This window comes from Ceratotherium simum, chromosome 16 (assembly GCF_057802395.1).
Source record: "Ceratotherium simum simum isolate JZ-2026a chromosome 16, ASM5780239v1, whole genome shotgun sequence".
In the NCBI taxonomy this organism is placed as follows: Eukaryota; Metazoa; Chordata; class Mammalia; order Perissodactyla; family Rhinocerotidae; genus Ceratotherium; species Ceratotherium simum.
In genome coordinates, this window is record NC_141915.1 from 45155741 (window position 1) to 45425267 (window position 269527).

At 36.6% G+C, this 269527-nt stretch overlaps 2 protein-coding genes across 2 annotated transcripts; both read left to right on the forward strand.

The window, feature by feature from the left end:
- Window positions 1-13855: 13855 nt before the first annotated feature.
- LOC101407263 (EF-hand calcium-binding domain-containing protein 13) lies at window positions 13856-97139 on the forward strand. The gene is made up of 15 exons (XM_087441888.1): window positions 13856-13946; window positions 20345-20505; window positions 30748-30862; window positions 33005-33135; window positions 33893-33975; window positions 56043-56207; window positions 61536-61607; window positions 62985-63044; window positions 69227-69364; window positions 70684-70755; window positions 84047-84190; window positions 94253-94396; window positions 96220-96291; window positions 96910-97019; window positions 97128-97139. The coding sequence occupies exons 1-15, from the start codon at window positions 13917-13919 to the stop codon at window positions 97137-97139; spliced, it is 1509 nt and encodes a 502-aa protein (XP_087298014.1). The 5' UTR covers window positions 13856-13916.
- Window positions 97140-104168: 7029 nt separating this feature from the next.
- Window positions 104169-215938, forward strand: LOC147915047 (uncharacterized). The gene is made up of 21 exons (XM_087441351.1): window positions 104169-104280; window positions 108269-108418; window positions 109957-110007; window positions 112050-112193; window positions 114482-114553; window positions 118567-118710; window positions 124277-124348; window positions 140412-140483; window positions 141586-141729; window positions 142166-142237; window positions 145400-145543; window positions 149117-149188; window positions 157314-157457; window positions 158360-158431; window positions 160081-160224; window positions 160588-160659; window positions 172413-172466; window positions 175784-175888; window positions 189405-189509; window positions 213791-213895; window positions 215886-215938. Exons 1-21 carry the CDS (start codon window positions 104223-104225, stop codon window positions 215909-215911), a joined length of 2022 nt encoding a protein of 673 aa, XP_087297477.1. The 5' UTR covers window positions 104169-104222; the 3' UTR covers window positions 215912-215938.
- The last annotated feature ends 53589 nt before the right edge of the window (window positions 215939-269527 follow it).

The window sequence follows — 269527 nt, forward strand, 5'->3', positions numbered from 1 at the left end:
CCTGAAGAGAAGGGCAAAGCTGAGGCCTCTCATTCCAGAGAAATGGACCTTGACTCTACCCTGAGTTTATGGTTCTTGGGCCTGACTCTCAGCAGTTATGGTAGGAACTGCTGGGCTTTGCAGCCTTGTTGTGTCATCTGTGCCTCTATCTCCTTTCCCTTCCCTCAGGCTGAAGGAGAAATCAGGGGAGAGCTGAACCCTCAGAGTTGCCCATGCCTTTACCATCACCTCAATCCAGCATGGTTCTCTCATACGGGGAGTCCTTGCTACCTAATTCTTTGATCTGTTTGGAGTGAGGTTGGCAGGGTCACCCAGGGGTCATGCATGGCCTGGGGGAATGTGCCAGGGTCTCCCAGTTCATAATCATCACCCTCAGATTTGCCTTATTGGCAGCTCCACCCTAGAGGTTCTTTTAGAAGAAGTGTGTCACTTAGACCAGCACCACCTCTTTACTCCTACTTCCACACTCTTACTGCTGTAGACATTTGCTACGTACTGGGAATTTCTCTCATGACCAAAAGCTTTTCCTCCCAGGAAGAGTGCTATGGTTAGAGCCAGAGGTCTGGCCCTGCCCTCAGGCCTTCTGCCCCTTGTCCAAGGCACCTCCACACACCCAACCCTGTGCTTCTCTGTGCTATGTCCATCCATGGGGATGATTGCATTTATCTACCTCTTGGGTGTCTTGTGAAGGAATCATTCCCATGGGTCTCTGAGTCTGCTGGGCATAAGTGCCAGGGTGGAATGATGGGCCAGTTGTAGCAACATGTGTGGCCTATTCTCCTATGGGCTAAGCAACCATATGTTAACTCAGTCTTTAATCTGAGAGGCCACAAGTACAATTTTATTTTATTTTTCTCCTTGGGGCACCTGAAACCATGATGAGGCTTTGCTTAATCTAAAGGAACATGTATAGAAACACACTTGCATTATATTTGTAATTTTATGTGACAAGGAGGAAGGAGAGTATTAAAAAACCACACAGACTTGGGCTGAATACAGACACTCCCACTTGGCATCATTCATAGGAGGTCGCTGTCTAGTTGTCAGGTCTGTGAGGGCTCCCTCTTCCTGGAAGTCTGTGGGGTGGATGCGTGGATATGCTGGACTTTCTTGAGGAGAAGGGAAATGGGCTGTGCTTTTTTCCTAGCAACAGCTGTTGCTCCATGGGTGCTTACATTCTTTCAACATTAACAACCACCCTTACCCCCCAAGAAAAAGGGAAGGACCACATCTAAGTCCTGACCTCAGTGTTGCAGCTAAGGAACCTTTAACCTTAATTAAGGCAAGTCACTTTCTTCTCCCTGAGGCTCAGTTTTCTAGTTTGAAAAATGATGGGTTTAGACCAGCTAGTCTAGAAGGTCTGTTTCAATATCAACATTCTAAGATGCTGTGGCATCAAACATGCAGTCAAGATTCTGTGGAATGTTGGTATTGTTTGTTTTTTAAGTGGGGATATCTGCGAGACCTGGCTTTGGCAAGAGCAGATATTATTACATATTACCTTTCTTGATTAAGAAGCCTTGTTCTATCCTCTCTCAGAACCCCTCCAACTTTTGTTAGCAGTTATATCTGCTGATGTAGCACTTAAGCTCCACTTAATTATTATTTCTTTGTTCACTTTGCACACATTTGCATCCACATATTAGGGAAGAGGAATTCATAAGAAGTAGCTGAAAGGTGTATTCTGTATCCATGTGTTAACACTGAGAATAAGCCTTGGAATTAGGAATGGGGCAGATGACTGAGCCCTGTCTCACTCACGGATTACTCCTTACTATAGGGGATGGTAAGGGATAAATGGGGGAGGGATGATCATGAATCCAAGAGGTTTAGAACCTTACTGTAACCTTTGGCTACTGAGACAAGAGTCCATTAGGGTAGTAGTTGGACATTTTCTTTAGATAAGATAGTTGATATGAAAAAACTGTCAAAGAGTGTATCCAAAGGATGAAAAAATCAGTAGGAATTTTGTCTGAGCTTCTGGAATGAGGCTCCTCGGCCTTGAAGACCAGTACTGTTTATCTGCATGTGGGGAGAACCTGTAACTATGTTCACGAGACAGCAAATAGCAGTCAGTTTTGGCATCATGTAGGGTAAACACTTATACAGTATTTCGGCATCAGACAACACAGCCCAAAGAGGTTATTTGTACCTAGCTCTCTTGGAGATAATTTACGTTCAATCTCAGGGTCTGTGGACAATAATGGGAAACTTGGAACATTTCTGAGAAGTTGTCACATCAGGAGTCAGTTCTTTACCTCTCAGATATTCCTAGACCATCCATGATTTCAAGATACTTCTCTTTGTCAAGTATTCCTGGTTGAAATTACTTAAGTGCCTTCCTGACTTCCTAACCACCTCCTCTGTTTGAGTTGTGCAACAGTGAATTAAATGTGCTTTCCAAAAAGAATTGGCCTAAGGCTGCCCAGTGCTTCCTGTGTTGTTATTTGTGTTTCCTTTGGGTGAAAAGAATAAGTGTCATTGCCTCACAAATGATTATTTTAGAACAAGCATGTTTCCAAATGTAACAGAATGACGGCTACTCCAGGAACTGAAGTTAGTTTCAGAACCCAGAGCTTTTCTTTAGACTTGAGCAACATTTTCAAAATGAGTAGGTTATTACTGTTCTAAGAGTTAGAGGTTTTTTCTTTTTTTTTTTTAATTGGGGATTTTTTTAGGAACTTGTATAACCTCAACAGAACAAACTGTCAATTTAGCCTAAGTTTTGTTTGCAGGCAGCATCAATTGGTAAAATAAAGGCTTATGGCAAATTATTTACAGGAACATTTAAATGCTCAACTTTTGTTTAAGCCAGTGGGTCTCCAAGTATGGTCCCAGGACCCACAGCATCAGTATCACCCGGGGAACTTGTTAGGAATGAAAATTCACAGGCCTCACCCCAGCACTATTGAATCAGAGAATCTGATAGTGGGGCCCAGAGTTCTGTGTTTTTAATAAGCCCTCCTGGTGATTCTGCTTCATGCTCAAGTTTGAGAACTACTGATATAAGGAGTCACATGCCTATCCTTTTGGCCTAGAAAGACGTTTACAGCAAGTCAGCTCAGTTACTAAAAGATTAAAAACATAACTTGGCTGTTAGATTAAGAAAATCAAATATCTACCCACACAAAATGAAAATCTACTTTTGATCCATTTTCCAAGTTAAGTGATTACAGACTTCTTGGGTTCACTCACAGCCACAACTTTCCATGAAAAACTAAAAGAAGTAATAGATCAGAATCACAGGGGAAAAAAAGCTAACGGGATACTTGGCAGGCATCTAAGAAAACCTTTTACATGTACCAAGTTGAAGCAAGAAAATACTCTTACAGCATTTATTCACGGGAGGTGGGATCAAAATCCTAATTATTAACATTATCATCTTATAGGATGCCAGAATAAGACTTTAGAATTTGTAACTTTACTTTTTGCTATTTAAAATTTATTGAGCACCGACAGTGTGGGATTAAAGTACTTTACAGAACACTCATAGCATAATCTTTGCCTTTGAGTCTTACATTCCTTACATAATGTACATTTTTTGAACACAATACAGTGTGTGACATCATAAAAAGATTATGTGAACATAGACTGACTCCTTTTATGGTGAAATTTTATAAGATTCACTGTGTTTTATATACATCATGGTAACTGACGACTAAATGTCTGGATGAAAATGGAGGGCTTTACATGAAAATGAAATGAAAAGCTATGTCAAATCATATTTGTAATCCTTTAACTCTTGGCCTCTGTAGTCTGAACTCTATGGTAACAGCCATCTAATGACCACTGGGACCAATTACAAGCAGTTGTCTTGGAATTACGGTGCGCTCATTTTTCACACTGATGTAAGGAAACAAAAACATATGGTTTGCAAGTAAGCCATTTAACACTTGTTGAAAAAAAATTTCTATTTGGTTTTGTAATATATTTCTGAAAATTTATATTCCTAATTTGTTTTAGTTTGACTAAAACACACAAGGAGGCAATTTTAAATGCTTGTGATCAGGGTTAACCATATTGTTAAATAAAATTTTAAAAATCCACTTAATGTGGCTACCCACGAATGGTTTGTTTGTGAATGGAAAATTATAGGTCAGGAACATGACTGTGTTCCTTACTACTGCTAATGTCATAGTGACGTCTTTCCAACTTCTTGCACAGAGGAAACATTTTTCATCAATTGTGTATTTTCTGACAATACATCAAAGAATGCAAACAGAATGTAAGTATCTAGAAAGCAACATTTAGGAAATTTAAGAGCCTTTAGGCAAAGCCTCCATTGTAAATTATTCTATATCAGTGTCCCTGAAAATAACTTTGTAAGGAAAAATTTTCAGAATTCATTGTGTTTTACCTAATATATTAGTTGGGTGTTCCCGTGACTCATACACAATTGGCATGATTCTTTGGAAAGATCAGAGTGATGGGTGTGTAAAATATCATTTGGTGGCCAATGGAAATACTTTGTTAAGAAAAAGGAAAAATGTTGAGGGATGTATCCTGGACTTTGCTTTTCCTGATCCTTATAATCACCCATTGTGACAGAGATTGCTAATTTTGCCCCCGTATCTGTTTCCTCCTTCTCATATGGTATTAGAACTCCTAATATTTAGCTGGGCACGTGGTTACCCAGAATAAATACTATGTTTCCTAGCCTCTCTTGCAGCTAGGTGTGTCATGGCCATCTCATAGACAGTGAGATGTAAATAAAAGAGGTGCATACATCTTCCAGTAAGTGCCACTTAAGGAAAGGAGCAAGACTTTCTTCTCCCCTTCCTTCTTCCTGCAGGCTGTAATGTAGAGATAATAGCTAGAATTTAAGCAAACATCATGGATCAAGATGTGACCTAGGGGACTGTATCCGTTGTCTATTGCTGTACAACAAATTACCCCACAGTTTAGCAGCTTAAAACAACAAACATTATCTTGCAGTTTCTGTGCTCAGGTATTCAGGAATGGCTTAGCTGGGTGGTTCTGGTTTAGAGAGGCTCATGAGGTTGTAGTCAAGCTGTTGGCCAGGGCTACAGTCAACTGAAGGCTCAAAGGTGCTGGAGGATCCTCTTCCAAGATGGTTTACTCACAGGGCTGTTGGCAGGAGGCATCAGTTCCACACTGGTTATTGGCAATAGGCTTAGTTCCTTACCATTCATTTCCATAGGACTGCTTGAGTATCCACATGTCAGCTGGCTTCTCCCAAAGTAAGTAATCCAAGAGAGAGCAACGAGGAAGCTGCAATGTCTTTTATGACTTAGTTTTGTAAGTGTCACATCATCACTTCTGCCATACTCTATTCATTATAAGTAGCTCACTAAATCCAGCCCGCATTCAAGGGGAGGCAACTAGATGCCACTTCTTGAAGGGAGGAGCATTGTGGTAGACAGAATCATTGCCTGCACCTTCCCGGCCCCACCCCCCCTGCCCCAAAGATATCCATGTCCTAATCCCCAGAACCAGTGAATACGTTATCTTACATGGACTATAGGACTTTGCTGATGTAATTAAGGGTCTTGAGATAGGAAAATGATCAAGGATTATCTGGGTAGGCTTAATGTAATCACAAGCATCTTTGTAAGAGGAAGGCAAGCGAGTCAGAGTAAAAGTAGTAAATATAATGATGGAAGCAACTGAGAGTGATATGGCCATGAGTCAGGAATGCATACAGCTTCTAGAAGCTGGAAAAAGTAAGGAATGGATTTTCCCCTAGAGCCTCCAGAAGGAATGCAGCCTTTGATTTTAGCCCTGTAAGACCCATTTTGGACTCATGACCTCCAGAAATGTAAGATAATAAATTGTTGTTTAAGCCACGAAGTTAGTGGTAATTAGTTACAATAGCAATAGGAAACTAATAAAAGCATCAAAGTATTTGTGGACATATGTTAAAACCACCACAGTCCACAAATTATTTATAGTCCTCCCACATAAAAATGCACTCACCCCTCCCAAGGCTTATCCCATTATAACATCAGCTCAAAGTTTGGAGTCTTATCCTCTAAATAGGTCCAGGGGCAGAGGAGGCTTCTTGGATATAGTTCCTTATATATAACTCCTTGAGTACAGTAGCTCTCAATCTGAAGTCCTGTGAACAGGACCTTTCCTACAACAACCAATGTAAAATGGAGGGACAAATAGGATAACTGCCACAGACGCTCCTGTTCCAACAGGCAGAAAACAAGAGATGCACAGAAGTCCCTGGTCAATAGAAATTCTGAAATTCCCTCCGGTACAGGTTTATAGTTCCACATTCAAGACCTGGAAATAATTCTCCATGGCTTTTTGTTCTACCTTGTAGGCTTTTGGTTTCACTCTCCATGTCATCTTTTTTTCATGAAAGGTGGCATGTGTTTGCACCTAATTAGTCTTCTCAGCCTGTTTCCTGCTTATAGAACTTGATAGTCCAAAGGCCACCTTCCTTTTTGTACTCTGTCTCTTTCAGCCCAAGCTGGCAGTGTTTCTCACAATACAAGGCTCTTTAAAAAACTGTGACTTTCCTGTGACTCTTATTGGGTTTCAGTCCATGAGATAAAAGCCTTATCCATAAATATTTTTGAGAGAAATCTTTCTCTACCTTGGGCTTCTGCTGAAGGACAAGGCCCTTAAGCTTTTTAGTTAGCCCTATTGTTTGAACGAGAGGATATGAGAAGCATAACCTTAAAATCTTTATCGAGTCTTTTGTCTGACTGAAAGTTACTCTGAGGTACCTCCCTTAAACCATCACTGGAATAAAAGCCAGTGGAGCATAAAATAGAAGCCTGTGTCCCTGCAACTACGGTGCATAATATCAGCCCTGGTGTGACTCTCTCTGAACCTCTTGAATGTGAGAGAGAAATAAAATTCAATCCTGCTTAGGCCACTATTATTTAAGGATTTTCTGTTACTGGTAGAAGAATCTAATCTTAACTAATATACCCTTAGTGTTATTGGGGGGGGGGGTCTGTGAAACTGACTAATACAGTAACTAACTCACCAATAGATTCAGTTCTAAAAAACTACAAATGTTTAACATTTGTTAAGTATCCACCATCTGTTGATCAGTATACAGATTGAACCTATTACAATCCTTACACATTAGGGAAGTTGGTGCTTTATGAATAGGTGAAAAGTGGGCGGAGTTCATTAATAGAGGTGACTGGTAAACAGGGTGGAGGATGGGGAAGTAGGGAATGCAGGGTGAAATGTTTACAAAAATAAAAGACATGGTTTCAGCACTCAGATTAGTTTATAGACTATTTAGGGAGATAAACCACATACATTTTAAAAGTACTAAAGAATACCTACAGAGCAGGGTTTAAGATACAAATGAGCACAGTAATATCACAGAAGCAATTTGTAACATTTATCGAGTACTACATGTACATTTTTGAATTATCACAATCCTGGAAGAATGAGAAAATCCAGGCTTAGAGAGCATAAGGAATTCGCCTCACTGCATATGGTTAAAAAAAAAAACAACAGGATTTGACTTTGGATAGATGTGTCTAAGGCATGCTGTTCACCAAAATGTAAATAACGGAGACAGAGCTCAGGTGGATCAATCAATGTGAACAAATTTACCTATATGTTTGTAAAGAAAAGATACTTTAAATCGTGGGCTTTTGGGGGAAAATATTTTCAAAATGCCCTTGTTTGACAGAGCATTTACAACTTTAACAAACTTTAAAAATGATTCATTTCACCGAACTGGATTTATACAACGTTTTAGGGACATGACGGGAAGCCAAGAAAAATCACTTTGCGTCTTTTCTTTGACCAATATCATTTCGTCTGCAGGATACACGAAAAATTTTTCAAAGAAAAACAAAATATCTCTTCCAAAAGTAAGCGTTAGTCCGCTGAAGGGCAGCCTGGAACAAATTTCAGCAAAGTAGGGGGACAAATGGCTTCGAGCTGCTGTCCATTATTGAGTAGTAGAAACCAAGAAGGATGGAATGTTTTCGAAGAAAGGGAGGGCGGGAAGCATTCAAAGGATGGATAGAAGATAAAATTGAAATAGGGTCAGACTAGGGAGGGACAGCGCAGCGGAGAATGAACAGAGCTGCAGGAAGCGCAGGGAGCGTGAAGGATGGAGGTCGAAATCGAGGCAGGGGGTGCGGGAAGGAAAGCGCGCGGAGAGAATCCCCGCCCTTCTGTCCAGGCCGCCGAACCCCGGCCTGGTGAGGTCACAGGCCCTTATGAGGTGCGGCAGACGGGCGCGGCCGCAGCGCTCTCCAGTCGGCGCTGAGGCAGCGGCGAGCTCAGCCGCTCCGGGCGGCCCCGGAGCCCCCACGCCGGAACAGCAGCGGCGTCCCAGCTCTCTCACTCGCCCTGCGCGGGCTGCTAGATGGGCGGAGCGTCGGGCTCGGTCAGGTGACCTGGGGGCGGGGCCGCGCTGCGCGGGAGCCCGAGCAGGCGGCGTAGCGAGAGAGTCGCGTCGCGCCGCGCCAGGGGCCGAGGGGCCTGAGGGGAGGACTCTCCGATTGCGGAGGAGCGGGCCTCGGGGCCGTGAGGGAGGGAGGGACAGCGCGGGGAGCCCGGGGGCCATGGTTGGACTATCTGGGGACGGAGTTGGGGAGGCGATGGGGAGCAAGAGCCTCTGAGGCTGAAGGAGAAGAGTGCGACACGGTAGGGACAAAGTAGAACAGTATGGAGATGGGGGAATGTTCCAGAAATGGCAGCGAGGTGACGAGACAGTCAAGGGGCAGAGTGAGGGGTGACTGCGCCAGACCCGGCGGTCCCTCAGAAATGGCGGGTAGTTGACGTGTTGATACGTCTACTTACTTTCTTCCCAAAGAAGTCATAAGCTTCGTAAGAGCAGAGCCTTTCGGAATCCTCCAGAACACAGATTCTTGCATGAAGTGGATGTTCACTCAGTATTTGTTAAACAAAGATCATAATTGGGGGTGATAAATTTAATTTGAACTTTAATGGCAGTAGATGCAGTGAAGTTGTGTATGCAGTTGCTGTTAATGGACGTTTGCAGTCCCCAGGCAGGTTGTGAGGGAAGCTGTATGAAAGGAGAGAGTAGAAAGTACTTTGTGAAGGGATGTCGCCTTTCGGTGGTTAGAAAGAAGCAGCGAGTTATTCTGTGGAGGTGGTGATAATTCACCAAGTGAGAAAGTACAATTGTTGAGGCACGATGTAAACATTAAGCACTCAGCAAAATCGAGTATTATGATGGACTTCGGAGTCAGATTCTCTTTTTTTCTGCCTCAGCTTTGCCTCTTGATTTACTAAGAAGCAGTGGAATTTAGTGGAACTATCCCTGCATTTGGGAGTGAGAGAACCGAATTTTGCTACTATTTTGTTGTGTACATTGTGTGGACAAGTCACAATCTCTGTGCATCACTTTCCTCGTGAATAATTAAGGGATTAGACTAGAAAGATTTTTAAGGTCATTCTAGCTCTGTTAGGGATTCTGTGATTTCATCTAAGAATAAACAAAGAATCCTCCCCCACCCCAACTTTATCTATTAAATTACAAAATTTTGAAAATTCTATACTCCAGCAAGGAATGGAAAACCCTTGTAGCTTGGTCTACACAGGAAATTAATTGATCATGATACTTTAAAAAATTGTTTTGATGTTTCAGAGGGATTTGAATTACTTCACTTCTTTTTGGTAGTTTTTGATGAATCACATGTTGACAACCAAGATGTAAGGGAAAATGAGAAAGGATGTGTGTTTGGGAGTGTGATGGGCAGAATATAGGGTATGGCTAGTGGTGGCTGTTTTCTCTCTTTACCAGAACCGCTGGCACCAGAGGGGGAATAGATGCCCTTCTTGATTCTCACAGCTGCTTCCAGACCTTTCTTCCTCCCATTCTCAAAACGCTTAGTTTTGGGGACAGCCCCTTGGCCTAGTGGTTAAGTTTGGTGCGCTCTGCTTTGGCAGCCAGAGTTCACAGGTTTGGGTCCCAGGCATGGACCTATATGACTCGTCAGCCATGCTGTGGCGGAACCCACATACAAAATAGAGGAAGACTGGCACAGATGTTAGCTCAGGGCGAATCTTCCTAAGGCAGAAAAAGCAAGATTGGCAACAGATGTTAGCGCAGGGTGAGTCTTCCTCAGGAAAAAAAAAACTCAAAAAACGCTCAGGTTTGCATCTCACATCATCAGATTATGTCAGGCACTACCATTCCTTGTTGCAGTCAAATTTCAGCTCCTGGCTTTCTGCCACTCTTAACACTTCTGTCATAACTCTTGTGACTTTAGTATTCACGTAGATGATCTTTCCAATACCCTAGTTTCTCAGTTCCTGCCCTCCTCTCCTACAATAATTTCACCTTTCCCCAGTCACTTGCTCCCTTCTTCATAGTTTCAATTTCATATTACTAATAACTACAACTCATTTATCTCTATAGGTCCCATTCTCCAACCATCCCAGTCCTGTTTTTCAGGCTCACTCCAACTCTAACAATCCTTGGACCCCACCAGGATCTTCAATCTACGTTTTTGTTTTTCTTTTGATATCGTTTGCCCTCTCTAGTCCTTACTTCCCACTCACCTACTCAGTTTGTTTCACCGTCAATAATTAAAACCACTCCCTTGCATTTTCCCCTAGTTCCCTTATCACCTTCTCAGTTCATTTTACTTTCTTGCCTAAATCAAAACTTTAGATTAAATTTAGATCTCTGCCTATTGAGTGCCAGCATTTCTGCATTGTACTATCCTTATGGTTTCACTTTAAATTCATGATCATTAACCTCAAGGGGTCCTTGACGCTGCCCAGCAATCATATAAGATTCGCGTGGGCTGTTAATACTTCCACTCTTCTAGGTGACTATTTTATAACAATACCTCTCTCCTAAAACCTCCGGTACCATCTCTCACATCCTCATTCTTAGATTACCTTACTTTATGTTTCACTAAGAAAACTAAAGCAATCAGAGGTGATTTTCACAAGCTCCTACAATCACATCTACTCACCTATTCTTTGTGTAATTATGCCCACTTACTCTGCCATGTCTCCTATTACCTTGAGTATGTTCTTAGCCCTTGTGCCCTAAATCCCATCTCCTTTCTCCTACTTGAGAATATTGTTCCAGTAATTCTCCCCTCCGATATGATCAATTTTTGCTCCTCTACTAGATTATTTCTATCAACATATGGACATGGCTTTATTTTTCCCCATCTTAAACCCACATAACCCCATTTACCCCTCAGCTACTACCTCATTTCTCTTTCTTTTTATAACATAACTCCTTGAAAGAGTTACCTCTTCTGACTGTCCGCAATTTCTCTGCCCTATTCTCTCTTGAAGTCACTTCCAAGGATGTTATTTCCTTACCATACCACTGAAATGGCTCCTTGAAGGATTGTTGGTGTCCTCCATGTTGCAAAGACTAAGTCATTCAGTACTCACCTTACTTGACCTAACAGCAGCATTTGTCACAGGTGATTACTCATTCTTCTTTTGAAGTACTTTTTTTCACTTATCTTTCAGGAACCCAGACCCACCTGATTTTCCTCATAGCAACAGAGTGATTCTTTCAGAAAGTACTTTAGATCATGTCATCTCTCTGCTCAGAACTCTCCAGTGGCTTCCCATCTCCTCAGAGTACAAGCCAAAGTTGTTACTGTGATCTAGGGGCCCTCCATGATCTGCCTCCCTCCTTTGACCTCTGTGATCTCCTCTCCTCCTTTCCCTTTTGCTTTCTCTGCTTCAGCCTCATGGGCCTTCCCGCCATTCCTTGAACATTCAAACTCCTTCTTGCTTCAGAGCCTTTGTGCTTGCTTTTCCCTCTGGCTGAAATGCTCTTCTCTAAGATATTTATTGGCTCCCTACTTTAATTCCTTCAGGTCTGTACTCACAAGTCTCCCTCTCAGTAAGGTCTTTATTGGCTACCCTATCTGTTCCCTGCATCTCTCCCCTGACACTGTACTTCATAGTCCCTTCCCCTGCCTTACTTTTTTCTTTAGTACTTATCACAGATAATGTACTGTATATTTTACTTATTTATCTGTTTTATTGTCTCTCTCCGACTAGATGTAAGCTCCATGAGGGCAGGATTTTTTTTTTTTTCTGTTTTGTTCACTGGTGTATCCCCAGAGCCTGGAAGAAAGCCTAGCACATAGGAAGCATGCAATGTTGTTGAATTCATGGATGGAAGGATGAATGGATAGATGATTGGAGAAGAGGGATACAACTCTTCATTTCTCTTGATTTGTCCTTGCAAATTCACGTATAGGTCATAGGATTGAAAGAGTTGAGAAACAATTCTGTTGTCAAAGTTATGAAGAAGAGGCTTACTGTGCTATTTTTCTCTCTTAGCTGGGAGAGGGTTATGTGGTACCTGATTTATCCAGTAGATTAAGACCTGCCAACTTTTGGGTAAAAATTTGGTAATCAGATCAATAAATTATGAAACAGTTCTTCCTTCCAAGGTTATTTAAATCATGCTTACTCTACTTGAGTTCTTTGATGACTTAAGAACTCTTGGTGAGTAAGCTCAATAGGGAGGGAATTCCTTCCTTCCTCCCTCCCTCCCTCCCTCTATCCCTTCCATTTTTCTTTCCCTCCTTCTCTCCCTCACTCTTCCCTCCCTCCCTCATTTCCTCCCTCCTTTCTTTTCTTCCTTCATTTTATGTATATAGCATTGTGCTTGGTACTATGAGAAATAATTCAAAGAATGATGATACCAGTCCATTCCTTAGAAATTTAGGCTATATAGTTGATATAAGAGCTGTACAAATGATAATTAGATAAAAATACAAGGCAAATGGTTAATGCCAGTTGAATAGTGAAGATATTAAGAATAGTGAAAACAATAAGTGCTATGCCAAGTAGTTTAGAGGTAAAGATTGAACTGGTTAAAGAAGATCTAGAAGAGGTTACATAGAGTGGGTTGCCGTGGAAACCTGTATAGACTTCTAATGTCTTCTGAGATAGGTATTTGTAATGTGGTTTCATTTTATTTTTAACCTGTTTTGAATTCCAGGAATGTTGGACATATAACATTCAACAGTAATTACCATAATATATTTCAGAAATAAATGATTTTAAAGTACTGTTTCTCTATTAGACAGAATATTAATACTGCAGTTAAACTTCACAATACGGGAAAGACACTGATAATTGCAACTGATAATGTAATATAACTAGCAATGTAGTAAACAGCTCATCAAATATGACTCAGATATGAGTAAAAAACTGAAAATTTTGGGGATTTCTAAAATTGGTTGCTATGTAAAATTGGTTATCACATTTACATAATGTGGAAGTCTTTGGTTTAAAACAGTCTAAAATATCTTTTGTTTGCAATGAATATTTTGTTTTGAGAGGCAATGTGTTATGATGCTGAAGACCATGGGCTCTTGAGTTAGGCTGCCTGAGTTCAAATTCTGACTCCACTATTTGTTGGCTCTGTAAGCTTGGGGCAACTGATCTAAGTCTTTATTTTCCTCATCTGTAAAATAGGGATGATAATAATTCCTTAAAGTATAGTTGTGAGGAATAAATGAAATAATTCACGTCAAAGTGTTTACCATAATGTCTAGTACACAATAAGCATTTAATAACATTAGCGATTACTGCTATGTTAGTAGTTCTGCTTCTCTGGGTTTATTTGAATAAATATGTATAACTGGATTTTTCTGCTTTTTATGCCATTTGAATTTGGATTTCTCACTTCTCCTTATACCACAAAAGGTAAAGTTAAGGGACAGCTGATCTCCTGTGATTTACGATTTATGAACTGCTCTTTCTAGCTTTTTGTACACATATCTGGGTTGGGGAATATCTATTAGGTATTATGCTGTAAGTGAGTGTTATATTGAAGGGATAACTTCAGGTAGGTAAATATAGTTACTTAAGTCTCCTAAACAGGCATATGATTTTTTTCTTTTTCTTTTTTTTGGCAGGAAATTCTTGTGCTATTGCTCATTCACACTTGTTCATCAAGTCCTCACGGGCAGACATTACCTCTAAACAGAAAGATGGAAACTAAAGTACATTTATTATACCAGGTATTTTTTTTGGACAGTTTTTAAAGATTCTTTCCTTTTATATTTTTTAATTAGTTTACATTACCTCACATCCATAATCAGTAAGCAGATTCATAGAGTAATACAGTCATAGGATCTTGCTTAACAACTGAGATGATTTTTGAACTCTTTGGTGGACATATATTCAACTCTCATCCCAGCAACCCCTGCAATATCAAGGGTATTGTGGTGTACGCTAAGAGTATTTTTGCAGGTAGGGACTAGGATAATTTTTTAGGAGACCAGAGGATTTAAACCTGCATGAGAGGTTGTAGATAATGTAATTAATGATGTGGGAGTCTAACCAAAAGGTAATATAAAAGATATGAAGTTTCTCTAGCTTTCTTATCTGTGATTCAGGGGATGTTCTTATCCATTGGTCAGTATTGTGTCAAATAAAAAACAAGTGTGGACTTAATAGGAGAGACTTTATTCAAAAGGATTGTTCCAAGGGAGGAAAGGGATGATTGAAATAGGAGGAGGGGTGACAATTGCAACAGGGAGAGCGCTACGACCATAAGATCTGCAAGCATCTTAAGGGCTGGGCAAAAAGGCGTTTTCTTTCACAGAGAGGGGTGAACAAAGCTGGGAATAACTGGATATGGAGAAGTGGGATGAAAGAGTGGCATGATCGGATAACTAGATCAGAGAAAATTTTACCTTGAGGCCAGCCTGTTCTCTGGAGGGGTTGTATGCTGGCTCAGGCTGAGGGTGGGTTAAAGCTCAGAGTCCTGGAGAAAGGAGAGAAGCTTAACCAAAGTTTAGTAAATAAGCATTTTGTTCTGACTAATCAGTGGGACTAAAACAGTTCAGCTAATCATTTATGAGACAAAGAAAGGGAATTTTGAAGACGTTTGGTCTTGTCATAGGTAAACAAGGGGGGCATCCATGAATCTTACCTAAATCGTATGGGGAAGGGCGAATCTTTGCAGTAAGCTATTTTCCAGAACACAAAAGGGTGAGGGGATTCCTTTAATCTTCACTGTTTTCCAGGAGCACAGGGCTCAGGTAAAATTCAACATTGTCAACTGAGAGTCTTAATCTTTTAAAGTTATTCTTTTAATGGATTTGGTGCCACCAGGTAAAACATATATCTATACTATAAATCCAAAAAACAATTTCAGGCTTCTTCCTAAGTACTGAGATATGTAGTTTATGTATATTTTTAAATGTGTTCCATCTTTTTATACCTAATACTTTGTTAATTGTGCCCTTATGAACTGATTTTGAAGAAGAATTCTTAAAAATTAAAAAAATTAACAATATTAAAATATCATAGCAGTTTATTTTCCTTGGGCTATATAGTTTGTACTTCACAGATGGTTCACCTTTAACTAGAGTTTCAGGGATGCTTTTCTTGCTTTTCTCTTCTGTGTCATCAAAGTTTCTACTTACTGTTTGACTGTTTCCATTCATCTGGCCTTTGATAACAGGTTTTTGTGCTCCTCTGTCTTTTTAGATCCCTTTCCATTTTTTTTTTCTTTGTGAGGAAGATTAGCCCTGAGCTAACATCTGATGCCAATCCTCCTCTTTTTGCTGAGGAAGATTGGCCCTGGGCTAACATCCATGCCTATCTTTGTCTACTTTATATGGGACGCCCCCACAGCATGGCTTGACACGTGGTGCGTCAGTGCATGCCTGGGATCTGAACCTGCGAACCACAGGCTGCCGAAGTGGAGCACGTGCACCTAATCGCGATGCCACTGGGCTGGCTCTGCCCCCGCCCACCCCCGTTTTTTTTCCTGGTTTCTATTTTGGTTCATTACTCTTAACCTCTCTAGGAATCCCTTCATCATTTGTAATAAACATCTCATCAAGGCAGCAAATCAGATTGCCTTTTTGAAACAAGTTGTTAAAGGTGTGCCTCTGTTGTAAGACAAATGTATGCAGATTCTAAAAGTCGCTGACAACATCATACTCAGTGGGGAAAACTGAAAGCCACCCCTCTGAGAACAAGAACAAGAGAAGGGTGCCTACTCTTGCCACTCTTATTCAACACAGTACTGGAGGTTTTGGCCAGAGCAATTAGGCAAGAAAAAGTAATAAAAGGAATCCAAATAGGCAATGAAGAAGTGAAACTGTCACTGTTTGCAGACGACGTGATCTTATATATAAAAAACCCTAAAGAATCCATTGGAAAACTGTTAGAAATACTCAACAACTACAGCAAAGTTGCAGGTTACAAAATCGACTTACAAAAATCAGTTGCATTTCTATACTCTAATAACGAACTAACAGAAAGAGAACTCAAGAATACAATCCCATTTGCAATTGCAACAAAAAATGAAATATCTAGGAATAAATTTAACCAAGGAGATGAAAGACCTATACAATGAAAACTATACAAAGAAATCTATACAAAGAACTATATCTAGGAATAAATTTAACCAAGGAGATGAAAGACCTATACAATGAAAACTATACAAAAATCTATACAAAGAAAACTATACAAAGAACCTATACAAAGAAATCAATGATGACGTAAAGAAATTGAAAGATATCGCATGCACATGGATTGGAAGAATAAACATAGTTAAAATGTCCATACTACCTAAAGCAATCTACAGATTCAGTGCAACCCCAATCAGAATCCCAATGACATTCTTCACCAAAATAGAACAAAGACTCCTAAAATTCATATAGGGCAACAAAAGACCCTGAATAGCTAAAGCAACCCTGAGAAGAAAGATAAAAGCTGGAGGCATCACAATCCCTGACTTCAAAATATACTACCCAGCTATAATAATCAAAACAGCATGGTACTGGTACAAAAACAGACACACAGATCAATGGAACAGAATTGAAAGCAGACAGCTAATCTTTGACAAAGGAGCTAAGAACATACAATGGAGAAAGGAAAGTCTCTTCAATAAATGGTGCTGGGAAAACGGGACAGCCACATGCAAAAAAATGAAAGTAGACCATCTTCTTTTGCCATACACAAAAATTAACTCAAAATGGATCAAAGACTTGAAGGTAAGACCTGAAACTATAAAACTATAGAAGAAAATATAGGCAGTACACTTTTTGACATTGGTCTTAGAGGGATCTTTTCGAATTCCATGTCTACTCAGACAAGGGAAACAAAGGAAAAAATAAACAGGTGGGACTTCATCAGACTAAAGAGCTTCTGTAAGGCAAAGGAAACCAGGATCAAAATGAAATGATAACCCATTAGGTGGGAGAAAATATTTGCAAATCATATATCCGACAAGGGGTTAATCTCCATAATATGTAAAAGAACTCATGCAACGAACAACAAAAAAAACAACCCAATCAAAAAATGGGCAGAGGATATGAACAGACATTTTTCCAAGGAAGATATACAGGTGGCCAATAGGCACATGAAAAGATGTTCACCATCACTAATCATCAGGGAAATGCAAATCAAAACTACAAGAAGATATCACCTTATACCTGTTAGAATGGCTATAATCACCAAGACAAAAAACAACAAATGTTGGAGAGGTTGTGGAGAAAGGAGAACCCTCATTCACTGCTGGTGGGAATGCAAATTGGTGCAGCCTGTATGGAAAACAGTATGGAGATTCCTCAAAAAATTAAAAATAGAAATACCTTATGATCCAGCTATCCCACTACCAGGTATCTATCCAAAGAACTTGAAATCAACAATCTAAAGAGGCTTATGCACCCCTATGTTCATTGCAGCATTATTCATTACAGCCAAGAAGTGGAAGCAACCCAAGTGTCCCTGGACTGATGATTCGATAAAGAAGATGTGGTATATATATATACAATGAAATACTACTCAGTCATTAAAAAAAAGGCAAAATTGGACAAAAAAAAATGTACAACCGAAAATTTCACAATGTTATACACTATTAAAACATCAATGAAAAAAAAAAGACAAAATCGTCCCATTTGCAACAACATGGATGGATCTGGAGGGTATTATGTTAAGCAAAATAAGCCAGACAAAGAAAGACAAACACCATATGATTTCACTCATATGTAGAAGATAAACTGACACACAGACAGAGAGAACAGTTTGGTAGTTAGCAGGGGGAAGGGGGTGCGCACAAAGGGTGAAGGGGCGCATTTATATGGTGACTGACAAATAATAATGTACAACTGTAATTACACAATGTTATAAACTATTATGACATCAATAAAAAAAGTTCAAATAAAAAAAAGTCACTGAAGTAGTTCCCTTAATTTCCATCGCATATGGAAATAGAGGTTCTTTCTAAGCTCCCTTGGTAATCTGCTTTATGAATTGCCTGTGTATTCTGTTCAGGGGTTATAAACTAATGCACCTTTGATCAACTAGAAGCAGTCCAGTTGTTTTAAGCAAACAGCCACGTTTTAAGAGAGAATATTTCCAACTTCGTTCCTCTTTTTCTAAACATGTTCTTTGCTCCTAGGCTCTGGTTCCTTTTTTTAGGAGAGGAGGTCTATTTAGAAGCAATATAGCTTTTTCTTTTTCTTTTTTCTTAGTAGTCTTTATTTTTTAGAGCAGTTGTATATTCACAGCAAAATTGAGTGGAAAGTACAGAGAGTACCCATATAACCCGTGCCTCTATATATGCACAGCGTTCTCCACTATCAACATCCTGCACCACAGTGGTACGTTTGATGTTACAATTGATGAACCTACATGGGCGCCTGATTATCACCCAAAGTCAGTAGTTTATGTTAGGATTGACTTTTGGTGTTGTACATTCTATGGGTTGGGACAAATGTGTAATGACATGTAGTCACTATTATAATATCATATAGAAAAGTTACACTGCCCTAAAAATCCTCTGTGCTCTGCCTATTCATCTGCTTCCGCCCCCCAGCACTGGAAACCACTGATCTTTTTATTGTCTCCATAGTTTTGCCTTTTCCAGATTGTCATATAGTTGCAATCATACAGTATGTAGCCTTTATAGATTGGCTTCTTTCACTTAGTAATATACATTTAAGTTTCCTCCGTGTCTTTTCATGGCTTGTTAGTTCATTTCTTTTTAACACTGAATAGTATTCCATTGTCTGGATGTACCACTATTTATTTATCTATTCATCTACTGATAGTTTTTTCCAAGTTTTGTCAATTATAAATAAAGTTTCTATAAACATCCGTGTGAGGGTTTTTGTGTAGACATACATTTTCAATTCCGTTGGGTAAATACCAAGAAGTGCAATTGCTGGATTGTATGTTAGAGTATGTTTAGTTCTGTAAGAGACTGCCAAACTGTTTTCCAAGGTGGCTGTACCATTTTGCATTCCCACCAGCAATGAATGAGAGTTCCTCTTGCTCCACATCCTTGCCAGGATTTGGTGTTGTCAGTGTTTTGTATTTTGGCCATTCTAATAAATGTGTAGTGGTATCTTGATGTTGTTTTAATTTACAATTCCCTAATGACATGATGTTGAGCATCTTTTCAGGTGCTTGTTTGCCATCTGTACATCTTCTTTGATAAGGTGTCTGTTAAGATTTTTTAATGGGTTTTAATTGGGTTGTTCTTTTTCTTATTGCTGAGTTTTAAGAGTTTTTTGTATATTTTTTGAATATACAAAATAAAAATTCTTTGAATATAGTCCTTTATCAGATATATTTGTTGCAAATATTTTCTCTCAGCCTGTGGCTTGTCCTCTCATCCTCTTGACTGTGTCTTTTGCAGAGCAGAAAATTTTAATTTTAATGAAGTTAACTTTAATGATGCCTTAATTAGGTTCAATAACTGTTAGATACATTCATGAGTGCTGTGCATTTTATAATTGCATAATGCAGTAAGGAAAGTTGGAGGCATTTGGAATACATACCTAATCTGGACTAATGCACTAATGAATGAACACTTTTCAACAAAATTCCCTTTGGTGGCACCATGGCACAAACAGCAAAGCACCATTTTAGGAAGAATTTTTGTTGTTAGTGCCGTTGAGTTGATTCCGACTCCTGGCGACCCCATGTACAGCAGAGTGGAACCCTGCCTGGTCCTTTTTGTGTCATCCTCTCATTTTCCAGTGCTATATCAGACAGTGCTTGCTGCTATTCATAGGGTTTTCATAGCCAATTTTTTTGGAAGTGTGTGGCCAGGTCCTTCCTCCTAGTGTCTTAGTCTGGAAGTTCCACTGAAATGTGTCCACCATGGGTGACCCTGCTGGTATTTGAAATACCCGTGGCATAGCTTTCAGCATCACAGCAACAGGCAGCTGCCACAGTGTAACAACCAACAGATGGGTAATGTGGTTCCTTGGCCAGGAAATGAACCCAGGCCGTGGGGGTGAGCGTGCCAGGTCTTAACCACTAGACCACTAGCGCTGGCTTTTAGAGAGAATATTGATCTAAAATGAATGATTTGACCCAAAATGGCGTATTTAATTTATATATGCAAAGAGAACATGGCTGACTGTGGCTCTTGATTGCTCCCCAGGCAGAAGAAAATATTGATTTATCAGAACATGGCTGTAATTCTTTTGCGACCTACTTGCCATCAAGACGTATTGACAGCAAGAAATACATCAAGTTTTCTAAAATGACAGAGAAAAGAATTTCACCTGAAATTAGGGTTTTGAGCCCAGAACACAAACAAACGTAAGTTAAATTCTGAACATACTTAATTGAATTATTCTTTTGCAAGTTTAAGAGAACCCAAAATGTAGCTCATGTGTTCTCGTAATGTACTAAATATAGAGGATCATGCATATTTGTGGCCATTCTTTCTAGAGCTTAGTTTTAATTCCTAGATAGCCATTCTTACACTTTTTCTCACTTCTCTTACAGCCATGTGGAAGCCTATAAGTTATCATAGGCTTCCAGTTAGAGGAGAGCAATTATCCATATGTCTGTGTTTGTCCTTTTTTTTTGACAAATAAAATTGTAATATATTTAAGTGTATAACGTGATGATTTATATATCCACTGTGAAATTATTTCTACCTTTGTGTTAATTAACACATGCATCACCTCACATATTTACCTTATTTTATTTATTTATTTATTTTCTTGGTGAGAACACTGAAGTTTGACTCTCTTAGCAAATTTCAATTATATTATACAATATTATCAACTATAGTCACCATATTATACGTTATATCCTCAGACCTTATTCATCTCTAACTGAAAATTTATACCCTTTTACCAGCCTCTCCCTATACCTATTTCTCCCACCCTCCATTCTCTTGCAACCGTCATTCTATTCTCTGTTTCTATGAGTTTGGCTTTTTTAGAATTCACATATAAGTGGTATTCTACAGTATTTGTCTTTTTTTGTGTTATTTCACTTCATGTAATGCCCTCAAGATCCACCCATATTGTTGCAAATGGCAGGATTTCCTTCTTTCTCGTGGCTGGATAGTATTTCATTGTATATATATACCACATCTTCTTTAACCCTTTATCTGTTGACAGACACTTAGATTGTTTCCATATGTTGGCTATTGTGAATAATGCTGCAATGAACCTGAGAGTGCAGATATGTCTTCAAGATTCTGTTTTCATTTCCTTTGCATATATACCCAGAAGTGGGATTGTGGGATCATATAGTGGTTCTATTTTTAATTTTTTGAGGAACCTCCATACTGTTTTCCATGGTAGCTGCACTAATTTACATTCCCACCAGCAGCACACAAGTGTTCCCTTTTCTTCACATTCTTGCCAACACTTGTTATATCTTGTTTTCTTGATAATAGGTATTCTAACAGGTGTGAGGTGATATCTCATTGTTGTTTTGATTAGAATTTCCTTAGACGAGTGATGTTGAACACCTTTTCATGTACCTGTTGGCCATCTGTATGTCTTCTTTGGAAAAATGCCTATTCAGGCCCTTTACCCATTTTTTTTTTTATTGATGTTTTAATGGTTTCTAACATTGTGAAATTTTGGGTTTTACATTTTTGTCTGTCCATCACCATATATATGACTCCCTTCACCCCTTATGCCCACCCCCCACCCCCACTGCCCCTGGTAACCACAGTCCAGTTTTCTCTGTCCATGTGTTGGTTTATATTCCACATATGAGTGAGATCATACAGTGTTTGTCTTTCTCTTTCTGGTTTATTTCACTTAACATAATACGCTCCAGGCCCATCCATGTTGTTGCAAATGGAACGAATTTGTCTTTTTTTATGGCTGAGTAGTATTCCATTGTATATATATACCACATTTTCTTAATCCAATCGTCAGTCGAGGGACACTTAGGTTGCTTCCACTTCTTGGCTATGGTGAATAATGCTGCACTGAACATAGGGGTGCATAAGTCTCTTTGGATTGTTGATTTCAGGTTCGTTGGATAGATTCTCAGTAGTGGGATGGCTGGATCATAGGGCGTCTCTATTTTTAATTCTTTGAGGAATCTCCATACCGTTTTCCATAGAGGCTGCACCAATTTGCATTCCCACCAGCGGTGTATGAGGGTTCCTGTTTCTCCACATCCTCTCCAACATTTGTTGTTTTGTGTCTTGCCTTTGCCCATTTTTTAATTGGGTTATTTATTCATTTGCTATTTTTTTTTTTTTTTAAATTTTATTTATTCAGTTTTTTCCCCCCAAAGCCCCAGTAGATAGTTGTATGTCATAGGTTCACATCCTTCTAGTTGCTGTACGTGGGACTCGGCCTCACGTTGGATGGAGAAGTGGTGCCTCGGGGCGCTCCCGGGATCCGAACCCGGGCCGCCAGCATCAGAGCGCGCACACTTAACTGCTAAGCCACGGAGCCGGCCCTCATTTGCTATTGAGTTGTATGAATTCCTTGTATATTTTGAATATAACTCATCAGACATATGGTTTGCAAATATTTTCTTCCATTCTGTACATTGTCTTTTCATTTTGCTGATGGTTTCCTTTGCTGTGCAGAACCTTTTCAGTTTGATGTAGTCCCACTTGTTTATTTTTGCTTTTGTTTCCTTTGCTTTTGGTGTCAAATCCAAAAAAATCTTTGCCAAGACTGGTGTCAAAGAGTTTACTGCGTATGTTTTCTTCTAGGAGTTTTATTGTTTCTTTCTCAAGATTGCTTTGGCTCTTGTGGTTCCATACAAATTTTAGGATTGATTTTTCTATTTCTGTGAAAAATGGCCTTGGAATTTGGATAGGGATTGCATCAAATCTGTAGATCACTTGGTCAGTATGGACATTTTAACAATATTAATCCTTTCAATCCATGAACATAGAATATCTTGACATTTATTTGTGTTTTCTTCAATTTCTTTCATTGATATTTTATAGTTTTAAGCATACAGAACTTTCACTTCCTTGGTTAAATTTATTCCCAAGTATTTTATTCCTTTTGGTGCTATTTTAAATGGGATTGTTTTCTTAATTTCTCTCTCTGATAGTTCATTGTTAGTGTATAGAAATGCAACTGATTTTTGTATATTGATTTTTTTATCCTGCAAATTTATTGAATTAGGTTTATTAGTTCTAACAGTTTTTTTGGTGGACTCTTGAGGGTTTTCTGTATATAAGATCTTGCCATCTGGAAACAGACAATTTAATTTCTTCCTTTTTCATTTAGATGCCTTTTATTTCTTTTTCTTGTCTAGTTGCCCTGGCTAGGACTTCCAGTACTATATTGAATAAAAGTGGGGAGAGTGGGCACCCTTGTCTTGTTCCTGATCTTAGAGGAAAAGCTTTCAGATTTTTACCATTTAGTATGATGTTAGCTCTGTGCTTGTCATGTATGGCCTTTATTATGTTGAGATATATTCCTTCTATACCCACTTTGTTGAGAGTTCTTATCATGAAAGGATGTTGAATTTTGTCAAATGCTTTTTTGGCATCTATTGAGATGATCGTATGATTTTTATCCTTCATTTTGTTAATGTGGTTATATTAGGAAAAACCTCAGTTCTTCTCCTGTGTTTCTCCTTTACTCTCACACTACTACCACACTCACAACACTTCTGACACCAGATATGTGGGTTTTCCCCACACCAAGCAATTCTGTGACACCAGTTGGGTGTCCTACAATTTAACTCAATTCTGACATTGTCTACCTGGAGACAGCATCAGATCCCATGGGTTAAGGGCTCAGATCCACAAGACTGCCCCCACTTCATATGCCAATCATAAGTAGTAGGTCCCCAGGTTACCCACAACTTCTGTCTGACTTGGCTACAAATCAGAGGTTCCCATGACCCCCCCCTTGAATTTGATTAATTGCTAGAGTGACACACAGAATTCAAGGAAACACTTACTTAACATTTACCAATTTATTAAAAGACATGATGGAGGACATAGGTGAACAGCCAGATGAAGAGATACATAGGGAGAGATACATAGGGAGGGTCCCGAGCACAGGAGCTTCTGTCTCCGTGGAGTTGGGATGTGTCACCCTCCCAGTATGTGGATGTGTTCACCAACCTAGAAGCTCTCCAGAGAGAGGAGAGGGGCTGGAAATGGAGTTAATAATTGATAATGCTTACAATGAGGAAGCATCAATAAAAATCCCAATAATATGGGGTTTGGATATCTTCCAGTTTGGTGAATACATCCACATTCCAAGAGGGTAATGCACTCTAACTTCAAACTTTGATTGTGCTTCAATCAGAAGCACAGATGACAACTTGTTATTGGCATCTGAAGTGGAGTGGGGGCAATTTTGAACACTTATCCTGTGGGATTTGATGGTATCTCCAGGTAGATGGGGTCGGAGTTGAGTTAAATTGTAGGACACCCCACTGGTGTTGCAGAGAACTGCTTGGTGGGAGAAAAACCCCCACATGTCTGGTGTCAGAAGTGTTTTGAGGGTGGTAGTAGTGTGAGAGTAAAGGAGAAACACAGGAAGAGGACTGGACTTTTTCCTCCACAGTGGTGTATCACATTTGTTGATTTGCTTATGTTGAACCATCCTTGTATCCCAGAAATAAATCCCACTTGATCATGGTTTATGATCCTTTTAATGTACAGTTGAATGTGGTTTGCTTATATTTTGTTGAGAATTTTTACATCTATGTTCACCAGAGGTATTGGCCTGTAATTTTCTTTTCTTGTAGTGTCCTCGTCTGGCTTTGGTATCAGTAATGTTGACCTCATAAAACAAGTTTGAAAGTGTTCCCTTCTCTTCAATTTTTGGGGAGAGTTTGGGAAGGATTGGTATTAATTCTTTAAATCTTGAGTGGAATTCACCAGGGAAGCTATCTGGTCTTGGACTTTTCTTTGTTGAAAGGTTTTTGATTACTGATTCAATCTCTTTACTAATAATTGGTCTGTTCTGGTTTTCTGTTTCTTCATGATTCAGTCTTTGTAGGTCATATGTTTCTAGGAATTTATTCATTTCTTCTAGGTTATCTAATTTGTTGGTGTATAATTGTTCATAGAAGTTTCTTATGATCTTTACTATTTCTGTGTTATCAGTTGTAATATCTCCTCTTTCATTTCTGATTTTATTAATCTGAGTCTTCTCTCTCTTTTTCTCCGTCTAGCTAAACATTTGTCAGTTTTGTTTATCTTTTCATAAAACGAGCTCTTAGTTTCATTGATCTTTTCTATTGTCTTTTTAGTCTCTGTTTCATTTATTTCTTCTCTGATCTTTGTTATTTCCTTCCTTCTACTAACTTTGGGCTTAGTTTTTCTTTTCTAGTTCCTTGAGGTGTAAATTTAGGTTGTTTATTCAAGATCTTTCTTTTTTCCTTATGTAGGCATTTGTCACTATAAACTTCCCTCTTAGAACTGCTTTTGCTGCATCCAGTAAGTTTTCATATGTTATGTTTTCATTTTCATTTGTTTCAAGATATTTTTTTAAGTTCCCCTTTGATTTCCTCTTTGACGCATTGGTTGTTCAGGCGCATGTTGTTTAATTTCCACATTATTCTGATTTTTCCAGTTTTCTTCTTGTAATTGATTTCTAGTTTTATATCATTGTGGTCAAAAAAGATGCTTGGTATCATTTCAGTCTTCTTAAGTCTTTAGACTTGTTTTGTGGCCTGAGAAATGATCTATCCTGGAGAATGTTGCATGTGTGCTTGAGCAGAATGTGTATTCTGCTACTGTTGGATAGAATGTTCTGTATATGTCTGTCAGATCCATCTGTTCTAACATGTAGTTTAAGTCCAATGCTTCCTTTTGATATTCTGTCTGGATGATGTATCTATTGTTGAAAGTGGCATATTGAAATGTTCCCTATTATTATTGTATTACTGTCTCTTTCTCCCTTCCGATCGGTTAATATTTGCTTTATATGTTTAGGTGCTCCTATGTTGGGTGTATAAATATTTACAATTGCTATATCCTCTTGATTAATTCACCCTCTTATCATTATATAATGACCTTCTTTGTCTCTTGTTTCAGTTTTGGGCTTAGAAAACATGCATTAAAATTTATTTTGTCCTGGGCTGGCCCCGTGGCTTAGCGGTTAAGTGCGTGCGCTCCGATGCAGGCTGCCCGGGTTCGGATCCCGGGCGCGCACAGACGCACTGCTTCTCCGGCCATGCTGAGGCCGCGTCCCACATACAGCAACTAGAAGAATGTGCAACTATGACTTACAACTATCGCTTGGGGCTTTAGGGGAAAAATAAATAAATTAAAAAAAATTAAAAAAAAAATTTATTTTGTCTAGTATAGGCATACCTCAGAGATATTGTGGATTCAGTTCCAGACCACTGCAATAAAGCAGATATCGCAATAAAGCAGATATCGCAATAAAGCAAGTCACACGAATTTTTTGGTTTCCCATTGCATGTAAAAGTTATGTTTAATTATACGTTAGTCTATTAAATGTGCAATAGCATTATGTCTAAAAAGACAATATACATACCTTAATTAAAAAACACTAAACATCATCTGAGCTTTTAGTGAGTCATAATCTTTTTTGATGGTGGAGGGTCTTGTAAAAAAATGCAGTATCTGTGAAGCACAATAAAGTGAAGTGCAATAAAACAAGGTATGGCTGTATAATTGTAGCTACCCCTGCCCTCTTTTGGTTTTCTTTTGTGTAGGATATCTTTTTCCATCCCTCCACTTTCAGTCTGTGTGTGTCCTTAAAGCTGAAGTGAGCCTCTTGGAGGCAGCATATACTTGGGTCTTGTTTTTTTATCCATTCAGCCACTGTATGTCTTTTGATAGTAGAGTTTAGTCCATTTACATTTAAAGTAATTATTGATAGGTATGGACATACTATTGCCATTTTGTTAATTGTTTTTTGGCTGTTTTGTAGTTTCTTTGTTCCTTTCTTGCTCTCTTCCTTTGTGATTTGATAATTTTCTCTAGTGATATATAGTCGTGTGCCACATAACGATGTTTCGGTTAATGATGGACTGCATATATGACAGTGGTCCCATAAGATGAGTACTATATAGCTTACATATGTAGTAGGCTATACCATCTAGGTTTGTGTAAGTACACTCTATGGTGTTTGTACAATGATGAAATCGCCTGATGATGCATTTCTCAGAATATATCTCTGCTGTTAAGCAATGCATGACTCTACTTTGATTTCTTTCTCTTTCTCTTTTGTGTATTTACTATAGATTTTTGTTTTGTGGTTACCATGAGGCTTTTATAAAACATCTTATAGTTATAACAGTCTATTTTAGGCTGATAACTTCAAATGTATACAAAAGCTCTACGTTTTTACACTTCTCCCCCCATTTTGTTTTTGATATCATAGTTCACATCTTTTTATATTGTGTATCCATCAACAAATTATTGTGGTTATAGTTATTTTTAATACTTTTGTCTTTTAACATTTATATTAGAGTTATATCTGATTTCTCTACCACCACTACAATATTACAGTATTCTGAATTTAACTATATATTTACCTTGACCAGTGAGATTTACACTTTAATATGTTTTTGTGTTACTAATTAGCATCCTTTCATTTTAGCTTGAAGAACTCCCTTTAACGTTTCTTATAAGGTCGGTATAGTGATGATGATCTCCTTCAGTTTTTGTTTGTCCAGAAAACTCTTTATCTCTCCTTCAATTCTGAAGGACAACTTTGTGGGATAGAGTATTCTTGGTTGGCAGTTTTTTTTCTTTCAGCACTTTGAATATGTCTTTCAATCCCTTCTGGCCTGCAAGGTTTCTGCTGACAGATCTGCTGATAGTCTTATAGGGGTTCCCACTATTCCTCTGTGTTAGATGACAAAAGGCAAGACAATTATTTCTAGAACGCTACAATAAAACTTGTTACTTAGGAAGGAATAGGAGGTGGTAGGAGTGTTCCTTTACTTTATTTAATTAGCATTGTTTAAAATAGGTTAACACCTGGGGAGATACAATGCCCCAAAGTGAGAATATAGAACAAATGTTTTTAGCTATTCATCATTCATACCAAATCATTCCTATTTCATAAAATATTTGAAGCATCCCATAATTAAAAAACATACTTATACGTAAAAAATGATAGAAGATAAAAAAAATCACAATTATTGCAGAAATATAAAGATCAGTGTCAGTGAGGATATATGGGGAGAGGATGGAGGATATAAAGTAGCAGTGGACTCTAGGTTGTGACTCATTTGTGTGTCGTGAAATCAACTTAGGAGGTCGCTACTAGTATTTTTTTAAAAAAAGAAATGAGAATAGAATTGAAAACATTAGAGTGCTTTTCACTTAATAAGGATAAGTATTGTTTTGTGAAATTGTTTCAGGTCTCTCTCTCTGTATATGTGTACTATGTCTCAATAGAAAATATAATTTATACCCTGGTTCATAATCAAAATAGTTCAAGTCATTGTCTTTACAAGTGGAGGACTGCAGAGAGGACTAATCATAGGACAGCTTCAAGGGGCTAAGAGCAAGGTAATGAGGCTTTCAGGTTAGGAATTTCAGGGATTGGATTTAAAGGGATAGAATGTCAAAAGTGCAAGGTACCTGCTAAGGAAGGAGAGTGGGGTGCATAATAAAAATTTCCATTATTTCACAATTTTGCTTAGGGCTAAATTTGTCTAAAGCTGTTATAGATTCAATCTAGTCATTGTCCTGTGTATCACCTAAGCAGCCCTTACATAGCAGGTTACTCTAAAAGGAAGGAACCGTTTCTGCTAAAGAGCTCTTAGTTTGCCTACAAGGAAAAATAAGGTATTACTTCTAAAATATTGAGTTACAGCCCAGGTGATGTGAGTTCTGGGTAGAAACAAGCCTATGGGGGTTTGCCATAGTGATTCTAGAATTTGTCTTCATGTTAAAATCACCTGGGTATGTTTGAAAAATTCTAAATATCAGTCCACTCCCTAAAATAATTAAATCACAATTTGGGGGGATGGGACACAGTTTTCAGTATTTTTTCAAAGCTCCCAGGTGATTCCAATGTGCAGACAAGTTTCATTCCTAGTCTACAGAGTCCCAGGAGCACAAAAATAATTTTAGGGTTGTCCTTGAAATTTAGGTTTACCCTGGATTACTTGAAGCAAAGTATGCAATTTTCAAGAGATCTTCTCTTTCAAATTTAATTCAAGCTTATTGTATTCATCTCATTGTTGTATTGTTTATGGGATGTTTGTATTACAAAAGTTCTTGACAGTCCAATAGAAGAGGGAAAAGATACAGAAAGAAGAGAAAAGTAAGTAATAAGAGATCAGGATAATTATTAAAAAGCAGTTCAGCATCTAGTGCCGACTTTAGTCTTGAAGTACCATTTCTTATTAAAAGGAACCATTTCTTTGGAGAAATGGCTGATTGCAGGTCTAGGAAAGGAAGTGTACAGATGAGCCTGAAGCATCTTGTCTTCCAGAAATAAGGAAACAAACCAAGACTGCTACCAGGGATGTACCGAAACGACTCAAGAGCCTACTTGAAGAGACTCACACCTCTTCCCACCACACATGAGAAAATTAGAGCATCAATAAGAATGATAGTTGCAGGGAATTAAAATGAATTTAATGTATTTAAATCCATGTGTTCAAAATGGAATAAAAACTATTTTGTCACTGTTGAAGGTTACAAGCAAGCCAAGTCATTGTTATGAAAAGTGATAGATAAAGGAAAAGAATAAAGCAATTATCTTGCCTTTCTATATGAACTGTACTACTGGGTAACCAAATAGTACATGAGAGAAAGTTTCTCTTTATAGAAATATTCTAGCCAATGAGTGAAAAAGGGATGATAGATTTAGAATATAACCATTTTGCAGTCCCTGATGCTTTGCTGGATCTAGTTATTATGTATAAGTAGCTGCTGATATCACAAATAGAGAGGCACTTGGACATTATTTGCCTCCTGCTGGGAAAACAGCACCACCTTGGTTTTGTCAAAAAAAAAGTTTTTTTGAATGTTAATCTGACCAAGTCTTTAGAATCCTACAACCATGGTAAAGTTAGCAAAATCCAGACTGTAGAAAATCTGTAGGACAAATGACCTGGCAATAATGATAGTGATAATGATAATGATAATAATAATAAAAGATATGGAAGGAGAACCTAGAGATGAAAAGAGATCTAAAAGACATACCAACCAAGTGTAATATGGGGATATTATTGAATCCTGATGCAAAGTGTTAAAAAATTTTGACATTTATGAGACAATTGGAAATTTGAACACTGATTGTATGTTGGATGATATTAAGAAATTATTGTTAATTTTTTAGGTGTCATAATGGTGTTTTAAATATGTTTTTTTAAAAGAAAAAAACAACTTGTAGAAATGTATATTAATATCTTTAACATGAAATAATATGATACTGGAATTTGCTTCAAAATAGTAAGGGATGGGAGCAAGGATAGGGATATAGACAAAATAGGATTGTCCATTATTGATGCTGGGTGATGGGTACATGGGGAGATCATCACATTATTCTGTCTACTTTTGCATATGTTTGAAAATTTCTGTAAATAAAAGATGAAAAGAAGAGCAAGAAAAAGAACAATTCAGGAATTATTCTAATTTTCTGTGCAATTTAGGTATGAAACATCAGTATTCCTATATGGAGAAGAAAAATCCTCTGAGTTTTCAGGAGAAAAACAAGTCAAGAGAAAGAAAAGTTTACAAGCACAATTGCATACTAAAAGGACTGAGGTAAATAAAGATATAGAAATATTTCTTTTACTTTCAAGTGTTATTCTTAGCCCTCAAACATTCCATTACATTTTAGTCCAAGTGTTGAAATGTCACAATCTTAAATATTTCTTCTTCCTCCTCTTCCTCCTGCTCTTCCTCCTCTCTCTCCTCCTCTTCCTCCTTCTCCTTTTTTTAAATTAAAAAAAGTATTCAAATAAATTGATCAAGGAACCCTTTCAGAAGAATGTGAATTTTTCCCCCTTCTTTCTCCATTAGACCAGTATTTTTATTACAATGCTCTCTGTTAACATTGCAGCTGTTTTAGCAATGATTCTAGGCATTCTTTGGCTTGTGGCAGCATAACTTCAATCTTGGCCTCTGTCTTGCTCTTCATATGGCCTTCTCCCCTGTGTCTATATCTCAAGTCTCCCTCTTCTTTTTCTCTTATAAGCGCATCATTGTATATCTCATCTTGAGATCCTTAACTTGGTTTATCATATACAAATATACAAAGAGAGAAGACTCTCAAGTCATACATAAAGCCATAATATATATATTACATACAAAGACCTTTTCTCCAAATAAGGTCACATTCACAGGTTGGAGGGATTAGGATATGGACATATCTTTTTGTGGGGCCACCATTCAACCTACTATATTCACTACAGATATACTTAGTTATATATTTCTTTTTATTTCTCTGTCTTGATATTTGTTTTGCTTCCTGAATCTGAGAATACATGCCTTTCTTCAATTCTGGAAAATTCGAATCCATTAGCTTTTAGAATATTTCCTCTCTCTCAATCTCCTTATTCTGTCTTTTTGGATCTTCTGTTTGATGTATATTAGACCTTATTCTGTTCTTTCTGATCTTTAACCTTGCTTCATATTTTGCATCTATTTCTCTCTATTTTGTTCTGGATAATTTCTTCCATCTACTTTCTAGTTTACTTTTTCTTTCTCCAGCTGAATCTAATCTGCAGTTTAACCTGTCCACTGAGATTTTAATTTCAGTGCTTATATTTTTTACCTCTAGAAGTTTTATTTTAAGTTTCTTCTTAAAATTTGCCTTATGTCTTGTTCTTTGCTCATGTTCCATGGTTGTTTTAAGATTGATATCTGATAAATCTAATATATAGAGTTTCTGGGGGATCTAAATCTCTGTTTGTTGTTTTGTCTGATTCTCACTCATATTAACTTATGTCCTTGGGTACTTATACTTATTGTTCATTCTTTCCTATATAGTTGATCTAAATCTGTAGGAGTCTCGTGATAAGTCTGGATTTAGAGTGTCCTTCTCCAAGAGAATTTGAATTTGCCTCTGATTTTAAACTCATGTGTGGGTAGAGCTATGGCTATAGCTAATCAAGAGGAATACTCTTTCTTTTCTCTCTCTCCTTTTTTTGTTCCAATCTGGAGCTGAGACAAAGACAGATTTTACTCTGCATACTCCTTCTGTTGAGGGATAAGTTTTTTTCTAGTCCACCGTTGCTGAGAACATTGCCTTTTGAAGATTTTGGCTCTGTGTGGGATCTCAGTACCAATTCTTGTCAATCTTGTATGGCTTGAGAGTCTTCTCTCCATATCCTGTGTTATCTTTAAAAGTCAAGGCTCTGGGTTCCATGTAAAATTTAAGACACCTATAATTAGTCATTTTCTTAAGTGATGCTTTTCTATCTACCTGGCTGCTTGCTACTTTTAAATCATGTTTGTACATGCAATGTTAATTTTTTGTCAATGCTTATGATAATTTTCTCAATTATAAGGATAATTTAAAGCAAAATTACCTGTATTATTTGAATAACTGTGTTCGTTCTCCACATTATTTTGCTCATATGGTCAAAGCCTGTATATGTAGCCTAGAGTCTGGTGGTTTTGTTTTCACTATACCATAGATTTGCCCTGCTTTGTAAAATCCATTACTATAAATTGACACAATATTAATTAGGAGATGATTAGTTAATACAGATAAACTATATTACAGATACAGATAAAATTACAGATAAACTGTAATTTAATTACAAAAAGCAATTTTACATCAGAAGCATAGCTAAGTGAGGAGCCTAGGTATAATTAATTATCTTTTAAGAGGTTTATTGTCCAAGAATGCTGGTTTACCAGTGTGATCTCAGGAACCAATTTTCTTGCATTTGGCTCTAGATTGCCTCTTCCTCTGTGAAACTGTCAAAGGAGAAGATGACTAGGAAAGAAAACTCTTTATGCAAGTTGCCGAATCAGTACCGCATTCACAAGACTTTATTGCCTCTTTGTACATCTTCCTCAATTATTCGGTATTTAAATCATTCTATTCTATCCCTTAATGTTGTATTCAGATTTGAGGTTTTTCTTTCCAGAATCATCTATCCCTTCCACATAAAGTATGCCAAATAGTTTGTGCATAGAAGAAACTACGTTCTTAGTAAGGGTGGTGTACCGCTAAGAGTTGAATTGAAAGACTTAGAATTGACTCCTGATTGACCTCACATGCTAGCTTAGGCTCTTGTACAATTCAGTTTATATTTATGGGCCTCAGTTTCCACATCTGTATAAAAATCTTGTACTAGATGGACTCTAGTTGGAAGATTTCTTCTAACATTAACATTCTGTGATTTCAGTTATTTACGTGTGATGAGATTAGATGAATCATCTTTTCAAGATGTTTTTAACAGGTTATGGGATCCGGGATTCTTTGGCTGTTTAAAGATATTGTTTGCTTTATTATAATAACTTTCTATAAAATTTGCTGTGACTTGAATTAAGAGTAGGAAAAATTGGACCACAGCCAAAGGATAGTGTGTCATGGGCAGTACTTCCTGATGAGGGTAAATTCTGCTCCATAGAGAAATATCTAAAAGAAACAAGGTAGGAATTCTGGGGTGAAGAATATGTAATTCACTATCACTTGGACAGTTCTTTCAGAAAGGTTCGTATGGAGTAAGAGGCTGAAGAATCTCAGGCTATTGATAGGTTTGCTAATATTTTGGTGGCAAAATGGCATCATTTTGTGTATTTTTTTGCTGCTTTCTAATGTGGCTGTTTCTTTGACAGGGAAAAGGAAATGCTTTCTAACCTCTACGAGACTTTATATGATGAAGTGCCTCAAGGACACTTACACTCACAAGAATTAAGTGGTAATAATAGGTTCTAGAATTTCTCGAATAAATTTCCTGATTGTGTGGTTTTTAGGAATTGTTTCAGTAGTTAGTGTTTCTTTCTTTACTCCTGATGGCTTATGACATCAGCTAATACATGATATGGCAAATGCTGTAATCTGTGAGCAAGGAAGTAGATATTTCATTCATAAATATCTTTGGTTATGTTGGTAAGATAGGCAAAATATAACATACATACTTATTCTAGTTCAAAATTTTTTTGGAAAAAAGTCTGGATATTACATACGATGAATTAATTAGTAAGCACTGGAGTCATTGATTTTACTGGACTTTAGTCCTTGGTACCTTAATATTAAGGCGCAGAGTATCCCTCATTTTTTTTGGCACTGAGCTCTCCATATCTTGGGCCTCTCTTTTATATTTATGGAGTCATTTGGCATATTTTTCCTCTCTACCTTGACTCTGGGCTTCATATTAGACATTTTTTCCCAGTTTTATTGAGATATAATTGACATGCAACACTGTATAAGTTTAAGGTATACGGCATATTGTCTTGACTTATATTGTGAAATGACTACCACAATAATTTTAGTTAACATCCATCATCTCATATAGATAAAGAAAAGAAAAAAACTTTTTTTCCTTGTGATGAGAACTGTTAGGGTCTACCCTCTTAGCAACTTTCAAATATACCGTACAGCAATGTTAACTATAGTCATCATGTTGGCCATTACATCCTTAGTACTTATTTATCTTATAACTGGAAGTTTGTACATTTTGACCACCTTCATCAAATTCACCCACTCCTCACCTCATCTTTCTGGTAGGCACAAATATGGTCACTTTTTCTATGAGTGAGTTTGTTTTTTTAGATTCTACATGTAAGTGAGATCATACTGTATTTATCTATCTCTGTCTGACTTATTTCACTTAGCATTATGCCCTCAGGGTCCATCTGTGTTATCACAAATGGCAGAATTTCCTTCTTTTATATGGCTGAATAATATTCCATTATATATATATTTATTTATGTGTTCATCCATAGATGGACACTTAGGTTGTTTCCATGTCTTGGCTATTGTAAATGATGCTGCTATGAACATGGAGTGCAGATATCTTTTTGACATAGTGTTTAAGTTTCCTTCAGATGTATACCCAGGAGTGGAATTGCTGGATCATATAGTAGTTCTATTTTTAATTTTTTGAGGAACCTTCATACTGTTTTCCACAGTGGCTGCACTAATTCACATTCCCACCGACAGTGCACAAGTGTTCCTTTTCTCTACATCCTCGCCATCATTTGTTATTTCCTGTGTTTTTGATAATAGCCATTCTAACAGGTGTGAGGTGATACCTCATTGTGGTTTTGATTTGCAACTCCCTGATGATGAGTGATGGTGAGCCCCTTTTCATGTACCTGTTGGCTATTCATTTATCTTCTTTGGAAAAATGTCTATTTGGGTCCTTTGCGCATTGTTTAATGGGATTATTTTTTTTTTTGCTATTGATTTTGTTGTATGAGTTCTTTATATGTTTTGGATATTAACCTATTATCAGGTATGTGTTTTGCAAATATTTTTTCCCTTTCTGTGGGTTGTCTTTTCATTTCATTGATTGTTTCTTTTGCTGTGTAGAAGCTTTTCAGTTTGACGTAGTCCTACTTGTTTATTTTTTATTTCGTTGCTTGTGATTTAGGTGTCATATCCAAAAATTCATTGCCAAGACCCATGTCAAGGAGCTTTTTTCCTATGTTTTCTTCTAGGAGTTTTATGGTTTCTAGTCTTACATCTAAGTCTTGAATCCACTTCAAGTTAATTTTTGTGAGTGATGTAAGATAAGGGTCTAGTTTCATACTTTTACATGTGAATATCCAATTTTTCCAGCACCATTTGTTGAAGAGATTGTCTTTTTTCCATGAGTATTCTAGGCTCCTTTATCAAATATTAGTTGGCAGTATATACATGGGTTTATTTCCGGGATGTCTATTCTGTTCCTTTGGTCTATGTATCTGTTTTTATGCCAGTACCATACTGTTTTGATTAATATAGCTTTATAATATAGTTTGAAATTGGAAAGTCTGCTATCTCCTACTTTGTTCTTTCTCAGGATTGCTTTGACTATTCAGGATCTTTTGTGTTTCCATACAAGTTTTAGGATTGTTTTTTCTACTTCTGTAAAAAATGCCATTGGAATCTTGATAGGGATTGCATTGAATCTATGGATCTACCCAAAGATGGCTTTGGGTAGTATGGACATTTTAACAATATTAATTCTTCTAATCCATGAACACGGGATACCTTTCTATTTGTTTGTGTCGTCTTCGATTATTTTCATCAATGTTTTGTAGTTTTCAGTGTAGAGATCTTTTACCTCCTTGGTTAAATTTATTCATAAGTGTTTTATTATTTTGATGCTATTGTAAATGAGATCGTTTTCTTTATATTTTTTCAGATAATTTGTCATATTTTATAGAAATGCTATTTATTTTTGTATGTTAATTTTGTATCCTGATACTTTGCTGAATTCATTGGTTAGATCTAACAGTTTTTGGTGGAGTCCATAGGATTTTCTATATATAAAATCATGTCACCTGCAAATAGAGACAATTTTAATTCTTCTTTTCCAATTCTGATGCCTTTCTGAAGGACAGCTTTGCTGAGTATAGAATTCTTGCTTGGCAGTTTTTTCTTTCAAAATTTTGAATATATCATCCCATTCTCTCCTGATCTGAAAAGTTTCTGTTGAGAAATCTGCCTGTGGCCTTATGGGGATTCCCTTGTATGCAGTTTGTCTCCTTTCTCTTGCTGCTTTCAAAATTTTTTCTTTGTCTTTGACTTTTGAAAATTTAAATATAAAGTGTCTTGGTGTAGCCCTATTAGAGTTCAATTTATTTGGGGTCCTTTGGGCCTCATGGATCTTAATGTCCATTTCTATCCCCAGGTTTGAGAAGTTTTCAGCCATTATTTCTTTAAATATACTTTCTATCCCTTTCTCTTTCTCGTCTCCTGAAATTCCCATAAAGCAGATGTTTCCTTTTATTGTGTCCTATAAGTCCCTTTCTTCACTCTTTTTAATTCTGTTTTCTTTTTGATCCTCTGACTGGATAATTTCAAATATCCTTTCTTCTAGGTCATTGATTCTTTCTTCTGCATAGTTGAGTCTGCTTTTGAAGGTCTCTATTGAATTCTTTAGTTCAGTCATATTTTTCAGTTCTAGGATTTCTGTATTTTTTTTATGGTTTCTATTTCTTTGTTGAACTTCTTGTCTTATCCATGCATTGTTTTCCTAATTTCTTTTAGTTGTCTGTCTGTGTGTTCTTGTAGTTCACTAAACTTCTTTAAGAGAATTATTCTGAATTTTTTGTCTGATAGTTCATAAATCTCCAATTTTTTTTTTTTTTGGTGAGGAAGATTGGCCCTGAGCTAATGTCTGTTGCCAATCTTCCTCTTTTTGCTTGAGGAAGATTTTCCCTGAGCTAACATCTGTGCCAATTTTCCTCCATTTTTATATGGGAAGCTGCTAACAGCATGGCTTGATGAGCTGTGTGTGGTTCCATGCCCAGGATCTGAACCTGCAAACCCCGGGCTGCTGAAGCAGACTGTGCAAACTTAACCACTACACCACCAGGCCGGCCCCTAGATCTCCATTTCTTTAGGGTCAGTTGTTGGAACTTTATTAGTTTCTTTTGGTGGTATCATGTTTACCTGATTTTTCATGATCTTTGATTCCTTACATTGGTGTCTGTGCATTTGAGTAAGTGGTCTCCTCTTCCAGACTTTACAGGTTTGCTTTGGCAGAGACAATTCTTTGTCAGTCAGCTCAGTTTTCATTTCTGGATGTGTCAACTGGTAACGTTCTTGGGAAAGTAGGGCTTTCTATCAGGGTCTATTTTGGGGCAAGGTCACTGCCCATGCTCTGAGATTGGGGGAGGGTGTCACTGGCTGAGAACAGTTGGATAGGACTGCTGGCTTAGTTCCCTGTTTAAGTGAGGCTGTAGGATGGGTTCTGCAGTTGCCTGGGTTCTCTGGTCAGGCTTCCTAGATAGTTGGGACTGGGTATATTCAGCAATAGGCAAGGCCATGTATTAGTTTCCCTGCCTTGGTGGGGTAGCAGAATGGGCCCCAAGGGCTGCACTGCTTCTTATTGGGGATCCAAATCAGGCTGGACTGTGGACTGAGTTTCCTGGCCAGATGGGGCCACTGATTTTGCTCTGCAGGTGGGAAAGCCCTGGCATGTGCTCTCTGTTCCAGTTCCACTGTAAGGAGGGCTGTAGGATGGTCTGTGCAGCTTCCTGTGTGCTCTGGTTAGGTTCCTTGGTCCAGTGGGCTGAAGGCTGTATTCAGCAGTTGTGGGACTATGAATTAGTTTCCTTGCCTGGGCAGGGTCCCATACAGGTCCCAAGATTGATAAGGCTTTCATTTGGGGATCAAATTAGGCAGAATTATGCACTAATTTCCCTGGCCTGATGGTCCACTGTCCCCTAGCTTTGCACTGGGTAGGGCTATGAATTAGTGGAGCAGGAGAACTGGCTCCAAGGCCAGAAAAGTTCTTTGTGGTCTTGACTCAAACCAATCTGCACTTCAAGTTTCCTGGCCAAGCAGGGCCACTGACTTTGCTCTGTGGATGATCAGCTTTGCCTGCTGGATTCTGCTCGAGCATTGCTGGGCTACACAGCTTCCCAGGTGTTCCATCCAGGCTTTCTGGTCAGGTAGAGCTGGGAGCTACACTCAGCAGTGGGTGGGGCCATGAATTAGCTCCCCTGCCTGAAAGAAGCATGAGAGCTGGTTCCAAGCAGCCTCCTAGGTGTTCCGGTCAGGTTTTCTGGATGGGCTGGGCCACATATCAGGCATCATTAGTGTCCAAGAGGATGACTTTTGTAATACTCGAGCCTCACACTTTTCAAAACCAATTATTTTACCTCTGTTTCTCTCACCAGTGCAGATGGCCACAACTTGAACATTGTTATCAGGTTGAAATCTCAGACTTTAATATCCTGTTCTCTGTTCACGATCTCTTATACTTCCAGATGTTTTTATTTGCAATTTTATTTCTTTGGCCTCCCCGTTTGGTACCACTATGAGTTTGTGATTTCCAACCTCAGCTGCCCTTAGCACCAGTTGGCATTCCTTTTCCGTTTTGATCAGATCCCTCTCTGGTTTCCTTTTGTGGCTATTCCAAACCTTCATTACTCTCCTCAAATCCTCAGTCCTATCACCTAGTCCTTCAATTCTTAAGAGATGACTTTGCTTTTTCATAAAGAGTTAATAAAGGCTGTTTGGCAGAATCTTCCTTAACTCCTTGCTGTTCCTACCCATCAACTTTCCTATAAACAACATTCACATCCTTCCCTGTTGTCTCATTGGAAAAGATTCCCTTTCATGAGACTAATCCCTTCAGTTCTCATTTTCTTTGATTCAATTTTCTTCTGCTTCCTCAGGGACTACGCTTTGTCAATTTTATACTCTAGGTTTTCAGAGAAGCTTTTTGAAAGAGTTGTTTTCATTAATTACTCTATTTATTTACTTCTCAATTCACTGAAATCTGGTTTCTACCTCTAATACTCTACTAAAACTCCTATTATTAAAGTCATTATTATCCATTTTTTGGTTTTTCTGTGGTATTTAGTACTGTCGTCTATTGCCTCTTTTTCTGAAAACAAAATGTAGTATCCACTGAACTAAACCCAATTCAGTTCAACAGACATTTTTTGAGAATCTATTCTGAATTAGAACCAGAACTAGAAGATTGAAAAATCTTTCCCCCTAGGAGCTAAAGGTTTAGTGAGGGATATTGACACTTGCAAGCAATCACAATACCGAGAGCTTTGACTGAGATACATACCAAGTGATGTGGGAGCACAGAAGAAGGATTTAACATTCCCAGGGAAAGTTGTGGAAACCTTTGCCTATCTGAGCCTTGCATGACTTTTATGACAGTTTCTGAGAGTTCTTTAGGAAACTCGTAGACTTAGAGGTCATTGGCTCCAGACATACTTAGATAAATCACCAGATTGATTTGAAGGCAAAGAATTGGAACACAAAAATTTGCTTCTCTTTCTTCTTTTAGTAATTTTTTTTCTTGAGAGAAGGTTGGGGGAATAAGGATAATTATTCTTTTTAATTAATTAACTGTTTTGTTATATGTATTCAGCACTTCAGAAAGCCTGTAGAATTTTTAGTAAAATTCGGAGTGGTAAAATTTATGTGAATGATCTACAAATGATCCATCGCACCTTGAAGATTTCTATAAGTGATTCAGAAATGCGAAAGGCACTAAAGACTATTGATATTGATGGTAAGTTTTATGTTTTCATTGTTAGTTTAAGGGTCTACAAACATGGATATAAGTTATATGTTGATAAGATTAATTACAAATGATAGGAAAGCTAAGCTTTATAATATGTTGTAAAAGCATCTTTTTTTCTTATTAACAATAATGATATTAAAAGATTGGGTCTCAGGTACACATAATTGGATTGACTAATTATTGGATTGGATTATGACATACTCATAAACATTTGGTATTTTTAGGCTTTTAATTTTTTGCTAATTGCATGAATGTGAAATGGTATAGGATAGGGAAAATTTCTTAAACAAGGCAAAAACGTTTGAGTATAAAAGAAGAGATTAATATATTTGATATGTTTAGCTATATTAAAAGAACTTTTATTTATCAAAAGACATCCTAAAGTAAAAAGACAAGTTACAAACTTGAAGATATTTGCAATTCATACAACTGACAAAGTATTAGTTTGCAGATTGTGTAAAGAACTCATACAGATCAGTAACAAACAATGAAATAGAAAAATAGGCAATACATGTGGACAAGTATTTCACGTGAAAGATAACACATATAACCAATAATAATTTAAGAATATGTTAAATATCACCACTGTTCAAGGAAATTCAAATCAAAATTATAATAATTACGTTTTTAAACACCTAGAAAAATAATTATTCTTTTGCCGTCAGTGTTTGAGACTTTATCAAAGAAGTAGGTAATAGAGAACTCGTTACATTTAGAGACCATTCCAAGCTTGTTGAGGAGGAGAGACAAGTTTAGAATAAAAATGAGATAGATAAGTTTGAAGGAGTGATCAGAAAATAAATAAAATAAATTTAGTATACCTAAATGCAAAGTAGTACTCTAAGGTTGAAAGTATCAGGCTGCTCAAATATCAGAAGTGGATTTGTTATTATAAAAAATTTATAGATGAAAATTCCTAGAAGTCAAAATGGACCACCAATGAAATGTTACTAAGCAATCTAGTAGTAATTGACAAATTGCAATAGTGTGCATGTATCCATCTGTCCATCTTTCCAAGTCACTCCAACATTTTTTGAACATCTACTATATGACAGCTTTCTGAGGGTATAAAAATAAATTAATAAAATAAACCTAACTTGCAGAAAGCTTAAAAAGCAATTCTATTTTTTCTGACATACTTAGTTAATTATATGTTAATTTTCTTGACATATGATTTTTTTTGAGATTTATATTAAAATAACTCTCCAAAGTGGGAATAATTTTCTTCCCTTAAAGCACAGAAGAATATAAAGACACAGTAAAAATCATGTGTAATCCCGTTGCCCAGAGCCAAAGTTTGGTATTTTTATATATATTTTTCTAGGATTTGTCCAAGCTTGTACTTATAAGTGTGTGTATGTGTGTGTATTTGTGTGTGTGTGTGTGTAAAACTGTGGTGTATAAACATGCATGAACACAGGATTTTAAAAAAACATACATGGACTCACATGCGTATAGTTTTGTTACCTTTTTCTATTAACATTATATGGTAGTCAGCTTTCTGTGTAAATAAATGTAGATCCACATTGCCTTTTTAAATGGCTGTGAGTTATTCTATGGAACAGATTGAAAAACAAATTAAAAAAAATTGTTTGAAAAAAATAACCTATGTAACCAATAACCTATGTAAGTATAGGTTACTTCTAATATTTTTGCTGTTAGAAACAATTTTCTCTCTCTCTCTCTCTTTCTGTCTCTCATCAGACAAAGATAGATAACTAAAATTGAAATTGCTAGGTCAAAGAGTGTGAACTTTTTAAGGCTTTTAGATAATATTGTTATTAGAAATTCAAAGCAATAAAATTTTAGAACTTTGGATATTCAGGACTTTAGATATTGTCTCTTCCAGTCACCTGGATTTACTGTTGGGGAAACTGAGGGATGGAAAGGTGAAGGGTCTACTCCAAATACATACAACCAATTTTAGATGACATATGTTAATTTAAACCTTTGTTATTAATTTTTACATTGAAAATAATGTAACCCTACACTGGAGTCTTGGTAATAAATGTAAATACAAGAAAAAGTTTAATAACTGAACATAGAACATATCCTAGAGAGGTTTTTTGTTTTGTTTTTTGTTTTAATTTAGTATTTTTAGCTTAGAGAAGTTTATAAATTACAAAATGAAAATTATCTCTTCACCCCAATCTTTCTCTTCACTCCCTAGTGGTAAACATTGTTAATAATTTGTTGGGTATCCTTCTTATCCTTTTGTTATATATATATATAAAAATATATATATATATAAATTTTAATTGGTCTCATATTGATTAATGGTGAAGTTGCCTCTAAAATTTTTGCTATTACAAATAATGCTACAAAGAACATCCTTGTACATCAATTTTTGCACATTTGTGTAAATTTTTCAATAGGATAGATTTCTAGAAATGAAAAATCTGGGTCAAAGGATATGCACATATCCATAGGAAAAAGGTTTATGTCAAATTATGTTATTTTTTCCAGCTTTATTGAAATATAATTGACAAATAAAAATTGTATATATTTAAGGTGTGCAGTGTGATTACTTGATATATGTTTACATTGTGAAATGATTACCACAATCAAACTAAATAACACATCCATAACCTCACATAGTTACCTGTTTTTTTTTGGTGAGAATACTTAAGATCTATTCTCTTGGCAAATTTCAAGTATACGATACAGTATTATTAACTATAATCATCATGCTGTGCATTAGATCCAAGAACTTATTCATCTTATACCTGAAGTTTGTATCCGTTGACCAACATCTTCCTACTTCCTCCACCCCCGACTAGGCCCTGGCAACCACCACTCTACTCTCTGCTTCTATCAGTTCAACATTTTTAGGTTCTACTTGTAAGTGAGATCATACGGTTATTTGTCTTTCTGTGTCTGGCTTATTTCACTTAGCATGACGTCCTCCAAATTCATCCATATTGTTGCAAGTGGCAGAATTTCCTTTTTTGTGGCTGAATAATATTCCTCTGTGTGTGTGTGTGTGTGTGTGTGTGTGTGTGTGTGTGTATCACACTTTTTTTATCCATTAATCCATCAGTGGTAACTTAGACTATTTCCACATCTTGGCTATTGTGAATGATGCTGTAATGAAGATGGGAGTGCAGATATCTCTTTGAGATTGTGCTTTTATTTCCTTTGGATATATATCCAGAAGTGGGGTTGCTGGATGATATGCTAGTTCTATTTTTAGGTTTTTGAGAAACCTCCATAATGGCTTGAGATTCATCCATGCTTTCATGCGTATCAATAGTTCATTCCTTTTTATTGCTGAATAGTATTCTATTATATGGATAGACCATAATTTGTTTATCTATTCACTAATTGATGGACATTTGGGTTGTTTCCACTTTTTGGCTATTACAAATAAAGCTGGTGTAAACATTCATTTGTATGTCTTTGTGTGGTCTTATACTTTCATTTATCTTGGGTAAATACCTAGTGATAGAATGATTGGTATACATAGATATATATTTAACTTTTTTAGAAACTGCTAAACTGTGTTTGCAAAGTGACTGAACCATTTTACATTGCCACAGGCAAACGTATTATGAGAGTTTCAGTTGCTCCTCATCCTTGGCAATCCTGGAATTGGTCAGCCTTCAAAAACTGTAGTCATTCTAATAGATGTACGGTATTATCTCATTGTGGTTTTAATTTGCATTTCCTGAATGATCAAATGATGTGGAACATATTTTCATGTGCTTATATGCTATCTGTACATATCCTGCCCATTAAAAAATAGTATTCTACTTTGCATGCATAGATATTTATGAGTGTTATAGCCTCTCATTGGATTGTTCCCTTGATCATTATGTAGTGGCCTTCTTTGTCTCTTGTTACAGGTTTTGTTTTAAAGTCTATTTTGTCTGATATGAGTATTGCTACCCCAGCTTTCTTTTCATTGCCATTTGCATGGAGTATCTTTTTCCATCCCTTCACTTTCAGTTTGTGAGTGTCTTATATGTCTGAAGCATGTCTCTTGTATGCAGCATATATATGGATCTTGTTTTTCATATCCAATCAGCCACCCTATACCTTTTAATTGGAGCATTTAGTCCATTGATGTTTAAAGTAGCTATTGATAAGTATGTACTTACTGCCATTTTTTTTACTTTTTTTCTCAGTGTTTTAGTAGTTCTTCTCTGTTCCTTTCTTCTTCTCTTGCTCTCTTCCCGTGTAGTTTGATGGATTTCTTTAGTATTATGTTTGGGTTCCTTTCTCTTAGTTTTTTGTGTATTTATTATAGGTTTCTGGTTTGTGATTACCATGAGGTTCATTTATAGTAACCTACATATATAGCAATCTATATTAAGTTGATGGTCTCTTTAGTTTGACCTCTATCTGAAAGCTCTACTCTTTAACTCCCCTCCTCCCACATTTTATGTTTTTGATGTCATATCTAACCTCTTTTTTGTGCATTTGTATCCATTACCTTCTTATCATGGAAACAGATAATTTTTCCTATTTGTGGTCTTCTCTTTGCCCCTTAAATAAGTCCCTTTAGCATTTCTTGTAGGACTGGTTTCTTGGTGATAAACTCCTTTAATTTTTGCTTGTCCTGGAAACTCTTTATGTCTCCTTCCATTCTGAATGATAACCTTGCTGGGTAGAGTATTCTTGGCTGTAGGTTTTTCCCTTTTAGCACTTTAAATATATCATGCCACTCTCTTCTAGCCTGTAAAGTTTCTGCTGAGAAGTCAGCTGATAGCCTTATGGGGTTTCCTTTGTATGTAACTTGTTGTCTTTCTCTTGCGGTTTTTAGGATTCTCTCCTTATCTTTAATTCTGGACATTTTAATTATGATGTGTCTTGGTGTGGGCCTCTTTGGGTTTATCTTGTTTGGTGCTCTCTGTGCTTCCTGTACATGGATGTCTGTTTCCTTCCTTAGGTTCAGAAAGTTTTCAGCTATTATTTCTTCAAATAGATTCCCTGCCCCCTTTTCTCTCTCTTCTCCTTCTGGGACACCTATAACATGGATGTTAGTGCATTTGATGTTGTCCCAGAGGTCCCTTAGACTGTCTTCACTCTTTTTAATTCTTTTTTCTTTTATCTGTTCAGCTTGGGTGATTTCCTCTAGTCTTTCATCCAGTTCACTGATCTGTTCTTCTGTATTCTCTGCTCTGCTTTTAAGTCCCTCTAGTGAATTTTTCATTTCCAGTATTGTATTCTGGAAAACAGTATGGAGATTCCTCAAAAAATTAAGGATAGAGGGCCGGCTCCGTGGCTTAGCGGTTGAGTGCGCGCGCTCTGATGCTGGCGGCCTGGGTTCGGATCCCGGGAGCGCCCCGAGGCACCACTTCTCCGTCCAACGTGAGGCCGAGTCCCACGTACAGCAACTAAAAGGATGTGAACCTATGACATACAACTGTCTGCTGGGGCTTTGGGGGGAAAAAAAAAACTGAATAAATAAAATCTTTAAAAAAAAAAAAAAAATTAAGGATAGAGCTACCATCTGATCCAGCTATTCCACTGCTGGGTATTTATCCAAAGAACATGAAAACATGAATGTGTAAAGATACATGCACACCTGTGTTCATTGCAGCACAATAGCCAAGACTTGGAAGCAACCTAAGTGCCCATCAAGGGACAAATGGATAAAGAAGATGTGGTATATATACACAATGGAATACTACTCAGCCATAAGAAACAATGAAATTTGGCCATTTGTGACAACATGGGTGGACACTGAGGGTATTATGCTAAGCAAATAAAGTCAGAGGGAGAAGGTCAAATATCTTGTGATCTCACTTATAAGTGGAAGATAAAAACAACAACAAACAAACACATAGAAACAGATGTTGGATTGGTGGTTACCAGAGTGGAAGTGGGGAGGGAGGAGGGCAAAAGGGATGATTAGGCACATATGTGTGGTGATGGATTGTAATTAGTATTTGGGTGGTGAATATGATGTAATCTATGCAGAAATAGAAGTATAATGATGTACACCTTAAATTTATACAATGTTATAAACCAATGTAACTGCAATAAAAAAATTGTGTTCTTATTATTACATTTTGAAAGTTCTTGATATATTCTGAATATAAATCCTTTATTGGATATGTGATTAGCAAATATTTTCTTCTAGCATATAGCTTGTTTTTTAATTCTTTTAAGAGTGTCTTTTGAAAAGTATTCATTCATACTTTTGATGAAGTCTAGTCTACAATTTTTTTCTTTTACGGATTGTACTTTTGATGTTTTATCTAAAAGACTTTTCCCTAACCCTGGGTCACATAGAAGTCAGAAAACAAGTCAAAGTAGTTGATTGAAATGTGTACAGATGTTTCATTGTTTTTGAAGGAAAACAGAAGCCACTCTCAAGTTGTCACACTGAAAAAGAGGTTTTGAGGCAGCCAACTTGACAAACTTTCTCAATATTGGAGAAAGTGCTTTTGTGGTTTGGAAATGAGAACAACCAAGCTTTGTCAATTTCTCTGCGGGTAGAAGCCTGCAGGCCACTGGAAGAACTGAAGTTTTCTTTTATAGGTTACTTTGGTCAGATGACATTAAATTGCAATATGGATTTATAATCGTTTTCTTCTGGACATAGATAACATTGATGTAAACGCTTTTACACAGAGGGTGACTTCATAGTTATTTAACTTGGAGAATCTTGAAAAATTCAGATGTTCTTTGACATAGATCTATGCTTGTCTAGAAATGGAGATCTAAGAACCCTGATTCTCTGCGTTGGCACAATTGTTAAGTCTGATTTTTCAGCTCTAGTTGCTATCAGAGAGGACCTGTGCAATACCTTGCAAAAATCCACTCCGTAATTTCAACTTCTCATTCAAGCCAGACAAAAATTTCTTACTGAAATTTTCATTTGTACAATTTAGATTTTTTTTCTTTTAAGAAATAGCCATTACTTTTTTCATGAAAAATGAGATGATTTTTTGGGTAAAAATTGGCTTAATGTTGTGCAGTATTTTGTGCATTTGTTTTAATACATTGTGTGTGTCTGTGTGTGATGAGAAAGAGAGAGAGAGGAGAGAGAGAGATGTAACGATGTGAGGCAAAGCTTTCATTAGAGTCTCGACTGGATCCGTAATCTCCCCCAAAACCACCGGTATAGAGGACTTTTCTAGGACATGATGAAATCAGCCCTATCCTTTGAAGGTAAAACCATATGTATGTAAAATTGGCAAGTTGAATGTATTTTTTGCACCTAATTGCAAATATAAAAATTAGAGCCTTGAGCAAAGGGCACTGCAGTATCTCCAGTTCTAGTCTAGTTCATTATTATTGCTGCAACACCATTTACTACATAAGTACAATATGTAAATATTTTTCTGATAAGTTTTCTTTTTATGTTCTATGTTGAATGTTAATGTTGACTGCTCTTGTGTATAGACGATGGTATTCTAATATCAGTTAATTTTATTCACATTTTTAGTTTGCATTTTTATCTTATGTTCTCAGTGAGTTTACTGATAAGTTTGCTGATGGAGTTTTTTTCCTTCTGTTTCTGAACCATTCTTATAGTTAATGGAATGCTGGATTTTTCAGATTTCCTTAAGGCTGTGAATGATATTTGTTATTTGGTCTCTCAGGATCCAGGTAAAAAGATGATTCTTCAAAATTATAGAAGAGAATGATTTTGATAATAACTGCTTTTAGGGTGGGTGGTTGTATGAATTTATGTTTTTTCAGAATCTCTTAACTACTTTTTTCCCCAGTAGTCTAAGGTTGAGAAAAATTAGGCATGAGTTATTTCATAAAAGGCATTAAAAAATCTAGATCACTGCCATGGCTAATTTAGTATCTCCAGTCTCCACTTTTTCCTGCACACAACTGCTAGACTAATTTTCTTAAAACACAATTTTTGTCATGTCATTCTTGTTTAAAAATTTAGATGCTCTTCCTATTAGCAAATGAATCTAGTCCAAACTCTTATGCTTGACGTCCTTACCTCTTCATAATTTTCCATGCTTTTCCCAGGCAAGAACCCCATGCTCCCATAAATCTCCATACATGCCAATTTCACTCTTACTTCCATGCCTCTGTTCACGTGTTTTTTTTCCTTTGTTGAAGTCTTACAGCTGTTTTCTTCTCTACCTTTTACAGTACTTTCTTCACTGTGTCTGGAATCTACTTGTATTTCTCCCTAAAAATTTCGGATACTGATGGGTTTTACTACATAGAAATTGTAAAGAAAGTGGTTGGAAGGGACTATTCATGTAAATGGTAGAAATAGTGTTTCCAAAAGTCTGAGATCTCTAGTGTTCATGACCTAATTTTAGTAGTTCTTTGGTTTTTCCATTAGGCAAGATCAAGTTCCTATAATCAGTCCTTGGGATTATGTATTTTTATAGTCAACCAGACTCTCTCTACTTAGAATCAAGGATATGTGAATGTGATAGTCTTCACATTGCTGAAGCAAGCAAGAGGCAAGAGGCAAGAAAAACTCTGTAATGTTTATTTATTAATATAATAAATGCTATTAAATGCCTACCATATGCAGCCACGAAGAATATAGATATGATGCTTGGCTTGCTTTTCCTTTTTTAATTCCTTACTTCCTACTTGGCATTTTGATTAATTTCTATGACATTGGGTTTTTCCTAGTTCTCCTTTGTCTATTTGGTTTTCAACTTACAGCTTTTTCCTGACTATAGATTTATATGCGGGTTTGGACTCCTAAGTACTGCCTACGTGTTGAACCATAGTTTAGGATAGCTTATTTGCTCCCATATATTCTTTGGTATTTCAAGTCCTAGTTTCCTATTTTGACCTTATTTTCTGTTTATAGCTGTATGTCCTGAGACCAATCAAGAAGTCCCAGGTTTCTTTTTTTCCTTTTAAATCAACACACATAATTCTTGAATATGTTATTTATTTATTTTTTCTGAGGATGATTCACCCTGAGCTAACATCTGTTGCCAGTCTTCCTCTTTTTTGTGTGTGTGTGAGCAGCCGTCTCAGCATGGCCACTGACAGATGAGTGGTGTGGTTTCACGCCCAGAAACCGAACCTTTAGGCTGCCAAAGCAGAGCACGCTGAACTTTAACCACTAGGGCATTGGGCTGTCCCTTGAATATGTTATTTTTATAAAATATCCAAGCAATATAAGTGTATAAAGATGTGAAAGACCCTCTTTAATCCCTCCTAGATTGTTATAGTTTAATGTTGACCTTAGAATCCTTTTTATATGCAATTATGAATATCTATATATGTTTCGTAAGACAAAATGAGTTTAGGCGGAGAAGAACAAGAGGACCTAGACCTCATTGAGGCTAGCAGAAAGACCAAGCGTACAGTCGGGAATCAAGAGACCTTCAGAAAATAAAAGGGAGAAATAGAAATGTCTTTACTTTAAGAGAAAGGGATCATGCTATATACGTTAATGTCTAGCATGGTTTTGTTTTTTTTTACTGAGTAATATGTCTTGGAAAGTTTTCCATATCAGTAGATATAGATCAGCCTTTTACTTTTAATAGTTACAAAGTATCTTAAAAATGTAGATATACTATAATTTATTTAACTATTCTCTTATTATTGAATATTTACTTGGTCCTAACTGCCTTACTATTGTAAACAACTCCACAATGAATATAACTTTTCTTATATTTTTATATTTTATATATATATATATTTATTTTTATATTATATTTTATATTTATATGTGTGCATGTATCTTTATGATGCCTTTGTATGGTCAAATGAGTTATCAATTATTAGGCAGAGGAGAACCAGAAGGACTTTGTGTGTGCATTGGGGCATGCCTTGAACACTCAGATAGATAGTTTTTTTTTATTTTATTGATGTTTTAATAGTTTATAACATTGTGAAATTTTGGATTATACATTTTTGTTTGTCCATCACCATATATATGTCTCCCTTCATCCCTTGTGCTCACCCCCTACCCCCATTGCCCCTGGTAACCACAGTAGTTTTCTCTGTCCATGTACTGGTTTATATTCCACATGTAAGTGAGATTATACCATGTTTGTCTTTCTTTTTCTGGCTTATTTCACTTAACATAATACCCTCCAGGTCCATCCATGTTGTTGCAAATGGGACGATTATGTCTTTTTCGTGGCTGAGTAGTATTCCATTGTATATATATACCACATCTTCTTGATCCAATCATCAGTTGAGGGACACTTGGGTTGCTTCCATTTCTTGGCTATAGTGAATAATGCTGCAATGAACATAGGGGTGCATAAGCCTCTTTGGATTGTTGTTTTCAGGTTCGTTGCATGCATTCCCAGTAGTGGGATAGCTGTATCATAGGGTATTTCTATTTTTAATTCTTTGAGGAATCTCCATACCATTTTCCATAGAGGCTGCACCAGTTTTTAATCCCACCAGCTGTGTATGAGGGTTCCTGTTTCTCCCCATCCTCTCCAACATTTGTTGTTCTTTGTCTTGGTGATTATAGCCATTCTAATGGGCATGAGGTGATATCTTAGTATTGTTTTGATTTGCATTTCCCTGATGATTAGTGATGTTGAACATCTTTTCATGTGCCTATTGGCCATCTGTATATCTTCTTTGGAGAAGTGTCTGTTCATTTCCTCTGCCCATTTTTTGATCAGGTTGTTTGTTTTTTTGTCGTTCAGTTGTGTGAGTTCTTTATATATTATGGAGATTAACCCCTTGTCAGATATATGTTTTGCAAATATTTTCTCCCAGCTGGTGGGTTGTCTGTTCATCTTGATTCTGGTTTCATTTGTCTTGTAGAAGCTCTTTAATCTGCTCAAGTCCCACTTGCTTATTTTTTCTTTAGTTTCCCTAGTCTGGGTAGTCATGTCATCTGAAAAGATTCCTTTATGACCAGTGTCAAATAGTGTGTTGCCTATATTTTCTTCTTTTTTTTAAAATTTTTATTTATTTTATTTTCTGCCCCCAAAGCCCCAGTAGATAGTTGTATGTCATAGCTGCACATCCTTCTAGTTGCTGCATGTGGGACGTGGCCTCAGCACGGCCGGAGAAGCAGTGTGTCGATGCGTGCCCGGGATCCGAACCCGGGCCACCAGCAGCGGAGCGCGCGCACTTAACCGCTAAGCCATGGGGCCGGCCCGCCTATGTTTTCTTCTATGAGTTTTATAGTTTCAGATCTCACCTTCCGGTCTTTGATCCCTTTTGAGTTAATTTTTGTGAATGGCGATAGCAGATGGTCCACTTTCATTCTTTTGCATGTGGCTGTCCAGTTTTCCCAACACCATTTATTGAAGAGACTTTCCTTTCTCCATCGTTTGTTCTTAGCTCCTTTGTTGAAAATTAGCTGTCCGTATATGTGTGGTTTTATATCTGGGCTTTCAATTCTGTTCCATTGATCTGTGTGTCTGTTTTTGTACCAGTACCATGCTGTTTTGATTACTATTGCTTTATAGTGTGTTTTGAAGTCAGGGATTGTGATGCCTCCAGCTTTGTTCTTTTTTCTTAGGATTGCTTTAGCTATTCGGGGTCTTTTGTTGCCCCATATGAATTTTAGTATTCTTTTTTCTATTTCCGTGAAGAATGTCATTGGGATTCTTTTTTATAATTTTATTTATTTATTTATTTTTTCCCCCAAAGCCACAGTAGATAGTTGTATGTCATAGTTGCACATCCTTCTAGTTGCTGTATGTGGGACGCGGCCTCAGCATGGCCAGAGAAGCGGTACATCGGTGCACACCCAGGATCTGAACCTGGGCCGCCAGCAGTGGAGTGCGCGCACTTAACCGCTAAGCCACGGGACCGGCCCCTGTCATTGGGATTCTGATTGGGATTGCATTGAATCTGAAGATTGCTTTAGGTAATATAGACATTTTAACTATGTTTATTGTTCCAATCCATGTGCATGGGATGTCTTTCCATTTCTTTATGTCATCGTTGATTTCTTTCAATAATGTCTTATATTTTCATTGTATAGGTCTTTCATCTCCTTGGTAAGATTTATTCCTAGATATTTTATTCTTTTTGATGCAATTGTAAATGGTATTACCTTTCTGAGCTCTCTTTCTGTTAGTTTGTTATTAGCATACAGAAATGCAACTGATTTTTGTAGGTTGATTTTGTACCCTGGGTCTTTGCTGTAGTTGTTGATTATTTCTAATAGTTTTCCAATGGATTCTTTAGAGTTTTCTATATATAAAATCATGTCATCTGCAAATAGTGAGAATTTCACTTCTTCATTGCCTATTTGGATTCCTTTTATTCCTTTTTCTTGCCTAATTGCTCTGGCCAAAACCTCCAGTACTATGTTGAATAGGAATGGTGAGAGTGGGCAGCCATGTCTCGTTCCTGTTCTCAGAGGAATGGCTTTCGGTCTTTCCCCATTGAATATGATGTTGGCTGTGGGTTTGTCATAAATAGCCTTTATTATGTTGAGGTACTTTCCTTTTATACCCATTTTGTTGAGAGTTTTTATCATAAATGGATGTTGTATCTTGTCAAATGCTTTCTCTGCATCTATTGAGATGACCATGTGGTTTTTATTCTTTGTTTTGTTGATGTGGTGTATCACGTTGATTGATTTGCGGATGTTGAACCATCCCTGTATCCCTGGTATAAATCCCACTTGATCATGGTGTATGATCTTTTTAATGTATTGCTGTATTCAGTTTTCCAATATTTTGTTGAGGATTTTTGCATCTATGTTCATCAGCGATATTGGCCTGTAATTTTCCTTCTTTGTATTGTCTTTGTCTGGCTTTGGTATCAGGGTGATGTTGGCCTCGTATAATGATTTAGGAAGTGTTCCATCTTCCTCTATTTTTTGGAATAGTTTGAGAAGGATGGGTATTAAATCTTCTTTGAATGTTTGGTAGAATTCACCAGAGAAGCCATCTGGTCCTGGACTTTTATTTTTTGGGAGGTTTTTGATTACTATTTCAATCTCTTTACCTGTGATTGGTCTATTCAGATTCTCCATTTCTGCTTGGTTCAGTTTTGGGAGGTTGTATGAGTCTAAGTATTTATCCATTTCTTCTAGATTGTCCAATTTGTTGGCATATAATTTCTCATGGTATTCTCTTATAATCCTTTGTATTTCTGTGGTATCCATTGTAATTTCTTCTCTTTCATTTCCAATTTTATTTACTTGAGCCTTTTCTCTTTTTTTCTTAGTAAGTCTGGATAAGGGTTTGTCAATGTTGTTTATCTTCTCAAAGAACCAACTCTTTGTTTCATTAATCCTTTCTACTGTTTTTTTGGTCTCAATTTCATTTATTTCTGCTCTGATTTTTATTATTTCTCTCCTTCTGCTGACTTTGGGCTTTGTTTGTTCTTCTTTTTCTAGTTCTGTTAGGTGTAATTTAAGGTTGCTTATTTGTTAAGGTGGGCTTGTATTGCTATGAGTTTCCCTCTCAGGACCGCTTTTGCTGCATCCCATATGATTTGGTATGTCATATTTTCATTTTCATTTGTTTCCAGATAGTTTTTAATTTCTCCTTTAATTTCATCAATGATCCATTGGTTGTTCAGTAGCATGTTGTTTAATCTCCACATTTTTGTCACTTTCCCAGTTTTTTTTTTGTGGTTGATTTCCAGTTTCATAGCATTATGGTCTGAAAAGATGCTTGTTATGATTTCAATCTTCTTAAATTTATTGAGGCTTGCTTTGTTTCCCAACATATGGTCTATCCTTGATAATGTTCCATGTGTGCTTGAGAAGAATGTGTAGTCAGCTGTTTTTGGATGGAGTGCTCTGTATATGTCTACTAGGTCCATCTCGTCCAGTTTTTCATTTAAGTCCACTATTAAGATAGATAGTTTTTAACTCAGCCTTAGCCTTCACTTCCTGCTTATGTATATCCTCAAAATAAGTCAGAGGTGAGAGTTTAGGACCTTCTCAGGTTTTTCCTGAGCATGTGTACAGCCCTACCCCTGTGTGTGGTCATCTAGATTCCCAGGAATATGTTGAAGCTTTTCAAAGCCCCTATGGACATCTCATTTCCCAGATTTTCCTTTTTTTTTTTTTTTTAAAGATTTTATTTATTTATTTTTTTCCCCCAAAGCCCCAGTAGATAGTTGTATGTCATAGCTGCACATCCTTCTAGTTGCTGTATGTGGGATGTGGCCTCAGCATGGCCGGAGAAGCGGTGCGTTGGCGTGCGCCCGGGATCCGAACCCGGGCTGCCAGCAGCGGAGTGCGCGCACTTAACCGCTGAGCCACGGGGCCGGCCCCCAGATTTTCCTTTTAAGCTTATTTGTTAGCCTATTGTTTGCTTCAGCTTTTATCTACCACGTCAGGCAGTTGTAATGTTAAACAATTGCCTCTGATTGGTTTTGATGAATGCTCCCAGGGAAAAGTTTTGATGAATGCTCCCAGGGAAAAGGCTATTTGCACTGGGAAAGCTTTGAGTCAGGTCAAATAAAGGTAGCTTTGCAAGTGGGATCTTCCCACTTCCCACTGGGAACCACCAGACAGGTCTAATAATGACAGTTCTCAGGGAATGGGGCTTTGAAGAAGTTCCAACCTCATTCTTCTCCATTGATTGTCAGGCTGCTAGTATTCATCATGATTGTCGGCTCTTGTTTTCAAGGTTCCTGGGGGGCTGGGATGGGGAGATGGGAATATGGCAAGTTAAAATGCCACAAAGCTCACTGTTCTTAGTGTGATTCAGCCATTTCTTTTGAAAAAACACTTCTTGGATTGATGTAAGCCCTTGGTTGATTTCCAGATTTGAAAAAAGTTGATTCTGACAATTTTGCCAGTGTTATCATTGCTTTTTATGGAGGAGAAGATTCTCAGAGGTCCTTCCTCTCCTACTTTTTCTCACCTGATCAGTAACTACTAATCAAATGAATAAGTAGTTCCCAGTTCTTCCTCTCTGACTGTGCTTATGTAAGGACCTATGGATCATTATGCTTATATCCTAATTCCAAGAAAATCTAGTTTGACTATAAAGTGATTTTCTTTCTGGAATTGATTATGGGAATTGTGTTTCCTTATCAAGGTAAATTAAGGGATGCAGTGGTCTGAGGAGCACTCAAATTTAGCATTTGGACACAGGTGTCAATCTGTTTAAATTTTAAGGAAGCATTTATTTTTGGAAAAATTCTCTTCATTAATATGAACATTTTCTTCTAACCATGTTCTTTCCAGTTCATTTTTGATACGAAGGACTGTTGGCATAAGAATATGGTTTCTATGGAGAAATAGAAGACCTTTTAATAGTAGTTAAACCACTGCCAAACTCTGTAGTATGATAAAAAATCTGAAATTTTTTATCTACATCATTCTCTCTTTTATACTGTCTTTTCTAGATTACATTTTTAAGCAATTAATGACTACCCCAAATTTTGGATTAAGCTTCTTTGGTATTTTAGATTATACCATTGGTAAAAAATTGTTTTAGTTAAAAGTTTTAACTAAGAGGTCAGTATAGTATAATGATTAAGAGCAAACATTCTGAATAAGACTACTAGATTAGAATTCTGGCTTTTCCAGTTACTATCTGTGTAATCACAAGAGACTTTCTAAGCCTTAGTTTTCTTATCTGTAATATAGGGATAATGATAATTTTTATTTTATGGGCCTATTTTGATAATTGAATGAGATGAGCCATAGCTTTTAGCACAGTGCCTGACACATAAACAGCATTCAATAAATAAAAGCTATTGTTGATAATATTATAGTAGTAGTAATAACAGCAAAAATTACATTTTACATTAGGAATGTGGCCAGATTTGGGCAAATGCCCACTTGCAGGTAAATGTTTAGAAAACCCTATGCCTTTGTAAACTTTTTTCTCCCTGGTACGTTATTAACATAAAATCAGCTCCAAGAAAAGCTGTTGATTCTCATGGTACATTAATTTCTTTGTTTATTGTTTTTTTTGCAGCATTCCAGGATGCTTTGAAGATTTTCTGTAGGATAAAAGGTGGTCGGGTTGCAATTGATGAAGTGGCTACTGTTTTGGATAGCATGGATATCCTTGTAACTCCTGAAACTTTTCAGGAAGTGATAAAACATGCTAGTATTGACAGTGAGTTATTTGAATTGATAAGTATATATATCTTTCTTGGATATTAATTTTCTGATTCATCTTTCTCCTTCTTTTCCTTCTTGATTCTTGCCTTTTTCTGTCAACACTGCTTATGGTGTCTATGGTAAGAGATAGTCTAGAACAATTAAATGAGAAATTTCTAACATTGTTATATTTTGGTATGTTTGGTAAAAGTCTAAGAGAAAAATGGAATTTTTTTTCTCTTAAACCTTATCTCTCTTTTCCAATAGTCATTTCTTGTCTTTGTGGAGAGAGAGTTTCTGTAGTGTCAAGAGCACTGGCTCAAGTTAGGAGATCTAAATTTCTTGAATTTTCAACTTTATTATGTAGCTTTGATTACAGAATCTTCCTATGCTATTCAGTTACTCTCTGTAAAATGTAGATTTCCTTAAATATTATAAATAAATTCAGCAGGTGTTTTGTATTACTTGTTTACATGTGACCAGGGGATGTCCTATAATAATGGATTGATTAGTGATTGATTAATTGATTTATCCATTCATTTAATGAGTCAGTCAATCATTTAATATTTACTGTGCCTGGAACTAAGCTAGGTGATAAACAGATGACTAAAACATACTTCTTGTTCTGAAGGAGCTCAAATTCTAGTGTAGGAAGAGTCAAGTAAACTAAATATTGTGTAGCTAGTACTATTATATATAGGCTGCTAATGCATACTGGAAGCACCAGGGAAAGATGGAGGAGATGATGTCTGAGCTAAATCTTGAAGGATCAGTAGGGGTTAGTTGGTTGAAGGTGATGGTGAAGGGCAAGAAAGATGTTTTAGACTGAAGGAATAGTTGATATAAATACGCAGGAAAATAATCAGACATGGCATCCTTTCCAGTGGGCTTCAACTGGTTGTTGTCATTTGTTAATGATGGCTTTGTAGTGGGCCTTTGGTTGCTGAAATGTGGTCTGGAGATAGAACCAGGCTGCACGGAGTTCTACCAGGTAGTCATTTATGGTGGGCTCTGGGGTGGTAAACATGAGTGGAAAGATGTACTAGGGCATAAAGATGTCTATAAAATAGAGATTTTAAAGACTGATCTCAAGCCATATTATTAAAGAGCCTTTAGGGCATGCTGTACCAGGAACAACAAAAATCATATATGAAACTGCTGTAGCACCTTGCTTTTTGGCTTATGGAATTCTGGTCTGGGCTTCCAGGTCGTCTACTTTATTTGGGGAGATAGATTGGACAAATGATACTAATTTCATAGGATTGTTGTAGGAATTAAATACAAGCATTTATTACTGGGTTTAGCACCTAGAACAGGCTCAAGAAAAGTGAAGCAGAAATCTGAGAATCACCCTTGACAACTCTGTCTTCTCTGTTCTCCTCATGCAATCGTTATGAAGTACTATTATTTTAAACTCCTAGGTATCTCTTAAATCTTTCTGTTTTCCAGCATTACTACCTTAGTCCAAGTTACCATAATCTTTCCTTAGGGCTATTTGGAGCTCATCCTAACAGGTCTACCCATATCCAGTCTTATCCCTCCTCCTCCTTTACGCTGTAGCCAGAATGATCTTTTCAAAACACACATCTGATCATGTTACCCTTCTTGCATAAAATATAATAATACCTCTTGGGATAAAGAACCCTTTAATGTTGTGTACAAGACCTTGCAATGTCTGGCCTTTACCCAGATCTTCAGCTTTATATCAGACCACATTCTCCCTCGCTCTCTGAGAGTTTCGTCTATATTCTATGCCCCCTCCTGCCATAGCCGTTGCACATGTTCTTTTTTTTTCCTGGAACATTCCTTTTCTCCCAGTTAATTCCTACTTATACTTTAGATCTAAACTCAGCTCTGTTCTTTAGGGATATTTCCCTGACCTCTCTGACTATGTTGGATTCTCATATTCTACACTCTCACAGCACTAATCACAGTTGCAATTTGTATTTTTAATTGTTTGATTAACATCTGTATCTTAAATAAGACTAAGCACCAGGAGAGCAGATATCTTGTCTACTTTTGCTCAATATTGTATCCTCAGTACCTATCGCAGTGGCTATGGCACATGTTAACTGCTCAACAAATATATGTTGAATGAATTAGTAATTCTCACCCCTTACTCCACCTCCTCCAATCAGGGAGAACAAGATTTCTTCATTTTGTCATATTAATAAGCTGGGTGCATTTTGAGGCAAAGTTCCTCATAAAGAATGTTCTTGTCTTTTGAATAGAAAAAATCATTTTTAATAGGTATGTTTGATTATGGGAATTAAAGCCTACTGGGAAACAGCTAGTTTGAGCAAAAAGGTAAGGTAAAGTACTCTATGTAAGAAAACAACAGGAATTTGGAATACAACAGTGGCTCATTGGCAGCTGGAGGAAGAAGACTGAGGGAATCTATGAATGGATGGGGGCCTAGCAATTGGTAGAGAGTGGCCATAGAACTTTAGGACAATAAAATGTAGTTGCTTGCTGTGCTGTTAAGAACTCCGTTACTCCTATTAATGGTGAATTATCAGTAAAAGCTGGGTATATACGATAGCCTTTTGTTAGTATTGTTGGTGGGTGGTTTTAAAGGAGAAAGATCTATAGGTTCTGTGTTAGGTAAGGAGAGAGGATAGCACCCATAGTGATATGTGATAATGTGAGTGAGATTAAGAGTCCATGGGAATAGAAGACAAATCAAAAATCAACTGCAAGAGTATAAGCCACTCAGGAATCCTCAAACTTTGGAGAGAGTATTGATTTATGTTCCTATAGCATATGGTCTGGGGTCTGAGCTATTTTACTTAAGTATTAAAGGAAAGGACAACTCCAGAATGCCCAAAGATTTGGGTCACCCAGGTAGGAGACATGGATTTTTGTGTAGTAGAATTTTGAAGTAAAGAGTAATATGACTCAGTTATGCCACTAGTACAAGGAATAGCACTACAGGTCCTATTCTAGCATCTTGTTTTTTTATTTGGTTTGGTTTTTCAGAGTAATGATGATAGGTGGAGAATATGTTCATCTTTAGAAGTGTTCATAATGAAGAGGAAAGAATTATGCTATTGGAATTTGCAGGAAAGTCCAACAAGCATTTGCTTCATTAGGATATGACGAGAGGAATATGGAAAATCACTTGATGGCAGTTCTGGGAGTGTCAGATATTTTGGTTTCTGAAATAGGGTATTGGTGCAGTAATTTTTTCTCTCATGGAGATTAGTGATCTGGATGAAAAGTAGTGACTGGCACAATTTTTGCTAGAGGAGGTTTTTTATATTGTGGGGCTATCTGAAAATTATAGAAATGTAGTGTTAATGGTCACTCAACACCTTCAAAGTAATGTTGCCTTGAATATGACCTTGGTGATTAGGATAATTTTTTTTCTCACACTAGATGGTTGTATTTTCCAGGTTGAATTTCCTCCAGAATTACATATATAAGAGTGGGAGGCTGTTTTGAGCTTCCCTTATGAAATAAATGGTTCCTATAACCATATTGATTGCATGAGTCTCAACCAGGAATCATTAGTTAAGGTTTTGATAAGCCAGATAGGGGGCAAAATAGTTGTTTTAGATTCTGGAATGCTTCTGTGACTACCTGGGACTATTTAAATAGGTAATATTTGAGAATTTTATGATAGGTATGTATTATTGTCTAGAAGCAAGGAATAAATTTTGAACAAGAGGTAGTGAATCTGTATAAATGGTTGGCTACTGCATTCTCATCAGTTGATATTGGACCTCTGTCCAGAGAAGGGAGTTGTCTAAATGGAGAGCAGATAAAAACAATATGACCTTCTCCTCTGGATTAATGTATGTATGGTCCAGTCGATTACTTTTCGGTGATTAAATTCAAGGACTTGAGGGCTGAGGACTTGACTTATTTTAGGACTTAAGCTGTGATCTAAGAACTTGGGACATGGAATCAGTCTACAGTAAGTGCCAAGAATTCACTGGGGAGCCTATGGGAGGTGTTAGAACCATAATCAAGAACAGAATGAGGATAAATACCAAGGAAATAAGAAACCAGAATGTAGGAAGTAGTTCCTAATCAGAAGACAACTTAGCATCAATTTGGTCTAGCACTTCTTTGATTGGGTCAAGTACATATTTGCTTTGCAGTAATTTAAAGGACTGTACCTGACATAGCTTACCAATTTTCAAAGAATCAGAGTGAATTAAACTTACCCTACACCAAAACTATATTGTATATAATTCTTCTTTGATTCAGAAGGTATTTTAAAAACTTGCATTCTTTTTCTAAGGGTCTTCACTTATGCATGTAATTGAACACTTGATTTATTATGAATAGACTGAAGAACAAACCCAGTATTTTTTTTTTTTTGGTGAGGAAGATTGGCCCTGAGCTAACATATGTTGCCAGTATTCCTCTTTTTTGCTTGAGCAAGATGATCCTTGAGCTAACATCTGTGCCAGTCTTCCTTCACTCTGTATATGGGATGCCGCCATGGCACGGCTTGATGAGCAGTGTGTAGGTCTGCACCCAGGATCTGAACCTGTGAACCCTGGCCGCCAAAGCAGAGCATGCAAACTTAACCACTACGCCACTAGGCCAGCCCCAAACGCAGTATTTTTGTAGATAGATAAATCAACTCGCAATCTTTTAAACCTTGAATGGCAAGCAAAGTCAAACATTTGGAGGCAAGAACTATTGGGAAAAGCATTTTCTACCTCTGTGCACAATTGGAATAGCATTATTTAAGGTCACTGCATCTGGACCCATCCTGTGTCATGCTTTGTCCAAGAAGAAAATGGTCTTAGGCAGGGGCAGGGGCAGGAATGGTAGGAAGTTATAATTATGAGAGTGCTGGGCACATAGAAGGTGAGTAAATGGTTTTCTGCTCTTCACAGTGTAGACATTGCATTATTCTTTATAGCCTTCAGTATATCCTGTTCACTCAAAAATCATTTTTAAGTGATAGGAAGTAGATACTTTGCTAGGCATTGGGGAAACAAATGAGAGACACATCCTCTGCCCTTAAGGACCTCACAGTCTAGTGAGGAAGACAAAAGAGTAAATACTTGAAATACTACCTGTAGTAAACTCTCAAAAAAATGTTTGTTAAATGAATAAAATATTATCCTGATTACCTAGCTTGGAGGCTTAAAATTCAACTGATTTCTTTTGATGGGAAACTCTTTTATTGAGGATAAAAAAATTAATGGTTTTAGTCTTGTGTTTCAGTGTGTACTGAGTTATTAATTCACAATTCCAGATATTATTCAAAATTCATAATAGCTGGCCCTCTTTTCCTACTTCTACAAATTTCTGTGTTGTTTTCCTATTAGAATAGGATGGCAGCTATATTTCTGTTCAAAAGGAAATTGAACAGTATTTGAGTTTATTCTTTCTATTACAGGTAACCACATGGTAGATATTGGGGATATTATATTTACTTTGGATGAACTACAGCAACAGTATGAGGATGTTTGTAAGTGAGCTCTTGTTGTGATACCAAGTTTTGTTTATAAATAAATTAGTCTTTTAATGAGATCCTAATTTATAGGTTTTATCATATGGGTTTTGAAAGCCTTCTCTGAACTCTAACTCTTAAATCAGGGAGATAAAAATTTAATGTAATACCCTAAATATACCTAATTAAATTAATTATATAATGAGTATCTCATAATTTTTCTTTTTATCTTTCCTGTAATATTTTACTACATAAAGTCAACTTTAAAACAAAATAGTAACACTAAAAAAAGATAACATTTAATTTGCGGTTTGCGGATTATTCTGACATCCTGACATTGACGATTTAAAACATTTTAGTATGTTTTTCGCTATCATTCATTATTTAGGTTAGCTTTTCTTCATTAAGTACATTGTTTTTGATCTCTTCCTATTGCACATCATGTCACCCCTTACTCTTTCTCTCGTTTGTCCAAATATCATTTGGTCAGGATTATCTGTGTACATAGTTTTAAGAATTATGTAGTTCTATAAAGCTTGCTACCAAAAAACCAATCTCTTGCCTGATCCTCCCCTCAGCTTCTGCAGAGGCAAACATTTTAAATGTTTTAGCTGATTACTTGATACTTATCTTCATGACTGTAAATAACATGTTTATATTGTTACTTGTTGATTTTTAAAATTTTGGGTAGATGTAGTAAACTTTCTACTATGAAAAGTAAGGATTTAGCTCTGTTTCATCTTCCCTGTCCCCACCACATCCACTTACTCTTCCCATACCTATCCATCCGCCTGTATAGTTATATGATAATTTGATTAATTTTAATTCAGTATTTACATTGATATGTTTATGTAAACACTGTTCGTAGCTGAGCCGTATAGTAAGTATCTTGTGGTCACTTTCTTTGTGCAAATTTTTTCATCTTTGAATTGATAATTATCTTATTTATTTGCTTGTTTTTTTAAAAAAGTATATTTATTACTGATCCAAGCCCAAACTCCACCAGCTGTCTAAATATCCTCTCCATAAGTTTGGATGCACCAGGTATTTTATCAGTTTTGTCTTCCTGAAGAAATCTTCCTTAGAGTATTCTAATATTCTTCAATATGGATTTGTTGCCCTCCACATCTTGTGTGCAGTTCTCATCCTGGGATCTCCCTTCATTAACATTCTGGAGACTGTTCACTTCTCTCACCCTGTATCAGATTCTGTCCTCATGTTTTATTGGTAGTTTGACTGCATATAGAATTCTAAATTGCAAATAATTTTCCCTCAGAATTTTGGATTTTCTAATTTTCAATGTTGTCGAAGTCCAGAACTATTCTGATTCCTGCCCCTTTGTATGTAACTGGTTTTTGTCTTTGCAAGCTTATTAGATATTTTCTTTGTATCTAGTGTTCTTAAATTTCATGATGATGTACCTTGAAATAGGTTTCTTTGCAACAATTGTGATAGGTACAGTGTGCTTTGATTCTGGAGAATTAAAACAATTTGTTGATGATTTCCTTTCCTGTATTTTTCTCTTCTCTCTGAAACACTTATTATTTGGATATTTGACATCCTGGACTGATTCTCTCTCTCTCTCTCTTGTTTTTTTTTTTTCTTTTAATCTTTTTCTCTTGCCTTTTTGTTCTGCTCTCTGGGAGATTTACTTAACTTTATCTTCCAACTCTTCTATTTAGTTTTTCATTTGTACTTTTATGATTTCTAAGAGCTTTTTTTCCCTCTGAGTATTATTTTATTATAACATCCTCTTCTTGTTTCATGGACATTCCTATTGTTCCATGGACATAATATCTTCTGTTGCACTAAGGATATTGATATTTTTAAAATTTTCTTTTTCATTCATACTCTGTTATCTCCAAGTTATTTTTCTCTGTTTGCTTTTCATTTTAGAGGCATTCCTCAAATGTCTGGTGATCTTTTATTGTCTGCTCATACTTGAGAATGGTAAACTAAAAAGCTGTTTGGAAGCTCTGAGACTAAGGGTGGAACTAGTTGACTATAGGCTGAATTCTGTAGGGTAGTGGTTCTTAACCAGAGGTGATTTGGGGAATTTTTCTCTTCCTCTCCCCACTCCTCCAGGAACATTTGACAACATGGAGACATTTTTGGTTATCACAACTTGTGTTACTGGCATCAAGTAATTAGAGGCCAGGGATGCTTCTAAATATCCTACAATGCACTGAACAACCCCTCTCAATAAAGAATTATCTTTAATTCTTAAGATATTATTCTTTAATTCTATTAATCCCCAAATGCCACTACTGCTGAGGTCAAGAAACCCTACTATTGGGTGATCTGGCTGGGCTGTTTTCCTAGAAGACCCTTCATAACACTATCTTTAGGATTTTTTTTGCTTTCGAGATGGTCAGAGTGTTCAGAGAAGAAGCTTCTAATATCCTTCCTGGAGGGTATAGGTTTTCTTGCCAGAGTTCCAGATGTTTAATGAGACAAAAGAACTGGAATTCCCATTATTTAGTAGTAATAGTAATATAACCCTTCCTCCTCATTCTCCATATAATACTCCTACCATCTATTGTGTTTAGTATTCCCTGATTCAGAGACCTTGTGTTTAACCCTCTCTGATGAGTTGTCAGTCTTCTGCTGGAGTGGGAGAAGGTCAATATCTGACTGTGTGAAGGGAATGTAGGTATCTAATTACTACTTAAATGGACTTTTAACGAATCCTTTATTTTTAGCTTTACTCTTAACCTCACTTTCGCAGGTAACTAAATGCCACTAATTTTGAGCATTTGGAGGTTTTGTGTTATGAATTGGGTTGCTTCTTGACTTTCTCCATTCTGGCTTAGGATTCAGAATTTTCAGGTCTACTAAGTTCATCAGCTTGCCAGCTTCCAAAATTTTGATACAGTTGTTTCTTTTTGTTATTATAGATTTATGGTGTTTAAAAAATTCTTTTAGTTTTAATGGGGTTTTTGAAGGCTCTTCAGTTTTCCAGCATTACCTGAAAGTTTTAAAGTTTATTTTGAATTCTAATTTTGTCTCTGGTATAGAAGATTTTCACTTATTTTTCTTTTCCTGTATAGATATTATTGATAATCACATACACACTCCCATGCATAATTCTAATCATTTATGTCATTCATTTCTTCTGTATCTTTCCTGACTTTCTACTAGTTCTATTACTGAGAAAGGAGCATTATCTCCAAATGTAGTTGTGGATTTGTCTAATTCTCCTTTCAGTTTTGTCAGATTTTCGTTCACGTATTTTGAAGCTCTGTTGTTACTTGCATTCACATTTAGGATAGTTATGTCTTTTTGGTGAATTGACTCTTTTATCAATAGTAATATGTATGTAATCATTGGTAATTTTCCTTGCTCTGAAGTTTACTCTTTCTGTTATTAATATAACCACTCCACTTTTCTTTTGATTAGTATTTACATAGTACATGTTTTCCATCCTTTTACTTTTAATCTTCCTATATCATCATATTTGAAGTATTTTGTAAATCACACAAAGTTGAGTCATGTTTTTGTGTTCATTCTTATAATTTCTGTCTTTCAATTGGAGTGTTTAGACCATTTATATTTAATGTAATTACCTATATGTTCAGATATAGGTATACCATTTTATTGTTTTCTCTTTTTCCCTCTGTTTTTCAACCATTTTGTGCCTTCTTTTGTTTTTCATGAACATTTTTTATTATTCTTTTAAAATTTGTGTCTATATATTTTGACTATATTTCTGCATTTTTCAGTGGTTAGTCTAAGGATTACAATATACATACCTAACCTTTTACAGTATACTAAAATAAATATTTTACCACTTCAATTGGAATATCTTGTCCAATTTTTTAGTGGTTTAAGGCTGGAGGGTAAAGTTGGTCCCTATTATGGTGTCTTCGCCCAAAGAAGAAATGTCAAAGGTTTCATTTTTTCACCCATTCGCTAGCCTACTTCTTTTCTTTTTTAAGGTATTAGTTTTTTTTGTGTGTGTGTGAGGAAGATTAGCCCTGAGCTAACATCTGTTGCCAATTCTCCTCTTTTTCCTGAGGAAGATTGGCTCTGGGCTAATATCTGTGCTTTTTCTTCCTCTACTTTATATGTGGGACACCTGCCACAGTATGGCTTGATGAGTGGTGCAGGATCCGAACCTGTGAACCCCGGGCCACCAAAGTGGAGTGCGCAAACTTAGCCACTACGCTACCGGACTGGCCCCCCTATTTCTTTTTTGATAGATAGCACTTAAAGATCCATGTTACCATTTTTAAAAGATGTCTAGACTTTTTATACCTAAAATGAATACAATGTTATATGTCATTTAAAAAATAAATTAATTTAAAAAATTTCCAGATGTTTAAAATCCAAATATTTTCATTCAGTTGTTCATTCTGATACAGAGTAAACTAAGAAACTTTGCATTTTCTTTAAGTGAAATGTCTTCATAGTCAAGATTGTACTGCTACTGTATTGAAGTCTCTTGTTTTCTTTGATTTTATAGGAGCTTGGCAATCTCATAGAGTTGTTTTGAGGATCAAGTATTATAACACTTGAGATACTTTAAAATGTGTTATTCAAATGTAAGGTACTATTCTGAGCCATCAGATTAATTTTGTAAATGAAGCCCCGGTTGGGACACTGTATTAATATTTTTCTGAAGATATTATTTTATATATGAAGTTATTTTTTCCCCACAAGTACTGAGAATCTTTAGGAGAGAAATTATTTGTATTTTAACTGTATAAATAAAAATTTCATAGTTCTCTCCTCCTCATAGTTCTGACCCTCATAACTAAGGGATTTGTATCTGTATTAGCTTATTAGTCTATTATCTTTCTAAATTGCAAAAGAGTAGGGAATGAGAACCTTGTGCTTCAGTAGGATATCACTTTAGATTCAGTGTAACTTTGAAGAGCTTTGGATGGAAGTATTTAAATATATTAAACCAGCAGATTATAATAAGCCTAGTTAATAGTTCAATCTTTTTGGTCATCAGCTCTGTTTTTTCAACTTAACCTTGTTTTGTGTATTTAGGCGACTGATAATTTCTTGAATAGCTTTCATGAGGACTTGGTTATTATTTTTTAAAAAATATTACAGATTGTATAGGTAGATGAAATAATTGAGTACGTTTCTCTTGCTTAGCAATTATGGAAGGATCAGGCTTGGATGAAACTACTTTGAACAGAAAGTTATCAAATGTATCAAGATGTTATCTACAATATAGGAACAAAAGCATTTTCTCTTCTAGACAGTCTGAACCATCATTATCCCAAAAGTTAAATACGAAAAGCCCAAAATATCATAAAATTATGGAAGAGAATGATGACTTTGAATTTAAAAGGTCAAAAAATACTTTGCAAATAAGAAAATTCCTGGATGGAGTTGAAAGCAGTGATGTAGGATTCCAGGAACCATATTCAAAGGATGGTGTAAACTTTAAGAGAAGTTCACAGAAGATTGCAATTCATGACTCAAAGTCTAAACCACAAAACTTGAAGAATATTACAAGCCTCAAAAAGTCTCTGGATAAAAGTGATATTTTTAGTATCCCAAAGCTTCAGAAGCCAGCTGTGAGAAGGCGTTCCAGGCTCCTAAAACAGGTTTCATCTAAGGAAAAAAGTGTAGTTAATGCTCTCGGTCAGTATCTATATATATAGGTCAAAATCTAGGTCCTTGAGTTCTTGAGTCATCATGGGAATGAGCTGAATTCATCAGTTATTAGATAGTTGTAGGCATTTCAATTGTCAAATGGTAACCACCACTTCTGCTACGTAGGCTAATGGATACAATATTGTGGTTTTGATGGTTGTTCCTTTCCACATGCTCCCTTTTTGGGGAGCCTAACTTTGGCTGAGAAGCTTATTCAGTGATTAATTGGAGTTACTCAGGTTCCCTAGAAAGTAGAGGGCTTGTTTTCCTTTGGAAATGCGTATTTTGTAATTTATTTAAACAAGTACATAAGAAGTCTATACGAAATTTTTGCTCAGTGTTCCGTAATTTAAATATATTATATCCATAGTACTTCAGGTGTTCTCTCTTATGGATGTGGGAGTATCAAGAGAAAATAATTAATATTATACATCTCAGGCTTTATGGTCTTCCTCAAAGATGAGCAGTGGTTTCTCAACCAATATGTTTTCCCCCTTCTGTGCTACTTATATCACAGAAGTACTGTGTATGGAACCTAATTAAACACTCCCCTTCCTGTAGTCCTTGCCTGAAGTTACTCAAGTTATATTTATTTTCTTTAAAGAAACTTACTGACCTTTTTATTGCATTTAGTATTAATTGTAATTAAGATGAATGCTTAGTGAAAAATTAGTGATTCTTATACACTAATGCATACTTTAAATAAGTCAGTTGAAAAGGAATATGATCTATTAAGGAGGCACAGGTGTTCATTCTGATTGCCTTACTGATTCGCTGCTGTTACTCTGTGCCTCATTTCTATTTCTGAGTTCTTTGTATTTCAATAAGGATTAAAGCCCTGGTTAAAGAAATAATGGAGTAGTGGGCATTTAGCTAGTGGGTAGAAGAGGCCTGTAGAAGAAAGTGGTTATCTACTTTCCTGGAGTCACTAAAATTAAATGATGTCACCTACCACTGCCATACTTAATGTTCTGTATATGGAGAAGTATGAAATAGTTTATCCGGTATAACTTCTCCAAATAAATTGATGGTGGTTGAGCATCTATGAAATGTGACTGCCACTTGATTTACATTTTAAAAACATTTTAACTTTTCATTTTTAAATAATTTTAAATTCATAAGAATTACAGGCAAGTGAAAACATTCCTATATACTCTTCATCTAATTTTCCCAAGTGTTAAGATCCTATATAACCACTGTGCTTGATCTAAACCAGGAAATTAACACTGATGCAACATTATTTACTAATCTGAAGACTTTATTCAAATTTTGACAGTTGTTCCATGAATGTCCTTTTTCTGGTCCACAATCTCATCCAGGATGACATATTACATTTATTTGTCATGTGTCTTTAGTCTCCCGCAATCTGGGATGATTTCTCAATCTTTCATGACTTTGACACTTTTGAAGAGCGTTGACTAGTTCTTTTGTATAATGTCCCTTATTTTGGGTTTTCCTTATATTTCTGCGTGAATAAATTCAGGTTATGCATTTTTAATCAGAATACCACAGAAGTGATATTTTATCCATCTCAGTGCATCATATTAGGAGGCTCATGATGGCCATGTTTATCTGCTTTTAGGATTTTATGATTTTGAAGGTTGTGAACTGAAAGCATGGTAGAGTAAAGTGATGGGAAGGGGAAGAATTCTCAATTTTTGCTTAGAATCCTGGATTTAAACAAAACATATTGGTGTTTTGATCTCTTGGACTTATTCCTTATATTTTAATCAGAACCAGGCAGCATTGGCTGGGCCACTGGAACAGGCTGTTCCTCCAAATAAGTAGTTTATAAATGTTTATAGAATTTCAAGACGGTTTTGTGTTTGAGCTATAAGAGAAAGATTAAGTGTAATGTAAGATACAACACAAATATGGAGAGAAAAGCAGTCCTTCTATAAGGTAATATTAAGCAGATAAAACTTGCTTTCTGCTTACTAGACAGAGATTTTAGGTGCCAATTATTGCTTAAGATACATAAATTCTGTTGCTGAATAGTCCCCCACATTTTGTACGTTTAGAAAGTGTTTGTGAAGCTGTCAGTAAACTCCAAGAAAATTACATTGCTGCAGAAGAACTTCAGTTCATTTTGCCTTCAATAGGAATTACTTTATCAGATAAAGAATTCAAGAAGATTGTGACAGACACTACTAGAAATGGTGAGATGATAATACCAAACTTTTGGAGAAAATTAGATACTTTTATGGGATAGTATTAAATGTTGGAGTAAGCTCTCCACTAGGAATGGAACAGAATGGGCCATTCCAAAGAAGATTCAGAAAGAACAAATATAAGTAGTAATAAAAAAAACTCCTAGAAAGTCTGATCTAATGGAGCGGCTTAGAGGGACTAGGCCTTTCATATCTCAGAATTGTTTCATTAAGGCTCTTCATCAGTATCCCTAGCTATGCCTTCTAGTGTGGGATAGGTACTAGGGAAGGCTGATCCAGTTGTAGGGAGGTTCAGTCGGTAAGACCATAACATACAAGGGGTACAAAAATCTCTAAGCGAATAACCTGGGGATCCAAAGACAAATAATTGGAGATTCCAAAATGTAGAGAGAATACCATAGCTAGGAATGTAGGGCTACTGATACTTAAATAATCAAGGCAGGCAGTTAGCATTTAGATGTTAAATGGCATATCCCAGTCACTAGCCTAAGTTCAAGGCAGAGTTTAAGTTTTCAGGAAGGGTTTTTATATTAGAGAAGTTGTTTTATCATTAAGTAACAATTGCAGAGGAAGTTCAGTTGAGGAGAGGGCAGGGGCAACATTTTGGGGAAAAACTGACTTCGGAATAACATTAGAAGTGAATTCTTAGAACTTGAGCAAAATTTCTTAGCTAAGGCAAATAGGAAAGAAGATCTGATTAAAAAAATTCTGAGGAGTGGCTGCTACCTAAAATTATTGAGCCCTTTCCACTGCTTATTAGAATTGGTATGATCACTGTGGAGGGTTTGTATCTAAAAATAGGTAGTTTGGACCAGCTGGTTACTAGGGGTAGGGATGGGGATACTTGGATCTGTCAGGGCTAGGTAGTATTGTCACGGTGTCTTCATGGATAGCGTATTGACTGGGTTTTCATTATAATGTGAAACAGACTCCTTAACTTTCTCATGGTCCTTCTATATGGGCACTTTTCCTTTTTCCTATATCTATCAAGAACTGAGTACTTAACTCAGTCCTTTGCACTTTGTAATAGATATTGAAAAAGCATGGACTATGACTATATCTTACTTATTTTTGTATCCTTGGTGCCTCGCATAGTTCTTGGCACTAGTATGCCCTCAGTAATTGTTGAAATGAAATGAACTGACCTAATTTAGAAAGACTTATCTAGGGAGACAGCATATGAAGGAGAAATAGGATGATGATAAAGTGAAGGATAAGTAATTTTTATCATAGTTGTATGAAAATGTGAATTTACCTTCTGTGCAAAAATACAATGGAATTTTTAATCTAAATTCTTTGTTTTACAGAAAATGGAATGGTGAAGTTAGATGACTTTGTGAGTGCTCTCTCCAAAGAACAAAGTCTTGCTGAATATGGTGGTAGGTAGGAAATTTATTTTAAAATGATTTGGAAGAAAGAGCAGTTAGGTTCAACTGAACTGAGTTTGCTCTTTGGATAGAACTTAATAGTCCTGAAACCCTTAGGCAAGCCATTTGCCAGTTTTTTAAAAACTTGCTATATCAGGGTAATAACAGCTAATTTGCTCATCACAGAGTTATGTGGATTTTACAAAGTGAAAATTGCTACATAAATGTACAGTAATAGTAATGATAATGAGGAGGTCAAATAGGTAATTAGCCCCATTATTAGCAATTGATGGGTGATTTGATTTTTAATTTTTTGTAGGAGCTTATTTGAATGAAATACTAGTTTGGTTTACTTTTGTTTTAGAACATTTTAAAAAATAGTTCTATTGAGGTATAATTTACATACATAAAATTCTCCCATGCATTGATTTTTGTTAAATTTGTAGTTATTCAACCATCACCACAATCTAGTTTTTTTTGCTTGCAGTGATTTATTTGTTTTTTTATACAAATAATTAAATGTTTTTCAGCAAAATTAAAATGAGAAATTAAAGATATTAAGGCCTGCTGTTATTTCCTTCTGTTTATTCATATGCTAAAAAAGAAAGATAAGCTTTTTGTCTCTTCCCAAAAGATTTCTCAGATAAGGAAAAATTAATCCAAAGGAAGAGACTTCCTTTTATACCTAGATGAAGAGTCTCAGTTAAAAGCTACATTATCATTTGTCATATCTGATGAATGTAAGTGCTTAAGTGTCTGGATTTCTCAAAGACACTACTAGCAAATCAATTTCTTGAATGCTTCACCATGCAATCATTCATTCACCAATTCATTCAGTTGTCGTTTCATTGCAGTTTTGTAAGGTAGTGAGTATTTTGGTCACAGCTGACTCTTTCTCTTTTTTTCTTTTTCTATTATACTATTTTTTAAATTTATTTTTAATTGTGGTAACTAACACATAATATAAAATTTGTCATTTTAACCATTTCTAAATGTACAGTTCAGTAATGTTAGTGTTAAGTATATTCACATTGTTGTGCAACTAATCTTCAGAACTTTTTCATCTTACAAAACTGAAATTTTATACCCTTTAAACAACAACTACCCATTCTTGCCCCTCCAGCTTCTGGCAACCATCATTCTACCTTCTGTTTCTGTGAATTTGTCCACTCCAGATACCTGATTGTAATCATACAGTATTTGTCTTTTGTGACTGGCTTATTTCACTTATGATAATGCTGTCAAGCTTCATCCATGAATTGATTAAAAAAAAAAAAAGTTTCATCCATGTTGTACCATGTGTCAGAATTTCTTTCCTTTTTCATGCCAAATAATATTCCATTGTATGTATATACCACATTTTGTTTATCCATTCATCCATCAAAGGACACTTGTGTTGCTTCCTCCTCTTGGCTATTGTGAATAGTGCTGCTATGAACATGGGCATACAAATATCTCTTTGAGCTCCTGCAGTCAATTCTTTTGGATATACACCCAGGAGTAGACACAATCCAGTTTTGCAACATTTCCATCACTCCTAAAAATTCTGTTATGCCAATTTGCAGTTAATCTCCACCCCCATTGCCAGACAACCACTGATCTGCTTTCTGTCTCTATACATTTGCCTTTTTTGGACATTTAATATAAATTAAATCATATAACATATAGTCTTTTATGCCTGACTTCTTTCACTTTGCATAATATTTTTGAGGTTAATTCACATTATAGTATGTATTAGTAGTTCATTCCTTTTTATTGCTAAGTAAACCCATATTATATTTTATGGATATACTCCATTTTGTTGATGGTTCACCAGTTTGTGGACTTTTGATTATTTTAAATTTGGGACTGTTATGAATAATGTAGAAATTAACATTTGCATGCACATCTTTCTGTGGGCCTATGCCTTTATTTCTCTTGGGTAGATTCGTAGGAAAAAAATTGCTAGTCTGTAAGGTAAATTTATGTTTAGCTTTTTTTTTTTCCTGAGGAAGATTCGCCCTGAGCTAACATCTGTGCCAATCTTCCTCTATTTTGTGTGTGGGTCACTGCCACAGCATGGCCACTGACGAGTGGTGTAGCTCTATGCCCAGGAACCAAACCCTGGCCGCCAGAGCGGAGCATGCCAAATTTAACCACAAGGCCATGGGGCTGGCCTCTGTGTTTAGCTTTTTAAGAAATTGCCAAACTGTTTTCCAAAGTGTCTATACCATTTTCATTCTCACCATCAATATATGAGGATTCTAGTTTCTTCACATCTTTATCAACACTTGGTATTATCTTTTTGGTTATAGCCATTATAATAAGTGTAGTGGTATCTCATTGTGGTTTTAATTTTGCATTTCCCTAATGACTAATAATATTGAGTATATTTGCACATACTTACTAGCCATTCATATATGTTTGGTGAACTATGTATTCAAACCTTCTGCCCATTTTTAGAATTCAATTTTGATTTATCTATAGTGTTTTAGAGTGTATCTCTTTGTATAGCTTTTGTAGTGGTTGCCCCAGGTGTGACAATATATGTACATAACTTATCACAGTCTACTGGTGTCATCATTTACCAGTTCAAGTGAAGTATAGAAACCTTATCTTCTTTTATGTCCCTTTACCCTCCCCCATTTGTGATATAATTGTCTTAAATAGTTCCTCTACATATATTTAAAACCGCATCAGACAGTATTATAATTTTTGCTTCAACCATCAAACATAATTAAAAAACTCAAGAGGAGAAGGAAGACCTACTATATTTACCCATATTTTGGCATACCATTTTCTTTCTTCCTTCCTGATATTCTAGAGTTCTTTGTTTTATCTTTTCCTTTCTGTTTAAAGAACTTCCTTTAGCCATTCATAGGTCTACTGGCAACAAATTCTCTTAGTTTTCTTTCCTCTGAGAACATCTTGATTTCCGCTTCATTTCTGAAGAATATTTTTTCTGAGAATGGGATTTTGAGTTGACAATTCTTTTCTTTCAGCATTTGAAAAATATTGTGCCATTTCCTTTTAGCATCCATGATTTCGTTTTTTTTTTTAATTTTATTTATTTATTTTTTCCCCCAAAGCCCCAGTAGATAGTTGTATGTCATAGCTGCACATCCTTCTAGTTGCTGTATGTGGGACGTGGCCTCAGCATGGCCGGAGAAGCGGTGCATCGGTGCGCGCCCAGGATCCGAACCCAGGCCGCCAGCAGCGGAGTGCACACACACAACCGCTAAACCACGGGGCCGGCCTGCATCCATGATTTCTGACGGAAATCCTGTCATTCAAATTTTTCTTTTTCCCTATTGGTAAGGTGTTGTTTTTCTTTGGCTGCTTTCAAGAATTTTCTTTATCTTTAGTTTTCAGAAGTTTGATTATGATGTGTCTTGACATGGATTTCTTTGGTTTTATCCTGTTTGAGGTTCATTTATTTTCTTGGATCTATAGATTAATGTCTCTTGCTAAAAATTTGGGGAATGTTCAGCCATTATTTCTTTGGGTACCTTTTTAGCCATGCTATCTTTCTCTTCCTCTGAGACTCTGATGACACAAATGTTAGATCTTTTTTTATATTTCTACAGGTCCATGAGACTCTGTTCGTTTTTTTCAGTTTACTTTTTCTGTGTTGTTTATTGAGTGATTTCTACTGCTGTCTTTTAGCTCATCAATTCTTTCCTCTCTCCCCTCCATTCAACTGCTGAGTCTGTTCACTGAGCTTTTTATTTCAGTTATTATGTTTTTTTTAGTTCTAAAATTTCTTCTTTATATCTTTTAATTCTTTGCTGAAACTTTCTGTTTTTTTGCTGAGGTGCTCAATTTTTTCATTTGTTTCAAGTATGTGCCTGCTCATTGAACCATTTTTATCGTGGCTACTTTAAAATCTTTGTCAGATAATTCTAACATCTGTGTCATCTTGATATTGGCGTCTGTTGATTGTCTCTTTTCCTTCAGTTTGAGATCTCCTTGGTTCTTGATATAATGAGTGATTTTTTATTGAAACCTGGACTTTTTTTATGTTATGAGATTTCCTTTTTAAACCTTTCGTTTTTAGTTGGCTTTCTCTGACACTGCTTTACTAGGGAAAGGGAGGGTAAACCTCCTTACTGCCAGGTGGAAATAGAAGTCCAGGTTCCCCACTCACCATTCACTGCAACTTGAGGTGGGTGACATCTCATTACTGCTGGATAGAGATGGGAGTTCTGGCTCCTCACATAGTCTCTACTGACACAACTGTGGGGGTGGCCTTGTTGTTTTTGGGCAATATTGAAAATTCTGTCTCTCTACTAGTCCTACTCTGATACTACCCCAGGGGGAAGGTGCAAGAATGTATATATCTGTCTCTGTCTGAAGCCTGAATTCAGATATATACACCTTTAGGTTGGAGAATGCTACCACCATTAGAGATTGGTTGCTTTGAAATGTGCTATCGTTTTCCTAAACTAGGACGCTGATTGTCACAACTTTCATGAGGAAAGTCTAAACCACTTTCTGCCTAGCTGGCATTGCTGATGCTGAAAGAGAGAATAGATATGACTGGAGCTAACTAAGTCTTCTGCTCCTGCTACTAGTACTTGTGGTAGGGGAGATTCCTGTCCAGGCTATGTTGATTCTTTGAGGAAGAAGGAATATACTACTCTCAAGTGTTATGTTTAGCCAAGAGAGCTTTGCAGTGAAACTGGCCTGTGTTCCTAAGTGTATGTAGCATTTTAGATGCACCTGTATCAACGAAGCATTGTCTGAGTTGAAGCAAGAGAGCTTCATAACAAAGTGAACCAGAACCTCAAAAGTATAGCTCTTTATATTCCCTCCACTGCCACTTTCCCGAGGGCACAATCCCGAGTCTTGGAGGGCTGGATGAGAATGGGGTCCTTATTGGCATCCCAGAAATTTAGAACCATCTTTCCCCTTGTTGACTCAACACCATGGCCAGGCCTCTCATTCCATCTTTCTGTACCCTGGCCCTCTCTGACAGATTATCATAACTTTGAATTTTAAGAATAAAAGGTTGGAGACTAGTTCTCTTCTTTTACCTGGGATCTTTATACAAAATGGTCCACCATCTCCCCAGATTTCTGCATTCCATGTGGTATTGGATGCATGCAAGCCACTGAAAGAGAAGTGTCTCTGTTACTCTGTCTCCAGGTTGGCTGAAAATGACTTTCCACCCCATCTCAAACCTGCTGTCTCTACCTCTAAAATTTAAAAGAGCTGTTAACTTTTGTTATTTTATTTTGGTAAGAACACTTAACATGAAATCTACTCTCTTAACAAATTTTTAAGTGTACAATACATTATTGTTGACTATAAGTACTGTGTAATACTGCAGATCTCTAGAGCTTATTCATCTTGCTTGACTGAAACTTTGTCCATTGATTGGTAACTCTCCATTTCCTCCTCTCCCCAGCCCCTGGCAACACCACCATTTCACTCTTTGATTCACTGAATTTAACTATTTTACATATCTCATGTAAATGGAAACTTGTACTATTTGTCTTTCTGTGACTGGCTTATTTCATTTAGCATAATGTCCTCAAGATTCATCCATGTTGTCACATTTTGTGGAATTTCCTTTTTTGAAGGCTGAATAGTATTCCATTTTATGTATATACCACATTTTATTTATCCATTCAACTGTTGATGAACAGTTGTTGTTTCATGAGTTGTTTCCACATCTTGGCTATTGTGAATAATGCTTAAATGAACATAGAAGTGCTAATATCTCTTTGGGATCCTGATTTTAATTCTTCTGGATAAACACCCAGAAGTGGGATTGGTAGATCATATGGTAGATAGTTCTATTTTTAATTTTTTGAGGAAGCTCCATACTGTTTTCTATAGTGGCTGCACCATTTTGCATTTCCACCAGTGGTGTGCAAGGATTCCAGTTTCTCCACATCCTCACCAATGCTTGTTGTCTTTTGTTTTTTTGATAATAGCCCTACTGAGGCAATATCTCATTGTGGTTTTGATTTGCATTTCCCTGATAATTAGTGATGAACATTTTTTATATACCTGTTGACCATTTGTATGTCTTCTTTGGAGAAATATTTATTCAAATCCTTAGCTTATTTTTAAAACAGGGTTGTTCGTCTTTCTGATTATTGAGTTGTATGAGTTCTTTTATCTTTTGGAGATTAACCCCTTATCAGATACATGGTTTGCAAATATTCTCTCCTATTCCACAGATTGCCTTTTCACTCTGTTTATTGTTTCCTTTGCTGTGCACAAGCTTTTTATTTTGATGTAGTCCCACCTCTGTATTTTGGTTTTTGTTGCCCGTGCTTTTGGTGTCATAGCCATAAAATCATTGCTAGGACTAATGTCAGAAGCTTTTCCCGTATTTGTTTTCTAATAGTTCTACAGTTTCAGGTCTTATGTTTGTCTTTAATTCATTTTGAGTTAATTTTTGTGTATGGTGTAACATAAAGGGTCCAATTTCATTCTTTACATGTTAAATATCCAGTTCTCTCAACATCATTTGTTGGAGACACTGTCCTTTCTCCACTGTGTATTCTTGGCATCCTTGTTGAAGATCAATAGATGTATATGCATGGACTTATTTCTGGGCTTTCTATTCTGTCCCATTTGTGTATATGTCTGTCTTCATGCCAGTACCGTACGGTTTGATTACCATACCTTTGTAATATATTTTGAAATCAGGAAGTGTAATGTCTCCAGCTTTGTTCTTCTTTCTCAAGATTGATTGGGCTTTTGTTGTTTTTTGTGGTCCCATATGGATTTTAGAATTTTTTTTCTTATTTCCTATTTGTGAAAAATGCTATTGGGATTTTTATAGGAATTTCATTGAATCTGTAGATTGCTTTGGGTAGTATGGACATTTTAACAATATTAAGTCTGACAATCCATGAACATAAGATGCCTTAGCATTTGTTTGTGTCCTGATTAATTTCTTTCATTAATGTTTTGTAGTTTTCAGTATACAAGTATTTCACCTCCTTCGTTAAGTTTATTCCTAGATGTTTTATTCTTTATGGTGCTATTATAAATGGGATTGTTTTCCTAATTTCCTTTTCAGATAGTTCATTGTTAGTGTATAGAAACACAACTGATTTTTGTAGGTTGATTTTGTATCCTGCAATTTTACTGAGTTTATTAGTTCTAACAGCTTTAAAAAAATTTTTTTAATGGAGTCTTTAGGGTTTAATAAGATCACGTCATCTGCAAGCAGGGATAATTTTACTTCTTCCTTGCCAGTGTTAATGTTTTTTATTTCTTTTTCATGCCTAAATGATTCGGCTAGGACTTTCAGTACTATGTTGAATAGAAGTGGCAAGAGTGAACATCTGCCTTGTTCCTGATCTTAGAGGAAAAGCTTTCAGTTTTTTTACCATTGAGTATGATGCTAGCTGTGGGCTTTTCGTATATGACTTTTATTATGTTGAGGTATTTTCCTTCTATTCTAGTTTGGTGAGAGTTTTTATTATGAAAGGGTGTTGAATTTTGGCATATGCTTTTTCTACATATATTGAGACAATCATGTGATTTTAATCTTTTATTATGTTAATGTGGTGTATTACATTAATTAATTTTTTTTAAATTTTATTTATTTATTTTTTCCCCCAAAGCCCCAGTAGATAGTTGTATGTCATAGCTGCACATCCTTCTAGTTGCTGCATGTGGGACGCGGCCTCAGCATGGCTGGAGAAGTGGTGCGTCGATGCGTGCCCGGGATCGAACCCGGGCCGCCAGCAGCGGAGTGCACACACTTAATCGCTAAGCCACGGGGCTGGCCCTAATTAATTTTTATAAGTTGAACCATCCTTATACCTCAGGGATGAATCCCACTTGATCATGATGTATGATCCTTTTAATGTGATGTCGGATTCACTTTGCTAGTATTTTGCTGAGAGTTTTTGCATCTCTATTCATCAGGAATATTGGCTTGTGTTTTTCTTTTCTTGTGATATCTTTGTCTGGCTTTGGTATTGGGGTAATGCTGGCCTCATAAAATGAGTTTAGAACTATTCCCTCCTCTTGCAATTTTTCGGAAGAGTTTGAGAAGATTGGTGTTAATTCTCCTTTAAATATTTGGTAGCATTCACCAATGAAGCCATCTGGTCCTGAGCTTTTCTATGTTGGAAGGTTTTTGATTACTGATTCAATCTCTATACTAGTTATAGGTCTATTTAGACTTTCTGTTTCTTCATGATTTAGTCTTGAGGTTGTATATTTCTAGGAATGTATCCATTTCTTGTCAGTTGTCCATTTTCTTGGCATATAATTGTTCATTATGGTCTCTTACAATCCTTTTTATTTCTGTATTATCAGTTGTAATGTCTTCTCTTTCGGTTCTCATTTTATCTGTCTTTTCTCTTTTTTTCTTAGTTTAGTTAAGGGTTTGTCAATTTTGTTTATCTTTTAAAAAACTAGCTCTTAGTTCCATTGATTTTTTTTCTATCTTTCTATTTCATTTATTTCTGCTCTAATATTTGCTGTTTCTTTCCTTTTGCTAACTTTGAGCTTAGTTTATTCTTCTTTTCCTAGTTCCTTAATATAGAAACTTAGCTGAGATCTTTCTTTTGAGGTCTTTCTTTTTTTTTAATTTAGGCATTTTTCACTATAACTTCCCCCAGGTACTGCTTTTGCTGCATTCCATAACTTTTGATATGTTGCGTTTTCATTTTTATTTGTCTTGAGGTATTTTCTCATTTCTCTTTTGATTTTCTTTGACCCAATGGTTGTTCAAGATTGTGTGGTTTAATCCACATATTTGTGAATTTTCCAGTTTTCCTTCTGCTGTTGATTTCTAGTTTCATTCTATTGTGGTCAGAAAATATACTTGGTATGATTTCAATCTTCTTAAATTTGTTAAGACTTGTTTTGTGATGTAATGTGATCTATCCTGGAGAATGTTCTGTGTGCACTTGAAAATTGTGTGTATTCTGTTGCTGTATATGTCTCTTAGGTCCATTTCGTCTATAGTGTTATTCAAGTCCTCTGTTATTTTTTTCCCAGCTTTATTGAGATATAATTGACATACAACATTGTGTAAGTTTAAGGGTAAAACGTGATGATTTGATACATGCGTATATTGCAAAATGATTACCACAATAGGGTTAGTTAACCCCTCCAACACCTCACATAATTACCTTTTTTTTGGTGTATGTGTGTGTGTAGTGAGAAGATTTAAGGTTTAGTTGCTTAGCAACTTTCAAGTATGTAATACACTATTGTTAACAGTATTCACCGTGCTGTACATTAGATCCATATTCTGTTTCTTTATTGATCTTCTGTCTGGATGTTCTGTCCATTATTGGAAGTGGGATATTGAAGTCTCCTACTATTATTGTGTTGCTTTCTATTTCTTCTTTCAGTTCTGTCAATGTTTGCTTTATATACTTCAGTGCTCTGATATTGGGTGCATATATATTTATAACTTTTATATCTTCCTCTGGATTGACCCTTTTATCATTATACAATGTCCTTCTTGGTCTCTTGTGATAGTTTTTGACTTAAAAATCTATTTTTTATGATGTAAGTATAGCCACCCTTGCTCTTTTATGGTTATTACCATTTGCATGGAATATCTTTTCCTATCCCTTCACTTTCAACTTATGTGTGTCCTTAAATTTAAAGTGAGTTTCTTGGGCCGGCCCCGTGGCTTAGTGGTTAAGTGCGCGCGCTCCGCTACTGGCAGCCCGGGTTCGGATCCCAGGCGCACACCGATGCACTGCTTCTCCGGCCATGCTGAGGCCACGTCCCACATACAGCAACTAGAAGGATGTGCAGCTATGACATACAACTATCTACTGGGGCTTTGGGGAAAAAAAGGAGCAGGATTGGCAATAGATGTTAGCTCAGAGCCGGTCTTCTTCAGCAAAGAGGAGGATTAGCATGAATGTTAGCTCAGGGCTGATCTTCCTGACAAAAAAAAAAAATTAAAAAAAAAATAAAGTGAGTTTCTTGTAGACAGCATATAGTTGGGTCTTGTTTTTTTAATTTATTTTTTAAATCCGTTTAGCCACTCCATGACTTTTGATTGAAGTTTAGTACATTTACATTTAAAGTAATTATTAATAGGGAAGCATTTACTATTGCCATTTTGATAGTTGTTTTCTGTTAGTCTTGTGGTTCTTCTGTCTTTTCTTCTCTTGCTGTCTTCCTTTGTATTTTGACTTTTTGTATTGATCATCTTTGATTCCCTTTTCTTTTGTGTGACTTCTATAGGTGTTTTCTTTCTGTGCTTACCTCCAGGCTTACATAAAATATCTTGTAACAGTCTGTTTTAAGCTAGTAATAACTTAAGTTCAATCACATACAAAAACTACATTTAACTCTCCCCCAACACTTTGCTATTGTTGTCACAATTTAAATCTATTTATATAGTGTATCTTTTAGCATATTTTTTGTTATGGTTACTTTTAATTCTTTTGTCTTTTAAACCTCATACTAGAGTGAGTGGTTTACACACCACCATTACAGAATTAGATTAATCTGAATTTGACTATATACTTACCTTTACCAATGAGTTTTATAGTTTCATATGTTTTCATGTTACTAATTAGCATCCTTTAACTTCAGTGTGAAGAGTTCCCTTTAGCATTTCTTGTAAGACAGGTCTAGTGGTGATGAACTCCTTCAGCTTTTGTTTGTCTAGAAAAATCTTTCTCTCTCCATTTCTGAAGGACCGCTTTCCTGGATATAATATTCTTGGTTGGCAATTTTTCCTTTCAGCATTTTGAATATATCTTCTACTCCCTTCTGGCCTGCAAAGATTTCTACTGAAAAATCCACTTATAGTCTTATGGGTTCCCTTGTATGTGACAAGTTGCTTTTCTCATGTTGCTTTCAAAATTCTCTCTTTGTCTCTGACTTTTGACAATTTAATTATAATATGTCTCCATGTGGATTTCTTTCACTTCATCTTATTTGGTGTCCTTTGGGATTCTTGGATCTGGATATCCATTTCCTCCCCCAGATTTGGGAAGTTTTCAGCCATATGTCTTTAAATAGATTTTCTGTCCCTTTCTCTCTGTTTTCTGCTTTTGGGATTCCCATAATATGTGTATTGGTCCACTTGATGCTGTCCCATAAGTCCCTTAAACATTTTTCACTCTTTTTCGTTCTTTTTTCTTTTTGCTCTTCTGACTGAATTCTTTTCAGTTACCTGTCTTTGAGTTCACTGATTCTTTCTTCTGATTGAGCTGGTCTGCTGTTGAGCACCTCTAGTGAACTTTTCAGTTATTGTGTTCTTCAGCTCCAGGATTTCTGTTTAGTACTTTTTTTTTTTTTTTGTGAGGAAGATCAGCTCTGAGCTAACATCCATGCCAGTCCTCCTCTTTTTGCTGAGGAAGACTGGCCCTGGGCTAACATCCGTGCCCATCTTTCTCCACTTTATATGGGATGCCACCACAGCATGGCTTGACAAGCAGTGCATTGGTGCCTGCCCGGGATCCAAACCGGCAAACCCCAGGCCACCGCAGCGGAGCATGTGCACTTAACTGCTTGCGCCACCACACTGGCCCTCTGTTTAGTACTTTTTAATATTGTCTAGCTCTGTGTGAAGTTCTTACTTTTTTCATGCATTATTCTCTTGATCTCAATGAGCATCTTTATGAGAGTTATTTATTTATCCATCTATCTATCTTTTATTTTTTTATGAGAGTTATGAGACTTTCTGTGTTGGTGTCTGTGCATTAGAGAAGGCAGGCATTTTCCCAGTCTTCCAGACTGGCCTTATCCAGGAGAAGACCTGCATCAATCAGCCCAGTCAGATATTCTCGGAGTTTCTACCAACCCTTTCCTTCCCCAGGCTCCATGACTGGCAAGACAGATGCTGGTTCTTTGGGAAGCCCTTAAGAAGTTGGGGTGCTGGATGCATGGATCAACTCTTTCCCTCTCCAGGAGGAAGCTGAGAGCTGGAATTTTTCATCTGCTCACTTTGTGCTGAGCAGAGGGGAGGATAACTGGCATCTACTGGCCCAAGCCACTGCCTCTATTCTTCCCCAGACAACTAGACTGTGCTAGACCCATCAGAGCTCCAAGATTGGCAAGACAGTAGCCAGTCTTCTGGGGAAGTCCTTTGGAAAAGTTGGACTACTGGATATGTAAACCAACCCTTTCCCTCCCTGGGTAAAGCTGGGAGCTAGGTGATTTCTTCCAGATCATATGGTGCAGCACTGGGGGAAGGGTCTCCAGCAAGAGAGTGTCCCAGATCTCTCTGTTGGCCTCAGCGAGTCTGGTTTTGCATTCTCCTGGTGTGCAAGAGCCTTTCAATTAGTTTTTGATTTCTCACAAAGGGAATTTATTCATGAATTTTTGCTGAATCAGTGTGTTTGTGGAGACAAGAAGGGTTCAGGGCTTCCTACTCAAGTATCTTGCTAACATCACTCCTCAGCTGTTAACTTTTAAGTGAGAATTCCTTTCACCTAAAAATTTCTTTCTCAAGATAGGAACATGTATCTTGGAAGTTCTACATATTTACATGTAAGAATCATCTTTTTAAGAATCATCTTTTTAAGACATCATTTTGATCATCATTTCTTTGTTTAACAATCCATAATGACTTCCAGTGACTGCTTGAAGCAGATTAATTACTGCAAATGATTTTAGTTCCCTCCACTGCCCAGCTTCCTCATTTTACCTATCTTAATCTTCTAGTAGAGAAAACCTATTTGAGTTTAATTTGTTCCAGAGTTTATACACATACACACACACATCACACACATACACGTCTATCAGGCCTCTTAATTTGTATATTGTAAGTATTTTCTTTCAAGAAAGCTTTCATTGCAGTAAAAATTTATCAGTTTAAATTTAATGGAGGGAATACTGCATTTGTAAAGCATCAATTCCAAAGTATTATAAAAAGACATGTAGGATAGTTATTTCCAAGTAATAATACTTATGTTTACAGAAGATAAACTAAGATGAATTTACCAAGGGCTGAGCTATGTATTGCTGCACAATCATATCCCAATTTATCATTTGGAATTGAGGGTTTTTTAATTCTGTGTCTGCTACTGAGAAACAGACTACTAGGGAATTTTAAATTGTTAGAGAATTAATTGGGGGAAATTGCATATTTTTGTTCCTATGTGTTTTTACTTGTGGTATTGTCAGTGCACTTCCTTAGATACAGAGACTATAGCAAAGTAAAATACTATATTTTTGACTCTGATTTTGTAACTTATTGATTTTTAGTATTATTAAATATTCTGGTACTGCTTTTCATATATAACATTTCTGAAGTTTTTAATATTTTTGTTAATATATTGTTAGAACTAAAATTCATCTTACTATTGCTGTTTTCCTTTTAACATATTTAATACTTATTAGCATATTCCTTTATTTTCAGTGTTGACGGATATCATTAAAGCTGTTGATGAAGTTAAAGATAAAAGTATTGATTCTGAAGATCTGAATACTTGTCTTCAAAATTTTGGAGTTTACCTTTCTAAATCAGAATTTGAGAAGATTGTAGAGTTGACTGAAGCTGGTGGTAAGTGATATATTTTTAGAAAAACTGAGTTGACACATCTAAAAAGAGGGTCAGTTTGCATTTTTTTCTCAGAATTATGACTTTATTATTTTTATTAGAAAAAAAGTCCATTAGAATTAAGCCAATACAGAAAACTACAAAAATATCCAAAAGTACAACAAGATACTCAAAATCCCATTATCCAGAATAACCAATATTTATAGTCTTTTCAGATATTTTTTCCTAGGCAAAAGTGCAAACAAAAAGAGAATAGGTTTGTGATTTTGCCCTCTGACAAAGTAGAAGTCAGTTCAAAAGGCATTAAATGAAAGCAAAGGACTCTTTATTATGTCAAAGCCCACAGTTCATAATAAAGGTACCAGTTTTGAATATCTGTGCCCCTATAACTTAGCAGAAACTTTCCTAATGGGCAAGGGTAGGAGTGAGGTAGACAAGTAGGTGAGGTCATAGATGAAATAAGAACGGCCTTGAGTTGATAATATTTACAGCTAGGAGAGTACATGAGTGCATTACCATATGCTTTCGATTTTGTATATATTTTAAGTTTTCCATAATAAAAAGTAAACAGGAAATAGGAATCTATCTAATATAATTTGTGTAAGACTTGTGTGGAGAAAACGATAAGACTTTGTTAAAAGACATTAATGAAGATCTAAATAAATCGGAATATACCCCATGTTCCTGGATTCGGAGACCCAAGACTGTTCCTTCTCCTATTTGTTTATCCAAAGCAGTTCTAATAAAACCTTGACATTTTTTCAATGAGTTAATTCCAATATTTGTGTGCATGAGCAAAGGCCAAGAATAGCTAAAACCCTCTTGAAGAAGAAAAATGTGTGTAGGGGTGTGTGTGTGTGTGTGTGTGTATGTGTGTGTGGTGTTGGGGGGAACTTGCTCTCCTGGATATTAAGACTCATTATAAAGCTAGAGTAGTTAAAACAGTGTGAGAACGGCACAGGAATAGAGAAATTGACTGATAGGACAAGATAAGGGACTTCCAAACATATCCACACACATATATGGAAACATATGTAATGAGATGGCTGATCACAGGGGGAAAAGAGGCATCATTTAATAAATGATGATAGAATGATTAACTATTGAAGTGGAAAAAATGGAATTGGGTCCCTCTCTATATACCATATTCAGTAATAATTGCCAGATGTGAACAGTAAAAGTTTTAGAAAAAAAGAAGAAAAATTTTCTGACTTAGAGTCAGGAGGAATTTTGTTTTTTTTTTAATTGTGGTAACATCGGTTTATATCATCGTATAAATTTCAGGTGTATATCATTATACTTCTATTTCTGCATAGATTACATCATGTTCACCACCCAAATACTAATTACAATCCATCATCACACACATGTGTCTAATCATCATTTTCGCTGTCCTCCCTCCCCCCTTCCCCTCTGGTAAACCAATCCAATCTCTGCCTCTAAGTGTTTGTTGTTTTTATCTTCTACTTATAAGTGAGATCATAGGGTATTTGACTTTCTCCCTCTGACTTGTTTCGCTTAATATAATACCCTCAACGTCCATCCATGTTGTCACAAATGGCTGGATTTCATCGTTTCTTATGGCTGAGTAGTATTCCATTGTGTATATATACTATATCTTCTTTATCCATTTGTCCCTTGATGGGCACTTAGGTTACTTCCAAGTCTTGGCTATTGTGAATAATGCTGCTATGAACACAAGGGTGCATGTATCTCTACACATTCATGTTTTCATGTTCTTTGGATAAATACCCAACGGTGGAATAGCTGGATCATATGGTAGTTCTATCCTTAATTTTTTGAGAAAGCTCCATACTGTTTTCCATAGTGGCTGCACCAGTTTGCACTCCCACCAGCACTGTGTGAGAGTTCCCTTCTCTCCACATCCTCTCCAACACTTGTTGTTCCCTGTGTTGTTAATTATAGCCCTTCTGACGGGCGTGAGGTGATATCTCATTGTAGTTTTGATTTGCATTTCCCTGATAGTTAATGATGTTGAACATCTTTTCATGTGCCTGTTGGCCATCTGTATATGTTCTTTGGAGGAATGTCTGTTCAGGTCTTTTGCCCATTTTTTAATTGAGTTGTTATTTTTTCTGTTGAGATGCATGAGTTCTTTATGTATTTTGGAGATTAACCCCTTATCAGATATATGGTTTGCAAATATCTTCTCCCAGTTGTTAGATTGTCTTTTTGTTTTGTTGATGGTTTCCTTTGCTGTGCAGAAGCTTTTTAGTTTGAAGTAGTCCCAATTGTTTATTTTTTCTATTGTTTCTCTTGCCCGGTCAGACATGGTACTTGAAAATATGTTGCTAAGACTGATGTTGAAGAGCGTATTGCCTATGTTTTCTTCTAGAAGTTTCATAGTTTAAGGTCTTACATTCAAATCTTTAATGCATTTTGAGTTCATTTTTGTGGATGGTGTAAGATAATGGTTGACTTGCATTTTTTTGCGTGTGGCTGTCCAGTTTTCCCAACACCATTTGTTGAAGAGACTTTCCATTCTCCATTGTATGTTCTTGGCTTCCTTGTCAAAAATTAGCTGTCCGTAGGTGTGTGGGTTTATTTCTGGGCTCTCGATTGTATTCCATTGATCTGTGTGTCTGTTTTTGTGCCAGTACCATGCTGTTTTCGTTACTATAGCTTTGCAGTATATTTTGAAGTCAGGGAGTATGATGCCACCAGCTTAGTTCTTTTTTCTCAGGATTCCTTTGGCTATTCAAGGTCTTTTGCTGTTCCATATAAATTTTAGGATGCTTTGTTCTATTTCTGCGAAAAATGTTGGAACTTTGATAGCCATTGCGTTGAATCTATAGATTGCTTTAGGAAGTATAGACATCTTAATTATGTTAATTCTTCCAATCCAAGAGCATGGAATATCTTTCCATTTCTTTGTGTCTTCTTCAATTTCTTTCAGCAATGTTTTATAGTTTTCAGTGTACAGATCTTTCACCTCTTTGGTTAAGTTTATTCCTAGATATTTTATTCTCTTTGTTGCAACTGTAAATGAGATTGTATTATTATTATTATTATTATTTTGGTGAGGAAGGTTGGCCCTGAGCTCACATCTGTTGCCAATCCTCCTTTTTTTTTGCTGAGGAAGATTGGCCCTGGACTAACATTCATGCCCATCTTCCTCTGCTTTATATGGGATGCTGCCATAGCATGGCTTTGATAAGCAGTGTGTAGGTCCATGCCTGGGATATGAACCTGCAAACCCCAGGCCGCTGAAGTGGAGCATGCCAACTTAACCGCTATGCCACTGGGCTTGCTCCTGGGGTTGTATTCTTAATTTATCTTTCTGCTGCTTCATTGTTAGTGTAGGAGGGATTTTTTAAAGATACCAAATCACTAAGTAGAAAAGATTGATAAATTTGACCACACTAAAATTAAGAACTTCTCTTTATTAAAAGATAATACAAAGAAAATGAAAGCACAGGCCACAAACTGAGTGAAGATTATTTGCAACACTTATAACAGCAAAGGATTATTTTGGAGAATATATAGGAAACCCCTATAAATTAAAAACTCAATAGAAAAATGGCTAAATTACAAGAACAGCCATTTCCAGATGAAGAAACACAAATTACTAATAATCACATGAAAAAATCCTCAACATCATTGGTAATCAGGGAAATGCAAAATTTAGGTCACAATGAAATATTTTTTTATAGTCACTAAATGGGGGAAAATTAAGAAATCTATTAATCTAAGTGTTGGTAAATATGGCAAAAATGGTAAAACAACTTTGAAAAACATTATGTAGTATTTTGTAAGGTTTTCATACCCTATGGCTTAGAAAATCCACTCTTAGCTATAAATCCCAAAAAATCTCTTGCAGTAATGTACAAGGAGATATGTTCAAGAATGTTCATGGCAGCACTGATCTCAATAGCCAACAAAAACAAAAACCCAACATGATCAGTGACAGAATGATGTATAAATAAATTGTGGTATATACCATTGGTGTATAAGGGAATACTAATGGTATATACATTAGTGGAACTGGTGAGCTATAGCAATATACTATATGGATGATTCTTAGCAGTACAATAGTGAATAAGAAAAGCAAGTCTCAGATTGCTCTAGCATGCTAACAATTTTTATAGAGCTTGAAGACAAAATTAAGGAATAATTTGTTTATCCTGTTTAAAATTATATGTAAGAAAACAAGAGATTGGTAAATTAAAAAAATTCAGTAATGTTCTCTCTGTGGGGGAAGCAGGAGAATGGAATGGGAAAAGCTCAGAAGCAGATGCAGTGGTATTAATAATGTTCTTCCTTTGAGTGGTGGGTTCACAGGAGTTTGATTTATTATCATGCTTCATAACTAATATATGTTACAAATATTCTTTTTATGTATCAAATATACATTATCAAAAATAAGGGAATTTATTGCTTTAGAAAGTTATATGTTCCTGTTAGGGAATGTAAATCTTTATTAACTCTAACATTCCCCCAGAATTTTTCAGGGTCTCATTTTTTTTTAAGTCTTCAAATATTTAGCTAAGAATACAAAGGGATTTGGTGCTCCTTGGAGTAAACTGCTGGGAGATATTTAATCTTAGGAATAGAGAATAGGCCGTGCTTCATCTTTTACAGCACATTAGAATTTTTTTTCCCTCAGCGAGGTAAGCAAAGGACTAGGGTTATTAAATGCTCGTCATATCTGTATAAAACCTTTATATGTGGCCTTGAGAATTCTTAGAAATTTTTTATCCATTCTAACATAAGGATATTATGAGAAATTTTATATAATCAAGGAGAGACATTTTCTAGGTATAAAATGACTATTAAAACGTTTAATGGTTTCAATAGTATACTGAAGTAAAGATACCAATGTGAATGGTAGCCCAGTGTGGAAGAAACCAGGAGTCAAGAGAACTCACTTCTAATCCCTGATCTTGCATTTCCTTTTATGACGTTGGAAAAAAATCACTTTATCATGTATAAGTATTGTTTTTTTTAATATATAAAATAACACTAATTCTTCACCTACATATCTTACTGAGTTGTTTCAAGGCCAAGACAAGATAATGTAAGTTAAAAGTTAAAAATGTTGTACACTTGTGACTAGAAGGATTTTGATTAATTTTCTTAGCGTTTTTCGGTGGTTACTTTTTACTTGTAAATTGAATTGCTTTTCCCCCTTATACTCATACATTTTTAGTGGTTAGTATTAGCTAATGGATATAATTATGCTATCTCCCTGAATATATAACTTATTTTACATAATTCAATATTTGTCATAATAATTTAATACTTGAAGATACTAAAGAAAAAATGTGTTCTTTTCCCTTTAGAAAAGAAAAAAGTGAATTTTAAAGAATTCATTGATACTATGATGAATAACACGGAACGCTTTTCTGAAAAATTGTGTATGTAAGAACATCATATCTTGTGTTTTTTGTGGGCTAAAATGTTTGATAGATTTTAGGAGAGTATAATATACTAAAAGATCTAGTCATCCTACAGGTCATCAGGCAAATAAATGCCTGGCTTAATGCTGATATGTTTGGCCTTCATCGTCTCCATTACTGATCCCTAAATCTAGAACAACTGCCACATGCAAATGAATTGAAAGCTATCCTAATCTTACTTTTCATCCTCACACTTACTATAGAGAGCTAGAACGAGGTATATGAAATTCATTTTAGGGAAGATTTAAAATGTCTTCCGAATTTGGGAAAGTGATGCCATCCAGTGACTATAGTTGAGTACAATAATGCAGAATTTCTGGTTTTAGCTGTTTGTATTTTATCCATCTTCCAATTTATTCAATAACATTCATTGAGCCATCCTTATGTACCAGGCTTTATGTTAAGCTGTGAGTATGCTAAGATGATAAAGACAGTCTTTGCCACTAAGAAGTTCACCATAAAGAAATGTAAGGTCATATCTGTGCATTTTAAATAGAGTGAAGTTAGTACTTTAAAAATTGAGGCTAAAAGTAGCATTGTGTTATTTTGTGCTTACATATTAGGTAATAGTGCATTTTAAGTAACAGCTATTTTTTTGTGTGTGTGAGGAAGATCAGCCCTGAGCTAACATCCATGCTAATCTTCCTCTTTTTTTTGCTGAGGAAGACCAGCTCTGAGCTAACATCTATTGCCAATCCTCCTCCTTTTTTCCCCCAAAACCCCAGTAGATAGTTGTATGTCATAGTTGCACATCCTTCTAGTTGCTGTACCTGGGACGTGGCCTCAGCATGGCCAGAGAAGCAGTGCGTTGGTGCGCGCCTGGGATCTGAACCCAGGCCGCCAGTAGCGGAGCGCGCGCACTTAACCGCTAAGCCACCGGGCCGGCCCAGTAACAGCTATTTTTAATTTATAATGTAAATCAATTTAATTTGTCTCCTATACAAGAGAACACAATAGATTAATTGGATGAAGAGATTATTTGCACTGTCAGTCACTTCATTTTTCCTAGGAATTTCAATTTCATGAAGATAAAAAATTTTATTAGCACGGAGTTGTATAGTATATTATCTTATTCATATCTGTAGTTGTATTTCCTTTCTCATTCTTAATGTTGATATTTACTTCTTGTCCTTTTTCTTCATCTGGCTGCTCATTTCTTCGTCACACTCATTATTGGTTCTATATACCTCATTGGGACCTTCTATCCATTTAACCCTCTACTTTCTCCTTATCCACCAGTCTCCCCCTATTTTCACTTTTCCTCCTTATCCATTTTAAATTCTCTTATATATATCTCTCTAATACTCTAAACTCCCTCGCTCCTCTGTACTTTTGTTGCACCTGTCTGACAAAACTCCTAACCCCAAATGAATCCAATATCTGCCTTCCCCTTGTGGCTGACAGCATTTCTGGAGAAAATTACACGGCTGAGCAGATTGAACAGGGTACCACTATAAAATTTTGATCGTTAATGTCTGCTGGCCATCAGTACTACCTAGGAATTATGTGATTTTTTTTCCCAGTTTGCTTTTTCTCCCACTCTCTGAAACAACTATTAAAAATCTCCGTTCTCTTAAACTTCCATTCTTACCCCAACCTCTACCCTTCTCAAGTTTAGCAGATAACTTTACCTTTGTAGACAAAATAGAAGCCTGTCTCTATTTTGAGGACATTAAGATATTTCCCAATATTTTCTTCTAAAAGTTTTAAAGTTTTTCTTTTTGTATTTAAATCTTTAATTCACCTGGAATTGATTTTTATGTTTGGGGTGCAATTGGGATCCAATTAAATTTTTTTCCCATAAAGATAATTAACTATCATAGTTTTATGTTTATTTTTCATTTGGGATTTATATATTACGTAAATTGTTCGATTTGGAACCTGACACTTGCACATGATGACCTTGGGATTTAGATTATCATTGGAGACATTTTTCCCCATCCAGACCTCAGGCAGAGAACGAGTTTTCTTCCTAAATTCCTAAAAAGGTGACTAAAGTGTTTTTAGTCATAATTTTCAGATGGGAAGACTTTCCAGGGTGCTGGCTTTAACTAAGCATCTCAATTACAACTCTAGACTTGTATGTACCACATAATAATAATAATAATTATTATTATTACATTTATTGAGTGCTATGTACCAGTACATTTCTAAATGCTTTTTATTTATTAATTCATTTAATTCTCATATCAACTCTATTATTATGTTTATTTTATAGATGAGAAAACCAGGGTACAGAGGTTAAAAAAAAATCACATAGCTAGTATGTGGTAGAGTTAAGATTAGAACTCAGGTAAAGTTTATTCTCTTAACTTCTATGTTATACCATCTGACTGCTGTGACATCAGCTCAGGCACATACATAGTTAATATTTTTTCCTCATTTCTGGCATCTGGTGATTTGCCTTTCTTTTGAGCTTAGCATCCAGTTGTTTAGGCCCAAAAGTTAGGAGTCATTCTTGATCCCTTTTTTCCCCTTATGGCCCTAGCTCCGCTGTTCCTACTCCCCCTCATTCAATCCATTACCAAATATTATTTTTATTGATATTTTTAATTTAGTGTGGAATAGTTTTGTGTTGGAGGTGGAAGGGGAATCTGGCTATCCTCAGTCTACTATATTGCCAGTTCTCTCTTTAAAAACACTCATTCAAGTTTTTGAACTCGCCACTCCACACTAGCTTTTCACAAAAAGTTAAATTTCATCTTGCTAAATTCAGTGGCTAATCTTCTGTCTTCTTCTTGCTTACCTCTAGCAGCTTTTAATCTGTGTTTCTTCTTGAAAATTTCTCTTCTCGTGTTTTCTGTAACACTGTAATCTCCTAATTTCATTCCCATTTTATTGGCTCTTCCTTTTTTAAAAAATTGAGACATAATTGACATATAATATTATGTAAGTTTAAGGTGTACATGTTGATTTAATACACTTATATATTGCAATATGATTACCACCATAGTGTTAACTAACACCTCTATCCCATCACATAATTATCATTTCTTTTTTGTGGTGAGAGCATTTATGATTTAATCTCTTAGCAACTTTTAAGTGTCTGATACAGGATTGTTAACTATAATCACAATGCTGTGCATTAGATCCCCAGAACTTATTCATTTTCTAATTGCAAGTTAGTATCCTTTGACCAACCCCGCCCCCATTCCCCAACCCACTAGCCTCTAGTAACCACCATTCTACTCTCTGTTTCTAGAGTTCTGCATTTTTAGATTCCACATATAGGTGAGATCATACAGTGTTTGTCTTTCTCTGTTTGACTTATCTCACTTAGCATAGTGCCCTCAAGGTCCATCCATGTTGTCACAAATGGCAGGATTTCTTTCTCGTGGCTGAATAATATTCCATTGTATAGATGGTCCTTCCTTTTTGGTCTTGTTTGCTGGCTGCTTCTTTTCTGGCTGACTTTTAAATATTAGTATGATCCCAGACTCCATTCTGAGTCCCATTCTCTAATGCTCTTCATGAGTGATCTTACTGCTTTAAATAATATCTATATCTTTTGACTCCTTATTTATGTCAAACTTAACTTGTATAAGAAAGAATTCTTGTTCTCCAACAAACTTATTATTTCCCCAGTCTTTCTGATCTCAGTTATTGACAGCACTATCTACTCAGTTGCTCAGGTCTCAAACCTAGTAGTTCTTCATGGCCCCAACCCCCTCAGCCTCTCATTGAGTTCATCACTAAATACTCAGTTTCATTCTCAAAATACATCCTATATTTGTCTACTTCGTACTATCTCCATCACTATCACCCTTGTTGAAGCCATTGTCATCATCTTCTCTGAACTACTATAGTAGCTACCTAAACTGCCTGATTCTCCAGAGTCTGTTCTCTATATCACAGCAGAGTGATCTTTTATACATTTGTAGTAAGATAATTTCACTCCCCTGTGAAAACCCTTTCAAAGGTTTGCTATTGGAATTTTAATAGAAACGAAACTTCTTTCCATGGTCTGCAGTGGTAGACTGAAGAGGAAGTAGGATCCAGGGAAGAATTTGGGGGGCAGATACAGAGCAAAAACTATTTACATGGTTTTACCAGTTGAACATGTTTGTGAATTCAGACTTCTGTAAATTTATAGGTCAATGAAAATTATTCTTTATAATGATTATTCAGGGGTGGGAGAACTGTAAGTTCTTGAAATATTTCAGAACCTTCAAAGGTATACTAGATTTGACGTTAAATATTTATTTTATTTTATTTTATTTTATTTTATTTTATTTTATTTTATTTTATTTTATTTTATTTTGTGAGGAAGATCAGCCCTGAACTAACATCCATGCCAATCCTCCTCTTTTTGCTGAGGAAGACTGGCCCTGGGCTAACATCTGTGCCCATCTTCCTCCACTTTATATGGGACACCGCCACAGCATGGCCTGACAAGCGGTGCATCAGTGCGCACCCGGGATCCGAACCTGGGCTGCCAGCAGCGGAGCACGCACCGCTACGCCACGGGGCTGGCCCCATGGTGTTAAATATTTTATTGTTTTAATATTTGAAAATTGGCAATTCAATTATGCTGTATTTGTTGTTCTCATAAAAACCTCAATTCCTGACTATTCCAGATAATAATTTACTGTATTAACTTCTTGGACAAGCACGTTGTAAAAGTTTTGTTTTAACTGCATTTTAGTATTACTTCGTACTATTGAAAACCTCCACAATCTCAGCAAAGAGAAGATGAGTGCTTCCGACCTGTGGGACACACTGTCTGGTTTGAATAGTAATTTAAAAAAAGACGAATTCCTAGCTGCACTAGAATTAGCAACAGTTGCCAGTGAGTATTCCAAATAATAAGATTAAAAGATATGCAAAAATATGGTTTTTATCTTCTATCAATCTTTATTTGTCCTTGTATCTTGTATTTGGTTGACATGCCTGTATATACATTTAGGTAATATACAGAAAGCTCAGATTGTTTGGTTGTCCTATAGAAAAATTACTAATATCTAATTTATTATTACTTTAAATTGACCAAACATGCATAGACTACCTTCAAGTTGTGTAACATGTTATTGGAAAATGGCATATCCCAGTGAACACAGAGCTGATTATTAATAAATGTTGAGAGGTCTATTCCAGTTTTATATTAACATTACTTGAGATATGCATACTGTTTTGTTGAAATAGGCTTTTATTTAATTTGCTAGGAAAACACACCTGCTAGTGGCTGCCACCTCTACTTAGCAAGTAAAAAAAGATTTTTTTTTTTTTTTTAGATGCTACGTATAAGTGATACCGTACAGTATTTATCTTTCTCTGTCTGGCTTAATCACTTAGCATAAAGCCCTCCAGGTTTATCCATGTTGTCACAAATGACAAGATTTCCTTCCTTTTATGGCTGAATAATACTCTTTTGTGTGTGTTTGTGTGTGTGTGTGTGTGTGTGTGTGTGTGTGTATACTACAATTTTATTTATCCATTTATCCATCAAAGGAGATTTAGGTTGTTTCTATTTCTTGGCTATTGTGAATAATGCTGCATTGATATCTGTCTGAGATACTGATTTCATTTCCTTTGGATATATACCCAAGAGTGGGATTGCTGGATCATATGGTAGTTCTATTTTTAATTTTTTGAGGAACCACCAAACTGTTTTACATAATGGCTGTACCAATTTACATTCACACCAACAATGTATAAGGGTTCTCTTTTCTCCACATCCTCACCAGCATTTGTTATCTCTTCTGTTATCTTTTTTTTTTTTTTTTTTGCTGAGGAAGATGCCCCTGAGCTAACATCTGTTGCCAGTCTTCCTCTATTTCGTATGTGGTCTGCTGCCACAGCCTGGCCACTGATGGGTGGGTGTAGTTCTGCACCTAGGAACCAAACCCGGGCCGCTGAGGCAGAGTGCGCCAAACTTAACCACAAGGCGACTGGGGCTGGCCCTTGTCTTTTTGATAATAGCTATCCTAACAGGTGTGAGATGATACCTCATTGTGATTTTGATTTGCATTTCCCTGGCGATTAGTGAAGTTGAGCACCTTTTCATATACCGATTGGCCATTGTATCTATATAGTTTAAACCCTAGGCAGGTTCTTATCTGCTTGTGATACGCCTTGCTGGCCCTGCTGCCTTGTAGTCTATGATCATAAACTACAGTAATTCTAAATCCTTGGACTGAGTTTCCCTGTTCCTGACTGGGAAAACAAAGCTGCCTCTGACTCCTGCGCTTGTCACTTTGACTTTGTAATGTAGTACTTGTGTGTTCTTGTGAAAGAAATGAATGTAAACCTGTGTCAGAAATGATAGTTATAGAATCATCTCATGTTTGAAAAAGTTTTTAAAGTTATCTGGTACAGTATTTTTATCTTTAAACATTTGCAAGGCTAAACTAAAACTGAGCTTTGTCTTCTAGTTTTATCTCTAGGAATATGAATTGCATAGTTTCTCTTGATTGATGGAAATTAAAAAAGCCTGACTTCTGTAATCTTCAGATTTATTCATTCCATAAAATTAATCTTTTGGTTACTCAACAATATGAAAAGAAAATATGGTTCTTATGAGTACATCAAATGATTTACGTTTTTATAGATTGCTTAATTGGATCCTGACTTCTGCTTAGTGAGGCTGATATATTAAAAAGGTTTTTCTTGCAGAAGGTGACAAAATACAAATTGAAGAATTTGCAAAAGTGGTAAAGGATATGCATGATGCCTCCAGGTTAGAAGGTAAGTATTGGTTTATTCGTGACTGTTAAATTTACTTTTATTTATTGGGTATCGTTTTGTTTTGTTTTGTTTCTTAGGATTTCTGGTTCTGCTAATTTCTGGTTAACATGTTGGCATTGATCTGTTTATAGGCAAGCAAAACTTGGTTTTGATTAAAAGTTGGCAACTTCCATAATGAAAGAAAAAAGGCTTTTTCTAGAAGGAGGTCTGTTTAAAGCTATTTTTAATCCCTTTTTTGTTTCTGAGGTGAAACCCTGCCTGGTCTTTTTTGTGCCATCCTCTTACCTTCCAGCCCTATGGCAGTGTCCTGCTGCTATTCACAAGGTTTTCATGGTCAGTTTTTTCGCAAGTGGGTGGCCAGGTCCTTCTCCCTAGTGTGTCATTTTGGTTGTGCCAATTTTATATTAGCACCAGAGAAACATGATAGGCCAAAAACTCTTTGCATATTGTGCTGTTGGACATAGAATTCCCTGAGGGCTGGAGTCTTTGCTGAAATTTCTTATTCCTCAGTTCAGAGTATGATAATAATCCATGAGCTGCCACTGACAAAAGTCTTTAGTGATGGCTACTGTTGTTGTTTTTTAAATCACTCACTAAATAGCTTTTTTCTATTTCCAGAGTTACGGGAGATTGTCTTAGCTCTTGATTTGCTTGAAGGTGACATGATAGCTGGGAAGAACTTGGAAGGCTTTCTAAGAAATATAGAGATTAAGTCACCTAAGGAAGAAGTAGAGAAAATTCTTCAATCAGATTTTGTTTCTGGTTTAAATATTTAAATATTAGTATTTAAATATTACTATCAGTTTTTTTGTTTTGTGTCATTTTGTTTTTGGTAGGAGTACCTGTAAAGAAAGTGTGCAAGGTCTTTGTTCAGGTAAATGGGATTCCTTTGTTGAGCAAATATCTATAGGTATTTGCTTATGTAACTGTAAACATTATCTTTGAAAAGGAGCCTTTCTTTTAATTTTCTCTTTTGTAGTTATGAGAATACTTTTAACCAGCAGGTCAAAATTTTGTGGGGAGTGAACTTTTTGGAATCCTGTCTCCTCAAGTATCTATTTTTTTTTTTTTCTAACCAAATATGGGTAGGACTTTATTGAAAAAAACAAAAAAGTAAACCACAATAAATGAAAAGGTATACTGTAATTCATTATTAGGAGACAAAGTATTGGTATATTAATGAGTCCCAAATACATCTTTAATTTTTAAAATTCAAATTAGACTACTAATGTTTCTCCTACCTTTTATAATTTTTACCCTAAAAAAATGCGATCTGGATAGATGAAAGGATTAAACATAAAAAGCAAAATTTATGGAATAAAATATAGGGACAATTTTAATCACATCAAGTAAGGGAAGAATTTTAACGAGATACAAAAACTACAAACCCTATAGAAAAAGGTTAGTGAAATTGACTACATCAACAGGTATAACATTTCATCAAGAAAAAATATGAACCAGGTGAAATGAAATGAAGATCAGACACTGTGAGAACACAACGTCCGTTGATTCGCAGTACCATCTCTACAGACCTATGACATTTGCACTTGACTTCATGCCTTAACAATGAATTGTTCTTGCTTTTATGTAAAACAGAACTCTGTACTTGTGCACTAAATTTTGTCCCCTCTTTTCTACTCAAGAACTTTGCTCTAGTAATTCTTACCTGTTTTACCTATACATTCAAATGGTTGTTCTCTACTAGAAAATTCTCATTAGCTTACAGGTAGTCTGCACTTCTTCCATTCTTTTTTTTTTTTTTCTCTATGTGTTTGTTTATTGTTGTTATTATCTACTACTTAATGAAGGAAATCATACGGTATTTGACCTTCTCCCTCTGACTTATTTCACTTTGCATAATACCCTCAATGTCCATCCATGTTGTCACAAATGGCTGGATTTCATCATTTCTTATGGCTGAGTAGTATTCCATTGTGTAAATATACCACATCTTCTTTATTCATTCGTCCCTTGATGGGCACTTAGGTTGCTTCCAAGTCTTGGATATTGTGAATAATGCTGCAATGAACACAGGGGTGCATGTGTCTTTATGCATTGGTGTTTTCAAGTTCTTTGGATAAATACCCAGCAGTGGAATAGCTGGATCATATGGTAGTTCTATCCTTGATTTTTTGAGGAATCTCCATACTGTTTTCCGTAGTGGCTGCACCAGTTTGCACTCCCACCAGCAGTGTATGAGAGTTCCCTTCTCTCCACATCCTCTCCAACACATGTTATTTCCTGTCTTGTTAAGTATAGCCATTCTGACAGGCATGAGGTGATATCTCATTGTAGTTTTGATTTGCATTTCCCTGATAGTTAATGATTTTGAACATCTTTTCATGTGTCTTTTGGCCATCTGTATATCCTCTTTGGAGAAATGTCTGTTCAGGTCTTTTGCCCATTTTTTAATTGGGTTGGTAGTTTTTTTGTTGTTGAGATGCATGAGTTCTTTATATATTTTGGAGATTAAGCCCTTATCAGATGTATGGTTTACAAATATCTTCTCCCAATTGTTAGGTTGTCTTTTCATTTTGTTGATGGTTTCCTTTGCTGTGCAGAAGCTTTTTAGTTTGATATAGTCCCATTTGTTTATTTTTTCTATTGTTTCTCTTGCCTGGTCAGACATGATGCTTGGAAATATGTTGCTAAGACCCATGTCGAAGAGCATACTGCCTATGTTTTCTTCTAGAAGTTTCATAGTTTCAGGACTTATATTCAAGTCTTTAATCCATTTGGAGTTAATTTTTGTGTATGGTGTAAGGTAAGGGTCTACTTTCATTTTTTTGCATGTGGCTGTCCAGCTTTCCCAACACCATTTATTGAAGAGACTTTCTTTTCTCCATTGTGTGTTCTTGGCTCCTTTGTCAAAGATTAGCTGTCCATAGATGTGTGGGTTTATTTCTGGGCTTTCGATTCTATTCCATTGATCTGTGTGTCTGTTTTTGTGCCAGTACCATGCTGTTTTGGTTACTATAGCTTTGTAGTGTATTTTGAAATCAGGGAGTGTGATACCTCCAGCTTTGTTCTTTTTTCTCAGGATTCCTTCAGCTATTCGGGGTCTTTTGTTGTTCCATATAAATTTTAGGATTCTTTGTGCTATTTCTGGGTAAAATGTTGTTGGAACTTTGATAGGGATTGCATTGAATCTATAGATGGCTTTAGGAAGTATGGACATCTTAACTATGTTAATTGTTCCAATCCAAGAGCACAGAATATCTTTCCATTTCTTTGTGTCTTCTTCAATTTCTTTCAGCAATGTTTTATAGTTTTCGGTGTACAGCTCTTTTACCTCTTTGGTTAAGTTTATTCCTAGGTATTTTATTCTTTTTGTTGCAATTGTAAATGGGATTGTATTCTTAATTTCTCTTTCTGCTACTTCGTTGTTAGTGTATAGAAATGCAACCGATTTTTGTATGTTGATTTTGTATCCTGCAACTTTACCGTATTCATTTATTACTTCTAAAAGTTTTCTTGTGGATTCTTTAGGGTTTCTATATATAAAATCATGTCATCTGCAAATAGTGACAGTTTCACTTCTTCCTTTCCAATTTGGATCCCTTTTATTTCTTTCTCTTGCCTGATTGCTCTGGCTAGGACTTCCAATACTATGTTAAATAGGAGTGGTGATAGTGTGCATCCTTGTCTGGTTCCTGTTCTTAGAGGGATAGCTTTCAGTTTTTCACCATTGAGGATGATATTAGCTATGGGTTTCTCATATATGGCCTTTATTATGTTGAGGTATTTTCCTTCTATCCCCATTTTATTCAGAGTTTTTATCATAAATGGATGCTGTATCTTGTCAAATGCTTTCTGTGCATCTATTGAGACGATCATGTGATTTTTATTCTTCATTTTATTAATGTGGTGTATTACATTGATTGATTTGCGAATGTTAAACCATCCCTGCATCCCTGGAATAAATCCCACTTGATCATGGTGTATAATCTTTTTAACGTAATGTTGTATGCGATTTGCTAGTATTTTGTTGAGGATTTTTGCATCGATGTTCATCAGTGATATTGGCCTGTAATTTTCTTTTTTTGTGTTGTCCTTGTCTGGTTTTGGTATCAGGGTAATGTTGGCTTCGTAGAATGAGTTAGGGAGCTTCCCGCCCTCCTCAATTTTTTGGAAGAGTTTGAGAAGGATAGGTATTAAGTCTTCTTTGAATGTTTGGTAGAATTCACCAGGGAAGCCGTCTGGTCCTGGACTTTTATTTTTGGGGAGGTTTTGATTACTGGTTCGATCTCCTTACTGGTGATTGGTCTATTCAAATTCTCTACTTCTTCTTGATCCAGTTTCGGAAGGTTGTATGATTCTAAGAATTTATCCATTTCTTCCAGATTGTCGAATTGGTTGGCATATAGCTTTTCATAGTATTCTCTTATAATCTTTTGTATTTCTGAGGTGTCTGTTGTAATTTCTCCTCTTTCATTTCTGATTTTACTTATTTGTGCCTTCTCTCTTTTTTCTTGGTGAGTCTAGCTAAAGGTTTGTCAATTTGTTGATCTTTTCAAAGAATCAGCTCTTGGTTTTATTAAATTTTTCTATTGTTTTCTGGTCTCTATTTCATTTATTTCTGCTCTGATTTTTATTATTTCCCTTCTTCGGCTGATTTTGGGCTTTGTTTGTTCTTCTTTTTCCAGTTCCTTTAGGTGCATTGTTAGATTGTTTATTTGAGATTTTTCTTGTTTGTTGAGATAGGCCTGTATTGCTATAAACTTCCCTCTTAGATCCGCTTTTGCTGTATGCCATAAATTCTGGCATGTCGTATTTTCATTTTCATTTGTCTCCAGGTATTTTTTGATTTCTTCTTTGATTTCTTTGTTGACCCAGTCGTTGTTCAGTAGCATTTTGTTTAATCTCCATGTATTTGTGGCTTTTCTGATTTTCTTCCTATAGTTGATTTCCAGTTTCAACCGTTGTGGTCAGAAAAGATGCTTGGTATTATTTCAATCTTCTTAAATTTATGGAGACTCGTTTTGTGGCCTAATATGTGATCACTCCTAGAGAATGTTCCATGTGCATTTGAAAAGAACGTGTATTCTTCGGTTTTTGTATGGAATGCTCTGTATATATCTACTAGGTCCATCTGTTCTAGTGTGTCATTTAAGGCCAATGTTTCCTTATTGATCATCTGTTTGGATGATCTATCCGTTGGTGTAAGTGGAGTGTTAAAGTCCCCTACTATTATTGTGTTACTGTCTATTTCTATTTCTCTTTTTATGTCTGTTAATAATTGCTTTATATATTTAGGTGCCCCTACATTGGGTGCATAGATATTTACAAGTGTTATATCCTCTTGTTGGATTGTTCCCTTGATCATTATGTAATGCCCTTCTTTGTCTCTTTTTACAGTTTTTGTTTTAACGTCTATTTTGTCTGATATGAGTACTGCTACCCCAGCTTTCTTTTCATTGCCATTTGCGTGGAGTATCTTTTTCCATCCCTTCACTTTCAGTTTGTGAGTGTCTTTAGGTCTGAAGTGTGTCTCTTGTATGCAGCATATATATGGGTCTTGGTGTTTTATCCAATAAGCCACCCTATGCCTTTTAATTGGGGCATTTAGTCCATTGATGTTTAAAGTAGCTATTGATAAGTATGTACTTACTGCCATTTTTTAACTTTTTTTCTCAGTGTTTTAGTAGTCCTTCTCTGTTCCTTTCTCCTTCTACACAGAATTGATGGTCTCTTTAGTTTGACCTCTGTCTGAAAGCTCTACTCTTTAACTCCCCTCCTCCCACATTTTATGTTTTTGATATCATATCTAACCTCTTTTTTGTGCATTTGTATCCATTGCCCTCTTATCATGGAAATAGATAATTTTTCCTATTTGTGGTCTTTTCTTTTCCCCTTAAATCAGTCCCTTTAACATTTCTTGTAGCACTGGTTTCTTGGTGACAAACTCCTTTAATTTTGCTTGTCTGGGAAATTTTTGATCTTTCCTTCCATTTTGAAGATTTTATTTATTTATTTTTCCCCCCAAAGCCCCAGTAGATAGTTGTATGTCACAGCTGCACATCCTTCTAGTTGCTGTATGTGGGACGCGGCCTCAGCATGGCCGGAGAAGCAGCGTGTCGGTGCAAGCCTGGGATCCGAACCCGGGTCGCCAGCAGTGGAGCGCGCTCACTTAACCACCAAGCCATGGGGCCGGCCCTTTCCTTCCATTTTGAATGATAATCTTGGTGGGTAGAGTATTCTTGGCTGTAAGTTTTTTCCTCTTAGCACTTTAAATATATGGTGCCACTCTCTTCTAGCCTGTAAGGTTTCTGCAGAGAAGTCAGCTGATAGCCTTATGCGGTTTCCTTTGTATGTAACTTGTCTTTCTCTGGCAGCTTTTAGGATTCTCTCTTTATCTTTAATCCTAGACATTTTGATTATGATGTATCTTGTTGTGGGCCTCTTTGGGTTTATCTTGTTTGGGGCTCTCTGTGCTTCCTGTACCTGGATGTCTGCTTCCTTCCTTAGGTTAGGGAAGTTTTCATCTATTATTTCTTGAAATAGATTCTCTGCCCCTTTGTCTCACTCTTCTCCTTCCGGGACACCTATAACACGGATGTTAGTGCGCTTGATGTTGTCCCAGAGGTCCCTTAGACTGTCCTCACACTTTTTAATTCTTTTCTCTTTTACCTGTTCAGCTTGGGTAATTTCTTCTAGTCTTTTGTCCAGTGCGCAGATCCATTCTTCTGTATCCTCTACTCTGCTTTTGAGTCCCTCTAGCGAATTTTTCATTTCCAGTATCGTATTCTTCATTTCTGATTGGTTCTTTTTTATATCTTCCATTTCTTTGTTGACATTCTCACTGAGTTCATCTATTCTTCTCCCCAGATCAGTGAGCATCCTTAACACTCTTTGTTTGAACTCTCCGTCAGGTAGGTTGCTCGTTTCTGTTTCACCTAGTTCCTTTTCTGGAGTGTTGTCCTGTTCCCTTACTTGGAATGTATTCCTTTGCCTCCTCATTTTGCCTCTTTCCCTGTGCTTGTGTCTACGTATTAGGTAGGTCAGCTACGTCTCCTGCTCTTGGATAGGTGACCTTATACAAGTGATGCCTTAGGTGGACTGCTGTGTGCTTCCCTCAGTTCTCAATGTTCCAGGGGTGACCCCTATGTGGGCTACGTGTATCCTTCTATTGTGGCCTGTTTGCTCTCCCTGTAGGTGCCCAGGGAGGCGAAGTTATGCTCCTGGCCAGCAGTTGTAATGCTCAGCTGCTTGTAGTTGTTGTGGGCCCTTCAGTCTCTTTATCAGGTGTGGGGAGCCCCAGCACAGTTGGCTGCAAGTTCTAATACCACATTTGTGTTGCAGTATTTCTTTTAAGTAAGTAGGGCCCCAGTGTGGCAGGTTGTTAGGCTCAGGGCCTTACAATTGCTATAAGCCTCCAGGCTTTAGGTCTCTTGTGAGCTCTCTGAGGATTGCAGCTGGGTGGGGCTGGCGTCAGGCACAAGAGCCCCCAATTGTTTCAAGCTTTGGAAGGTGGGGCAAACCCCCTATGTGGGTCTTTGAGAAGCACAAGTCTTCTGCAGCTGACAAGCCCTGCTGCCCACAGGTGCACACACACATTCAACACAGTCCTGCCCCACGTGAGTGCCCCGACCTCCCGAAGTGGACCCAGTCTCTCTATGGCGGGAGCCCCACACACACCACCACTGCCCCACACTCTCCACTCGCTCCTTGTGCACGCCCTGCCCCACTCAAGTGGGCTCAGTTGCCAGGCTGCAGAGAATCCAGTCACCAATCTATGCAGGCCCACAAGTTGCCTGAGGTCTTGTTGTTGGGTGGGGCCAGTCTCTAGGGTGGGCTGCCTGCCCTGGCTGAGCTGGATTAAATCACTTCTCTAGTGGGTGGGGCAGACCTGGGCTAGCAGGCCCCAGGGAGAACTCTAATGGCGTCTGTGTCAGCACGCCCACACCAGGCCACAACAATGGCCGCCGCCAATGTCCCAGTCCCTGGAGAGGTCTCATGTCTCACTGAGATGCACTCAGGGCCTATCAGGTGAGTCTCTTTTCACCAAAGCACTATGCACCTTTCTTTCTGGTGATTTTAGGATGCTTTCTGAAACGGGTGAGTTTGCGCGTATGCCCTTCAAGAGCCGGTTTTAATTTCTTTGTGAACCAGGTTTTCTGGGGGCACTCCCCAATGTTTTAGTAGCAGGCAGAGTCAGATATTATGCCACTCGTCTTGATTGTGCTGGGTCCACAAAATGCCTACAACGGGGGCACTCCCCGGCTCAGGGCCCCGTGCCTCCAGGGAGTCTGTGTACCTTTGGGCTGCTCATGGGCAGCCGTGAAGCTGGCATCTTGTGAAGGTGGCGTTTTTCTCTCTAGAAAGGAGTTTCTGTCTCTTCCACCTCAATTAGGATTGTCCTTTGTTGCAGGAGTTCCTCTTATCCAGTTTTCAGCTCTGTCTCAGGGGTAATTTTTCCACGAGTAGTTGTAAATTGGCTGTGTCTGCGGGAGGAGGTGAGTTCAGAGTCTGCCTACACCACCATCTTGACTTCTCTTTCCTCATGTATCTTGATTTAGTGACTGAAGAATAGTTTGGGAATTCAGGTCCTGTGAGTAGAAATCCTAGCTTTGCCACTTTGGACAGAGTGAAGTTTTGGACCTTATAAATTTCTTGGTATTTTAGTTCCCTTACAGGTAGAATTGGAACTAGTCTATCTACAATCTTGGAGGGTTATTGTAAGGCATAATGAATGACAATGAATCCCAAGTATCTTGTAAATAAAGTGTTCAAGAAATATATAAAAGTTGTATGCTGAATTTAATTTTAATTTTTAATATTACCTTGTCCAGGAATTTTGTCTGTCACCTCTCTCTTTTCCTTCCAAAAGACAACATTGTGAATGTTAAAGACTGTATAAAGGCTTTGAGGGACACCTAGAAATATTCCAATTTTATTGGTAAGAGTTTCGTCGTGCTGTTAAAAGACAGCAACACATGACTCATTGAAAGGTTATCTAATCAAACACTATATTTGGTGCTTATATCTTCTTGTAGTTATCTGTGCCAAATGTTTGTTTCATCTGTATTTGAACACTTCCAGTTATGGCAACCTTTACTCCTTTTTTTTTTTTTTTCATTTAAGACTTGTGCATTTGTGATGGAAAATATAGGGAAAATCACAGGGTTGTGATCTTTTCCAATAGTTAAAATAAGAAACCTTCATTAACGCACCCTACCTCCCCCACCCCTCCTTCGGCAGCCAGTGGGGTCACCACAGCTGCCAACGGGGGCACCTCGAACTGCCTGCAGACACCATCCTCCACCAGCAGGGGGCGCAAGATGACTGTCAACGGAGCTCCTGTGCCCCCCTTAACTTGAAGAAAGGGACCCTCTTCCTTCTTTTCCAGCCACGCCTCTCCACTCCTCCACTTTTTCTGGGCCCCTTTTTCCACCTCTTCTACTTTCCCCAGCTCCTCCCACCTTAGGGGTGGGGGGCGGGTTTTATAAATAAATCTAAAAAAAAAAAAGAAAAGAAACCTTCATTATATGCTAGTGGCAATTTTTTAAATGTTATAAAAAAATTTGATGACGAGAAATGTAAGAAATGTACAAGGCTCTTGTAATGTCACCTTCTGCAAATATCCCTGTTAACATTTGGTAAAAATCCTTTTAGGCTTTTTTTCTTTACATCTATTTGTGTATTCTGAAATTATTATTTAAAAATTAGATTACTATGCCTATAATATTCCACAAATTGCTTTGAAAAAATTAACGTTGTGTCTTAGATATTGTTCCATGTCCCACTATATCATATAAGCTACTTGATTCTTTTTAAAGACTGGATAATATTCCATCGTAGGGATGTACTATAATTTTATCCACAACCCTTTTGATGAATATTTAGATTATTTCCAATTTTTCACTATTACAAACATTTTGATGATCATCACTGTATATATATATTTGTGCACCTGTGCACCAAGTTTTCCTGTAGGATAAATTCCTCAGAACTCAAACTGCTAGGCCAAAATACATGCAGATATAGAATATTAATAGCCACTGCCTAATTACCCTCCTAAAGGGTTGTAAAAATTCACATTTTATCAATAGTGGGTACTATTTATTGAAAATTCTGATGGTAATAAATTTTATTCTTGTTTTAATATGTGCTTCTTTAATTACTAGTGAGATAAAACATATTTTTCATATGATTGTGAATGTCTTTTGATTATATTTTAATTAAGTTGTATTTTTCATATGAATTTGTAAATAGCTCTTTATGTAGTAAGGGAGTTAATGTTTTGTCTTAGAAGAAACTGCTTGTAGTTTTTTTCTCGTTTGTTATTCATCTTTGACTTTGTTTCTTGTGGATTGCTTTTTGCCATCTTCTGTCTTATTTTGTCAGTTTTGGTAATTTTTATTCTTCTAGGAAATTTTTAATTTTATTCAGGTGTTTTCTTAGAATTTTTGTACAGCCCCATGCACTGATAATTCTTTTGATTTTTTTTTGTATGTGTGGTTATTTTCTCAGTCTTGAATGTGTATATATATAACATGTTTTATTTATCTCTCTTTTAAAGCGCTGGCTCTTAGATTTATCTTTAGTGTTTCTGTTTATAGTTAAAAAAATTAATTTCTGCTTTTATCTTTATTAAGTCCTTTCTATTGTTCCTTTAGGCCTATTTTATAGTTTTCGTAACTTATTGTTTAAATTTTTGATTTTCTTTTCTTTTATTTCTTGCTGGGAAATAAACATGTTTAAGACTGTCAATTTTCATTTTAGTAAAACTTTGGTTTATCTAACAGTCTTTGGTTCGTTATTGTTATTTTCTAAATATTTCCAATTGTGTTTTGATTTTCTCCTTGATGTAAGAGTTGTTTAAGAGAAAACTTTAAATTTGAAAGCAGTTTGAATTTCATTATTGCCCTCTCTTTGTTGTTTATTTCTACTTTTATTTTATTGTGGTCAGAGAATGAGGTCTGTAGTAGAGGATTTGATAGTTCTTTAGTTCATTAGATATGGAGTTTCTTCAATTTTTATATGTTTATTTAAAGATCGAATTAGTGGGTTGTGGGGACAGGCTAATGGTAATCTGTATTCATTCCACTGTTTGTCTTGAAAATCCTTATGACTTTTTGAAGAAGCCCCTCCATAATTTTGAATAGCTGTAAAATTAGACAATTATTCCACATATTTGCTAGAAATCCTGCCTTATAATTCTGCCCTGAACCATATTTAACATTTGGACTCTTTCTCCTGTCAGCAGCCCTCCAGAAATGTGAGGAGAACTCTTAAGTTTTCTTTCCTTCCCATTAAATCATTTTTTCTCTGGGCTCAAATTTCCCTTCAACTCTTCTTCACATGATCTGTTTTTGAAACTTCTTACCAATAACTAATGACTATATCATAGAACAAAATAATCTATAAATTATACTTTTACATAAATTAGCTAATTTTAAAGTAATTTATTATCCATTTCTTTTAATGAATCCTAAGAGGTTTTTTTTTAGAAATGTACTTTAGAAATGTGAAGTTTTCTTTTTAAAATTAAGGGAGAGCAGTCATGGATTTCGTAGTCCAAATGTTTGATGTTATTGTGCTAAACAAAGTAGACCGTAATGCGTCTCTAAAGTGGGTGAAGTTAACTGACAGGAGCAAGGGATGTAGGGGAGGAAAGTGGAAAGGGAAAGATTGGGGTTTGAGAGGTTATGAAGAATGAAGGGTATTTTTTACTGAAATGATGAGTTCATTGACAGAATAACTAGAGAAAACTTTGGTATACTTTTGTTGATAGAGGAATAGCCCACCAAAAATCAGACATTTAACATAATTTTTAAGAATAAAGATAAGGGGCTATAGAAAATTATAGGAGTTGAGAATGGACAGCTCTACTTATTTAAACAGCCCATATGGCTAGTGACTGCCTTTTGGACAGTGCAAATCAAGAAGAGTTTGTCAGTTTTATTTTTATGTTCCAAAGATTTATATCCATGGACTGAATAACATGTTGTATGTGTATTCTCTGTGTTTCTAGCATTGAAAGAGACCATCAATACATTGGACCACATGACAGAAAGTAATCAGTGTGATAAGGACAAATATTCAGATGTGCTTGAAGACACCAATAGAATTTATTTCACTGATGATAGTCTTCAAGAAATACTGAATGATTCCTTTGTTGAGGGTGAGTTGATTGAGCAGATAGCCAACAGCTTATAATAAAAGTTTCTTCTAAAATTTTATCCAAGGGTTTAAAACTATTTTACCAAACAGTAATTAAGCTTTAATACTTAGGTCCAAAATAACACCATAAACTTATTGGAACACTGTTTACTATAGACCAGATTTAGGGGTATGCCTTTATTGTATATCCACAGGGATTTAGTTATTACAATATTAAATGCCTGGATGATCTCCTGGACTGGATTGTAAAGTTGGTCTCAAAGTATTTATATATGTTGTTGCATGGCTTTGAAATAATGTTTCTTCTTAGAGGAATTTCATTTCAAAGTTAACCCCTTTCTTTTATGGATTTTAGAGAGGTCTTTATAGTTTCCTAGCTTTCTTTTTTTAGGTGAAAGGCCCTTTGAGATGTACAAGTTATTATTGAATAATTAAGTTAAGATATCTGTCTCTAAAACACTCTATATAAATACTGAGCTGCTGTTTGCTCTGTTTACAAAGAATTTACCTGATCCATCTATATGCTTATCTGGGATATATTCAGATGGATTTTACCCATATTTAGACAGCCATTTCCTGCCTTTAAATTTAGCTTCAGCTAAAAAGTAAAGTCAGATTTGCCTTCTAGGGAACAAATGGCAATGTCTGAAGACAGTTTCGGTTGTCAAAACTGATGGGGGAGGACTGCTGGCATCTAGTGAGTAGAGGCAAGGGATGCTGCTAGACATCCTACAATGTAAAGGACAGTACTCCTGCCCCTGTATAATTGTCTGGCCCAAAATATTAATTGTGCTGAGGTTGAGAAATCCTGTTTTAAAGTTATCTTATAAAATTGCCCAAATCTACTATTTTGAAAGTACTTTTTAATAGGTTAGTTGTTTTGTTCATCCTGCTTAGAGCAAATAAAAAAATTTAAGGTAAATATAATTTACCTTTATTCTAACCTCCCTTTGTTTCAAGGTAATACCTGGACTAGTTGTGAGTTATTCTTAACTGTTCTTTAACTGCAATATGGTCCATCTATGCAAATGGACAAATTGTGTTTCTATCACTTGTCCCTCAAATAGAATTCTGTAGCAATTTGCATTTCTGTAGGAAGTGTGTGGGATGAATGGGTGTAACTACTACTTGTCCTTAAAAAAGGCTCCAGGATTAGATAGATGATAGATAGTAGAGAGGCAACCAGGAATAGTGAAGGACAATTCAGACTAATAATTAAACGTTTTATTGAATATATGGACCTGGGGATTAACCTGCCCTCTTAGGGAGAAAGGAAGCATCTGTGACATTAGAAACTGCCACATTTAAGAAGCTGGTGGAGGATGACAAATCCATGAAGGAGTCTAACAAGTAAGAGGATCACAAGAAGAGAATAATATTCTGGAAGCCAGGGGAAGATTTTTGAGAAGAAGGGAATGGTCATCAATGATAAATGTTACTGAGAGATAAAGTATTTAGTCTATCCATTGGTTTCCTTTCAAATTGGGTAAGATCAGGATGCCATTCCTTGTTGTATAATCTCTCTCTCTAAATTTGCAGATTTAAGGAAAGAGACTTTGTCTTCTAATCTGAAATTACCAAAGGCAGACGGTAAGAACTTTATATATAAAACATTCCCTATAAAAGAGTTATTTTTTAGGATAATTGCCAAGTGCCAATGGATTGCTAGTCCATTCTGCCCACTCCAGCCAGAGTGATATTTTTTTCCAAAATAGTAATCTGATCATTTTTCCTCCCCCTATTTATAACTCTTTAAACATTTCCCATTGTTGTAAGGAAAAAGATCAAAATCCTGCATGCCCCACCTCTCTAGCATAATTTTGCACCATTATCCTTGCTTTCTGTACTTCAACTACGTTGGCTTTCTTTCAGTTCCTTTTCCTCCCACTGCAAGGCATTTGCATATTATATTTTGGAATATATATATATATATGGAATATTCTTCCCTGGACCTCTTTGCCTAGTTAACATTTACTCATCTTTCAGATGAGTGTCAGGTTCCTCAGGGAAACCTCTCATTGTCTGCTAGTCTAGGTCAGTTTCGTTTGTTATATGTTCTTATTAAACCAGGCCTCTTTCATAGCACTTATTTCATATTATAAATATCCACTCATGCTTTCAATTATTTGATTAATGTCTCTTTTTCCCACTTGCCTGAAAGTGTCATTAGGCCAAGGACCATGTCTCCACTTTGCTCACCATTGTTTCTCCAGATCCTAGCACAATCCTGGCTCTCAGTGGCTCTTAGTAATAGTTGATATTACTAGTTAATACTTATATGATATTTACTCTGCTAGGCATTGTTCCAAATCTTTTATCTTATTAGCTCATATAATTGTAAATATTTATGGAATGAATGAATGAATAAATCTGTCTTCTTATCTCTTTAGCCTCCTCTCATCAATTTTCCATATGTATTTCTTCTGTAGCCATACTACTTATTATAATTTAAATTGGCTTTATTTGCTTTTGGTTCCATGTCTTTGCATGTGCTGTTTTCTTAATATATATATCCTGTCAGAAAAACTCACATTTTTTTCCCCAAACTCAGCTCAAATGTCATCTCCGACCCCATAAGACTTCCTAGGGTTCATCACTCATTAAATCTAGGTTAGGCGAACTTTCTCAGTGCTTCCATAATATCTTGTGCATATTTTTTTCACAGTACCAACTATATAATGTATTATAATTTTGTTTACAGACATGACAGATTCAGTCCTTGTCTTCAAGGAATTTATAGGAAACTCTTTGATGAGAGTGCTGAAGTTTTCATTGTTAGTCTTAGTAGCTGTAAAATAAATGTTAGTAGAATGAATATATGTTTAAGATGGTATTATGGTATTCTTTCTAAATGACCTCCCTGAAGGTTTAGATCTGCTGGTGTAATGCAACAATTTTCAGACTATGGAAATATATATAATAACTTCATTTTGGGGTTGAGGGAGAAATGGAGTGGGAAATGGTATTGATGAAAAATTAAAACACCCAGTAGTGATTATGTTTTACATTTTAAATTGGTCTGGTTATCAGCAAGACTACCTCATTTGGTTGTATGGGTTGTGCGTTGCACAGATTTGCCTGGTTGAGAGGGTACAAGTGGACATTGAAATGCAGTCCATGTTCCACTGTGCTCTCCAAGCTTTGAACCCCAGTGCTAGATTGTAGCTGCCCAGAGGAAGGTATCCTTTTTGTAATTGATACATAGAGAGGGGGTGCCTTTTTCCAATTTACACAATAATACAATATGGACTAGCAGTGGCTCTGAGGATCAAGAACTTCAATCTCAAATTTTAGCCTTTATTTGTTTACCTTATCTGTTGGTAGAAATCTTTAGACCTACATGTAGATGACATAACTATTAAGAAAGGCTTAACAGCTCATTAAGTATTTAATGGATGAATGGATTCAGATAACCCACCATACTCGCTTTACCATGAAATTTTTTGGTTTCAAATGCTGCTTGAAATAAATGGGCTATCAGTTATAAATAGAAAATATTTTGCTTTTCTTCTGCAGAGATTTTGGTTAAAATAAATATTTAATTTGAAAGTTTAACCTATAGTGGATTTTGGATAAACTTTTTGCATTTTTTAAAACAATAATATCTTGTATATATTTATTTATCTTTGTAGAGATTAAAGAAGCTGCTCATGTCTTGTCACATGTTGATAATGGCAAAATTGATATACCTAACTTGGAGCATGCCCTGAAAAGTTTGAATGTTAATTTAACTCAGGAGGACTTCAGTGAAGCCCTTAAATATTGTGACCTCAGTGGTGAGCATTTTTTGGCTGGAGATTCTTTTAATTTTTCCCTATTTATAGGAAACAGTCTTAGAGTATATATATATGAGGGTAAGATGCTAAAGGGAATCATACTGGAGTCTTAGGTTGATGCAAATTAGAGTCAAAATATTCTATGAATTTAAATATTTATTGACCATATCTAACTGTTCATACTCATCTGGATACTGTATATGCTTATTTAGATAATTACCATTCATTACTTATAAGCACAGGTGGGAAAATACCATGTATTATGTAATAAAAGAAAGACATGACACCAGCAGCTTCATTTTGATTTATAATCTTTCTTCAGAGGAGATCCAGATACACCTTCATCCGTCCTTTTATAGTACTTGTCCCAATTTGTTTTTTAACCAAAGGAAATACTCAAAGGATCACTACATTTTAAAAGAACAATTATTTAGTTTTGGTCATTGTTTCCAAGTGGGTGCATATTTTCCTTTGTTTTCCATTTTGACTTCATGTAATATGTACTAGATCTCCTTTCCTATGCACATTCACTCTTTTTTTTTTTTTTTATAATTTATTTATTTATTTATTTTTTTCCCCCAAAGCCCCAGTAGATAGTTGTATGTCATAGCTGCACATCCTTCTTAGTTGCTGTATGTGGGATGCGGCCTCAGCATGGCCCGAGAAGCGGTGCGACGGTGCGTGCCTGGGATCCAAACCTGGCCGCCAGCAGCGGAGCACACGCATTTAACCGCTAAGCCATGGGGCGGCCCACATTCACTCTTAAGAAGTCGAATCAGGGCCGGCCCCGTGGCTTAGCGGTTGGGTGCGTGTACTCCGATGCTGGCGGCCCGCGTTCGGATCCCCGGCGCGCACCGACGTACCGCTTCTCTGGCCATGCTGGGGCCGTGTCCCACATACAGCAGCTGGAAGAGTGTGCAACTATGACATACAACTATCTACTGGGGCTTTGGGGGAAAAAAAATAAATAAAAATTATAAAAAAAAAAAAAAAGAAGTCAAATCATGTGGGAATACTTCTAGAAGCTGCTGAGTTTCATTGGTTTTAGGTGACCTTTTATTTTGGGCTTATCTTAACCAGTTTGTTTTTCCTATGGGACTCCTGTGAGTCCTAGGTCTCAGAGTGCCTCCCCAGCGCAGTTTGATTATTGCTTTTGCCAGGTCCCCCAGATTATTATTGACCTTGATCAATTTTTATGTTTTGACCTGGGGTTTCTTCCATCATGAGAGTGGTATAAATTTAAACTCCAAACCCACATGAGATGCAGGCTGGGCTTTCAGTTTTTCACAGGAGATTTTTTTCCCCCACTGCTTCTCAGAATTAGGAAGATTTAGGTCTCTTTATTGTTTACCTGGGCCAGTGAATGTAATATTTTAATCTTTCACTGGATTGAAATCCTTTAAGCATCTCAGTTTTATTTGGTATCTAAATTCAAACTCTCCATTTAGCGTGGACCCAAGTCCTCTTTTATGACTTTGCATGAGCATTTAAATCAAGCACCTAGCCATTTCTGAGTCTCATATGTATCCCCAAGATAGCTGTAGGCTTAGTATTCACTGGTTTCCATCTGGATCTCAGTGCCCACTTAACTTTTTATTATTTCTTTTTCATATGACTTGATCATGCATTCATAAGATGTTGTAATTCATATAGAACCTCTAGGGATTTGTAGTGGGATGGTTTCTGTGCTACCCAGTCTGCCATTTTGTTATAACTTGAAGTCTCCTTAATGTAGTTGTAGCTCTAGATTTTCTGCTGTGGTTACATTACTGCATCTTACTTCAAGTGTGTGTGTGTGTGTGTATCCTGATAGTTAACATTGTCACCTCTGGCCTAGACTGCCTCAGTTCAAATACAGCCTCTAGCACTTCCTGGCTTTGTGACCAGGACAAGTTATTTACTTTCTCTCTGCTTTCATCTTTTAAAAATAGGTATATTAAGAGTATCTATGTGATAGAATTATTGTGAAGATTACATGAGTTAATAAATGTAAAGCACCATAAGATGATGCCTAGTATATAGAAGAAACTTGAAAGTTATATAAGTTCTTACTTTTGAGTAAGGACTCAAAAAATATTAGCTATTAATATAATTAACTGTTCAATGAGTGGTTCCTAAAAGTATGAAAAGTTCTATTGAAATAGAACTTTATTTCTATTTCAATTGTTTGAGTCAGAAAATGACCTAGAATGGAATTTTAGGTATCTGTTGTAAATCAGAGCCTTTATTTCATGTGCTGATTCAGTATCAGATTTTTAATGTCACCATGCTTGGTTTTGACCTTCCAGATAATAAGGAGGTGGATTTAAAAGATTTCTTAAAGGGAATTAAAGAAAGTCCACATTTCAAAGAGTCTGTAGGTAAGTCAATACTTCTAGTTCAAAGAACAGTGACTGTAAAATAAAGATAATGAAATGACATTAAAAAATCACTATATAGATTTCAAGTTTTTAATTTGTAGTCTATAGTTTCTAAAAGGATTTCAAGCAGCTTATGAAATATAAATAATCCAAGAATATAAAAAATAAGTAAAGAAAATGGGCAAAGTTATAATGAGGGGAAAAGAAATAAGACAGTGTTGAAGAAGATTCATAGTAAATGCCTTTGTTGAGTCCTTCCTCAAGAGGAGTTAAGTTTTCCTTCATTCAAGGGGTTCTGGATATGAATTAAATCGGGTCTGGAAGTTGGATGAGGGACCACTACTCTTTGTTGTGCTATCTCAAGTCAGGCCTCTGGAGTTTTCAGGTGTACCCGACTGGACTGCCTATCTATTTCATTTATAGAAATCTTAACTTCAACTAATCAGACCCCCTAAATCCCTGTAGTATTAATCCCTGTATCCTTCTTATCACCATACCGTCTCTGTTGCCTAACTACATCATTTTGCCCCTCATATTTAAAAACTATTTCTTGGCCTCTGCCCCGAGGTTCCTCTTATCTTCCTTGAAATTAGGGAGACAATTTCAACACCAGTATCTTTTCCTAACCCCCAAATCTTCAGAGAACACCTACCAAAGAACTCTTCATAGATGCAGACACCCTTATCAATGATGTATTTCTAAATGCATTGGTGAAACAAATATCTTTTTTTTTTACATTTTAATATCTCTAAAATTGGAATAGCTTTATAATCTGTGGTGTTTTGAATCAGATGTACATTTTTTTATTGAGATATAATTTACATACCATAAAATTCATCCTTTTAAAGTGTAGAATTCAGTGGTTTTTAGTATATTCACAAAGTTATGCAACCATCACCACTCTAATTCCAGGTCATTTTCATTACCCCCAAAAGAAACTCTGTACACTTTAGCACTTATACCCCATTCCTACCTCTCCCCATCCACTGGCAACCACTAATCTACTTTCTGTCTGTATGGGTTGCGTATTTTGAACATTTCATACAAGTGGAATCATGTATTATGTGGCCTTTTGTGTCTGACTTCTTTCATTTAACATACTGTTTTCAAGGTTCATCTATATTATAGCATGAATCAGTACTTATTCCTTTTTTGGTGGAATAATATTCTAATATTTGGATATACCACATTTTGTTTAGCAGTTTATCAGTTTATAGATATTTGGGTTGTTTGCTGTTTTTGACTATTATGAATAGTGCTGCTGTGAATATTTGTGTACATTTTTTTTTTTTTTTTGGTGAGGAAGATTGGCCCAGAACTAACATCTGTGCCCATCTTCCTCTACTCTGTATGTGGGACGCTGCCACAGCATGGCTTTAATGAGCCGTGTGTATATACGTGCCTGGGATTTGAACCCGTGAACTCCTGGCCACCAAAGCGGAGCACGCAACCTTAACCACTATGTCACAGGGCCAGCTCCTGTGTACATTTTTTTTTTGAATACAAGTTTTTGTGTGGACACATATTTTCATTTGTCTTGGGTATATACCTAGAAATGGAATCCTGGGTTGTGTGGTAACTTTAAGTTTTTGAGGAACTGCCAGTGTTTTCCAAAGCAGCCGCACCATTTTATGTTTCCACTAGCAATGTATGATTTCTCTACATCCTAACCAACACTTGTTATTGTCTGTCTTTTTTACTATAGTCATGCCAATGGGTATAAAGGAATTCACTGTGGTTTTGATTTGCATTTCCCTGTTGGCTAATAATGTTGAGCATCTTTTCGTGTGCTTGTTGGCCATTTGTATATCTTCTTTGGAGACATGTATGCTTTGCTTATTTTAAAATTGGGTGATTTGTCAACTTGTAAGAGTTCTTCATATATTCTGGATACTACACCTTTATCAGATATATGATTTGCATGTATTTTTTCCTATTTTATGGGTTAACTTTTTTCTTTCTTTCTTTTTTTTTTTGTGAGGAGATCAGCCCTGTGCTAACATCTGCCAATCCTCCTCTTTTTTTTTTGCTGGGGAAGACTGGCCCTGGGCTAACATCTGTGCTTGTCTTCCTCCACTTTATATGGGATGCTGCCACAGTATGGCTTGCCAAGCAGTGCATCAGTGCGCGCCCAGGATCCGAACCGGCGAACCCCAGGCTGCCGCAGTGGAGCGCACGCACTTAACCGCTTGCACCACCGGGCCGGCTCCAACTTTTTTCTTTCTTGATGGTGTCCTTTGAAGCACGAAAGTTTTTAAATTGGGTGAAGTCCAATTTGTATTTTCTTTCGTCACTTCTTCTCTTGGTATCATATCTAAAGATAATCCAAGATCATGAAGATTTACACTAATTTTTATGCTGAGTTTTAAGTTTTAGCTCTTTTTTTCAATCGTTGATCCATTTTGAGTTAATTTATTTATGTGGTGTGAGATGGGAATCCACTTTAATTCTTTTGCGTGCAGAATATCCAAGGTTATTCTTTCCCCATTGAATGATTTGGCACCCTTGTCAAAAATCAATTGATCGTAAATGTATGGCTTTATTTCTGGACTCTCAATTCCATTCCATTGATCTTTATTTTATGCTTATGCCAGTACCACATGGTCTTGATTACTGTAGCTTTGTAGTAAAGTAATAACCTAAACAGCAATTTTTTTTCAATTATTTTATTGAAGTCATAGTGGTTTATATCGTGGTGTAATTTCAGGTATACATTATTATTTATCAGTTTCTGTATAGACTGCATCATACTCACCACCAATAGTCTAATTTTTATCCATCACCAAAATATATGCCCCTTTACCTCTTTCGCCCACCCTCCAACCCCCTTCCCCTCTGGTAACCACTAATCTGTTCTCTTTATTCATGTTTGTTTATCTTCCACATATGAGTGAAATCACGCAGTGTTTGTCTTTCTCTTTCTGCCCTATTTTGCTTAACGTAATACCCTCAAAGTCCATCTATATTGTTGCACATGGGACGATTTTGTCTTCTTTATGGCTGAGTAGTATTCCATTGTATATATATACCACATCTTCTTTATCCATTCTTCAATTGATGGACACTTCGTTGCTTCCACATCTTGGCTATTGTGAATAATGCTGCAATGAACATAGGGGTGCATAAATCTCTTTGAATTGTTGGTTTCAAGTTCTTTGGATAAATACCCAGTAGTAGGATAGTTGGATCATATGGTATTTCCAATAAACAGCAATTTTTAACCAGAGCAGGGCACTAGAATTACCTATAACGCTTGATTCACCTAATTCTACTTCTGTCTATGATGTAGTAGCTTGTATCAGACCAACCCTCCTGCTGAGAGTAACTATAAAATCTGGACTAAATTAAGCAGCATCAACAACTACAACTGTTTAAAGGTATTGGAAAGCAACCAAGGTTGTCAGAATTTGTGGGGCTATAGGATAAATACAAAGAGCATGGCTTGTAGCTGCTGCTGCCACTGCTGCTGCTGCTTCTTGTCTATTTTATCTCTGTGATGTAACATTAAGTTAAATAATGCAATATAGTTTTGATGTAAAGCTTATTTGTAATGCTTCACAATTATTTCAGGGGCCACACGTGAAGTGTTATGTGGCCAAAGGGGTAAAGGTTGATCACTTACGTGTGTCTACTTGAAAGGCACAGTAGCTAACAGCATGGGCTTTGGAACCGTAGTACCTGGACTTGAATCCTGGCCCTGCCACTTACTACCAATATAGTCTTCAGTAAATCACTTAATCTCACTAACCTCAGTTTCTTCATCTGAAAAACGGGGATATTGATGTCTACTTTGGGTTTATTACGAGGCTTAAATAGGTAAAGTAAAAGTACTTAGAACAGTATCTAGCACTTAGTAGGTGTCCAGTAACTGTTAGCTGTTATAATACACAATAGTTTTAAAAACTATGCTAATATTTCATGTAAAATTTTTTTATACAACCCAAGCCTATTAAGTGATAGCAAATAATATATTCTCTTTCTCCTGTCGAAACATTTGATTTTGCTTTTTGCAGCTACACAGCTACTCTTAGCTACTACCCAAATTCTCCGGAATGATCTAATTGATGTTTCTGACCTGAAGGCATTATTGGTAAACGATGATCTTCATGCAGCTAATGATTTACTTAATGAAGTGTCAAGATATGTACCTGAACATGGTTAGTAGTTTGAATGCATCTGTGTTATAAAAGCCATCCTCTCCCAGTGGGGGTGGGAGATGTATGGCTGAGGCATACAGTGAGGGAGGGCACCCTGTAGGAGCTGCAGTGGGATGACTGGTGAACATTAGTGCTCCCCTTCTGGTGTGCCAACCCTGAGCTCCATGGAACCAAACAGAGGGGAAAGTCAGGGCCTACCTTATCCCTATGGAAAGCCAATGGTGGTGGTACCTGAAAGGTGAGGTTATTTGTGAACTGACTGGCATGGGCAGTATTCAATCAGAGTGCCATCCAGTGTAGACCTGAGTCCTGGGGGCTCTTTTGCCAGGTGTTAACCCTTTGTGAGCTAATTTATGCTGATATCCAGGGATACCTCAGGGGGTGTTGCACATGGTGTTGGCTCAGGGAAGCAGATATTTATAAATGTACAAAATAATTTCATTATTTTAGTGGCTGGTATAGTTGAATATTTTCTTTGCTACGTTTTTAAATGAGTTGGGGAGTGTTCTTTATTTTTCTGTTTTCTAGAAGAGACTTTTTCTTCCTCAAATGTTAAGTAGAACTTGAAGCCACATGGGCTTGACGTTTTATTTATGAGAAGGTTTTGGATTATTGATTTAATTTCTTAAAATGTATGATATTACAAAGAAAATATTCTATTTTCTTGTTAATTTTGGCAAGCTGGGTTTCTTTAGGTATTTGTCCATTTCATCTGACTTTTCAATTTTTTGGATAAAGTTGTCCTTGATATCTGCTTCTTATCTTTTTTGTGTGTGTGTGAGGAAGATCGGCCCTGAGCTAACATCTGCCAATCCTCTTTTTGCTGAGGAAGACTGGCCCTGGGCTAACATGCATGCCCATCTTCCTCTACTTTATATGGGACGCTGCCACAGCATGGCTTGACAAGCGGTGCGTTGGTGCGCGCCCGGGATCCGAACCAGTGAACCCTGGGCCGCCGCAGCGGAGCGCGCGCACTTAACCGCTTGTGCCACTGGGCTGGCCTCTGCTTCTTATCTTTTTGATGTCTGCTTCAACTGTAATGATATCCTCATTTTCATTCTCAATATTAGTAGCTAGGAGCTCCTTTTTTTTTAACTCAGTCTCCACAGAGTTTTTCTTTTTCTTTTTTTTCAGTTGAGACTAATGGACGTATTGTGTAAGTTTAAAGTGTACAATGTGTTGATTTGATACATTTGTATATCATGATATGATTATCACTGTAGCATTAGCTAATACCGTATCACTTCACATAATTATAATTATAATTTCTTTTTTGTGAGGGAACATTTAAGATCTAGTCTCTTGGCAACTTTCAAGTATATAATACATTATTGTTGACTATAATTACTATGCTGTGCATTAGATCTCCATAACTTCTTCATCTTCTAACTGCAAGTTTGTACCCTTTAACAACATCTCCCCAATTCCCCCACCCCCAGCCCCTGGTAACCACCATTATATTCTCTGTTTCTATGAGTTTGGCTTTCTTAGATTCCAAATATTACTCATACCATACAGTATTTGTTTTTGTCTGGCTTATCTCACTAAGCATAATGCCCTCAAGGTCCATCTATGTTGTTGCAAATGACAGATTTCCTTCTTTCTCATGGCTGAATAATATTCTGTTGTATATGTATATATACTACATCTGTTTATCCATTAACCCGTTGATGGACACTTAGGTTGCATCCATATCTTGGCTATTGTGAATAATGCTGTGGTAAACATGGGAGTGCAGAAATCTCTTCGAGATCCTGTTTTCATTTCCTTTGGATATATACTCAGCAGTGGGATTAATGGATCATGTGGTAGTTCTATTTTTAATTTTTTGAGAAATCTCTGTACTGTTGTCCATCGTGGCTGCACCTACATTTCCACCAATAATGCACAAGGGTTCCCTTTCTCACATCCTTGTCAACACTTGTTATCTCTTGTCTTCTTCATGATAGCCCTTTTAACAAGTGTGAGGTGATATCTCATTGTGGTTTTGATTTGTGTTTCCCTGATGATTACTGATGTTGAGCACCTTTTCGTGTACCTGTTGGCCATTTGGATGTCTTCTTTGGAAAAACGTGTATTCAGTTACTCTGCCCATATTTTAATTGGATTGTTTGCTTTTTGGTATTGACTTGTGTGAGTTCTTTATATATTTTGGATATTAACCCCTTATACAATATACGATTTGCGAATATTTTTTCCCATTCCATAAGTTTCTTTTTCATTTTGTTCATTGTTTCTTTTGCTGTGCAAAAGCCTTTAAGTTAGACATAGTCCCACTTGTTGATTTTTGCTTTTGTTGCTTGTGCTTTTGGTGTCATATTCATAAAAATCATTGCCCATATCATTGTTAAGGAGCTTCTTCCCAACATTTTCGTCTAGGAATTTTACAGTATCAGATCTTATCTTTAAGTCTTTAAGCCATTTTGAGTTAAGTTTTGTGAGTGGTGTAAGATAGGAATCCAATTTCATTTTTCTGCATGTGGTTATCCAGTTTTCTCAACACCATTTATTGAAGAAACTATCCTTTTCCCTTTGAGTGTTCTTGGCTCCCTGGTCAAATATTAGTTGACCATATATGCATGGTTTTATTTCTGGGCTTCCTATTTTGTTCCATTGGTCTATGTGTTTTTATGTTTTACTCCAATTACATGCATATTATATTTTCTCACTATATCTCCTATGTTTTTCACTCCCTCTTCTGTATTTCCCATCCTTTTGCTTCTTCATGTTCATTTTGTGTTTTCTTCTGACTTATTTACCAGTGCACCAATTCTCTGGCTGTGATTATTCTGCTGATAAATCCATTCACTGAATAATTGATAACGTTTGATATACTTTTCAGATCTAGAATGTCTATTTGATTTTTTTTTGGTCTCTTTGATTTTTAAAATGGTTTCTAGTTCCCTGCTGAAATTCTCCATCTACTTTTTTTTTTGGGGGGGTGAGGAAGATGTGCCCTGAGCTAACATCTGTTGCCAGTCTTCCTCTGTTTTGTATGTGGGCCACAGCCACAACATGGCCACTAACAAGTGGTGTAGGTCCGTGCCTGGGAACCGAACCCCAGCCGCCGAAGCAAGAATGAAACTTTGATAAATGTAGAGTGGCGTGTCAGATGGGTGGGGAAAGGAAGGCTCTGTTTGCCAACTAGAGCTGGAAAAATACTTATTTATATGGAAAAAGATGAAATTGTATCACTACCTCACATAGTAGGCAAAATTCAACCCTAAGTCGATTAAGGACTTAAGGGTCCAAAACAAAACTTTAAAGCATTTAATGGAAAATATAGGTGGATATCTGGGGGTAGGAAAGCTTTCTTAAACAATACACAAAAGCATTAACTATAATTGAGTATCGACAAAGTTAACTATATTAAAAGTAAGTAATTTGTTATTCAAAGGAGGCCTTTAAGAAAATGAAAAGGTAAGTTACAACTCTGAGAAAATATTCACAGTTTACACAACTCACAAAGGATTAGTATTAAGAATAAAGAACTCCAGCCAACCAATGAAAATACAAACAATCCAAAAGAAAAATGAGCAAGAGAGTCAAACAGGTATTTCATAGAAGTGGAGACACATATGGCTAATTATCATAAATTAGAGGTGTTTGACATTGTCCATGATGATTTTAGGAATGTGTGTGTGTACAATAAAATTACATTAAAAAGAAAGCAAAGGAATGGTGAACACTGGACTCATGATGAAGGGTTGGAGAAGGCAGAGGGCTGGGTTTGTAAGGGGAACCTTCTGGTTAGATGCTGATTATTGTCAAGTGGTAGCTTTTGTTTTGGGCATAAGTTTGCTGGTATTTATTATATTATAAAAATTTTTGAGTTAACCAAATAAATAAAAGTGGGCTATGTGTGGACCAATAATGTTTCAGAACCCAAAGATAATATTTATTCTAATTCTGTGCATGTAATTTCTAATAAAAAGTTAAATCTGTTTCATCGTTCTACTTTTTTTTTCAGGGACTTCATTTACATACATATCGGATATCCTTTGTCTTTTATATCTGTCACTTTTGCTCTGAACTTTTGCACTTTTTTTTTTTTTTGGCATAGGTTTTCTCTTCCTCCTTTTTATTTTGATTCTTTTCATTTCTGTCCTATATGTCACTTACTACAGTTTTAGTCATATCCGTTCTACCTTGCGTACCTTTACTTGACTCTTTATTTTGTAGTTAACTTTGTGTTTCTACATAATCTATTTTCTTAGTTCAGTCAGCTCTCATTTCAAATCTTCTTGTCCATTTTTATTCTGAGTTCTTAGAAGAGTTAAAGGTGTTGGGTGGCTTATACAGTTTAAGAGTGCCCTCTTCAGTTTCTGCAGTGAAGTACATTTACTTTAATAAATGATACCTTTCGGGGTGGGGGAGATGAAGCTGCTTCTAACATTTTGATACCATGTAGTAGGAACTTCATCTTTAACTGCTTTCTTCTTTTCCTTTACCACCAAACGCCATGCAATGCTGTTCCCCATCGAGATGCCAGCTTTGGTCCTGTGGATTCCCAAGCCCCTTTCTTTTAGTTCCCCGGAGATTAGGGCTCTGATCCATCAGGTCTCTGACCTGTTCTTTGTATTTCCCCGCTTAAGGTGGAACTCTCTTCTTATGAGTGAACTCCAGTTGTTATTATCTGTGTTCTGCCTTTAAAGGACCCTTCTTCATTTGTTGTCCTGTGAAATTATCACCTGATTTTCCACTTCCATGTGGGCTCTGGAGCTCACTGTGTTGACCCTATTTTTATTTCTTGACTTACATGTAAATTAAAGTTTGTAATATTCTGCCTCTTAGTTATGCCGTAGGCATGGGCTATGGGTTATCTTATTTGTTATTTTGTATGGGTTTTTGGAGACCATGTGGAAAGAGACCATGTGGAGAGCTGGCTACCATTATTCTAAAGCAGTGTTTCTTAACCTTTTTATCCATTATCACTCCCCTAAAGAGCCTTTTAAGACATTTTTGTTCCTTACAACTCCCCCTCTCACACACCTCATGAACATTTAATACCACAGCTATATTACATATCTGTTTATGTACTGTGGCCACAAATCATTGTAATATCTAAGATTTTTCTCCTCCAAGAACCAATTTTTCTCCTTCAGAGCGATAATCACCCTCAGTGAAAATGCATTCCTAAAGGTATGTAGAGGAACACCTTTTCCCTCTACCTCCAACACGTTATCTTTTTTCTATAGTTTTTGGGCAATTAGAAGCTACTGAAGGGTTTCATTTAGGGGAGTGATCAGATTTTTTTTTTAAGAGAAAGATCTCCCTTGCTGCATTGTGGCAAATAAATGGAGAGAGGTGAGACTGATGTCATAGGTTTTTAAAGATGCTGTTGTAATAGCATAGGCATTAATTAATGTAGTGATAAATTCAAAAAATATTTGGAAATAATTGAACAGAAATTGATAATCATATGTATGCGGAAGGTAAGGAAGAAGGAATAGTACAGGCTGACTCACAAGCTTTTAATCTTGTTATAACTTGACTGTTAGCTTCAGTTATGTTAATTAATTCAGAAACAGTAATTCTTTCATCTAAATTTTGCTTTGCATTACAGAAAATGGCAAGATTACCATTCAAGAATTTATGATTAAGCTCTCCAATACATTGGCAAATCCTGAAGCTACAGGTGAGTTTTATTTAATATGTATCTACTGCCCACATTTCAAAGACAAACAGTGGTTTTCATGTTAAAACAATATAGGATTAGATAATTAAAGCACAGGTAAGTAAGAAACAATATAAAGATAATATAACGCAATACTAGATTATATATCTTTTGTTTGAATTATAAGGCAAAAACTGCTAAGCTTAACCCAAACTGAAAATTGTAGGTAGTTTTGCTTTGATAGTGCTAGAAAATTACTAGATTATGTGTTATTCTCTGAGATTATTCAGTGTGTATATCTGACTTCTGAATTTATTAGAAAATGAATGAATAGAAAATAATTTTTAAAACTTTGGACAAACCTAGTAGAGTGGATTTTATGACTATCTCTTCTTTTTTTATGTATCTTCATCTACTCTCTTGACTACATTTTTTTCTGCAAATTTATGTTTATGGAGGTATAATTTACATATAGTAAAATTCACCCTTTTTAGGTATACAGTTCTTTGAATTCTTGAAAATAATATCATGTAATCATTACTAAACAGCACATAGGATATATCACCCCAAAAGTTCCTTTGTGTCCTTTTGTAGTCCATCTGTTCCCCTAACCCTCAGCCCCTGGTAACCACTGATCCTTTCTTTGTCTCTATAGTTTTGCTTTTTCTGGAATGTCATGTAAATGAAATCATAAAATATGAAGATAGCTTGAATCTGGCTTCTTTTACCAAGCATAATATATATATATATATTTTTTTTTTTAAAAGGTGGAAAGTTTTTTTTAAAATTTTTTTGTTTTAATTTAACTTATTTATTTATTTGTTTTTGTGAGGAAGATTAGCCCTGAGCTAACATCCGATGCCAGTCCTCCTCTTTTTGCTGAGGAAGATTGGCCCTGGGCTAACATCCGTGCCTATCTGCCTCTACTTTATATGGGATGCCGCCACAGCATGGCTTGACAAATGGTGCGTCGGTGCGCGCCCAGGGTCCGAATCTGCGAACCCTGGGCTACGGAAGCGGAGCATGGACACTTAACCACTACACCACCGGGCCACCCCAAGCATGATATATTTTACATTCATCAATTTTTTCATGTTGTTTGTTTCTTTTTATGGATGAGTAGTATTCCATTATTTGAATATACCATAATTTATCAATTTACCAGTTGATGGACTATTGAGTTGTTTCTGGTTTTTGGTGATTGTGAATGAAGCTGCTATAAACATTTATGTACAGGTTTTTGTGTGAACATGTTTTCATTTCTGTTAGTTAAATTCCTAGGAGTGGGATTGCTGGGATCTATGGTAAGTGTATATTCAAATTGATAGAGGGCCGGCCCTGTGGCTTGGTGGTTAAGTGCGCGTGCTGCAATGCTGGTGGCCCGGGTTCGGATCCCGGGTGCGCATCGAGGCACCACTTCTCCGTCCATCCTGGGGCCGAGTCCCACATACAGCAACTAGAGGGATGTGCAGCTATGACATACAACTATCTACTGGGGCTTTGGGGGGAAAAATAAAATAAATAAAATCTTTAAAAAAAAAACAAATTGATAGAAACTGCCAAATATCAAGTTATAGTAGATAACATTCATTTATGATAAAACTTCTCAACAAAGTGGGTATGGAGGGAATGTACCTCACCATAAAAGGCCATATATGACAAGCCCATAGCTAACATATTTAATAGTGAAAAACTGAAGGCTTTTCCTCTAAGATCAGGATCAAGACAAGGATGCCCACTCTTGCCACTTTTATTCAACATAGTATTGGAAGTTCTAGCCAGAGCAATTGGGCAAAAGAAGAAATCAAGGTATCTAAATTGGAAAGGAAGAAGTAAAACTGTCCCTATTTCCAGACAACATGATATTACATATAGAAAACTCTAAAGACCCCACCAAAAAACTGTCAGAACTAATAAATGAATTCAGTAAAGTTGCAGGATATAGAAAAATCAGACCTAAAGACTAGAGGCTTATAGCAATTGTAAGCCCCTGACCCTAACAACCTGCCACACTGGGGGCCTAGTCACTTAATAGAAATACAGCAACAGGAATGTGCTATTAGACCTTGCAGCCAACTGTCCTGGGACACCCCACACCCAATAAAGAGACTGAAGGGCACACAACAACTACATGCAGCTGAGCATTACAACAGCTGGCTGGGGGCATAGCTCAGCCTCCCTGGGCAGCTACGGGAAGAACAACCCCGCCACAACAGAAGGACACATGTAGCCCACACAGGGGTCACTCCTGGAACATTTGCAACTGGAGAGGAGAGAGAAGCACACTGCCAGGCCACCTAAGGCATCACTTATATAAGGTCACCTCTCCGAGAGTAGGAGACATAACCGACCTACCTAATACATAGACACAAGCACAGGGAAAGAGGCAAAATGAGGAGGCAAAGGAATACGTTCCAAGTAAGGGAACAGGACAAAACCCAGAAAAGGAACTAAGCAAAACAGAAATGAGCAATTTACCCAACAGAGAGATTTCAAACAAAGAGTGTTAAGGATGCTCACTGATCTTGGTAGAAGAATGGATGAACTCAGTGAGAATGTCAACAAAGAAATGGAAGATATAAAAAAGAACCAATCAGAAATGAAGAATACAATACTGGAAATGAAAAATTCACGAGAGGGACACAAAAGCAGAGTAGATACAGAAGAACGGATCTGCAAGCTGGACGAAAGACTAGAAGAAATCACCCAAGCTGAACAGATAAAAGAAAAAAGAATTAAAAAGAGTGAAGACAAACAAACAAACAAAAAAAAGAGTGAAGACAGTCTAAGGGACCTCTGGGACAACATCAAGCACACTAATATTGGTGTTATAGGTGTCCCAGAAGGAGAAGAGCGAGACAAAGGGGCAGAAAATGAATTTGAAGAAATAATTGCTGAAAACTTCCCTAACCTAAGGAAGGAAACAGACATCCAGGTACAGGAAGCACAGAGAGCACCAAACAAGATAAACCCAAAGAGGCCCAAACCAAGACACATCATAATTAAAATGTCCAGAATTAAAGATAAAGAGAGAATCCTAAAAGCCACAAAAGAAAGACAAGTTACATACAAAGGAAACCCCATAAGGCTATCAGCTGACTTCTCAGCAGAAACCTTACAGGCTAGAAGAGAGTGGCATGATATATTTAAAGTGCTAAAAGGAAAAAACCTACAGCCAAGAATACTCTACCCAGCAAGGTTATCATTCAAAATGGAAGGAGAGAGAAAAAGTTTCCCAGACAAGCAAAAATTAAAGGAGTTTGTCACCAAGAAACCAGTACTACAAGAAATGCTAAGGGGACTTATTTAAGGGGGAAAGAGAAGACCACAAATAGGAAAAATTATCTATTTCCATGATAAGAGGGTAATGGATACAAATGCACAAAAAAGAGGTTAGATATGATATCAAAAACGTAAACTGTGGGAGGAGGGGAGTTAAAGAGTAAAGCTTTCAGACAGAGGTCAAATTAAAGAGACTATCAACTTAATATAGACTGTTATATATGTAGGTTACTATATATGAACCCCATGGTAATCACAAACCAGAAACCTATAATAAATACACAAAAAACTGAGAGAAAGGAACCCAAACATAATACTAAAGAAAGCCATCAAACCACAAGGGAAGAGAGCAAGAGAAGAAGAAAGGAACAGAGGAGAACACTAAAACACCAAGGAAAAAAAGTTAAAACATGGTAGTAAGTACATACTTATCAATAGCTACATTAAATGTTAATGGACTAATTGCTCCAATTAAAAGGCATAGGGTGGCTGACTGGATAAAAAAAGCAAGACCCATATATTTGCTGCATATAAGAGACACATTTCAGACCTAAAGACACTCACAAACTGAAAGTAAAGGGATGGAAAAAGATACTGCATGCTAATGGCAATGAAAAGAAAGCTGGGGTAGCAGTACTCATATCAGACAAAATAGACTTTAAAACAAAAACTGTAACAAGAGACAAAGAAGGGCACTCCATAATGATCAAGGGAATGATCCAACGAGAGAACATAACACTTGTAAATATCTATGCACCCAATGCAGGAGCACCTAAATATATAAAGCAATTATTAACAGACATAAAAAGAGAAGTAGACAGTAACACAATAATAGTAGGGGACGTTAACACTCCACTTACACCAACGGATAGATCATCCAAACAGAACATCAATAAGAAAACATTGGCCTTAAATGACACACTAGAACACGTGGACCTTGTAGATATATACAGAGCATTCCATCCAAAAACTGAAGCATACACATTCTTTTCAAATGCACATGGAACATTCTCCAGGATTGATCACATATTAGGCTACAGAACAAGTCTCCATAAATTTGAGAAGATTGAAATAATACCAAGCATCTTTTCTGACCACAACAGTATGAAACTAGAAATCAACTATAGGAAGAAAATCAGAAAAGCCACAAATATGTGGAGATTAAACAAAATGCTACTGAGCAATGATTGGGTCAAAGAAGAAATCAAAGAAGAAATCAAAAAATACTTGGAGACAAATGAAAATATGACATGCCAGAACTTATGGGATACAGCAAAAGCTGTTCTAAGAGGGAAGTTTATAAAAATACAGGCCTATCTCAACAAACAAGAAAAATCTCAAATAAACAATCTAACAATGCACCTAAAGGAACTGGAAAAAGACGAACAAACAAAGCCTCAAATCAGTAGAAGAAGGGAAATGATAAAAATCAGAGCAGAAATAAATGAAATAGAGACTAAAAAAACAATAGAAAAAATTAATAAAACCAAGAGCTGGTTCTGTGAAAAGATAACAAAATTGACAAATCTTTAGTTAGACTCACCAAGAAGAAAAGAGAGAGGGCTCAAATAAGTAAAATCAGAATTGAAAGAGGAGAAATTGCAAAGGACACCTCAGAAATACAAAAGATTATAAGAGAATACTATGAAAAGCTATATGCCAACCAATTTGACAATCTGGAAGAAATGGATAAATTTTTAGAATCATACAACCTTCCAAAATTGGATCAAGAAGAAATAGAGAATTTGAATAGACCAATCACCAGTAAGGAGATCAAAACTGTAATCAAAAACCTCCCCCAAAATAAAAGTCCAGGACCAGACAGCTTCCCTGGTGAATTCTACCAAAAATTCAAAGAAGACTTAATACCTATCCTTCTCAAACTCTTCCAAAAAATTGAGGAGGGGGATAGCTCCCTAACTCATTCTACAAAGCTGACATTACCTTGATACCAAACCAGATAAGGACAACACAAAAAAAGGGAATTACAGGCCAGTATCACTGATGAACATCGATGCAAAAATCCTCAACAAAATACTAGCAAATCGCATACAACAATATATTAAAATTGAACTGGTGGGATTTATTCCAGGGATGCAGGGATGGTTCAACATTCTCAAATCAGTCAACATGATACACCACATTAATAAAATGAAGAATAAAAATCACATGATCATCTCAATAGATGCACAGAAAGCATTTGGCAAGATACAGCATCCATTTATGATAAAAACTCTGAATAAAATGGGGATAGAAGGAAAGTACCTCAACATAATAAAGGCCATGTATGACAAACCCACAGCTAATATCGTCCTCAATGGTGAAAAACTGAAAGCTATCCCTCTAAGAACAGGAACCAGACAAGGGTGCACACTCTCACCCCTCCTATTTAACATAGTATTGGAAGTCCTAGCCAGTTCAATCAGGGAAGAAAAAGAAATAAAAGGGATCCAAATTGGAAGGGAAGAAGTGATACTGTCACTATTTGCAGATGACATGATTTTATATATAGAAACCCTAAAGAATCCACCAAAAAACTTTTAGAAGTAATAAACAAATATGGTAAAGTTGCAGGATACAAAATCAACATACAAAAATCAGTTGTATTTCTATACACTAACAACAAAGTAGCAGAAAGAGAAATTAAGAATACAATCCCATTTATAATTGCAACAAAAAGAATAAAATACCTAGGTATAAACTTAACCAAAGAGGTGAAAGATCTGTACAGTGAAAACTATAAAACATTGCTGAAAGAAACTGAAGAAGACACAAAGAAATGGAAAGATATTCCGTGCTCTTAGATTGGAAGAATTAACATAGTTAAGATGTCCATACTTCCTAAAGCAATCTATGGATTCGACACAATCCCTGTCAAAGTTCCAACAACATTTTTCACAGAAATAGAACAAAGAATCCTAAAATTTATATGGGACAGCAAAAGACCCTAAATAGCTAAAGGAATCCTGAGAAAAAAGGACAAAGCTAGAAGTATCACACTCCCTGATTTCAAAATATACTACAAAGCTATAGTAACCAAAACAGCATGGTACTGGCACAAAAACAGACACACAGATCAATGGAATAGAATCCAAAGCCCAGAAATAAACCCACACATCTGTGGACAGCTAATCTTCAATAAAGGAGGCAAGAACATACAATGGAGAAAGGAAAGTCTCTTCAACAAATGGTGTTGGGAAAACTGGACAGCCACATGCAAAACAATGAAAATAGACCATTACCTTACACCACACACAAAAATTAACTCAAAATGGATTAAAGACTTGAATGTCAGACCTGAAACAATGAAGCTTCTAGAAGAAAACATAGGCAGTATGCTCTTCAACATCAGTCTTAGCAACATATTTTCAAGCACCATGTCTGACTGGGCAAGAGAAACAATGGAAAAAATAAACAAATAGGACTACATCAAACTAAAAAGCTTCTGCACGGCAAAGGAAACCATCAACAAAACGAAAAGACAACCTAACAATTTGGAGAAGATATTTGCAAACCATACATGTGATAAGGGGTTAATCTCCAAAATATATAAAGAACTCATGCATCTCAACAAGAAAAAAACTAACAACCCAATTAAAAAGTGGGCAAAAGACCTGAACAGACATTTCTCTGAAGAAGATATACAGATGGGCAACAGGCACATGAAAAGATGTTCAACATCATTAACTATCAGGGAAATGCAAATCAAAACTACAATGACATATCAGCTCACGCCCGTCAGAATGGCTTTAATTAACAAGACAGGAAACAACAAGTGTTGGAGAGAATGTGGAGAGAAGGGAACTCTCATACACTGCTGGTGGGAGTGCAAACTGGTGCAGCCACTATGGAAAACAGTATGGAGATTCCTCAAAAAATTAAGGATAGAACTACTATACGATCCAGTTATTCCACTGCTGGGTATTTATCCAAAGAATGGGAAAACACCAATGCATAAAGATACATGAACCCCTCTGTTCATTGCAGCGTTATTCACAATAACCAAGACATGGAAGCAACCTAAGTGCCCATCAAGGGAAGAATGGATAAAGAAGATGTGGTACATATACACAATGGAATTCTACTCAGCCATAAGAAACGATGAAATCCAGCCATTTGTGACAACATGGATGGACATTGAGGGTATTATGCAAAGTGAAATAAGTCAGAGGGAGAAAGTCAAATACCGTATGATCTCACTCATCAAGTAGGAGACAACAACAAACAAACAAACACATAGAGACAGAGATTGGATTGGTGGTTACCAGAGTCGAAGGGGGGAGGGAGAAGGTTGAAAGGGATAAATAGGCATATGTATGTGGTGATGGATTGTAATTAGTATTTGAGTGGTGAACATGAGAACATGATGTAATCCATGCAGAAATAGAAGTATAATGATGTACACCTGAAATTTATACAATGTTATAAAATGTTACCAAAATAAACCAAAAACAAAAGCAAAATCAGTTGCATTTCTATTCACTTATAACAAACTATCAGAAAGATAAATTAAGAAAACAATTACAAAATTCGTAAAAAAAAATACCTGGGAATAACTTTAACCAAAGAGGTGAAAGACCTGTACACTGAAAACTGTAGGACATTGGAGAAAGAAATTCAAATAGACACAAATAAATAAAAAGATATTCCATGCTCAAGGGTTGGAAGAATTAATATTGTTATAATGTCCATACTACCCAAAGCAATCTACAGATTCAATGCAATCCCTATGAAAATCCCAGTGGCATTTTTCACAGAAATAGAACAAATAATCCTAAAATTTTATGGAACTAATAAAATTAGTTCCATAAAAGTTCCATTAGTTTCAAAAGTTCCAAAATTAGTTCCATAAAAGTTCCATTAGTTCCACAAAAGATCCCAATTGCCAAAGAAATCTTGAGAAAGAACAACAAAGCTACAGGCATCACACTTCCTAATTTAAATTATATTATAAAGCTATAGTAGTCAAAACTCTATGGTATTGGCATAAAAATAGACATGTGGATCAATGAAACAGAACAGAGTCCAGAAATAAACCTTTGCATATATGGTCAATTAATTTAAGAAGAAGAAGCCAAGAATATGCAATGGGCAAAGTACAGTCTCTTCAATATATAGTGTTGGGAAAACTGGAAAGCCCTCTGCAAAAGAATGAAACTGGACTACTATCTTACACCATATGCAAAATCTAACTCAAAATGGATAAAAGACTTGAATGTAAAACCTGAAACCATAAAAATCCTAGAAGAAAAGAGGCGGTAAGCTCTTTGACATTGGTCTTGGAAAGATTAAAAGAAAAAACCCAAAACTTTTATCTATCAATACAATACCATGAGTAAAGTCAAAGGACAAATAACAAAATGGGAGAAACTATTTGCAGTGTATATCATGGAAGAAATATTATTAAAAATGGGCAAAAAATATGAATATGCAAATCATAAAAAGGATATAAAATGGCCTATAAATATATCGAAATGTTCAATTTCACTCTTAATAAGAAGTATGCAAATTAAAACAGAGATACACTTTCTTACCCATTGGCAAAAATTGGGAAAAATTCAAAAGCTTAATAACATATTCTGTTTGTCAGGTTGTGGGGAAAAAGGCACTTATGTATTGCTGGTGGGCATGTAAAATGCTACCATTCTTATGAAGGGAATTTGGCAATATCTAACACAACTACATATGTGTTTACCTTTTGACTCAGCAATCCCACTTCTAGAAATTTACTCTGAAGATACCCTCCAAAAACATGAAAATACAGGTGCATAAGGTATTCATTACAACATTATTTGAAATTGCAAAATAATGGAAAATACATAATGCATAAACATTGGAGATTAGTTGAATAAACTATATGATTTATATATAATAGAGTATTGTGCAACTATAAAAAAAGAATGAGTAAGATTTCTGTGAACTGATATGGAGAGATTTCCAAGATATCTTGTTACTTTAAAAAAGCAAAGTACAAAACAAAAAGCATATACATAGAGTATACTACCTTTTGGAGAAAGAAGGGGAATGTGAAAATATACATGTATCTTCTTACTTTTAAATACAGGAAGAATAAACTGGAAAACAATGAAATTGGTTACCTACAAAGTAGGTGGAGGGACTAGGTAGAAGCAATTTGGGAAGGAGTGACACTCCTCAGAATACTTTTTTGTTTGGTTTTAGTTTTGGGATCATGTTAATGCTCTACATATTTGAGAATCCTAAAAACTCTAAAGCTGAATGCAAATAGAAACAAGCCATATTTCAAACAAATAACATAGTTACAAGGGGTATAATTTTGAAAACAGTGCTTTAACTATATACCCTCAGTCTAGGAGGAAAACAGAACTATAGGCAAATATTTGACTCTTCTTAATAGAATTGTTTTATACAGTGGTATAAGTATAGCATATATGATTAAGTGAGTAAATGTATTGACATATTGGGGAGCTAGCTTCTTACTATGGGAGAAGGAAAATATAAATATGGATTGAGGCAAGACAAGAACTACCTTGTGGGGTTAGATTGAAATTGGAGTTATCAGTATGAACTTATGATTTATAAAATATATATGTATTCTTAGCTCTGTTTGCTCAATGGTCCTAGAAGCAATGAAGCTCCAAGGCCAATGAACACACTTATCAACTTGATCTTGGTTTCTGAATACAATTCCCCAATTGTATTAGGGCTCTGGATAAATAGCTGATTCGCAGCCTGGAGCACTAAAGGTATAAGATGAGCCTGGAACTTCTTATGCTAGAAAATAAGGAAGTGCTAGAAAAACGTTGATGGTATGTCAAAAGAACATAGGAGTCAGCTTGAAGGGTCTTCCACTAGCCAAATCTGAGACAATTTGAGTGTTAAAATAAATGAAAGCAGTAACAGATTATATTCCAGTGAAAAAAATAGGAATCCATGTGTCCACATTGATTATAAATAGCTAAAGGAATGAATGAATGAATGAAAAGGGAACAAGAGAGGGCTCTTTTTTATAGTAGCATGGCTACTGATAAAGATAGAGGGAGTAATGGAACTCGAAAATCACCATTTTATGGTAATCATTTTATGATATATAAATGTATCAAATCAACACGTTGTACACCTTAAACTTACACAATGTTATATGTCATTACATCTCAATAAAGCTGGGGAAAAATCACCATTTTAAACCATGATAGTAAAGATTGTTTCAAGCAAGAATTATCGATGGATGCTAACATCTAGGGGGAAATTTCAGTGGGGAGCAGGATATTTGCATAGTCTCTCTACAGACTGCTTTTTAGTTAAAAGAAGGAAATGGTAACCAGACAAAACCTTGATCAGTTGATGAAAATTTATGACATCAATAAGAAGCAGGTGGACATAATGTGTCTTCGAATATGATTCCCTGACAAGGACGCAAAATCACTTATGTGGCCTTACAGCCTGGGAGGCATACTTTGAATCTAATCATAAAGAAACATCAAACAGACTTAGAATGAGGAACATTCTATAAAATAAGGCTTCTGTGTTCTTAAAAATGTAATACACATATATATTTCCTAGTTCTGTTCACTGAGAGATCCTAGAAGCAATGATACATCAACAGTAATGTGTACCTAGCATCCAGACTTTAGTTTGTAAACACCAGGGCACCTGGGAGAAATGGTTGAGAAGTGGTTGGGAAAGGGAAAATAGAAGATCAGTTTGGAACATCTTGTGGTGCCAGTGAGTAAGAAAGTACTCAAAAAAAGATGACAGCTTGTCCAAAGAATATAAGAGTCAATCTGAAAAAGCTCCTTATGGCCAAATTTGGAAAAATTTCAGCAACAAAATAAATACTTCTAGAATTGGGTTGTAAGTCATAGAATAAAATAAATGCTCATGAGTCCATATAATATAAATAAAAATGAACTAAATAAATAAATGGAGAGAAGGGACAGCTCTTTCTTATAGTAGAATTCCAATGAATACATGTAGAAGGAAGAAGAGAAATAGAAAATCACCAATAGGCAAATACCAAAGTAATAGTTGTTGCAGACAGGAATCACTGATAGATGCTAAAATTAATGGGTGACAGTTTGGGGAGAAATAGGATTTATTTATTTATTTATTTATTTATTTTTTGTGAGGAAGATCAGCCCTGAGCTAACATCTACCAATCCTCCTCTTTTTGCTGAGGAAGACTGGCCCTGGGCTAACATCTGTGCCCATCTTCCTCCACTTTATATGGGACACCGCCACAGCATGACTTGACAAACAGTGCATTGGTTGGCGCCCGGGATCCGAACCGGTGAACCTCAGGCTGCCGCAGCGGAGCATGCGCACTTAACCGCTTGTGCCACCAGGCCAGCCCTGAGAAATAGGATTTAAAATGTAGTTTCAAGGTATCTCCTTCAAGATATTTATTAACTACAAAGGGAAAGATGATAAATTTACAGTGGAGAAACCTGGCAGAAACCACCTTAATCGAGAGATCAAGGTGAACATCACCAGAAATAAGATATATCCACATCATGAATCCCTTGACATGAAGCATTGAGGACACATATGTATGTAAGAAATCTTTACCTAATCTTTAATTTAATTTTTAAATTAAGTTAAATTAAATTTTTTAGGTAAAGAAATCTTTACCTAAAGGTTAAAAAGCTTTCACCTTCATTTTAGAAATTTCATAGTTTTAGGTTTTAAATTTAGGGCTATTATCCATTATATTTTTTGTTTATGGTATGAAATATGGATTGCATTTTTATTTTGTATGTGGATATACAGTTGTTACAGCATCATTTATTTGAAAGACTATCCTTTCTCCACATAATTGCCTTTGTATCTTTACAAAAATCAGTTAACAATATATGTGTGGATCTATTTTTTTAATTTAACAGTTTTCTTGTGATATAACTTACACAATTCACCCATTAAAAGTATACAGTTCAGGGCTGGCCCAGTGGCGTAGTGGTTAAGTTCATGTGCTCGACTTTGGCAGCCCGGGGCTCGCAGGTTCAGACCCTGGGGGTGGACCTACACTACTCATCAAGCCATGCTGTGGCAGCATCCCACATACAACATAGGGGAAGATTGGCACGAATGTTAGCTCAGGGCCACTCTTCCTCAAGTGAAAAGAGAAAGATTGGCAACAGATGTTAACTCAGGCCAATCTTCCTCACCAAAAAAAAAAAAAAAGTATACAGTTCAATGGCTTTTTATATATTCACATAGTTGTGCATCCATCACCAAAATCAATTTTAGAACATTTTCATTACCCCACAAAGAAACCTTGCACCCTTTAGACTTAGGGGAATGTCACTCCCACATTTGTCTCCCCTCTCCCATTTCTGGGCAAGTGCTAATCTACTTTCTGTCTCTGTTGATTTGTTCATTCTGGACATTTCATGTAAACGGAATCATATGATGTGTGATCCTGTGTGACCAACTATTTCAGTTAGCATGTTTTCAAGGTTTGTCCATGTTGTAGGAGGTATTAGTACTTCATTTCTTTTTATTGCCAAATAATATTTCATTGTATGTATATACCACATTTTATCTTGATAAATGTTACAAAGAAGAAATATACTTTCTATAAGTGTAGTTGTCTCTCTAGAAATTTATTTCATCTAATTTGTCAAATTTATTGGCATAAAGAAGTTCATAATCTCCCCTTATTATCCTTTTGATATCTGTAGTGTGATGTCCTTTTTTTTTTCCTGATGTTTGTGTAATTTTTTTTCTTTTTTATTCTTAATGAATAGGAGTTAATCAACTTTATTAATCATTTCATTAGAAGGTTGATTTTGTTTTTTTTTTTTTTTTTTTTTTTTTATTTTTATTTTTATTTTATTTTATTTTTTTTTTAAAGATTTTATTTATTCAGCTTTTTCCCCCCAAAGCCCCAGTAGATAGTTGTATGTCATAGGTTCACATCCTTCTAGTTGCTGTACGCGGGACTCGGCCTCGCGTTGGACGGAGAAGTGGTGCCTCCGGGCGCTCCCGGGATCCGAACCCGGGCCGCCAGCATCAGAGCGCGCGCACTTAACCGCTAAGCCACAGAGCCGGCCCAGAAGGTTGATTTTGTTAATTTTTCTCTTTCATTGGTTCATATTCTTATTTTCAGTGTTACTTGGTCTTTATTTTGGGGGGCTTAATTTACTCTTCTTTTGCTAGCTGATTAAGATGGAAGCTTAGATCACTGATTTTATACCTTTCCAACATTTAAAGCTGCAAATTTTTATCTGAGTACTTCTTTCACTGTACCTCACAAATTTTTATATATCGTGCTTTGATAACTACTTAGTTAAAATATATTCTAATTCATCTTATGATATCTTCTTTGAACTATGGGTAATTTAGAAGTGTACTTTTTAATTTCCAAATATTTGGACATTTTCTAGATATCTTATTATTATTGATTTCTAATTTAATATACCTTGGTCAGAGAATATATTTTGCACAATTTAAATTCATTAAGATTTGTTTTCAAGTCCAGCATGTGGTCTATCTAGGTGAATATTCCATGCGCTCTTGAAAGAATGTACGTTCTATTGTTGTTGGGTCGTGTTCTACAAATATCAATTCGATAAGATTGTTTGCTAGTTTGGTTGAATCTTCTAATTCTTACTGATGTTTATTCTACTTGTTCTATTAGTTACTAAGTGCAAAGTGTTCAAATCTCCAACTCTGATTATAGGCTCATTTATTCCTCCCTTTAATTCTGTCGATTGTGACTTTACGTATTTTGAAGGCTCTTGTTAGATGTATGCACATTTGGTATTGTTGCAAAATCTATGTATATGACCTTATGGAAAGTACTTTGTCTATTGCTCTGTTTTGTCTCATTTTTCTTGCTCTTCTGTTTCTTTCCCCCAATTTCCTTACTTACATTTAAACTTTTTTGTCTGTATTTCTTGTTACCTATTTTAAATTATTTTAGGAACAGGGCAGTACATAAATAAATACAAATACTGTCTTTTTTCTTAAGTATAATTTTGTATGTTGGAAGATTTTTCCCACTTATCTTTTTTTTTTTTTAAAGATTTTTATTTATTTATTTTTTTCCCCTAAAGCCCCAGTAGATAGTTGTATGTCATAGTTGCACATCCTTCTAGTTGCTGCATGTGGGACGGGCCTCAGCATGGCCGGAGAATCGGTAGGTTGATGCGCGCCCGGGATCCGAACCCAGGCCGCTAGCAGCGGAGCGCGCGCACTTAACCACTAAGCCACGGGGCCGGCCCCCCACTTATCTTTAAAATATAAAGGAAAAACATGAAAATTCCTCTCTAACTGAAGGTGGTTATCTCTTCCCAGGAGATAAAGATCAATTTTACGACATAAACATTCACAAAAATGAACTTACAGCCATTTCTGATCTTCAACAAAATTTAAATGCCATAGGAATCTATCCAACAGATGATAAAATAAAGACGACTTTGGAAGTGATGAGGACTGTGGGGTAACTTGGGAGCACATATTAAGAGAGTTAAATTCAAATTTAGAAAAAAACAGCACTCTCTACGACAACGAACATGACTGAATCTCAGCTATTTTCACTCTGTGGGCTATCAGCTCGTGATCTCTGAAGCAGGCCCCTGTAGGGGTGGAAAAAAATTTTTTTCCTTCTACCCTTCTAGGTTCTTAGCTGGAGCTCTTTAACAAAAGACAGATTAACAAGAGAAAAGCATACAAATATATTTAATGTAAATTTTACATGACACGAGAACATTCATGAAGAAATGAAGACCCAAAGAAGCAGTTAAACTTGAACGTTTTAATGCCAGGTTTGATGAAGAGTGGAAACTTGTGGAAAGATGTGATAGGACAAAATGATATGAGCTAAGGGTAGTGAACTGGGGGAAACTTAGGAAGGCCTGTTTATTCGAATTCCTCTCGGTGCCCCTCTGACCCTCCGTCTTCAGAGATAAGGATGCTCCTTTCCTCTGGGTATAGCAAACGCACCTCTCCCCTGAAGGTCTTATGACCTGCTTCAGGTGAGAAGGGGGAGATCAGAGTCCTTCCTGCACCTGCCAGTTCTCAAATCTCTTCAGCTTAAAAAATTCAATGTGCTAAGGTACCATATTTTGGGAGCAGTGTGACCTGAACCCTGTCATCCCAAAGAATAAGAAATATGTATGTGTGACATTATGGATAAATCAGAAGAAATTGAGATTTGACTATTAGATTTCCTAAGGGTTTTTATTTAACTTGGAAAGGAGATTCTGAGCTTTATAAATTTGCTTTTATGCACAGTTTTTGTTTGTTTCAGTGTTAAGTAGGCAGTGGTGATAGTAAAAAAAAAAGTTGAATTTCTCTGCTTTTTTACCAAACAGAACTTTTTTCTAAAGGAATTTTTAAAAAACTTTTTCTATTCCTTTGCTGTCTTTGTTGTGTAAAGCATCTCTGCAGGGAGTGGCCCTATGCATCCTTTCATACTCTTTACGGGTATTGATAGTTTTTAATGAAAATTACTGTGTATATATTTTTGTGCTGTATAGCCTGTGTATAGTTTTTTAAACTGTGGGCCACATAATGGGTTGTGAAATAAATTTAGTAAGTCCTGAGTAGCATTTAAAAATGAAATGGAATAATGTGAAATTCACTAGAAGATATCAGAGTGCATCACATAGTAAGGGTTAAGTATTGTTTCATAAAACTTTTATTTCTATTTGTGTGTGTTTGTGTGTGTGCTCGTGATCTAAATGTATTTCCTACTGTGAATTGTGGTCACAGAAGTTTGAAAGCTGAATGGGATAATGTTAAAACAATACCAGATCCTTGCCTTAATGAGTTTAAAATCTGCTTTATTTAAACTCTTCTTTATTTCTTAACTTTACAGAAAGAAAAATGATCTTAAAAGATGTAATTGATGCTTTCACAAATTCACCTAAATCATCACTATCATTCAACAGTAGGTATAGTAGAAGAATGAAACTTAAAAATAAGTTTCTAAGATCATTCTATGGTATTCTACTTTTTCTAAAATATAGTTTGTTTTGCCCTGTATTTTTAATACTTTCATTAAGTTTTCTTTGCTTTATTTGAGATGTTGTAATCTGCTTTCTTATTCTTTACCATATTCAATCTATGCTTTGACTATAATGAATTATTTAGTATTACACATCTAGAGTATGCTTTCTTAAAGCAAATAATTTGTCTCAGTATATTCTTCATTATAAAGGTACAAATTCCCCCCCCCATTACGCTAATACAGTCTTCTCCCACCTCTATTAATTTCCACGTTTATTTTCCTCATCTGTAGTGAAACATGTAAAAAAGTACAAAAGAGGATCTAGTGCATCTAAAACTAGTAGGTAGACTGATAAGAAAGAAAGACTCTCTAATGCTAGGATAAGGTATGACTAAGTGTTTTTCAGTCCATAGCAGATTTATGTATCTTTTTCAAAGTTTTCCTTTCCCCAACTACCTGGCTTCTATTTCTGCTACTTGACCTCATTCTAAGAGGTAGTGCCTAACTGTTCTTGAAATGCTTTGCAGTCTATGAAAGACTGGAGCATGTAGAAGAAACACCCTTGAGGGGAAATGGTTAATGAATAAAAGTAGACTTTTACAAAAATTTCATAGAAATTCAACTTTTACCTGGTTAGGGGTATGTTAAATTTTGTTTATTGTTTAATTGACTTCTAATTTTAATTTTTTATTTTTTTTCCCCCTAAAGCCCCAGTAGATAGTTGTATGTCATAGCTGCACAGCCTTCTAGCTGCTGTATGTGGGACGCGGCCTCAGCATGGCTGGAGAAGCAGTGCGTCGGTACGCGCCTGGGATCTGAACCCAGGCCGCCAGCAGCGGAGCGCGCGCACTTAACCGCTAAGCTACGGGTCCGGCCCTAATTGACTTCTAAAAACAAAGTCCACTGATATATTTTAAGAGTCCTTTAACTCAGATTTCCTTCTGTAATATACCTAGTTCTCTGTAGGCTATAGGGTGTTAAGCCTTAAAAAGGGCTTTGCCTCAACTTCGTCGTCTGTTCTCTATTCTTCATGTATTTACAGATTTATTTAAAGAGATTACAACTCTTGATAAGATCAGAAATGATAAGATGCCTGTAAATAAACTGAACTCCCAACTCTTAAGTGCTGGAATTCCATTAAGCAACAAGATATTCCAGGAGATTCTGAATGAAGCATCTATTGATGGTGAGTCTTTTTTGAAAGAGCAATCTATGTTGAGCTTAATGAAGTCCTAGTTTTACTGTGTGCTTGGGATGTCTGTTGTGTATGTGTATATTTTAGATAAACTAGTTCTTAGAAATATATTGAGAACTAATTAAAATTAATATTTTTTTCTTCTGGAAATATTTTTAAGAGACACCCCCTGTTTATCTGGCATGAAATCTATAAAATATATACATCAAATTTAATTATTTAAGCCAAATAAATTAATATAATTCAAATTTTTTTCTTGTTTTGAGGGAACAGATTCCAGGTAAAACACTTTTAATTAACTAGTTTTTATCCAGCTAATTTTAAGAAATTACAAAATTTTCCCATCCCCCACTCCCTGTCATGGTTATTAAATTATTATTAGCATTAACACTTTGCCATTTCGTAATCCTTGTACTTTACTTTTTAGAAACTAGTGAAGTAAGTCTCAAACAAATTTTGGAGACTTTGAACACAAGTAAGCCAGCTCCTGAATTTGAAGGTGAGTCAATCAATATTTCATTTTAGATATTTGTTATGGTTTGCATCATCTTTTGTCCTTATTATTATTTTTTAAATAGTGTTATGAAGTATAAATGATATACAAAAATTGTCTATTTTTATAATAAAAGTGCACAATTTGATCAGTTTTGACATACACACACACCTATGAGACTATCATCACAATGAGGATAATGAACACATCCCTCACCCCCAAAGCTTCCTCATGTCCGTATGTAATCTCTCCTGCCTTTCCCCATCCTCCTCCTCCTCATCCCCAGGCAACCACTGATATTCTTTCTGTCAGTATAGATGTAACTGAGCAAGGGCTTGTTCTGCTTGCCACAACCTTGAAGCCAATCAGTTGCAAGATGAGTCAGTGCTTGAGAAAGGGGTTTATTCAATTAGTCAGCAAAATTGGAAGATGGTAGACTCATGTCCCAAAGACCATCTTACACAAGCACAAAGTTTAAGCAGTTATATAGGACTAGTAGGCTATGAAGGAGGGGCTTAGGAATGTTGACCATCTGGCATCAGTGATTGAAGACACCACACCAGGTCTTTCAGTTGTCATTGATGATGGATGCCAGCATATTCTTCTCTGAGGAACAAAATATGAGTTGTCATATTCCTAAGAAACTCAAAAGAACAAAGTTATCATCTATCACTACAGGGAGGTACATACATCACCCAGGATTATAAAATCTACAGAATGTGCATATTTCCCAGAGGGTAACTATTTATCACCTAGGCTACATGCAAGGTAAAGATATACAGCTGGGTGGGTTGGTTAGAGGTTATTCTAAGTTACGATATGGCTTCCCTCATGTCAATCTTGTCTTAGGCCAGTATCATAGATTCGTTTGCTTTACCCAGAATTTTGTATAAATAGATGTGCTCTTTTTTGCTGGATTCTTTTACTCAGCATAATTATTTTGAGATTCATTCATGTTGTGGCATGTATCATTAGTTCATTCTTGTTTATTACTGAATAGTACTCCATTTTATAGATTTACCACAGTTTATTTACTTACCTGGTGATACACATTAGGTTGTTTCCTATTTGGGGCTATTACAAATAAAGCTGCTATGAACATTTGTGTAAATGTCATTGTATGGACATATGCTTTCATTTATCTTTGGTAATTACCAAAGATTGGCTGGATCATATGGTAGATGTGTTTAATTTTTAGGAAACTGCCAAACTGTGTTCCAAAGTGGTTATACTATTTTACATTTCCTCCAGCAGTGTATGAGAGTTCCAGTTCCTACAAATTCTTGCTAGTACTGGACATAGTCAGTCTTTTTAATTTTAATCATTCTAATAAGTGTATAGTGGTATCTCATGTGGTTTTAATTTCTATTTCCTTAGTGACTAATGATTTTGAGCATCTTCTCTTGTGCTTATATGCCATGTATATATCTTCTTTGGCAGAGTGTTCAGATCTTTTGCCCATTTTTTAAGTTGGGTTGTTTGTTTTTTTATTTCTGTATATATTCTAGATACAAGTTCCTTATCAAATATATACTTAGCAAATATTTTCTCTACATCTTTTGCTTGTCTCTTCATTTTCTTAACAGTGTCTTTAGAAGAGCATTAATTTTAATTTTGATAAGGTCCAATTAATAAATTTTTTTCTTTTATGGATTGGGCTTTTGGTGTCATTTGTATGAAATCTTTGCCTCACCTAAGGTTACAAAAGTTTTATTGTATGTTTTCTTCTAAAAGTTTTATGGCTTTTGGTTTTACATTTTAGGTGTAGTATCCCTTTTGATTTAATCTTTGTATATGGAGTAAAGTATGGATCAAAGTTCTTTTTTTTTGTGTATGGATATCTATTTGTTCCAGCACCATTGTTGAAAAGGCTCTACTTTCTCCACTAAATTGTCTTTGTACTTTTGTAGAAAATCATATATATATATATATATTTTTTCTTTCCTGGATTGTTCAGTCTATTCCATTGATCTTTTCTCTATCTTTACACTAATACCACATTATCTGATTACTGTAGCTTTATATTAAACATTGAAATCAATCAGGTAGTATTAGTCTTCCAACTTTATTATACTTTAAAAAGTTGGTTTGACTATTCTAGGTTTTTTACATTGCCATGTGAATTTTAGGATCATTTTGTAAATTTCAACAAAAAAACATGCTGGGAGTTATTGGAGAAATTAGAGGGCTCATGAACTAAGATTTATTGGAAAATGTCTTATCTAATAAGTTAATTCTACAACTCTTTTGTGTTTCTGTACTTTGCCTCCTTTTTAAAAGATATTCTTATATTCTCTTAGGTAAACTGGAGATTATGATCCAAACAGTGACCTTGAGTATATGATGATTTCTATGACTCATTGATAAAGCGGTTAGAGGCATGGCTCTAATCTTAAGGAACTTATTTAGAGGAGAAATCTCCTAGAGGTTTAGATAAGACCTGGGAGAAATGCAGAGTGCTTCAACTTGAAAGAACCTCTAGATTTTTATTTTCTTCATAGAAAAACCTTTACATCTATCCCCTGTAACCTTGAAGCTCTACAGTTTACATTTCATCTACAGATTTTGTGGATTTTGACCTTTGTAAATAGGTATATTTTAGGTTAAACAATCAAGGCCATTTCTATTTTTAGGCACAATATATTCCTGAAAACCTTAATACTCCCACACTTTTGGGGGAACTTTTAATAAGAGAGTAAAAAGTTATGAGATATAAGCAAAAAATGAATGGAGCAGCAAAATATGTAAGTAGAAAAAAATTCAGGACTAATATTGTTATACTGTGAAATTTGGGCAGTTTCATATAGACAGAGATAAGCCCTGAAATCAATCTCACTGATATAAAATTAAACATTTCCCTAAGGAGATGCAATAATGGCTGTATTTTAATTTTTAAAAATTGATTTTTTTATTCAGTTAAATTAAAAAACTCAGTCAACTTAATTTTTTTTATATTGAAACAAAACTGGTCATCTCAGGGAAATGCTTGGAATAAAGGAATTTTTGGCTAATTTTATTAATTTTGGAATCGTAGAGGTAATGTTAATTGAGATTTATATTTGAACAATATTGTAGAATTTTAGGTACATTATTGTTCAGAAGTGTAGAAAATAAAAAATTATTCCCAAAGGGTATTAAGTGACTTACAGAATCCCTATTTGCTTTCAGATATACACACTGCCCTCAATAATGTCAACGTGATGAGCTGCAACAGAATTCAAGTTAATGACTTGAAAGATGCTCTTTATGACCTCAATGTTTCTGTAAAGCCTGAAGAACACCAGATGTTAGAGAAAATGGTTGATGTTGATGGTATATATAATAACTATGAGTTGGTTTTCTGAATAAAGTGGTGATAATTTTTTATTCCCCTCCTTACCCTCTGTTCATCACTCCCCAACAATTTTCTCTTTATTATCCTAATGGAAAAAACACTCTAACAGAGCAAGTCTACTGAGATCTTAAATTTATCTTGATAGAAAAATCTTTGAAAATGATTAGTAAGATTTTTTTCTTGTTTTTGGCTTTTATAGCCCCATGAAGTATCCTATGTTGATTCTTTCTGGGTATATTTGTTTGTTTGTATGTTTTTAGCATCCACTGTGTAAATCAGGGAAGGTGATGGAATTTTCTGAGAAGATTGTGCTGAAGTGAAACTGTTTTAGCCAGGAAGAGACTAAGGGAGGACTTTCTCCCCTCTGCATGAGATGTTTATGGCACAAGGTTGAATGTGAATCCTAACAGCTTTCAGAGAAAACAATATATAAATTTCAAATTTTGCTAATTGTTATGTTTTTTTTATTAATTTAAAATCAATTCCTAAAAGTATTTTCTTTTTTACGTTATTAAATGGGTTTTGGCATTGCTTCACCATTCATATTGACTGGGGCCACTGCATAGCACAACTTCTGGGGCACATTGTCATCTGTGTAAACAGTAACCCTTGGTGTTGTGCAGTGCATGACCTGCATGGCTCTATGTGGCAGACCTGATCTTGAGTGCCTGTTATATGTAAGGTGTTATGTAATAAATAATGTAATCAAATAAATATAAAATATTCATTTTCAGGAAACTTTTGGTCTAGCTGGTGAGACAAGATATAAACAACAAAAGGGTATATGACAATATAGGATATAAAAGTTCAGTGAATGTGCACTGTTACATGGCAGTGTTTGAGTAATTGCCAGGGAAACAGTGATGTGATATTGTGATTTATGAGTCGTGCTGTCGACTGTGCCAAGAGGGCATCTTGGTATCGTGATTTGTAATAAGAAATATGTATTTGGTCTTCATTCTCTGTCCTGGCACAGAGCCCCTAAAACTTTTGTAAATTCCTAAGTGATAGGAGCACTAGGAGCATCTTTTGTTCTACTGAGGCAACCTTGGGTGGGCTCCTGGATGTCTCTTGGATGGGGGCTGGTCACCAGAAAGACCAAGCCATGATTAGAAGCTTGGAATTTTCAGCCCCACCCCCAATTCTCCCAAGAGGGGAGAGGAGCTGGAAATGGAGTGAATAATTGACCATGCCTATGTGAGAAGTCTTGCTTAGGACTCTTCCAGACCTCACCCTATGTATCTCTTCATCTGGCTGTTCATCTGTATCCTTTATCCTATCCTTTAATAAACTGGTAAACATAAGTAAGTGTTTCCCTGAGTTCTGTGAGCTGTTCTAGCAAATAACTGAATCCAAGGGGTAGAGGTCATGGGAACCCCCAATTTGTAGCTAAGTTGGACAGAAGTTATGGGTAACCTGGGCATCTACTACTCGCGATTGGCATCTGAAATGGGCGTGGGGGCAGTCTCGTGGAACTGAGCCCTTAACCTATGGATCTGATGCTATCTCCAGGTACATAGTGTCAGAATAGAGTTAAATTGTAGAACACTCAGCTGGTGTGGCAGAGAATTGCTTGCTGTGGGGAAAAAACCCCACACATCTAGTGTCAGAAATGTGAGCGTGAAAGTACTGTAAGAGTAAAGGAGAAACACAGGGGGAAAGACTAAATTTTTCCTACACAAGTGATGATACTGAGCTGTTTAAGAGTTCAGGGGAGAGCTATTTCATTCATTCAATGAAAGTTTAGTTAGCACCTATTGCTTGTTAGGCACTAAACATATAAAGACGAAAGAGCTTACAATCTATTGAGATAACAATGGGAACACTGATTGTTAAATACTATGATAGAGGTAAACATAGGGTGTTATGGGAACATATACAATAGATACCTAACCCACACAGGGTTGGATAGGGTAGTCAGAAGAGGCTTCCTGGAAGAGATGACATTGCAGTTGAGTTTTGAAATATGAGTAGGAACTAGCTAAGAATTGGGAGTGCAGGGAAGGGGACTGGAAGGGATTAGGAAGGAATGCTCAGTATGTGCAAAGTGTAGAAGAACAAAGTTCATGGAGAAATCAAGGAACTCTTTAAGTAGTCCAGTAGGACTTACACCAGTGGATCTCAGACTGATTTACATCAGAATTACCGAGGGAATTTGTTAAAACCCCAGATGCTTTGATCTCATTCTAGATCTCTTGCTTCAGAACATCTGCATCAGGGCCAAGGTACATGCGTGTGTGTGTATGTATTTTTTTCAACAAGCTTTGCAGTTCATGTTTATGTGAATCAAAGTTTGACCATTGACTTGGTGGTGCATAGTAGGAAAGAGAAAGAGGGAAATGAAGTGGCCGTATGGTCAAGAAGAGATCAAGAAGGGTTTTGTTTTTGTTTTTATCTGAGCAGAAGAGTTTGAACTTTATCCTGAAGGCTCTAGGGAGTCATTGAAGAATTCAAAGTTGACAAGTGACATGATTGATTTTGCACTTTATGATGGGCATTCTGATAGCAGTGATGAGAAAGGACTGAAGGAGGGCAAGACTGGAAGCAAGGAGACATTTTAGAAGGCATGCAATAATCCAGGTTAAAATTATGAGTGTTGAACTAAGACGTTGGCTCTAGGGATGGAAAGAAGGGAGGAGATATGAGATCTAGGAGGCAGAACTTCATCGTTGTTTGATTAAGTTAGGGAAGGGAGAGGGAGAGGAATTGAGGATGATTAACAGATTTCTGGCTTGGGAGACTGATTTCATGGTGATGCCTTTTAATAAGATACTGAATACAGGAGGAGAATTGGGTTTTAGTGCAAAGATGAGGAGTTCAGCTTAGGCTATCTGTGTTCGAGGTGCTCTTGGACATAGAGCTGGAGATGTGCAGTAGACAATAGTCTAGGCTGGAAATAGATGCTTGGGAGTCAACATACAGTTGGTAGTTACAGGAAAATTCAGGAAACGTATATAGAGCGTAATGAGAAGAGGGCCAAGGACAGAACACTGGGGCATGCTAACGTTTAAGTAATGGTGGAGAAAAAATAGTTTATAAAGGACATTAAGAAGAAGCAACCTGAATGGTAGCAGGGAAACCAAGAAAAGGCTGTATGGACAAAAGAAAGAGAAAAAAGAATTTGAAGGAGGAAAAAAGTGTTCATTTCATTTGGTAATAAATATTTAACTGGTGAACTTGATAAAAGCAGTTTCAGGGGAGGTGAAAGCCAGATAGCAAGCAGTTTGAGATGTGAATGAGGATATGATGAATAAAAACATTTCTTTCTAGAAATTAGGTTGTGAAGGAAAGGAAAAAAAAAAAACAGTAGTTAGAGGGGAATATAGGCTCAAGGGAAGGCCTTTTAGGAAACTAGACTTATGAGTGGTTTTGACATGAATAGGATTTGGATAGATAGAGAAGTGGATAGCATTATGGACAAAAGTTTATAGAGGTAGAAAATCTTAAGATGCTTTAAGGGGGCAGTAAGTGAACCAATTTAGCTCACTGTGAAAGTCCTTTATGTTTCTTCAATTTGTTAATTTATCTTTGTACTATTTTTGTCTTTACAGAAAAGGGAGATGTTTCCCTAAAGACTGCCCTTTTAGCATTGAAGAGCAATAAGCGTTTTCAAGATTTTAGAGGTGAGAATAATTAGGAAGTTTTATACACATTTACAATATAGGAAATATTTACCATAAATGAAAAGTGATGGTACACTTACATAAAAATATAACTAATATGCTACTAGATTAAATGACTGGTACACATTTAGTATTTCAGGAGTTCCAACGAAGGTGAGTTTCTTATGTTCACTTAAATCTAGTTTTTAACATTACTTATAAGTTCATAATTGAAGCAAATAGTATGCCTTCTAACAAGGATGCCAAAAATACGAGACCTTGAAAAATGCTTTACTTAAAAAATTTAAGTTTTTTGGTTAGATAATACATTCACACGTATCATAAATAAAAACGTATATAAAAATATACAGTGAAAATCTCCCTCCAAACTGGTCTTCTATTCTTCCAGTTCCCACCTCTTACCCCCAATAACTAACTACTGTATTTAGTTTCTTATGTATATAATACTTAGAGATTTTTATGAACATTCAAGAAAATATGAATATATATATATTATCCTTCCACAAATTTTTTACATAAGTGGAAGCATAATGTATACATCATCCTGTATCCTTGATTTTTTTTTCATTTAACAATATATTTTGGATATTTGTGCATATCAGAACATAAAGAGCTTTCTCATTCCTTTTTACAGTTGCATAGAGAATATGTGAATTCTCATTCTGCTGGAAATATATATATTTAACTTATTGGGATCAGTGATCCATCTAACTTGAATCTTTGTCTTTTTGATTTTGGCACCAAGAAATATTTTGTGGCATCGTGTGATGGCTGTCCTCTATGAAATATCTCCCTAACTTTTGAGTATAACTTTGAAAAGTTCTAACTCGCTTTAAAAATGAGTTAATAATCTAATGTTTTATGAATTTAACAAAATTTTTCTCCAACTCTTATTTTCAGTATAAAAGGTATCTTAGGGGAGAAACTGTGCGTAGTTTTTTTTTTTTTTTTTAAAGATTTTATTTATTCAGTTTTTTCCCCCAAAGCCCCAGTAGATAGTTGTATGTCATAGGTTCACATCCTTCTAGTTGCTGTACGTGGGACTCGGCCTCACGTTGGACGGAGAAGTGGTGCCTCGGGGCGCTCCCGGGATCCGAACCCGGGCCGCCAGCATCAGAGCGCGTGCACTTAACCGCTAAGCCACGGAGCCGGCCCTGTGCGTAGTTTTACTTCACAGTTTCTAAAGATTTATTTTATTTTGTTTGGTTTTGAATAATATCATAATGGTTGGCAAATAATAATACATTTGTGTAGTAGTTGATGTTTCACCAGGTACTTTTACATAGTTTATTTCACATCATTTATTCTTTATGATTACCCTAAGTAGGTGTCTTATAATAAAGAATGAGAAAAATGAAGCCTAAAGAATGAGAAAAATGAAGCCCAAAGAGATTGTACCTTACCTAGGATCCCACAGCAAGCAAGTGTTGGATTCCAAGTGCAAGAGATTTATTTTTACTGTATTATAATTTAATGGTTTAGTTTAAAAATTAATTTTATACTGTAAGTTACAGGTTAATATTATCACAATCACACATAATGCAGATATATTGAACACAACATATGCATGACAGAGTTAGGCCATGAGAATCTTAAAGTCTAGAAGAAAATATAGGCCATTTATATAAAATAAAAAAATATGACTAATATACTACAAGATCCAATGAGTGATATGTATTTATTATTTTTGGAGTTCAGGTGAAGGTGAGATTCCTATGAAAAAATGGAGAAGACTTTGAAAGAATGGTAACATTTAGGTAGGTAGAGGGAAGGCAAGAAAACATTGAGACCTATAGATTAGAAGGGAAGAAAAGATCAGAGAGGAAGGCAGGATTTGAAAGATGAAGAATGAGAGATAGTTGGTGGGTCTAGATTGGAGGGGATATTAAATGTTAGGCTCAAAATAGTTAGGTCTCAATATGTTTGGGCAAGAGAGTGTCAGGTGCTAAGCTCTAAAGATTGATTTAACAGTGGATTGGATTAAGGAGATACTAGAAACAGGAAGACCATTTATTCAGTTCATTCATCAGCAAGTGAGTGGCACTGTTCTGGCAAGCAAGATAGGTAAATACATGGTTTCTGACCCCAGAGATCTTATTGAAGAAAGACAGATGAACAAACAACTACAAGTTGTGCTAAATGCTAAGGAGAAAATGTGCAAGGATGAGGTAGAGAATTAAGGTGCAGTGACTTAGTTTAGATGGGATGGCCAGGGAAGCATGCTCTGAGATGTGACATTTGGGCTGAAACCTAAAGGATGAGAAAAAATCAGCTACTGGAAGAGTTGGAAGAAGAATCTTCCAGACAGAAGAAAGAGGCTGTGAACAGTCATAGGGTAGGAAACAATGTATTATATTTAAGAGAGTGAAAGACCACTGTGGCTGGAGTCTAGTAAGAAAAGGAGAAAACTGACAAAGGATGATGTTGTAGTGACAGGCGTGAACCACATTATTCAAGGTCTTTAATAAAAGTAAAGGTAAAGAATTTGAGTCTAATTCAAAGTATAATGGAAGCCAATGAACTGTTTTTAAACAGTGGAGTGACATGATCAATTTTAAGATCACTCTATTTGCTGTGTGGAAATTGGATTGAGAGAGGGAAAGAGTGGTATTTAATAATATTTAGAAAATTTTGGAAATAATCTAGGCCTGAGGAGATGAGGATCTGGACGAGGGTGGTAAGTGTCGGACTAGCAAGAAAAAAATGAATGAGAGAGATGCTGAAAGGGGAAAAAACTGGTCATGATGACTGAGGTTAGAGAGAAACAGAAATTAAAGACAGAAAGGTAACTACGGTTTCCAACTAAGGTGAATGAAGGAATGAATCCAGTTTAAAACATTTATTTCAAGTTTGTAGCAATGATGGTACCTCAGAGAATACACAGAAAAATAGAAATTTGGGAGAGTTGGAGATATAATTTGGCCACGTAATTACCTCGTGGAGGTAATAGCTGGAAAAACGTCAGGGTAAATAAATCTCAGGGACAATATAGAGAAGAAAAAGCAATGACCAAGGCCTTGTAGCCTAGATTCGTAATCTATTTAGTCAGTTTCATTGCTTTGATTGTTTTTTCAATCTTTGAGTTAACTCTGATCTCCTTAAGGTAAAGTGAGAAGGATTGTGCATAGTATATAAGTAACTTGCCTATGGATGCAGAGCATGTGCAGCCAGAATTTTTTTTGTTTGCCATTAGCTAGGAGTATTGTCTTCCATCCTTTCACTCTGAGCCTGTGTTTGCCTTTGGAGCTGAGATGTGTTTTCTGGAGGCAGCATATCGTTGGGTCTTATTTTTTAATCCATCCCGCCACTCTGTGTCTTTTGATTGGAGAATTCATTCCATTTACAGTTAGGATGATTATTGATAAATGAGGGCTTAATGTTGCTATTTTATTGCTTGTTTACTGGTTCTTTTGCATTTGCTTTGTTTCTCGTCCCATGTGTTTCGGAGTATCCGTTCAGTTTGGTAGTTCTGTATGATGATTCTCTTAGTTTTCTATTTAGTTATTGTGTGTGATTCTGTTCTGATTGTTTGTTTAGTGGTTACTGTGAGGTTTGTATAAAAAATCTCATGGAAGAGACCATTTCCTGATGGCCTCTTATTACCTTAGACTAAGTCCATTTGATCCCGTACCTCTTCCCCTACTAAGTTATTGTTGTCACAACTTATTTGATCTTGTATTGTGAGTTTGTATTTAAAGTGATGGGGTTATATTTATTTTTGGTGTTTTCCTTATCTTAATCTTTGATTTTATAATTGTTTGCTGACCCAGTCTGATAGAGAGCTGTAATTTTTCTGGTTTTGTCTACCTATTTTTCTCATTGTTCAAAGCTTTGTATCCCCTTTCTCTTTTTTTTTTTCAGGCATGAGGGCCTTCTTGAGCATTTCTTGTAGTGGGGGTCTTGTGGCAATGAACTCCCTTAGTTTTTGTTTATCTAGGAAAGTTATTATTTCTCCATCATATCTCAAGGAAATTTTCACTGGGTAGAGTATTCTTGGCTGAAAGTTTTTGTCTTTCAGAATTTTGAATATATCATTCCACTCTCTCCTAGCCTGTAAAGTTTCTCTTGAGAAATCAGCTGAGAGCCTGATAGGAATTCCTTTGTATGTTATTTATTTTTTTTTTTTGTCTAGCTGCCCTTAATATTTTTTCTTTGTCACTGACTTGTCAGTTTTACTACTATATTCCTTGGAGAAAGTCTTTTCATGTTGATATATTTAGGAGATCTATTGGCTTCATTCACTGATATTTCCAGTTCTTTCTCCAAGTTTGGGAAGTTCTCAGTTATTATTTCTTTAAACAAGCTCTCTGCTCCTTTTTCCCATACCTATAATCCTTATGTTGGATTTCCTAATTGAGTCGGATATTTCTCGGAGAGTTTCTTCTTTCTTTTTAGTCTTAGTTCTCTCCTCCTCCATCTGCAGAATTTCTACATTTCTATCCTCAATATTGCTAATTCTTTCCTCCATATTGTCAGCTCTGTTCTTGAGGAATTCCAGATTTTTCTTTATCTCCTTCATTGTGTTTTTCATCTCCAATATTTCTGATTGGTTTTTCTTTACAGTTTCAATCTCTATCGTGAAGAAATTCCTGATTTCGTTGAATTGTCTATCTGTATTTTCTTGTAATTTGTTGAGCTTTTTTACGATAGCTATTTTGAATTCTCTGTCATTTAGGTTAGATTTCTGTGCTTTCAGGATTGATTTCTGGGCACTTGTCATTTTCCTTCTGTTCTGAAGATTTAATATATTTTTGCCTAGTGCCTGATGGTGTTGGCTTAGTTTTCCTCATACTGAAAATATCTGGTTGTGGTTTCCACCTGCCACCACTGGATGGGGGTCAAGAGCTGTGTATTCTGAGCCCACCACGATCTGCAGGCGCTCTGGCCGGGCAGCTGAGCTGAAGTACCGTTGGGCTGAAGTGTGGCTGAGCTGAAGCAGCTGCAGCCAAAGCAGCTGGCGCTGGAGCACAGCTGGGCCAGAGCAGCTGGAGCTGAAGCAGCTGGTGCTGGAGCATGGCCGGGCCAGAGCAGTGGGTGCCAGAGCAGCCGGGGCTGGAGCAGCAGAAACTGGCATGCCTCTGGGCCAGAATAGCAGGGGCTGGAACAGCAGGGGCCGGAGCAGCAGGAGCCAGTGTGCAGCCAGGCTGGAGCAGTGGGGGCCGGGGCCAGATTGGCAGGGGCTGGCATATGGTCTGGCCAGAGCCGCTGGGGCTAGAGCTCGGCTGAGCTAGAGTACCACTGAGCTGAGGCTGCAGCGCCGCTGAGCTGAAGTGCCTGGTGGGGGGGAGGGGCGCTCACTCTCACCTCCCAGATCCCAGGGGCTTCTCGCTCCCCCCTCGCTATCTACTCTTGTAGGTGCTAGCTCAGTGAAGGCATCCCTGCAACAGTTCTGTTCCCTCCATGAGGGAATTCCCCACACGCTGTGAGGGGACCTGGAGAATAACAGTTTTCCTGCGGAGGGCCACCCCTCCCCTTCTCTGTCCAAGAGCCATGTGGTTTTGGTCTCAGGGTCACTGTCATTGGGGAAGGAAGGGAGTTCTTTCTACCTCCTTCCACTTCCTCTGGGGGTTCCAGCACCTTCAGCCTTAGATGTACAGCTGCTTGGGTCTCTCAGACATGTTTTGTGTTGTGTGAATGTCTTCTGTTGGTATATGAATGTCCTTTTTGTTGTATCTTAGCGGGGGAGAGTTCAATGGGGCAAGCTTACTCCACCATGATGCTGACATCATTCTAGAAATTTATTTTAAGAAAAAAAATTAGTGAGAAGATGTATGCCTAAGAAAATTCATCATCAGGATTCTATTTATGATAGCAATTGAGTTTTAGTTTAGAACGATAGGAAGGATATAGCCATGTGGTGGAATACTATGCAGTCATTAAAAATAATGCTCATAGAATAATATGTTGACAAGGGAAAATGTTCAGTATACTTTGCTAAGTGAAACAAAGCTTGCTGTTAAAGAGAATTAAGACTAAACACCATTAAAATGTAAAAATGTTGGAAAGACACATACCGAAAATGTTGTCAGAGATTAACTTTGGGTGAGGGAGTTTTGAGTGATTTCCTTCCTTTTTTTCTTTTATGTGTTTTCTGTGATTTTAGCATTAAACACATAGCGTGTACTAATTCTGTAATTGGAGGGAGGAAGGTTGATTAAGAAGTAACGGTGGGTGGCCAGCTACCCAAATTGTGCAGAGGACAGTGAAGGCTAATTTTATTGGATTTGGCAAAGAAGGAGGTTGAGAGGTTATTTGTTATTATTTGTAATACCAAAAACATTGTACTCTGAATCAGAATGCTTCAGTTGTAGCCTAATGTTTTCCTGGTTATGATCTTGGGCAAGTCACTTAATCTAACTGTAAAATATAGATATATATGTCTAACTATAGATAATGGTACCTGTCCTATGTATTTCACAGGACTTTTTTGTGCACATCAAATGAAATAACACACATAAAAGTACTTAATAAGTTATAAAAGTGTAGTCAAATATAAAGTAGTATCATTCAAGGAGAGTTGTTGGGGCTTAAAAAATAGAGATTTGGTGATGAAATAGGGGCAAGAAACATAGACCACTCATTTGAGAAGCTCAATAGTAAAGAATGGGGAGAAATAGAATAGTAGGTAGATTTGACAATAGCATAAAAGAATGGAAACAATAAGGGAACAGAGGAGGAAAAAGGCTGAACAGTCAATAATTGAGTAACGTATTTAGTGAGTACATTTGGTATGCACAGTAGAGATTGCAGAAGTTTTATAATACAGCACAACGTTCTTGTTCTTAAGGTGCTTATAGTGAGACTGGAGAAAAAAGACTTACATTTAGAAAATAGTATTTATACTAGATCATATGGCACTGGCTATAAGAGCTACAGTTATTAAGGTATAATGAGAATATACCTTATATATAATGATATTATATAATTATTATATATAATGGTATATCAGAATGAACTATGATAGTCTGGGGAAGCTTGAAGGAGCAGTTGGACTTTGAACTGGTTGTTGGATTGGGAATAATATGGGGAGATGATTTAGATGTACTTTATAGAGGAGAAGACGAGCATCCTTACAGGACATATGTGAGAATAAATCTGATGTCTGTGGGGAATAGTTAAGTGGAAAGGGTTCATGTTGCAGAATAGATTTGGGGATGCTCAAATGCTGAATGATAAAATACCCACTTTATAACATTGCAAATTACAGTATGGCTGAGTTTGTTATTCCCCAAATACATAATGGAATTACTAACTACTCTATAGCTACCATATTTCTAGATGTCTATTTCTAGGCAGAAAACTTTTACCTGAATACAAAGGCAGTGTCAGTACACTTTGTACCTAGGAAGTTCAATCATCACAGTAAAATGTTATAAATCCAGGTCCCAAAGTACTAAATCTAGATTGACTATATTATTATATAACAAGTATGGGTTTTCCCTAGATAGAATAGATAACTACTTCTGTAAAGTGATATAAAGTATAGTTACTCTCTTTTAAAAGAAGTTTTCTAGGATCTTTCACAGCATCAGAAATTCCTACCATTAAGACATTCTTTTGTACCAAGGTATTAGCTATATTAGGCCACTATTAAAGAGTTTGTTATTAAATAGAGAGGAGACTGACATATGGGGGTAAAACTCTCCCTTACATTAACAGTTTCTAATTATTAAAAAAACAATCCTATTAGCAGATTAATTAGCTGTTATCATGTACACCAAGGTTCTCAGCCCTAAGTAAAAGAGAGTCCGTATAAGACAAGTTAAATTTTAATGAAAGAATGGGAAGAGAAAAATCGAGGCGGCAGTAACAGGAGGCAGCAGCGAGAACACTGGACACGCAAGGAAAGGATGTGGGAAGCATGGGAAGCAGAGATGGATGGATAGTGGGAGAAAGATACCAAAGTTTAATTCCTACTATGAGTTTGCCTTATAATTGATCTTTTGTTTTATATGTATGTATGAAATGAGAGTTAAATACATATGTGCATCAAGATAGTATTTAAGGTGAGTGCTGTATCATCTTTAAAGAAAAAATGTTAGGTATCTATACTAATTTTTTGAATTATGGTTTAAGTTAATTATTTAGAATTTGTATCTAAACTGGAAATATTTTCTCTTGATAGAGGTTAATGAACTTGCAAAGGCCTTACACAAAGTCACCAATGAAAAAATTGATGTTGATGATGTAAAATCTGTGTTGAAAGGCCTGGGGATTTGTTTTCCAGAGGAAGACTTACGGGAGGTGCTTGCATCCATTTCTGTTGATAGTAAGTATTTCCTTTTCTGAGTCATTTATTATGTATAAAACTTGTTTACCTTCACTCATAAATCCACAGAGCTGAGTGATTAGGAATCAAATGTAATGAGTTTAACAACATTAGATTTTATTTATTAGGCTTGGGTAAGAATTCGTTCTGGATTAAACTTATATTGAGTTATCCTAGGGAAGTATAATCTTCTCTTCTTCCTATTTCTTTGCCTCCTGAGGTTTGAATCATGGGTTCTTATTGGTCAGGAGCTGTGAAGCTGTCTCAAGACCATGAAACAAAAGCCTAAGCCTTAGTATGGTGATAACACACTACCAGTTTGATTTCCTCACAATCCTCAAAGCACTACATTGGTGTTTTTGGAATCCTGTCAGTGGAGTGTTTAGCTTACATGCACAGCCTTGTGGTGTACTTTTTCTTCTTAAGTTCCAAGTATGACTAATAGAAAGCAAAAGATTGCACATTTCTTTTATTACTATATCTTTGCTCATAAGTGTATATAGTCTTCTTGAGATATTATGATTGAGTTTGGTTTATGGTACTTATCTTCTAGTGGATAAATTGTCTTCCGTGAAAACATAGGTAGTTATAGTAGGACTTGTAATGCTGAAAAAGTAAGAGAATATCCTATCAGAGAGAAAACATACCAAAACAGTAGTCCGAATTGGTTAAAGTGTGTATAAAATCCATAAAATGCTCGTTGGTCTTCAACATAAAAGACCACAAGAGTCATCATAATCACATTCTTTTACGTAGTTGGTCTGAGATGTATTTAGCAGAATCAGAGTTAGAAAATCATAGGACTATGGTTTTGAAGGTTTAGTAGGCATGCATATCTTCTGACCTCATTCTTTTGTATCTTTAGACCAAAGACCATTCATTCCTTTATGTTTCATTTTCAGATGAAGGGAAAGTGGACTTAAGAGATTGCCTGACAAGGCTGAAGCAAACGCCATATTTTACAAAAGGTTCAAGTGAGTGAGAAGTTTTTAACAATAAAAATTTTGAGGGGGATTGTTTAGTTTTGATTATATGCATTTGTACAGTTTTCTAATGCTGTAAAGCACATCATATGTATAATAGATCTACTTTGGATGAAGAATCAATAGGAGATCCCGAACTTTTCTTGACTTATATTTTCTGGAATTATAGTATATTTTTCCATCAGTCAAAAAGGGTAAATATACAAATTCTATCTTGATTGGGTCATCCTAGTATCCAAGTTTGTGATCCAAGATGGCTGCCATCAATTGGCAATGTCTTGGTCATTTTACTGAAATCCTGTGGGAATAAGATCAATGTTCCCTCCTCTTTTTCTATCTTATTATCCCTTTATTAAAATGGGATTTTATCATTTTTATCATGAGAAGATTAACTATTGAAACATATAGGAACATGTTGAAACATGTTGGCTTCCTCCACGGTATTTTTCCCATTACTCCACTCCCTTAGCCATGAGATGTTGGATGTAATCTGGTTTTAATGTATTCAATTAACTGGCATCTCCATCTGCTAGAGATGTCTGTGCAACTTCTGGGTTTCCTTGAAGTTTACACTAAATGAGCCTAGGTTAGTAAATTCACAACTATTTTGGATTCCCTCAGTCTCCTTAGAGCAGCCCATATTCTTGAGATTAATTGAAATGGCTTAATTTCCTCCAGATTCTTTCCAAAACTGAAGCTGAACTAAATTCAAAAGGCCTAATTTAAGTAGGTACAAAATGAAATTGTTCTCCAGAGCCTAGGTGTTTAGGATGTGGCCAAAATGGTATGTTTTTTTGATTGACAAAATGTTTTGTCCTGAATACTTGGTTTTCTAAATGGGGCCTATAAAACTCTCCTAGGTGTGTGGTTTATAAGCAAATTTCTTACAGGGTTAATGTTTATGATATGATAGTGTTTATCATAATACAACATTTAAAAATTTTTACTTAATTGAATGAATAATTTATACATGATACTTTCACAAATAAATATTGCCTTTTTTTGGTATTGATATAGCAGTGCCAATCTTTCCATTATTTGGGGGACATTTTTGTGTGTATATGTTGGTACAAGAATCCACTGAATGAAAAAAATTGAGAATAGTCACATCAATCTGTGACCAGTTACCCAATTTTTGGCAAGAAGATTACTTTTATGCTTAGTTAACATAGGTTTAATGGAATTCCTAGCTTCAGATATGATAAAGATAAGTATAAGCAGATGTTCTGAGATTTCTTTTGTGTAATCATTCTTAAATCTCAAATTTAAATATCTGCAATGACTTGGTTAGCATAATGGTTAATATTCTGCTTATGAAATCAGATACCCTGGACTTAAAAATTGATTTCACATTTAGTAACTGCATATGCCTGGAGAGAATAGCTTCTCTAAGGCTAGGTTTCCTTATTTATTAAATAAGGGAAATATTTAGCAACCTCACAGAATTTTGGGGGGATTAAATGAGATGGTATATGTACAGCACTTAGCATAGTGCCTAGCAAGCTCAGACTGAATACTCAATAAGTGGTAGTAGTAGTAGTTGTTATTGTTTATTATTATTATTATTATTATTCAGGGCCTGCTATTGATATTTGAGTGTTTTTTAAAACTTAGTATGTTGTATATTTTTTTGAATATAGGAATAGAAGGCCCTTTGAAAGCTCTGGTCTCCATTAGGAAAAATGTGGCCAATCCTGATGACCTAGGCCCCATGATGAAAAATTTAGGAGTTCCATTACCCCAAGATGTGATTGAAAGAACACTGAAGACTGTGGCTCTCACAGGTGAGTATTTAATGTTTCTAAGTATTCTTTATCTTAGCTGACATGCATCTGTTTGAACTTTTCAAGATTCCTTAAAGGGTTTATCTGATTCACGGATATCCAAGGCTTTTTTCTACCTACTCTTCTGTTGAGCTCTAGTTATTTTCAATAACATCACACAAAGGAGGATCTATAGGGGATGAGTGTGTGGGTGGCTGAATGATACTCATGAATCTGTCTTTCTGATTAATATATATCTTTAACTATATTTCAAAGCCAAATCTATGAATTGTTTTTCAGTATGGAAGTTATATTATAATTACCTACCTCTTATCTCTGATCATTTACCTTTCCCATGTTCCCTAACATGCATTTTTCTTTCAGAGGATGGAACAGTAAATTTAGAAGAGTTTATGGGAAATTTGGTCAATTCAGAATTTTCATCTCTACTTGAAAGTGAGTAAGAATTTTCAGTTGAGTAGAGATAGATAATAATATGTGTGTTGTAAATCTCTTGGGAAAACCCCACATAGGCTTTTCAGATGGTCTTAAACTGATTTAACACTGGCGTAATTTTCTAATGTCTTTATTCCATACATGTCAAATGTGCAGCACAACTAAAAAAGACCGTGATCTTTAGGGAGTACTACTTACCTCTTCTGCTTAGTCTTGACTGCTGTTGTCTTTCACTAAGGACCTTATGAGAAAGGACCTTATGAAGATAACAATAATATTTGTTAAAAATGACTGAACCAGGAGAGGGAGTCAAGATGGCGGCGTAGGCAGACTCTGAACTCACCTCCTCCCGTGGACACAGCCAATTTACAACTACTCGTGGAAAAATTACCCCTGAGACAGAGCTGAAAACTGGATAAGAGGAACTCCTGCAACAACGGACAATCCTAACTGGGGTGGAAGAGGCAGAGACTCCCTTCCGGAGAGGAAAAACGCCGCCTTCACAAGCCGCCAGCTTCATGGCCGCCGGGAGCAGCTCACAGGTACGCAACCTCCCTGGAGGCGCGGGGCCCTGAGCCGGGAGCGCCCCCGCTGTGGGCATTGTGTGGACCCAGCACAATCGAGACCAGCGGCATAATATCTGACTTTGCTGCTACTAAAGCATTGGGGAGCACCCCCAGAAAACCCGGTTCACAAAGAAACTAAAACTGGCTCTTAAAGGGCCCGCGCACAAACTCACCCGTTCCAGAAAGCATCCTAAAATCACCAGAAAGAAAGGTGCACACTGCTTTGGTGACAAGAGACTCACCTAATAGGCCCTGAGTGCATCTCGGTGAGGGGTGAGACCTCTCCAGGGACTGGGACATTGGCGGCGGCCATTGTTGTGGCCTGGTGTGAGCGTGCTGACACAGACGCCATTGGAGTTTTCCCTGAGACCTGCTAGCCCAGGGTCTGCTCCACCCGCTAGAGCACCGATTTAATCCAGCTCAGCCAGGGCAGGCAGCCCACCCTAGAGACTGGCCCCACCTAACAACAAACCCTCAGGCAACGTGTGGGCCTGCATAGATTGGTGACTGGATTTTCTGCAGCCTGGCAACTGAGCTGACTTGAGCGGGGCAGGGTGTGCACAAGGAGCGGGTGGAGAGTGTGGGGTGGTGGCGGAGTGTGTGGGGCTCCCGCCGTGGAGAGACTGGGTCCGCTTGGGGAGGTCGGGGCGCGCACACGGGGCAGGACTGTGTTGACTGTGTGTGTGGACCTGTGGGCGGCAGGGCTTGTCAGCTGCAGAAGACTTGTGCTTCTCAAAGACCCACATAGGAGGTTTGCCCCACCTTCCAAAGCCTGAAACAATTGGGTGCTCCTATGCCTGAGGCCAGCCCCACCCAGCTGCAATCCTCAGAGAGCTGACAAGAGACCTAATAGGCTAGAGGTTTACAGCAATTCTAAGGCCCTGAGCCTAACAACCTGCCACGCTGGGGGCCTACTCACTTAAAAGAAATACTGCAACACAGATGTGGTATTAGAACTTGCAGCCAACTGTGCTGGGGCTCCTCACACCTGATAAAGAGACTGAAGGGCCACAACAACTACAAGCAGCTGAGCATTACAACAGCTGGCCAGGAGCATAACTCAGCCTCCCTCGGCGCCTATAGGGAGAGCTAACAGGCCACAATAGAAGCACACACGTAGCCCACATAGGGGCCACCCCTGGAACATTGAGAACTGAGGGAAGCACACTGGAAGCCTCCTAAGCCATCACTTACATACGGTCACCTATCCAAGAGCAGGAGACGAGCTGACCTACCTCATACATAGACACAAGCACAGGGAAAGAGGCAAAATGAGGAGGCAAAAGAATACATTCCAAGTAAGGGAACAGGACAAAACCCCAGAAAAGGAACTAAGTGAAACAGAAATGAGCAACCTACCCGACAGAGAGTTCAAACTAAGAGTGTTAAGGATGCTAACTGATCTGGGGAGAAGAATAGATGAACTCAGTGAGAATGTCAACAAAGAAATGGAAGATATAAAAAAGAACCAATCAGAAATGAAGAATACAATACTGGAAATGAAAAATTCATTAGAGGGACTCAAAAGCAGAGTAGAGGATACAGAAGAACGGATCTGTGAGCTGGAAGAAAGACTAGAAGAAAGTACCCAAGGTGAACAGGTAAAAGAGAAAAGAATTAAAAAGAGTGAGGACAGTCTAAGGGACCTCTGGGACAACATCAAGCGCACTAACATCCGTGTTATAGGTGTCCCGGAAGGAGAAGAGCGAGACAAGGGGGCAGAGAATCTATTTCAAGAAATAATAGATGAAAACTTCCCTAACCTAAGGAAGGAAACAGACATCCAGGTACAGGAGGCACAGAGAGCCCCAAACAAGATAAACCCAAAGAGGCCCACACCAAGACACATCATAATCAAAATGTCCAGAATTAAAGATAAAGAGAGAATCCTAAAAGCCACAAGAAAATGTCAAGTTACATACAAAGGAAACCCCATAAGGCTATCAGCTGACTTCTCAGCAGAAACCTTACAGGCTAGAAGAGAATGGCACGATATATTTAAAGTGCTAAAAGGAAAAAACTTACAGCCAAGAATACTCTACCCAGCAAGGTTATCGTTCAAAATGGAAGGAGAGATCAAAAATTTCCCAGACAAGCAAAAATTAGAGGAGTTTGTCACCAAGAAACCAGTGTTACAAGAAATGTTAAAGGGACTGATTTAAGGGGAAAAGAGAAGACCACAAATAGGAAAAATTATCTATTTCCACGATTAGAACGTAATGGATACAAATGCACAAAAAAGAAGTTGGATATGATATCAAAAACAAAAGGAGGGAGGAGGGTAGTTAAAGAGTACAGCTTTCAGACAGAGGTCAAACTAAAGTGACCATCAATTCTGTATAGAAGAAGTAAGGAACAGAGAAGGACTACTAAAACACTGAGGGAAAAAAAAAAAAAAAGTTAAAAAATGGCAGTAAGTACATACTTATCAATAGCTACTTTAAACGTCAATGGACTAAATGCTCCAATTAAAAGGCATAGGGTGGCTGACTGGATAAAAAACAAGACCCATATATATGCTGCATACAAGAGACACACTTCAGACCTAAAGACACTCACAAACTGAAAGTGAAGGGATGGAAAAAGATACTCCACGCAAATGGCAATGAAAAGAAAGCAGGGGTAGCAGTACTCATATCAGACAAAATAGACTTTAAAACAAAAACTGTAAAACGAGACAAAGAAGGGCATTACATAATGATCAAGGGAACAATCCAACAAGAGGATATAACACTTGTAAATATCTACGCACCCAATGTAGGTGCACCTAAATATATAAAGCAATTATTAACAGACATAAAAACAGAAATAGACAGTAACACAATAATAGTAGGGGACTTTAACACTCCACTTACACCAACGGATAGATCATCCAAACAGAAGATCAATGAGGAAACATTGGCCTTAAACGACACACTAGAACAGATGGACCTAGTAGATATATACAGAGCATTCCATCCAAAAACCGAAGAATACACGTTCTTTTCAAATGCACATGGAACATTCTCCAGGATTGATCACATATTAGGCCACAAAACAAGTCTCCATAAATTTAAGAAGATTGAAATAATACCAACCATCTTTTCTGACCACAGTGGTATGAAACTAGAAATCAACTATAGGAAGAAAATCAGAAAAGCCACAAATACATGGAGATTAAACAAAATGCTACTGAACAACGATTGGGTTAACGAAGAAATCAAAGAAGAAATCAAAAAATACCTGGAGACAAATGAAAATGAAAATACGACATGCCAGAATTTATGGGATACAGCAAAAGCGGTTCTAAGAGGGAAGTTTATAGCAATACAGGCCTATCTCAACAAACAAGAAAAATCTCAAATAAACAATCTAACAATGCACCTAAAGGAACTGGAAAAGAAGAACAAACAAAGCCCAAAATCAGTAGAAGAAGGGAAATAATAAAAATCAGAGCAGAAATAAATGAAATAGAGACCAAAAAAACAATAGAAAAATTAATAAAACCAAGAGCTGGTTCTTTGAAAAGATAAACAAAATTGACAAACCTTTAGCTAGACTCACCAAGAAAAAAAGAGAGAAGGCACAAATAAGTAAAATCAGAAATGAAAGAGGAGAGGTTACAACAGACACCTCAGAAATACAAAAGATTATAAGAGAATACTATGAAAAACTATATGCCAACCAATTCGACAATCTGGAAGAAATGGATAAATTCTTAGAATCATACAACCTTCCAAAACTGGATCAAGAAGAAGTAGAGAATTTGAATAGACCAATCACCAGTAAGGAGATCGAAACAGTAATCAAAAACCTCCCCAAAAATAAAAGTCCAGGACCAGATGGCTTCCCTGGTGAATTCTACCAAACATTCAAAGAAGACTTAATACCTATCCTTCTCAAACTCTTCCAAACAATTGGGGAGGGGGGGAAGCTCCCTACCTCATTCTACGAAGCTGACATTACCCTGATACCAAAACCAGACAAGGACAACACAAAAAGAAAATTACAGGCCAATATCACTGATGAACATCGATGCAAAAATCCTCAACAAAATACTAGCAAATCGCATACAACAATACGTTAAAAGATTATACACCATGATCAAGTGGGATTTATTCCAGGTATGCAGGGATGGTTTAACATTCGCAAATCAATCAACGTAATACACCACATTAATAAAATGAAGAATAAAAATCACATGATCATCTCAATAGATGCAGAGAAAGCATTTGACAAGATACAGCATCCATTTATGATAAAAACTCTGAATAAAATGGGTATAGAAGGAAAGTACCTCAACATAATAAAGGCCATATATGAGAAACCCACAGCTAATATCATCCTCAATGGTGAAAAACTGAAAGCTATCCCTCTAAGAACAGGAACCAGACAAGGATGCCCACTGTCACCACTCCTATTTAACATAGTATTGGAAGTCCTAGCCAGAGCAATCAGGCAAGAGAAAGAAATAAAAGGGATCCAAATTGGAAAGGAAGAAGTGAAACTGTCACTATTTGCAGATGACATGATTTTATATATAGAAAACCCTAAAGAATCCACCAGAAAACTTTTAGAAGTAATAAACGACTATGGTAAAGTTGCAGGATACAAAATCAACATACAAAAATCAGTTGCATTTCTGTACACTAACAACGAAGTAGCAGAAAGAGAAATTAAGAATACCATCCCATTTACAATTGCAACAAAAAGAATAAAATACCTAGGAATAAACTTAACCAAAGAGGTGAAAGATCTGTACACCGAAAACTATAAAACATTGCTGAAAGAAATTGAAGAGGACACAAAGAAATGGAAAGATATTCCGTGCTCTTGGATTGGAAGAATTAACATAGTTAAGATGTCCATACTTCCTAAAGCCGTCTATAGATTCAATGCAATCCCTATCAAAGTTCCAACAACATTTTTCACAGAAATAGAACAAAGAATCCTAAAATTTATATGGAACAACAAAAGACCCCGAATAGCTAAAGGAATCCTGAGAAAAAAGAACAAAGCTGGAGGTATCACACTCCCTGATTTCAAAATATACTACAAAGCTATAGTAACCAAAACAGCATGGTACTGGCACAAAAACAGACACACAGATCAATGGAATAGAATCGAAAGCCCAGAAATAAACCCACACATCTATGGACAGCTAATCTTCGACAAAGGAACCAAGAACATACAATGGGGAAAAGAAAGTCTCTTCAACAAATGGTGTTGGGAAAACTGGATAGCCACATGCAAAAAAATGAAAGTAGACCCTTACCTTACACCATACACAAAAATTAACTCCAAATGGATTAAAGACTTGAATGTAAGACCTGAAACTGTGAAACTTCTAGAAGAAAACATAGGCAGTACGCTCTTCCACATCAGTCTTAGCAACATCTTTTCAAACACCACATCTGACCAGGCAAGAGAAACAATAGAAAAATAAACAAATGGGACTACATCAAACTAAAAAGCTTCTGCACAGCAAAGGAAACCATCAACAAAACGAAAAGACAACCTAACAATTGGGAGAAGATATTTGCAAACCATACATCTGATAAGGGCTTAATCTCCAAAATATATAAAGAACTCATGCATCTCAACAACAAAAACTACCAACCCAATTAAAAAATGGGCAAAAGACCTGAACAGACATTTCTCCAAAGAAGATATACAGATGGCCAACAGACACATGAAAAGATGTTCAAAATCACTAACTATCAGGGAAATGCAAATCAAAACTACAATGAGATATCACCTCACGCCTGTCAGAATGGCTATAATTAACAAGACAGGAAACAACATGTGTTGGAGAGGTTGTGGAGAGAAGGGAACTCTCATACACTGCTGGTGGGAGTGCAAACTGGTGCAGCCACTATGGAAAACAGTATGGAGATTCCTCAAAAATCAACGATAGAACTACCATATGATCCAGCTATTCCACTGTTGGGTATTTATCCAAAGAACTTGAAAACACCAATTTGCAAAGGTACATGCACCCCTGTGTTCATTGCAGCCTTATTCACGATAGCCAAGACTTGGAAGCAACCTAAGTGCCCATCAAGGGACGAATGGATAAAGAAGCTGTGGTATATATACACAATGGAATACTACTCAGCCATAAGAAACGACGAAATCCAGCCATTTGTGACAACATGGATGGACATTGAGGGTATAATGCAAAGTGAAATAAGTCAGAGGGAGAAGGTCAAATACCGTATGATTTCCTTCATTAAGTAGTAGATAATAACAACAATAAACAAACACATAGGGACAGAGATTGGATTGGTGGTTACCAGAGGGGAAGGGGGGAGGGAGGAGGGTGAAAGGGATAATTCGGTACATGTGTGTGGTGATGGGTTGTAATTAGTATTTTGGTGGTGAACATGATGTAGTCCATGCAGAAATAGAAGTACAATGATGTACACCTGAAATTTTTACAATGTTATAAACCAATGTTACTGCAATAAACAAAAAAAACAAAAAAAAAAAAGAGTGAAAAATGACTGAACCAGCACTTGGAATTAGGCTATTTGCAAATTACTCTAATTTAACTAAAGTGTAATTGTATGATACATATTAACATATGATAAATAGTGGGTTCCTGATATGATTTATAATTCTTCATTAAGAGAATTATTGTTCAGGTTTGGATTTCTCTTCTTTTGTTATTTGAACTTTGTTTTCTTTGGTTATTTCTTTGTATGGGCTTCACCTTTTTTTCAGTCTCTCCTTATACACTAACTGAAAGTTTAATTTTAGTACAATGTTTGTTAATTATACTGTTAAGGACCCTTTTCTTCTTTGGATTTGCATAGTATTTATGTAATCTCAGGCCTCTGGGTTCTCTGATGAGCTGCCCTTTCTTACCTCTGTGGTGCTGAAAAGGAAGGAATATTTTCTATTTTGCACATTTAGGTGGGAAGAATAATTCTGACTTCAAGCCAAAACTATATTCACTTCCAAGTCACTTTATATTGTACATTTTTAAATGCCCTCTATGGTTGCAGAAGCTCCAGGTTTACTTCTTTGACCATTTCCACCTACTTTTGGATACACAGACATGTATAGCTTTGACAAACCAAAAATATTTATGAAGAGATGTTTTGTAGAAATGCCTTATTTGGGGCAACTTCCTAATAATATACCTCAGCTGTTTTTGAGAACTGGCATTAAAAAAACCATATCAAAATTGTGCTGTATCTCCTGAAGAGATTGTCCATTATGTTATTTAGTGATGAATATGAAAAATGTCTCTTGAAATTTAATATCAGAAAAAACTTTCTCTCTCCCAAAGACCAGTGTGCTTTTTTGTCTAGATGATAACCTGAGTTCCCCTTGGTGTCTGAGCTACCAGAAAGTTCAGACGTAACTTTAATATTTGATCACTGTAACTATATTGGCTTTGTTTGTTTGTTATTTACTACCTTCTTCTCATGTGTTTTTGAATTTTTATTTCTATTTATATTTTAAATATATTATTTTTTCATTGAATAATTCCTCAAATTAGGTATAGATTATAAGGCAGCATATGAAAAACTACTACCTGTAGTTTTTGGGATATTAAATGGTATATCATAAAAAAAAGAGTTCTGTGGCTAAATTTGGAAACCACTGAAGTAGAAAACAAACAAATTTCTGTACTGCTAGACTGAGACTTTAAGTCTCACTTTACTCACTTTAACTCCACTTTAAGTGGAGTGTTAAAGTCCCTACTATTATTGTATTGCTGTCTATTTCTCCTTTTATGTCTGTTAATAATTGCTTCATATATTTAGGTGTTCCTATGTTGGGAGCATAGATATTTACAAATGTTGGATTGTTCCCTTGATCATTATGTAGTGGCCTTCTTTGTCTCTTGTTACAGGTTTTGTTTTAAAGTCTATTTTGTCTGATATGAGTATTGCTACCCCAGCTTTCTTTTCATTGCCATTTGCATGGAGTATCTTTTTCCATCCCTTCACTTTCAGTTTGTGAGTGTCTTTAGGCCTGAAGTGTGTCTCTCGTATGCAGCATATATATGGGTCTTGTTTTTTTTAATCCAATCAGCCACCCTATGCCTTTTAATTGGAGAATTTAGTCCATTGATTTTTAAAGTAACTATTGATAAGTATGTACTTACTGCCATTTTTTTTACTTTTTTTCTTGGTGTTTTAGTAGTTCTTCTCTGTTCCTTTCTTCTTCTCTTGCTCTCTTCCTTTATGGTTTGATGGCTTTCTTTAATATTATGTTTGGGTTTTTTTCTCTCAGTTTTTTGTGTGTTTATTATAGGTTTCTGGTTTGTGATCACCATGAGGTTCATATATAAAAACTTACATATACAGCAATCTATATTAAGTTGATAGTCTCTTTAGTTTGACCTCTTTCTAATAACTGTACTCTTTTACTCCCCTCGTCTCACATTTTATGTTTTTGATATTATATCTAACCTTTTTTGTGTGTGTGTTTGTATCCATTACCCTCTTATCATGGAAATAGATAATATTTTCCTATTTGTGGTCTTCTCTTTGCCCCTTAAATAAGTCCCTTTAGCATTTCTTGTAGGACTGGTTTCTTGGTGATAAACTCCTTTAATTTTTGCTTGTCTGGGAAGCTTTTTTTCTCTGCTTCCATTTGGAATGATAACCTTGACAGGTAGGGTATTCTTGGGTGTAGGTTTTTCCCTTTTAGCACTTTAAATATATCATGCCACTCTCTTCTAGCCTGTAAGGTTTCTGCAGAGAAGTCAGCTTATAGCGTTATGGGGGTTTTTTTGTATGTAACTTGTTGCCTTTCTCTTACAGCTTTTAGGATTCTCTCTTTATCTTTAATTCTGGACATTTTAATTATGATGTGTCTTGGATTTATGTTTTTTGGTGCTCTCTGTGCTTCCTGTACCTGGATATCTATTTCCTTCCTTAGGTCCGGGAAGTTTTCAGCTATTGTTTCTTCAAATAGATTCCCTGCCCCTTTGTCTCTCCCGTTTCCTTCTGGGACATCTATAACAAGGATGTTAGTGTACTTGATGTTGTCCCAGAGATCCCTTAGACTGTCCTCATTCTTTTTAATTCTTTTTTCTTTTTATTTGTTCAGCTTGGGTGATTTCCTCTAGTCCCTCGTCCAGCTCGCTGATCTGTTATTCTGTATCCTCTACTCTGTTTTTTAGTCCCTCTAGTGAATTTTTCATTTCCAGTATTGTATTCTTCATTTCTGATTGGTTCTTTTTTATATCTTCCATTTCTTTGTTGACATTCTCACTGAGTTCATTCATTCTTCTCCCAAGATCAGTGGGCATCCTTATGACTCTTTGTTTGAACTCTCTGTCAGGTAGATAGCTCGTTTCTGTTTCATTTAGTTCCTTTTCTGGGGTTTTGTCCTGTTCCCTTACTTGGAACATATTCCTTTGCCTCCTAGTTTTGCCTCTTTCTCTGTACTTGTATGTTTGTATTAGGTAGGTCAACTATGTCTCCTGATCTTGGAGAGGTGACCTTATGTAAGTGATGCCTTATGAGGCCCAGCAGTGTGCTTCCCTCTCGTCACCAGTTCCAAATGTTCCAGGAGTGACCCCCATGTGGGCTACATGTGCCTTTCTGTTGTGGCAGGGTTACTCTTGCCATAGGTGCCCAGGGAGGCTGAGCTGTCTCCCTGGCCAGCTGGTTGTAACACTCAGCTGTGTGTGGTTGTTGTGGACCATTCAGTCTCTTTATCAGGTATGGGAAGCCCCAGCACAGTTGGCTGCAAGGTCTAATAGCACCTTCCTGTTGCAGTTTTTCTATTAGGTGAGTAGACCCCCAGTGTGGCTGGTTGTTAGGCTCAGGGGCTTACAGTTGCTATAGGCCACCAGCTATAAGGCTCTTGTCAGCTCTCTGAGGATTGCAGCTATGTGGGGCTGACCCCAGACATGGGAGCACCCAATTGTTTCAGGCTTTGGAAGGTGGGGCTGATCCCATATGTGGCTGTTTGAGAAGCACAAGTCTTCTGCGACTGACAAGCCCCACCACCCACAGGGCCACACACACAGTCAACATAGTCCTGCCCTGTGCATGCACCCCAACCCCCTGAAGCGGACCCAGTCACCCCATGGCAGAGGCCCCACGCACTCCACCAATGCCCCACACACTCCACCCACTCCTCACGCATGCCCTGCCCCACACAGGTGGACCCACTCACCAGGCTGCAAAGAGTCCAGGCACGTAGCCTATGTAGGCACACAAGTTGTCTGAGGGCTTGTTGTTGGGGGGGGGGCCAGTCCCTAGGGTGGGCTGCCCACCCTGGCTGAACTGGATTAAATCGGTGCTCTGGTGGGTGGGGCAGACCTGGGGCTAGCAGGCCACAGGGAGAACTCCAGCGGTATCTGCCAGCATCTGTGTCAGCACACCCACACCAGGTCACAACAATTGCTGCTGCCAATGTCCCAGTCCCTGGAGAGGTCTCACCTCTCACTGAGATGCCTATGCCTATAGGTTCTCACCCAGAACCTATCAAGTGAGTCTCTTTTCACCAAAGGGCTGTGCACCTTTCTTTCTGGTAATTTTAGGTTGCTTTTTAAAATGAGTGAATTTGTGCATGGGCCCTTTAAGAGCCGGCTTTAATTTCTTTATGCCCGAGCTTTCCTGGGGGTGTTCCACATTGTTGTTAGTAGCCAGCAAAGCCAGATATTATGACATTCATCTTGGTTGTGCTGGGTCCAAAAATTGCTTATAGCAGCAACGCTCCCTGGGTCAGGTCCCCTGCTCCTCCAGGGAAGGCTGCATTCCTTTGGATTGCTCCTGGGCGGCCGTGGAGCGTTGCAGCTTGTGAAGGTGGTGTTTTTTCTCTCCAGAAGGAATTTCTGCCTCTTCCACCTCAGTCAGGATTGTCATTTGTTGCAGGGGTTCCGCTCATCCAGTTTTCAGTTCTCTCTCAGCGGTAATTTTTCCAAGATTAGTCGTAGGTCTGCTGTGTCCGTGGGAGGAGGAGTTCAGAGTCCACTTACGCCACCATCTTGACTTCTCTCTGCCTGTAAATAGAGTTTAACATCTTAGTACTTTAACCAAAAGAGCATGTGTATTATTTTAAGAGTACTCATTTTTTCATGTTTTCATGGTGTGGGGAGGGGTGATAGAAACACAACTGTAGTAAAAATCATGGGAGATTGTTGATTTCTTATGCTGTGTTTCACAATTAAGAATTTTATAATGTGTTTTTGAATCTCATTGTGATCTCTGTGGTTTGTACCTCCTGTTACAGCTGATGGGAGAGATGAACTTAATAAACTAATGAATGAAGCTGAAGCTGTAACAGGTAAGAAGTTGATGTAAAACTGAGATGCTAAATGCTTTTAAACATATATTTTTGCAACAGTATTTTGAATTATGTAACCATTGCCTTGTAACTCCTGCCACTTTATTTATTAACTAATAAAAATATTTTTTCTAATGAACTACTTTGACTTTGAATTTCAATGTTTTTGAAATAAAACTATACTGCTGTTTCTTCACAGAAGTCTTCCCTTCTGCAGAGGTTTTACCAATAGTATGCTTCTCTTCATCACGCTTTGGAAATATGAAACCTAAGTTTCACAATAAAAATAGTAATGCATAAAAAATAATAATGACTACTATTTAGTGGGCACTTTATGTGTACCAGGCACTGTGTTAAGTGCTTTACATACATTAACTAGTTTATTAATATATCTATGATGTAGATACTATTATAATCTTCATTTTATAGGTAGGGAACAAGAGGCTTAGAGGGTAAATATCAAGATAAAATGTATGTATTTTTTCTTCAGATTTCACCTTTATATTTATAGACAACCAGCATTAGAATTCAAGAGAAAAAAATTCTACCTGTTAGAATCATCAGTGTTACTGATATATAATATAATTTCAGTGAACACTTATAAAACTACATGCTATGTTGATCTGGCCTAGAATTGTAAGAGGGTTACCAGAGCATGACTCTATTTTAGACTGTGTAATTAATTGGAGATGTCTCATATCTTTGTTCTCATCTGTAGTTGAATTAGAGTGTACTATATAAGCATGAGCAGTATTTTTCTTACATTGAAACTGTTAAATAATTCTTAAATGTCTTTCTGGGATCTTTTCCTAACTTTTCAAAAGAAAGAAAATTGACTCCAGTGACTTTCGAAATATTCAGGGAAACATGGCAATTAAACTCACAGATAAGGAAAATGTTCAGCTACTGAAAACTTTGCCAGTGGATGAAAAACATATCCCTTCAAGGGAGTTTTGTTTTTTGGCTTGTGTATGATAATTTTTAGATATATACCTAACTGATAAAATATTTTGAGAAAAATGTTAGCTAGACATAACTATCTTGAAAGAGAAAACTATTTTATGTTTTAGTTTTTAGTATATTGATGCTAGCAAACCATTCACTCATAGGTTTTGCCATCAGGATTAAACAATATCTCATGGTATTCTCAAATCACTGATAGTCCTAAAGTCTAAATATAGAAAGACAGAAATAAGTCTGAGAAGAACAGAAGGAGAAAGTGGGAAAGTAGTCAGAAAGTGAAAAAACATTAAAGAAATAGGTGTGTGTATGTAGAAGGATCAAATTTAACACAGTACAAACTGAGGTGTGCAATAAATGTGGTGTTCTTTATTTTTTCTAACTGACCTCATTTCCCTCTCAATCCCCATCCTATCCTGGCTGTGAGTGGGTTGGAGGATGTTGGAAGGTAAAGTGGGCAAGACTTAAATTGGCCAATGAAAGGTAACCTAGTTTCTTCTGGTTTAAAATAAAAAGTCTCTTTTTGGTTGACCCAGTTTATTTGGGGAAATTCTCAGTTTTTCAAGCCTTTCCCTCACTTCCGCTCAGAAAGGCATCCCAGTGTAAGGGAAAGCTTGGATGTCCTCCTCGTGGTAGAGGAGGGCAGCCAGATCTTGTGTTGTCCTCTGGGTTCTTGATCGCCTCCTTAACAATGTCTCATATTTCATGAGTCCTGAGCATCTTGGTGACCTCTCCTGCTGAAGTCCACTGCTTGAGAAACTTGTGGTCTATTTTCTTAGCAAAGTCAAAGTTCTATGATCCTTTCTTTACTAACTTGGCTAAGCCTTAGCACTCACTAGTGATGAGGTCCTCTGAGTCTCAGTCAAATAGTCTATCAGTCCCCAGACTGTGCTGTCTACTTCATAGCCTCTGCTAGGGATCATATTTCTCTTTGACTTGGTGTCCCATGGCAGACCCACTGGCCTCCATCTCTGAGACACCTTCCATATTACTCACTAGGAATACATCTTCCATAACTGAATATCTTCCATATCATGCAAAAGCCTAAGGGAGCAGAGGGTTAGCCTATTTGCAGCCCTCTCTCTGCCTAAACACATTATGTTACAATATCTATTCTGGTGACAATGGCATGCTGTCTGGGCACTCTTTGAGGTGATACATCACAGAGTTCCAAATAGGAAACATGATGCAAGTTCTCCTTGATTTTTTATACCCCTACTCACATCCCACCAACATATCTAGAGTTTTTCTTCTATCTTACCTCCTCTCAAGGTTTGACTTGGAGGGGGGAATTAGGAGTGGAGTTAGGGGGTAGGCAGCAGACAGCAAGAACACTTAAAACTTCTTTCTCTATAAAGAGAAATAGATAGATAGATAAAAAGATATATCTTTATCTCTATTTCTCCTCCCAGTTAGACTTTCTTAAACCATGAAGTAGACATTTCCCTTCCTCTTCTTATCAAACAGGATGTGGGAAGGAAGAGGAAAAGGAGCTTCCCTATGTCATCCTTTGGCTTTTCAACCCTCTAGTTTACAATAAAACTAAATGTCAGATCTTCAAGTTTGCTTTGTAAAGGTAGCTTTAGAAAATTAGAAATACTTTCTTTTTTTCCCCCCTGAGGAATATAATTCTATGGCTGAATAGGGAAAGGTTTCATGGAAGAAAGGGAATATGAAAAAGAAAAATACATAATACAATTTAAAATGTTATACCTGTACAATATATTTCAGCATGACAGAATGTCACTAACAATTGCTTCAAGGGTGAAAAGATTTTCACCTAGCTTCCATATCTTTATGGAGATAGATATTCCTAATCTATAAGGTAAATCAGAAAAGTCCTTATTTATGAAACTGTTTTATGAATTCCATTTCTCTTTTTCTGTGAGTTGAATTTTGCCTTATCTTTAGCTAATGGGAAGGTATATCAGAGTGAAAGCTGGTTTGAAACCTTTCAAAGGTAAGATGGATGATGAATTAGCAAATAATTCGCAATTTATCTCCTGTTATCTTATTTCCTAATCATTTGATAAGGAATCCTGCTACTCTCCAACATATGGATCCAATATAATTTAAATTATTTTATCTTGGCATAATGTTTTATATTTTTGGTTTATTTATATTGGTCATATTGATATTAATTTTAATGAACTTTCCTAGAGAAGAGACATAATTTATTCTTGCAGGTTAATTGTGAAATGCAGGACAAGACAATTTTAGTCTATTAATGGACCTCTTTAAACACTTAAATATCCTTGGCCTCTTTTTATGGTGAAATTGATAACCATTATACATAGGAATTAATATTTATTATATTTTGACTCATTTCAATTTCCTCATGTCTCTTTCTTTTGTAGGGTTGCAAGTTGATGTTCACAACCTTGACACTATTCTTGGAAACATGGCAATCAAATTTACAGCTGAGGATCTTAATGATCTAACCATAAATCTACCAGTTGCTAGTAAGTGACTTAGATATCATTGTGCCCTCATGAGAATTTTGAATTTGAAGCTGATATATATATATATTTTTAAGGAAGATTGGCCCTGAGCTATCATCTGTTGCCAATCTTCCTCTTTTTCTTTTTTCTCCCCAAAGTCCCAGTACATAGTTGTATATCCTAGTTGTAGGTCCTTCTAGTTCTTCTCTGTGGGACACCTCCTCAGCATGGCTTGATGAGAAGTGAGTAGGTCTGCACCCAGGATCCGAACCGCCAAACCCAGGGCCGCCAAAGCAGAACGCATGAACTTAACTGCTTTGCCACCAGGCCGGCCCAAGGCTGATATTTTTGATAGTACTTATTTGGTAAATAAGAATGATTTTTTTCTCTTAATATATTAATCTGAAGTTGGTAGTCTTTGTACCATTTATTCATTCTTTCAACAAATATTTACTGACCACTATATATCAGGTGTTATGCTAAGTGCTAGAGATATGATGGTGAGTAAAAATAGACATGGTCCTTGACCTAAGGAGCTTAATGTTTAGTATATCAAAATTCTTAGTGTCCTAGTAGAAGCTGAGAATGTTGCCAGGGCCTCAATCGGGTCAGTAGTTTCCACAGGAACAAGATCTACCAGGGTTTCAGCCAACATGTATGACAATTTTCCTGCTTATGTTTAGTCGTGGATTACTATATCATTGGACCAGATTTCATGATTCAAAGTCAGAATTGTAGGTCTTAAAGAAAATGTTAATTAGAATTGAAGTGTGATGAATCACAAAGTAATCCCCACTTTAAATAAACTAAAATAGAATATATTAAGCTGAGCCCAGTGAGATCAAGCAGTATCACCTAGGAACATTTTACTGAATACTCCCTTTTAACATGTAAATATGCTTTTTCATATGACTCGTATGCCATTTAATTATATCTTTGCTATGGGTTGCATACCCTTTTAATAGGGTAAGTTCTTTTCCAAAAGAAATCTTTATTAACTTATTCCTTCATTTTCTAGTACTATTGTGTACCAAGGAAAAACATGTAATTTTTTATTTGCTTATATATTCTTTATGCTTTTAAATTTCACTGGGATATCAGGAAAAAATAATTAGGTGAAGCTATCAGTAATTGCCATGTAAGGTAATTTTTAACTTTAGAAACTCACCTGGGGGTGTCAGAGAAAATGGCAGAGTAAGAACCACCAAAAAATTCTCTCCTCCATAAAAGCAATGAGAAAACTGGCAAAAATTGTCAGAATTAATATTTTCAGAACTGGAAATTAACCAAAGGTTTGCTGCAATTGGGGAGCATTTATTAAAAAAAAAAACAAAAGACTGAATCTCAGGAAGAATAGTGAGCTTTGTGATGTTTTAACTTGCCCTATTCCCATCCCCTGCACTCCAGCTCCATGATAATTTTGAAAAATAACAGCCTGTATTTGCAGTGAAAACCAGTAGCCTAGTCGCCACTGGAGGGAGCAAAGAGGGACTGGAGCTCTTTCGAGGCCTTATTTCCTGAGAATTGTCATTATTTCACCTGTTTGGTGGTGATTCTTTGGAAAACTCCACTTACAAGGCTTTCTGTATTTCACCTGATTTGGAGCTGTCCCAGTGCGAAAAGCCTTTTCCCTGGGATCATTTGTCAAAAACAATGAGAGGCAATTGTTTAACATTGCAACTGCCTGAGGTGGTGGATAACAATTAGAGCAAACAGTACACAAACCAAAAAGCTAAAAAGGGTATAAGATGTGTATACAGACCTTGAAAAGCTCTGACACATTCCCCATAATCTGGAAGGCCGTATGCAGGTCCAGGCCTATGTGCATGTTCAAGAAGGTCCTGAGAAAGCCTTGTACGCTTACCTCTGGCTGACTTTGAGGCGTTTTGCAACCAGGAAGTGAAAGCTAAGGCAGAGTTGTCAGTCACCTGTGTGAGTGCTGAAGGCATCATCACAGAGCTCCTCAACAAGGAGTTGGGAGACTTATTGGTTCCAGGCATTTAAGGAAATCTCTGTTCAATCATTAACTGACCTCTAGGGTAGCTGAGCAGAAACTTTAGTGGTCACATACAACAAAGAATACAGACTTCAAAGAATTAGTTTTGAAAAGTCACTAAACAATTAACTGATAAGAACTACAATAAAGAGCAACAACCAACCCTGAGGATGTAGGGTAATCTAATTTCCAGAATTGCCACGTTATATAATTTAAAATGTCTAGTTTGTAACAAAAAATTATGAGACCTGCAAACAAATGAGAAAGTATGGGCCATACACAGTTAAAAAAGCAGCGATAGAAACTGTCCCTGAGGAAGCTCAGACGTTGGACTTACTAGACAAAGAACTTAAATCAGCTATTTTCAGTATGTTTAAAGAACTAAAGAAAACCATGTCTAAAATAAAAGGAAAGTTTGAGAACAATGTCTCACTAAACAGAGAATATCAATTGGTATTGAGGAGCTGAATAGCCAACTAGTGATTCTGGTTTTTTTAAAATTATTATTGATGTCTTAATAGTTTATAACATTGTGAAATTTTGGTTGTACATTTTTGTTTGTCGATCACCATATACATGTCTCCCTTCACCCCTTGTGCCCACCCCCTACCCCCATTGCCCCTGGTAACCACAATACAGTTTTCTCTGTCCATGTGTTGGTTTATATTCCACATATGAGTGAGATCATACCGTGTTTGTCTTTCTCTTTCTGGCTTATTTCACTTAACATAATACCCTCCAGGTCCATCCATGTTGTTGCAAATGGGACGATTTTGTCTTTTTTTATGGCTGAGTAGTATTCCATTGTATATATATATACCACATCTTCTTGATCCAGCCATCAGTTGAGGGACACTTGGGTTGCTTCCATTTTTTGGCTATAGTGAATAATGCTGCAATGAACATAGGGGTGCATAAGCCTCTTTGGATTGTTCATTTCAGGTTCATTGGATAGATTCCCAGTAGCGGGATAGCTGGATCATAGGGTATTTCTATTTTTAATTTTTTTGAGGAATCATGATTCTGTTTTGAAATGTAAATATTTGTAGTTAATCTGCATGTATTTTTCTGTTACCCTAGAGGACTTAAGTGGTTTTCATCAAGAGCTTTTCAGGTTGCCCCTAACCATTGTGCAATCTTTTCTGGTTCCCCAAAGTGTATTTTTTTCTGAATTGAGAAATGTACCATAATACAAATGGAAATGTTACCTTTGATTTTCTTACAGAGAAGTTTAAACAGGATTTTTAAAAGACGTAATAACATGCCTGGTAAGTTGTTAGTGAATTGAGCATTAATGTTTCTTATCTATAAATTCCTATCTCCTGAAATATTTTATTCATGAAAATAAGGTGAGCCAAAACTGACTCCATCCATTTTGCCAAAATTTTTCTTGTGCTGAGATTACCAATCATGGTTAAACACAAAGTGTTTTTTTTTTTTTTATAATTTTATTTATTTATTTATTTTCCCCCAAAGCCCCAGTAGATAGTTGTATGTCATAGCTGCCCATCCTTCTAGTTGCTGTATGTGGGACGCGGCCTCAGCATGGCCAGAGAAGCGGTGCGTCAGTGCACGCCCGGGATCTGAACCTGGGCCGCCAGCAGCGGAGCGTGTGCACCTAACCGCTAAGCCACGGGGCCGGCCCACAAAGTGTTTTTATAGTACAAAGAAATGATCTTTAGTATAAAAAAAGTATCAAAAATATTAAATGTCCCACCACGTTTACTTTGAAGTCCATTTTTGGTTGCTTAGTCAGCATGGAGTAGGCACAATAATTATTTAATATTTATTTTTGTAAAATTTCCTTTATAGCCTTTTGTAGGATTACTACAGGTAATGTGAGCTGAGGAAGACAATCTGTCTTGAACAATACTGCATACCTTTTATTATATTACAAACCTAAGTGTTTTATATACTGGAGTTAAGCAACAAACTGCCATCAGATTATAGTACTATATGCCATAAAAATGATCCTTTATTGGTCCTATGTTTTGCGCAATTTTAAAGAGATGGCTTTCTATTAAGTATAACTATGTATATATATTTAATAATCTTATTTTCCACAACTATAATGTGCATTATTTTTTTCAAAGTTTTATCATTGCTATTTATTTTTACTTTTGTTTCTGAGCATTCAATACATGTTCCATTTGTATTATGCCTAATTACAAGCCTGTCATACCCAATATTAATTTTTCATCCTACATTAACTTCTAGAAAAAGCAAATAAATGAAGATTGCTTTTATTTTCTTGATAAAGTAATTGAAAGTGTATTTTTGGTATGAAGCTAGTTTTCTGTCACAATTTTACCTGCCCAAATTTTAAAATATTTTCTAATAAAATAAAAATATATAAAAAATAAAACTTTAGTGCATCAAAAGACATTATCGAGAAAGTGAAAAGACAACATACAAAAGGGAGAAAATTTTTGCAAATCATATATCAGAACTCCTACAACGCAAAAACTAAAAGTTAACCTAATTTAAAAATGGGAAATTTTTACATTTTTTTTTTTACATTTTTACATTGAATAGGCATTTTTACAAAGAAGATATAAAAATGACCAATGGAAATATGCTCAGCATCATTAGTCATTTGGAAATGCAAATCAAAACAATAAGATACCACTTCACATGTAATAGGATGGTTATAATAAAAAAAAAAATGAGAAAACAAGTGTTGGCCAGCTTGTGAAAAAATTGGACCCTCATACATTGCTGGTGGAAGTGTAAAATGTTGCAGCAGCTGTGGAAAACAGTTTGGCAGTTCCCGAAAAAGCCAAACATTGAATTACCACATGATCCAGCAATTTGACTCCTAGGCATATGCCCCAAAGAATCGAAAACAAGGACTCGTACAGTTATGCGTCATTTAATGATGGGGATACGTTGTGAGAAATACGTCGTTATGCGATTTCATCCTTGTGCAAACACCATAGAGTGTACTTACACAAACCTAGATGGTATAGCCTACTACACATCTAGACTATGTGGTACTAATCTTATGGAACTACCATCATATATGCAGTCTGTCGTTGACTGAAACATTGGTATGCAATGCATGACTGTACTTGTACACCATTATTCATTGCAGCATTATTCACAATAGCTGAAAAGAAGAAATAACCCAATTGTCTATCAACAGATTAGTGAACAAACAAAATGTGGTATATCCATACAATGGAATATTGTTCAGCCATAAAAAAAGAATGAAGTACTGATATATGCCACACCATGGGTATAGTTTTGTGTTAAACTCAGAGTACTCACAGTAAGACAGTCTGAGCCTTGCGGTATTAAACATCTAATGATAATTATTTTTCAGTTTACACATACAGCTCCTTTCTCCCAAACGTTGTTTCACTTGCCACCACTGAGGATTGGTAAGAATGAATTCTGTGATGGACTGCCACTTCATTTAACCAAAGCTCCCATTTCCTCTTGTTGGCTCACAGTGTCAGACTTTTTTCCCACAGAAGACTTACTGCAAGGCTCCAAACTAACTTTTGTCAAGCCCACCCAGATATACAGATATATGTGTATAAACACTAGTGTTGGATGTGGATTGGTTCAAGAACTTTTCCCTATTATGCCTAGTGAGTAATATATTTTTTAATTCTTAATATCAAGTGTGGTGCCTACATAGACATTTCTCACTGAAGGTTAATTCAATGAATTAGCATATATATCATGTTTCTCATCTAATGCTTATGCTGTTATATTTACTTTGTTGCATCCAACTGGAATACTCTCTTCCACCTCCCAAACTCTACCGCATAGGCGTGGACATATGAACTGCCTAACTGATACATCCTTTAAGGTGCCTTTTACAAAGCCTTCTTTGAAGCCCTATCTACACCTCTATATTCTATTCCTCCTGCTAGCTAGCATTAGTTACATCTCTCTGTTACTTTATATCTTTATAATGTTGTCTCAGTTATTGAACTTAGCACACTTTGTTATAATTATGAGGCTTTATATCTGTCTCCCTTTATATATGAATTAATAAATGAGAGAATTAATGAATGTGGGAAGATGAATCAAGAGATGAACTGAAATTAGTAGAAAAGAATAAGAGAAAATGATAATTATGTGAAGTAATAAAGAACTAATAACCATTGCTGCAATAGTAGAGTAATAATTAGTCATCAGCCATTCCAAAATGGACACAATGGTTAAAAAGAACAGGAAAAAAGCATATTTGTAAAAGACATCAGATGAGAATTATGGTCTTTACTTTTTTGCCATTGGTACTGTTATGAGAGGTTTGGGGATTTGATTGGAGACGTAAAAGAAACTTCCCATTCCAAACAAATGGACTGAAGGTATATTTTATTATATAGAGGATAGTAAAGGCGATAGTCTGCAAACAGATCTGAATAGGTCAAATAATAAGAGGGAAAAAACACCAGCTCGACTGGAAAGGGAAAACATCCATATCGGCTGAGATAGCAGCAGATTCGAATAGGTCATATAATAAGAGGGAAAAACATCAGATCGATTGGAAAGGGAAACATCAGATTGACTGAAGGGAAATGACACAAATCAACTGGAAAGAGAAACACCAGGTTGACCGAAAAGAGAACATATTAGATTAATCATTTTACAATAAATCAATTATTCACAACATTCACGCCCCATTGCCAGGAGAGTCCTGTCAATTGACACGGCTGGGCAAGGATCACACGTCCTGGGCAAGGCGTCCCTTCCACAGGTGGAACTCTCACCAGGCCTTGGTTTCCAGCAGTTTATATAAGCAGTTACAGAGTTTATAGAGCAAGCATTTTGTGTTTCCGTGCACAAATGGTTATCAGTGGCATAGGTGCACTGAGCCCCCTGGCTGTCATCCCAGCCCAGTAGTTGTGTATGTGCATTGTTTACCCTGGTTATCATCCCAGCCCCGCACAGATGGCCAGCCTGTCCCAGGCTGTGGTGCCCAAAGGGCCTTGAAATTTTTACATATTGTAATTATCTCCATGGGAGAAGGGCCAGTTCCCACCACGCAGAAAGCAGCTTTTATATTTCTTTTTGTGCTGGTGGCTGTAGGTCAATGGAGCGGCCAAACATGGCTGTACTCAGGTCAAGACATTTTCGGCCATGGCTGCCTCCATTAACCATAAGACACCATATGCACAGACAATGAACTTTGTACACAAGTACACAAGGCATATCCAAGAACCCAAAATTTAATCACTACAATAATTATAAAACTATTTTGCAATAAAGGACCCAAACCCCAAGGTAACTAATCAAATAACCCCTTAAAATATGAAATATTATTAATTTGATCTTGTAAATTATGTACACCATTAAAGATAACATTATATAAGGTAACACATAGGCCTAAAAAATTAGCTTATAGAAGTCCAGACCAGCCCCCATCACAGAGGGTAGCAGAAAGCAGGGTAATAGAGAAATTATAATTAGTTTTGTGTAATTGGTCAGATATAGGCTTATACTGAGAAGTTGCTTGATGTTTCTGAGACCAAACTTTTCGGCCATTCATAGTCCAGGTTACAGGTCCCACTGGTGTAGAGCAGTTGGTCTAACAGTGCAGGGTCAAAGGTTGTTTTACGGAGATATTAGTTGGGGTGTAGGTCTGCAGCAGAGATGGAGTTGCAGCATAGCATAGCGAGCACAGCAGGAATATCTATTTATGTAAATAAACAGAATTTTTAGGAACATGATATAATTGTTTACTTTTTAGATACATGACTATGAGTGTTGCAGTGGGCCCTTGGGCCACTACTTCTGCGGCACAGGGAGCCGCATTGGGTGGGTGTGTCACCGCACCTTTGCTCCAGGTTTTCATCCATCTGTAGACCCAAATCCTTGTATTTCTCTTTTAGTCAATTCAGTTGGAGGTTGCCCTTGTGACACATTGGAGTCAGGAGGGGAAGTATCAATAATTGTCCCATTTATTTTTTAGACTTTATAGTTAGCACTGTCACTACCATTATATAATATAAATTTTTTTTTTTTTTTTTTTGGTAATCTGAATCAGTGACTCCTCCTAGTACATCAATACCTATTGTTGCCAGTCCAGAGTGTTCTTTTAACAAACCAAAGGCCGGCCCCGTGGCTTAGCGGTTAAGTGCGCGCGCTCCGCTGCTGGCGGCCCGGGTTCGGATCCCGGGTGTGCACCGATGCACCGCTTCTCTGGCCATGCTGAGGCCGCGTCCCACATACAGCAACTAGAAGAATATGCAACTATGACATACAACTATCTGCTGGGGCTTTGGGGGAAAATAAATAAAAAATTATAACAAACCAAAAGTGTTTTTGGGAAATTGTATCCTTATCCCAGTAGGGCCTATAGATTGCTTTTTAGGGGGCAATTGAATAGAATAAACAGTAGATAAATTCAATCCAGCCGCTTCGGCCGTGGCACGAAAAGGCGGTTTAGCAGATTGAGTCAAGGGCCAACAGGTTAAGGTCATAAGCTCATGGGTGGCGGCTGCCACTTCTGTAATCTTTGCTGGTAATAACCTTGACAGAAGAGCAGTACTTAGATGGTTGTGCCACCCCTTTCATGAGCCATGACTGAGTTTTCTCAATTGTTGTTTAGGCAATCCATGCATTTGTTTTATGAGGCCTGCAGCTTGGAGGTAATAAGGTATATGATAAATCCATTTCATATGATTTTTTTTTTGTATAAGTTTGAATCAACTTACCTGTAAAGTGGGAACCGTTGTCATTCTGAATCTGCCTTGGTGTTTCATAGAATTTTATGGCACTCTGTTGGGTGGCTGCTTTAGCTGGCATAGCTAATAAATAACCAGAATATGTATCAACAGCAGTGCAGGCATAAACATATCCACAAGAATTTGCGAGGTATGGGCGGGAAATAACCGCTTTTGAATATGACCTTGGTGGGGTGTGGAACTCCCCATTTATTTAATTGTTGGCATAGTTGGCATTGTTATATTGCAGTGGCAATATCACCATGGGTGACAAGGATTCCCCTTTGTTGCGCCCACCTGTATGAAGTTGGTTTTCCCAAGTGTCCACTCTTTTCATGGACCCATCGTGCTAAGCTGGGGTTGTGCGTTGCACGACTTTGCACAGCTGATCAACATAAGAGTTATATTTTTGTTTTGTAGAAATTAAAGAACTGTGAGCATCAACATGTAATACAGTAACAATTGTGTTTTGGCATCATAATCATATGTCTTTTTATAATTTTTTTTAAGTTAAAAAAACTTTAATTTTGGCAGAAGTTTATCAAAAATATCAAAAGATTTTAAAACATTTGGTCAAGTAGGAAACAACGCCTAGTTATTCATTTAATCAAGTTGACAGCAGAAACAGTGAAAGCAAACAGAGTTAAAACAGTCAAAAACAAAAACAAAAACCTTAAAGGGAGAGACTTCAGTTCTTCTGAACATAGGAAATTATTTTAACAAAACATAGATGTTTTGTCTTTTATATAGACTTACTCAAAAGAACACCTTTTAATCTCTATATAAAGAGCAGACCAAAAGTTTAAGAAAATTACCTTTATAAGAGAGAAAGCCAAATCCTAATTTGTTATCAGCTTACTTTAGCCAACTTGACCATGTACAAAACTTTTTAGGGCTTTGTTTTTATAAACCTTTGTCACTTATTTTTTGTATTTAGAATTTGTCCCATGTCTTTTTTTTTTATTTTAGGACAAATTTATCTTTTTTAATAAAACAAACAAAAATATTTTTATTTTTTATATATTTTTTACAGATAATATACGTTTTGGTTTTTTTGTATATAGACTTTTTAGAAATATGTATTTTTTCATAGAAAATTTTTTAACATGCACAGAACATGTTTATCAATAAATGCAAGCATCTTTCAGTTTTTCTGAGATAAGAAACCAAAGGCAGACAAATCTATGCTTAGTAACCAATGTTTAATGTTTTACCTTATGTGGAAATGACCCAGAGACTCAATAAATTTTTATTAACTTAATTTAGCAAAAGCTTCAAGTTACCAAAAAGATTTTGGAAGTTGTTTTTGAAATACCTTTGTCTTTTAGAAGTCTCTGTGTATTAATTAAAGATTGCATTTTATCATGAGAGGTTTTGAATCCTCTCTTTTAAGGGTGACCCTTAAGGTGAACTCATCTGAAATAGAAGTTTTCCAGAATAGCCAGCACAATTTTAAATTACTTTAAAAGTTTACTTATTTTTACTTGCTTAATTTTAGATCAGGAATTCCAGGGGAGTTGAAGTGGGGAAGCTCAGCAAGAGAGGAGAGAGGAGCAGCAGACTCAGCTTAGGCTGCTGGCATGTTTAATTATTTAATTATTTTCTCTTAAAGAGGCAGTACAGTATTCCTGATTTTATTTAGAAACCTCAAAAGATTAAAATAGGCTTCCCACTAGTTGTTTAACTTTTTAGCTGGCTCTTTCCAATTGCATATGCAACTACATCAGTTTTGGTAAACTGAAATTGCCCCATTTTGGCCACTTTCTCTCTGGAGTCCATGGGATATTGTGGCCATGTGGTGTTACAAGAAAAAACTATCTTCTTCTTGGATATGGGCTCCTAGCTGAAGTCAGCCCATTTAGCCAAGAGGTGGCCCAGTGGGCTTTTCTTGGGGACAGATGGAATTCCCCTCCTTCAAAATTACAAGCATACAGAACAGACAGTTAAATAGGATCCCAAACAGAACAGATAGGTGCATCTAATAGATTCTGGGTAAAAGTCCTATAATTATTCCCACTCCAGTAGGGATAGCCCTGCTTCTTAAAGAGACAGGACTCCAGATGGAGGGGAAGGGAGTTTTCGGTGTAAGCAAAAACAAACAAACAAATAGACAAACAAATAATTCTAGAGCCTATTTCCCTGTCATAAGAAAAATGTGCCCAGGGTCAGCAGTACCGGGTCAGATGGAAAGCACTGGGAGCAGTCCCTAGGGCAAATCACCTAGGCAGCTGCTGGACTGTTTCCCAGGACATCCCACCCGGCCCAGGGCCACCGAGCCACGGACAAAGAGCCTCCTGGCTGGCTCGCCAAATTATTATTGGATACATATTCAGGCTCTCTATTTGTCACTTAAGAGGGGCCAAATAAAACTAGAATGCCAGGCTCATGGCAAGGAAAGAGTTCCTATTTTGGGTGACATCAGCCGGGACTGTAAATCTGAAACTTCCTTTTCCAAGAGTACTTTCTCCCTTGTATTTTATCCTTATCTTCTATAGCCCAACGATAAGCAGTCAATAAACACCAACCTCGCCGTGCCAGAAAAGAAACATCATCTCTCTCTTTCTTTTTCCCCACCGTCTGCAAAGCTTTGGTCACATCCAATGATTCATATCTCGCAGACGATCATCCCAAGATTCACATAATCCTGACCTATGAGCCCACTCCCCAGCCAGAGTGGAAAAGGGAGGGTCCTCCCATCCTGGAATTTCTTCCACCTTGGCTTCAGTTACCTTTTGTTTGAACAAGAAAGCCATCTCCTTAATCGAATCCTGCTCACAGCGCCAATTATGTTATGAGAGGTTTGGGGATTTGATCAGAGACGTAAAAGAAACTTCCCACTCCAAACAAATGGACTGAAGGTATATTTTATTATATAGAGGATAGTAAAGGCGATAGTCCACAAACAGATCTGAATAGGTCAAATAATAAGAGGGAAAAAACACCAGCTCGACTGGAAAAGGAAATCATCCACATCGGCTGAGATAGCAGCAGATTTGAATAGGTCATATAGTAAGAGGGAAAAACATCAGATTGATTGGGAAGGGAAACACCAGATCGACTGAAGGGAAATGACACAAATCAACTGGAAAGAGAAACACCAGGTTGACCGAAAAGAGAACACATCAGATCAATTACTTCACAATAAATCAATTACGCACACCATCCACACCCCACTGCCGGGAGAGTCCTGTCAATCGACACGGCTGGGCCAGGATCACACGTCCTGGGCAAGGCGTCCCTTCCACAGGTGGAACTCTCACCAGGCCTCCGTTTCCAGCAGTTTATATAAGCAGTTACAGAGTTTACAGAGCAAGCATTTTGTGTTTCCATGCACAAATGGTTATCAGTGACATAGGTGCACTGAGCCCCCTGGCTGTCGTCCCAGCCCAGTAGTTGTGTACGTGCATTGTTTACCTTGGTTATCATCCCAGCCCGGCACAGATGGCCAGTCTGTCCCAGGCTGCGGCACCCAAAGGGCCTTGAAATTTTTACACATTGCAACTATCTCCATGGGAGAAGGGCCAGTTCCCACCACGCAGAAAGCAGCTTTTATATTTCTTTTTGTGCTGGTGGCTGTAGGTCAATGGAGCGGGCAAACATGGCTGTACTCATGTCAAGACAGGTACCTGCATGAGTTTTGTGTCCCTGCCAGAAGTGCGAGTTTCCAGAGAAAATAACGATTGTCCTATAGAGTTGATGAAGTGATGTGGCAGCACAAAATGTTTTTCCTAGACTCTTAGAGTCCATTTTGCTAATGTAGATTGACTCCCAGAGAGCCTGAAATTATAAATTGGAAATGTACTCCAATAAAATAGTGGAAATAATAGACTCTGCCTGGAGTTTCTTCACAGTATAGGTATGTTATGTTTTTATTCTAAAGCTGTATCTTTTTTTGGATCTCAACTAAGTCTTTTCTTATAGCTAATAGGACAGTTGATGTCATTATCTTAATGAATGGAGTAAAAGCTGTTACAGGTAACATCTTAGAGTAACGCCTAAGAATAAGACGCTACTAGAAATCTAGGAACTGAAGTCTTTCCACCAACTTATAATTTAATGCTCTTTCCACGTCATGATTGTATGGGCTTTTAAAAAAAAATCTACTATCTCAACACTTCTTTAAAAAATGTTGGGGCTGGCCCAGTGGCGTAGCAGTTAAGTTCGTGTGCTCCGCTTCGGTGGCCCGGCCCGGGGTTTGCAGGTTTGGATCCATTTATCAAGCTATGCTGTGGCGGCATCCCATATAAAGTAGAGGAAGATGGGCACGGATGTTAGCCCAGGGCCAATCTTCCTCAGCAAAGAAGAGGATGATTGGCAACAGATGTTAGCTCAGGGCTAATCTTCCTCAAAAAGAAAAAAAAAGTTTACGTATAAATGCCTAGAGTTAGATGTTGTATTATCAAAATTTTCGCAATAAAATTTCGATGCTCTTTGTTGTTTCCAAAGTAATTCTCTGGAGTCTTTGCCCAATAATTAGCGTATCTTCTCTTATGGTGGGAAAACTAAATTCTAGTTCAACACAATAAATGGTGAAGGAAAGTCTTGATAAAGTTAGAGGTGATCTCAAAATAAAGCAAGTACCTGCTGATAAAACTATTTAGATCAGCAATCTATATTATCCTAATTTACTACAAGGTTTATACTCATAATTGCATGTTCTGTTGCCTTGACCATCATTCGGAGATTATACTAGTATTAATGAGAAAGTCTATCTGGAGGCCCAATGGCCTATTTGTTAGGTCAGGTCTCTGTTCATCCAGCAGATGGACGTAATGCTGCAAAGACTGTTTTTTGAATTATATGGAATCGTGACATCATTCACGTAATGCCAGAAGTCTCCATTTCTTTTGCTTTGAAGGAGGAGAGGTTATTGTCAATGATGTGAAAAACGTTCCAGGAAACATGGGACTAGAACTCAAAGATCAGAAACACTGGGTGTTGGTGAGCAATCTGCCAATTAATGGTAAGAATTTCTATAACAATTCTATTTCCTATCTAAGTGAAAAAGAAAGATTGTCCAAAAAACCTTTTAGAAGGCATTACTGTTTTATCTCAAGAAGAAATACCAACTGTGTCACTTCATTTTTAGTTTGGGAATCAGTTGACTCTAGTCAGAAATCCTGCGACCATAGATGAGAAGTGCTATTATTCTTGAATCTACTGTGAGTCCCTAAGTTTAAAAAGAAAAAAAGGAAGGCATTGAAAAGTATTAGAATGGAAATAAATGATAAATTACAAAGAATAAATGCAAGGGGGGGGGTGGTTCTGCTTGCTAGAGTCCCAGCAATAACTGCCTTAGGTGCCAGTGAATGAAAGCGTGGCCTTATTAAGAATTTTCTCCATTTCATATTTTTAAACAAATTGTTGAGAGTAAATTTGTACTTTGTAGGGAAATGTAAAGTCTGACTTTGTGAAATGATGACTTCTATACTGCCTTAATGAATCTTCACATCTCCTGGGTGAGATTTGATTTGTATCTTTTTTAAAGCTGATGGAAAGATCTATCACAATAGGCTGAGGGATGGTATGAATGCCTTTAAAGATGAGCAAAAGACATAAGATATTTAATTTTGATAACTGCCACCCTTCAAATATTTTGATGGCATATTTATATTTTAATCCATCTGTACTTTATGCAGATATCTATGTTATATCTGAGGAGGGGAGTTTCATAATTTATTGTAAGTTTACAATCTATAGCAAAGAAAAAAAGTCTAGTCTGAAGAGTGATTAATAAACAAAAAATTAGTAATTGCTAAGGAAATTTACTCAGAAAAAGAAAAATTTATCTAGATGTCACCAACAAAATGATTGTGCTCATTGGATAGAAGTATGAAATTTGTTATCCCCACTGCTGTATTTCACTGAGCAGTTCATCAATTTCCTTTAAAACTTTCTGCTATGTGGACTGGTCAAGGGAAGAGATTTTATTCTAACTCTATTATTGAACATCTTTTAAACATTTGTACAGAATTTATTTAGCCATGGTGTTTGTGCTAAAACTTACAACCATATCATACAAGAATTAATTGTTTTGATCACACGTAAGAGTCACTAAATTTTGGTCTTATTCCTTTCCATTTCCTGAAGGGGAGGGGATGATTGATATCAATAAATTATACACTGTACTGTAAAACATGAGGTTGAATCTCGCAAAAAAATTATCTTAAAAATCTGAGACAGAACCTGAAAATTAATAACTGAGCATTTAATATACCATCTAGCCACTCAGGAGGTCTTGGGCTTATGAAGTGATGAAAAGAATCTCTAAAGCTACTGACTTGGCACTAAGAAGACATTTTAAAAACTCACAGAAGAACCCATCTCTAAATAGAAATAAATGCTATCTTAAAAACTTATATTAAGTTTGTTATATGATCAACTTCTTTCACTGTGAATCACGAGCAGTGCCAAGGTTTCCAAAGACCATAAAAGGACAGAGAAGAGTCAGGCAAAAGAAAACAAATTGGAGACAAGGAGAGTGGAAATAAGATGAAAACATTTTAAATTAAGAAATCAAATCTAGGTACATGCAGCAAACATCGAAGTGAAGGCTTAACAATTACTCAGCAGAAATGATCTGGGAGTTCAGGCAAATGAGAATGGCTCCTTGTTATTGTTTGGAAGGATGAACTTTGTGGTCTACAGCTCTAGGTGCTAAACTACCTTAGGCATATTTTACTCTCTCAGGTTGTCCCCAAGATAAGGTAAAAGGAAACAGGTTCTAGTTTTGTCTATCCTATTGAATTTTTCTGAACAATTAGAAAAAATCCAGTTAGTCTGATAGTCCTATTAAAAATGTTAAATGATAATCCAAAGACACGAATTATATTTTCTCTCTTTTTTATGTCAGTAATACAATCAAATTAAACTAATAGCTATTAGCATTAAACTCCCTGAGTGTCAGGGGTACTAAGCACCCTACAATTCATGGGACTTTTCAACACAATTGAAGAATTGTTCCACAAGAAAATGCCAATAGCATGTTCAGTAATTGAGAAACTCGGGGGCCTAATCTGGCTTCTATTTCCATACTCTTTCACAGTTGTGGTACCATCATTATTATCCTAGTAATATGAGCTAGAATCCTGAGAGTTAACCTTCACTCAACTCTCTCTGACTTAACTCATTGTATTACAAATGAGTATCATTCTTCCCTTCTATAAAATGTGAGCTTCTTTTGCAGAGACTATGCCTGATTCTTCATTGTGCATCTTTATCCCTCTCACAGCAAAGTACCTTTCACATATTAGGCAGGTAATAAATATTTAATGAATGAAGAATAAATGAAAGGAGTTTCTATCCAAAATGAGAGAGAGACAAAAAGAATGCCAGTGCTGAGTAGTGATAGTACACTATTGACAGATGCCTCAAGTATTTGCTGACTTTGGTACTTAAACCCTTTATAATAATCTCATACCAATGATTAGTACCAAGATGTTGTCATAGTTATCCCACACAGAGTGAATTGTCTTTTAGCATTGCAAGAAGTACTTTTGTCTTATTTGCATTTAGGAACTCATATTCTCAGGGAAGCTTGTAATCCATTGCAGTCTATTCAATTCTCAATGACGTAGTAGGAAGACAGTTTCATTTACGGTCATGCATCACTTAACAACAGTGATACGTTCTGAGAAATGTGTCGTTAGGAGATTTCGTCGTTGTGCGAACATCACAGAGTGAACTCACACAAACCTAATTGGTATAGCCTACTACACACCTAGGCTACGTGGTACTAATCTTATGGGACCACTGTCGTATGTGTGGTCCATTGTTGACTGAAACGTTGTTATGCAGTGCATGACTGTACAAGAGCGAGTCTGCAATTTCTTTTCTTACTTGCTTCCAATTTCTTCTCTGTCATCTCTTCATTCTATTCCCATGTCCTTCTAGTTTGAGTTACTGGATGTCCCTTTTTGGGTTATAATTTACTTTATTGGGAGTAATTATGATTTCATTATGGTTAGAGTTATCAGAAGACTTTGTGAATACCCAGATCCACCTCAAAAAGAAACCCTGTACCCTTTTTTTTTTAATTATTTCTTTTTTTCCCCCAAAGCCCCAGTAGATAGTTGTATGTCATAGCTGCACATCCTTCTAGTTGCTGTATGTGGGACATGGCCTCAGCATGGCTGGAGAAGTGGTGTGTTGGTGCGCGCCTGGGATCCAAACCCGGGCTGCCAGCAACGGAGCATGCGCACCTAACCGCCAAGCCACGGGGCCGGCCCGAAACCCCATACCCTTTAAGCTATCACCCTTTTATACTCCCCCCCACCACTCCACAAGACCTAGGCAACTACTAATCTATATGCTGTCTCTATAGATATGCTGATTCTGGACATTTCATATAAATGTGATATTATGTGGTCTTTGTGACTAACTTCTTTCACTTAGTATAATGTTTCAGGTTCATGCATATTGTAGCATGTATCAATGTTTCATTCTTTTTTTTTTTTGGTCTTTTTTTTCAATTTTTTTCTTGTGGTAAAATACACATAACATAAATTTACTATCTTAACCATTTTTAAGTGTACAGTTCAGTGTTTTTAAGTACATTCATATTGTTGCACAACCATTACCACCATCCATCTCCAAAATTCTTTTCATTTTGCAAAACTGAAACTTTATATCCATTAAACAAAAGCTCCCCATTCCTCTCTACCCTCAGCCCCTGGCAACCACTATTCTACTTTCTGTCTCTGTGATTTTGACTATTCTGAGTACCTTATATAAGTGGAATCATACAGTATTTGTCTTCTTGTGACTGCTTTATATCGCTTTGCGTAATGTCCTCAAGGTTCATCCATGTTGTAGCATAGGTCAGAATTTCCTTCCTTTTTAAGACTAAATAATATTCTGCTGTCTGTATATACCACATTTTGCTTATCCATTCATCTGTCAGTGGACACTTGGGTTGCTTCCACATTTTAGTGATTGTGAATAATGCTGCTATGAACATGGGTATACAACTTCATTCCTTTTTGTTGTCAAATAATATTCCATTGTGTGTGTGTATACATTTTGTTTATCCATTCATCAGCTGATGGGCATTTGGGTTCTTTCCACCTTTTGGCTATTATAAACATTTCCAAACATACACGAAAGTAGAAAAAAATAATATAATGAACTCACATATACCTATCACCTAGATTCAACAATTTGAAGATTTTGTCACTCTTTCTTCTTTTTATTTTTATTTTTCTTACTGAAATTGTTCAAAGCAAATCCCATTTCATTTTGTCCCTCCATACTTCAGTATGCATCTCTTAAAAATATGGGCCATTTTTTACATAACTACAATGCCATTATATAGTTTAATTTAAAAATTTCCCACTTAGATCTAAAATACTTTTTGCAGTTAATTTGATCAAATAAAAAACCAAACAAGGTTTACACACTGCATCTGTTATGACACTTAAATCTCATGTAATCTACAGCTGTTCCTCCACCCTCCCCCTCTTTTCTTCAGGCACTGATTTATTGAAGAAACTGCCTGTTGCCAGTTGTCTTGTAGAATTTCCTGTATACTAAATTCTTCTGTTTTCTCATTTATCTTGTTTCTCTATCCCCTGTATTCTCTATAAACTAGAAGTCGACTCTGATGGCTTAATTATTTTCAGTTTCAACATTTTTTGACAAGAATATTTCATAAGTGATACTGTGTACTTCACATTGCATTCTATCAGGAAATACAGATCTATTTTATCTTTTTGAAAATGGCTATACCGTTGTCCCAAATTATTTATTTAAAAGCCTATTACCACTCCCTACAATTTGAGATGCCATCTTAACTACATCCTTGATTTCTATATGCACTTGTCTATTTTTGGAATTTACATTCTGATCTATTGGTCTGCTTATTCATGCACTGACACTAAATTGCTTTGACTATAATAACTTTATAATGTTTTAACTCCTCACTCTCCATACCCATACACACATACAGATGGCTTCCTCCCCCTGCCCAGATCTGGCTGTTCTTTATGGAAATGTCTTTTTGGTGTGACTTTTAGTAGTAGGGTATTTGTCTATTTTTTTTCTCTTTCTTTTGCTGTGTAACATATTCCCTAGGGAGAAGATGATTGATGTCTTAGGGTTTGGAAACCACTTAGGTGGTCAGAGGACGTATCACGTGTACCTACTTATTATCATGCCAAGTTGAAATCCCAAGATGATGAAGAAATATGAAGGCATATAGTGCACCTTTATTTCTTGTTTTCTTTGGTACAGAAATATTGACTATCCTTTCAAATTTAGATTGAACATCAAAATCTTCCACATTCAATATAGATCTGCACTATTCTGAGTCAAGATTAGACAATGTGGTGATGTACCCACTTGGCTATAGCTCAGGCCTCCATGGGTACAGACAATGCCTCACATGCCTCAGTAGGTGTGCGCCAGTATGAGTGCTCCGTGGACATCATGAGCTGCCCATTAAGAAGCTCAGGAAAGGGCTGGCCCCGTGGCTTAGCGGTTAAGTGCGCACGCTCCGCTGCTGGTGGCCCGGGTTCGGATCCCGGGCGTGCACCGATGCACTGCTTCTCAGGCCATGCTGAGGCTGCATCCCACATACAGTAACTAGAAGGATGTGCAGCTATGACATACAACTATCTACTGGGGCTTTGGGGGATAAAAAAAGGAGGAGGATTGGCAGTAGATGTTAGCTCAGGGCCGGTCTTCCTCACAAAAAAAAAAAAAAGAAGAAGCTCAGGAAAGAGAGGCAGCACCTCTGCAGGCACTAGGTCAAGTGATGCCCCAAGGGATTTGCCTGTGGCCCTAGATTCACTAGTGGGTGGAGGATGAATTCTGTATAGTTCAGGGTGCCCTTCGTGTTCCCATACAGCTGCTTGTTTCCTTCTTTCTTCCTCTTCTCCATCTTCTTTTCATTTCTAAACATTTTTTTCTTTTTCAGCTATACTGGGTCATTTTTTATTATTTCCTGCAGGTATTTTCTAATTTGTTTTCCATTTCTTTAAACATAGTAAACATAATAGTTTTATAACTTGTGCCTGATAATTCCTAAATTTGAAGTTTTTGTGAGTATATTGCTGCTGCCTGTTATTTCTGCTTATTCTCTCTCAGGTCACTTATTTCATTCTATGTTTGATTCTTTTAACTGTGAGTGATTTTCCTTGGAAAATTATTGAAAGAAACCTTTGAGGCCAAGGATGGAAGCACATTCCTAAGGAATACTTGCCTTTGCTTCTGCTAGCATTTGGATAGGATCAATGCAAGATGAGTGAGATTTTGTGATCCATTCCAGTAAAGTAAACTTGAGCTGCAAATCTGTGCAAGGGCCTGGTTATTAATACTCAACTTCTCAGGGATGGTTTCTCCCATGCTTTCTTTGCTCCAGGGCAACTCCTCACTACCATTTATAGTCCCCTTGGGATGAGGGTGGGATGAGGAAGGTTTACTTCTTATTTACTCTTATCCTGAAGATTTAGCTCTTTAGGTTCTCAGCCTTATGGGGGAGAGGATCTCCTTTTGGATAGATCCAGGTCTTTGACTTTGTTCACCTAGACTCCATGAGGCCATCAACATTAAAGTTCAAATTCAGATCCAGGAAATATTATTTGAACAAAAATAATAAGAGTGTTCTGCTTACCTCCGTAGGTTCCTGCTTTTCATTAGATTTTGGATTAGTAATTTCTCACTCTCTTATTAACTCTTCAATTCTTTCAAGGATGTGCTTTTTATATTTTGTTCAAGGTTTTAGTTGTTTTCAGCAGGAAGATTGGTTTGAATATCATGATCATCCAAATACATGGAAACAAAACTTGATTACAGAATTTTTCAGGAGTAAAGGTATCTAATCTGGGAGTTCAGAAAACAAAAATAAACTCTACTCATTGTCAACCATATTTTGATTTATTTTACCGTTGGCTGTAAATGATTGAGAAATTGCTCAACCACCTAGAATATTTCAATTCTAACACCCTTATTGACCCCCTCGATATGTATGAACAGACTTTATTAAATCTTGGTCTTCCTCATAAGACTGATAATCATAATGCACAGTAAGTGATATCAATAGTCGCATTTTATAGTCAGTAAGTTTTTCTCACATTCTTTTTCACAAGGAGAGTTTATTGGAGAAATGCAGTGTCCCTGGTTTCTCCCATGTACACATGTTATTAAACTTGGTATAAAAAGAAAACAACAACAAAAAAACAAGGATAGGTTATTGATGTCAATAAAGTGCATACTCTTTTGCAAAACATGGGCATGAACCTTACAGAAAAGGAAATTAATGATCTGGCACACAATCTACCAGCGGATGGTGAGTATTTAAAATCTATTTGAATTGCTCAGGACATCTGGAGAATATGGGCTCCTATAAAAGAATCTCTGAAAACTCTTATTTGGTATTAAGACATAAAACATTAAAGATGACTCAGAGTGAAAGTAAACATGTTTTTCCCTTGACATTTTCAGCAACTTTATTTTAGTTGAGAGTATGGCCAGATTACTATAGCAGTTACTTTTACCCAGTACATTATGCCCAGCTATAAAAAAAAAATTTACACGACATCCTAAAAGGCAAACACACAGTTGGAAGAGACAGCAGGCATTAGAACCAGGCTCAGATATGGCAAGAATGTTGGAACTATAAAATGTGGAATTTGAAACAACTATGATTAATATGCTAAGAGCTCTAATGGATAAAGTAGATAGCATGCAAGAACAGATGGGCAATATAAGTAGAGAGGGAAATTCTAAGAAAGGACCAAAAAGAAATGCTAGAGCTCAAAAACACTGTAACAGAAATGAAGAATGCCTTTGATGGGCTTGTTAGTAGACTGGACGTGGCTGGACACAACTTGATTTAAAAAAGGCCAAAGACTTCAACAGATACCTCACCAAAGAAGATATACAGATTGTGCATAAGCATATGAAAAGATGCTCTACATCACATATTATTAGGGAAATACAAATTAAAGCAACAATGAGATACCACTACACACCTATCAGAATGGCCAAAATCTAGAACACTGGCACCACCACATATTGATGAGGATGTGGAGCAACAGAACTCATTTGTTGCTGGTGGGAATGCAAAATGGTACAGTCACTTTGGAAGACAGTTCAGCAGTTTCTTACAAAACTAAACATACTCTTACCATACTATCCAGCAGTTGTACTCTTCGGCATTTACTCAAAGGAGTTGAAAACTTGTGCCCACAGAAAAATCTGCACACAGATGTTTATAGTAGCTTTATTCATAATTGCCAAAACTTGGAAGTAACCAAGATGTCCTTCAGTAGGTGAATGGATAAATAAACTGTTTTACATTCAGACAATGGAATATTATTCAGTGCTAAAAAGAAATGAGCTGTATGCAGTGAAAAGAAACAGAGGAACCTTAAATGCATATTACTAAGTGAAAGAAGCCAATCTGAAAAGGCTGCATACTATATGATTCCAACTATACAACATTCTGAAAAAGGCAAAACTATGGAGACAGTAAAAAGATCAGTGGTTGCCAGGAGTTAGGTGGAAGGGAGGATGAATAGGCAGAGCACAGAGGATTTTTAGGGCAATGAATTTATTCTGTATGATACTATAATGGTGGCTACATGTTATTATACGTTTGTCCGTAGAATGTACACATTTAGAGTAAACTGTAATCTAAACTATGGACTTGGGTTGATAATGATGTGTCAATATAGGTTCATCAGTCATAACAAATGTACCATTCTGGTGGGGGATATTGATAATGGGACAGGCTATGCATGTGTAGGCACTGGGGGTTTATGGGAAATCTCTGTAACTTCCACCCAATTTTACTGTGAACCTAAATCTATTCTAAAGAATAAAGTCTATTAAAAATGAACATATATTCTAATAAGGAAAATTTTAGGACTAGATCACTCCACTGGCAAATTCTACCAAATATTTAAGGAAAATAAAGAATAACAATTTTATAAAATTTCTCTGGAAAAATATAGAGAAAGAAGCATTTCCCTCTCGTTTTGTAAGGCCAACACTACCCTATACCATTCCAGACAAAGAAATTACAAGAGAAGAACAGACCAGTAAAACTTCTAAACACATATGCAAAAATCCTATTAAAATATTAGAAAATTGAGGGGCCGGCCTGGTGGCGCAAGCCGTTAAGTGCGCGTGCTCCACTGCGGCAGCCCGGGGTTCACCGGTTCGGATCCCGGGCGTGCACCAACGCACTGCTTGTCAAGCCATGCTGTGGCGGCGTCCCATATAAAGTGGAGGAAGATGGGCATGGATGTTAGCCCAGGGCCAGTCTTCCTCAGCAAAAACAGGAGGATTGGCAGATGTTAGCTCAGGGCCAATCTTCCTCACACACACAAAAATATATATTAGAAAATTGAATCCAGCAACACATGAAAAGAATAATTTATCAGGACCAACTGGGGTTATCCCAGGAATGCAAGGTTGGTTCAACATTTGAAAACAGTCATTGTAACTCACAATATCAACAGAGTAAAGAAGAAAACCTATTTGATTATTTGAACAGATGCAGAAAAAGCATTGAGCAATTGAACATCCATTCATGATTTAAATAAAAAACACAAACTGGGAATATTAGGAAACTTGTGTTCATGGATAGGGAAACTCAGTGTTGTAAAGATATGTTTTTCCTACTTAATATGTAAATTGAATGAAAAACCAAACAAATGTTGGACATTTTTTCTTTTGGAACTTGACAATTTGATCCCAGAAATGTATATGGAAGTTCACTCAGTCTAGGAAAGCTGACAGTTTTTAATAAGAACACAATAAGGGGTTATAGTCATGATAAAGTTATAGATATTAAGGTAATATTTCATTGGCACATGGATATTTCAATTGAGTATAATGGAGAGTTCAGATAGAGACCCATGCATGTATGGGAATTTGGTAATATGAAGGATGTGACATTAAAAAGCAATGGGGAAAGGATGAAATAGTCAGTAAAGATGCTAACACAGTATTCATTTATATAGAAAAAAAATTGATCCCTATATTACACTATACACAAACAATAAATTATAGAAAGAGTAAAGGCATCGATAATTTTAAGGTCTACAAGTACCAGAGTTTTTCAATAATGTAAAACTTCTATTTAATATTTGTCATCTACAGTTAGACACTTCATGAAGAAAATATGGGACAGGGATAAGCAAACTTTTTCTGTAAGGGGCCAAATAATATTTTAGGCTTTGCTGGCCATATGGTCTTTGTTGAAGTTACTCAACTCTGCCATTGTAGTGTGAAAATAGCCATAGAAAATATGTAACTGAGTAAGTGTAGCTGTATTCCAACAAAACGTTCTTTAAAAACAGGCAGAGGTCCAAATATGGCCCATGGGCCATATTTTGCCAATGTCTGAGAAAAACATTGATATTATGGAGGGAAGTATTTCTTAAACATGACAAAAAAGGATCAAATCAGAATTCTTCCCCCTTGGCCTACAATGCCCAATGTGCTCTGACCCATAAGTTTATTTCTGACCTTATTTTCTACCACTCTTCTCCATCATTCCAGCCACATTGGCTTTCCTGTACTTCCTAGAACATCCCAATGCCATTCCTACTTCAAGGCACTTGCTCTTGTTGTTCACTCTTCAGGAACTCATTTCCCCCAGATATGCATGTTGATTCCTCTTTTATATAATTCAGGTCTCTCTTCAAATATCATTTCCTCAATGGTAAGCATACTATCTAAAATGCAGCCCTTCACTCAGACCAGAGTCACACTTCTTTTCCTTAACCTGATGAATTTTTCTTCATTGCCCTTTATTTTATATGTGTATTTATTTATTTTAAAAATTTATTTTATTGAAGTCATATTGGCTTATAACATTGTATAAATTTCATGTGTACATTATTATATTTCAGTTTCTGTATAGACTGCATTGTGTTCTCCACCAATACTCTAGTTTTTATCCATCACCATACATAGTGCCCCTTTACCCCTTTCACCCTCCCCCCACCCCTTCTACTCTGATAACCACTAATCTGTTCTCCCTATCCATGTGTTTATCTTCCACATATGAGTGAAATCATATGGTGTTTGTCTTTCTCTGTTTGGCTTATTTCACTTAGTGTAATACCCTCAAAGTCCATCCATGTTGTTGCAAATAGCATGATTTTGTCTTTTTTCTGGCTGAGTAGTATTCTATTGTATATATGTACCACATCTTCTTTATCCATTCATTCATTGATGGGCACTTGGGTTGCTTCCACATCTTGGCTATTGTGAATAATGCTGTGATGAACATAGGGATGCATAAATCTCTTTGAATTGTTGATTTCATGTTCTTTGGATAAATACCCAGTAGTGGGATAGCTGGGTCATATGGTGTTTCTATTTTTAATTTTTTGAGAAATCTCCATACTGTTTTCCATAGAGGCTGCACCGGTTTGCATTCCCGCCAGCAGTTTATGAGGGTTCCCTTTTCTCTGCATCCTCTCCAACACTTGTTATTTCTTGTCTTATTAATTATAGCCATTTTGACGGGTGTGAGGTGATATCTCATTGTTGTTTTGATTTGCATTTCCCTGATGATTAGTGATGTTGAACATATTTTCACGTGCCTGTTGACCATGTGTATACCTTCTTTGGAAAAATGTCCATTCATATCCTCTGCCCATTTTTTGATCAGGTTGTTCACTCTTTTGTTGTTGAATTCTATGTGTTCTTTATATATTTCGGAGATTAACCTTTTGTCAGGTATATGATTTGCAAATATTTTCTCCCAGTTGTTGGGAGTTTTTGAGTTTTCGTTGCTGGTTTCCTTTGCTGTGCAGAAGCTTTTTAGTTTGATGTAGTCCCATTTGTTTATTTTTCCTTCTGTTTCCCTTGCCTAAGGAGACATGATATTCAAAAAGGTACTGCTAAGACCAATGTCAAAGAGTGTACTGCCTGTGTTTTGTTATAGGAGTTTTATGGTTTCAGGTCTTACATTCAAGTCTTTAATCCATTTTGAGTTAGTTTTTGTGTAAGGTATAAGATAATAGTCTACTTTTCTTCTTTTGCATGTGGCTGCCCAGTTTTCCCACCACCATTTATTGAAGAGACTTTCCTTTATCCATTGTATATTCTTGGCTCCTTTGTCGAAAACTAGCTGTTCATAGATGTGTGGTTTTATTTCTGGGCTCTCAATTCTGTTCCATTGATCTCTGTGTCTGTTTTTGTGCCAGTACCATGCTGTTTTGATTACTACAGCTTTGTAGTATATTTTGAAGTCAGGGAGTGTGATACCTCCAGCTTTGTTCTTTTTTCTCACAATTGCTTTGGCTATTTGGGGTCTTTTGTTGTTCCATATAAATTTTAGGATTCTTTGTTCTATTTCCGTGAAGAATGTTGTTGGGATTCTGATTGGGATTGCATTGAATCTGAAGATTGCTTTAGGTAATGTGGACATTTTAACTATGTTAATTCTTCTAATCTGTGAACATGGAATATGTTTCTATTTCTTTAAGTGTTCTTTGATTTCTTTCAATAATGTCTTATAGTTTTCAGTGCATAGGTCTTTCACTTCCTTGGTTAAATTTATTCCTATGTATTTTATTCTTTTTGTGATTGTAAATGGGATTATATTCTTGACTTCTCTTTCTGCTAGTTCATTATTAGTGTATAGAAATGCAACAGATTTTTGTAAGTTGATTTTGTACTCTGCAACTTTGCTGTAGTTGTTGATTATTTCTAATAGTTTTCTGGTAGATTCTTTAGAGTTTTCTATATATAGAATCATGTCATCTGCAAACAGTGAGAGTTATACATCTTCCTTTCCAATTTAGATCCCTTTTATTTCTTTTTCTTGCCTAATTGCTCTGGCCAAAACTTCCAGTACTATGTTGAATAAGAGTGATGAAAGTAGGCCCCCTTGTCTTGTTCCTATTCTCAGAGGCATGGCTTTCAGTTTTACACTATTAAATGTGATGTTGGCTATGGGTTTGTCATATATGGCCTTTATTGTGTTGAGATACTTTCCTTCTATACCATTTTATTGAGAGTTTTTATCATAAATGGATATTGGATCTTTTCAAATGCTTTCTCTGCGTCTGAGATGATCATGTGATTTTTATTCCTCATTTTGTTAATGTGGTGTATCACACTGAATGATTTGTATCACACTGAATGAACCATCCCTGCCTCCCTAGAATAAATCCCACTAGATCGTAGTGTATGATCCTTTTAATGTATTGTTGTAGTTGATTTGCTAATATTTTGTTGAGGATTTTTGCATCGATGTTCATCAGTGATATTGGCCTGTAATTTTCTATTTTTTTGTGTTTGTGCTTGTCTGGTTTTGGTATCAGGGTAATGTTGGCCTCGTAGAATGAGTTAGGAAGTGTCTCGTCTTCTTCAATGTTTCGGAATAGTTTGAGAAGGATGAATATTAAGTCTTCTTTGAATGTTTGGTAGAATTCACCAGAGAAGTCTTCTGGTCCTGGACTTTTGTTTTTTGGGGGAGGTTTTTGATTACTGTTTCAATCTCTTTGCTTGTGATTGGTCTATTCAGATTCTCTATTTATTCTTGATTCAATTTTGGGAGGTTGTATGAATTAAGAATTTATCCATTTCTTCTAAGTTATCCAATTTGTTGGCAAATGGCTTCTCATAGTATTCTCTTATAATCCTTTGTATTTCTGTGGTGTCTGTTGTAATTTCTCCTCTTTCATTTTCAATTTTATTTATTTGAGCCTTCTCTCTGTTTTTCTTAGTGAGTCTGGCTAAGGGTCTGTCAATTTTGTTTATCTTCTCAAAAACCAACTCTTAGTTTTATTGATCCTTTCTACTCTTTTTTTAGTCTCTATTTCATTTATTTCTTCTCTGATTTTTATTATTTCCCTCCTTCTACTGACTTTGGGCTTTGTTTGTTCTTGTTTTTCTAGTTCTTTTAGGCATAGTTTAAGATTACTTATTAGAGATTTTTCTTGTTGATGTAGGCTTGTATTGCTATAAATTTCCCTCTTTGTACCACTTTTGCCACATCCCATAACAGTTGGTATGTTGTGTTTTCATTTTCATTTGTTTCCAGGTATTTTTTGATTTCTCCTTTGATTTCTTCATTGATCCAGTGGTTGTTCAGTAGCATGTTGTTTAGTTTCCACACATTTGTGACTTTCCCAGCTTTTTTCTTGTAGTTGATTTCTAGTTTCATAGCACTGTCATTGGAAAAGATGTTTGATATGATTTCAGTCTTCTTAAATTTATTGAAGCTTGCTTTGTTTCCCAACATATGATCTGTCTTTGAGAATGTTCCAAGAGCACTTGAGAAGAATGTGTATTCTGCTGTTTTTGGATGGAATGTTCTATACATACCTGTTAAGTCTGTCTGGTCCAGTGCTTCATTTAAGGCCACTCTTTCTTTGTTGACTTTCTGTCTGGATGATCTATCCATTGATGTAAGTGGGGTGTTGAGGTCCCCTACTATTATTGTGTTGCTGTCAATTTCTCTCTTAGGTGTTAATGGTTGCTTTATATACTTTGGTGCTCCTGTGTTAGGTACATATATATTTATAAGTGTTATGTCTTCTTGGTGGAAAGTCCCTTTTATCATTATATAATGTCCCTCTTTGTCTCTATTTATTTATTTATTTATTTATTTATTTATTTATTTATTTATTTATCTTGGTGAGGAAGATCGGCCCTGAGCTAACATCTATGCCCATCTTCCTCTATTTTGTGCATGGGATGCTGCCACAGCATGGCTTGATGAGCAGTGCATAAGTCCACACCTAGGATCTGAACCTGCAAACCCCGAGCCACCAAAGTGGAGCACACAAACTTAACCACTATGACACTGGACTGGCCCCTCTAGTTATCTTTTTTATCTTGATGTCTGCCTTGTCTTATATAAGTGTGGCTACACCCAGTTTCTTTTGCTTGCCATTTGCTTGGAGTATCATCTTCCATCCCTTCATTCTGAGCTTTTGTTGATGTTTAGAGCTGAGATGTGTTTCCTAGAGGCAGCATATTGTTGGGTCTTGTTTTTTAGTCCATCCGGCCACTCTGTATCTTTTGATTGATGAATTTAATCCATTTACATTTTGAGTGATTATTGATATATGAGGGCTTAATACTGCCATTTTATTTCTTTTTTTTCCAGTTCTATATTTCCATTGTTTCTTTTCCCTTGTATTTCTGACTGTCATTTCAGTTTGGTGGTTTTCTGTGATGGCTTTCGCAATTTTCTCTTTATTTATGATTTGTGATTCTGCTCTAGTTTTTGTATTGTGGTTACCATGAAGTTTGTATAAGAGATCTCATAGATGAGATAGTCCATTTTCTGATAGCCTCTTATCTCCATTAGCCTAAGTAGGATCCATCCCTTGCCTCTTCCCCTTCTATGTTTTTGTTGTCACAGATTATTCTTTTTTGTGTTGTAAGTTTGTGACTAATTGAAGTGTTTACAGTTATTTTTGATGCTTTTTTCCCCTTTATCCTTTATTTTATTATTGTTTGCTGGCCTATTCTGATAGAGAGCTACAATTTTCTGATTTTGTCTGTCTATTTATCTCCTTCTCAATGCTTTGTAAGCCTTTGCCTTTTCATTTCAGATAGGAGGGCTCCCTTCATCATTTCTTGTAAGGCAGGTCTAGTGCTGATGAACTCCTTCAGCTTTTGTTTGTATGGGAAAGCTTTTATTTCTCCATCATATCTGAAGGATAATTTAGCCGGATAGCATATTCTTGGCTGATAGTTTTTGTCTTTCAGTATTTTGAATATTTCATTCCATTCTCTACTAGCCTGTAAGTTTTCTGCTGAGAAATCCACTGAAAGCCTGATGGGGGTTCCTTTGTAGGTTATTTTCTTTTCTTTTGCTGCCCTTAATATTTTTTCTTTGTCATTGACTTTTGACAGTTTTAATACTATATGCCTTGGAGAAGGTCTTTTTTTTTTTTTTTTTTAATTTTTTGTTTATTGCAGTAACATTGGTTTACAACATTGTAAAAATTTCAGGTGTACATCATTATACTTCTATTTCTGCATAGATTACATCATGTTCACCACGAAAATACTAATTACAACCCATCACCACACACATGTACCGAATTATCCCTTGCACCCTCCTCCCTCCCCCCTTCCCCTCTGGTAACCACCAATCCAATCTCTGTCCCTATGTGTTTGTTTATTGTTGTTATTATCTACTACTTAATGAAGGAAATCATATGGTATTTGATGGAGAAGGTCTTTTTGTATCGATGTAACCAGAAGTTCTATTGGCTTCATGTACTTGTATGTTCAGTTCTTTCCCCAGGTTTGGGACGTTCTCAGCTATTATTTCTTTGAACAAGCTCTCTGTTCCTTACCCTCTCTCTCTTATCCCTCTGGGATACCTATAATCTTGATGTTACTTTTCCTAATTGAGTCAGATATTTCTTGAAGAATTTCTTCATTTTTTAAACCTTAGTTCTCTCTCCTCATCCACCTGTAGCATTTCTAGGTTTCTATCTTCAAGGTCATTAATTCTCTGCTCCATAAGGTCTACTCTATTTTTTATGCTTTCTACATTGTTTTTTTATCTCATTAATTGTGTTCTTCATATCCAGAATTTCTGTTTGGTTTTTTTTTTTTTAGAGCTCCAGTCTCTTTGAAGTATTCCTTCTGTTCATTAATTTTATTCCTGAGCTCATTGAACTGTCTTTCTGAGTTTTCTTGTAACTCGTTGAGTTTCTTTATGATAGCTATTTTGAATTCTTTGTCAGTTAGATTGTAGTCTTCTGTGACTTCAGGTTTGGTTTCTGGAGAGTTATTTTCCTTCTGTTCTGCAGTTACTGTAATTCTTCATGGTGTTCGATTAATTGATCCTCTGCTGGTGCATTTGTGGTAGTAATTACCTTTTCTTATTTGGGTACAGCTTTGGTTACTTTGGTTCTGGTCACCTGCATCTTGCGTTACTCCACTGGCTCTCCATAGGCTCAGATGTGGCTGTCCCATGCACCACCTGTGCTGCTGTTCCTGAGTTATCTGGGGATGCTGGCTATACTGCTGGCAGGGATACTGGGTTCACAAGTGTCACTGTCACTGGTGGGGCCCAGAGACCTGGGGACTTGTATATAGCTCCCACTGCTGGTGGTGCTGATATTGGGGTTGCCACCACTGGGGGCTGGATCACTGGTTCTGCTGTGGTTCCTGTTGCTTCTGGTCACAGATTCCCCCCTGTCACCATTGGGGTGGAAGCAGGGGCTGTATTTTCTGTTCCCACCCCATCTGCTCATAGTTGTGCCAGTCGGCCACTCTGTATTCATGGGGGCTGTGCTGCGGCCACTCAGCAAGGTGCCTTCTTGTGGGCCTGGCCACCACGCTCACTCGGCCTGCGGGTCGCCTCTCGGGTGGGATGCCTTCTCGCAGGCTGAGCTGCTGCCACTCCAAGGGGAGTGTTCACACAGGCAGTGCCGCTGCAGCATGGTAGCACTCGCACAGGCTGGGCTACCGCTGCTTCACAAGCGTTCACACATGGGCCGGGCTGCCCTAGCCTCCACTCAAAGTCAGGCTGGCCACTGTGTGAGAACCCGCATCCTGGATGGCTGCCACCAGGGAGGAGGAGGGGGCTTCTCCCCTAGTTCCACTGCTTCCCAGGGGTCCAGTCCACCCACCTTCAGGTATATAGCTGCATGGATCTCTCAAGCGTCCTGTTGTGTTGTGTGGGAATCTTCTGTTGGCTGATGGGTGTCCATTTATTTGTAACTTAGAGGAGAGAGACAAAGGGAACAACTCACTCCGCCATGATGCTGATGTCACTCTGTACATATATTATTTATATGTATTTTCACTGTCTTTTCCTGAATGTAAATTCCGTGGGATGGGGACTTTCTTCTGTTCTTTGTGGTATCCCCAGTGCTTGGGAATAATTGATTCTTACTAAATATTTGTTGAAAACATAAGGAAACCATGAAAGCAAAGACTCATAAATTGGACTACATAAAAAATAAAAATGGGGGTGATATCGGCATCATGGTATGGCATAAGATGTCCCTTGTTTTGGTCCCCCTCACAACAACAAAAATTCAGCATCCATCCATGGACAAAGGTGTCTTTGAGGGAGCTATAAGATTCAGGACCGTACACCGAGGGACCAGGGAGGAGTCTCACCCATCTGTGTGTAGGGTAATAGGCAGTCAGACCTCAGTCCTGGCTGTGAACCCTACAGTGGCCAATGAACTGGCTCTAGCCCCTCTTAGCTATGGTCTGGGGCCCCCTGGAGAACACTGACTTAGACAGTCACAGACAAGAGACCCTTTGTGGAAGTCCAGGTTTCCAGAAGAGAAGTTCCAGCACTTTTTTGGAAGAAAAAAAAATATGAGTTTGCATGCATTGGAAAGGGTAAGAGGAACAGTTTGACTTTATTTATGTCACACATCCCCAGAGGCGGCACAGGTTGGGGCCAAGAAATGTCTTCCTCGGCCTGTGATTTATTCTGTGGGGAGACCAAGTGTGTGAGTGAGCAGTTGGCTTCCCCAGTGGTGTGGGGTGCTGCCAAAGAAGTTCATTTCTTTCTTGCCCCATCCAGAATACTAAATTGAGAACTTCATGACTAGCAGGTGAAAAGAGTCTGGGAGAGAGGCAAATAGGACTCTCAGAAGGCATTAAAGGGACATGGGTCCTAACTGCCGTTGTGAATTCCGTGAAGTACACCCACAAGCTGCTAGGAATGCCTCACCTGCAGATCCCCGCAACTGCCCGACAGACAACCCCAATGCTCTGCATGCATCACCAGCATGCGCCCCCACTCTGTGGCCAGCTCTCTGTGGGCACTCCCAATGGTGGCACAAGCAGGCTTTGTCAGATGGCTAGAGAGCACGTTCAGAAAGTTGGTTGAATCTGTAGGCCAGGGAGAGATCACAAACTTGAGCTTTAGTGGCACCTTTGGGGAACAAGAGAGTCTGTCAGCATTCAACCTGGTGTGTTACAGGATCCAGAAAAAGCATAAAAGCTTAAGATTTCTGCCACAAGAGGGAGCAAGAAGCATGGAGCAAGTGTATCTGTAGAAGGTCTGAGAAAGCCTCAGAGTCTCTAGCAGGGCTGACAGAAGGTATTTCTCCCCTGAAGGCAGTTAGTAAAAACTGACTGCTACTTCATATGCAAATACTGTGACTCAAATCTCCAAGGAACATGAAAAATCATGAAAACATGACACTACCAGAAGATCACAATAATCTTCTGGTAACCATACCCAAACACATGAAGATCTCCAATTTACTAGATAAAGAATTCAAAATACAGTAGTCTCCCCTTATCCTCGGTTTTGCTTTCCATGGTTTATTACCTGTGGTAAACCGTGATCTGAAAATATTAAATGGAAAACTCCAGAAATAAACAATTCAAAAGTTTTAAATTGAACACCATTCTGAGTAGCATGATAAAATCTTGCACCATCCTAATCTGTCCTGGCCAAGACGTGAATCATCCTTTTGTCTGGTGTATCCATGCTATATACACTACCCACCTGTTAGTTGCTTAGTAGCCATCTCAGTTATCAGATCAGCTGTCGCGGTACTGCAGTGCTTTTGTTCAAGTAATAATAATGACCCCACAGTGCAAGAGTAGTGATGCTGGCAATTCAGATATGCCAAAGAGAAACCATAAAGTGCTACCTTTAAGTGAAAGTTATCAACTTAATAAGGAAAGGGAAAAAATTGTATGCTGAGGTTGCTAAGATCTATGGTAGCTTTTGTTACAGTATATTGTTATAATTCTTCTATTTTATTGTTAGTTATTATTGTTAAACTCTTACTGTGCCTCATTTATAAATTAAACTTTATCATAGGTATATATGTATAGGAGAAAACATGGTATTTTTAGGGTTCAGTACTATCTGCAATTTCAGACATCCACTGGGGGTCGTGGAATGTATTCCCTGCAGATAATGGAAGACTACTGTAGCTATTTTAAGGAAACTCAGTGATCTGTAAGAAAACACAGAAATGGCTGAACAGTTCAGCAAAATCAGGAAAACAATACATGAACAAAATGAGAAGTTTAACAAAGAGATAGATATCATAAAAAAGAGCCAAACAGATTCTGGAGCTGAAGAATACAGTGAATGAAATGAAAAATACAATAGAGAGCATCAATGTCAGACTTGATCAAGCAGGAGAAAGAGTCACTGAGATTGAAGACAAGAAGTTTGAAATTATCCAATCAGAAGAGAACAAAGGAAAAAGAATGAGAAAGAATGAAGAAAGCCTCCATGATTTATGGGACCATCAAAAGGACCAATTTGAGAATCACTGGAGTTCCAGAAAGAGAAGAGAGGGAGAAGGGGGCAGAAAGTTTATTTAAAGAAATAATGGCTGAGAACTTCACAAATCTGGAGAAATATTTGGATATCCATGGTAATGAAGCTCATAGGTCACCAAACAAAATCAACTTAGATCCTCTTCAAGACATAGTGTAATAAAACCATAAAAAAATCAAAAACAAAGAATTTTAAAAGCAGCAAGAGAAAATAAGCTTATAACTTATAAGGGAACACCCGTAAGGCTATCAGCGTATTACTCAGAGAAACCTTACAGATGAGTAGAGTGGGATGATATATTCAATGTGCTGAAAGAATAAAACTACCAACCAAGAATACTTTATGCAGCAAAACTGTCCTTCAGAAATGAGAGAGAGAGAGAACTTTCCCAGACAAATAAAAGCTGAGGAAATTCATCACCACTAGACCTACCTTAGAAGAAATGCTGAAAGGAATTCTTCCAGCTGAAATGGAAGAATGCTAATTAGTAACATAAAAACAAATGAAAGTATACAACACATTGGTAAAGGTAAGTATATAATCAAATTTGGAATACTCTAATACTGTAATATGGTGGAGTGTTAACCACTTAACTCTGTTATAAAGTTTAAAGAACAAGAGTATTTAAAATAAATATAGCTACAATAATTTTTTAATGAAAACACATTACAAAAAGAGCTAGATTATGACATCAAAAACATAAAAAGGCAGATTAAAAGGTTAGAGTTTTTTATGTGATCAAAATTATCAGCATAAAACAGACTATTATACCTATACGATGTTTTATGTAAGTCTCAATGTAACCATAAAGCAAAAACCTACAGTAGATTCACAAAAGATAAAGAGAAGGGACTCAAAGCATACCACTACAGAAAATCATCAGTTCATCATCATCTGTTCAGAAAATCATCAAAGGAAGACAGCAAGAGAGGAAGAAAGGAACAAGGGAACTACAAAACAGCTAGAAAACAATGAATAAGATGACATTAGTAAGTCCTTATCTATCAATAATTACCATAAATATAAGTGGATTGAATTCTTTGATCGATCATAAGACATACAGTGGCTCGATGGGTAAAAAATGGGACACAACTATATGCTGCCTACAAAAAACTCACTTCAATTTTAAGGACACACATAGGCTCAAAATGAAGGGATGGCAAAAGATATTTCATGCAAGTGGAAAACAAAGGAGAGCAGAGGTAGCTATACTTACATCAGACAAAATAGACTTTAAGCCAAAAAAGTTAACAAGAGACAAAGATGGTTTTATATAATGAGAAAGGGGTCAATTCATCCAGAAGATATAATGATTAGACATAGATACATATTCACCCAACATCAGACACCTAAATATATTCAGCAAATACTAACAGATCTGAATGGAGAAATAGACAACAATACAATAATAGTAGAGGACTCAATACCCCACTTTCAACAATGGATACATCAGCTGGATAAAATCAACAAGAAAACATTGGACATGAACAATACTTTAGAACAAATGGACCTAACAGACATATACAGAACATTCCATCCAACTGCTACAGAATACAAATTCTTCTCAAGTGCACATGGAACATCCACCAGGATAGATCATGAGATAGGTCACACAATAACAAACAACCCAATTAAAAAATGGGCAGAGGAACTGAATAGGTGTTTTTCCAAAGAAGACGTAGAAATGGCCAACATGTACATGAATAGGTGCTTGACATCACTAATCATCAAGGAAATGCAAATAAAAACCACAATGAGATAGCATCTCACACCTGTTAGAATGGCTGTCATCAAAAAAACAAGAAATAACAAATATTGGCAAGGGTGTGGAGAAAAGGGAACCCTTGGGCACTGTTGGTGGGGATGCAAATTGGTTCAGCCACTATGGAAAACAGTATAGAGGTTCCTCAAAAAATTAAAAATAGTACTACAATATGATCCAACATTCCCACTTCTGAGTGTATACCCAAAGGAAATGAAAACAGGATCTTGAGGAGTTATCTGCACTCCCATGTTCACTGAAGCTTTTTCACATTAGCCAAGCTATGAAAACAACCTGGATGCCTGTCAACGGATGAATAGTTAAAGAAGATGTGGTGTATATATGCAGTGGAATATTATTCAGCCATGAGAAATAAGGAAATCCTGCCATTTGTGACGACATGGATGGGCCTTGAGGGCATTATGCTAAGTGAAGTAAGTCAGATAAAGAAAGGCAAATACTGTAGGATATCACTTAATGTGGAATCTAAAAAAGCTGAACTCATAGAAGCAGAGAGTAAAATGGTGGTTATCAGGGGCTGGGGGTTAGGGGAAATAAGATTTTAGTCAAAGGGTACAAACTTCTAATTATAAAATTAATAAGTCCTGGGGATCTAATGTACGGAATGGTGATTATAGTTAATAATACTGTATTATACACTTGAATGTTGCCAAGAGAGGAGATCTTAAATGTTTTCACCACAAAAAAGAAATAGTAATTATGTGGTTTGATAGAGGTGTTAGCTAATGTTATGGTGGCAATCATTTTTATACGTGTATCAAATCAACATGTTGTATTCCTTAAGCTTACAGAATATGTCCATTATATCTCAATAAAGCAGGAAATAAATAAAAACGAGTAAAAAATTCTGCATGACCAAATACACACTAACAAAAATTTTAAAAAGCAAGCCAAAATCTGAGAAGATATTTGCAATGCATAAAACCAACCAAGAGTCAGTTTCTGGACTCTATGAAGTACTCCCACAAATCGGTAATAACAAGCCAAACAACTAGTATTGAAGTGGATGAATATGAGACCAAACATGTGACAAAAGAGGAGATCTCTAAGAGGCCAATCACTTATAAAAAGTACTTCACTTCATTGGTAATCATGGAAATCTAAATTAAAACAACAGTAAAAAAATACCACTTCATGGGGCCGGCCCCACGGCGCAGCGGTTGTGTGTGCGCGCTCCACTGCTGGTGGCCTGGGTTCGGATCTTGGGCGCGCACCGATGCACCACTCGTCAGGTCATGCTGTGGCGGCATCCCATATAAAGCAGAGGAAGATGGGCACGGATGTTAGCCCAGGGCCAGTCTTCCTCAGAAAAAAGAGGAAGATTGGCATGGATGTTAGCTCAGAGCTGATCTTCTCCCCCCCCCCCCACACACAAAAATACCACTTCACAGATATCAAATTCTGAAAAATTGTAACAAACAATACCAAGTGCTGGCAAGGATATGGAGCAATGGAAACTCTCATGCACCGCTAGTAGGAATAATAGTTGATGCAACATTTTCAAAAGCAGCTAGCTAAAATCTCAAGAAGTTAAAAATGTGTGTATGCCACTCCAGCTATTCCACTCCTGTATATAACCCAGATTCTCGCTCTTGTCAACAAGGAGATATATACAAGAATGTACAAAGCAATGTGTTTGTAATGGAAAAAAATTGGAAACAACCTAAATGTCATCTACAGGAGAATGAATCAATACATGATGGCATAACATTATAGTAGAATAATAAACAGTAGTTAAAATGAATGAAACAGTGCTCCATGTTTCAACATGGACAAATCTAAAAAACAAAAGAATTGAATGAAAAATGCAAGTAGCAAAAGGAAATTCACATTATGATATGATTTATCTAAACTTTAAAGTTCTGCAAAATCATTTCATGTATGCTAGTAAAATATGCACGGGAATTATAAACATTTTATATGAGTCAGTAGATCCCCTTGGGGAAGGTGGGAAAAGAATGGGGATGAGGAGGGATTCAGAAGATATTTTTGTCATATCTATTCTGTTTATTCATGAAGCTGGGTGGGATACACAGGCATCAGTAATATCATCATAAAAAATTATATCCCTGTAATGTTTCATAATTTAAAGAAAAATGAGAGGAAATTAGAAATTATTTGGAAAATTTACTCAGAGGAAAGAACCATGTGAACTTCGGTTCAAGAAACAAAAATAACACTTTCCTACTGGCAACAGTATGTGACTTTTATTTTCTTTATGATTCTCTCCTATTTGTTTCCTAAGGAAGAATGGTTAAAGTCGATGACCTGGATACTGTTCTGGAAAACCTGGGGATCAAACTCACAGAACAGGAACATGAAGATCTGACAAAAAATCTTCCACTTCATGGTGAGCATTGTAAATGATGGGTTTTAGAAAAGAATTTACATTTGTGGCTTGTGTAAGAGAATACATATTACTAGTGATATTTGGTTAAAAAAAAAAAGCAGTTTGCAAAGATGAGAAAAGGGCCAGTCCTAATTTAAGAATAGAGCATACATTAATTAGGGTAAGCTAGACATCTGTTTAGCAAAATAAGCCCCAAAATATATCATATGTCATTACACACAATAAAATTTTAATTCTCTCTGCCATAAACATTGAAGGTGAGAATATTTTTGGTTGATGGGTAGTGACTCTTCTCCGTTCGGTGATACAGGGATCCAGGTTCCTTCTAGGGCCTTTTCAGTGCTTGTATTCAACTGATGGAATGAAGAAGAGAGCCATCATTTTCACCATTTTCTCAACCCATCCTTTGTTGTAGCACTTGGCTACACCAAAATGCAAGGGAGAGTGTTAGAAATGTAGTATATGGCTGAGCATCCACTTCCATCTACAATTCTACGTTATGGGAGGAAATAGGAGTATTGGTGGATAGCTAGCTGTTGTTGTTGGGTTTTTTTGCCACAGAACTTGTCTCTTAATTTTCATAAATAAAACAATAGTTCAATTGTAATAGTGCATATGTCTTTGTTTCAGAAATCCATAGTCATCAACTTCTCTTCTGTGTTCTTAGCGCTGAAGGTAGCCAAGACCACTCTTAAAATAGGAAATGGACATGGAGCAGGAAAAAAATTGGGAGAATTGGAGTGAAAGAGGCTCCATGTTGTCAATGTCATCACAAAACAGTTATTCCTTAACACATTCTATTCCGCAGTGTCCATACTCATTTCAGTTTTACACTTTTTCCGGGGAAATATTATTTGTTCACATATTTTCAGTTATTATCTCTATGCAGAAGACTTCCAAATCTTCAGCTTAGGGTTTTCCTATGAATATAATATTAATGTATCCAAAATTCCTGTTATACACTCTTACTTTCACCATGTTTAAAACTGATTTTATAATTTACTGACATAAATTGGTCTCTTGGTAGGTTGAATCATCATTTTCTATTCACACAGGCTAGAATGCTTTGTATGTATCCTTCACTCCTTACTCTCCTTCTCTGCCTATATTTCATTAATTGCCAAATCAACTCACTCTAACTGCAGGTTATTTCCTTTTAAACCTGTCTTTTTTAGGGCTATCAGAATACTCTATGTAAAATGTAAATTTTATATTTCCCCACTTGAGTCCCTTCAGTGGCTTGCCATTCACCACCAAAAAAATCCAAGTTTTCTAGTCCAAGCATGGCGGGTAGAAGACCCTCCTGCATCTAGTCTTAACTTCCAGCCCTTCTTATTACTCCCTGTTTCTCATTTGCTCTGCAGTCACACTGAAGTATCTGAACCTCCACTGGGTATGAACAGCATTCTATAGTGGTAACAGGAATGTCACCTAACTTGCTGAATAAAAAATTTCTCTCTTCATTTCTTTGATAAAAAATGTCTGTTTATATATCTATCTCCTCATGACAGACTGAGCTACTTGAATACAGATACTGCTATTTTTAGCATCCATAGTGTTCTTTCTCAATGCCTAGTATAGTACCTGATATTTAGCAGAGTATTAGTAAAAGTTTCTTCCACAAATGAGTAAATGCTTTATTACCTAATACTTACACCATAGCATCCTATTGCATATCTTCCCCCATCTCACTCTATACCTTTCCACAAACATATTCAGATTCTTATAACCTGGTAAATCATACTCTTCTAAAAAAAATTATTCTCAATTCTGGGTTAACCTTCTTCAAAGATCCTATCTTTTTATGCATAGGCTTCCCATTTTTCATTATATACTAAACATGCCTCTATCATTTACCATATTATAATACAAATAGAAGCCTTTGTATAAATCTTCTGCTAAAACTTGAGAGCTGTTGTCAGCAAGAACCACACCTGGATTCATATTGTACTCCCATTACCTAGCATATTTTCTTTCACTTATTTGACAGGCCTTCAATACTTGATGAGTGAATGAATAAGTGGAGAGCTTGACCAAAAGAAGTAAGAAATAAATAACCATCTCTGGTTGGAAGTGGTAGAAATTCATTAACAATTTCCTGGACATGGGTGCAGGGAGGGTTGGTGTTGGGCATATGCACCCGAAGGCATTTTGTGTCAGGACATGTTGGCAGCCGTTCCCATTCTGGGTTGGCGGCACCACAGTGCATTTGGCAGGGTCAAGCTTCTTGCCTACTCTTTCTAGGTACCTAGAGTGTCCCCACATGAAGACTGAAGTACTCTTGAAAGTCACCTATTTCCAATGAGTTAAGTTGGCAGGCGCATAGGAAAGGGAGATGCCTGATTCAACTTCAACTGTGTGGCTCTAGCAGCAGGTAGAAGAGGGAACCCTGCAGTGGGCTGCATGCATGCTGAGTAGTGATACTGGGCATAGGACACCTATGAGGTTCTGTACTCACCCCAAGAGTATTCCATGCCCAAGAGAGGGTGATATTAAAACAAACAAAACCCACCATAACAGTTTGAGAGACAGACTGTGGGAGAAAGGACAGAGCTTTTTTCCTGTTTTTTGAATGAAAATGTATTTTCATTTTGCACTGGCCCCAGAAATTATGTAGCTGGCTCTTGTGGGGTTGATCAGTCCTTCCTGATATTGGAACAATGCCATGTTTCCATAACTCTCTATCTTGTAATGATTTTTCCAAAGATTAAAAGGTAGAAATATTTATCAAGCTTTATAGATATATTGGTAACAAAAGATTTAAAACACCTATACATATCACTAGCCATTCCAAGTTAGTAGTTGAAATAATTAAAGAAAAGTATTAGTAAAAATGAAAAGTGAAAGTCTCTCTTTTAACATAAATCTTGGAAAGAACTTAATGTTTGTATCAGAAAAAAAGGATTGCTAGTACCATTAGCCAGTTCTAACACTTTTTAAGCACAAGACTTAGAGAAAGTGTTTTGTGGGGCCAAGCCTCTGGCAACAAAGAATGAATTCTTGTCATCCATTGCATATAAATTTTTAGTTGATTGAGATAAAATTGTGGATTGAATCTATTTCCTAATTTAGCCCCTGTGTCTTTTTATAATATTATCCATATCCTAATTCTGATTTTTCTTTTAGCTCATGGGAAGATTCGTCTTAATAAGTTAGTGAAAGCAGTGGAAACTACTACAGGATAGTTAGAATTTACTATAAATCTAATATCTTAATTCTTTATTCTAAATTATATTTTTATATAGTCTCATCATTCCTTTCTTTGTTTATTTCGCCATTTTCTTTTGTATAGATGAAATATTTATAGGTAATTGCCTGGAATTTGTTTAGATTATCTACATTTTAGCACGAAAATTTCAATGTAATGTTTTGGTACCAATTTCTTTCCTTTCTGGAATATTTGCCAGTAATAGTCACTATTTCTGATTTTGAAAGCCAAATTTAAATTAACACAACAAATGATGCAGCGAAACTTTCATAAAGATTCTCTTATCATTAAGAGACTAATATTTGAATCATATACTTACAGTATCCTAATTTGCATCGTGTAAACTGCACCATTATTTCTATCATTTGATAATGTTGGACAGTTCTCAGTGTATTATTCTGCTCATGCTGCTATTGTAGCTGAAACTAAATGGCATCAATTATTATTTTTTATGTTTTTGAAATACTAGACTTTTCTCAATATACCAATCTGTCATCATTTCTGTTGTGTTGAAGGAGGAGAGGTTGATGTCAATGATGTGGAAGATGTTTTGGGAAAAATGAGGATAACATTCACAGATAAGGAATTTGTGAAGCTGGTAGAAAATCTGCCACTGGATGGTAAGAACTTAAAATAGCAGTATGGCCTTGTAAGGAGCATACATTTCTTGATGTTTGTTTGTGAGAATTTCTATAGCATTCCAATTTGATAGCATAGAAAAAAATACTTTTTAAAATCATTTGGCATGAAATATACCATGCCTGTGTAATCATACAGACACACACTCAAGCACATGCATGCATACACATTCTTAATGTAAAGATACATTCTAATTTGTTAATGTGAGTTACCTGCAATATTAGGGGTGTGATAGGAGGGAGAAGAAGGGATAGAAGGAATTCAAGCAATAATAATAATAAAAACAACAAAAGATTAGATTTAAAAAGCACACCCATGTATGATATGATCTAATTGATACATTTATTGAAACTCACTTAAGTTTATAATTATAAATCATTTTTAAAGAAAAAAGAAAATTAATGACCCAGTTTTATCTTAAAAGGAATTGTATCAAATATTTTATAGTTTGGGAATCAGCTACTCCTTTATTCAGACATCCTGCCGTCAAGGTTAAGAAATACCTTTTGTGAGCTGTAGTTCCATTGGGAAGGAAATCTAAAGGTTAAACTGTGAATTAAGTGAAAGAGATGAAAAAGAAAATGAGTGTTTAAAAAGAATATGAAAATGGGTGTTTACAGTTGAATAGAGGGGCAACATTGATGGTCATTTATTTTTTTTTTTTATTTCAAAGTAAATCAAATTTTCAATAGAAAATTACAAATCTTCTTTACCTTATATTCTGACTTTTGCTGTTTTGGTGACTCCACATTATTCATGTATGTGACCCGATTTATGTTTACTGTAGCTAATGAAAAAGTCTACAAGAAGAGATTACTAGATGGTTTGAAGTCTCTAAATGGTAAGTGAAGAGCATAATGAAAAGTCAGATGAATCTATGAGATACCTATACTATTTCCTAGATATTAAATTGTGAATCTTGCCAATTTAAATACTTATTGATGCCATTCCAATCTTCCCATAGAGATGTGTTTGTTAGCAAAATATCTCTACATGGGATTTTTGAAATCTCCTCCTATTTGGCAGAAAAGAAAATAACAAAATCTATGTCTGACCAGTGAAGCTAAATGGAAATTATTCAGAGAATTTAGTTAGGAGTTGAGACAGCTAATTGGTAAAATAAACAAAAAAAAGAACCAAGTTATTGGTGAGAGTATTAAATTACTTTTACCATTCTATGAATTGTTTTTTTATCCCTGGCTTTATTGAGATATAATTGACATATAACATGTGTACATTTAAGGTGTACAACTATGTTGATTTGATACATTTATATATTGCAAAATGATTACCACCATTAGCATTAGCTAATACCTCCATCATGTCACATAATTACCCTTTCTTTTTTGTGGTTAGGACATTTAAGATCTACTCTCTTAGCAACTTTTAAGTATATAATACAGTGTTAGTATTATTACTATAATCATCATGCTGTACATTAGATCCCCAGAAGGGTGTTAATCTTATAACTGGAAGTTTATATTCTTTGACTAACATCTCCTCATTTCCCGCACTCCCCGCCCCTGGTAACTACCATTCTACTTTCTGTTTCTATGAATTCAGCTTTTTTAGATTCCACATTAAGGGATATCATATAGTATTCATCTTTCTCTGTCTGATTTATTTTACTTAGCATAATGCCCTCAGGTTCATCCATGTTGTCGCAAATGGCAGAATTTTCTTTCTCAAGGCTGGATAGTATTCCACTGTATATAGCTACCACCTCGTCTTTATTCATTCATCTGTTGATGGACACTTAGGTTGTTTCCATGTCTTAGCTATTGTGAATAATGTTGCAATGAACAAGGGGTGCAGATATGTCTTCGAAATCCTGTTTTCATTTCCTTTGGATATATACCCAGAAGTGGGAATGCTGGATCGTATGGTAGTTCTATTTTTATTTTTTTTGAGGATCTCTATACTGCTTTCCATAGTGATTGTACCAATTTACGTTCCCATCAACAGTGCCCAAGGGTTCCCTTTTCTCCACATCCTCATCAACACTTGTTATCTGTTGTCTTTTTGATGATAGCTATTCTTTTGTTTTGTTTTGTTTTTTTCCCCCAAAGCCCCAGTAGATAGTTGTATGTCATAGTTGCCCAGCCTTCTAGTTGCTGTATGTGGGACACGGCCTCAGCATGACTGGAGAAGCGGTGCGTCGGTGCGCGCCTGGGATCCGAACCAGGGCCGCCAGCAGCAGAGTGCGTGCACTTAACCACTAAGCCACGGGGCCGGCCCAATGATAGCTATTCTAACAGGTGTGAAGTGATATCTCGTTATGGTTTTGATTTGCTTTTCCCTGATGATTAGTGATGTTGAGCATCTTTTCACATACCTGTTGGCCATTTGTATGTCTTCTTTGGAAAAATGTCTGTTCAGTTCCTCTGCCCATTTTTTAATTGGGTTGTTTGGGATTTTTTTTTTTTTTTTTTGCTATTGAGTTGTATGAGTTTTTAAATATATTTTGGATATTAACCCCTTATCATATATGACTTGCAAATATCTGCTTCTATTCTGTAGGTTGCCTTTTTATTTTGTTGATTGTTTCTTTTACTGTGCAGAAATTTTTGAATTTGCTGTGGTACCTCTTATTTATTTTTGCTTTTCTTACTTATACTTTTGGTGTCATATCCAGGAAATTGCTGACAAGACCAATGTCAAGGAGCTTTTTTCCTGTTTTCTTCTAGCAGTTTTATGGTTCCTGGTCTTATGTTTAAGCCTTTAATCCATTCAGAGTTCGCTTTTGTGAGTGGTGCAAGATAGGGGTCCAATTTTATTCTTCTGCATGTGGTTGTCCAGTTTTCCCAACACCATTTATTGAAGACACTCTTCTTTCCCCATTGAGTATTCTTGCTCCCTTGTCAAATGATAGTTGATCGTATTTGAATGGGTTTATTCCTGAGGTCTCAATTCTGTTCCATGGGTTTATGTGTCTATTTTTATGCCAGTATCACACTGTTTGATTACTATACTTTGTAGAATAGCTTGAAATCAGGAAATGTGATGCCTCTGGCTTTGTTCTTTCACAGGATTGCTTTGGCTATTCAGGGTCTTTGTGACTCTATACAAATTTTAGGATTGTTTTCTCTATTTCTGTGTAAAATGCTGTTGGAATTTTGATAGGGATTGCATTGAATCTATAGATGGCTTTGAGTAGTGTGGACATTTTAACAATATTAATTCTTCCAATCCATGAACACAGGATATCTTTCCATTTATTTGTGTCTTCTTCATTTTCTTTCATCAGAGTCTTGTAGTTTTCAGTGTACAGATAGTTCACCTCCTTGGTTAAATTTATTCCTAAGTATTTTATTGTTTTTGATCCTATTGTGAATGGGACTGTCTTTTTAATTTTTTTTCAGATGTTTTATTGTTAGTGTATTGAAACACAACTGTTTTCTGTATGTTAATTTTGTACCCTGCAACTTTACTGAATTCATTTATTAGTTCTAGCAGTTTTTTGGTGGAGTCTTTAGGATTTCTATTTATAAGATCATATCATCTGCAAACAAAGAAAATTTTATTTCCTCCTTTCCGTATTGGATTTTTTTTTCTTTTTATTTCCTGATTCCTCTGGCTAGGACTTGCAGTACTATGTTGAATAGGAGTGGTGAGAGTGGGCACCCTTGTCTTATTCCTGATCTTAGAGAATACGCTTTCCAACTTTCACCATTGAGTATGATATTGGCTGTGGGTTTGTCATATATGGCCTTTATTGTGTTAAGATATGTTCCTTCTAGTCCCAATTTTTTGAGTGTTTTTATCATGAAAGGATGTTGAATTTTGTCAAATGCTTTTTATGCATCTGTTAGATGATCATATGATTTTTGTCTTTAATTCTATTAATGTGATTATCACATTTATTGATTTGCATATGTTGAACCATCCTTGCATCCTAGGGTTAAATTCCATTTGATCATGGTGTATGATGCTTTTAATGTGCTGTTGATGTGGTTTGTAAGTATATTGTTGAGAATTTTTGTATCTGTATTCATCAGGGATATTGGCCTATAGTTTTCTTTTCTTGTAGTATCCTTATCTGGTTTTGGTAGCAAGGTCATGCTGACCTCATAAAATGTTCGAATTTTTGGAAGAGTCTAAGAAGGGTTGGCATTAATTCTTCTTTAAATGTTTGGTGGAATTCACCAGTGAAACTATCTGGGCTTTTCTTTTTTGAGAGTATTTTGATTACTGATTCAATCTCCCTACTCATTATTGGTCTGGATTTCCATTCCAGGAATGGATTCTTGGATCTCCATTTCTTTGGGGACAGTTACTGGAGATTTACTATATGCTTTCGATGGAGTCATGTTTCCCTGGTTCTTCATGATCCCTGTAACCTTGTGTAGAGTGTCTACACATTTGAAGAAAAATTCACCTTTTTCAGATTTTATGAATTGACTTTGGTAGGGGAAACCTTTCACCTATGGAGGGGGCACACTGGATCATGCTGTGACCCTGGATCTAGTGGTGCAGGGTGCCAAGTGCAGGGGTGCATGTCAGCACTGTGTCCAAGGAGGCAAGGTGTCTTTTAGGCTCAGGCTGCTGTGGTCCGCAGTATCAACACTGTGTGGTCCTTGGTGAGCACTGGCAGGGCTCCACAGTGGCTACAAGTATTGTCGTGGTTCTCAGCAGTGCCTCTAGGTCTGGCAGCAGCTGTGGCCAGAGCCAGTGGTGTACACACACTCAGCTGCAGCAGTCAGCTGCAGGTGCCTATATAGTGGTAGGGGCCAGTTGCAGACACACATAGGGTGATGGGGACCAGGGCAGGTAACAAGGGCAGGGACCAACTAGTGGGCTCACTGGCAGCTGCAGAGGCCCTGGTTGTTGGCTTGCTTTTCCGTGGCTGCCCACTCTCCCCTTGGACATTCACATTGCAGTGGAGGCTGATGACAGGTGTCTGGCTGAGGATATGCAGATGCACAGCCGGAGAGGCTAGCTACAGGTGGGTACAGTGGTGCCAGCCAGTGACAGAGGCAGGGCCTGATCTGAGCCCACAAGCAGCTGCGGGGACCCTGGCTGTTGGTGAGTTCACCTGTGGCTTCACACTCTCCCCCTGGCATGCACAATGCAGTGGAAGCTGATGACATGCTGCAGGCCAGTGGTGTGGAGGTGCACAGCTGGAGGGGCTAGCCACTTGAGCATGGGCACAGGAGTCAGGGGCAGCTGGGCAGGTCTAGGCTGGCATCTTACACTCGCACAGCTGCAGAGGCCTGAGCTGGCTGTAGGTGTGGTTCCCGGGTTCTGGCAGGGGCAGGGAGAGACTCAGGTGGCTGGAGTCTTACACTTGCACAGCCACACAGAACTTGGATGGCAGCCGATGTGGTTCCTGGTGTCCCATAGTGGCTGGGGGTTGCGGGTCGGGAGGCGGGTGGGGAGGGAGTGGGGAGGGAATTGGGAGGGACTCAGGCAGAACCTGTGGCACGAAAGCTGGGAGTCTGCAGTGGCTATGCTGGCCAATGGCTTTGTCAGTGACGAAATCTGCTGAGACGGTCTGCAGAGCATGTCTTTGTGAACCACGACTGATCACTCCTGCTGCATGTCTGCTAACAATAGCCTCTGCTTTTCTTCCTTTTTCTTAGCCGGCTGTATGTGTTTCAGCTTTGCCAGTCTAGGTGGGGTGAAACAGAAGCAAGATCTTTGCACAGTACCCTAAGAGGCTGGAGAAGCTGCCTCACTTAGCTCTTCCTTTCCTGGTGAGAGGAACTCTTTCTAGCTGAGAAGTTCCTTCTGGGTACTGAATGATGCCAGGTTGGGGGATGGAATGATGCAGGCGAAATGAAGTTGTCTTCCTTCTCTTCTTGTGCAATTATTCTGGGTTTTTTTGTTCCACTGTGTTGCTAAAACTTTCTAAGTGGACTCTAGTGGTCTCCCAGAGCTGTGTTTATTCATGGATTGCTGTCCCATCGTTGATCTTTATGGGGGAACAGGGAAGCTGAGTTCTCCTACATCGCCATTTTTTCTGCCAGGTCCCTCTATGAATTGTTAAATAGTGACTCAACCCTGTGAAAATTTATGCTTTGTAAACCTGGCACCACACTCTATCTAAAGAAAGAAGTTCTATTTTTAACTCTGTTATTGACCGTCTTTGTACTATGAAGCCTTGATATTCATGCTGAAAATAACCTTAAGATACAGAAATTAAGAGCTTTGGATACATCAGATTTTGCTCATATTCCTCTCATTTTCCCAAGAGGGGATTACTGATGTGAATAAACTGGACTCAGTTTTGGGAGATATGGGATTAAACCTCACAGAAGAAGAAATTAAGGATCTGAAATGCAACCTGCCTGCTGATGGTGAGCATTAAAGATATTTTTAAGCTATTCGAGTACATTTGAGGTTTTGCATGAGCATCAGTTAATCAACCCATTAAAATATTTATTTGGCCTGGGTGAGCATTCAGAAAAAAGTATAAAAGAATCCAGAAGGTAATGAATTACTAATTATGCTTTTTATATCATTTTCATCAGCTCATGATGCAATTTATTTCACTTGAACCCTAAGCAGAGAAGGGAATTTGTTCAAGTCCACTATCACATCAGAAAAAGTTGGAGGAAAGAAAACAAATTAGAGAACAGAAGAGTGAAAATACAGTGAAGTAAAGTTAGAGAAAAATATATACAGAAAACGACAGTGAGAAGGAAAGAATGCTAAGAGTGGGGAATGATTTAAATGACACCAACTATCCATTAAAATGATCATTTCCACTTCTTCTAATCCTACTTCATCCAGTCAGTTACCATTAGACAGAAGAAAAAAAAGGAACAGGAAAGAATGACAGGTTTGGTACACATTTCTTTGCCATAAGCTATGACAGAACCTGATACTTCTCATAAGGTCAAGGACAATGAAAGATTCAGGCCAGCATCCATGGCATGTTCTCTCTGTAATGCTGCAAGATTCCCTTCTGGGTCAAGCTCCATGATCCAAGGGCTATATTCCTGGGCTTCAGTTGTCTCTTACTGGGCTACCACTTTGAAGTGCGTTGAATCACAAAGTAATTCCATCACAAATGAGCAAAACAATGAATATTAACCTGGGAAAATTCCTTAGGCTAAAGTGCTCATTTAAGCCTGCTCATTTTACTCATATGCCGTGTTGTTTGATTTTTGCCATTGATTACTACTGTACCCTGGTATAAGATATGTAAGATTTCCAGAATTTATTTTTGTAAAGGTATCCATTTATTTTCAATAGTCTGTATTATTTTGGTCGTAATTATTCCTTTATTATATTTTAAAATATAATATTTTGAAATATAAAATTATGTTTTATTGTATATGCATAGATAAGTTATGAAGCATTAATAAATAAAAAGCCATGATTCCACTACACAGCCTAAGCGTAAGAATGTTACCAGTAACTTATATCTACATATATGCTCTTCCTCCATCTCATCTCTCTGCCATCCCCTTGCAAAGCAACCACTATGCTGAATGTTGTGTTTATAATTCTGTTGCTTTAAAAAAAATTTAGTTTGATCATATACATATGTATTCCTAAACAATACTTTTAATAGATTTGCTTGCTTTGCAAGGTTTGTAAATTATTATCTTATGGTATGTGACAAGTGTTCTGGATCTTGTTATTTCCTCAGTATTATGTTTCTAAGACTCATCTATGTTGTTGCATACAACCATAGTGATACTTTTCATTGCTATATAATATTCTATTGTGTAAGTATATAATAATGTATTTATACCTCTTACCATCAATGGACATTTAAATTGTTTCCAGTTTTTCACTATTATACAGTTTTTGTCTTGCCGAAAACAATCTTGTACGTGCCTCCTGGGGCACATGTCAAAGAGTTTCTGTAGAGTATATGTACATAGGAATATATATGTCTAGAATTACTGGGTCATAGGGTAGGCCAATAATTAATTTTACGAATAAAATCTCAAATTGCATTTTACATTTCCATCAGCAGTTTTCAAGAGTTTTTGTTGATCTATATCCCTACAATTGTGTGTAAGTAAATGTGTTTGCATTTTCTCAATTCTAGCCAATCTAATGAGTGTATACTTGTTACCAAGTCACAAATAAGTTAATTTGAAAAATATATATTACATTAAAACCATGTATTATACGGGGAAAATTGATGAATTGGGTCTCATCAAAATTAGGAACTTTTACTCTGTAAAAGCCCATGTGAACAGGATGAAAAGACACAGTAAAGACTGGGAGAAAAATATTTGCAAACTACATATCCAACAAAGGACTAGCATCCATGATACATGAAGAACCCTCAAAACCCCACAATATTAAATACAAAGAATCCAATTAGAAAATGGGAATGGGGATGGGGAGGAATGTGAAAACACATTTCACCAAAGAGGATATACAGATGGAAAATAAGCACGTGATAAGATACTCAACATCATTAGCCATCATGCAAATGCAAATTAATATCACAATTAGATACCACTACACACCTATCAGAATGGCTAAAATAAAAATTAGTGACAAAACCAAATGCTGGTGACGATGCTAGACAAAGTAGATCACTCATATTTGCTGGTGGGAATGTAAAATGGTACAGCCACTCTGGTTTGGCAGTTTCTTAAAAAACAAAACACACAATTACCATATGACCCAGCAATTGCATCTCTGGGCATTTATCCCAGAGAAATGTAAACTTAGCTTCACATAAAAGCCTGTACATGAACATAAGCGCAAGAAGCTGGAATCAGCCCAGATGTTCTTCAACAGGTGAATGAGTTAACAAACTGTGGCACATACGTACCATGGAATACTATTTGTCAATAAAAATAAACGAACTATTGATATGTGCAATAACTTGGATGAATCTGCAGAGCATTATGTTAAGCAAAAAAAGCCAATCTCAAAGGTTACATACTGTATGATTCTATTTGCATAATATTTTTGAAACGATAAAATTTTTAAAATAGTGGACAGATTAGGGATTGTCACTTAGGAATGGGAGGTTAGATGGAGAGTCAATGCAGCAGGGAAGTGGGTATGGTCATAAAAAGGCAATACAAGGGATCATTGTGGTATTGGAGCTGTTCTGTATCTTGACTGTGGCAGTGAATTCATGAACCTACAAAAGTGATACAATTGTATAGAACTTAATAGGCACACACACATACAAATGAGTACCATTAAAACTAGAGAAATCTGAATAGGACTGGTAGATTGTGTCAATATCAATATTCTGTTTGTGATATTATATTTATATAATATAATTATATTATAGTTTTACAAGTTTTATTGGAGAAAACTGGGAAACGTATAAGACGTCACTAATTATTTTTCTTACAACTTCATATGAATCTACAATTATCTAAATAAAATTTTTTTAAAATATTGTATTGAAAATGATATTTTTCTATAAAAATCTATTAGTGTCTGCAAAGTATGATAACCCTAAAAAATCCCTAATGTGGAGAAATTGTCTTCAAAGTGATTAATAATTTTTCACGTAATCCAAAAAGAAGTAAAAAAAAGCTGTCTGGGTTTATTAAAATAAAGAGAAATTCTGAGTGAGAACTCATTACATAAGATAATTGCTAAAATCCAAGTTGAAACATGACTCTATAGGATATACCAAATTTAAATCTTGTTGTAGTGGCTTGATCTAAACCATAAAAGTTCTTCAGTGTCTTAGGCTGAAAAGTATACCCTTGAAATGAGATGATCTTCAAATTTTATCCCTTGATAGGTTTTATTTCTTACAGAATTAAATCACAGCTGGATTATTGAAATTGTTCTTTTTCATACTTTACTTCTTTACTCTGATATATTCTCATGAAGAGGGTAAAAGCAGAGAACATTCTGTGGTATATAAATGCTGCTGGAATTTTATCCTGTTTCACGTTATTTCTAAGTCTTATGGTGTATTTCTCTTTTTTTTCTTTTGAGTGCAAAGAAATATTGCTTTATTTTCATAAATAGTACACATGAATCATAACTAATTCTTTGAATTCTTCCAAAGGGGTTAAATCAATCCAAGGATACTACTTTTTTCTTATTTCACAATATTCATGAAAGATGTGTGACTAGCAGACATCATTGTGCCTGTTTGTAAATGTGGAAACACTGAAGCATACGCTGGTCTATTTCTTTTTATTATTTCTATTTTTCTTGCAGCACATGAGAAAGTTGAGAGGAGAAAGTTGTGGGATGGATTAAAAGCTTTTACAGGTGAGTGGGAAATTACTATAGAGTAGAGTATAGAGTCAAGACACCCAGGCTTTATGCAGTAGTATATTTGTCAATAATATTTTCCTACTATTCTATTCTTCATTTGTAAATTTTGGTTTTATTTAACTTTTTCTGATGATACACTTACTTCTGATATGCTAGTTTGCCTTTATATATAGTAATTAAATGTCTGTAACTTACTAACAACTTGTAAGCTTTCTGGAGGCTGTTTTTTACTCACAATATTGCTCATTTTAATATCATTTAAAGACTCTCAGGGCCAGCCCTGTGGCTTAGTGGTTAAGTGCGTGCGCTCTGCTGCTGGCGCCCCAGGTTCGGATCCCGGGCCCGCACTGATGCACCGCTTCTCTGGCCATGCTGAGGCCACGTCCCACATGCAGCAGCTGGAAGGATGTGCAACTATGACATGCATCTATCTACTGCGGCTTTGGGGGGAAAAAAAAAAGGAGGAGGATTGGCAATGGATGTTAGCTCAGAGCCGGTCTTCCTCAGCAAAAAAAAGAGAGGAGGATTAGCATGGATGTTAGCTCAGGGCTGATCTTCTTCATACACACACAAAAAAGACTCTCAAAACAGATCCAAGTAACAGTAAGATAAGGACTTTTTATTGTCAATGTGAGGAGCAAAGCACATAATTCAGAAAAAAATTTAAATACACAGGACTCTGTTAAGATGTTAAATGAATTAATACTGATATCTTAATTAGCCAGATAGTTTATTCAAGTAAAATGTAAAGTAAAATTCTCTACCTTGACTTATCCTAACATTAGGGAATCATACTTTTCAGCATTTTTAAATAAATTTGATACGTGATCCTTTTTTGGTTCTGTATAGATGGATATATCTTATTATGCATTTGAACTTGCTCAAATCAAGAAGAAACTTGTCTTTCTTAAATTGTTATTTGAAATAATTATTCTAAAAAATTATTAAATTATTTGAAATTGTTATTTTACAAAATTCTTGAATGATAACATTTCCACTTTTTCAAAGGACGAAAGATTGATGTGCGGTCTCTACCAGATTTTCTGAGCAACATGGATATTGAGCTAACAGATAAAGAACAAATGGAGCTGCTAAAAATGCTGCCAGTTGATGGTGAGCCATATAGGTGCCTCTGTTGCCTTCTTGAGAGCTTAGTTTTATTAGACTGTGGGAGAAGTTTTTAAACATCTCTGTTTAGCATTTTTTAAAAAATACTTAAAGGAATTGGAACTAAGTTTTATGTTACAGATACCCTTTTTTCTTTCTAGCCATAAATCAGGCCATCAGAGAATAAACACATATTATATGATGCCTTCTAGCCAATGACAAAAGTGTCATAAAGAAAATGAAAGAAACTGCTGGGATGACAGATTTAAAAGGATTGGGTGGAAGAGGTCAAAGAAGAAACAAAGTAGGGGGCCGCCCTGGGGCTTAGCTGTTAAGTGCACGTACTCCGCTCCTGGCAGCCCAGGTTCGGATCCCGGGTGCGCGCCAATGCACTGCTTGTCCAGCCATGCTGAGGCGGTGTCCCACATACAGCAACTAGAAGGATGTGCAACTATGACATACAACTATCTAGTGGGGCTTTGGGGAGAGAAAGGGGGGAAAAAAAAGGAGGAGGATTGGCAATAGATGTTAGCTCAGGGCTGATCTTCCTCACACACACAAAAAAAGAAAGAAACAAAGTATTATCAGTATAGTAGAGCCTATGAACAATTGTCTCAGGTGTTTAAGATTGCATAATTTCTCACACTGAAATAGTTCTCATTTCCTTTCTGTATATTTTTAACTGGAAGATGAGAAAAGAACATAGTTACTCAGCAAATAGTAATTCTTCCTGAAATTATGGAATATATGCATCTTTATGAACATCTACATTATATATTTTTTAACATAAATTGTGCTTTGCATTGTAGCAGCTGGGAAGATCTATCAAAATAGATTGTTGGATGGTGTGAAGTCTTTTAAAGGTGGATAACAAGCAACTTGAGATTTAAGGTTTAAATTTATATCATTAGAGTTTTAATCAAGCTATTCTTCTATGAATTGATTTTTAAATTTAGCTTCTTTCATTTTAAATGTTTTACTATATAATGTCTGAGTTTTTTAAATCTTTGTAGGAGGTCCCACATTGTCTTATACTTTTCAAAGTATAATTTGAATTCTAGGTAGATCCAGCAAAATATGAAGAGAATGATAGATAGCTATTCTGACAATTATTAAGCAAGCAAAGAAAACAAAAAAAATAGTTTCTGCTTATCGTCAGAAAGATTGGACACTGTTTTCCGATAGAATTAAATCCATAAATTAATGTTCATTACAGTTCCTCTAAATAGAACATATTTTTAGTGAGATCCAGTTAAGGAAAATGTGTAGGCAAAGACACAACCTTGTGCCCAGGGTCTTTTTTCTTTTGTCTTTTGCTTTCCCTCTTTCTTCTTCCTTAGTCGAAAAAATGAGAAGAGCATAAGGAGAATGAAGAAAGACTTAGAAGCCTTGCCACTTGATACCTGTTGAGTCTCCTGCCACAGGAAGAATGCCTCCTGGCGCTCCAAGGCCTTTTGGAAGAGTGGCAGCAGGATTATTTTTTAATTTAATGTGGAAGTTGTCCACAGTGCTGCCCATTTTATAAGAATTTGCTATGTGTTTTTATCAGCCAAATCAAGTGTCACATTAAAAATGGGGCAATGATAGCCAGAATCTTGATTTCTCAATTTCTCTGTAGTTCTGTTTCCCCAACTATCTACCTTTTCCAGTCTCTAGGCCTCCCATTTTACAATTTTAATAATGAATTTTCCTCTCCATGCACTCCCAGCCCCAGCTCTTGCTCCAACTTCAGAACATTTTTAGCTAAAGTCCTCTCTGATATCATCCCTGGTAGTTTATAGAGATAATTATATATTGCTTTTTACTAATACAAATAGTTTTCTATTTTAAAATATTCACCAAAAAATCTATGTTCATAAACTATTTTCACAGCATGGATAAACCAGCTGTAGGGTAATTTCAAAGTTCTGGGCCAAACCAGTACAAATTTTCTGGCAACTGAGAATTTCCCCAAAATCCTTCTCTACTATAAATTTGATTAGTTGTGTTTAGCTTCATTTGCAAAACTCCTTCATAAACTATTTCTTGACCAAAGTTTCACCAAGGCAAAGTGTGCGGTTCTTTTATATGACGTTAAAGTTTGGTACTCATGTTTAAAGCAGTATCAATGGTACTGATAAATGGATTATATGTTCCCTTATTCCTAATTTTTTTCATTTTAATAGTAAAACAACTTTTGGTTTCATTCATTTTCTCTATTTTTCTATTTTCTATTTCTTAATAGTCACTCTAATCTTTATTATTTCCTTCCTTCTGCTTGTCTTTAGTTTGGTTTGCTCTTACTTTTCTAGATTAAGGTAAAGGCTTAATTATTGACTTTAGATCTCTCTTCTTTTCTAACATAGTTATTTAAAGCTATAAATTTTCCTCTAAGCACCACCTTTGCTGCATCTCATACATTTTATTTTCATTCAGATTAAACTACTTTCTTATTTCTCTTGTAATTTCTTCTTTGACCCATGGATTATTTTGAAATGTGTTGTTTTATTTCCAAATATTTGTGAATTTCTCAGATTTCCTTTTGTTGGTCATTTCTAATTTAACTCTATTGTGGTCAGAGAACATGCTTTCCATGACTTCAGTCCTTTAAGTCTTACTAATACTTGTTTTATGACCTATCATATGATATAATCAGAAGCTCTTTGGAGTCTCCAAAAACTTTTAAGAGTGTAAAGGGATCCTGTGACCAATATGTTTGGGAAGTTCTGGCTTAGATAGCTGATTTTTCAGACTTTCTTCTTTCTTAGTATTTGTGATTAAAACTTTACATTTTCCTCTAAACACCTCTTTAGCTTCATCCCCCAAATTTAAGCTCATGTTTTAATTATCATTCAGTGAAAAGTTTTCCAATTTCCATTGTAATTTCTACTTTAACCTGTATATCATTTAGATGTGTTGCTTAATTTCCAAACATTTCACCATATTCTCATTACGTTTTCATTATTGCATTATGATTTAGTTTTACAGTCTCAGAAAATATTCACTGTATATTTTAATCCTTTAGTATTTGTTGAGACTTGCTTTACTGCTAAAAATATGTTCCATTTTGGCAACTTTGTCATATGCACTTGAAAAGAATATATATTCTATATATGTCAATTAGGTGTCTTCTATATATGTCAGGTCAAGTTGGTTAATCACGTTGCTGAAGTCTTTTATAACATTACTTTTGGCGGGGTGGAGGGTCTGCTTATTTAATGACTTAGTGAGAAAAGTGTGTTAAAATCTCCAAACATATGACCATGGATTAGTCTAAAGTTCCTTTTACTTCTGTCAACTTTTGCTTTATATATATACATGAAAATATATTATTAAGTGCATACAAATTTAGGATTGTTATCTCTTTCCCTCACATTGACCCTTGTACTATGATAAAAGGCCCTTTTTTCTCTCATAATACTTCTTGCCTTAAAGTATACTTTGTCTAATATCAACAACACCACACAGCTTTTTAATTAGTGTTTGCATGGTGTAACTTTTTCATCCTATCTGAATCTTTCTGTTTAAAGTCTGCTTTTTGTAAACAGTATTTACTTGGGGTCTTGTTTTTCTTTGTCCACTCGGAAAATGTTTTCCTTTTAATTGTAGTGTTTTGTGCATTTACTTTTCTTTAATTATTGCTTTAATTGGAAAATATAACAGACATAGAAACCATACAAAACAAATTTTTATAAGGTGAACACTCTTCAAACCACCTCCCAGATTAAGAAATAGAACTTTGCCATACCAGAAGCCCCTCCATATGTCCTGTTCCAGTCACAATAGCCTCCTTCTCCCGAAAGTAATCACTACCCTCACTTATATGGTAATTACTTCTGTGGATTTCTTTCTAGCTTTATCAACCAAGTGTGCATCCCTAATATAATATTTTAATCTTGCTCATTTTTATTTATTTGATTTTTTTAGTCTCTCTTAGTCTATAAGTTTTCTCTCTATCTCTTTCTTTTCCTTATAATTTATCTGTCATAGAACTGGAAAATTTGACCTGTAGAGTTTCCACTGCCTGGATCTCACCATTACATATATATGGTACAGTTCAACATGCCTCCCTGTCCTCTGAATGTCCTGCAAATTGGCAAAATCAAGTGTCTTGATCAGGCTCAGGTTAAGTTCTTTTGGTAAGACTATATTCTTTCATCATGAATCACAATTTCTGATTGTCTCTCTCTGTAATGTCTGCAGCCATTGATGATCAATGTCTAGATATCCGTTGCTTCCTGTGGAGTTACAAAATGGTGATATTCTTATTCCATCATTTCTTTTTTGTTTATTACCAGTTGCTTCCCTCAACTATAGTTTGTTATCCAATGTTACCATTTAGATAGCAAAAATAGAATAAATGCTTAATTCACTCTTTATGTACCAATTTTCAAAAGAATGGCTTCCTATTATATTCCAATGGTGATCAGTTTGGTTTTTGAAAGTGTCATTATGAATTCATGGATTTAAACATATTTTATAGGTTTCAACCTATTGCAGTTATCTTTATTGAAGCTCAAATTGTGCATCGTTAGTCAACATGGCCTTGTTCAAGTTGGCTTCAGATCCTTTTGGCTTAATACTGGTAATCTTTAATAGCTTCCTTGCTGCGTTCTTGCTATCACTCATGACAAGTTGTTCCTGGCTCAGTTGATTCTAAAACTGGAATCAGCCACTTCCCCAAAGGCCTTGGTTTATTTTGGGCCTTGAGACTCGTAAACAGTATTAGACTTCGGTGGATTATTATATCAATAAAACAATTGGTTTTTTTGCAAATCAGGGAAGACCTCTTCTTTCCATTCCTGAGGGCAGATTTTTTTGGAGATAGGTTTAAGGGCAATGTCAGTTCATAACTTTGCTCCCTCATTTGAAGCACCAGAGAGCATATTTTTTTTATGTAGTTAATAGAATCATTAAAAATCAAGCAAGAGGGGCCGGCCCCATGGCTTAGCGGTTAAGTGCAAGCGCTCCACTACTGACGGCCCGAGTTCGGATCCCAGGCACGCACCGATGCACCACTTCTCCAGCCATGCTGAGGCCGCGTCCCCCATAGAGCAACTAGAAGGATGTGCAACTATGACATACAACTATCTACTGGGGCTTTGAGGGGAAAAAAAGGAGGAAGATTGGCAATCGATGTTAGTTCAGAGCCGGTCTTCCTCAGCAAAAAGAGGAGGATTATCATGGATGTTAGCTCAGGGCCGATCTTCCTCACAAAAAATAAATAAATAAATAAAATGTTAAAAAAAAAATCAAGCAAGGGACAGATAACAGGATTGTCTATGAGGAAAATTGGAAAGAATTGACAAAAAAACTCCTGAAACTAATAAGTGATTATAGCAAGGTTGCAGGATATAAGGTTAATATACAAAAGTCAGTTGCTTTCTTATATACCAGAAAAGAACAAGTGGAATTTCAAATTAAAAATATAATACCATTTATATTAGAAGCCAAAAAAATGAAAGACGTAGGTGTAAATCTATCAAAATATATACAAGATCTATATAAGGAAAACTACAAAGCTCTGATAAGTGAAATCAAAGAAGAACTAAATAAATGGAAAGATATTCCATGTTCATGTATAGCAAAACTCAATATTATTAAGATGTTAGTTCTTCCCGACTTGATCTATAGATTCAATGTAGTAATCCCAATCAAAATCCCAGCAAGTTATTTTGTGGATATTGACAAACTGATTTTAAAGTTTATATGGAGAAGCAAAGACCCAGAATAGCCAACACAATATTGAAGAAGAAAAATAAAATTGTAGGACTGACACATCCTGACTTCAAGACTTACTATAATGACTTACTTATTACAGTAATCAAGACGGTGTGGTATTGGTGAAAGAATACACAAATAGATAAATGGAACAGGATAGAGAACCCAGATATAGACCCATGTAAATAAAGTCAACTGAACTTTGACAAAGGAGCAAAGACAATACAATAAAGCAAAGATAGTCTTATCAACAAAGGATGCTGGAACAACTAGACATCCACATGCAAAAAAAATTAATCTAGACACAGACCTTACATTCTTCACAAAAATCAACTCAAAATAAATAATAGAGAGAGAAGTCAAGATGGCGGTATAGGCAGACTGAACTCACCTCCTCCCAAGGACACAGCCAATTTACAACTACTCGTGGAAAAATTACCCCTGAGACAGAACTGAAAACTGGATAACAGAAACTCCTGCAACAACGGACAATCCTAATTGAGGTGGAAGAGGCAGAAACTCCCTTCTGGAGAGGAAAAACGCCGCCTTCACAAGCCACCAGCTTCACAGCTGCCCAGGAGCAGCCCACAGGTACACAGCCCTCCCTGAAGGAGCGGGGCCCTCAGCCAGGGAGCGTCCCCGCTGTGGGCATTTTGTGGACCCAGCACAATCCAGACAAGTGGCATAATATCTGACTTTGCCTCCTACTAAAACATTGGGGAGTACCTCCAGAAAAGCTGATTCACAAAGAAATTAAAACCGGCTCTTAAAGGGCCCACACGCAAACTCACCCGTCTCAGAAAGCAACCTAAAATCACCAGAAAGAAAGGTGCGCAGTGCTTTGGTGAAAAGAGACTCACTTGATAGGCCCTGAGTGCATCTTGGTGAGAGGTGAGACCTCTCCAGGGACTGGGACATTGGCAGCGGTCATTGTTGTGGCCTGATGTGGGCGTGCTGACACACATGCCATTAGAGTTCTCCCTGGGGCCTGCTAGCCCAGGGTCTGCCCCACCCACTAGAGCACCGATTTAATCCAGCTCAGCCAGGGCAGGCAGCCCACGCTAGAGACTGGCCCCATCCAACAACAAGCCCTCAGGCAACTTGTGGACCTGCATAGATTGGTGACTGGATTCTCTGCAGCCTTGCAACTGAGCCAACTTCTGTGGGGCAGGGTGGGCACAAGGAGTGGGTGGAGAGTGTGGGGCAGTGGTGGAGTGTGTGGGGCTCCCGCTGTGGAGAGACTGGTCCACTTTGGGAGGTCGGGGCACGCACACAGGGCAGGACTGTGTTGACTGTCTGTGTGGACATGTGGGTGGCAGGGCTTGTCAGCTGCAGAAGACTTGTGCTTCTTAAAGACCCACATAGGGGGTTTGCCCCACCTTCCAAAGCTTGAAACAATTGGGTGCTCCCATGCCTGAGGCCAGCCTCACCCAGCTGCAATCCTCAGAGAGCTGACAAGAGACCTAAAGGCTGGAGGCTCATAGCAATTATAAGGCCGTGAGCCTAACAACCTGCCACGCTGGGGGCCTACTCACTTAAAAGAAATACTGCAACACAAATGTGGTATTAGAACTTGCAGCCAACTGTGCTGGGGCTCCCCACACATGATAAAGAGACTGAAGGGCCCACAACAACTAAAAGCAGCTGAGCATTACAACAGCTGGCCAGGAGCATAACTCGGCCTCCCTGGGCAACTACAGGGAGAGTAAACAGGCCACAACAGAAGGATACACGTAGCCCACATAGGGGTCACCCCTGGAACGTTGAGAACTGAGGGAAGCACATTGCCGGTCTCCTAAGGCATCACTTACATAAGTCACCTATCCAAGAGCAGGAGACGTAGCTGACCTACCTAATACATAGACACAAGCACAGGGAAAGAGGCAAAATGAGGAGGCAAAGGAATACATTCCAAGTAAGGGAACAGGACAAAACCCCAGAAAAGGAACTAAGTGAAACAGAAATGAGCAACCTACCTGACAGAGAGTTCAAACAAAGAGTGTTAAGGATGCTCACTGATCTGGGGAGAAGAATAGATGAACTCAGTGAGAATGTCAACAAAAAAATGGAAGATATGAAAAAGAACCAATCAGAAATGAAGAATACAATACTGGAAATGAAAAATTCACTAGAGGGACTCAAAAGCAAAGTAGGGGATACAGAAGAACGGATCTATGAACTGGACGAAAGACTAGAAGAAATTACCCAAGCTGAACAGGTAAAAGAGAAAAGAATTAAAAAGAGTGAGGACAGTCTAAGGGACATCTGGGACAACATCAAGCGCACTAACATCCGTGTTATAGATGTCCCGGAAGGAGAAGAGCGAGAAAAAGGGACAGAGAATCTATTTCAAGAAATAATAGATGAAAACTTCCCTAACCTAAGAAAGAAAACAGACATCCAGGTACAGGAAGCACAGAGAGCCCCAAACAAGATAAACCCAAAGAGGCCTACACCAAAACACCTCATAATCAAAATGTCCAGAATTAAAGATAAAGAGAGAATCCTAAAAGCCGCAAGAGAATGTCAAGTTACATACAAAGGAAACCCCATAAGGCTATCAGCTGACTTCTCAGCAGAAACCTTACAGGCTAGAAGAGAGTGGTACAATATATTTAAAGTGTTAAAGGAAAAACTTACAGCCAAGAATACTCTACCCAGCAAGGTTATCATTCAAAATGGAAGGAGAGATCAAAAATTTCCCAGACAAGCTAAAATTAAAGGAGTTTGTCACCAAGAAACCAGTGCTACAAGAAATGTTAAAGGGACTGATTTAAGGGGAAAAGAAAAGACCACAAATAGGAAAAATTGTCTATTTCCATGATAAGAGGGTAATGGATACAAATGCACAAAAAAGAGGTTAGATATGATATCAAAAACATAAATGGAGGGAGGAGGGGAGTTAAAGAGTAGAGCTTTCAGATAGAGGTCAAACTAAAGAGACCATCAATTCTGTATAGAAGAAGAAAGGAACAGAGAAGGACTACTAAAACACTGAGGAAAAAAAGTTAAAAAATGGCAGTAAGTACATACTTATCAATAGCTACTTTAAACGTCAATGGACTAAATGCTCCAATTAAAAGGCATAGGGTGGCTGACTGGATAAAAAAACCAGACCCATATATATGCTGCATACAAGAGACACACTTCAGACCTAAAGACACTCACATTCTGAAAGTGAAGGGATGGAAAAAGATACTCCACGCAAATGGCAATGAAAAGAAAGCTGGGGTAGCAGTACTCATATCAGACAAAATAGACGTTAAAACAAAAACTGTAAAAAGAGACAAAGAAGGGCATTACATAATGATCAAGGGAACAATCCAACAAGAGGATATAACACTTGTAAATATCTACGCACCCAATGTAGGGGCACCTAAATATATAAAGCAATTATTAACAGACATAAAAAGAGAAATAGAAATAGACAGTAACACAATAATAGTAGGGGACTTTAACACTCCACTTACACCAATGGATAGATCATCCAAACAGAAGATCAGTAAGGAAACATTGGCCTTAAATGACACACTAGAACAGATGGACCTAGTAGATATATACAGAGCATTCCATCCAAAAAGTGAAGAATACATGTTCTTTTCAAATGCACATGGAACATTCTCCAGGATTGATCACGTATTCGGCCACAAAACAAGTCTCCGTAAATTTAAGAAGATTGAAATAATACCAAGCATCTTTTCTGACCACAACGGTATGAAACTAGAAATCCACTATAGGAAGAAAATCAGAAAAGCCACAAATACGTGGAGTTTAAACAAAATGCTACTGAACAACGACTGGGTCAACGAAGAAATCAAAGAAGAAATCAAAAAATACCTGGAGACAAATGAAAATGAAAATACAACATGCCAGAATTTATGGCATACAGCAAAAGCAGTTCTAAGAGGGAAGTTTATAGCAATACAGGCCTATCTCAACAAACAAGAAAAAACTCAAATAAACCATCTGACAGTGCACCTAAAGGAATTGGAAAAAGAAGAACAAACAAAGCCCAAAATCAGTAGAAGGGAAATAATAAAAATCAGAGCAGAAATAAATGAAATAGAGACCAGAAAACAATAGAAAAAATTAATAAAACCAACAGCTGGTTCTTTGAAAAGATCAACAAAATTGACAAACCTTTAGCTAGACTCACCAAGAAAAAAAGAGAGAAGGCACAAATAAGTAAAATCAGAAATGAAAGAGGAGAAATTATAACAGACACCTCAGAAATACAAAAGATTATAAGAGAATACTATGAAAAGCTATATGCCAACCAATTCGACAATCTGGAAGAAATGGATAAATTCTTAGAATCATACAACCTTCCAATACTGGATCAAGAAGTAGAGAATTTGAATAGACCAATCACCAGTAAGGAGATCAGAACAGTAATCAAAAACCTCCCCCAAAATAAAAGTCCAGGACCAGACGGCTTCCCTGGTGAAGTCTACCAAACATTCAAAGAAGACTTAATACCAATCCTTCTCAAACTCTTCCAAAAAATTGAGGAGGGGGGGAAGCTCCCTAACTCGTTCTACGAAGCCAACATTACCCTGATACCAAAACCAGACAAGGACAACACAAAAAAAGAAAATTACAGGCCAATATCACTGATGAACATCGATGCAAAAATCCTCAACAAAATACTAGCAAATCGCATACAACAATACGTTGAAAAGAGTATACACCATGATCAAGTGGGATTTATTCCAGGTATGCAGGGATGGTTTAACATTTGCAAATCAATCAACGTAATACACCACATTAATAAAATGAAGAATAAAAATCACATGATCATCTCAATAGATGCAGAGAAAGCATTTGACAAGATACAGCATCCATTTATGATAAAAACTCTGAATAAAATGGGTATAGAAGGAAAGTACCTCAACATAATAAAGGCCATATATGAGAAACCCACAGCTAATATCATCCTCAATGGTGAAAAACTGAAAGCTATCCCTCTAAGAACGGGAACCAGACAAGGATGCCCACTGCCACCACTCCTATTTAACATAGTACTGAAGTCCTAGCCAGCGCAATTAGGCAAGAGAAAGAAATAAAAGGCATCCAAATTGGAAAGGAAGAAGTGAAACTATCACTATTTGCAGATGACATGATTGTATATATAGAAACCCTAAAGAATCCACCAGAAAACTTTTAGAAGTAATAAATGAATATGGTAAAGTGGCAGGATACAAAATCAACATACAAAAATCAGTTGCATTTCTATACACTAATAACGAAATAGCAGAAAGAGAAATTAAGAATACCATCCCATTTACAATTGCAACAAAAAGAATAAAATACCTAGGAATAAACTTAACCAAAGAGGTGAAAGAGCTGTACACCGAAAACTATAGAACATTGCTGAAAGAAATTGAAGAAGACACAAAGAAATGGAAAGATATTCCGTGCTCTCGGATTGGAAGAATTAACATATTTAAGATGTCCATACTTCCTAAAGCAATCTATAGATTCAATGCAATCCCTATCAAAGTTCCAACAACATTTTTCACAGAAATAGAACAAAGAATCCTAAAATTTATATGGAACAACAAAAGACCCCGAATAGGTAAAGGAATCCTGATAAAAAGGAACAAAGCTGGAGGTGTCACACTCCCTGATTTCAAAATATACTACAAAGCTATAGTAACCAAAACATCATGGTACTGGCACAAAAACAGACACACAGATCAATGGAATAGATTCGAAAGCCCAGAAATAAACCCACACATCTATGGTCAGCTAATCTTTGACAAAGGAGCCAAGAACATACAATGGAGAAGAGAAAGTCTCTCCAACAAATGGTGTTGGGAAAACTGGATAGCCACATGCAAAAAAATGAAAGTAGACCCTCACCTTACACCATACACAAAAATTAACTCCAAATGGATTAAAGACTTGAATGTAAGATCTGAAATTATGAAACTTCTAGAAGAAAACATAGGCAGTACGCTCTTCGACATCAGTCTTAGCAACATATTTTCAAGCACCATGTCTGACCGGGCAAGAGAAACAATAGAAAAAATAAACAAATTGGACTACATCAAACTAAAAAGCTTCTGCACAGCAAAGGAAACCATCAACAAAACGAAAAGACAACCTAACAATTGGGAGAAGATATTTGCAAACTATACACCTGATAAGGGCTTAATCTCCAAAATATATGAAGAACTCATGCATCTCAACCACAAAAAAACTACCAACCCAATTAAAAAATGGGCCAATGACCTGAACAGACATTTCTCCAAAGAACATATACAGATGGCCAACAGGCACATGAAAAGATGTTCAAAATCATTAACTATCAGGGAAATGCAAATCAAAACTACAATGAGATATCACCTCACACCTGTCAGAATGGCTCTAATTAACATGACAGGAAACAACAAGTGTTGGAGAGGATGTGGAGAGAAGGGAGCTCTCATACACTGCTGGTGGGAGTGCAAACTGGTGCAGCCACTATGGAAAACAGTATGGAGATTCCTCAAAAAATCAAGGATAGAACTACTATATGATCCAGCTATTCCACTGCTGGGTATTTATCCAAAGAACTTGAAAACACCAATGCATAAAGATACATTCACCCCTTGTTCATTGCAGCATTATTCACAATATCCAAGACTTGGAAGCAACCTAAGTGCCCATCGAGGGATGAAAGGATAAAGAAGATGTGGTACATATACACAATGGAATTCTACTCAGCCATAAGAAACGATGAAATCCAGCCATTTGTGACAACATGGATGGACATTGAGGGTATTATGCAAAGTGAACTATGTCAGAGGGAGAAGGTCAAATACCGTATGATTTCCTTCATTAAGTAGTAGATAATAACAACAATAAACAAACACATAGAGACAGAGATTGGATTGGTTGTTACCAGAGGGGAAGGGGGGAGGGAGGAGGGTGAAAGGGATAATTTGGCACATGTGTGTGGTGATGGGTTGTAATTAGTATTTAGGTGGTGAACATGATGTAATCTATGCAGAAATAGAAGTATAATGATGTACACCTGAAATTTATACAATGTTATAAACCAATGTTATTGCAATAAACAAAAAATTTAAAAAAATTCAATAGAATAAAAAGCTAGCATTCCAAAAAAAATAAAAAATAAAAAAAATAAACTATAATCCCATACTGAGGAAAAAAATAAATAAATAAATAATAGAGGTAAAGACAGTAAGATGCTAATATAAGAATTTTCAGCTTCCATTCCCACACAGAAACAACAATTTTGACCACCACTCACAGATGGGAGTACCTTTTGGGGACCCTAGGAGTCCAGCGGAGAAGTCCCAGCACGCCATTGGAGCAAAAAATCTAAAAATAGATTCATTGAAGAGGATAAGAAGAACAATTTCATTTTACTCACAGCACCCTTCCTCTCAGGCAGCAAAATTCAGTGCCAAGAGAGACCCCCTCAGCTCACCACGTCTCTCATGGAGGAAAGTGAGAGCATAGTGAGTTCCTAGCTTCCCCAACTGTGCAGATTGCTTCCTAAGAGGCCCACTTCTTTCTCACCCCACACAAACTCTGAGGCAATTGCCACAGCTGAATAGTCTAGGGCAAGATATGAGCAGGGAAGAGGTCAGGGCTCACAGCAACTAGGGTGCAGAACTCAGCAAAGGGCTGCAGATAACCACTCTGTGGACTCCACAAAGAGGCCCACCCACAAACCCTGTAGAATTCATCATCTTTGGACTCCCCTCAGGTAGTCCGTTTGTTCCCCCAGCGCTCCATCCTCACCCTATGTGTGCCCCTGTGGATGGCAGATCATGTATGACCACACACACACTGCTAGATCCACTCTGCTGGATTGGGAGAAAGTGTATAACCTTGAATGCTTCAGGGCACTTCCCTAGGGACAATAAACAAGAGGCTTTCAGCACCTGGCCTGTCTTTGCAAGATCAAGAGAAAGCATACAATCCTAAGACTTCCCCTGCAAGATGGAACAAGAAGAGCAGAGCAGGTGCATCCATAGAAATGGTCTGAGAAATCCACAGAATCTCTAGCCAGGCTGAGTGAAGGTCTTTCTCTTTCAAAGCCAGTCAGTAAAGACTGGAGGACGGGACTCCTTCTTCAAATACAAAAACCTTAATACATGACTTCAAGGAACATGAAAATTCAAGGAAACTTGACACTACAAAAGGAACATTTCCAATAACCGACCCCAAAGTGATAGAGGTCTATGAATTGCCTGCAAAGAATTTAAAATAATGGTTTTAAGGATGCTCAGCAAGTTACAAGAAAACACAGATAGACAACTCAATGAAATCAATACATGAGCAAAACAAGAAGTTCAACAAAGGGATAGAAATCATTAAAAGAACCAAACAGAAATTCTGGAGCTAAAGAGTACAATGACTGAAATGAAAAATGCAACAGCTTCAACAGCAGAATTGATCAAGAAGAAGAAAGAATCTATAAAGTCAAAGACAAATCATTCCTGATTTCAAAATATATTACAAAGATACAGTAATCAAAACAGACATATAGCTTAAAAACAGACATATAGACCATTGAAAAAATAGAGAGCCCATATGGCATAAAAACAGAAACATAGGCCAATAGAACAGAATAGAGAGCCAGAAATAAATCTATGCGTTATGGTCAACTGATCTTCAACAAGGGTGCCAAGAACATGCAATGGTAATGGATAGTCTCTTCAATAAGTGGTGCTGGGAAAACTGGATATCTACATGCAGAAGAATTAAATTGGACCCTTATCTTACACCATATAGAAAAATCGACTCAAAATTGATTAAAGACTTAAAAATAAGACCTGAAATAATAAAACTCCTAGAGAAAACATAGGGAAAAAGCTTCTTGACATTGTTCTGGGCAATGATTTTTTGGGTTAGCCCAAGAGCATAGGCAACAAAAGCAAAAAAGACATGTGGGACTACATCAAACTAACAAGCTTCTGTACAACTAAAGAAACAATCAACAAAATGAAAAGGCAGCCCACTGAATGAGAAAAAATCTTTGCAAATCATATATCTGATAAGGGGTTAATATCCAAAATATGAAGGAACACATACAACTAACAGCAAAAAAACTAATAACTCAATTAAAAAGTGAGCAAAGGATCTGAATAGACATTTTTCAAAAAAACGGTATACAAATGGCCCTCAAGTATATGAAAAGATGTTCAACATCACTAATCATCAGGGAAATGCAAAACAAAAGCACAATGAGATATCACCTCACACCTATTAGGATGTCTATTATCAAAAAGACAAGAGATGACAAGTGTTGGTGAGGGTGTGAAGAAAAAGAAATCCTTATTCACTGTTGGTGGGAATGTAAATTGGTACAACCACTGTGGAAAACAGTATGGAGGTTCCTCAAAAAATTAAAAATAGAACTACCATATGATCCAGCAATACCACTTCTGGGTGTATATGAAGGAAATGAAATCAGTATCTTGAAGAGATATCTGCACTCCCATGTTCATTGCAGCATTATTCACAATAGCTAAAATTTGGAAACAATCTAAGTGTCCATCAATGGATGAATCGGTAAATAAAATGTGATTAGATAGAGAAATAAATAGATAGAATGGAATGTTATTCAACCATTACAAAGAAAGAAATCTTGCCATTTGCAACAACATGGATAAACCTGGAGGACATTATGCTAATAAAATAAGCCAGAGACAGAAAGACAAATACTCCATGATCTCACTGTAATGTAGAATCTAAAAAAGTCAAACTCATAAAAGCAGAGAGTAGAATGGTGGGTACCAAGGGCTAAGGGTGGGGGAAATGAGAAGATGTCCATCAAAGGGTACAAAGTTTCAGTTATGCGGGATGAATAAGCTCTGCATATCTAATTACAGCATGGTAACTATAGTTTATTTATTTTGTTTTATTTTTATTTTTTTGTGAGGAAGATTAGCCCTGAGCTAACATTCATTGCCACTCTTCCTCTTTTTGCTGAGGAAGATCGGCCCTGGGCTAACATCCGTGCCCATCTTCCTCTACTTTATATGCAACGCCACCACAGCATGGCTTGAGAAGCGGTGCATTGGTGCGTGCCTGGGATCCGAACCTGTGAACCCCGGGCCACCGAATCAGAGCACACGAACTTAACTGCTACGCCACTGGGCGGCCCCGGTAACTATAGTTTAAAATACTCCATTGTGTACTTGAAATTTAAGAGAGTAGATCTTAAGTGTTCTCACCACACACACACAGAAAATGGTAACTATGTCAGGTGATGGATAATTAATTAGGTAATCATTTCATAATGTATACATATATCAAAACATGTTGTACACCTTAAATATATACAATTATACCATAAAACTGAAATATACGTGTATATTTTCACTCAAAAAAATTGCAGAAAGATTACATATGGATCAAAATAAATAAAACCTAGTAATTAATCCATGAAGAATATACTTTATATTTCTTTATAATGTTATTAACCAATAAGAGGTATGTTGGAACAATGAACTGATTTTTAATTGTTTGGAGGGATCTTTCTTAGAGGCAAATATTTTATCTTTATAACATTCTTAAATAAGTCTCTTGAAGTACCTATGATATATACTGTAAATACAGATATATTTTATATCTGAACTATCGAAGTTAATAAACTGTACCAATTTGCCAAAAACCAAAATGGATCATAGACCTAAATGTAAAACATGAAACTATAAAACTCCTAGAAGGTAGCATAGAAGAAACCCTAGATGATCTTGGGTGTGGTGATGATTTTTTAGATACAGCGCCAAAGACACAATCCATGAAAGAAATTATTGATAAGCTGGACTTCGTTAAAACTTAAAACTTCTGCTCTGTGAAAGACAACGTCAAGAGAATGACAAGACAAGCCACAGACTGGGAGATAATATTCGCAAAAGGCACATCTGATAAAGGACTGTTATCTAAAATATTCAAAGAACTCTTAAAACTAACAGTGAGAAAACAAACAACCCAATTAATCTGTAAATTTATGTCCTTCACGAAATTTGGGATGTTTTCCAGTTATTATTTCTTCAAATTTTTTTCTGCCTCAAATCTCTGTCTCTCCTTTTGGAACTCCAATGACACATATGTTAGACTTTTTAATATTGTCCCACAGTTTCCTGAGGCTCTGTTCGTTTTTTTCCTCTCTGTTCCTTAGATTAGATAATTTCTGTTAAACTATCTTCAAATCACTATCTGTTTCCTCTATCATCTTATTTCTGCTATTGAGCTCATTCCGTGAATTTTTTATTTCAAGTATTGTATTTTTCGGTTCTGAACTTTCTATCTGGTTCTCCTCTATAGTTTCTATTTCTCAGCTGATAATTTCTTTCTTTCCAGTCAAGTGTGTTTACCTTTACCTCATGGAGCATAGGCTCAATAACTGATTTAAAGGCTTTGTCTGATAATTCTAACATTTGAGTCATCTCTGGGTTGGCATGTGTTGATTGCCTTTTCACTTGGAAATTGATCACATTTTCCTAGCTTTTTGTTTGTCAAATAATTCTGAGTTATATCCTGGACATTCTGACTGTTATGTTGTGTAGACTCTGGGTCCTGTTATAATTCTTTGAGGAATGTTGACTATTTTTGTTTTAGTAGGTAATCAACTCAGTAAGATTCAGACCATGAATTCTATCTCCCCTTCTCTGGGTGATTCTAATCTCAGTTCACTCTTCAAAGCCTTAGCTATCCTATTTGAATCTGTCCTGCATGTGCCACTTGGGTTAGTCTGAGACTTGGGCCATGGTTTAAATCTTAATTCAGTTCTCAAAGCCTTTGCTATGATGCTTTGGGTCTGTCCCTTGCATGCACGACTCAAGAGTGAGCCCAAGACTTTTGCAAATTCATATACAGAATTAAGGAATCCCTTTCTCCATCTTTTCTCTTCTCTGGAATTCCCCCACATTCTCCAACCTGAAGGGGCCCCTTTTCCAGGTTTTTCTGGCCAGAAAGATGGAATTTCTATCCGAGTTTTATCTTCCTGCTCTGCCATGCAGTTCTGTGACTTCATGGCTCACCCTCAGGCCAAACCCTCAGGCCAAAGCCAGGAGAGAAAAGGGAGAAAAAATCAGAAACAGAATGTTCACCTCCTGGCCAGTCACTTTTGCAAGTTTTGGTTCTCCTCCATATTCTAGTGTTGTTGCTTTGTGTGTTTTGTTCAGAGTTTTTAATCTAATCACCAGGAGAAGTAGGCTGCAGAGAACTGAATCTGCCGTGGCAGAATCAGAACCAACCTCATATTTCATCAATTTTAAAATATATATTCTTTCACATTTTAACATTTGAGTCAGGATGCGTCTTATAATTGCTGTCAATCAGGTAGTAGAGTCAAGACATAGTTGTCATTGCCTGTGCATGTATGAATTTGGTTTTAGCTTGTCATTGTGGCACATCATCATTTTAACTGAGTTGTGTACTGTTGGTTCCATATGTGTTGAGTTTAACTGCTGCTTAAAAACTTCTTCAAAAAGATTACACTCTGATTCAGAATTGAAGGCAAAGTTATGGTGTACGCAGAAAAGCATGAAAACAGCAGCAAGGTATAAATTTGTTATTAGTGAGGAAAATATTCATCATTGGAGGAATGACCACAATTCTGTATTTCCAAATCTTATTGCAAAGCTACGACAAAATGCTTTTTGGACCTAAGAGAGGAAGATACACACATGTAGAGGATCTATACTACATGTTGTTAATGACAACATATGCAAAAGTATTGCCTGACACACCATACAATGCAATTGAAGGCAGAAGAAATTGCCAAATCCTTCAGAATAGGTAAAACAAAATTCAAAGCAATGAGAGGCTGGCATTGAATTGAGCTGGTCATCAAACATCAATTTGTCGAAATTTCTTGCTAACTTTAAATGAAAAACAGTAGTGGAGCATTCTTCTAAGAAAGGCTGCACACTAATGCTATTGATAACACACAGGACAATATTTTGTAGACAAAAGGAGATATCAATCATACTGAGTTGAACAGTGATTTAAAAGAATTAGACTCTAAGTATGAAGTTACAGTAATTCCAAATTTATTTCATACATTTTTATGTATGAATAATAGTGATACTTTAAAAATATGTTTAAAATTGTTTCAATAAATATAAAATAAACATTCTAAATGATAAGAAAATTTAATTTCTGGGTTATTTTTTAAAACTTGTCACCCCAATTGAAGGATATTGTACAAAAAATGGCTTGTACTCTTCAAAAATGTGAACAGCATAAGGGATAAAGACTGAGGCCAGGTTAAAGAAAAAAGAAACATGACGACAATGTTTAATTGCTATAGATGATGTTAATGGAGCAATTGGTAAAATTTGAGTAAATTCTGCAGGTTAGTTAGGTGTACTGTATCAATCTTAATCTTCTAATTTGGATAGTTGTACTATGATTATGTAAGAGAATTTTTTAAAGAAAAGACACACTAAAGTATTTGAGGTTAAGGGCATTGTGTCTGCAACTCTCAAACATTCAGAAAAAAATAATAGCATGCACATATAAAAAGGATGATAAAACAAATATGGTAAAATATTCACACTTGGAAAATCTGGGTGAAGAGTATATGAGAATTCTCTGTACTATTTTTGCTACTTTCTGTAAGTCTGAAATCATATCAAAATAAAAAGCTAAAATAAAAAAACTGTCAGTGTCATATAGATTTTGGTTTGAGAATCACTGAACTCTCCAGTGAAAACCTACCATGATAAGGTAAGCAATGATTTTATTATAATAAAGATGTGATCCACAATGAAGATCAAAGTAGCAGGAATCCGTGAATCCTTATGTGTCAGATAACGTAACATGATAGTTGAACTGCTTCAGTTTTCTGTTTTTTCTCTAGCCAATTTTGGTATTTTATATTTTCCTAGAACATCAACGAGTTCATACACAGAGTATGGCAAAATATTCTCATAATTTTTAAAAAATTTCCCATGTATCTATGGGGCCGGCCCCATGGCATAGCGATTAAGTGCACGCGATGCGCTGCTGGCGGCCCAGGTTCCATGCCGGGCGCACACCAATGGACCGCTTGTCAGGCCATGCTGTGGCGGCGTCCCATATAAAGTGGAGGAAGATAGGCATGGATGTTAGCCCAGGGCCAGTCTTCCTCAGCAAAAAGAGGAGGATTGGCATGGATGTTAGCTCAAGGCTGATCTTCCTCACAAAAAAAATAAATAAAATAAAAATTTCCCATGTATCCATAGTTATTTTCTGATTCTTATTCCTGATTTGCTATGTTTATACTTTATCTTTTTCTCGGTTATCCTTCCTAGCAGTGTATCTATGTTATTGTTTACTCCCTCTGCCCCCCAAAAAAACCTCTTAGACTTATTGCTTCTTTACTGTTTGTTTAATGTATTAATTTCTGCTTTAATTTTTGTCAATTCCTTCCTTTTCCTGTCTTTAGGACTTTTTTTGTTGTTGTTCTTTATTGTTCTTGAAGTTGAATGATTGGCTCTATTTTCATTCTTTGTTGCTTTAGCCTTATTTCATAGGTTCAGATATATAGTTCTCATTATCATTATCACTAAATAGCTTACAAATTCCATTTTTATTTTTTCTCTTAGACCCAAATGTTGCTTAAAAAGGAATTTTAATATTTTCAGATGGTTGGATTTTTTGGTTCCTATTATTTTAACTTTTTCTTTTGACATAATTTCAAACTTATAGAAAAGTTTTAAGAATAGTAAAAGTACTCCCTCAGACCCTTTACCCAGATTCACCTTTTGTTTACAATTTGCCCATTTGTTTTACCATTTATTCACACACTCTCTGTCTTTCAAACTCTCTCTCCCCAGCACACACACACATACATGTACACATACACACATACTTTTTTTCTGAATCAATTGCAGAAATCTTTACCCTCAAACACCCAGAAATAATAAATTTACAAGATTTAAAACTTATGCATGAGAAAAAAAGACACAAATAGCAATCTAGGAAACGCATTTGCAACAGGTATGACAAAGAGATAATTAAGAGCTTTTTTAAGACCTTTTTTTAAAATAAAAAGATAACTCAATATGAAAATGGACACTGGACAAAGGACATCAACATTCTTGTGTAAATGGCCATGAAATACTTGAAATACCTTTTTTTTTTTTTTGCAACCTTATCATGTATATTTCAGCATGGTAGAATTCTACTAAAAATGGCCTTGTGGGAAGTATAAATAGTTTTGTACATTTAAAGATTTTCAGCATTCTTTCACTTTATTGTTACTTTAAGATAAAACAGAACAAAATGTTCTAGGATAAATTATTATTCTTTTTGAATATAAGAAATGAATTCTATTTTTCTGAATTCCTGTATCAATTTCCCTGTATCATAAACCAAATCCCTCTTTTTTAAACACATGATGGAAAGGTGCATCAAAATAGCGTACTAAAGGGTGTGAAGTCTTTCTAAAGTAAGTAAGAATTATAATGCATTGGTGCTCTTGTCTGAAATCTTCAGGCTTTGCATAAAATTTTGAGTCCTGTCTCCCTCTTTATATTTTTGTTCCTTATTTTTGCTTCTTTCTTTATATTCTCACTTTACACAGAAATGCTATATATACTTTTATCTTCATAGGAAATACCATACTTGGAATTTTTCTAATTTTGCTCTAAATAAATAATTGATATCTGGATCTGCATAGCAAAATTGAAGTGGAGGGTTAGCTTTACTTCATGACTTTTAGGAAAGTTGTTCAGCAACAGACACAGCCAATCTTGGAGTCTGGGCAATAAAATAAATACTTCCAATTGTGCATTCGGACTGTTAAAAGTAATAGATGAGTAGGCTCTAGGTCCAGTTGCCATTAAGCCCAATAACCTTCTTAAGAACTTTTTCTATATAGACATGTCGCAAATAAAGGTTTTAAGGGAATAGGTTCTATTTCCATTGTTCCTATTGACTTTCTCTGTACTCTTAGAAAAGTCTAATGGAAATTATAGTCTTCTTATCAGGAATGGCAATAACAATACAAAGATGCAGATTGTATTTTTTGTTGTTGTTTCTTTTATTATAATAGTTATACATACTCATTAAAGACAGTCAAAGACCTAAATGTGTTTTTCATATTTTAGATCATTCAGTTACTCTCATGTTCCTTTTCTGTCTTTGTTAAGGAGGCAAGGTTGACATCAGCAACCTGAAACCTCTTCTGGAAAAAATGGATATCAAGCTCACTGAAAAAGAACTTGTACAGCTGAGAGAAAATCTACCTGTTGATGGTATGGATAGTAGATACCATTGTCTCTCCCCAAAAGGAATTTTTTCCAAGTCTTATAGCTGAAAATTTCTAAAACTATATTTAGTTAGTGGCACGATGAATGTTTAAAGTCTTAGGGAACCCTAAAATTAGGAACAAGGCACAGATGACAACTTTTGTTACTGTCATTCAATGTTATTTTAAAGGTTCTAGCTACTTCAATGAGAAAATGAGATGAAATAATATTGGGAAAGAGGCAATATTACCTTTAGTTTCAGATGATATGATTGTGTATCTAGGAAACCCAAGAAGCACACAAACTAAAAGAAATCTGTTAGAATTATTGAGTCTTAGATAAGCCATTTTGGTTCAGGTGGCTCAATACAAGATAAATATGCAAAAGTCAGTTGCTTTTCCTAAGTTACCAATAACCAAGTAGAAAAAGAAATGGGAAAAATATCCAATTTATAACATCAATGAAGACCATAAAATATCTAGGAATAAATTTTATAAGAAATAGGACCTGTATGAAGAAAACTATAAAATCTTATTAAGGAACATAAAATAAAACATTAATTAATGTTCTTGAATGGGAAACTAATATACAGGATCAGATTGTTAAGTCAGACTTACATGAATCAGAGATCTTACTCAGTATCAAGCTTTACTAATAATGTCAAGGATAAAAGCAATCAAAAAAGCAAATAGAGGTCTGAGATGTCAAGGGCTGCTCCATAGTTCCTTCCTTCCCACGTTGGATATGCCATTCTGGCCCAGAATAGATGAAGTCTTCTGTGTTAAGGCCACAGGATCACCTCACACAGCAGAAGCATTTATATTATGAAACATTTCCAGAGAGTTGTATAGCCTATGTGACATTATCTGGGGTGCCATGCCTCATAGATCATGAGTTCTGTTTGCTATAGGTAATTCTTAACCAGAAGCATACTGCTAAGGGCTTTTCAAACATAACGTCTCTTTCTTACAGCAAATATCATTATTAATCTATTTAACTGGAGGACCAGTTAACAAAGATATTAAACTGGGTCACCTGCCTTCTTTCTTTTCTCTGAAGGCATCCACTCAGTGAAGGGAGTTAATGCATTATAGACCACCTGCTTTAATTCTTTCCTCTCAGGTGGAAGGGTTTAACTAGATTTACTAAAATAAAGATGTCAATTATTCTAAATATATATATACACAAATATATAATATAATATAAATATATATATCATTTAGTATAAATTTTTCAGAATCCCAGTGTAGTTTTACTATAAGAACTTATAAAATGATTTTAAAGAACAAATGGAAGAATAAATGCCCAACTATAGCCAAGAAAATTATGAAAAAAGAAAACTAGAATGGAGATTTGCGTTACTGGATATTAACACTTACTATAAAACTACTATAATCAAAATAAAATTTCACTGACAAGTGATAGATAAATAAGAAGACTAAACAAAATAGAGGTAAAAAATAGATTCCAACATAATGGATAACTTGATATATATTAAAGAATAATTTAGGGCCGGCCCGGTGGCATAGTGGTTAAGTTTGTGTGCTCTGCTTTGGCGGCCAGGGATTTGCAGGTTTGGATCCTGGGCGCGGACCTACACACCACTTAGCAAGCCATGCTGTGGTGGTATCCCATATAAAGTAGAGGAAGATGGGCACGGATGTTAGCCCAGGGCCAATCTTCCTCAGCAAAAAGGAGGAGGATTGACAACAGATGTTAGCTCAGGGCTAACCTTCCTCAAAAAAATAAATAAAGGAAGGAAGGAAGAAAGAAAGAATAACTTAAAAATAGTTCTGGCTATCTGTTTAAAAGAAAAAAATTAGAAATCCCCTTAGCTTACAGTATAAACAAAAATATATTCTGTGTAAATTGAAGCTCTAAATGTAGAAAATAAATACAAATATTAGGAAAAGTTGGGGGAATATTTTATAATATTGGGTTGAGGGAGACTCTTAAACAAGACAAGTTACCCAGAAGCAGGAAAGAAATAAATAGATGTGTTTGCCTAAATAAAAAATTGAATATGTGATAGGGAAAAAGGCACAGTTTTAGTTAGGATTTGATCAAGAAAGCAGAGTGATTTAGGATAAGGGGCTCATTATAGGGAATAAACTTTACACAGCTACAGAAGCTGGTAAAATCCATGAAGGTTATGATCTGCATTTTATGTGTAGGAGACATAAACTCTTTTTGTCTAACATACGAAGAGGGACTGTCAAAAGTTGATGTACCAGACTTTGAGTAAACTGAGACACTACAGAGTGACTCAGGGGAGACGCAGCTGATTGAACTATTGCAGTCCCAACTATTGCATTCTGCAAGGAAAACACATCTCCCCACCTTTCCTCATTTTCCGTATTTTGTCTTCCCTTTGAGCACCTCCTCACCCAAATTTCTGAATCAAAGATAGTCATCAGTTGATGTAGGAAAGTTATAGAAACTGGCCAGTTTTCTCTGGCTCCCAGCTTGCCCCACATTGAATCTGGTTCACTGAAAGCACCCTAATCCCTTCCCTGTGGTAAGGGTCTTCCAAAGCCAATATGGCTTCAGAATTTCTCCTCCTTATGGATCATCTTTCACCTCTTTCAAAAAACATTTAGGTTATTGTTAAGGCTGGGGAATGTCAGTATTTGAAAATCTACAGACAACATACAAGTCCAGTGCTATTTAAACACTTCAAGTGAGGAAGAAAAGAATACATTTTTCAATATTTTAGAGAAAACTGCCATACTATTTGGTATCAAAACTCAACAAAGAGATCTTAATTGGTTAAGCTATCTATTTATGTTTTGGGTACTCATCAGTTAAGAAAAGGTAAAAAAGTAGATTTAGAAAATATCTTGGAAATCAGGAAGATTAATGAAAAACATTCAATGGAAGACATGGAAAGCAAGTTGAGCAAATCTTTTAGAAAGTAGAATTTTTAAAAAGAAGTCAAGTAATAAAAAGAAAATAAAGTATTAATAAAGGTAGTCTAGTATTAGATTAAGAAAATTTCTACACACTGGAATTTCCGCTGTAGCGAAAAAGGCAGAGAAGATTCTCAAACAAAAAAAATAGAAGAATGTTTCTGAAAAAATGAAGGACATGAGTATTCAGATGGAGTAGCCTACTTTGTTACCAGTACAAATGAATAAAGACTTAGACAAAGCTATACTATTGTAAAATTTCAGAATACCAAGAAAAATAAAAATAAATAGTAAATCATAAAAAAAAAATAGTGATGGACCAAAGAATTAAAGGGCTAAGTATATTTTAAAGTTATAAAAGTAATCTATAAAAAAAATCTAAAATAAAAATATTCCCCAAGAATATGAAAAGAGGATTAAGGGATGAAGTACTGTTGGAAGTGAAATAAATTTTCATCTTTTGTAACAACTAATAGACATTCTTTAACATTGATTACCCAAGAAATACAGGAGTAAGCATATCATTTAGAGTTATAGAGTAAACAACTAGAATAACTAAAAACAAAATAGCAAAAAGTGGTTACTGTTGAGAAGGGGAACCCAAGAGTAAGAGATTGGGGATGGATGGAAGATAGATAGTCTGTGTATTTTGTATCCATATATATTGATTTTTATCCTTATTTCTTTTTTTCCAGTTTTATTGAGATATAATTGACATATAATATTCTATAAGTTTAAGAATAATGATTTGATATATGTATATATTACAAAATGATTACCACAATAATCATTTAGTAATAAATAATATTTAGTTAACTAATTAAAACTAAATAATGTTTAGTTAACATACATCACCGCACATAGTTACAAATTTTTTGTTAATATGATGACAACTCTTAAGATCTACTCAGCAATTTTCAAATATACAATACAGCATTATTAACTATAGTCATCATGCTGTATATTATATCTCCAGAAATTATCTTATAACTGGAAGTTTGTACCTTTTGACCATCTTCACCCATTTCCCCCACCTCCAACCTCAGCCCCTGGCAACCACCAGTCTGTTCTCTCTGTTTCTATGAGTTCTGTTTTTTTAGATTAAACATATAAGTGAGATCATACAGTGTTTACCTTTCTCTGTCTTATTTCACTTAGCATAATGCTCTCAAATTGTTACAAATGGCAGATTTTCTTCTTCTTCTTTTTTTTTTTTTTGTGAGGGAGATCAGCCCTGAGCTAACATCCGTGCTAATCCTCCTCTTTTTGCTGAGGAAGACCAGCTCTGAGCTAACATCTATTGCCAATCCTCCTCCTTTTTTTCTTCCCCAAAGCCCTAGTAGATAGTTGTATGTCATAGTTGCATGTCCTGCTAGTTGCAGATTTTCTTCTTTTTTATGGCTGAATAATATTTCATTGTATATATACACAACATCTTCTTTATCCATTCATCCATCAATAGATGCTTAGGCTGTTTCCATGTCTTTGCTATTGTAAATGATGCTACAATGAACGTGGGGGTGCAGATATCTCTTCAAGATAGTGATTTTGTTTCCTTCAGATATATACCCAGAAGTGTAATTGCTGGATCCGATGGTAGTTCTATTTTTAATTTTTTGAGGAACCTCCATATTCTTTTCCATAGTGACTGCACCAATTTACACTTTCACCAACAGTGTACGAGGTTCCCTTTTATCCAAATCCTCACCAACACTTATCTCTTGTCTTTTTGATGATAGCTGCTCTAACAGGTATGAGGTGATACCTCATTGTGGTTTTGATTTGCATTTCCCTGATGATTAGTAATTTTTCATGTACCTGTTGGCCATTTGAATATTTTCTTTGAAAAATGTCTATTCAGATCCTTCATCCATTTTTTAATTGTATTATTTGGTTTCTTTGCTATTGAGGTGTATGAGTTCCATATATATTTTGGATATTAACCTCTTATCAGGTATATGGTTTGAAAATGTTTTCTCCCATTCCATAAGTTGCCTTTTCATTTTGTTGATTGTTTTTTTTTTTTTCTGTACAGAAACTTTTTTTTTTTTTTTGCTGAGGAAGATTAGCCCTGAGCTAACATCTGTGCCAATCTTCCTCTACTTTATATGTGGGTCGCTGCCACAGCGTGGCTGAGGAATTGTGTAGGTCCGCACCTGGGATCTGAACTTGCAAACCTGGGCATGCTGGACTTAACCATTATACCACAGGGCCAGCCCCAGAAGCTTTTTAATTAGACGTGATCTCATTTATTTATTTTTTATGTTGTTGCTTGTGCTTTAGGTGTCATATCCAAAATATCATTACCAAGACCAATGTCAAACAGCTTTTTCTCTCTGTTTTCTTTGGCAGTTTTATGGTTTCAAGTCTTAATATTTAAGTCTTTAATCCATTCTGAGTTAATTTTTGTGAGTGGTATAAGATAGGGGTATAGTTGTGTTCTTTTGCATGTGAACATCCAATTTTCCTGGCACCATTTAATGGAGAGACTGTCTTTTCTCCATTGAGTATTCTTGGCTCCCTTGTCAAATATTAGTTGACCATATATGCATGGGTTTATATCTGGGCTCTTGATTCTCTTTGATTCGTCTAAGTGTGTGTTTTTATGCCAGTACCATACTGTTTTGATTACTATAGCTTTGCAATATAGTTTGAAATCAGAAAGTGTGATGCCTCCAGCTTTGTTCTTCTTTGTCAGGGTTGCTTTGGCTGTTATAAATGGGATTGTTTTTTTTATTTCTTTTTCTAATAATCCATTATTAGTGTATAGAAACACTACTGATTTTTATATGTTGATTTTGTATCCTGCATATTTTCTGAATTTGTTGATTAAGTCTAACAGTTTTTTTGGTGGAATCATTAGAATTTTTCTATATATAAAATCATGTCATCTGAAAATAAACACAATTTTTCTACTTCCTTTTGATTCTAACGCCTCTTTCTTTTTCTTCCCTAATTGCTCTGGCTGGAACATCCAGTACTATGTTGAATAGGAGTGGTGAGAGTGGGCACCCTTGTCTTATTCCTGATTTTAGAGGAAAAGCTTTCAACCTTTCACCACTGCATGTGATGTTAGCTGTGGGCTTGTTATATGTGGCCTTTATTGTGTGGAGGTATAGTCCTTCTATACTCAATTTATTGACAGTTTTTAATCATGAATTGATGTTGAATTTTGTCAAATGCTTTTTCTGCAATCTATTGAGATGATCATATGATTTTTATCTTTCATTCTTTTAATGTGGTGTATCACATTTATTAATTTGCATATGTTGAACCATCCTTACATCCCAGGGATGAATCCCACTTGATCATGGTGTATGGTCCTTTTAATGTGCTGTTGTATTTGGTTTGCTAGGATTTTGTTGAGAATTTTTGCATCTACATTCATTAGGGATATTGGCCTGTAGTTTTCTTTTTTTGTAGTATCCTTATCTGGCTTTGGTATCAAGGTAATGCTAGCCTCGTAAAATGAGTTTGGGAGTATTTCCTCCTCTTAAATTTTTTGGAAGAATTTGAGAAGGATTGATGTTAATTCTTCTTTAAATGTTTGGTAAAATTCACTAGTAAAACCATCTGGTCCCACGATCTTCTTTTTTTCAGAGGATTTTGGTTACTGACTCAGTATCCTTAGTTGTTATTGGTCTGTAAAGATTTTTTATTTCTTCACAATTCAGTCTTTGTAGGTTGTATGTTTCTTGGAATTTATCTACTTTTTCCAGGTTGTCAAATTTTTTTGCTCTGCTCAGGCACCATTGTAAGCAGGTCTGTAGGGTGGGCTATGCAGCTTGGTCTGTAGGGTGGGCACGGTGCAGCGCCGTGCCAGCCTGGGAGAAAGGAAATGCGGTCAGAGTGTAGCTGATCCTCTTATCATTTTAATGTTGTCCTTCTCGATCTCTATTCTCCACGGGGGTACTTCAGCCTCACCACCGTGTTCTTGGGTTTTCATAATAGTGTCTTGTCCATGGATGGTTGCAAGTTGGTCATCTTGTGAGGGGGACTGATGTCAGGAACGACCTATGTTGCCATCTTGATGACATCACTCTCTTTATCTCTATTTCAATATAAATGTAATTTTGTAATAATAAAAGTAGTTATAAATTCAAGTTAAAGAAAAATAAAATAAAATGCAAATTGGTCCATATCAATCCTGAGCTTATAACCCCTCAATGACTCCACATAACCTAGTAGATAAAGGCTAAGCTTCCTAAAATAGCTTACAAATCCCTCAATGATCTGAGCCCAACGCCTCCCTCTCTTGTATGAACTGTCCTCTCACTAATCTATATTTTATTATTCTTCCATGCTGAACTGCTTGTAGTTATCCATACATTGCATATATATACATTGTACCTAGATTTTTTTTTTCACATTTCCCAGCCTCTCTTCCATGCAGAAGACTCTTCCTATTTACTCCTCCTTTCCTCTAGTTAAAGTCTGGTATTTTAACTTGCTCAGGCACCACATACATGCTCCAGGATGCATTAATTTAATATCCTAGTTTGCATTAGTGGCTCCTGTCTGAGATATGGCACACATAGCTCACAGCAATACCTGAAGTAAGGGTTACCGGACAGTTGACCAATACCAATGGTCCAAAAACACTGGTGAAAGTACCTTTTCCCTTGTGCAAACTCCAATATCCAAGACATCTTTTTGCAAATATACAGATCAGCTTAAATCCTTTAAATCCAGAGATTTAGTGTAAGTTGGGGTAAAATTATGATATAATGGTATTTATCTAGAATTTTCTATCAATATACATCCTTTGTATATGTTTTTCTGAGCTCATGACATTGATTACATGTCTCAATTGGTCCTTGTCTTCATAGCTAATGGAAAAGTTGATCTGAATAAGGTGATGGATGGAGTGAACACTGTTACAGGTGAGTGACAAGTTAATGTAAACATAGGATTCTAGTTTTTTATTGTAACAGTCTTTTTCTTCATGCCTTAATTGCTATGCTAATTCTATCATTTTACCTCCTACTTGTTTAATGTTTTTATATCCAATAGCCCAGAAATTGGGGTATTTTCTGATGTGTGTTCCACTAATATACTCCATTTTTCTTATGTAAAGACAGCCAAAATCTACAATAAAAGATGAAATGAATCTTTGGAAAAGATCTTGGTAATCACTTAACAGAGAAATGATAGGTTCTATGTATTGATAGGATAAGCCATTTTCAGTTTGCTAATTGACAAGACAGATATATAATACCCATTTCTTTTTTTTTCCCCCCCAAAGTCCCAGTAGATAGTTGTATGTCATAGTTGCACATCCTTCTAGTTGCTGTATGTGGGATGCGGCCTCAGCATGGCCGGAGAAGTGGTGCGGCTGTGCGCGCCTGGGATCCGAACCCGGGCTGCCAGTAGCGGAGCGTGCGCACTTAACCGCTAAGCCACCGGGCCAGCCCAACCCATTTCTTACCATTGCCATTTTGTGTGTGTTGGTCCAAGCCTTCCAAGAAGCAGAAGTCAAGGCAGGATTAAACGTGCAAAGATATTATTAGGGAAAATACCTGTGTAAGAGAAAACAGGGAGGGAACCTGGAAAAGCTGGGAGACTGTCAGACTGCAATGCACATCTGACACCAAGTGAAAGAGAAGGGAAGAAAAGGTTGGGTGGAAGCATCCTAGATTGCCATGCAGTCTAAGGAATGTCTGACAAGGCCTTCAAGGAATCCTCTGGCCAAAGTCAGCCATCTCATATCTCCCAAGAACAGGCCTCCCTTGGTATTTCTGCTGCACTCAGTCCTTGGCCAGGAGAACCCTGTGGGAGGCAGGGCCTTAGTGCAAAAGTAGGGATGAATTTCAAAGCAGCAGCTGGAACCCTTGGTCAATTATGTTCTCTGTAGTTGGAAGCCCCACAAGCACATTCTCATGGCCACCATTGAGAGTGCTGTCTCTTATAAGCCTTTAGAAAACAAATTGTTTCTGTGAATGATGTTATCTCTGTGTTACTTGGCCAGAGCTCAGTGACCATTACTTTCCCCAGCCCATACTCAAATTGTATAGGCATCATAAATTAGTTTCATTATTTGCAATCGTTTGATTGTACTTAAATTCCATGTATGTTATGATTTTCATCTTTTTATTAAGGAGGAAATGTTGATATCAATGACGTGAAAACTGTTCTGGAAAACATGGGGATAGAGCTCAAAGATAAAGAATGTTTGGAACTGGTGAAAAATCTGCCTTTTGATGGTAAGCATTTTAAATACCGACGTAACCAAAAAGAGCTTTTAGACTTCTCTGTCTGTGAGAACCTCTAAAATTATCTGCATTTCTTAAACTTCAGAAAATAGAAAGTCTATCTCAAAAAAAAAATTTTTAGAATGTCCCTTTATACCTGAAGTGAATCCCTATCTATGCAATTTTACTTTTAGATTGGGAAACAGCATCCGCATTATGATGAATCATATTATCAAGAGTGAAAAAAAATGGTTAACTGGGATTTGTGGAAAGAAGAAAAGCATTGATAGTTTAGAAGTGAATCAAGGCAGGATTGGGAAGAAGAAAAGAGATGTGCATGTTGTAGAGTGCCTGCTGTGCTAAATTTCCCAATTTTCTCTCAAATTTTATTATAATAAGAGAAATTTCTAGTGAAAATCCTGCAAAGTCAGTTTTCCTGAGAGTATTCTAGTGATTATCTACATTTCTCTGTGACTTAAATTCTACCTTTTCTGACAGATGATGACAAGATCTTTCAAAACAGGTTGCTAGAAGTTGTAAAGTCTCTTAAACGTGAGAAGCATAATGAAAATGCAGACAAATATGGTATCCTCATATTTGTACTTGTTTCCAAGATATTAAATTAGTGAATGCTGCCATCTCTCACATATTCTGATTGCAAATTTACACTCCCATTGAAGATCAATATTCACTTTAACAGCTGATCTACTTTATATCTAGGAAGAAAGTCCTCCACTGTCTCAAGATTTTTCCAAGCTTTTCAAGGAAAGAAATATCAAATTTCAAGTTTGCATAGCAAAAAGTATCGGGGGCCGGCCCCGTGGCTTGGTGGTTAAGTGCGCGCGCTCCGATGCTGGTGGCCCGGGTTCGGATCCCGGGTGCGCACCGAGGCACCACTTCTCCGTCCATCCTGAGGCCAAGTCCCACATACAGCAACTAGAATGATGTGCAGCTATGACATACAACTATCTACTGGGGCTTTGGGGGGAAAAAATAAATAAATAAATTCTTAAAAAAAAAAGTATCAGAAAAGATTAGCAGTGATTCAGGGAATTTAATCAGTCTCAGATAAAAACTAAAATGAGGTGTTATGCTAAGTGAAATAAGTCAAAGACAAATACCGTATGACTTCACTCACATGTGGAAGATAAACAAACACATATAGATAAGGAGAATAGATTAGTGGTTACCAGAGGGGAAGGGGGTGGGGAGAAGGGTAAAGGGGTAAAAGGGCACATATGTATTGTGACAGATAAAAACTAGACTATTGGTGGTGAACAGAGTGGAGTCTATACAGAAACTGATATATAATAATGTACACCTGAAATTTACACAATGTTATATAAGCCAACATGACCTCAATGAAATAATTTTTTTAAAAACTAAACTGAGAGTTCAGTTATCAAAACATATTGTTCAGAAGTAAAGAATGTTTGCCTCCAGAACTAGAATTCTCTTAGCATTTGTTCAATGCTATTTAAAAGTTTGTGTTGTATAGGCTGGTCCCCAAGACAAGTCTCAAGGGAAGTGACCTTAATTCTAACTTCATAGTTGACTTTCTTTATAGGCATAAAGTCCTTAGTCTCGTTACTAAAATTAATGTTTTTTTTTTTCACATTTTAGAACAAGCATTATTAACCCTAGTAGATACTCGGTGGGGGCGGCGGTGGGGGATTGCTGTGAATAGGCTTTAGAGAATACATGACCCCCCTGAAATTATATGCAGTCTTTGTGAGCACTGACATACAGTTCATAAAATTCACAACAGGATATGTATCTCCAAAAAGTTTAAGAACCTCTCTTTTGGAGTTACGTAATTTTCTGCATGGACTGTCTCTTTCCTTAGGTGGGAAAGTCAATGTCAACAACTTGAACACTATACTGGATAATATGAGAATCAAGCTCACAGATAAGGAACTTAAGGATCTGACTCAAAATCTCCCTGTTGATGGTGAGCAAGTTTTCAGATACCATATTTAGATGCTGGGAAAATTTGGGTATAAGAACCATTGGCAATAAAGGTCCTAGGGAAAGAGGCCTTAGGAATGGTAGTCTACCCTGACAGTAATCTAGAAGCTATAAATATGAGCAAAGCATGTAAGCAGCCAGTTACCAAAGTCAGTATGAAAATATTGCACTTTGTATGTATGTCTTTTATATTCTCTACTCATATTATGGTCAGTAGTAGATAGTCTTCCACATTTTGAATAGAAAAATGCAGGCTCTTTAGATGATGGTATTTCTGAATTTCTTCCCATTACTAACACATATGGGCTTGAGATATTGTAGAACTATAACTCATAGATACAGAAAACAGATTGGTGGTTGCCAGAGGCAGGGGTTGGGGGCTGGGCCAAATGAGTGAAGGGAGTCAAAAGGTACAAACTTCCAGTTATAAAATAAATGTCATGTGGATATAATGTACAGCATGGTGACTATAGTTAATAATACTGTATTGCATATTTGAAAGTCATTGAGAGAGTAGATCTTAAAAGTTCTCATTACAAGAAAAAACATTCTGTAATTATGTATAGTGACAGATATTAAATAGACTTATTGTGATCATTTCACAATATTTACGAATATCAAATCCTGTTGTACACCTGAAACTAATATAATGTTGTATGTCAATTATACCTAATAAAAAAATTTTTTTAAGAACTGTAAGTAAAATTTATGTCATTGAAATGGTATTTTTTTAGGTTTAAGGTTTTCTTTTTAATGCTAAGGAAGGCAATAAAAATTGGATAAAATAATAGCATAGAAAATATTATTCTGTAAATATTTCTTAAGTACATAAAAGGCACTTAGGTTAGTATCTGGCACATAATAAATGAGGATTTATTATCTTTACTCCCATACTGTCTTTCACAATATATTGTGAGTCTTTTTTATCTCAGTATAACTTTATTTCTCCTACAGTTGACAGGAAGATTTCTCTAGAAACAGTGATGAATAAAGTGAAAGCTTTTACAGGTAAATGAGAAGTTGATGTAAATCTGGGATTTCAGTCTTTTATATTAAATTTTGTTTTTCAGCGGTATTTCTAGTATCTCACTAAATTCTTATGTTTTATTATGATATACACGCATCTAAGTCCCCTCAGATTGACATTAGGAAGGCTTTTGCAATAGGATACAAGACTATATGTCAGTTTGAAATCCTAAATTCTGTGTTGTTTGTGCCAGTAATATGCCTCACTTCACAAATGTTTAAATAAACACAATCTAGAACATATAGAAAAATGGCATGGTGAAACTTAGAAATGATCAAGATAATGTATTCACTGAAATCATCAACTAATTCTCACCAAAACAATCAGGTATTTTTGAAGAATAATTTTGTATAAGAATCTGTATTATCTTAATTCACTGATCAGATTTATTCTGAAAGTTGTCTTTTCCAATTTTTGCCCAGTGATTCTATAGTTGAGAATATCTTCTTTTTAATTGATTCTTCATCTTGAAATTGGGATACCATTAACCTACATAGAACATATTTTACATCTTGAGATAATACCATAGTACCTAAAGTTCCTATGTCTTCCATCCCCTCTTTTGAAAGGAGAGAAGGTTGATTCTAGTGACCTGCAAAATGTCCTGGGAAATCTGTGGATTGAGCTCACAGATAAGGAGAAAGAGAAGCTGCTAGAAACACTGCCAATTGATGGTGAGCCATCATATAAATCACAGAGACCTTCTAGGAACCTCATTTACTTGTCTCTTTAGATCTGTGTAAAAATCTCCAACTTTGTTTCTGTTTATTTTCCTCCAAAAGTGAAAAAGAAGAACAATATTAAAGAAATTGAGTTCTAAGTTATATAGCAAACTTGTCATTGTCATTTAGAATTTATATTGGAGGTTAAGTAACCCTTCAGACAAAAGTTGACATTAACAGCTAAACATGTTGTTATCTCTCAAGCCACTAATTTGCTTATATCATAAGAAGGAAAAAAAAAGAAAAATAGGAGATCTATGATAAAAAAGTAAAGATAGGAAGCAGAAGTAAAAAGAAAGGGAAGTTAAACTCATGTTTGAGCAAATAGACTCCCTCAGGTACTGGAATAGAAAGGTTTGTCACAAAGGGAAAAGTTTCTGTTCCCTAACTTCATTGTATTGGATGAAATAGAATAAAAATTAGAGACAACTCTTCTTAAAATGTCATTTCTGAAGTTATTTAATTCATCCTACCTTTGTGATTTCATGTTAGTTTCACCATTACATGAATTACGATTTTTCTTACAGCTACTGGAAAGGTATATCACAAGAGGTTGTTGAAGGGTGTGAAGTCTCTCAACGGTGAGTAAGAAACCCAATTAAAAATCACGTTGTCTGACATTCCCCAACTTTATAGCATTCAGTTATGAACCCTGGCTCCTCACTTTGGTATAATTCCTTATGTATGATTCTTTTAGTCTAGCCACATTTTACCTGATAACAGCATATATTTATCTTGCAGGAAGTTCCACATACTCTTGCATTTTTTCAGTTCTGTACACCGCTCCCCCCCCCCCCCAAAAAACAAACTTAGGAACGCACAGCATAAGTGAAGTGAAGGATTAACTTTATTCAAGGAATTTGGTCAATTATATAAGTAGCTAATATAGAAACTCAGGAAAAAATATATATAGCCCTATTTATTGTGTACAAGTATTAGGTTGGTTGTCTACAGTTCTACTTGCCTAAACCCCTTAATATTGTTTTGTTACTAAGATAAGATTTAATTTTAATTATTTTATTGACTTTCTCTGTATACTTGAATAAGTCTATCTGAGGTTTTAGCTTTGTTGAAATGGTAATTATACAAAGACATAAAATACATTTTCTTTTTGTTTTGTTTTTATTTTAATAGAATTTATCGTCATTGTATTAGTTAAGGCTTGATTAGGGAAGCAGAATCACTATGAGTGACATAAAATAAGGGATTTATTATAAGGATTAGAATTTATATAATTGTGAGAGCTGGTGAAGTCTATGAAACCTGTTGTCTCTGCTTCTGATGCTTGTCCTAAAGTCCTGAATTCACTATAGTCAGCAAGGCCAGCACTCAGAAAGAAAAACTGGACATGAAAGAGTTTGGGAGAACAAGGACGAACTAGAACCCACAAGGACAAACTGGAATCCGTGTCTATCTTACTTCCCCCACCCTTAAGAAAAAGAATGACCTGAAAAGAAACTGGCATTCTCCATGGAGATGTACATGTGCCTAGCCCAAGACTGGGAGAATCTAAAGGAGATGTGGCAAGAGCCAGAAGTTCTTCCGGCTGGCTTCCAACCCATGCAAACAAGGTGAACCAGGAGATTATAACAATATCATCAGCTGTAATGGCATCTGGTGCCCTAAACTAACCTTTAGAATGTAATAGCAGCTGCTTAACTTGTGCCTTCCAAATCTCATGCAAAATTTTCTATGGCCAGCCAGAACTGTATAAGGAATTTATAGTAATATAATTCGAGCTTAGCTAATTTAATACAATAAAAATCTGCCATCACCCACCCCTTGGCAACTTGGCATCCATCCATACCTCTTTAATCCTTCTTATGTTTCAAATAAAAACAACAGTGACCATTTCTCATACCACCAAAACTATGCTAACCCTCTTCTCAGAAGATGTTAGAAAATCCCAGCTATCACTTCATCCATCTCTTGGTTATATCCATTTATTTTCTAGTTGAGTCACATTCCTCTTTGACATCCTGTAACTTAAACAATGATATATAAGGCTTCCTACTATTAACAACTCTTATATAAATGGTGGGGGGATGGGAGAGGAGATAAAAAGAAAAGAATTGGCTAAAATATTCACAAATATGTTTATATGAAAGTAATATAGAAATACTCATAAATATTACAATTCTGTGTAGTCCTTTAGCAACTGGTCATGTGGTTGTAGCTGGTAATATATCTTTCTTCTTCCACTACCGTTTCATGTTGCTTTTTCCCTCACCAAACCCTTTGGCTGCTCCTACCTCCTTACCTGGTGGGTGATCCTAAATTTTATTCCTGAAAGATAAGGGCCATTATCAGTCCCGTCTGTATTGTATTGTGTTGTTTAATTTACAGTTAACTTTAATCATAGGACAAGGGAATACCAACAGGTATCCTAGATTCTAGATATATTTGTCTATATCCCCGTTGTGTAGTAGCAGCTCAATTTCAGGATCAATCTCGCCAACCAGTAAAGTCATCCCTTTCTTTACTTGTTGATTCACAGCAAGAGGAAGACACGGTGGCTCAGACCCAGTTTTTTTCCTTCCTCAGTCAATTGGTCATAGAATATTCTTTTCTTTTTCCACTTCATTGATATACAATTGACGTGTAGTATCATAAGTTTAAGGTGTACAACGTGATGATCTGATACACTTATATATTGCAAAATGATTACCACGTCCGTCATCTCACATAATTTTTTTTTTTTTTTGGTGAAAAGATTTAAGATCTACTCTCTTAGCAACTTTCAAGTATATGATACAATGTTGTTAAATATAGTCACCACGCTGTATATTCAATCCCCAGAATCTCTCTTTGTCTTTGATTTTAGACAGTTTTACTATAATACATCTTGGAGAGATTCCTTTAGGGTTGAAGTTTCTGGGGGATCTAAGAACTTCATGAACTTGGATGTCCAAATCTCTCACCAGATTTGGGAACTTCTCAGCCTTTATTTCTTTAAATAAGCTTTCTGCCCCTTTCTCCCTCTTTACTCCTTCTGGGACTCAATATTGCATAGTTTGTTTCTCTTAATGGTATCCTGTAGTTCATGTAGGCTTTCTTCACTTTTTCATTTTCTTTTCTCCTCTAACTGGATAATTTCAAATGATCTGTCTTCTACCTCACAGATTCTTTCTTCTGTTTGATCCAGTCTTATGTTGATGCTCTCTATTGCATTTTTCATTTCATTCATTGTATTCTTCAGTTCCAGATTTTCTGTTTGGTTCTTTTTCATGATTTATCTGTCTCTGTTAAACTTCTCATTTTGTTCTTGTATTGTTTTCCTGATTTCATTGAATTGTCTTTCTGTGTTTTCTTGTAGCTCACTGAGCTTCCTTAAAACAACTATTTTGAAATTTTTATTGGGCAAATCACAGATCTCTATTTCTTTGCGGTTGGTTACTGGAAAATTATTGTGTTCCTTTGGGGGTGTCATGTTTCCTTGATTTTTCACGTTCCTTGAAGGCTTGTGTTGCTGTCTTCACATTTGAAGAACCATCACCTCCTCCACTCTTTTGTGATTGGCTTCAGGAAAGAAATGCTTTCCATCAACCCTATTAGGATTCTGAGGCTTCCTCAGACCATTTCTGTAGGTATGCCTACTCCATTCTTCTTGTTTCCTCTTGAGAGTGAAATTTTTTTTTTTTTTTTTTTTTTGCTGAGGATGATTCACCCTGAGCTAACATCTGTTGCCAGTCTTCCTCTATTTTGTATGTGGGTCACCACCCCAGCATGGCCACAAGTGGTGTAGGTCTGCACCTGGGAACCAAACCCAGGTCGCTGAAGCGGAGCATGCTGATCTTAACCACTACACCACCGGGGCAGGCCCTGGGGGGGAATTCTTAAGATTGTATGCCTGCAAAGCCAGACCAGATGCTGATAGCCTCTTGTTCACTTTCCCTAAAGTGGTCTAAATTCTCAGGTTTGTGTGCTTTTTCCCATCATGCAGAGTTGGGCTGGCTTTCTGAGCATGATCATTAGCCATCTGCAAAGGCTTGCTCTTGCTGCTGTTGGGGGCACACTCAGGGAACCAGCCACGGGGGCAGGGAGAGGTGCACAGAGCATTGGGGGTGCTCATAGCCAGTTGGGCATATCTGCAGACATCTCCAGAGGCTCATGAGTGGGCTTCCTGATGGAATCTGCAAAACAGTTAGTAGGATCCACATCCCTTTGATACTTTCTGTTCCAAGACTTGGCTGCTGTCCACCCCCCAGTCATGCAGTACATGACTCAGTGTTTAGGGTGTGGTGAGCATCATTTGGCAGCATTTTGCACAGCTGGGGAAGCTGGGTACTCACTCACATGCTCTCACTTCCCCCTATGGGAGAAATTATGAGCCAAGGATGTCTCTCTTGGCACTAAGCTATGCTGTCTTTGGGGCGGGGGCATGTAGGTAAAGTGAAACTGTTCCTCTTACTCTCTTCAGTGCATCAACCTTGGAATTTTTTTTTTCTTTTTTTTTTTTGCTCCGACGGTGTGACAGAACTTTTCCACTGGACTCCTGGACTTCCACAAAGGCCCTCTTGTCCGTGGTGATTGTTCTTTGATAGGAAGATGGTAGAAAACTCCTATATTGACATTTTGCTGATGTCACTCCTCCCATGGAGAATTCTTCATGAAACCTAGCTATAGGTTGAGAGAAAGGAGGCAATATACAAGGAGGAGTGGGAATGGGCATCTGGGCCCCTTGTTCATGCAGCTTACTTATGCTTTCAGGATCTACTTAAGCCCAATCCTGTATATACCACTTTCATTTGATAATAGAGTGCTGTCATGCATGCCCAGCTTTATGACTTGGTAGATCAAATAATATCTACTTCAAGACGGGCAGCTGTTTGTATGGTAACTTAGTGACCACTGGTCAAATATTCAGTCTCCTTAGGGTTAGGTAGCAAGCCAGAAACTGTTTCTCAAAAGTAAAATAATTATCTGCAGAAAGTGGCATATCCTTTATCCAAAATCCTAAAGATCTTGCTGGATTCACCCATAGTGTTCTTCCAAAGGCTCCATACATCGCTATCATCTTAGGAGGGTTATTTTTAATTATCCTAGACAACAGGACCTTTGAAATTTAACCATAGTGGTAAGTCCTTGAATTTTTGTGGGCTTTATTTTCAACCTTTTGAGATGCATGTGTCTTACCAAATTATCTAGATTAGTTGCTATTTCCTGCTCACCAAGTCCAATCAGCATTTCATCATCACTATAATGGGCCAGCATGATGTCTTATGGAATGAAGAGGTGATCAAGGTCCCTACAGACTAGATTATGACCTAGGACTGCAGAGTTGATATAGCCCTGAGATAGGACGGTAAAGGTATATTTCTGGCCCTACCAGCTGAAAGAAAACTGCTTCCTATAGTTCTTACCAATAAGCATAGAGAAGAAAAGCATTCACCAGATAAATAACTACATACCAAATGTCAGGAGATGTGTTATTTGCATCAGTAACAAAACCACATCTGGAATAGTAGCTGCAATTGGAGTGACCACCTAATTAAGTTTACAGTAATCAATTGTCATTCTCCAAAAGCTGTCTTCTACACAGATCAAATAGGCAAATTGAATGGGAATATGATAGGAATCACCACCCTTGTATCTGAAATTCTTGATGGTGGTACTAATCTCTGCTACCCCTTAAGAAATGTAGTATTGCTTTTGGTTTACAATTTGAGTAAGTAAAAACAATTCTACTGGATCTTTTCTAAAATAACAGCACTTACTCCTCAAGTCAGGGAACATATGTGGGAATTCTGCCAGTTGCTTGGTATTTCTATTCC

Bases quoted from the DNA above. Each gene is read 5' to 3' on its own strand.
- LOC147915047 (XM_087441351.1), top strand. From the start codon at position 104,223: ATGTCCCAGTCCCTGGAGAGGTCTCATGTCTCACTGAGATGCACTCAG. The intron at 112,194-114,481 runs GTGAGCATTTTT...TTGACCTTCCAG, and splicing joins TAAATATTGTGACCTCAGTG to ATAATAAGGAGGTGGATTTA. The intron at 142,238-145,399 runs GTGAGTCAATCA...ATTTGCTTTCAG, and splicing joins GCCAGCTCCTGAATTTGAAG to ATATACACACTGCCCTCAAT.
- LOC101407263 (XM_087441888.1), top strand. From the start codon at position 13,917: ATGGAAACTAAAGTACATTTATTATACCAG. The intron at 33,976-56,042 runs GTAATAATAGGT...TTTTTTTTGCAG, and splicing joins ACACTCACAAGAATTAAGTG to CATTCCAGGATGCTTTGAAG. The intron at 61,608-62,984 runs GTAAGTGAGCTC...CTTTGTATCTAG, and splicing joins GCAACAGTATGAGGATGTTT to TGTTCTTAAATTTCATGATG.